Source organism: Schistocerca americana, chromosome 4, assembly GCF_021461395.2.
Source record: "Schistocerca americana isolate TAMUIC-IGC-003095 chromosome 4, iqSchAmer2.1, whole genome shotgun sequence".
NCBI classification, from domain to species: Eukaryota; Metazoa; Arthropoda; class Insecta; order Orthoptera; family Acrididae; genus Schistocerca; species Schistocerca americana.
In genome coordinates, this window is record NC_060122.1 from 486174742 (window position 1) to 486463099 (window position 288358).

At 41.5% G+C, this 288358-nt stretch overlaps 2 protein-coding genes across 2 annotated transcripts; one reads left to right on the forward strand and one right to left on the reverse strand.

The window, feature by feature from the left end:
* Positions 1-2956: 2956 nt before the first annotated feature.
* LOC124612971 (facilitated trehalose transporter Tret1-like) lies at positions 2957-118306 on the forward strand. The gene is made up of 5 exons (XM_047141499.1): positions 2957-3038; positions 37254-37639; positions 39986-40333; positions 70291-70584; positions 117622-118306. Exons 1-5 carry the CDS (start codon positions 2987-2989, stop codon positions 117928-117930), a joined length of 1389 nt encoding a protein of 462 aa, XP_046997455.1. The 5' UTR covers positions 2957-2986; the 3' UTR covers positions 117931-118306.
* A 6207-nt stretch (positions 118307-124513) lies between these two features.
* On the reverse strand, positions 124514-227109 carry LOC124612702 (armadillo repeat-containing protein 6 homolog). Its single transcript, XM_047141051.1, has 6 exons — positions 226895-227109; positions 196092-196734; positions 162549-162694; positions 152196-152315; positions 138234-138383; positions 124514-125086 (listed from the first exon to the last, which is right to left on the reverse strand). Exons 1-6 carry the CDS (start codon positions 227009-227011, stop codon positions 124874-124876), a joined length of 1389 nt encoding a protein of 462 aa, XP_046997007.1. The 5' UTR covers positions 227012-227109; the 3' UTR covers positions 124514-124873.
* Between the last annotated feature and the right edge of the window lie 61249 nt (positions 227110-288358).

Below are 288358 nucleotides of genomic sequence, written 5' to 3' on the forward strand. Positions count from 1 at the left end.
GAGACCTTTTTTGGGTAAAATGCTCTCACCGTTTTTGCTGTTCTGCTGACTTTTTTAATAGGTTGATGTCAGTACGACTCAGGTAATTGGCAGGAAACCTTGAAGGTAAGGCAACAACAGTGGTGACTAATTAGGACTTCTTAATCCATAAAGTGATCAGTTAACTGGACTTATGAGTAAGTTTAGACGTTGTCTCTCTCATCACTATGTACCTTCTGATAGATTCGTTGTTGCCCATCGGCAGTATGGGAGAAAGGAGGAATTGCGGTAAGTTAAGCGGTAATGATCATACTAATGTTTAAGATTACCCTATGTCAAAATTCAAACCCTTTAAAGTCGAGCAATTGCTAATGATAACCAGTAATGCGCATACTTCCAAAAATTCATGTACTTTAGTTAAAACTGTGAGAGATGAATTATACTAATTGGGAAAGGGTGGTCGTGATGAAAGATGAGTCATGGATCAACCACAGTGGCTATACAAGGTGAATTAGCTTCCCTACCGCTGTGTTTTGTGCAGATGACAACGCCATCAAATATCAGGCGCACGATTTTTATATTATCTCGCTCGCAACACGGGAACTATTAGTCCTACAGAAAAAAAATGAACTGAGTCTTTTTGTAGGAAATTTAATATAATTACATTCTGTACTGGGATACGTTTTCGCTGGTGGCCAGGGTTTTCGAGTTATTCAAGAAAATCGCATTTAAAGGTCGCTTTTGTACTTTTTTTTAATAACTCCAAAACTACAGCATCTAGCGCAAACGTATCACAGTACAAAATTTAGCTATATTACATTTCTCACAAAAAGGTCCTTTGCATTTTTTTCTGCAGAACTAACAATTCGTGTGTAGCGAGGTAGAGAATATGAATCTTGCTCTTGGTATTTGACAGCTTTGTGGGTTGCATACAACCCAGCGGTGGGAGCGGCTGATTCAACCTGTCACCCTGTATATAATTAATAAAAGGAGATCATCTGTCAACGAAACAAAATAGGATTCTATATTAAACCTATTTATTGGAATAGTTCTCTTGCTTAAGTACAATGAAGAGCCAAAGAAACTGGTGCACCTACCTAATATCGAGTAGGCCCCCGCGAGCACGCAGAAGTGCAAGAACAAGACGTGGCATGGACTCGGCTAATGTCTGAAGTAGTGCTGGAGGGAGATGACACCATGAATCCTGGAGGGCTGTCCTTAAATCCGTAAGAGTGCAGGAGGGTGGAGATCTCTTCTGAACAGCACGTTGCAAGGCATCCCAGATATGCTCAATAATGTTCATGTCTGGTGAGTTTGGTGGCCAGCGGAAGTCTTTAAACTCAAAAGGGTGTATTCCAGGAGCGGTGTCGCATTGTCCTGCCGGAATTGCCCAAGTCCGTCGGAATGCACAATGGACAAGAATGGATGCAGGTGATCAGACAGGATGCTTACGTACGAGTCACCTGTCAGAGTCGTATCTAGTTATATCACTCCCACTGCACACACCTCACACCATCACAGAGCCTCCACCAGCTTGAACAGTCACCTGCTGACATGCAGGGTCCTCGGATTCATGAGGTTGTCTCCATACCCGTACACATCCATCCGCTTGATGCAATTTGAAACGAGACTCGTCCTACCAGGTAACACGTTTCCAGTCATCAACAGTCCAATGTCGGTGTTGACGGGTCCAGTCGACGTGAAAAGCTTTGTGTGGTGCAGTCATCAAGGGTGTACGAGTGGACCTTTCGCTCCTAAAGCCCATAATGATGATGTTTCGTTGAATTGTTCACACGCTAATACTTGTTGAGGCCCAGCATTGAAATCTGCAACAATTTGCGGGAGGGTTGCACTTCTGGCACTTTAAACGACTCTCTTCAGTCGCCGACGGTCCCGTTCTTACAGGATCTTTCTCCAGCAGCAGCGACGTCGGAGATTTGATGTTTTACCGGCTTCCTGATATTCGCGGTACACTTCTCTAATGGTCGTACGAGAAAATCCCCACTTCATCTCGACCTTGGAGATGCTGTGTCCCATCACTCGTGCGCCGACTATATACTCAACTATTGATAACCTGTCATTGTAGCAGCAGTAACCGATCTAACAACTGCGCCAGACACTTGTTTTATATGGGCGTTGCCGATAGCAGCGCCTGTTTACATTTTTCTGTGTTTGAATACGCGTGCCTATACCAGTTTCTTTGACATTTCAGTGTAAGAACTAATCGACATGAATTCAGTGTAATTAATGTCTGCGGACAAAAGTCTCATTTCTGTTCGTCTCATTTCTGCTACCTTCTTTACTATACTGTAGCAGATCTTCCTATGTACAGGCTAAATTTTATCGAACTATGTTCCTTGGCAGTGACGTATCATGCGAAAGCTACTTTTGTTTTGCCATAGCGGTAGAGCTGTGTGACTAAGAAAAGGTCCAACAGCGTGTGGAATAATGTCATTCAACAAATCTGATGCCCACTTTGAAGAAGCTAATTTGGTGAGGTTTAAGACACATGATTATGCCAATGCCTTGTTGACCCAATACGAGTACGATACACCAACAGTCAAACAAGAAATTTTATAGTACAGATTTAACACGAGTGATAGATTTTTGAAGTACGCAACATTCCTCTCTTCAAATCCATTCGACAACGAAGTACAACGTACGCAATACGTAAAGACTAATAAAGAACGAGTTTTAAAAATCGTTGTGACGCTATGAGGAGGGCTTGAAAAAACCCAATCGCAAGACTGACGTTTGCGTTGGCGGCAGCTTCAGAAGATATCGTCGGTAAGGTGCTACCGTTGAGAGGTATTCGATTATCGCCACACGTTGTCAAACATACCGCGACTGAACTAGGGCTCGTAGTTTTCTTCGGTCTGTGCGATAAGAAGGAGCGTGGGAGCTAAGCGGGTGGTGGGGGAACCGTTGGCAGCTGGGTCGGCAGCTTATGCGCTGGGGCCAGTATTCGCCGCGAGCCGGCCGCCGTCGCAGCCACTCATCTGCAAACATGGAGCCGCGCATGCGCGGGGTACTCATGCAGTTCACCGCTGCCAGTTCAGGTGCGTAACCACACCACTCGTCACTGGCCTCCACTAGAGATCAGAAAGGGAGCGAGCACGAATCCACTGTTGAGGGTCACGTGCCTTAGAAATCAAGGCCCTGCTGTTACGACAGTGCTATTCCGGTTTCCTCCATTCTCCCTGTTAATTTCACGACTGTGACAAGTCTGGGAAGGAGACGCTGCGATCGTTTCATATACGACGACTCGTTTTCTCTTACTGAAGCGTGCAGGAGTGTAAAGTCGTGACGTAGCACATAAGTTCAGTGCATGATCTTGTTGTTGCAGTTTAGGCCGAAAATGACCAACTCTCGGGATGTGATGGCCTCTAACGAAGCTGTGAGACTGTGGAGGGTGTAAGACGAAATTTTAAGGGTTGTGTATGTATGTATATACTCTAAGGTGACTGAATTTATGAGTTAGCGATATGCACATATACAGATGGCGGTAGTATCTCGTACACGAGGTATTAAAGAGCAGTGCAGTGGAGAAGCTGTCTGACGCAGGTGATTCACGTCAAGAGGTTTCCGACGTGATTATGGTGGCACGACAGAAATTACCAGACTTTGAACGCGGATAGGTAGTTGGAGCCAGACGCATAGGACATTTTTCTATTGGAAAACGCTAGGGAAATCAGTATTTCGAGATCCAGTGTGTCAAGAATGTGCTGAGAATACCACATTTCACGCATTATCTCTCACCACGGACAGCGCAGTGGCCGAGGGCCTTCACCTAACGACCGATAGCAGCGGCGTTTGCATAGAGCTGTCAGTGCTAACAGACAAGCAACACTGCGTGAAATAACAGCAGAAATCAATGTAGAACGTAGAACGGTTGTATCCGTTAGGACAGTCGAGCGAAATGTGGCGTTAATAGGCAATGGCAGCAGACGATCGACACCAGAGCCTTTGCTAACACAACGACATCACCTGCAGCGCCTCTTCTGGGTTCGGGGGTTCGTGACCTTATCAGATGCACCCTAGACGACTGGAAAACCGTGGCCTGGTCATATGAGTGCCGATTTCAGTTGGTAAGAGCTGATCGTATGGTTCAAGTGTGGCACAGACCCTACGAAGCCATGGACCCAAGTTGTCAACAAGGCACTGTGTAAGCTGGTGGGGGCTTCATAATGGTGTGAGCTGTGTTTACATTGCCGGCCGTTGTGGCCGAGCGGTTCTAGCCGCTACAGTTTGGAACCGCGCGACCGCTACTGGCGCAGGTTAGAATCCTGCCTCGGGCATGGATGTGTGTGATGTCCTTAGGTTAGTTAGGTTTAATTAGTTCTAAGTTCTAGGGGACTGATGACCTCAGCAGTTAAGTCCCATAGTGCTCAGAGCCATTTGAACCTTTTTTTTTTTTTTTTTGTATGTGTGTGTTTACTTGGTGTGGACTGGGTCCTCTGATCCAGCTGAACCAATAATTGACAGGAAATGATTAAGTCTTACTACTTAGAAATGATTTTCAGCCATTCATGGACTTCATATTCCCAAACAACGATGGAATTTTTATGGGTGAGAATTCGCCAAGTCACTGGGCGGTTGGTTTGAAGAACGTTCTGGACAATTCGAGCGAATGATTTGGCTACCCAGATCACCCGACGTGTATCCGTCGAATATTTATGGGACATAATCGAGAGTTCAGTTCGTTCACAAAATTCTGCACCTGCAACAGTTATGGATGGCCATAGAGGTAGCATGGGTCATTATTTCTGCAGGAGATTTGCAACGACTTGTTGAGTCCCTGCCACATCGAGCTCCTGTACAACACCAGACAAAAGAAGGACTGATACGATATTAAAAGGGATCCCATGATTTCCGCCACGTCAGAGTGTATATACTTATATAAATATCTACTTACACATATACAGGGTGATTTTTTTTCACCATGTACAAACTCTAGTAGTTGATCGATGAGTGGATACAGAACAATGAACTTATATCCGGAAATGCATGCTTTCTGCGCTAGGGACCATTTATTCGATCACACATTGTTACAGAGACTGCAGTCTTACACGAGCTGTACCATGCAGCCACAGTTACAGTATGTGTTGAAAATGGTTTCCATGTGCCTCAACGCATGCGTGTATGCGCTGTAGTATGTTCTATCTCACACATTCACATTGGCCAGGCTGCATCTGAACAGCATCAAAAGCAGGATGAACACGCTGCTCCAATGTCTCCACATCTGGAGTGAGCTCTGCACACACGATAATTTTTAGATGATCCCACAACAAGAAATCGCACGGGTTGAGATCCAGTGAACGAGCAGGCCGTGTAATTGCACCCCCTCGTCCAATCCATCGACAGGGAAGGCACGATTGAGAGGTGTCTGGATATTAACAGTGAAGTGTGCTCGAGCACCATCATGTAGTATTCACATAACCCTTCGAATCATCACTGGCACTTCTTCCAGCAGGAGAGGCAAAGTCACCCACAAGAAACGTCGACAGTTCGAGCAATAATAATAAGGAAGGCTGTTCCCAAAATACGTCGCCAGTTATCCGGACCACAAATTTCGGCTGCAACGATGCTGAAGATTCGATGTCACCATACCATGGGGGATCTGCATATATCCCATAGATGAGTCTTTTCGATGCTGAAGATACCACTCCGTGTAAAAGTGGCCTCATCTTTGAATAGGATGGATGACACAAATCCCGGAATCGTGGTTGTCTGGTGAAAAAACAAGTGAAAAAACTGCTCTCGACGTGGAAGGTCGTCGCTAGTAAGCCTTGCACACGCTGTAAGTGATAATGGTAGTAACAATTGCCATGGAGGATGTTCCACACGGTCGTTTGGCTTATCATGTACTGGCGGACGAACTGCCTGGTACTGACACAGCAGTCGCCTTCCACAGCGTTAATCACATTTTCCTCCAAGTCTGGCGTCCGAAAATTTCCGATATGTCTTTCATGATTTCCTGCTTTCTGAAAACGCCCTGTCTCGGACAAACAGTGAAACACTGTTGCTAACAACGAATGGTGTAGTTGTTGCTGGTGGGGACAGGTCTCCTGATACAACCTTCCTGCCCGCTGCCCGTTTCCATTTGCCTTTCCATAAGTAAACACCGTGTCAGCAAGCTCTCGATTCGAATACGGAACCACTACGTACAGCGCTGTATCACATCCACTACAAGGTGAGTCAGCAGAAGTGAATCGGACACAACATTACCAGCTACGATGGCAGGAGAGCGCGCTAGGGCATGAAATATGATGAACAGTACCACTCTCTAAGAGAAAATCGTGCATACTTTAAGTGTGACTGCATGACACAGTGCTTATTAGACTGCAGTCTCTGTAACAAATTATGTATGAATAAATGGTTTCTAATATGGAAACCATGCATTTCTGGGCATAAGTTCATTAGACCTTTTTTGTTCCGTATACTCTCATCAATCAATCACTAGAGTTTGTACACAGTGGAAAGATCACCCTGTAGATACTTACACATAATATAAATATGTATATACATATGTATACACACACATGTACATGCATATATACATACATTAGTACATATATACACATATATACCTACATACATATGAATATACATAAATACTTACAAATATGCATGTACATACATACATGTAAATACAAACTTACTTACGTTAATACACACATACACATGCATATACGCAGTGGCTAGCACACTGGATTCGCATTCGGGAGGACGATGGTTCAATCTCGCATCCGGCCATCCTCATTTGGGTTTTCCGTGATTTTCCAAAATCGCTCCAGGCAAATGCCAGGATGGTTCCTTTGAAAGGGCACGGCCGACATCCTTCCTCATCCTTCCCTAATCCGATTAAGACCGATGACCTCGCTGTCTGGTCTCCTCCCCCAAACAACAACCCCCCCAACACCACATGCATATATTTATATACATACTCAAACATATAGACGAAGGCGCTACGCGAGCGGCAGAAAGTGGACATGCACTGTAGGCTACCGCGCAACAGTCGCAGTACGCACTCCGCTATTGCCGACCTCAAGACATCAGTCTGTGTTGCATTACAGCCACGTAAACATGGCTCCCGTCATTGTTGCTCACGCCACGTGTGAATTACGAAGTGTAATTCCGTTTCTGGAAACAGAAGGGAATAGTGCAACAGAAATTCATCGGAGAATGATCCGAGTGATCCAGTGATAACTTCATGACCGATGATGTTGTGCGTGAATGGTGCCGAAAGTTTAAAGATGGCCGAAGTGACGTGCATGATGAAGGGGGCTTAGGACGCAAGTCTGTCGTTACAGCTGACCTTGTTGAACGAATTGACAGAATGGTTAGAGAAAATCGTAGGTTCGCCGTAACTGCTTTGTCTATGGAAAGTCTGGAAGTTTCAAGATCTGTCGTACACTCTATCGTTACTGAACATTTAGACTACAAAAAACTTTGTGCTCGTTGGGTTCGAAAAATGTTGAAGGATGACTACAAAAGTCACCAAATGGCATCAGCTTTGAATTTCCTCGACAGTTATCACGATGAAGGAGAGAACTTTTTGAAATCAATTGTTGTTGGAGATGAAACTTGGACCCAAAATGGCACACCGGAAACAAAACGACAATCACAACAATGGATGCATCCAAATTCACCAAAAAAAAATTCAAACAAACATTCAACAACAGAAAGTTTATGGCTACCGTGTTTTGGGACCAAAAAGGTGTGTTGCTTGTAAAGTTTATGCAGCCCAGAACCACTATCAATGCAGCTGATTATTGTGACGTTTGCGGAGAACCATTCAAAACAAACGAAGAGGAATGCTGACTTCAGAAATAGTGTTGATCCATGACAACGCTCGTCCACGCACTGCTGGCACAACCCAGCAGCTCCTTGAACAATTTCAATGGGACATTTTCGGTCATCCGCCGTACAGTCTTGACCTGGCACCCAGCGACTTTCACCTTTTCCCTAAACTGAAGATGTGGCTAGGAGGGCAAAACTTTCAAACCAGCGAAGATCTTCAAAACAACGTCAATGCTCATTTGAAATCATTGGCGGCAACATTTTTTGAAAAAGGCACTGCAAAGCTTGTCCACAGGTACGATAAATGTCTCAATCTTTTCGGTGATTATGTTGAAAAGTAACCATAAGTGTACAAAACTTTTGGTGATAAAATAATTGTTTTCTATGAACTTTTATTTATAGCGTATCGGAGGTTGAAAAAACGGTACTCGTAGGTATCATGTAAATACAACTTAGGATGAATCACGTAAGATGTAACACCCCTTTTATTTCGTGAACGATTCCAAATATGGAAAAGAGATTTTCGGCAAATGATAGAAGGGGTGCATACTTATGTTATTTGATAAAGAGTCTTAACTCTTGTATCGATGGAGATATTGAAGTAAGTATGATTTTTAAATAGAATGATGTACTTTTTTGACGACACCTGAAAAGATGAGTGCAGTGATATAATGATAGCTAATTTTGAGACTGAAAATAATGTAAACATGAAAGGCAAACTGGCCGGAACCAGCTTTTGCGTTGTAAACAAGCACATTCCAGGTTACTAATACCCGACCACGATGTTGCCGTACTTGGACTCCCGCAGCGTCATCGGAAAAACGCGGTGACGTTACAGTAAAAAGGTACAGTGGTGACTAAAGAAAAAACATCAGATTGTGAACGATTTCGAGACAATTATGCATATGCTAGCAAGTGGTTCATTGAGTTTTCAAGAAACATCACTCACGATAAGTCGACCAAAGCGCTCTCACTTCCAGGTGCAATAATACTGTGGTCGACCAATACTCAACCACGATATCGCAGCACTTGGCCGTTACCGGAAACATACCGTCATGTTACGGTTAACAAGTATAGTGGTGACTGAGGAAAACCCATCATGCTGTCAATGCTTTCATGTCAGTTGCGCATTTACTATCAATTCCTATTACGCCGTATTTCACAATAAAGCGACAAACACGCCTTCACGCTCCAGTGCAATAATATGGCGGCCAACTGACACACCGTTGTATCAAGCCTTTCGATTATTTACGTGTCTGCACTGCAGAACTAGCAGGTATTGTGTCGTCTTTCGAAAGGTCATTTCTGTTTCAACATTCCTTGCATGCAGACATGTACACTGTGGTGTCACCGCCAGACACCACACTTGCTAGGTGGTAGCTTTTAAATCGGCCGCGGTCCGGTAGTATAAGTCGGACCCGCGTGTCGCCACTGTCAGTGATCGCAGACCGAGCGCCACCACACGGCGGGTCTAGAGAGACGTACTAGCACTCGCCCCAGTTGTACAGCCGACTTTGCTAGCGACGCCACACTGACAAATACGCTCTCATTTGCCGAGACGATAGTTAGCATAGCCTTCAGCTAAGTCAATTGCTACGACCTAGCAAGGCACCATCACCAAGTTATATTGAGATGATAATACTGTATCAACAAGACGAATGTTCACCAATTGTGGATTAAAGTTAAATATTCAAGCAGCTACGTACTTTTCTTTATAGCATTCATTACGTATCCTGTTTCAGACCTCACGCCAGCCTGCGTGATTTTAAGCGCGTGCCTTTCGGCTTCCTCTCATTGTGTCTAGGCTGTCTTGTCTAGACACAACATACACCAATGTGGAGACGTTAGACTTGCTACATTCATACATCGAATGTCAAAGAAATACTGTCAAAAAGGTACGGCAGTGTTTATGCTGATCGTCGCTGTCCGTCGCGCCAGGCATTTCCACGAATCATTAGTTCCCTAGTGCCAATAGGCAGCTTCAACGTCAGAGGACGAGGTCGTAGACTGCAACTCACAGCACGTGAAGACGCTGTTCTGGCTACGACGCTTATCAGTCCGCATGGTGGCACGTGATGTTTTGCCAAGGAAAGTGGGATCAACCAGAAGAGAGTCATTCGCATCTTGCATCGACATAAGCTCCACCCTTATCGTCTTTCACTACATCAGGCACTCGGAGGACGTGCTTCCGAAAATAGTATAGAATTTTGTCAGTTTGCTCTGAAGCGCAATCGGAGACACCACTATACGTTTTTCGAACGTGTGCTCTTTGCCGACGAAGCGACGTTTTCAAACCACGTTATAGTAAGTTTATGTAACATGCGCTACTGGGCAGCTAAAAATCCGCGCTGGTTTCGTCAGACACAACACCAACACCAACGACTGTGAAGCTTAAACGTATGGTGCGGCATCATAGGAATTTCCGTTGTTGAACCTTACTTTATCCCAGAGTCGATAAATGGAAATACGTATGTACACTTTCGTACCAACATTCTACCTGCTCCTCTAGAACAGGTACCACAGAATAAGCGACAGGTTCCAACACGACGACTGCCCATCTCAGTCTTCCGTGTTGCAACGTAACTAATGAATGAAAAGTTTCGTGACCATTGGGTAGGACGGAATGCTGCAGTACAAAAAGGCCTGGCAAGTCCCATGATTTGACTGTTCTTGATTTCTTTCTGTGGGGAGAACTGAAAGGCACAGTGTATCATGAATATTGTAACACCCCACCCGTTGCTTGTCCGATTTTTGCGTGTGATCGCCCCTGACAAACAACTTACAGAGAAATTGGGAGTGGAACTGTAAGCAAAAATGGATAACGCTAGATTTAAATGTGGCCCTGCCACCCCTAGTTAATCTGCGGTGGTAGTTTTGATGATAAATCACACCTATTTTTACTTCTAAACATGAACGATCATGAACACTTAGGGTGTTCAATGACATCAAACATATACACAAAAATAAAATAAAGCAAAAGGGTGAATCCAGGATCAGCTACTGAAAGTAAAGGCTCTACTGAATCACAATAATTTTATTATAATCTTCAGATCAATGCTGAATAAAACACAATGAACAATTTACAAATTATCCTCTTAACTGGCATTGGCAGTAACTGAGTTAAAATCTGTCCAAAACCTGATCTCTTATAACATATATACGAAGAACCACTATACTCCAAAGTATTGTGAAACCTCTGTGGAAACAGCAATTGCAATTGATCCAACTATTTAACGTTACTCCCAACACAGGCCGAAGCGGGAGCGATCTCACCGTAATATTCCTGTCGTAGCGGCGGTCTCCGACGGCGAAGGCGCGGCCGTGCGATCGGCGTGTGGCGTCTCGGAAAGTACAATCCTACACCAGACTGCTGTCCGTAAACTTCTCTAATTGCGACAATGTTTCCGTCAGCAATGAGCTGGCGCGGCTAACGTCCTCTCAGACCGAAAGACCAAGAGGGGAGACGACTTAGCTAACGTCCTCTCAGTACGAGAGCCCAGAACGGAAGACCTCTACCGAGAGTCCAGCAAGATCGCTCTTCACTTTTCTTTTCTCACCTCAACTTTTACCGAGCGAATCACATCAGTAGAAGCTCTCAAAATACCCAGTTTGCCAGTGCCGACCAATGTACGCCCTGGGAATAGAACTCTTTTCCACAATTCTTTTATTTCTACAAAATTTCACAAGTAAACTCCGCCCTCGCTGGCTGGGAAGAACCACACCTGTGGGCAATAATACGTTTACTGGAAGTTTTCTCCCAAGAGACCACTCGAGATTTTCCTGGCTAGATTCCCCGTCGTAGCGAACACAGATTCTTGCATTGAAAGTTTGTTATTCGGAACTCCTGGCCTGCCCCACATGAGGCGTAAAATTAGTGGGACATGGGCGAGAGCACACACAGCAAAGCCCGTCCAGTTGTACAGTGCTCTGTTTTGGTAAACGCTTGAACACCTGCAGCCGCACGTCCCTCAGAGGTTGGCGACCGCTGTGGCCTCTCTAAACAGGTTACAGAAATCCCCCAGTTCACCATTCATACCGTTAGGCTGTGGCCTTTGGCGGCTAGGCGGGGACGTAGCCGAGCTCTGTCTAGCGTACTGCCTTTCCGCAAAATCTTATAATTACAAAATCGCGGAATTCTCGCGTGCCGATGCGTTTCCACATAGATTTCCTGCATCGAAATTTAGAGTATTACTCCAACAAAACCTAAAGTGTCACGTTAAATGGACTCATGTAAGGTGCAAGGCCGTTGCCACCTTACAGTATCATACACCAGGTGACGCGTGCTGTCGAATCGCCACAGACTGGAATGGCATATCATCCAGTATACTTTCACCTGTTCATCTATCTCTCGAACAGAGACTACAAATGAGCCTTGAACTTGTGGTGAACAATTTTTCTACGTGCCTAAGTAAAGTGCAAAACTGCATTTCATTAAGAAAAGTATTTATTTTGTGGGTGACATGTCGTGAGTCATGCTTAAATTATTTAACGTATGTTCCGTATAATCATAATTTTAAGTAGTGTCTGTAGACATATTTGTCCGACAGGAGGCGTTTCACATAGTAGAAGCACCCAGGCGTCTCCTGCAAAGACAGATCAGTTTTATTTTAGAATCTAGGAAAGTTAATACTGTAGTTTCTTTTTTCCGTGAATAGGGCTGGTTATGATTATGAAGTATGAATGACCGACGTTTCTGTTTTGGGTTTGCCAAGTAAGCAGCGATGGGGTGGGGTTTAAAAGGAAAACTGCCTGACGCAACTGTAGCTGTTCCCACAAAAACCTTATTTATGAAAATACAATGTACAATCTCCAACAAATTTAACATATTCACATATTTCAAACACTTTTCCTAAGCCCCATCTGACGTGCCAGAATCTGGCATATGTCGTAGTGCCATATACAAAAACCACAGCTGTTCCTGTATCTACGTCGTCTAGGAAATGACATTTTAGGTTAGTTCAAAAAATGGTTCTGAGCACTATAGGACTTCACTTCTAAGGTCATCAGTCCCCTAGAACTTAGAACTACTTAAACCTAACTAACCTAAGGACATCACACACATCGATTCCCGAGGCAGGATTCGAACCTGCGACCGTAGCGATCACGTTGTTCCAGACTGTAGCGCCTAGAACCGCGTGGCCACTCCGGCCGGTTTAGGTTAGTTGCGTAGGCCTCTGCACATAACATCGGAACCTGTCATGATAGCTCTTCCTGACGGTGTTTACACTGCCTCAGCTGACTCGAGCCAGATAGCTTTCCGATTTTAGTACATGTCCCGGATACTTTTGCGAAAGGCTTCAACTTCAGTATTATCAAGCGCCATATCTCTGTAGTTGTGTTTCCATTAAAAAGATCATACTTGTCTCAATATCTTCGTTGATACCAAAGTTCAGAGCATTATCCATACAAAATATTACATGCCTCTCAGCATACTATCAATTGCGGAAAACGTCGTTTAGATACCTGTAACGAATCATGATTTGAGAGGTTTAATACGTCTTATGTGACTCATGCTGTACATACGTACATACGAGGGTTGGAACTTAAATAGTGGCAGCTATTTATTCACAACCTATACAAAAGAGTTACATGTTTGCACCTGTTCCTGTACTTCAGAGTAGTCACCAGCGTTGTGTAGAACCCGTTGCCAGCGATGTGGAAAGCGTAGTATACCGTTAGCAGAGCCTGTTCTGTTGATGGTGCGAATGGAGCGGTCTACGGCCTGTCGAATCTCTGGAACAGTTCTGAAGAGAATGCCATGAAGTGGTTCCTTCATCTTTGGAATCAAATCAAAGTCACCAGGGCTTAAGTCCGGGGAGCATGGTAGGTGGTACAGTACTTCCCAGTCCCATCGACCAAACAGAGCAGCCACAGCTTGCGCCGTATGCGTCCGCGCATTGTCGGGTGGGTTGCGCAGAAAGTGTCGCCGCTTCTTTTGCAAAGATGCTCCAAAAACGAACAGCGATACTGTGCATTGACGGTCTGCCGTGGAGGAACGTAATGCATTAGGATAACACCATCACAGTCGTACACGAGAATCACCATAACTTTAAACCGCTCCATTCGCACCATCAACAGAACAGGCTCTGCTAACGGTATACTACGTTTTCCACATCGCTGGCAACGGGTTCTACACAACGCTGGTGACTACTTTGAAGTACAGGAACAGGTGCAAACATGTAACTCTTTTGTATCGGTTGTGAATAAATAGTTGCCACTATTTAAGTTCCAACCCTCGTATTTATATATATGTACTGGATTGGCGCGTAAGTTCGTAGCTTTTTCCCATAAGTTTAATAAACGCAGCAGATGCACATAACAGAGAGTTTAGTTATCAATAATGTATTCTTCTTTGCTTTTTACAGCAGTGTGCCAATGTTGGGGTAACTGTAGAGATCACGTGGTTTTAACGTGAAGAGCACTTCGAGGCATGTTCAGAGCGCATTTTCATTTGGAAAGGCAGTTCCTTTGAGGTTATCGTACAGAGAGCGGAAAAGGTGAAAATCTGACGGCGCAATATCTACATCTACATCTACATTGATACTCCGCAAGCCACCCAACGGTGTGTGGCGGAGGGCACTTTACGTGCCACTGTCATTACCTCCCTTTCCTGTTCCAGTCGCGTATGGTTCGCGGGAAGAACGACTGTCTGAAAGCCTCCGTGCGCGCTCTAATCTCTCTAATTTTACATTCGTGATCTCCTCGGGAAGTATAAGTAGGGGGAAGCAATATATTCGATACCTCATCCAGAAACGCACCCTCTCGAAACCTGGCGAGCAAGCTACACCGCGATGCAGAGCGCCTCTCTTGCAGAGTCTGCCACTTGAGTTTATTAAACATCTCCGTAACGCTATCACGGTTACCAAATAACCCAGTGACGAAACGCGCCGCTCTTCTTTGGATCTTCTCTATCTCCTCCGTCAACCCGACCTGGTACGGATCCCACACTGATGAGCAATACTCAAGTATAGGTCGAACGAGTGTTTTGTAAGCCACCTCCTTTGTTGATGGACTACATTTTCTAAGCACTCTCCCAATGAATCTCAACCTGGTACCCGTCTTACCAACAATTAGTTTTATATGATCATTCCACTTCAAATCGTTCCGTACGCATACTCCCAGATATTTTACAGAAGTAACTGCTACCAGTGTTTGTTCCGCTATCATATAATCATACAATAAAGGATCCTTCTTTCTATGTATTCGCAATACATTACATTTGTCTATGTTAAGGGTCAGTTGCCACTCCCTGCACCAAGTGCCTATCCGCTGCAGATCTTCCTGTATTTCGCTACAATTTTCTAATGCAGCAACTTCTCTGTATACTACAGCATCATCCGCGAAAAGCCGCATGGAACTTCCGACACTATCTACTAAGTCATTTATATATATTATGAAAAGCAATGGTCCCATAACACTCCCCTGTGGCACGCCAGAGGTTACTTTAACGTCTGTAGACGTCTCTCCATTGATAACAACATGCTGTGTTCTGTTTGCTAAAAACTCTTCAATCCAGCCACACAGCTGGTCTGATATTCCGTAGGCTCTTACTTTGTTTATCAGGCGACAGTGCGGAACTGTATCGAACGCCTTCCGGAAGTCAAGAAAAATAGCATCTACCTGGGAGCCTGTATCTAATATTTTCTGGGTCTCATGAACAAATAAGGCGAGTTGGGTCTCACACGATCGCTGTTTCCGGAATCCATGTTGATTCCTACATAGTAGATTCTGGGTTTCCAGAAATGACATGATACGCGAGCAAAAAACATGTTCTAAAATTCTACAAGAGATCGACGTAAGAGATATAGGTCTATAGTTTTGCGCATCTGCTCGACGACCCTTCTTGAAGACTGGGACTATCTGTGCTCTTTTCCAATCATTTGGAACCCTCCGTTCCTCTAGAGACTTGCGGTACACGGCTGTTAGAAGGGGGGCAAGTTCTTTCGCGTACTCTGTGTAGAATCGAATTGGTATCCCGTCAGGTCCAGTGGACTTTCCTCTATTGAGTGATTCCAGTTGCTTTTCTATTCCTTGGACACTTATTTCGATGTCAGCCATTTTTTCGTTTGTGCGAGGATTTAGAGAAGGAACTGCAGTGCGGTCTTCCTCTGTGAAACAGCTTTGGAAAAAGGTGTTTAGTATTTCAGCTTTACGCGTGTCATCCTCTGTTTCAATGCCATCATCATCCCGTAGTGTCTGGATATGCTGTTTCGAGCCACCTACTGATTTAACGTAAGACCAGAACTTCCTAGGATTTTCTGTCAAGTCGGTACATAGAATTTTACTTTCGAATTCAATGAACGCTTCACGCATAGCCCTCCTTACGCTAACTTTGACATCGTTTAGCTTCTGTTTGTCTGAGAGGTTTTGGCTGCGTTTAAACTTGGAGTGGAGCTCTCTTTGCTTTCGCAGTAGTTTCCTAACTTTGTTGTTGTACCACGGTGGGTTTTTCCCGTCCCTCACAGTTTTACTCGGCACGTACCTGTCTAAAACGCATTTTACGATTGCCTTGAACTTTTTCCATAAACACTCAACATTGTCAGTGTCGGAACAGAAATTTTCGTTTTGATCTGTTAGGTAGTCTGAAATCTGCCTTCTATTACTCTTGCTAAACAGATAAACCTTCCTCCCTTTTTTTTATATTCCTATTAACTTCCATATTCAGGGATGCTGCAACGGCCTTATGATCACTGATTCCCTGTTCTGTACATACAGATTCGAAAAGTTCGGGTCTGTTTGTTATCAGTAGGTCCAATATGTTATCTCCACGAGTCGGTTCTCTGTTTAATTGCTCGAGGTAATTTTCGGATAGTGCACTCAGTATAATGTCACTCGATGCTCTGTCCCTACCACCCGTCCTAAACATCTGAGTGTCCCAGTCTATATCTGGTAAATTGAAATCTCCACCTAAGACTATAACATGCTGAGAAAATTTATGTGAAATGTATTCCAAATTTTCTCTCAGTTGTTCTGCCACTAATGCTGCTGAGTCGGGAGGTCGGTAAAAGGAGCCAATTATTAACCTAGTTCGGTTGAATAAGGTGGGTGTGGAATGATTTCCCAACCTAACTACTGTATAGTGTTTTTTGTCGTTCTAGCAGAATGCGGGCGGGCGTTATCGCGGAATAGAATCACTTCACGCAGTCTTCCTGGTCGTTGTTCTTGGGCTGCACCTGCAAAACGTCTCAGTTGTTGACAATAAATGTCAGCAGTGATGGTTACACCTCGGGGAAGCAATTCGTAGTACACCATACCATCGCTGTTCCACCAGATGCATCACATTTTCTTTTGTGGATGTGAGTAGGCCTTTGTATGGGGAGTTGCAGCTTTGTTTGGGATCACCATTCCTATCTTTTCTTTATGTTATCATAAAGACATTTCTCGTCAACAGTAATGATACAGGATCGATGTTGTTTACGAGCCAACTGATGACGAGCAAGCAGAGATACATCTGCTAATTTTTGAGGTTTTAGCTTAGAGCATGTGCGTACTCACACACACGATTTTTGAATCTTTCCCATTGCATGCAAATGTTGCACGATGGTGAGGTGATCACATCTGCCAGTTCTCGAGTACCATGGCGTGGATCACTGTGGATTAATGCGTTTAAACGATCTTTATCAAACCCCACAGATAATCCTGAACGTGAAGAGTCGCTAATGTCATAACGATCCTCCTTAAAACGAGAAAACTCTTTTCTTTCCGTGCCCTGTCCAGTGGCATTGTCCCCATACACGGCGCAGACTTTTCTGGCTGCCTCCGCCGGTATCACTCCTCTATTTAACTCAAAACAGAAGAATATGTCGGAAAACTTCCGATTTGTCCACTTGGCACTCCTTTTTCTAGCGTCCACAGCTACACTCACTATCACTAAATGGCAAAATGGCAACATGTAAGCTCAAATACCAACAGTGAAACACAAGTAAAAGAAAATAATCGATAAATAAACCCATAGCAAACGGAATACCAACAGACAAAACAAAAATGCTATGAACTTACGCATCAGTCTAATGTAAACGGAACAATATTCACTGTTGTCCGATCGGTCTGTGTATAGATAACTAATAATCGTCATGCCTAATAGTTGTGTAAGCAATGGCAATGTCGCTAGTTCTCAGTTATACTTGCGAACTCGTGTCGTCGCTCTCCTTTCTACGCTGGTTTAGTGCACATGAACCCGACAGCAGCCTGAAGTGAAGATTTTTCAGTTAGTGGGCAGCAGCGAAGTCTAGCGTGCTGAGTTTATCCATCTATTATTTAACCGAAAAACCGAGCTGAAAACCTGGCCAGGTTGGCAGTATGCTCATATATAGTGTGTAAACGATAACTGTTTATAATCTACCACAGTAGAGACGAACACCTGCTGTTCATCACGCCGGGAAATAACCTCAAATTGGCCTACTACAGCCACCTAACCTACATTGCGCCTTGTTTGGAATATCTTCTGGCCATCTTTGGCTGGCGCAACAGAAACTCGCGTAACAGTGGCACCGGTATCAGTGGAGTCCGCCGACGACCGACATCGTCGGAAGACGGTCGATTTTTTTCAGATCAGTACGCCACTACGGTGCGGTCACAATGTAGTCGATCTCATCGCATGAACGTACACATTTCGGCCGACAATCGGTGAAATTCAAACCAGGTTTTTTTCGGTCCTAATGGCCGACATGATGTGAAACATAGACTGTGGGAAAATGTTACGTTTAGTCAGAGGATTAGTTTTGGTGTCTTGAGAATAAAAAATATCATAATCGGGATATAGCTCGAATGTTTATTGGAAACCACAAGTACGCAAAAACTTTATTGGAAATTTTAGATGTATATTATAACCCCAAAAAATAGTTTGTTCAAGCGTCAAGGGGGGGTGTATCTTATGATTAAAGTTACTTTAGTGGATCTTTTTTGGTTTTGGTGGGTGGACATGGCTGTCTACAAATTATTGTTACTGCTTATGAAGCTTTTTATGCAAGTAGGCTGATTATTCTGTTCCATGAAGTGATTTGCAAATGTCGCGCATGTATGTTTTTTCATTTTACAGTGCCTTAGGTATTCAAAGTATCTTACTCGAGACTTTACGTTTGCCTTTCAAGCGTATCTTCATCTAAATCCATACTCTGCAAACCACCGTGAGGTGCATAGCAGTGGGTACGCTCCATTGTACCAGTTATTAGGGTTTCTTCCTGTTCCATTCACGTATGGAGCGCGGGAAAAATGATTGTTTGAATGCTTCTGTGCTTCCAGTAATTATTCTAATCGTATTCTCACGATCTCTGTATGTGCGATACGTAAGGGATTGTAGTATATACCTAGAGTCACCATTTAAAGCGGGTTCTGGAAATTATATTAATAGACTTTCTCGGGAGAGTTTACGTTTATCTTCAAGAGTCTTCCAGTTCAATTTCTTCAGTATCTCTGTGACACTCGCTGAGTAACAGTCATTAAAGGTTAACTGAAAAATGTCTGCACAGCTTCAAATAAATTCAGCAAAACAGATCTCTAGTGCCTGCCTAGAGGGGTGATTTGAGTTCTATTAAAAAATTCGGAACTCACATTAAAGAAACAATTCTGGCTCCAGTAAAATTAAAAGTGACACTTCGATATTTGATATCTGGTGATTACATCTTTCCAAAGATTAGACGTACATCGCGTTCTAAAAATGACAGTTTCAAAGTGTTTGTGTGATATGTTGGATATTCTGTACCATGTCCTAAATACTAATTTAAAAGCTAATATTTTCAATCTACGAAATTTTTAATTTCTTCTGTATAGAGCTAAGTTTTGTGCAAGTGCTCTAAAAGACACTGTAATATAGATGATTCTCGCTACACTGAATTTGAAATAATAATGCAACAGAACTTCCTTTCTCAAATCCACTGCGGGAGTGTTCAAAGAGCAGTGAAGTTCCTAGTACTAGAATCTGATTATCTGAACAGACCTATTGGTTCAAATGGCTCTGAGCACTATGGGACTCAACTGCTGAGGTCATTAGTCCCCTAGAACTTAGAACTAGTTAAACCTAATTAACCTAAGGACATCACACACATCCATGCCCGAGGCAGGATTTGAACCTGCGACCGTAGCGGTCCTGCGGTTCCAGACTGCAGCGCCTTTAATCGCACAGCCACTTCGGTCGGCAACAGACCTATTGCCAGTATTGCCTTAACATACACCGTTTTTAGAAAAAAGTGAGCTGCTGTAAAACCGCAAACCTACTTTTCATCAATTAAATAACATTTGCTTGCGCACACACAAATTTTATCTGTTCATCATATAATAGAAACATCTACTTTCACCTCGTAAATTAACCAGTATGTGCTCATAACCCCAGTAGCAAAACCTTTACACCGAAGTCGTCAGTGTAGCATAATAGGGCATACTCTGAACAACGTATTTTGGAGAGATTCTTAGAGCGTTGTATCATTTAAACTATATATTTTCGTGCTACATGAGTATTACTTAAAACTTGTCCGGTGATTCCAGTAACTGAATACAGAGTGAATAGTACTCTAAACGTTCTTTTCAAGACAGATATAGCTGATTCGACATCTTGTTAATAGCAAACGCCTCTTTGCAGCACTCGTCACCAAGCGCAGAGGCGTCGTGGAGTCCACCTCACCCATGGAAGTTAAAATGTTACCTGCTTCATAAATAGACTAGATTCTAACTTAACCTAACGTGCTCGACTCCGCCAAAAACTGACGAACGAGATGGGACGCACAGTGACCAAGCTGTCGTCCGATGTTATCTGACGACCTCTGGCGATGACGTGTGACGACCGTTGCCGGTGGCGCTGTGAACGCAGCCTAAGGCGTGTGGCGCGGCGCAGGGCGACGCACATCTTTGTAGCTTAATAGGCTCAAGTGGGACCGCATAAATTGGGACGCGACGCGATGGTAAAGCGACACGCGCTTGGGGGTGGTCGAGTGGTGTAGTTGTGGGCCTGTTGTCGTTTCGCACTGTGGGAGACGTGAGGAAAGCAGTCCTTCCATATGCTTCCTTCGGTAACGCGCATGTAGGCAGTGGTAGTACTGGCCGTCTGAAGGATATTGCTTCGCTACAGTGTTTTATTGTCATCGATTAATGTTTCGTTTTTCGTCATTTAAGCTCTCGATCTTTTTTTCATTAGCACATTATACAGGGCGTTCGAAAAGAAATGTCGAGTACATTGAGAGGCGATAGCACTCATCGAAACAAGGAAAGTAAGTTCAACAAACATGAGTCCGTAAATGCATACTTTCTGAGATAAGTCCAATAAACATGTCTCCGGAAACGCACACTTTCTGCAATAACACAAGTGTTGCAAGGGTTTTCAACGTGGTACCCATTAATGACACTGCAACCATCTGCCCTCCGGCGTAAGGAATGACCCACCCCTTGAACTGTACCCAGTTGTTTGACCCTGCTGACACGTATTGAAGACGAGCCCCTATAGTGTCTGTGCGTCGTTGATTGGCGTGAGCCGGCCAGAGTGGCCGAGCGGTTCTGGGCGATACAGTCCGGAACCGCGCGCCGCTACGGTCGCAGGTTAGAATCGTGCCTCGGGCATGGATGTGTGTGATGTCCTTAGGTTAGTTAGGTTTAAGTAGCTCTAAGTTCTAGGGGACTGATGACCTCAGATGTTAAGTCCCATAGTGCTCAGGGCCATTTGAACCTTTTTTTTATTGCCGTGACGTAGACCCACTCCTTCAAGTGTCCCCATAACCAAAAGTTTAGGGGACTGAGGTCTGGGGGAACGAGCAGACCAAGGTGTGGCGCACCCTTCATCTCCTTTATAGTTTCAAATTGTCCACAGGTTTTTCATTCTAATCAAATACATTTATTTGGAGTTTGAAATTTTTTATTCATTTAAGAACAAACCAACACTTCGTCTTCAGCATTAGCATCCGGATGTGATCCGGAACACATGTGTAACAATAATAACTCTAGCTAATTCGAGAGTTAAACATTGTCATTTTGTAAGTGAGTAACCAGTGTCTGGCATGTGCACGTCTCTGCGCCTGAATTACACACACGTCCAACGTGTCTCAATATGCGCAGGATCGTACGACACGTATGTAACGTGCACATCGCACTGTGATGTGTCACTTCACATGTGCTATATGCGTCTAAATTTGTGCCTACCCTTCGGCCAGCTTAGTTGGTTAGATCTTTAAAATATTTTATTTCGTTTAACATGAGGGTAATGACAAGACTGTTATAAAATTATGAAGGAACTAATTACATTTCCGATTCGAGAAAAACTTACCCTCGCAAGCACAGCAGTCTCGTAAGGCCAGATAAACAAAAAAACTTTTATTCTTATGCCTCATATTTCTATGAAATTCTAGCGTAGTTTGCCTTTTTTGAAAAAAACGACATTTAGTTTATACATATCATTTTTTTTATTCGGGCAAATTTTAAAAACAAATTTCATAGAGAGAACAATTTTTTTTCACAAGTGGGAATGCAGGTCAGATAACAGATAGTTTGGTGATGTGGCTTACGCTGCCAGCTATCTCACGATTGAGCTGTTCAAACTGTTAGGCATTAGTACAGGAGATATCATCCTCCATAATGGTATGAGATCATTTTATCTATCATCCATTATAACAGTGCCCACTGTGAGACAGCCTAGCATGTATAGCATCAGTTTAGTACACAATAGGTCTTAGTCGTACAATAAACTAATAAACTTTTTAATTCTTTTCGACATCGACATCGAAATATGTTGGTGTAGCAATGTCTCCTTCATCCAATGTCCATGTTCCGAGAACAGTTTATGTTAGCATTACTTCTATGATGACTATCACTCTAAACATTACAAGTCATAACATGAAAATGAATCTGAAATCTTAATGCACTTATATATAGCAGGCCTCACGAGTCAGCACTGTGGGATTTATAACCTCTTAGCTCCAATGGGAGCAGAGATAGGGCAAAAACACGTTTCTCCAGGCCTGGCATATAGGCTGCCTGTATGATAGTCATGTTCTGTGGGAACAGTATCAGACTGCCAAATCAACCAGCTATGCAGGGCAGCTGTATGTCAGCACAAAAAACAGTTTTCCAGGCCCTGACAAGTAGACCGCCCTGCATACCAGATGTGTTGGAGTAGTATCGGTCTGCTTTATCAACCTGCTTTGTATGGTGACCTTTATGTCAAGAGCAAATAAATTGTCTTCAAGCCTTTGATGAATAGTTGCCCTGCATAACAGTGGGCGTAGTATTGGCTTGCATTATTAAACTATATTGCAGGGGTTACACATGGCAGTGAGCATAGCTGCAGATAGACTGGAATGGATACAGGAGGGGATGGAAAGAGCGAGGTAGAGAAGAAAATGGACAGTTAGCTGGAAGGTGTAGAGTGGTGGTGGGACAGTGGAAAAGGAAGAGTGAGAGGTGGAGATGGAGAGGGGGGAGGAGGATACGGTCAGAGAAGGTGAGAAGCAGATATGGTGAGAGAGAGTAGGTTGAGGAAATGGACAGACAGAGGAACAAGAAGAGATGAAGAGGCACAAAGAATGAGGAGCAAGGGATAGAGGTGGGAGAATGAGATGGACGTACAGAGAGAGGCAGAGGTGGATACACAGAGGGGGAGGAGGAGATGTGTTGAATATATATGCACAAAGCCGTGGGGAAATTGCTGGTATATATTTTTTAAAGTTCCACAATCTGTTTTACTGTCTGTACGTGATGGATAATTTCAGAAACATTTTTAAAGATTTTGACATGGTTTTTACAAATAGACAGATCGATTGACGAGATAGGTTTGTGTGCATAATTTTGTACAGCTATGCCACACAAGTAGTTTGGGCCATAAATATTTAGCAGGGGAGACTGGGGCTAGTTGACATAGATTTTTGTTTTTTATTTTTCTATTTTAGCTGCAGTACTCGGAGAAATTCTAGTGAATGCAGCATATTGACATTTTTGCTACTAAATCATCTAAAAGCCATCTCTTAATCTATTGTTTAGGTAACCCCAAAGACACTTTTTCTAAAAGTTTACAATTATGCCAAATAAACCTGGATGTGGGGTTAGTTGGCATACTCGTAGGGGCAAGCTGTCATAACGAGATATGAATAGGAATAATTAGACAGAACACAGCAGTTTTCAAAGAAATACATATTATTGTAGCAAAACTTGGGGTAACTTCCTTTTCAAGGAATACGTTCCTCAAAAAATAATATCCCTCTGAAGAAATAATATTTGAACAAAAATAATTTTTTCTTACATGTAAACAGTATGAGCTTAAATGTATGAACAAACAATGAATCCTTCTAGAAAAATAAACACTGCTTGGTATTATAGTTACCTATAGTTATTCAAATAGAATAAGCTCATTGTCTTAAATCGACCATGAATTTAGGAACTGGGCGCTAGTTTATGTGAATAGGGGGTTCAATTTCCGCACAGTTTCATTTTGGTCGTATCAAATTAAATATCGCGAATCTCGTTGCCATCGGTTTCGACAATCTTCCCTGGATACTGGCGGACATGGTACTTCACCAAAAGAAAGTAATTTATGTTGTATTCAGGATGATCAGGAGGCCTATGAGACTGTGGTGGATTTGTTATTGGTCTTGTTCGACGCGACCTATTGACGTCTTTGTGAGAGTCTCTAGGGTGTGAACCGTCAAATGAGAACCACAACATCGTCTTGGTAGCAGGCTTAGGGTGAAAGCCATGAGAGGTTCATCACCACATTCATTAAGGATGCCAAGCTGTCGTCACTTTCGGCATCTGTTGAGACAGAAGTCAAGTTTTTCAATGAATATTGGCAGAACATAAACATTTAATATGTTATTAACTTTGTGGCCGGATTCCCTTTCCGTTGCCACAGTCGCCAGTTAACCTGAGACAGGGAAGGAAAGTCATATGGGCCGACAGTCTCTGAACCATGTAAACTTTTTTATGAGGCAGTGACTGGCGACCAGCCAGTATTTGCATAAATGAGCGTGGAAAACTGCCTAAAAACGATACTCAGGTCGGCTGATGTACTACACCAACGGTCGCTAACCCGCCACACGGAATCCAACCGGGTCTCGCTTACTTTCCCGTCATGCGAGCTAGCACGCAGCGCTTTACGATAAAAGACATGTTATCAGCAAAACATTCGTACGATATCTACAACTAAAACACGCGAAAACAGCGTTGCACACGCCATCTACGTAACATATGATATAACACTATAAATAGTACATCAATGGTTCGCACCGTTCGCTAGACCCACATCTTATTTATGTACCAGCCTTAACTCCTGAATAAACATTTAATTCTTTCCGTACGAGCTCTGATTCTTGTTATTTTATTACGATGGTCATTTCTCCCTAAATAGATGGAAGTCAAAATACACTTTTAAATTCACTGGAGAAAGTTGGTGATTGATATTCCGTGAAAAGATGTAACCCCAACGAAAAACGCCCTTGGTTTAATGAATGGCACCCCCAACTCGTTTATCATAACCGTGACACTCTCTCCCTTGTTTCTCGATAAGACTAAATAAGATTCTCATCTTTGAAGTTTTTCGATATCCTACGTCAATAATATCGTGTAAGAATCATATACCGCGCAGCAATACTTCAGAAGAGATCGGACGAGCGTTCCGTATGCAGTCTCATTGGTGGATTTGTTGCATCTTCAATAAACACAGTCTTCGGTTCGCCGTCCCCACAACATTTTCTGTGTGGTGGTTCTAATTTAAGCTGGTCGTAATAGCAATCCTAGGTATTTGGTTCAATCGATAGCCTTTAAATTTGTGACATTTATCGTGTAATCGGAACGTAACAGATTCCTGTTTGTTTGGGAGACATCGCACATTTTATTGATCAAAATCGACTGCCAGCTTTCGCACCATTCTGAATTATTTTGCTATTGGTTTCAGTCTTCTGTATTAGATGGTAAATGACAGCAATATCCCCAAACAATCTAGAAATGCTTCTCAGATTGTCTCCTTAATCGTTCATAAAGATTAGAAACAGCAGAGGGTCTGTAACAATTCGTGGGGAACGCCAAATTTCACTTGTGTTTCACTCATCTAAATCTATATCTATACTCTACAAACCACTGCGAAGTGTATGGCAGAGATCACTTCCCACTGAACCTGTTAACAGGGCTTCTCGTTGCATTCATGTATGGTGCGCAGGAACATGACTTTCCGTTAGGTACCACTAACTGTGGCCATTCTGACAGTAAATCAGGATCCAATCGCACAACAATGACGATAATCCATAGGCACGCAATTAGGCTAGAAATCGCTTGTCAGGAAAGCTGCCAACATCCTTCTGGGAATCTAGAAATATACACTCCTGGAAATTGAAATAAGAACACCGTGAATTCATTGTCCCAGGAAGGGGAAACTTTATTGACACATTCCTGGGGTCAGATACATCACATGATCACACTGACAGAACCACAGGCACATAGACACAGGCAACAGAGCATGCACAATGTCAGCACTAGTACAGTGTATACCCACCTTTCGCAGCAATGCAGGCTGCTATTCTCCCATGGAGACGATCGTAGAGATGCTGGATGTAGTCCTGTGGAACGGCTTGCCTTGCCATTTCCACCTGGCGCCTCAGTTGGACCAGCGTTCGTGCTGGACGTGCAGACCGCGTGAGACGACGCTTCATCTAGTCCCAAACATGCTCAATGGGGGACAGATCCGGAGATCTTGCTGGCCAGGGTAGTTGACTTACACCTTCTAGAGCATGTTGGGTGGCACGGGATACATGCGGACGTGCATTGTCCTGTTGGAGCAGCAAGTTCCCTTGTCGGTCTAGGAATGGTAGAACGATGGGTTCGATGACGGTTTGGATGTACCGTGCACTATTCAGTGTCCCCTCGACGATCACCAGTGGTGTACGGCCAGTGTAGGAGATCGCTCCCCACACCATGATGTCGGGTGTTGGCCCTGTGTGCCTCGGTCGTATGCAGTCCTGATTGTGGCGCTCACCTGCACGGCGCCAAACACGCATACGACCATCATTGGCACCAAGGCAGAAGCGACTCTCATCGCTGAAGACGAGTCTCCATTCGTCCCTCCATTCACGCCTGTCGCGACACCACTGGAGGCGGGCTGCACGATGTTGGGGCGTGAGCGGAAGACGGCCTAACGGTGTGCGGGACCGTAGTCCAGCTTCATGGAGACGGTTGCGAATGGTCCTCGCCGATACCCCAGGAGCAACAGTGTCCCTAATTTGCTGGGAAGTGGCGGTGCGGTCCCCTACGGCACTACGTAGGATCCTACGGTCTTGGCGTGCATCCGTGCGTCGCTGCGGTCCGGTCCCTGGTCGACGGGCACGTGCACCTTCCGCCGACCACTGGCGACAACATCGATGTACTGTGGAGACCTCACGCCCCACGTGTTGAGCAATCCGGCGGTACGTCCACCCGGCCTCCCGCATGCCCACTATACGCCCTCGCTCAAAGTCCGTCAACTGCACATACGGTTCACGTCCACGCTGTCGCGGCATGCTACCAGTGTTAAAGACTGCGATGGAGCTCCGTATGCCACGGCAAACTGGCTGACACTGACGGCGGCGGTGCACAAATGCTGCGCAGCTAGCGCCATTCGACGGCCAACACCGCGGTTCCTGGTGTGTCCGCTGTGCCGTGCGTGTGATCATTGCTTGTACAGCCCTCTCGCAGTGTCCGGAGCAAGTATGGTGGGTCTGACACACCGGTGTCAATGTGTTCTTTTTTCCATTTCCAGAAGTGTAGATTTAATCTGAAATCCTCTATCGATAGCATTCATTACTTCATGTGAACAAAGAGCCAGTTGTGTTTCATAAGAGTGATGATTCTGAATCGGTACAGACTATGTGTCAATAGATCGTGTTCTTCAAAGTAATTTGCGATATTCGAACATAGTATAAATACCAAAACACTGCTTCACACGACGTCAGTATCGGGCCTATAGGTCTGTAATTCAGTGGATTATTCTGTCTCCGTTCTCGTGCATTGGTGTGACATGTGTGAATTTCCAGTCCTTAGGTACGGGGCTTTCTATCGTCGAGCGAAAGGTTATATATGACTGCTAAATATGGAGCTATTATATCAGCATACACCGAAAAGAGCCTAACTGGTATAAATTCTGAACTGGAAGTGCCGTAAGTTGCTTCGCTACACCGAGTATATCTACTTCTAAGTTACTCATGCTGACAGCTTTTCTTGATTCGAACTCTCGAATATTTACTGTGTCTTCTTTGGTGAAAAAGTTTAGGGAAACCGTATTTAGTAATCTCTTTGGATTTTCTGCCTAATTTCGAGACAGAGTTTCGTTGGAGAAACTGTTAAAAGCATCTCTTATTGATGTCTGCACTACAATATTTAGCTTAACCGGAATCCACATATGGACGTTTGACTGAACACGTTAGTGTCATCATGTTTTCTCTATATGTATATATTAAAAAGCAGAATCTTTACGAATACAAGAAAAATTATCATAATGTGAATTCTCATAATGTGTAACTGCAGGACTTGCTGTCAATCTATCGTTAAAATGAGTTTTCTAAGTACAACAGAAGGAACGCTTCGATGAAAGTCTGAGAAGTGGTTTGCAGGCTGCCTGTCAAACAGTTTTGGCTCTTCGCTAAGGTTAACGACAGAAATTGAGGCAAAATGACAAACTAACAAGATTTGTCTGTGAAAGTGGTTATTTCACACTGTTTTGCCTCGAGGTAGTAACAAGCAGCGGAAACAAAAATTTATGTCCTTGCTAGTCATCTTTAAAGATGTTACGTGGCTACTGCTAATTCATCCAGTGCGAATTATATCTAATTTTTTGTAAACGGTGAATAAAAAGACAGTTAACACAGACCAGAAATAAGTAATGAGACCTGAAAGTTGGTGAAAACTGGAAAAATAGTTGAAAACAATATTTAGGTCCCGTAAGAACTGATATCGTCTATAGTACAGGCTCCCGTGACAACTAGTGCGCTTATGCAGTGTCATGAAGCGGAAGACCACCCAAATCTCGGAAATGTCTTATAAATGCTGAGAACTCTGCTTATAAAGTAGCGTAATCTTATCTCTGTCTTGGCATATGAGAGGGGAAATCACAACAAGCGAAACTATATTGATTCTTTCACGGAAGCTAATGTAATGATCCCATGTAGGTGAACTTTTGACTTTGTAAATTGTATCACTTGCACTCATAATAAAATGGTAAGATTATTCCGAATCATCACCAAGAAGCTTTGTTTCAACGGGTTCCACAAAATCACATGAAGGTAAAGAATATTAAGAATAAAAAGCAGGTATATTGTAGAGCAGGAAAATTGACTTTGTCCAACTGAAATAGGAAATACAAGATTTAACAAATGTTTATGGATGTGAGAAACGTATCATTTCCCTCTCTTACGTTCATAATAATAATGATAAAAATTTTAACAAATAAAAAGGAAGAGAAAGTTACTCCAAAGAAATATTTTTTTCTGTTGCGTTCTCAGTGTGGCGTTTTTCTTTGTGACTTAAAATGATTTTCTCAAACTTCTCATTCCATCAGGTGCTTAGCTACTGATTAATTCGTACTCTCCATCGTTGTCGTTCTTTCTTTCTGTGAGCGCAAACTAAGCTGACACTCGGAGAGGTGACTGATGGCAGCGACCGTAAAAGCATTTTCCATTTCCCGTTAGCAACTGCGCCGAGTGTCAGCTTAGAGTGAGGGTACAGATATACTGGTTAATACTTCAGGGGTTTTGTAAAACACCTGTAACCTTAGCAGTTAGTGTAATTGAGAGATCGTTCATAATTGGCGTTCAGCTAAGTTTAAACAGCAATATTGTTGTCATTTAAGGCTTTAAGACGATTCTGGGTTTGTTGGGGCTGGATTTTTATGTTTGAGGTGTTCCTGCGGTGTCGTGCGGGGGTGAAAGACACCCTTTTGATGAGTTTTAGCCATCGCAAGCAGTCGCTCAGAGTCTACAGCGTCGGGCAAAGGAGCTCCTACCCGGAGAAGTTCCGTGGTTTTTGACAACACAGACCAAAGAGTGTAGAACGAAGGAAAGAGAAGAGTCGGATGATAGAAATTTTTCAGACGAGGTGTTCTTGTGAAACGGCTAAATTGTAATCTGAGTTGTAACCTGAGTTTGAGTTATAGTCTTGCCAATAAATCAGATTGTGTCCAGAGTACACGACCTGTTACTCTTCATAGGAAAATAGCTTTACGTGAAGAACATCTGGAAGAAGTGGAGGTTCCGTCTGGTATAAGACAAAAACATACTCCAAATAGCGGAAACATTCACATCAGATTGCGCAGACGGTAACATGTCTCAAGAATCACACGTAAATAATTGTGCACTGAAAGTCTATGTCTGCTTCCTATGTGAGATTTAAGGCTCCAATATTGAAATGACAAATAGTCAATAAATTCCTATACATCAGGCCCCTTGCGTTTGGCGAGAAAGAACGTCATGTGTCCAACAAGCCACGGAAACGCATTGTGTTTAGCGTCAGGGAAATATTTCCAATGTGGTCGCAAAACTTGGTCGACCTTTAACTTATTTATAGATGTTCTCGTGATAGAGAGCTTTTTTCTTACCGACTTCTAAATACTAATCGTTTTCTTGCATAAATACACGTGTTTTCACTACACACTTCGCATAAGGCTGAGGAGATCAATTTGATTTTGTATTTCTTAATTAAGGTAGGTAGGTTTCGGTGATTACATCTAGTCATATAGCTCTCATATTTGTGGGTAAAATCTTTGCCTGGACATTTCTCTAATGTTGTGCCCAATTTGTGTGAAGATATTTAATTGCCATAGGATGCTTAGGTGCGCATTGGATTAATTGTTGGTAGACTGATGTTGAGACCTGTTGTAGCATGTTCTCTCATAAGTAGATTGTTTCTATGTAGTGTATAGAGACATATCTGCGAGTTTAGCGTTCTGGATCGACATAAATCGGTTGCCTTAAACATGACGGTCAAACATTTGAAAGATATTTTCAGTAATGCTTTCTGCACCTTCCCTGAGTATCTTTAGTGTTGTAACCCTTCGTAACGACAATTTATTTCGCTCATCGTGAGCAATAGAAATTTGTTCTAGGATATCCCTCGAAGAAGAACACCAAACGTGTCGGACTGAAAGACGAAGAGCTAGAGAGACACAATTTTTGTGTAGACAAAGTAACAGGAACAGTACGCATGGTGATAATGATAATCTTATTGCTGTTTTGAAAAATAAATTAAAATGTGCAATGAACATAATTTCAAATTATTGTGAGAGTTATAACTACGGTTTGATGAATTTGCAGTGCAGATTTTGTAATGTAAATCATTTCGAATCTGAGGTTACTTCACGCGATACAACGGCATTCACATTGTGCTGTCATAAGGGAAAAATTAATTTACTGTCCTTAACACAAGATTTATTTTCCAGCACACTATATCAAGGACTCACTTCAAATGATCGAACAATTTATGACAAACCAAAGAATTATTTGAAGAATACTCGTAGCTACAATGCAGCATTTGCTATTTACAGTTTTATATGGAGCATATCACTTTAAGATACATGACACTTCTTATCACAGATCAGGCCCTCTGACGCAATATGTCGAATTTCAACCATAAGCGATACTAGTTATAATTAATAGGCGTACCAAATTTGATTGAAATCGTTCCAGGGATTCAGGATGAGCTATTTAGCTATGGCTTTGCCCACACACGCTCATGTCTAACATATTTCACACATATTTAACATATTTAAAGGGTATTTGTACCCATATTTCACCTCCATGTCTAGATAATTTCGTCCTGCAGTTTCATTTTCACGCAGCTCAATGTTTATGACGTCGTATCTTCTAAACTACGTGCTGTACAGTAATATAAATGTGCAGGTACACGGAATGTATCGTGAATAAAGTTAGTAGTAAGGACGTAAAAAGTGAAAACGTAACACATAATGCGGCAGTCTCTCACGGATCTCAGGGTTTATGACGTAATATGTCCTGAAATGTGTGTCGTATACAGATATATATTTCAAGGTACAATCAGCGGCATATTTGCAATCTCCTGAATTATTGGTCGTACACTGACAGATTTTTGTAGGTACATTGAGCGGCATATGTGGTTACTGTATACGAAAAGTGTTGTGAATAGAATTAGTAGCAAAGAAGTAGAAACGTGTTGCATGGTGCGGTAAGTTTTCACGTATCTCAGGGTTTGTGACGTCATATCTCTTGCACTAAGAGTCATACAAGGATGTAATTATTCTGACACATTCAGTGGTATACGTGTATATTGTCTGCAACATGTTTCAAAAACGGTTCAAATGGCTCTGAGCACTATGGGACTCAACTGCTGAGGTCATTAGTCCCCTAGAATTTAGAACTAGTTAAACCTAACTAACCTAAGGACATCACAAACATCCATGCCCGAGGCAGGATTCGAACCTGCGACCGTAGCGGTCTTGCGGTTCCAGACTGCAGCGCCTTTATCCGCACGGCCACTTCGGCCGGCTTGCAACATGTTTCATGAATACAGTTAACAGTAAATCAGTAATAAATTAAAACGTCATGCTGCATGTCGCAATTTTTATGCATGAACAGCGAAAACGTAGTAAGCGATAAACTTTTCTCCTTTCATCATTTTGTGGGCATCGTCAGCCAGAAAAAATTTCGTTAAGGCTTGAAATTACACTACTGGCCATTAAAATTGCTACACCAAGAAGAAATGCAGATGACAAACGGGTATTCCTTGGACAAATATATTACACTAGAACTGACATGTGATTACATTTTCACGCAATTTAGGTGCATAGATCCTGAGAAATCAGTACCCAGAACAACCACCTCTGGCCGTAATAACGGCCTTGATACGCCAGGGCATTGAGTCAAACAGAGCTTGGATGCCGTGTACAGGTACAGCTGCCCATGCAACTTCAACACGATACCACAGTTCATCAAGAATAGTGACTGGCGTATTGTGACGAGCCAGTTGCTCGGCCAACATTGACCAGACGTTTTCAATTGGTGAGAGATCTGGAGAATGTGCGGGCAAGGGCAGCAGTCGAACATTTTCTGTATCCAGAAAGGCCCGTACAGGGCCTGCAACATGCGGTCGTGCATTATCCTGCCGAAATGTTGGGTTTCGCAGGGATCGAATGAAGGGTAGAACCACGGGTCGTAACACACTTGAAATGTAATGTCCGCTGTTCGAAGTGCCGTCAATGAGAACAAGAGGTGCCCGAGACGTGTAACCAATGGCACCCCTTACCATCACGCCGGGTGATACGCCAGTATGGCGATGACGAATACACACTTCCAATGTGCGTTCACCGCGATGTCGCCAAACACAGATGCGACCATCATGATGCTGTAAACAGGACCTGGATTCATCCGAAAAAATGACGTTTTGCCATTCGTGCACCCAGGTTCGTCGTTGAGTAGCCTACACCATCGCAGGCGCTCCTGCCTGTGATGCAGCGTCAAGGGTAACTGCAGCCGTGGTCTCCGAGCTGATAGTCCATGCTACTGCAAACGTCGCCGAACTGTTCGTGCAGATGGTTGCTGTCTTGCAAACTGTTGACTCAGGGATCGAGACGTGGCTGCACGATCCGTTACAGCCATGAGGATAAGATCCCTGTCATCTCGACTGCTAGTGATACGAGGCCGTTGGGATCCAGCACGGCGTTCCGTATTACCCTCCTGAACCCACCGACTCCATATTCTGCTAACAGTCATTGGATCCCGACCAACGCGAGCAGCAATGTCGCGATACGACAAACCGCAATCGCGATAGGCTACAATCTGACCTTTATCAAAGTCGGAAACGTGATGGTACGCATTTCTCCTCCTTAGACGAGGCATCACGACAACGTTTCGCCAGGAAACGCCGGTCAGCTGCTGTTTGTGTATGAGAAATCGGTTGGAAACTTTCCTCATGTCAGCAAGTTGTAGGTGTCACCACGTTGTAGGTGTCACCACCGGCGCCAACCTTGGGTGAATGCTTTGAAAAGGTAATTATTTGCCTATCACAGCATCTTCTTCCTGTCGGTCAAATTTCGCGTCTGTAGCACGTCATCTTCGTGGTGTAGCAATTTTAATGGCCAGTAATGTATGTATTAAATTTGTCACAAGTCTCTAAGTGCTCTCGTTCTCAAACACTGGGTGATTAAAGTATGGATATTCTCGCGTCGTGAACTACGCTGCTTTTTCACCGCTATCCCCACCTGTTTGTTAGGTGGTTGGTTCTTAGTGGGTGGTTCTTACCCCCCCCCCCCCCCCCATACCGATTGTTTTCAGACAGTAAATGATATGGGTACCAAGTTTAGTTGAAATCGGTCCAACGGCTTAGGAGGACATGTGGAACGTAGATACATATATGGGTACATCCATTTTTATATTTTGTGTGAATTTCGTGCAGAAAATCAAACTACAATAATAACCCATGCTATGCTTCTCAGCGCGAGAGTAGAAACAAGACGAAGGTACACCAAGTCGTGTACACCTAGGCGGACCCCCAGTGTCGTCAGGCGGTCGATGACGTCTGTCGGTGCCCGACGATCAGTGGCTGCTATACAAGGTGTGTGAGAAAAGTAACGAGAACGATTTTTTTATCTACCAAAGGTTACATTTTTTCACACAACAATATTGCCTCCTTCAAAGTAGATCCTTTCGGCAGCTATACACCGGCGGAACATTTCCAGTCTTGGCAGCAGCGCTGAAAGGTTGCAACTGGTAGGGCCTTCAACATGTTGGTCACATTCTTTTTAATGTTCTCCAGAGAAGCCCTTTAAAGACATTTTTCAATTTCGGGAAAAGAGGACTCATATCAGGTGAATAGGGGGACAGGAATGCCTTTTGAGGTTAAAAACTCCGTGATGAAAGTGGCCGTTTGAGGTGGGGAGTTGTTATGATGCAGCATCCGCTTGTCTGCAATGTCCAGTCTCACACCATTCACCCTTTTCCTGAGCCTTTCAGGGACATCTTTGTAAAACACTTGGTTGAGGAACAATCTAACAAGTGCACACACACGTTCGACGTTTTCGTGGTTTTTGAAGATGAAGGTCTCCCTGAGCAGAGTTCATTTTCAACGTTTTCTAGGCCTTCGAAAAATCATTTATGGCAGCATAAAGCTAGCGCTGTTGATAAGGAAGCCCAGTTTCAACTTTTCAAAGGCCACACTCGCGGATTCCCCAAGTTTAACACAAAAATTAATGGCATAACGTTGCTCTAAATCCCGCTGTTCCATTTTCGTAACACGCAACGAAAACACAACTTCACTGACGACGCTCTTAAAAGTCATGTGATGGCTGTATGGAGCTGAAACTTGGACCGAGCACCTGGAAGGGATGAGCACGCCTGTCTACACAACCAGAGAACTCAACATTCCCAGATTGCGCACGGTGTTGTCAGTCTGTACACGTTGCCACATTGTTGTCACAGTGGTGCTGATGCACATGTTGCAACGTTGTAGCCGCAGTGGTGCTGATGTGTAGCGGGCGCAAAATACCGTGGCCGGTAGATGCGCAGTCGGCTGGGGAAGCACGGGGAGAGTGGCAGCGGTGGGTGGTCGCTCAGAGTGCCGCAGGGGAAATGCCATTCTAAACTGAAGTCTACACTAACATTTTTGGTATATATCAAGCGGGCTTTTCCACACCCACGCTTGCAAGGCGACCATTCAAAAAGATTTGTTACCTCTCCTTTGGTTGTTTCGCCGAAATGCAACGATTTATTTTAGCCTGGTTTGTCAACAATTTGCAACTTTTAGAGAAAAGTCAAGAGTGAGGAATTTTCAGGAAAACCTACACATTTATTTTGTTGGCATGTTAAAATTTGCTTCTTTTTTCAAAATTCAGTGGAGTTTACACAGTCTCACCTCACTAACATGTTGAGCAGATGCAGTTGTGAGAGAATTCTAAAATAGTGGTTTATTAAGTTTATTAAGTGATGAACTGGAGAAACGTAAGGTCACCATCTTATGAAAAAGCACATCCTCAGTACAAAATAAACGTGTAATGACTGCTCTTACGTTGCTCCAAAACCCATAGCAGTTCCTCATTTCGTCAGCTATCGATTGCCTTTAAAAATTATATTATTTCGTTGAAGAATAACACGGCAGATAATTAATTTTTGTTTAATAATATACAGCGAAATAGTCTCCTCTTTGTGTGCTATCGTTTGCCAAAATCTCATTTAGATTTTTGAAACCCTTGATGAAATATGACGAATGTTGTGTATTTTCACACTAGCTTTATCGCTGGCACAGTGCGATCTCAAATGAGTGCGCTGCATTAGATCAATTTTTTCGAGATAGATACAGACATCCAACCAAGTCCAAAGAAGTATTTAGTATGTTAGCTAAATTTCATACGCTGCAACATATTGAGTAATATACACCCACAAAATCTGAGCGACCCCTATTTTTAATTGCAAACTTTTTGAATTTCCGGAAGTGTCTTACTTCTATGTAAATATCCCAATAACTATGACCATTAGCGAAGTGATGGGCACATCATAATGAATCTGAGATATAAAGTTACAAGTAAAGCAAAAATGAATCTTTTTACTGAATAGTTTCTATAAAATCATTTGAGGAAGATTGCCGGCCCTGTGCATCGATTTTGTCATCGCCGACCACCCAAAACGTGGCAAATGCTTGTCGGCCTCCCCTTCTGAACAAATGAATCGACTCGTCCAGCACTTTGGACAGAAACTGGTCACTGTGCATCGGGCACCATATCATATGCGACCTATACACATTGGGATGTTGTTGCTGCAATGGTGCTGATGTACACATTGCCACATTGTTGCCACAGCGGTGCTGATGTACATTCGCCACATTGTTGCCAGAGTGGTGTGATGCACACGTTGCCACATTGTTTGCTGAGCAGTGCTGATGTACATGGTACCACGATGTTGCCACAGTGGTGCTGATGCACATGTTGCCACGATGTTGCTGCAGTGGTGCTGATGTACATGTTGCCATAGCAGTACTGATTTAGGCTACATGTTGCCACAATGATACCACAGCAGTGCTGATGTACATATTGCCACGATGTTGCTGCAGTGGTGCTGATGTACATGTTGCCACAGCAGTGCTGATGTACATGTTACCATGATGTTGCCACAGCGGTGCTGATGTACATGTTGCCACAGCGGTGCTGATGTAGGCTACATGTTGCCACAATGTTACCACAGCAGTGCTGATGTACATATTGCCACGATGTTGCTGCAGTGGTGCTGATGTACATGTTGCCACAGTGGTGCTGATGTACATGGTACCACGATGTTGCCACAGCGGTGCTGATGTACATGTTTCCATGATGTTGCTGCAGCGGTGCTGATGTACATGTTTCCACGATGTTGCTGCAGTGATGCTGATGTGCATGTTGCCACAGTGGTGCTGATGAAGGCTACATGTTGCCACAATGTTACCACAGAAGTGCTGATGTACATATTGCCACGATGTTGCTGCAGTGGTGCTGATGTACATGTTGCCACAGCGGTGCTGATGTACATGTTTCTACGATGTTGCTGCAGCGGTGCTGATGTACATGTCGTGCGGCGCGTTCATCGGCTGGACGTCGCCAGTGCTGCCGTACCTGCAGGGCGCGTCGTCGCACATCCCGATGTCGCCGGCGGACGCGTCGTGGCTGGTGTCGACCATGTCGCTGGCCATGGCGGTGGCCGTGGTGCCATCCGTGGTGGCCGTCGAGCGCCTCGGCCGCAAGACGGCCCTGCTGCTGTGCGCGCCGCCGCTGCTCGCTTCCTGGCTGATGGTCGCGCTCGCGCAGGACGCCGCGCTCCTGTTCGTGGCCCGCGCCCTCGGCAGTGTCAGCGTCGGCGTCGCCTTCATGACGACGCCCATGTACCTCGGGGAGATCGCCGAGGACCGCCTGCGCGGCGCCGTCACCACGCTCTACCAGGTCAGTCGCCGTCTGCTACAGCCCATCTTGCAACATCTGTTAATTTAATACGTGAGGTGTTGCCTCCCTCATGCACTATCATCCAGAAAGTCTGCATGTCTCTTCTTTTCCCTCCGATTTACGCAACTATTCCTACTAAGAATATCTGGACAACCAAACACATTAGCATGTGGTAACACTACCAGGTCGACACCATACTTTCTCTGTAAATGTCATGAAACAACTTTTGTTGTTGTTGTCTTCCTCTTTAGTCTAAAGACTGGTTTGATGCAGTTCTCCACGCTACTCTACCCTGTGCAATCCTCTTCATCTCCGAATAACTACTGCAAATGGCTCTGGGCACTATGGGACTTAACAGCTGAGGTCATCAGTCCCCTAGAACTTAGAACTACTTAAACCTAACTAGCCTAACGACATCACACACATCCATGCCCGAGGCAGGATTCGAACCTGCGACCGTAGCGGTCGTGCGGTTCCAGACTGAAGCGCCTAGAACCACTCGGCCACACCGGCCGGCCAACTACTGCAACTTACATCCTTCTGAATCTGCTTAATGTATTCATCTCTTTGTTTGGCTGGCTCTGAGCACTATGGGACTCAACTGCTGAGGTCATTAGTCCCCTAGAACTTAGAACTAGTTAAACCTAACTAACCTAAGGACATCACAAACATCCATGCCCGAGGCAGGATTCGAACCTGCAACCGGAGCGGTCTTGCGGTTCCAGACTGCAGCGCCTTTAACCGCACGGCCACTTCGGCCGGCTCTCTTTGTTTCCCTCTACGATTTTTACTCCTCGCTCCCCCCTCACCACCTCACACACGCACCTCTCTCGAATACTAAATTGGTGACCCATTGATGTCCTATCAACCGATCCCTTCTTCTAGTCAGATTGCGCAACAAATTTCTTTTCTTCACAGTTCTATTCAGTACCTCCTCGTTACTCATCTGATCTACCCATCCAACCATCAGAATTCTTCTGTAGCACGACATTTCACAAGCTTCTGTTCTTTTCGTGTCTAAACCGTTTATCGTCCATGTTTCACTTCCACAGATGGCTTCACTCCACACAAACACTTTCAGAAACGACTTCCAAACACTTACATCTATGTTCAATGTTTAACAAATTTCTCTTCTTCAGGAAAGCTTTTGTTACCATTGCTAGTCTACATTTTATATCCTCCGTACTTTGGCCGTGATCCGTTATTTTACTCCCCAAATAGCAAAACTCATCTACCACTCAAAGTGCGTCGTTTCGTAATCTAATTCCCGCGGCATCACCTGATTTAATTCGACTACATTCCATCATCTTCGCCTTGCTTTTGTTGTTGATGATCATCTTATATCCACCTTCCAAGACACTGCCCATTCTGTTAAAGTGTTCTTACGAGTCATTTGCTGTTTCTGGCAGAATTACAGTATCATCCGCAAACCTCAGTTTTTATATCTTCTCTCTGAACTGTAATCCCTTCTCCACATTTCTCTTTGATTTTCTTTACTGCTTGCTAAATTTGCCGATCGAAAAATATCGGGGATATGTTATAACCCTGTCTCACTCCCTTCTCAATCTCTGTTTCCTTTTCAAGCCCCTCGACTCTGGTTTCTGTACAAGTTGCAAACAGCCTTTTGTTTTCTGTATTTTACCGTTACTACCTCCAAAATCTCAAAGAGACTATTCCAGTCAACACTGTCAAAAGCTTTCTCTAAGTCTACAAATGCTATAAACGTAGATTTGCCTTTCCTTAACCTATGTTCTAAGATAATTCATAGGGTCACTCTTGCCTCGCGTTGGCCCACATTTCCCCGGAATCCAAACTGATCTTCCACCGAGGCCAGCTTCTAAAAGTTCTATGAAGTTCCGCAGTGGAGTTTCGTTTTCACCTTGCAACAGAAAATCCAACTAACAGACAGCGAGCATTGGGAATTGTTTTTTTTTTTTTTAGTAGTATTATCGTGTGCTGTCAAACATCAGCGGAAAATTCAGTTAAAACTAGATGTCATTTGTTATCATTTGCCCTTTTTAAAATGACAGTGTTCAGGGAAAATTCTTTTTCATTGCTAATTTTCGTTGGACGGCAATGTTGAAGACGATGGTGCAGGTGGAGAGGCGGTGAGGCGGAGGGGGGGGGGGGGGGCTAACATCTAATTGCATTTAGGGGTAGTGGTCTCAGAAAGGTTGGAAACCACTGGTCTAGGACCAGTTCCCTCTTTTGTACCAGACCCTTTGCCTCGGACTGACTGTGTGGGCTATTTACGTGGTCCGGTGACCAGTGGCACGGTCCACGGACTTGGCTAACCACCAAATTTTGGGAGCTGGACCTTTCAACTCACGTGGCGGACGCCGGCAGGTGCTGCTGAACGTGGGCACGCTGTACTGCTACGCGGTGGGCGCGTACGTGTCGTTCTCGACGCTGGCGTGGGCGTGCCTGGCGCCGCCGCTCGCGTTCGCCGCCTCGTTCCTCTGGATGCCCGAGTCGCCCTACTTCCTGGCCATGCGCGGCCGCGACGCCGACGCCGAGCGCTCGCTGATGCGCCTGCGCGGGGCCGACGACCCCAAGGCCGTCGAGCAGGAGATGAAGCGCGTGCTGCAGACGGTGGAGGAGCACAAGTCCTCCTCCGTGGCGCCCACCCTCATCTTCACGGACCCCACACACCGCAGAGCGCTCATCTACTCCATCTGCTTCATCCTGCTGCAGGTAAGCGAGCCACACTATTGTGCAAACTCTTCAACCATTTTCATATGTGCCAATATTGCAGAGATGGTGTCACATTTCCTACTAACGAAAGAAAGTCGTTTCATGTTCGATGGATCATTTTGCACAATAAATCGTAATGATGTGGAACGAGTCATTTTGCCGCGCAGGATTAGCCGCGCGGTCTATAGCGCTGCCGTCATGGACTGAGCGGCTGGTCCCGGCGAAGGTTCGATTCCTCCGTCGGGCATGGGTGTGTGTGTTTGTCCTTAGGATAATTTAGGTTAAGTAGTGTGTAAGCTTAGGGACTGATGACATTAGCAGTTAAGTCCCATAAGATTTCACACACATTTGAACATTTTTTTGAATAGAAGGAGCACTCAAGGACAAACTTTTTCAGTTTATGTTCAAACTATACTTTGTTGTCTGTCAGACATTTTATCAGTGGCTAAGTAATGAAGTAAGACATCGAAGCAATTCAGACGAGGGCTGCTAGATTTGTTACCGGTAGGTTTGAGCAACACGTAAGTGTTATGGAGATGGCTCGGGAGCTGAAATGGGATTCCCTGAGGGAAGGCGGTGTTCTTTCCGGGAAATACCATTGACAAAATTTAGAGAACCGACATTTGAAGCTGAATGCCGAACGATTCTGCTCCCGCCAACATGCATTGCGCGTAAGGACCACGAAGATATGATACGAGTAATTAGGACTCATACGCAGGCGTACAGACGTTTTTCCCTCGCTCTATTTGCGAGTGGAACAGGAGGGGAAATGACTAGTAGTGGTACAGCGTACGCTCCACCACGCACCTTAAGGTGGCTTGCGGAGTGCCTATGTAGATGTAGATGTACATATAGATGCAGGTTTAGAAGCGATCTAAATAAAATCTTTTTTGCAACATCTTGTTCTACTTCTTGTGTTAAAGAGAAACTTAATGTGGAATATGAACGTCATTTTTCCTTCTGGTGTTGTAAATATGTACATCATTGTTCCTTTCGAACTGCAGTGTATTATTTACAACAAACTTCATGACGAAACAAATTCCTCATTCCTTAAATAGATGTCTACAAGATGATCCTTGGAGAAGACCACATATTATCATTATTCTCACAGCACGTTTCAGAGCAATAGAGACTTTCTTTCTTAGGGATGAGTTACCACAGAACGTTATTCCATATGAAAATCTGCAAAATATGGCGACGTACTCATTTGTCTCTCCCCAAGATTTGCAATGATTGTAAGTGCAAACTTGGCTGAACTAAATTGTTTTAGGAATTACAGTATCTATTTTTTTCCAATTTAAATTCTCATCAGTATGGACACTTAAGAATTTTGAAGTTTCCACCCTGTTTGTTATTTCCTCACCATGTGTTCCATTTGTGTAATACCCCTACACGTGCACAGCTGAATATGTTGTGACTGAGATCATTCGCAGAAAACGTCAGTCATACTACCAACAACTTTGTTTACCGTTTCTTCGGTTTTTGTATTCATGCTTGGATTGAATACTAGTGTCTGCAAGAAGAACTAATACTGCTCGTCCTGTATTGGACGGAAGGTCGTTTACATATATGAGGAACTACAGTGGATCTAAGATTGGGCACTGGGGAACCCCATACATGATTTCTCTCCAGTCAGAGTAATGTCCCCCGGACTACGTAGGTTGAATTACGAAGTGCAACTTTCTGCATTATTTTGTTTAGATACGACATCCATCGGTTGAGTTTTAGATAAGTAATGTGAAATCCCCCCCTCAAGAACCATGGACCTTGCCGTTGGTGGGGAGGCTTGCGTGCCTCAGCGATACAGATAGCCGTACCGTAGGTGCAACCACAACGGAGGAGTATCTGTTGAGAGGCCAGACAAACGTGTGGTTCTTGAAGAGGGGCAGCAGCCTTTTCAGTAGTTGCAGGGCAACATGCTGGATGATTGACTGATCTGGCCCTGTAACACTAACCAAAACGGCCTTGCTGTGCTGGTACTGCGAACGGCTGAAAGCAAGGGGAAACTACAGCCATAATTTTTCCCGAGGGCATGCAGCTTTACTGTATGGTTAAATGATGATGGCGTCTTCTTGGGTAAAATATTCCGGAGGTAAAATAGTCCCCCATTCAGATCTCCGGGCGGGGACTACTCAAGAGGATGTCGTTATCGGGAGAAAGAAAACTGGCGTTCTACGGATCGGAGCATGGAATGACAGATCCCTTAATCGGGCAGGTAGGTTAGAAAATTTAAAAAGGGAAATGGATAGGTTAGAGTTAGATATAGTGGGAATTAGTGAAGTTCGGTGGCAGGAGGAACAAGACTTCTGGTCAGGCGAACATAGGATTATAAATACAAAATCAAATAGGGGTAATGCAGGAATTGGTTCAATAATTAATTAAAAAAATAAGAGTGCGGGTAAGCTATTACAAACAGCATAGTGAACGCATTATTGTGGCCAAGATAGACACGAAGCCCACGCCTACTACAGTAGTACAAGTTTATATGCCAACTAGCACTGCAGATGATGAAGAAATTGATGAAGTGTATGATGAGATAAAAGAAATTATTCAGATAGTGAATGGAGACGAAAATTTAATAGTCATGGGTGACTGGAATTCGATAGTAGGAAAAGGAAGAGAAGGTAACGTAGTAGGTGAATATGGATTGGGTGTAAGAAATGAAAGAGGAAGCTGCCTGGTAGAATTTTGCACAGAGCATAACTCAATCATAGCTAACACTTGGTTCAAGAATCATGAAAGAAGGTAGTATACATGGAGGAAGCCTGGAGATACTAGAAGGTATCAGATAGATTATATAATGGTAAGACAGAGATTTAGGAACCAGGTTTTAAATTGTAAGACATTTCCAGGGGCAGATGTGGACTCTGACCACAATCTATTGATTATGAACTGTAGATTAAAACTGAAGAAACTGCAAAAAGGTGGGAATTTAAGGAGATGGGACCTGGATAAACTGACTATACCAGAAGTTGTACAGAGTTTCAGGGAGAGAATAAGGGAATAATTGACAGGAATGGGGGAAAGAAATAGCCTTTCTTAAAAATGGGATTAACAGTGGCATATTTCAGTCACTGGCAAAATGCCTTGAGTTGGCGATGCATTAAAAATTTCAGATAAGACTGGGCTTGTTATATGGGAGGAAATCTTTAGTACTCTATTGGAAAAAGCACCAAAAGTAGATGAGCCTCTGTCTTTGAGAGAATGTATAATTTTCTTAATTTCAGAAGATGAAACTGGTGATACATTCATATGACTGGATTTTGTGAGAGTTACTTTTTCAACATACCGTTGTTATTTTTCTCTTGAACTGTTTGTCCCTATCGTTCCCACTACATTTAAGAAATTATTATTAAATATATTTGCTACCTGTGACTCATCATTTCCAGCCCTTCCATGGAGTTCAGTAGTGATGTTGTCTTGTTCTGTGGTTGGTTATCCCATCTCTTGTTGTACTACATTCCATACAGCCTTACATCTGTTGTTGGAATTACTGATTTCTGATATTATATGCTTGTTCCTTGATTTTGTAATAATCTTTCGTAGTAATTTTAAGTAGCTTTTGTAGTGTTCAACTACTGCAGGGTGTCTACTTGCCAAAAGACAAATTTCTCTTTTCCTTTCACGAGATTCTGTAATCCCTCTAATGATCCATGAGAAGCTATTTTCAAATTATGATAAGAATTTTTCACTGAATAGATTAAATTTTATTTTAGCATTTGATTCATTATAAATTTCATCCCAGGTCATTTCTTGTAAACTATTCTTAACAACATTTCTCCTGGTGTTGTTAATTATTCCAACTGATGTCCACTCAGGAGTATCCTTACCGTAAGGCACTAGGCAATTTATCCTGATGATGCTTTATGATCAGAGAGAACATTTGTTACTAGGTAAACAGTTATTTTCTAGTTTTGGGTTTCAAAAAAGAAAACATTATCGATAAGTGTCCTACTGACTTTATCCAGGGTACTCAGCAGCCTACTGCAAGATAAGTGTGGTGAAAAGCTTAGAAACTTTCATACATACATTGCAGGACCAAGAAGGAATGAAGAAAGGATAGCAAATAGCAAAATTTTAATGATATTAAGTACGAAATTCGTCTGCAGAGAAAAATTTTATTTAGTCACGAATCAGCTTTCGGCTTTTTACGCCTTCGTCAGGTGGAAACCGAATCTCGCAAATACAGATAAAATAACGAGTGACTTAGATATTCTCTGCACAGAAAATACAGAAATTATACCATGTGGAGTGCTTATACTAAAAAGTATTACATGTAGAATTAATTACGTACATCAACTGAAAAGCCGGCCGGAGTGGCCGAGCGGTTCTGGGCGCTACAGTCTGGAACCGCGCGACCGCTACGATCGCAGGTTCGAATCCTGCCTCGGGCATGGATGTGTGTGGTGTCCTTAGATTAGTTAAGTTTAAGTAGTTCTAAGTTCTAGGAGACTGATGACCTCAGAAGTTAAGTCCCATAGTGCTCAGAGCCATTTGAACCATTTTAACTGAAAAAGGAAACAATCGTTTCTATGGTTCAAATGGCTCTGAGCACTATGGGACTCAACTGCTGAGGTCATTAGTCCCCTAGAACTTAGAACTAGTTAAACCTAACTAACCTAAGGACATCACAAACATCCATGCCCGAGGCAGGATTCGAACCTGCGACCGTAGCGGTCTTGCGGTTCCAGACTGCAGCGCCTTTAACCGCACGGCCACTTCGGCCGGCAATCGTTTCTATGTGCAGATATATTTACTGATGAAATATGAAGTTGAATTTATAATTTTAATCCGGTAGTTATAATTGAAACTTTACTATGGGGAAGAAGGAAACTGAGTTTGGTTGCTTAGCCCCAGCAATATCAACACGTTTTCCATAAGGCGCATTACCAAGGGGGGGGGGGGGGGGAGGAGGTACTTTATGTGCAAACTAAATAAGTTATAAAAGCTAAATTCGTTAATTGTTTTTGACTTATATTAACAGCAGACATTTTAAAGAGGCACTCATGTTTAAGAATGATCCAGAACTTGAAAATATCTTAGCTATATAGACGCATTTTCATAACATGTACTACCAACCTGGGGTTACTTTCTTTTAAAAAATGCAACTTTCGTTAATTGTTGTTGACTTTTATTTACAACATACTTTTTCAAGAGGTATTCATGTTTGAAGTAAAATCCTGATCTGGAAAATATTGAATACGACATTCATTGTAAAAAGTGGTATCACTATTAAGACTTAATTTTTTGTATTAAGTTTAACTGAAAATTGTTAAACATTTATTGAATCTGATAGAATAATTCATTAAAAACGATGAACTTTTCTTTAATTTTAAAATATAAAAAGCTGACTAAATTACAATATTTGCATAAGGTGGATATAAAGTAACACCCCACCCCCCTTTTGGTACTGCGATGGTTAATACTAAGCTGTCTCATATGTTTGCAGATTTCTACCATTTTCAGTAGAGCATTTTTCTGCTTTTCTTAACACAAGGAAAAACTTTATATTTTACGACATATGATTGGTTTAGAGCTAAAAGATGATCATAAAAGGTTTAATCTTTCCTCCTTACTGTCCAGCATCTCTTCTTTTTCCTAGTCTAAGCTGTATCTTCACGGCTTCGGCATCTTAATTTCTAGATTAGACAATGTTAGCATTAGAGGGTGGCCGCATGCCCTTCACGTCGCCACCCACCACCTTCAAATTCCACCTGGGCCAACTGTGATTTTTCCATAATATTCCCACTTATCATTCTAAGGATTTAGAGGTCTGAGAGCTGTCCACTCTGCAGAAGGTGAACCGCGCAAATTCGTCTACCCTTCCCTGCTGTAGGCTCATAAGTGGGGCGAAGATAAAACCATGGCTACAATCTCCAGCAGACTGCTCCAATTTAGGAAAAGACCAAACAGTTCATATCCATTTACAATCGAAAATATAGGCTCTCCAAGGTGGACGACACTATTATTCTGCTACTAACACAGATATTTTTTTTTTTTTTTTTTTTTTTTTTTTTTTTTTTTTTTTTTTTTTTTTTTTTTTTTTAGGTAGGCTTTCAGTTGCGAATGGGTTATAGTTACTTGATGGTTCCATCATACAACATCTACTTATATTTATAGTTAGCTTCCAGGTGCTCTGCCCAGTTGTTGTTTCCATTTTCTGACAATATCTCAACCCGGCCGTCTTTTTCGGGTGCTGCGAGTTTTGCTGTTACGTATACTCACTGCTAGGACTCCAACGCGTCTACTGTTGGTCTCACAACTGTCTAACGTAACAGTCGCGACTCTCAGTCTCGTTTTTGTTTGCATCGGCGATAGTAGCGCCCCAAGCGGCCAGTAAACAACACCTCTGAATACGACGAGTGCGAGTACTAATGTTTATATTGATTTGTAACACAGTTCTTACAAAAGAGAGTGTATGTAGTTCTATAAAAATCGTCATACGTAAAAAATTACACCACATTTGTGATTCCTTAGTGTCCTAAGGAACTGGGAGACACAAAACCGTACACTACAGGACAGTTTATTCAAGATTCTCTTCTAACATACAGACATTTACTGAATAATGTCGTTTTTCTTTAATAACAAAAAGTTGCTAGTAAACACCAGGACACCTCACTTTCTACGGCAAGACGGCGTATATCGACTCAACAAAACAGAGTTCCGTTCGCTACTTTTTCAGCCAAAGCAGTGAATGTGTTACGAAAATGGCAATGAGCGTTTGGCGTCATTGCCCGGGAGGCCCCTTGCGGGACAGGTCCGGCCGCCTTGGTGCAGATCTTATTACATTCGACGCCACGTTGGGCGACCTGCGTGCCAGATGGGGATGAAATGATGATGAAGACAGCACTGCACCCAGTCCCTGAGCGGAGAAAATCCCCGACCCAGCCGGGAATCGAACCTGGGCCTGTAGGACGGCAGACCGTCACGCTGATCACTTTTTTACATTTTTTCGGTGTTGTTCGTTTCGTTTGGTCTGGGCGGACGTCACATGTCATTCGTTCAAGTTGATCGTTGATTCTTTTACTCAGTTCTTTTATTACAGAGGACAATCGGCCCTCAGCTATCGGGGCGGACAATGTGGAACGGAGGAAACCTATATGGAATGTAATAGCTACATTATTTAACGTATCAAATAAGTCAACACAACTGTAGCTTAAGAGAAAACCACACAAACTTAATAGTAAACCGCCATAAGCAATAAAACTATTTCCCAATACAGGAGAAGCAAATTCCACAATTGTTACTAAATCTGAGCCACAAGCGGCAAGAATCTCCAACACATTCACTTTTGAAACAAAAATGATTACATATTCAAAAAGATTCCTATATTAGAAAGTGGAGTGAAGTGTAAGGATGGGCGAATCGTTGGCCCCCATAACAATGTTTTAAGTATCAGGGAAAGTGCCTATGATAATAACAATAGACAACAACAGAAATATATGCTTCCCATGCATGAGATGTGTTTGTATTCTCTTGCTCTCAACAGAATAAGCTGCAAATATAGACATATTCGAAAGTATTTCTTCATGAATGAGCTGTAGCTTATGTCACTGAATCAGTGTGATTCAGCTGTGTTTACATGTATTTCACAATAATTCATGACTCTTGGTAACTTATCAACACGTGGAACGCAAAAATATAACAACTATTCCGTTAATTAAGCAGAAAATAATTAAAAGCAAATATTATCCTTAAGACACATTAAATGTCTGCTTTCTCGCCCCTTGGAGCGCTAGTGTCGCTACAGCTGTCAAAAGGTAACAACTTTCGCACCAGAGGGTCTCACTGCATTTATTAGACGGTCGTCTCACGCTGTTATTTATAGACGAGTTCGATTCCGGGGGCCCACTACACCCTTAGATGCTTTTTTTGTTTTTCAGAGTTCGCACTGGTATTCCGTGAAACGCAAAGTCTCTCGGCCGATACATGGCATCCTTTCAGCTAAGATAAAAAGTATTCTTTGTAATTTTACAGACGATCTAGGTCTCCGAAAGCCGGGTGAGTATCGCATTCCATCAACACCACCTAGATCGAAAGGCCGAACAACTGCAAGAATCTGAAGTTGTGACGTCTACGAGAAGCGGTGAAAGTCGACAGATGTCTTACACTGTATCAACAACGTGTTGCGTATAAAAACATGTTGTGCTATGTGATCGTTACGAGATTGTGATTTAAGAGCACAGAAATCATATTGTGTGTTGCTAAGTGTTGCTTGCATGAGTTTAACGCAACATAATATACGGTTACGCAGTTTCATCTTCACTGTGGTCGTAAAATGTTGCGTACCAAAAGGTAATGAAAATTACATGGCAGAAAACAAGGTTCAAGTGTTCAAGTTTCCTAAAGATGATGTAATGTCTTTGTTTTCGAGCCATAGATAATAAATCTGTTATCTTCTGTGGATAAGCACCATCATTTTAAATGGAAATAAATGAATGTGTTACTAAAAGAAAGAGCTAGACATTGTGTAAGAGTTTTGTCTTTTGTATACATTTAGATCATATCTTCTTTTCAATTCATTCGTACTTATTTCCATTCTCATTGAGTCTGAGATAATTCGGAAGACTTGTTTTTCATTTACGACGACTTTTACTCTTTGATTTTCGTTTGTAGGTATGGATTTATCTATATCTGTGAATATGGAAGGCCTGAAGCAGGCTTTGGGCGTAGATATGATCTCAACCATTTAGTTTTTGCAGTTACGTGGTCTTCTTCCTGATTAAGTTCGATGTCGTGAGTGCTGGGAAAATATGCGCCTGAGAAGTGTGTGCTCGTCGTACTTAAGATTTCTTCATATGGAGGCGTACCAAAGATCGAGTGTGGCGTACAATTAGATGAGGAACATGGTCTGAGATATCGAAGCTGGCCTTGAGGGAAACCATGAAAAGTACATACTGTTGGTATTTAAGGTATACTGTGTGGTTTTGTAGGCCTGATTGTCGTGTGAGTGAGCGTACCGTTTTAGACTGGTATTCGTTTTGTACGAAAATTTGTGGGGAATATACACTGGAGAGCCAAGAAAACTGCTACAGCTGCCCAGCATCGTGTAGGACACCCGCGATTACGCAGAAGTACCACAATATGACGTGGAATAGACTCGACTAATGTCTGAATTAGTCCTGGAGGGAATTGACACCATAAATCTGAAGGGTTGTCTATAAATCTGTGAGAGTACGCGGATCTTTTTCCGGCTGCAGCGATGTCAGAGATATGATGTTTTACCACGGTACACTGTGAAATGGTCGTAGGGAAAAATCTCGACTTCATCGCTATCTCGAAGATGCTGTGTCCCATCGCTTGTGCGTCGGCTATAACACCACGTTCAAACTCACTTAAATCTTGATAACCTGCCATTGTAGCAGCAGTAACCGGTCTAAAAACTGCGCCTGAGGCTTGTTGTCTTATATAAGCTTTGCCGCCACAACGCCGTATTCTGACTGTTTACATATCTCCGTATTTGAATACGCATGCCTATACCAGTTTCTTTGGTACTTCAGTGTATAAAGTATAGGGAGTCTTTGGGGGACCAGGTGTTATCGTCGAAATCGATGAGGCAAGTACAAGAAGGGGGAAACTGCTGTAGGATTATGGGTTTTGGGGACTGTAATTTCAGCTCCAGAATGTGATAATATACTTCCACCCGAACGAAGAAAGTTTCGTTGAAATGAATTGAAGATCATGTGGCAGGGGGTTCTTTACTTATTCCCGATGGGTTTTAGTGATACAGGGATTTGGGGAAAAGAGGTTTTCGGCATCTTGTCGTGTATCATGATAATGAATTCAGATATACATTACCTGGGGCTTATACCAGTAGTGTAAAAGGTTACTGGTCAACCATACAATCTGTTGTAGGGAGGGAGAAAAGACGCATTTCGACACTACAGAGACATTTAGATAAATATCCATGGAAGCGTAGTGTACCCGATACTTATTGCCCGTTTGAATGTTTTCTTAAAAGTCTGGGCGCATGTACCCTGCAAAATTTGTTATTTTCAGGTGGGGTTGGGGTTGTGGGGTAAATAATAATTAAGGAAAAGTGTTGCTTTGGTTTTGGAGTTGTTAGGGTTGGTGCCTCATTCTTCAGTTTCTTATCTTACGTAATGTTTTTATCTGGGTATTTATTTTATTATTTTAGTTCATTTGGTTGATGTGAGCTTCTGGGTTTATATGTTTGTATGTATGTCTGTATTTGTGTTTTCTTGTGATATTGTCTTTCTTGTGTATTTGTATGTGGGCATGTGATTTTTGTTGACGTCTTGCAAGACTAGTCTCTTTTTTTTCGAATGACTTTGAGTACTGTAAGTTTAGTTTTTTTCATTTTTATGTTGTACTGAATTTATCTTTATCGTGTATTTCTTTGTCGTACTATGTTGTTCTGCGTTAAGTTTGGGTTCTTAGCTGGAGTACGGAGTACAGCTTTTACAGTTAATGCTTTTTTCCCGTTTGCTAGAAGTAGTATTACTACGATATTTTCGAGTCCATACTAGTACTAGTCAACACGAAGAGACCCACATACGTAAAATTCGTATCCCTTACTTAAGTTGATCTACATAAGTCAACTGAAGAATAGGATACTAGTGCTAGCAAACTCGAAAAAAGCTATCTATATAACGTTAGTGTCATTTACCTCAGTTGACCTACGGAGGTAAGTACCCCGTTCTTCATTTGACCTGTACAAATGAACTCAAGAACAGGACACAAATTTTATATATGTCACTTCTTTTCGTCTTCGTGTAGTTCAGCTGAGGTATAAGATGCCAACGTTACGTAAGTCAATTTCTTCGTTTTCGTTAGCATTAGTACCCCACACTTCAGTTGACCTATATTATAACGTATGTCTTTTCACCTTCGCTAGTATTAGTATCTACGGAGGAACAGAATGCTAATAGTAACCGAGACGAAAAAAGCAACACCTGTAAAATTTGTATCCCGTACTTTAGTTGACCTATATAGGTCAAGTGTAGAATATGATACTACTGCTAACGAAAACGAAGTAATCGACTTACGTTAAATTTGTAGCCTGTATTGCAATTAACCTATACAGACCAACGAAAGTTCGGGATATGACTTATACATATGTCAACAGACGTATTCCAAGCTAACGTCTCATCATTTGAAAGGGGGCGTATATTCAAAAGGAGTTTCATTAAACAAAATTCTAGTAACTGAAGTTGTTCTTGAAGTTGTACTGATAATAGATTATTATGTGAATACAACCGATTGCGATGTGCATGCCTCTGTGTTTTCGTATAAAAACATTATATGGAAATACGTTGATTTTTGCTAAAGAACTACTGAACATTTAAAAGTGCCCCTAGATGTCCCTAACAGTTCTTGCACACGAAAATAACGGATTTTTTTTCAAGACGTCACCAGCTTTGCAAATATGCTAGACGTGTTACTTATGCTACGTACGAAATTAATCGCGGTTGTGCGTTCTTAATTTTTTTTTCACATGGCCACACAAACACCTCTACCACGCGGACCACACACACAGTTCTCCACTGACGTTAGTTAAACCCGGATACCACAGACGCCGGAAGATTTGCCTGCAAAACAGTAAAGGAGCTACACGCCAACAGAGCGGAGACCCTGCTAAACGTAAGACTAGCCGTGTTCGGTTCCTGGGCTCGAGAGATGTGTCTGTGTAAAAGCGTGATTGTCCCTGACCACAATATGCACAAGGACCAGAGCATATTAATTTTCCGTTTCAAGGCACATCAGTATACGACAGATAATTTATTAACAACACACAATGCACCAACTCGTGCTTCCAAATTGGTAGTATTATATAAATGCTATGATATCCTTCACTGTAGTAAAGAACAATGAATATAATATCATAAATGATGTTTCTTTAAACCTATGTTATAGATTGGCAGATCTTTATAATTGCATTGCCGGCCAGTGTGGCCGAGGGGTTCTAGGCGCTTCAATCTGGAACCGCGCGACCGCTACGGTCGCAGGTTCGAATCCTGCCTCGGGCATGTACGTATGCGATGTCCTTAGGTTAGTTATGTTTAAGTAGTTCTACGTTCTAGGGGACTGATGACCTCAGATGTTAAGTCCCATAGTGCTCAGAGCCATTTGAACCATTTTATAATTGCATTATTCACAATACAAATGTTCAAACGCATGTCCGCCTTGTTGGGTGTATAGATATAAGCGCCTCTCAGTATTAGCATGGACAGCTCTTAACATTTCTGTAGCGCAACCATGACGTATTCATTCTTTTAAACACAACTGGATTTTCTGCTTCCGTTTCGTAAACCCTGGCTTTGATACAATCTCGTACGAAAAAATTCAAGGGCATTAGTTAAATCAGTCGTCTCGCTGGCCATCGAATTCAACCACCACGACCCATCCACCGTTCAGATATCCCCTAACCAGTCTACAAGAATGGGTTGGTGCACCATCGTGCTGAAACCAGTGCCTCACAGCTAACTGAAGTGGGGTGTCTTCTAGGAGATGCCCAAGATCCACCTCATTCTGTAGGAATTGCAAACACGGCTACCCAGTTAGTCTGGGAGCCAAATAAACTGGTCCAATGATGTCGTCTCCTAGAATTCCGCACCATACGTTAACACAGCAGTGCGCTTTCTTGTGATGTGGTCATAGCCAGTGAGGATCTGCAGGAGCCGAGTAATGTAGATTATGTCTATTGACAGTGGCGTCTTTGGTGAAATAGCATTCACCTCCCCATAAAATCTGCTTGATGAAATCCGGATTTACGGCTACTTCATTTACGAGACGTCGGCAGAACTATACCCGAATTTTGAAATCGTTTCCATACAGCTGCAGTGCAGGTGAAGCTTAAAGGGATACCACTTTCGTTCCTCCAGAATACTATGTACCAAAGATCTCGATATTGCCAGGTCTGCCGCAGCACTTCTTTGTACTAATTATGATGAGAAATAGGTATTACTGGGCGAGATCTAATGACTTTCATACTATTAATAATAATGACTATCATGGTATTATTATTATTACGAGGGTTGTCCAGAAAATAAGTTCCGATCGGTCGCTAAATGGAAACCACAGACAAAATCTGAAACACTTTATTTACAAGAGTTAGCTACACTTTCCAGATACTTCTCTACACATTCGCCGCTCCGACTTAGACATTTGTCGGAGTGTTATATCAAATTTTCAACACCATCGTCATAGAAGGGAGCCACCTGTGCTTTCCGATAATTCTCTACGCTGCTCTATAGCGGGTATCCTGCGCCCAAGTGTTGTCTTCGTATCCAGCGTTTCATGTGAACAGAGATGATACTCAAGACGGACCAATTAGGGCAGTGTTGTGGGTGATCAAACACTTCCCATCGAAAAGGCTGCAGGAGCGTCTTCACTGCCCCTGCAGAGTGCGGCTGAGAATTGCTATGAAGAAGGAAGTGTGTGGCAGTTGTGTTGGGTGGGCTGCATTCATAAAGGCGAAGCCTCTCAGCAGGCCCACCTACTTGGCGGGAGACATCGTTGTTCTAGGCACCTTTACTCGCTCACAGTCCGCTCACAACTGAAAAGAGCGTCTTGATGCGATCGACGGTCATACTACAGACACAACCCAACACATCTGTGCAAAACTTCATTGGGTTTTCACTGTGGTGTCCATTTCGCGACCGATCGGACACCCCTGGTATTATTATTATTATTATTATAGGTGCAAATAATACTTCATCCTAAATGCAATATAACGATAATACTTTCGTTTGTACTACACTGTACTTATTCGTTATTTTCGTGTAAGTTATACTTACTGTGCGTGGGATGTGCACCAAAATACTCAATAACTTTCCAGGCAACATCGGGTGCGTAGCTGACTGGTCTTCCACGACAGCTCCCTTGATTCTTAAACACATTTCCCTACGTCTAAAAACATGCGTAGAAGGTAGATGTCGCGTTGTGAAACGTCGTGAATCCAACCTTCAGGCCTCAGCTGCATTGCGGGGCATCTCCCTGTGGATCAGTATCATTTCGGTGTAGTCTTCGCTGGAGTACATTGCAGTTGTTATCTGTTTGACTGCAAGACCTGACTTGAACTACAAACAGACGCACACGCGACCTGACCAGAGTGGAACCAGGAGGAAAACGCGCGCAGATGGGGGCACAGCTCGGTGGAGGTTCGCTTGTGCGTACACTTCCCCTCTGGATAGCAGTGACGAGGCAACCCTCCTTGCACTGACGTACATGGGAAACATAAAACTACCACAGGACGGCTTGCGTGGACCACCGGGTATGTGTTTCCCCTGTTAAATAACCTCATTCAGGTATCAACACAAAAATCTTTAAATTTACGAGCCAAACGATTCGTTTGATGTTGGCTGCTTTGTATTACGATAGTCGCTTGGTTATGACGTTACGGTTGTTTGGGCTTGTCTGTGGGTGGTGTTGATTCCATTAGAATGAGGTATGTCTTACGTGAGGTAGATTATCAGAAAAGATGAGGAGAGATGCAAGGAACACGAGCAATATACCCGACAAAACAGCCAATCAAATCAGCTGTCGCTGAGCACTGTCTCGAATAGTTATTTAATGAAATACGATGAGATCAGTATCGTGGTGCAAACATCAAGTTTCTGGGACAGCGCTATTAAGGAGTCTATCGAAACTAAGACGCCAGAAAAGCTAACAAACAAGGACTGCAGTTTGTTTAAATAACGCCTGGGATCCGGCACTGAGTTTATGAAAATTTCGTCGGCCATCATATCCACCAGTCGCTGAAAGAATCTGCGTTTCATTTAATGTCAGTATAAGCTCTTAAAACTGAAAGAGCATCAAAGATCGTAGTGGGCACCGGGAATCGAACCCGGCTATAAATAGCGGTGTGAGACCAACAATAGTCGGTAGGGGTCCAACCAGCGAGTACGCATAACAGCAAACCTTACAGCACCCAAAGAAGACAACTGGGCCAGTCGTCTAAATTCATACATATTGCAAAAATACGTGTGGGTATGCGTGTGTGTATGTTCCACATCTCGTCCTAACTCACTGGACCGATTTCAGCCAAACTTCATACACATATCTCATACTGTTGACCTACTAAGGACACTGCCTACACTACGCTTGCCCGTCCTCTTTCAGAATACTGCTGCGCGGTGTGGGATCCTTACCAGATAGGACTGATGGAGTATATCGAAAAAGTTCAAGAAAGGCAGCACGTTTTGTATTATCGAGAAATATGGGAGAGAGTGTCACAGAAATGATACAGGATTTGGGCTGGAAATCGTTAAAAGAAAGGCGTTTTTCGTTGCGACGGAATCTTCTCACGAAATTCGAAACACCAACTTTCTCCTCGGAATGCGAAAATATTTTGTTGACACCGACCTACATAGGGAGGAACGATCACCACGATAAAATAAGGGAAATAACAGCTCGCACGGAAAGATATAGATGTTCATTCTTTCCGCGCGCTATACGAGATTGGAATAATAGAGAATTGTGGAGGTGGTTCAATGAACCCTCTGCCAGGCACTTAAATGTGATTTGCAGAGTATCCATGTAGATGCAGATGTACTGTCAGGCAACAATCGCTGTGTGAATAAGAACCACCTATTTATCATAGTTCAGCAGATATAACGTCATAAACAGTGAAATGCGTGAAAAACGCCGCATCAAGCATTACGTTTAAATGTATTACTTCCAAAATACTGACTGGATTCACAATACATTTCACAGGTAACTTCCACATATGCTGCTAAGTGCACCTACAAAAGTATATCATGTTAACACACATAGTTTTGGAGATATTACGTCATAGACACTGAGATGCATGAAAAACTGCCGCACTCTGAATGATGTTTAAATTAATTATTTCTTTGCTACTAACTCTATTCGCAACACAGTTGGCAGACAGTACCCATGAATGTCGCTGAATGTACCTGCACAAATATATCATTGTATGACACACAGTTCAAGAGACATGACGTCATAATCACTGAACTTCGTGAAAAACGGCACATCATGCACGAAATTTTAATATATTTATTCTATACTACTAAGACACTTGTATAGTCGAGTCCACTTAAGGAGACCCTGACACCTGGAAGCGCTTTTGAGAGCTTTCAACTTGGAAGCGCAAACAGCTGTAGGCGAAAACGGTAACCATCTCTACCGAGCTATGAAGAGGCGTGACCACAAAGAGGTTTACAAAATTGTGTTGCAGAGACCCGAATCAGCTGCGCCCAGCTTACATAAACTGTCTGGGACCATTTTTCTTAATTTGGGTACTGTAATTATACATTTTTACATTATGCTTATTTCTTTATACAACTGTTTCATAATTCCAAAGGCGTTTTCACGAATATATGGAAATAATTTTTTTTCGATACTTCACAACAAACACAGTTCATTTTTTGTTTTCGTTTCAAATAGGAAAATGGCAGAATGAATACCCGGGTAATGCTGGGTTTGTCAGCTTGCATTGTGCATAAAAGGGAGACAAAGATTCAGCGTAACACCCGGAAGCACACTTTAATCAATCGCACTGAGAAAACCTGAGAGATCACATTTATGTACACTCCTGGAAATTGAAATAAGAACACCGTGAATTCATTGTCCCAGGAAGGGGAAACTTTATTGACACATTCCTGGGGTCAGATACATCACATGATCACACTGACAGAACCACAGGCACATAGACACAGGCAACAGAGCATGCACAATGTCGGCACTAGTACAGTGTATATCCACCTTTCGCAGCAATGCAGGCTGCTATTCTCCCATGGAGACGATCGTAGAGATGCTGGATGTAGTCCTGTGGAACGGCTTGCCATGCCATTTCCACCTGGCGCCTCAGTTGGACCAGCGTTCGTGCTGGACGTGCAGACCGCGTGAGACGACGCTTCATTCAGTCCCAAACATGCTCAATGGGGGACAGATCCGGAGATCTTGCTGGCCAGGGTAGTTGACTTACACCTTCTAGAGCACGTTGGGTGGCACGGGATACATGCGGACGTGCATTGTCCTGTTGGAACAGCAAGTTCCCTTGCCGGTCTAGGAATGGTAGAACGATGGGTTCGATGACGGTTTGGATGTACCGTGCACTATTCAGTGTCCCCTCGACGATCACCAGTGGTGTACGGCCAGTGTAGGAGATCGCTCCCCACACCATGATGCCGGGTGTTGGCCCTGTGTGCCTTGGTCGTATGCAGTCCTGATTGTGGCGCTCACCTGCACGGCGCTAAACACGCATACGACCATCATTGGCACCAGGCAGAAGCGACTCTCATCGCTGAAGACGACACGTCTCCATTCGTCCCTCCATTCACGCCTGTCGCGATACCACTGGAGGCGGGCTGTACGATGTTGGGGCGTGAGCGGAAGACGGCCTAACGGTGTGCGGGACCGTAGCCCAGCTTCATGGAGACGGTTGCGAATGGTCCTCGCCGATACCCCAGGAGCAACAGTGTCCCTAATTTGCTGGGAAGTGGCGGAGCGGTCCCCTACGCCACTGCGTAGGATCCTACAGTCTTGGCGTGCATCCGTGCGTCGCTGCGGTCCGGTCCCAGGTCGACGGGCTCGTGCACCTTCCGCCGACCACTGGCGACAACATCGATGTACTGTGGAGACCTCACGCCCCACATGTTGAGCAATTCGGCGGTACGTCCACCCGGCCTCCCGCATGCCCACTATACGCCCTCGCTCAAAGTCCGTCAACTGCACATACGGTTCACGTCCACGCTGTCGCGGCATGCTACCAGTGTTAAGACTGCGATGGAGCTCCGTATGCCACGGCAAACTGGCTGACACTGACGGCGGCGGTGCACAAATGCTGCGCAGCTAGCGCCATTCGACGGCCAACACCGCGGTTCCTGGTGTGTCCGCTGTGCCGTGCGTGTGATCATTGCTTGTACAGCCCTCTCGCAGTGTCCGGAGCAAGTATGGTGGGTCTGACACACCGGTGTCAATGTGTTCTTTTTTCCATTTCCAGGAGTGTATTTATTCCAAAACGCATTCTAGGGCAATTGCTGTGATATAATGCCTCGTTGGTGTTTTTGGCAGATGACCAATATTAATGTTATAGCAGCAGTTTTTACACTGCTCCCATGTAAATATAACGTGATCGGAACTTTACTGCCTCAACAGACTTGGTCAACCAATGTAACATACACTCCTGGGAATGGAAAAAAGAACACATTGACACCGGTGTGTCAGACCCACCATACTTGCTCCGGACACTGCGAGAGGGCTGTACAAGCAATGATCACACGCACGGCACAGCGGACACACCAGGAACCGCGGTGTTGGCCGTCGAATGGCGCTAGCTGCGCAGCATTTGTGCACCGCCGCCGTCAGTGTCAGCCAGTTTGCCGTGGCATACGGAGCTCCATCGCAGTCTTTAACACTGGTAGCATGCCGCGACAGCGTGGACGTGAACCGTATGTGCAGTTGACGGACTTTGAGCGAGGGCGTATAGTGGGCATGCGGGAGGCCGGGTGGACGTACCGCCGAATTGCTCAACACGTGGGGCGTGAGGTCTCCACAGTACATCGATGTTGTCGCCAGTGGTCGGCGGAAGGTGCACGTGCCCGTCGACCTGGGACCGGACCGCAGCGACGCACGGATGCACGCCAAGACCGTAGGATCCTACGCAGTGCCGTAGGGGACCGCACTGCCACTTCCCAGCAAATTAGGGACACTGTTGCTCCTGGGGTATCGGCAAGGACCATTCGCAACCGTCTCCATGAAGCTGGGCTACGGTCCCGCACACCGTTAGGCCGTCTTCCGCTCACGCCCCAACATCGTGCAGCCCGCCTCCAGTAGTGTCGCGAGAAGCGTGAATGGAGGGACGAATGGAGACGTGTCGTCTTCAGCGATGAGAGTCGCTTCTGCCTTGGTGCCAATGATGGTCGTATGCGTGTTTGGCGCCGTGCAGGTGAGCGCCACAATCAGGACTGCATACGACCGAGGCACACAGGGCCAACACCCGGCATCATGGTGTGGGGAGCGATCTCCTACACTGGCCGTACACCACTGGTGATCGTCGAGGGGACACTGAATAGTGCACGGTACATCCAAACCGTCATCGAACCCATCGTTCTACCATTCCTAGACCGGCAAGGGAACTTGCTGTTCCAACAGGACAATGCACGTCCACATGTATCCCGTGCCACCCAACGTGCTCTAGAAGGTGTAAGTCAACTACCCTGGCCAGCAAGATCTCCGGATCTGTCCCCCATTGAGCATGTTTGGGACTGAATGAAGCGTCGTCTCACGCGGTCTGCACGTCCAGCACGAACGCTGGTCCAACTGAGGCGCCAGGTGGAAATGGCATGGCAAGCCGTTCCACAGGACTACATCCAGCATCTCTACGATCGTCTCCATGGGAGAATAGCAGCCTGCATTGCTGCGAAAGGTGGATATACACTGTACTAGTGCCGACATTGTGCATGCTCTGTTGCCTGTGTCTATGTGCCTGTGGTTCTGTCGGTGTGATCATGTGATATATCTGACCCCAGGAATGTGTCAATAAAGTTTCCCCTTCCTGGGACAATGAATTCACGGTGTTCTTATTTCAATTTCCAGGAGTGTAGTTTCTGCCTCTCTCAGTGAAACATTTCCTGTGAATACTGGGTAGAAAATCTATGATACTTTTGAACTGGATATGTCTGAACTAGAAAGATAATGACGTTCAAAATCTGCAAGACGCTTATGAGCAAATCGGACTTTATCAAGAGGGTGGGTTAATAAGTGTGATAAATTTCCATGAAAGAATGGAACATTTTTGTTGCATTTTCATGGTTGGTCAGCTTGATTATTGCAGTGGTTGTATTCAGAATTTCAATAATATGCAGCGTACAGTTCGTTGTTGACAGCCGTTTGAATTGGTCAGTGTGTCGACTGCGATTGGAAATTGAGAAAACCGAGTTCTGTGCCATCATTAAACATTTTCGTTTTTAAGGTTTGGATTGTCGCATAATTGAAAACAGAATTTGATGAAGATCGCCCGGATTCTCCACCATCATTGAAGTCAATTTACTTTTGGATTAATGAATTCAAACGTGGCCTGACAAGCAAAGGAGACGAAGCGCATTCCAGCCGTCCAGTTGAGGTCAACACAAAGGAAACCATTAATAAGATCCATTATGTGGTAATGCAAGACCGCCGATGTAAATTCGTAAAATTGCTGAGACTCCAGGCATCTCAACTGAGTGAGTGCATGACATCCTGCATGGAGAACTGGCTATGAAGAAGCTGTATGCGCTGTGGGTGCCTCGACTGCACACTCCACCAAAAGCGCATCTGGCATAACAATTCAACACAACGTTTGATGATGTTTAATCGCAACCCACAATACTTTTTGGGCCGATTTACGACTGTTGATGAAAGCTGTATTCATTATTATACATAACAGTCAAAACGGCAGTCAACAAAATGCACCAAGGCTGGTGAAAGTGCACTGAGGAGGGAAAATACCATTTTATCAGCTGGTAAGGTGATGACCACTGTTGGATTTCCAAGGAACAATCCTCATAGATTACTTGGAAAATGGCAGAACCATAACTGGACCCTATTAAGCTTCATTGTTCGATCGTTTGAAACTTGCACTGGCTGAAGAAAGACAAAGGTTGGCACCCAATGACGTGATCTTTCACCAGGATAATGCATCATCCCACACATCAGCGATAACAGTAGTGAAAGAGCATGAATTGGGCTTTGAATTACTTCCTCATACACCCTATTCACCAGACTTATACCGAAGAGATTTCTTCCTGTTCCCTAACTTGAAACTTTGGCTTGCTGGGAAGAAATTTTCATTAAATAAGGAAGTGATAGTTACAGTCAACGAGAATTTTGCAGTTAACAAAACCTATTTTTCCCATGGGATGAAAAATCTGAAGAATCGCTGGACCAGGTGTATATCCCTCAAAGGAGACTACGTCGAGAATTCAGATGAGTTGTTTACAAAACAAACATTTTTCTTGCTTTTTTACCATACTTGTCAAACCCCCCTCGTGAAATAGTCACGTAACTTTGGAGCCAGTTCTGAATCTGAATGTGTGGTTGGTTAAAATGCAGCCAAGATCAAGGTGTACACTTAAAGAGTATCAATACTAATGAGCCAAAACATTACCTGCTTAATGGCGTGTTGGTCCACCTTTTGTATCTAATACAGAGACGATTCTGCGTGGCATGGACTGGAAAAGCCCTTAGTGGGTTTATTGAGCAGTGTGGAAACCTAATTTTTACGAAATTGCCATAAATTGTGGGAGCGGAACTGACATCCCATCGGGTGCAGATCAGATGAATATAGTAGTAAAGACATCAACGTGAGTGCTCCTCAAACCTCTGTAGCACGATCCTGATCTTGTACCACGGATAGTTCTCCTCCTGCAGGACATCAAGCTGAAAGGGATGTGAATATAACTCTGAGATGCAAACATCAGGAGGGAGATCAACCGAAACGAAGAGAGAAAACTATCCAAAACGAAAGACGACGAAATGGACATTTGCAATAAATTGCATAGGTGCATACAGCGTGGATACGACAGTGTGGGAGATAAGAAGTCGCTTGGCAGCAGCACTGAACACGCGTCAGAACTCATAACGTGGACGTGGCAAAGATTTAACACCGTTCTGCAGTTCTTAGACCTACATTTTAAAGTAAAATCAGCCTGGAGGTACTTCCTTGGTCTGCTAAAGACGCACCTACGATTATAAGCGCCGTATGGAACTCAGACTTTTCCGCAGGATTTCTGAATCATTTCTGACGAATGTGTGGTTCCTCCAACAATGTCACTACCGATTTATACCCTCGTTAGTGCGAGCTGGCGCTATGGCCCTAATAATCATGATGTGCACGGTGCATTAAACCCCTACCCTCCTCCTTACAAGCAGAAAGCGATTTAGTGTTCGGGTCAGCACTGCATCTGAGTGAATTTCAAGCGATTCCTCACTGAAATTCTAAGAGTTGATTCGGTCTTTGTCCACGCTACTTGGAGGAGGAAGAAGAGATTAGTGTTTAAGGTCCCATGGACGACGAGGTCATTAGACACGGAGCACCATCTCGGATTAGGAAGAATGGAGAAGCAAACCAGTCGTGACCTTTCAAAAGAATCAACCCTGCATTTCCCTTAAGGTATTCAGGTAAATCACCGAAAACATAAACGAGGAGGATGCGAGTCTGATCCGTTGTCCTTCAGAATGCGTGTCCAGTGTGCTAACCCCCGCATGGTACGCTGCTTGCAAGTACGCAAGATGTGACAGAGAAATGGTATAGTTCACATCCTCCATTTGCTTCTTCGTTTAAAGACTCTAACGTCAATGGGGAGTGCAGCTTGATTCGCACTTCTTTAGCCAGCCTTGTTTACTAATTGCCTCTCAGTCATTCTTGATTCTACATTAGTGCAGTGTACCGTACGTTACAGTGTCTGTAAAGTTAGAAGCAACGTTCCTTCTTCGAACTTGCAAATTCTTTGAAGGCGTTTTTTGATCCTTACATTCAGTAAAATAGTAAAAATTATTTAATATCACAAAGCGCAACTCTTTGTGAAGAAAGTAAACCTTAAACCGTTACTGTTGGGTCATCCGCTGAGCAGATCTAGCGAATTATCGAGTGTCTTTTCGTTCAAAAAATCCATATATCTCGAAAAATAATTAACATTTTGTAACTTTTCCTACAAGTACATTTTTTTATTTACCGCGGACTACGCTTACAGTAAATAGCAAGTATGGGAACGTGAATGTTAACGGTCTTTTCGATATATCTCGAAATGTAAGAAAGCAATCAATACTTATAAACACCAATCGATAAATCTGAACCCCCACAACTTTCTCATTCAACATTTTTCGGTCGTAGATGTAGTTTTTATGGTTTAACCATAACCATTTTTTGCATCTTTGCGGATTTTTTTGGCCATGTTCGCCATCTTGGATCAGGTTTCATGAAAAAGAAGCTCTACTTAAAATTTAATTTCCTATGCTCTCATGTTTTTGTTTTCAGATAATAATTTTTGCAATCACTTCTCCGTAATGCTTGGATCAGAACGAGGTCCGCTCACACAGCTTCGCCACACGGATGCAGTGCACTTTTGCATTCCCTACTCTGGGGCAGGTTGAACTAACGACCATCACTTGTAATAAGAGCCAGATTTACAGACAGTGGCGCACTAGGCCGGAGGCATTTGGCACCACAACACCTCTCCCCCCTTCCCCCCCCCCCCCCAACCATACACATATACACATCATTTTTTGTTGCCCTGCAAAATTAAGATGTTACAAGAATGTTGTCATCGAGGAAATCACTTAAACATTTCATGTAAATTGCACTTAGAAGCTATTTTTCTCTCGCAAAAAGGAAAAATATACCGAAGCAAGGACAGGAACAAGCTTGTTCTATTTACTGTCGAGTTTTGAATGGAAAGGGTTTGTATAGGTAGGAAATTCAATAACCATTTTCACCTTAGAATAATAAATAGACCAATTTAGCTTATTGACAAAAAGAAAAGAAGTACTTTACTGTGAAATCAGGTATATAAACATTAACGCAGAAAGTTAGCATAACACCCAGAAATAATTTTAGTTGATACTTAATTTCAGCAAAGTCGTCAATTGTCTGAACACAATTAATTCTGTTAACAATTTCACTTTAAGTAGCTGTAAAGAACAATAGCTAACAAGCGCAGCAATGACAACTGAATCAATGTATGCGAATTGATGCGAAACACAACCATGCACGATCTGATCAAAAGTATCGGGACATCTCTGTGTAATGTGGAATTGACCACTAGATTTCACGAGAGGTATACCCGCCTGTATAAAAGGAGACAGGCAGTACTGTGTTGTCAGCGGCGCTCGCCTCGCTCGCCTACACATCCGACGTGCCTGGAAGAGAAGAGGGGGGCAAATTGGCTGCTGTGGTTGTGTTCCGCCTCAAGTTGGTCGGTAACTAAGAAGAAAGAGACGAAATCAGAGCAGTGCTACCGCTGTCAGCAAATTGGGCACGTCGCTGAGAATTGCAGAAATGAGGTTGCACGCATGAAGTGTGCGAAAGCACATGACACCCACAGCTGCACCAAGACAGGCGACGAACGTGTGCCGTGGGTCAACTGCGGTGGTGCACACGTGGCAGACCATCGCGGCTGGAGTTACATCAAGAACTGTAGCTGCGGCAACAAGACGAAGAGGAGGAGACGCTCCAGCGAGGTCGCAAATGAAGAGTTTGCGGTGCCCTGCATCACCGAGAAAGGGACGCCATCAGTCGCCCCGCTCCCCCACCATGTCGCCCCTGGCCGAAGAGGGGTAACCAGGCCACGCTGCCACAAAGAAAAAAACGGTGACTTCTGCGCAGTGTTGTGGAAAGCCACCGAAGACGCAGTTGCTGCAGTCAGATCCGCCATGGCGGAGGACAGGGCGACCTTGAAGGCGGAACTGAACGAAGCGTGCAGCCAGGTGCAGCACCTACGTAAGACACAAGCTCGTGTGCCTCACACAACAGAAGAAAAGGCACCCGCCCCCCCCCCCAAGAGGGGGGTGGGGGTAGACACAGAAACACAGATGGTTACCATCCTGATCGATGAGGAAACGCAAGCAGCTTACATGGTGGCCATAGAGCTGGAGACACCTGCACCAGCCACACAGACAGACAGCATGTATGTGACTGCCTCACCAGCCCCTCAGAGATGCTGTAGGCTGAGGAGGTGGCTGTAGGTATGGAGACACCGGTCTCACCTGCCCCCTCTCCCAAAGCTAAGGGCAGATCTGGAACTAATAAATTCCTGTCCTATTTTCACCGACTGAGATTGTAAGGACATGACCAATGAAGCAGTCAGGTTCTTACAGTAGAGTTTATCACCACCAGAACTTGACTGCTTCCTCGGCCATGTCCTTCTGGAAGAGTCTACCACCACCGGATTATTTAACCCTGACAGATATGAAATTGAAGCCACCAAAGAAGAAGAACTGATATCCATGTCTCTCTACGATTTTTCAGATAACCTTCAAGCAATCCACTAACGAGGAGTCATCATCACCAATCTCACAGGAACAGAATAATCGACAACTATCTGCTCAAACTCCTTACACATCCGACCAAGGACAAGGTCCATCAGACAGCATCAGCATCAGAGTTTGTTGTTAACAGAGATGTCGGTCAGGATAGCTCAGTAAATTTGAGCATCAACTATACACTGGATGTCACATAAGTAACAAAATCTATTACGCACAGTTCACCCCATCTCAGGTTGCCTAAGTCAATTGCTGATAATGTGATTATGTAGTGGAAACACGAAGGAACAACCGCAGCTAAACCAAGACCAAGCAGACCTAGTGTACTGACAGAGAAGGAGATTAATTATAAAAAAAATAGCATGAAACCAGCGGAAGGAATCCCTCGTGAGTTCTGAAGTGCTACCAACAGTTCACTAGCACACTGACCGTGTGTATCGAGTTAAAAGGAATGGGGGACAACGGTCGAGCAGCTGCTCGTAAGTCACGTTGAATCAAGCTATAACCAGTGGCAATCTGATGGATTTGGCGAATACCTCCCATCATCTGTCATGTCAGCAATGAAGTACAGAGGACGTTGTGGTATTGCGGGTGTTTCTCGTGGTTAGTGTGTGCTCCCCTTATTACGCTTAAGAAAATGCTAAAAGTGGAAGGATATGAAGACTTCTTACAAGCACTTTGTACCGCATACAATAGAGGAACAGTTTGGAGACGATGATTATATCAGCATGATGGTGCACTCTCCTGAAGTAGACTGGCCGCCCAAGAGTCCCACCACCCAATCGAACACCTTTGGAATGTGTTGGAACGTTGTTTTCGCTCCAGACCCTAGCGTCCGACATCTCTACCTTCTCTAGTTTCGGCTCTTGAGAAAGGGTGCGCTGTCATTCCTCCAAAGACATTTAGACATCTCATTCAAAGTGTCTCCAAGAGATTTCAAGTCGTCATAAAGGCCACTAATACGTGCCCGGACCCTTTTCATTAGATAGTGTACAGCAGTTGCGACCAGGGGTATTAACATTCGCCATCCAACCGAACTCAAAAATTAACCAAACGCTAGTTAGTTAATTAGTTACATGATCCAAAGCTCATTTGATTGACTCTTTTATCGAAATAATGCGGGACGAGTCAATTTACAGGATATATATACATGATTAATGTCAACATTAATGAACAAATTATTATTTTTAGTCCTGCCCATGCAACAATAACATAGGAAGAATTGTCAGGGAAAAATGATTTTAAATTAGACTTAAAACTTGCTTCGCTACCTGTCAGACATTTTATGTTATTGGGCAAATGATCAAAAATTATTGTTGCTGTATACTGAATCCTTTCTGAAACACTGACAGCTTCAATAATGGATAAAAAAGGTCTTCTTTTCTTGTCTAGTGCTGTAGGTATGGACATCATTGTACTTTTCATATTGCGATGGATTATTTGTGACGAATTTCCTTAACGAAAATATGCATTGTGACGCCGCAGTTAAAATGGTTCTTGAAAAGGGTCTGCATGACGTCCTGATGTCCGTAGGTAAACACCAGCTATTCTCCCTACTCCCTTTTGTAAAATCAATACTACTTCCTAAGTGATGAGTTAAACCAGAAATTTAATCCATACTACGTTACTGAATATATATATACAAAATATGTCAGGGTACTGACACATTTGTTTCGAACATTACCAATTACACAAAAAGTAAAAGTAGCTGAACTTAATTGTTCGAGAAGCTCATTAATATGCTCCTTCCTTTTCAAGTTTTCATCAATATCTACACGCAAAAAATTGTAGCATTCTACTCTACTTACTGCCTCCTGCTCATGGGCTACATCAATTGTTGGTGTGATTCTATATGTTGTACAGAAATAAATGTAGTGAGGTTTTTTTCAAAATTTAGGGATAGTCCATTTTTAGAGAAAATATCATTTACCAGCTCTTCTGTTGCTTTCTCCCTAATTTGATTTATTATAATTCTAATATTTTCCGCAAAAAATACAAACGTTTCTTTGTTGAATGATACACTGAACAGCCAAAGAAACTGGTACACCTGCCTAATATAGTGTAGGGCCCCCGCGAGCTTACGCAGAACTGCCGCAACACGACGTGGCATGAACTCGACTAGTGTCTGAAGTAGTGCTGGAGGGAACTGACACCATGAATTCTGCAGGACTCTCCATAAATCTGTAAAAGTACGAGAAGGTTGGGATCTCTTCTGAACAGCACGTTGCAAGACATCCCAGATATTCTCAATAATGTTCATGTCTGAGAAGTTTGGTGGCCAGTGGAAGTGTTTAAACTCAGAAGAGTGTTTCTGGAGCCACTCTGTAGCAAATGTGGGGGGTGTCGCATTGTCCTGCTGGAACTGTCCAAATCCGTCTGAATGCACAGTGGCCATGAATGGATGCAGGTGATCAGACAGAATGCTCACGTACGTGTCACCTCTCAGAGTCGTAACTAGACGTATCAGGGGTCCCATATAACTCCAACTGCATATGTGCCAATTTATTACAGAGCCTCCACCAGCATGAACAGTCCCCTGCTGACATGCAGGGTCTATAGATTCATTAGGTTGTCTCCATACCCGTACACGTCCATTCGTTTGATACAATTTGAAACGAAACCCGTCCAACCAGGCAGCATGTTTCCAGTCATCAACAGTCCAATGTCGGTGTTGACAGGCCCAGACAAGGCGTAAAGCTGTGCAGTCATCAAGGGTACACGAGTGGGTCTTCGGCTCCGAAAGCCCACATCAATGACGTTTCGTTGAATGGTTCGCGCACTGACACTTTTTGTTGCCCAGCATAGAAATCTGCAGCAGTTTGCGGAAGGGTTGCACTTCTGTCACGTTGAAAGATTGTCTCCGGTCATCGTTGGTCCCGTTTCTGCAATATCGGAGATCTGATGTTTTGCCGTATTCCTTATATTCACTGTACACTCGTGAAGTGGTCTTACAGGAAAATCACCACTTCATCGCTACCTCGGAGATGCTGTGTCCCATCGCTGGTGCGCCGATTGTAACACGACGTTCAAGCTCACTTAAATCTTGCTAACCTGCCATTGTAGCAGTAGTAACCGATCTAACAACTGCGACAACAGTTGTCGTCTTACATAGGCGTTGCTGATGTCAACGCCGTATTCTGCCTGTTCACATATCTCTGTATTTGAATATGCATGCCTATGTCAATTTCTTTGGTGCTTCAGTGTGTAAGGAACATAAGTGGAGCCAAAAGTGGACCCTCCCTTCGTGATTTTTTCCCCCTCTACTAAAACTTTCTACTTTTCCGGCATGATCTGATCTATTCAGCGTAACCTTTTACATTCTTTTGTCAAGTATGTTTCAAACCACCAGCGTATGAAACCATAAGTTCCATAAAACTTGGGTTTTCCTCAGAGAGTATCATGATCTATGCAGTCAAACGCTAGTGATGGGCTGCTGCGCTGGCTTCCTTTTTTTTTCTTTTTTTTTATCAAATGTGTTTCATTTTTGGTGTATAACCACATATACCGAATATATGTAGGTTGGAACTTAGATAGTGGGAACACTGCTGTGAAGACACTATGCAATGAAATCTACTGTTGTCACTGATAGCACACGTTGTTGACATTCCTACCTTACCTCCGAGCAAATGGACCCACCCGTCCCATGTAACCGGAGTGCGCACAATCGAGGGAAACACAGTCACTTGTGAGCGAGCGGTCTAACGTAACGGTGTCACTATGTTTTCGAAACAGGATCAAGATTGAATGTGGCAGAGATCGTACAGCAAGACAGTGTCATCAGGGTCTTCAAGAGGCGTGCGGGGAATCGGGATTGCTGTACATAACAGTGGCACGTTGGGTAAAAAGCCTTCAACGAAGGTCGGCAGACTGTGGCAGATAAGCATCGGACAGGTCGTCCTAGCGTCTCTGAAGACGAAGTACATGCCGTTGCCGCGTTAGTGGACAGTGATCAACGCCATACATTTCGTGAGCTCGCCCACGAAACCGGATTAGCGCATACGAGTGTGCTTCGCATTCTGAAGGAACACCTGGCCATGGGAAAAATTGCATCACGATTGGTCCCGCATGACTTGATGGAAATGCAGAAATGGATGCGTTACGACGCTGCTCATACGCATTTGGAGCGCTATGAGCGCGAAGGAGAGGCTTTCTTACTCCATATCGTAACACTGCATGAAACATGGGCCACATCGTGCGAGCCAAAACTGAAACGCCAATCGAACGAATGGCGTCACTATGGGTCGCCGCGTCGAAAGTGCGTCAGAGCCCCAGTATGGTGAAAATTATGGTGATTCTCCTGTTAAACTGTGATGGGGTTATCCTGATGCATTACTTTCCTCCACGGCAGATCGTCAGTGCACAGTACTACTGTTCGTTTTTGGAGCATCACCGGCGACCAGCTTTGGGAAAGAATCGGCGATTTTCTGCGCAAGCTGTGGCTGCTCTGTTCTGTCGATGGGACTGGAAAGTACTGTACCATCCACCATACTCCCCGGACTTAAGTCCTTGTGACTTTGATTTGATTCCGGACATGAAGGAACCACTTCGTGGCATTCGCTTCAGAACTGTTCCAGAGATTCGACAGGCAGTAGAGCGATCCATTCGCACCATCGACAGAACAGGCTGTGCTAACGGTATACTACGCCTTCCACATCGCTGGCAAAGGGTTCTACACAATGCTGGTGACTGCTCTGAAGGACAGTTCAAATTGTTCAAATGGCTCTCAGCACTATGGGACTTGACATCTGAGGTCCCCTAGAACTTAGAACTACTTAAACCTAACTCACCTAAGAACATAACACACATCCATGCCCAAGGCAGGATTCGAACCTGCGACCGTAGCGGTCGCGCCGTTCCAGACTAGCGCCTAGAACCGCTCGGCCACCCCGGCCGGCAGACGCTATGAGAGACGCTATGAGGGTCGCTGGGTGCCCCCCTTCCTCTCAGCACTCTCGGCTCTGGGCTTCCTAGCACAGGCGTAAAACCGGTCCTTCTCGTCATTTCCGCAGTCGTCCAGTGGCGTGATGGTGCTGGTGTCGTACGCGGCGGACATCTTCGCGCGCAGCGGCGCCGCGCTGGACGCTTCCGTCAGCTCGATGGTGCTGGGCGCGGTGCAGACTGTGATGAGTGCCGTGGCGGCGGCGGTGGTGGACCGCGCGGGCCGCCGGCCCATGCTGCTCGTCTCCTGCGCCGGCTGCACCGTCTCGCTGGCCGCCGTCGGCGTCTACTTCTACCTGGCCAATACCGGTGCCGACGTCAGCTCCTTGGGTTGGCTGCCGCTCAGTGCTCTCGTCGTCTACGTGGTGAGTCTGACGCCCCGTGTCCCGTGTCGGTCGCGTAACAAGAGCCACTCAGAATTAAAGGCAATCAGACTTGGTTACCACAAGGTTCGATTTTGGGCCCTATGTTGTTCACACGTTATTTTGTAATTAGAACTAGCACTGAGATGCCATAGCCCTAACTAGTGTCAAGCCATTTCACTACATTGCGCTTAAATCCACATCTATGACTTCTTTCCGCATCTCACATAATACTCTCTGTAGGATCCTCAGTACACAGCTATTACAACTGGTGTTCAATAATTAATGCAACACATTTTTTCCTCGGCTAATTTCGGTTGAAAAAATGCAGAATTTCTTGTGGGGCATCGTGGAATAATCTCGCTTCAGCTCCCATAGTTTCATGAAATTCCGATAGTTGGCGGCGCTATATACAGGGTGGTCCATTGATAGCGACTGGGACAAATATCTCACGAAATAAGCATCAAACGAAAAAACTACAAAGAACGAAACTTGTCTAGCTTGAAGGGGGAAACCAGATGGCGTTATGGACGGCCCGCTAGATGGCACTGCCATAAGACAAACGGATATCAACTGCTTTTTTTTTAAATAGGAACCCCCATTTTTTATTACATATTCGTGTAGTACGTAAAGAAATATGAATGTATTAGTTGGACCACTTTTTTCGCTTTGTGATAGACGGCGCTGAATTGGCACGAACGTATGTACGTGGTATCACGTAACATTCCGCCAGCGCGGACAGTATTTGCCTCGTGATACATTACCCGTGTTAAAATGGACCGTTTACCAATTGCCGAAAAGGTCGATATCGTGTTGATGTATGGCCATTGTGATCAAAATGCCCAATGCGCGTGTGCTATGTATGCTGTTCGGTATCCTGGACGACATCATCCAAGTGTCCGGACCGTTCGCCGGATTGTTACGTTATTTAAGGAAACAGGAAGTGTTCAGCCACATGCGAAACGTCAACCACGACCTGCAACAAATGATGATGCCCAAGTAGGTGTTTTAGTTGCTGTCGCGGCTAATCCGCATATCAGTAGCAGACAAATTGCGCGAGAATCGGGAATCTCAAAAACGTCGGTGTTGAGAATGCTACATCAACGTCGATTGCACCCGTACCATATTTCTATGCACCAGGAATTGCATGGCGACGACTGTGAACGTCGTGTACAGTTCTGCCACTGGACACAAGAGAAATTACGGGACGATGACAGATTTTTTGCACGCGTTCTACTTAGTGACGAAGCGTCATACACCAACAACGGTAACGTAAACCGGCATAATATGCATTACTGGGCAACGGAAAATCCACGATGGCTGCGACAAGTGGAACATCAGCGACCTTGGCGGCTTAATGTATGGTGCGGCATTATGGGAAGAAAGGATAATTGGCCCCCATTTTGTCGATGGCAATCTAAATGGTGCAATGTATGCTGATTTCCTACGTAATGTTCTACCGATGTTATTACAAGATGTTTCACTACATGACAGAATCGCGATGTACTTCCAACATAATGGATGTCCGGCACATAGCTCGTGTGCGGTTGAAGCGGTATTGAATAGCATATTTCATGACAGGTGGATTGGTCGTCGAAGCACCATACCATGGCCCGCACGTTCACCGAATCTGACGTCCGCGGATTTCTTTCTGTGGGGAAAGTTGAAGGATATTTGCTATCGTAATCCACCGACAACGCCTGACAACGTGCGTCAGTGCATTGTCAATGCATGTGCGAACATTACGGAAGGCGAACCACTTGCTGTTGAGAGGAATGTCGTTACACGTATTGCCAAATGCATTGAGGTTGACGGACATCATTTTGAGCATTTATTGCATTATTGTGGTATTCATAGGTAATCACGCTGTAACAGCACGCATTCTCAGAAATGATAAGTTCACAAAGGTACGTGTATCACATTGGAACAACCGAAATAAAATGTTCAAACGTACCTACGTTCTGTGTTTTAATTTTAAAAACCTACCTGTTACCAACTTTTCGTCTAAAATTGTGAGCCATATGTTTGTGACTATTACAGCGCAATCTGTCACAAAGCGAGAAAAGTGGTCCAACTAAAACATTCATATTTCTTTACGCACTACACGAATATGTAATAAAAAATGGGGGTTCATATTTTAAAAAACGCAGTTGATATCCGTTTGACCCATGGCAGCGCCATCTAGCGGGCAAACCATGGCGCCATCTTGTTTCCCCCTTCAAGCTAGACAAGTTTCGTTCTTTGTAGTTTTTTCGTTTGACGCTTATTTCGTGAGATATTTGGCCCGGTCATGATCAATGGACCACCCCATATAGTCTTCAAAACGGCGTCTGTAACGGAGGTGCCTTCCAAGCAGAGAACTGACATTGATTTTCTTTTGGCGGAAAACCAGAGCATCGTATATATTCATAAGCACTTGTGGAACCTCTAAGGAGACATGGCAGAGAACAAAAGAACGATGAGTCGTTGACCGAGATGTCTGTCATCATCCCAACAAGCTCCCACAAACCTGTTCGATCTCCTTTTTGAGAGATGGCCACACACAGCTGTCACCCATGCAGTGTTGGCACATGCTGACACTCTCATGCGACGTGAAGGACGGGTCACAATCATCTCGCTGCTCAGATGGACGTCTCTGTTGATAGTGCTGACACGTTCGTCCACCAGTTGGGGTACTCAAAGTCGTGTACCCACTGGGCTCCACCAGCAGCCTAGCAGAAGACCGCAAAGAGAAACAAAGGACCACCTGTGCGGAATTTCTTGCAGGTTACGAGGCTGATCTTGACAATTTTTTGTCGAACATCGTAGCAGAAGATGAAACATCGGTTCATCGCTTCGAACTGGAAACGAAACGGCAATCCATGGAGTGACGCCACGCCACTTCTCCAAAGAAAAATGGTTCTAAGCACTATGAGACATCTGAGGTCGTCAGCCCCTGGACTTAGAACTATTTAAATCTAACTAACCTAAGGACATCACACACACCCATGCCTGAAGCAGGATTTGAACCTGCGACTGTAGCAGCAGCAGGGTTCTGGACTGAAGCGCTAGAGCTGCTGGACCACAGCGGCCGGCTCTCCAAAGAAGAAGTTCGATGCTGCACCCTCGTCTGGTCAAGTCATGGTGACAGTCTTCTGAGACTCTGAAGGGGTTATTCTGTTTCATGTTCTCCCTCACGGTGCATTGATCAACTCTGAGGCGTATTTTGCTACTTCAGGAAATTGAAGATTTGCATTCAAGCATGTTCGTAGCCACAAAAATGCCAAGGAACTTCTCCTTCCCATAACAAAGCGAGGCCTCACACAAGTCTGCGCACCCAAAAGGAGCTCACAAAACGTCATTGGACTGTTCTTCGTCATCTACCCAACCGCCTCGCTCTCGCACCTTCCAACTTCCATCTGTTTGGCTCAATGACCGGTGCAGTCCAAGGGAAGTAGTTCATGGATGATGGGGAGGTCATTGATGCAGCAAGACGCTGGTTCCGACGTCAGCCAGTAAAGTGGTACCATGCGGGCATATAGGCCGCCCCAGTGCAAGGGCGCAAGGCTGTCGCATTGAATGGAGACTGTGTAGAAAAATAGCGTTTTGTAGTCAGATGAGTGGGCAATAATATGCTGTATTGGAATCTAGAATAAAACCAACCTGCTTTCAGAAACAAATGTGTAGAGTACTTACTGAAGGCCCCTCTTAAATGAACGTGTAACAAAACGCGCTGCTCTTCTTTGGATCTTCTCTATCTCCTCTGTCAGTCCCACCCAGTACCGATCCCAGATGACGAACAATAGTTAAGTATTGGTCTGAAGAGGCTTTTCTGAAATGACAACACTTCTGGAGGACTCTTCCAAAAAAACTCAGCCTGGTGTACACCTTACCTCCGAATAATTTTATGTGGTCGTTCCACTTTAAATAGCTCCTTACACATACTGCTGGGGAGTTAACTGGTGTGACTGTTTCGAGTTCTGCTATCGTGTAATCATACAATAATTGATCTTTTTGCCTATTTACGAGCAGACATTTACCAAACTTTGCAGGTCTTCCTGCATTTCGCTGCAGTTTTTTAGCTTTATGACTTCTCTGTATACAACAGCATTATCGGCGAAAACACACATGGGACTTACGACATTATCCTGTTTCTGACCGTAGTAATATGTGTGTGTTATTACTGTTTATAAACAAGACTACATCTGGGACCTAACTATGGACGCTCTTATGGTTAACTAATACTTTATTAACTTCTTCTGCAATCTGCCATGATCAATGCTGCTCTCTTTAATTAAGGGGCTCATATTCTTCCCTGTCTGAAATTAGGACCTATCTTATCAGGCTGTGAAGAAATTTCTCTGTCCTAAAAACACACATGTGAATGCTACGAGCTACATGTACAGCCTGACCTGCTAAGGGGGTCCTACAATTTTACATACGATAACAGAGGTCGAGAAGTCCGCATCTAAGACAGTCATAGAATCGTCTGATCCTCTGGTTTAAGTCTTCCACACGGCTTCAAACCAGAGGAGCACGTTTCGTTCAGGGAACGATGCTGCAAAACGCTAGCTAGCTCTGCTTCCACTCCACGTACGAAGCTAGTTGCCTTCAACAAAGCACCCAGTCACCTTTAGGAACTGAGGATGGGCTCTGAACCCAGGCGGCAGGTGTCATTCGTGCTGACACGAGCCACGATTTGCAACTGAGTGCACCTTGTGTGCTCAGTCACTGCCGGCTGAGCCTTCTCCACATCTCGGACGTGACGCCCCCCTCCCCCTCCCCCACCGCCCGGCAAGCAAACAGAGTGAGCACTGGCTTTCCTTCCTACCTGCTGTATCTCTAAGGGGCTTCATCACTCGTTTAACGATGGAGCTCTCAGCAACTAGTTTGTCTACCGAGTTACAATGTTTTGGGCCCGTTTTGTGGGTCATACTTTCGTTTAGCTCATCAGTCGTAGTATTAGCCAAAGATAATTATCAGGTTACTCCAAAAGCATTCGGTAGTTGGTTACACAAACCATTTGTGCGCTGTGATCTTCATTTGTTATTGCAGCTGTGGTGTTTATGTCATAGGTGGGAAGTTCAGGTCCGGATCAAGTGTGGGGATCTGGAGAGGGTCACAGTTCGCAACAAACTCTCTCCCCTCCCACTGCTTCCCTCTAAAATTAACTCGCCATTACACCCACTTTCAGCGCACCACAGATTCTTACAATAATAACAACACAATATAGCAGATGTTTTAACACAGGTAACTATAACATGCAACGGCCTTGCCGCAGTGGATACACCGGTTCCCATCATATCACCGAAGTTAAGCGCTGCCGGGCATGGCTGGCACTTGGATGGGTGGCCATCGGGCCACCATACGCTGTTGCCATTTTTCGGGGTGCACCCAGCCTCACGATGCCAATTGAGGAGCTACTCGACCGACTAGTAGCGGTTCTGGTCAAAGAAAACCATTGTAACGACCGGGAGAGCGGTGTGCTGACCACACGCCCCTCCTATCTGCATCCTCAGCTGAGGATGACACGGCGGTCGGATGGTCCCGATGGGCCCCTTGTGGCCTGCAGACGGAGTGCTAACTATAACATGAATATGTTTCCATGCTTAGTGCATCACTTCAGCACAGCTACCAAGAAATTACATTTCAGGTAAATACAGCACTTGAAGAGCGTTCTTTGGTAATTTAAGGGAATTGTGTGACATATGCATAGACATCTGGTCCCACATAATTCGGAAAAACCTACCAAGGATTCATCGCATCCATACCACTCACAATCGCTGCTTAGCTGCGTTCCAAGCACGGACCAGTAAACTATTAAGCAAGGAGTCGTAATGGCTCATCGGTGTAGACATCCCGCCTCTCACACCAAACTTCCAGATCTTACCCAACAGTCCACACACCCTTAACAGCTGAAGATGTAAAACAATCATTTAGTTACAATATCATCACTGACGCCAGCTTAAGAAATATTCCAGAGTCGATCATGTAGTTCTTTCCACTCTTCGCAGTATCATCCAATTCACAGGTTATTTTCTACAGTAGCGGAAAACATCAAAACTACAAAGGGCGTTTAATAAGTACAGGTAATGCACCACAAGTTTTTTCTCGGCCAGTTTCCGTTTAAACTAAAAGCGGAATTTATTGTGGGACATAGTAGAATATTCCTGCTCAGCACCTATTGTTTAGGTTGGTGGCGGTGCTATACGTAGCCTTCAAAATGGCGTCTGTAAAGGAGATACGTTGCGAGCAGAGAGCTGTCATTGAGTTTCTATTGGCGCAAAACCAGAGCATCTCAGATATTCATAGGTGCTTGAATAATGTGTACAGACATCTGGCAGTGGAAAAAGACACGGTGTGACGTTGTGGAAGCGTCTGTCGTTGTCGCAACAAGGTCGTGCGAACCTGTCCGATATCCCGCGTACGGGCCGGCTGCATACAGCTCTGACTCCTGCATTGTTGGAACGTGCGGGCCCTCGCATTCGAGGTGTTCGACGGATCACAGTTAAACATCTCGTTGCTCAACGGGACGTCTCTGTTGGTAGTGCTGACACACTCGTTCGCCAGTTGGGGTACTCAAAGATTTGTGCCTGTTTGGTTCCTCGCACCCTAACAGAACGCCATAAGGAGCATCAAAGGACCAACCATTTGGTCCAATGAAGGGTGCACTCCTTGGGAAGAAGTACAGGAATGAAGTTACTGATGCAGCAAGACCAGTAGATTGGTAGCATGTGGTCATACAGGCTCTCCCAGTAACGAGGCATAAGACTGTCAAGTTGAACAGAGACTATATTGAAAAATGGGGTTTTGCAACCATAAGAGTGGGCAATAATATGATGTATTGGAATCCTGAATAAAATCTGCTTTCAGAAAAAAAAGGTGTTGCAGTACTTATTGAACGCCGCTCGTACTACTTAAACCTAATAGCTGATAATCCATCCACACACACCTCATGGTACCAACTCATTAGCCTCATTCCGGTGCTTATAAAAACCGTTAAAAACATCTTCAGCCAGCATATCCATTACTAAGAAGCAACATACCTACCTACTGCAACATCCAATGTCGTTTCAGTCCTAACTACATCACAAATGAGCATCTCTCAACTACATGAACGAATATCAAGTAGCCTTGTCTTTCTTGACATCCAACCCAAATTAACCATACCTGCTCTTGTATATTTTATCCTACTGCTGGCGTGCCCGAAGGCTCATTCCTGTCTTGAACACTACATACATTCCTAAACCTCCATCCCCTTCCCATCTCCTCCAGTATCCTTATAAAACGGAAAGGAAGAGTAAAGCCTAACGTAATGCCCGTATGGAACCACCAACCCAGCTAACCATACCCTCCCAACCTCCCATGCCTCACTCCAACGTCACTACCACAAAAGGGTGTAGCAAAAAGAATCATCCGATTTAAAAAAATCGTAACTACACCACTGGCCATTAAAACTGCTACACCAAGAAGAAATGCAGATGATAAACGGGTATTCATTGTACAAATATATTATACTATAACATGTGATTACATTTTCACGCAATTTGGGTGCATAGATCCTGAGAAATCAGTACCCAGAACAACCACCTCTGGCTGTAATAACAGCCTTGATACGCCTGGGCACTGAGTCAAACAGAGCTTGGATGGCGTGTACAGGTACAGCTGCCCATGCAACTTCAACTCGATACCACAGTTCATCAAGAGTAGTGACTGGCATATTGTGACGAGCCAGTTGCTCGGCCACCATTGACCAGACGTTTTCAATTGGTGAGAGATCTGGAGAATGTGCTGGCCAGGGCAGCAGTCGAACATTTTCTGTATCCAGAAAGGCCCGTACAGGACCTGCAACATGCGGTCGTGCATTATCCTGCTGAAATGGAGGGTTTCGCAGTGTTAGAATGAAGGATAGAGCCACGGGTCGTAACACATCTGAAATGTAACGTCCACTATTCAAAGTACCGTCAATGCGAACAAGAGGTGACCGAGACGTGTAACCAATGGCACCCCAAACCATCACGCCGGGTGATACGCCAGTATGGCGATGACGAATACACGCTTCCAATGTGTCGCCAAACACGGATGCGACCATCATGATGCTGTAAACAGAACCTGGATTCATCCGAAAAAATGACGTTTTGCCATTCGTACACCCAGGTTCGTCGTTGAGTACACCATCGCAGGCGCTCCTGTCTGTGATACAGCGTCAAGGGTAACCGCGGCCACGGTCTCCGAGCTGAGAGTCCATGCTGCTGCAAACGTCGTCGAAATGTTCGTGCAGATGGTTGTTGTCTAGCAAATGTCCCCATATGTTGACTCAGGGATCGAGACGAGGCTGCACGATCCGTTACAGCCATGCGGATAAGATACCTGTCATCTCGATTGCTAGTGAGGCCGTTGGGATCCAGCACGGCGTTCCGTATTACCCTCCTGAACCCACCGATTCCGTATTCTGCTAACAGTCACTGGATCTCGAACAACGCGAGCAGCAATGTCGCGGTACGATAAACCGCAATCGCGATAGGCTACAATCCGACCTTTATCAAAGTCGGAAACGTGATGGTTCGCATTTCTGCTCCTTACACGAGGCATCACAACAACGTTTCACCAGGCAACGCCGGTCAACTGCTGTTTGTGTATAAGAAATCGGTTGGAATCTTTTCCTCATGTCAGCATGCTGTAGGTGTCGCCACCGGCGGCAATCTTGTGTGAATTCTCTGAAAAGCTAATCATTTGGATATCACAGCATCTTCTTTCTGTCGGTTAAATTTCGCGTCTGTAGCACGTCATCTTCGTGGTGTAGCAATTTTAATGGCCAGTAGTGTATTATGTTATTTGAGATATGTGCATCCACAACGTACTGTTGGAAAGAGCAAACTCTCGAGCTTTAGATGGTTCCCGCTAGGTAACAGAAGTGTTTGCCCACTTCAGTTCTAGTAAAAATGGTGTCGGGACAACAGAACGCGTTTTGCGTTCTACGTTTTACGCCGTGTGGGTCAGTTATAATTGTTCAGCGTGACTTTCGTACTAGGTATGGTGTGGATCCTCCTACAGCACAGAGCATTAGACGGTTGCATGAACAATCCGGAGTAACATGTTGTTTGTGTAAAGACAAATCGCGGGCCGTCCCCGAATGGCTGACACAGTAGTCGAACGCACCGGCCATAGTTTCACAAGGAGTCCGCAGAAATCTAAAGGCGGGGATACTGATTACATACGAAAAGGTATGAAAAAAACTTTTTAAGTTTTCCGTTTATCAAACAACAAAATTCATTGTATATGTTTATTAGTTTCAGAAATACAAGCGTGCCAAATCGGACGATTCTTTTTGGTACACACTGTGTAATCTTTGATAAGAATAATGCTTGTATGGTATAATGGTGGTGTTCGTGATGCATGAAAATAATCACGTTCATATTGTAAGTGTAATGGTGAGTATGATTATGGGGCGTTGTAGTACCGTAGATAGCGAATAAAAGTCATGGGGCATGGAGACCGGTGGAAAGAGGGAAGATGGTGTGAATTGGGGAATTGTGACTAGGGCTGGAATGAAGGGTGTAGAGGCGTTGGACACAAATATGGAAACAGCGCGAGAAATGCATGGAGATAAAATGCTGGCGCTAACCAAGCCTGCGGGTGGCGCTGTTGTATTTGACACCTGTGCAACGCCCTCGGTACGTTGCAAGTGTCAGTCATGGTCAGAGCAGTGTTCTGTGTAGCTGTGATTGCATTGTGTCGAAGGTAATTGAATTCGAAGGCGGACAAATTGTAGGTGCTTGTATGGTGGATGCTTTCGTAAATAAGGTGGCTGAAGTGTTTGGTGTTTTAAGAGGCGCCGTATCGAAGACTTGAACTGCATACGTGGAAAGTGGGAAACATCACCCGCTAAGTCACAACGTGGACAAAAGTGTGTGTTGAGTGATTGTGACAGACGATCGTTGAAGAGGATTGGAGCGAAAAATAAGATGAAGGCAGCTGCAAAAGTCACTGCAGAACTGAATGTGCTCTCACACGATCAGTACACGAACAACACAAAGGGAGCTCCATTATCTGAGAATTGCAGGGCGAAATGGAATATACAAATCACACACCGGTGATGCAAATGCCTGCAACAGGAAAACATGGTCCCAAAGTCATATAACCTGGATTGTCGAGCAATGGAAGAAAGTCATTTGATCGGATGAGTCTTGTTTCACATGGTTTCCAATTTACGTCTGACGTAGGCTGTGCCTACAATTAGACTGCTTGCTACCAAGAGTGAAACAGTGAAAAATGGTGGGATTATGGTTATGATTTGACCAACTGTGTCATGGTATTCCATAGCCCCATTGGAACTCTGCAAACTCGCATTACTGCCAAGAATTACGTGACCATTCCGGCTGACCAGGTGTAGCCCAGGGTACGATATTGGTTCCCTAATGGTAATGTTATGATCCATGACGACATGACCCCCATTCACACAGCTCGCATCATCCAGGGTTGGTTTTGTGATCATAAGGATGAATTTTCGTATCTCCTCTGGTCACCATAATCACCAGGTCCCAATATTATTGAGCCTTTGTGGTCCACTTTGGACAGAAGCTCCACCATCTGAACTTGTCGCTATTTTGTCGGAAGAATGGTATCAGATTCTACTCAAAATCATACATGACCTATATTGACCCATTCTGAGATGACTGAAAGCTGTTTTGAATGCCAAGGGTTTTCCTACACGATATTAGGTGTGCTAATGTGTTTGTGTATTTGGTGTTTGTATATTTCTGTCCACCGTCCGTATCTTGGGACTGATTTCATCGTTGGGTAGTGGGAGTTGGCTCAAGTTCCCACAGAGAGGCACCAAACCATCAAGATGCATGGAAGGTGGGTTACGGATGTAGTGGTGCAGTATGGGACCTGGATTGGTGATTAGCAAATAGGACATTGAGTGCTGGGACTGGGTTTTGCGGTTTGTGTACTGGATCCAAAGGTAATCCAAGAAGAAATGAAGGTTTGGGAAATGTGAGAGTTAGTATTGGATGTGAGTTGAGGAACATAGGTTTACGATAATCCATTTACCTCTGTTCAGCTGTGAGAATTATGGGACTTAACTTCTGAGGTCATCAGTCCCCTAGAACTTAGAGCTACTTAAACCTAACTAACCCAAGGACATCACACATATCCATGCCCGAGGCAGGATTCGAACCTGCGACCGTAGCAGTCGCGCGGTTCCGGACTGAAGCGCCTAGAACCGCTCGGCCACCACGGCCGGCCATGGTGGGCTGAGTTCATAATTATGTTAATGCATGGTGTCTGTTCTTTCGGACATTCATATTCATGTAACTGATTCACTTCGATAGGTAATGAATCCGCCACCGTCAGTACGGAGGCACATTTACGTCCGACCTTCTGCGGAAATCTCAAAATAGCAAGCATGAAGGACATGGACAGGGACTGCAGGTATGTGGCGCTAGGTGGGAATGTGGGTCGGCCAAGAGGCGTGCCGAGATAGTCTGCACAATTGCGATAAATATCGCGTCTGGGTGGCGCAGTGGTTAACGCAACTTTCTAGTAAGCATGAGATCCTGGGTTCGAATCCCAGTCCGGCACAAATTTTCGCTCGTCGCCGCTGATTCCGCGTGAAGTCCCGATGTACTTCCCTTTCCTATCTTTTCTCTCCCCCCTACCTTTAGTTAACATAATTTGACATCATGATGTTTCGGCTCATCAGTGTATATTCTTTCGTTCAGGCTTACTGGGATCCATGGAGCGATCAAAGTTGGTGTCTAAGCAGGATAGTGAAAGAATCTCCCAGGTAGAATGTGAAGTAGTTAGCCTTGGTGCTGTTATTAGGGAAAGGTCTGTTTTTGTGTAATATCGGATGTGCTCTGGCATGTTTCTTTTCTCAAAGCTTGTGGAATCCTTTCGTACATTTCGTAGAGTTTATAGCGTTTAATCTACTTTAGAGCGTGTTATGTGCTGCTAGTTCCCACACAATTTAGATTGTAAGTAACTGTGAGCATGTTACTAAACTATCAGTGGTGTGTGCTACCACTGGCGATAGGGGACATTTTTATACGAAGGACTTTGAGGAAAATATTTTGCAACAGGCCACTCTAAAACTGACGTACTTCTATCGCAACAGAAATGTGGATATTCATGTCCCTGCAAAATTCACTATTTCAGATTTAAAAATATCGCATTCTTCAAAGCACGAAACATACTACTTCCACCGGCATGCGTTTGCAAAAGGTCTTGCCCAGAACACGAGAAAATTCTGGCCCTACGTAAAGTAGTTAGTGTAGATGGTTGTTGTCTTGCAAACGTCTCCATCTGTTGACTCAGGGATCGAGACGTGGCTGCACGATCCGTTACAGCCATGCGGATAAGATGCCTCTCATCTCGACTGCAAGTGATACGAGGACGTTGGGATCCAGGATATCACAGCATGTTCTTCCTGTCGGTTAAATTTCGCGTCTGTAGCACGCCATCTTCGTGGTGTAACAATTTTAATGGCCAGTAGTGGACATAATTAAGGCGAGACGGCAATGACGTCTTCAGTGCAGATGCACATCATGCTCGAACTCTTACGGAAATCGGTGAAATGCCGCTAGTAATGAGGATAGTGGGCAAGGAGCATTACATTTGTAGTTCGTGGGTTAAGTTGACAATTTAGGTCTGACGGGAGGTGTGCCAGGGTAGTCCGTGCAGTTACAATGAGCACTGCGTCCGGATAGCTCAGTGTCAGAGCATCTACCTCGTAAGCAAGAGACCCAGGTTCGAATCCCAGTCCGGCACAAATTTTCACCTTCCCCCATTGATTTCAATCAATGGCCACTCGCAACCATGTATGTAATTCCTTTGTGTATTAAGACATAGACACGGTCTTCTTTCCCTTGCTCTACTTGGAAATGGAACAGGAAAGGGAACGACTAGTAGTGGTAGATGGTAACGTCCGCCATTCTCTAAATGGTGTCTTGTGGAGTATATATGTTGATTTACTGGGATTACTTTGGCCCTTTGTGGTTAACTTTAACTCACTGGTAGAGAAAAAAATTAATTTTTTGTTGCTAAAATTACGTCATTAGCGTGGAGCAAATAAGACAGCATCCATTTACTATGTGTAAATAATGATCTAGAAGGTTGAGAATTCTATGAAATAACATCGTGTTGGCAGCACCGAACTCAATGTTGTTCATAAATATTTTAACAGCTATCACTCCCCAATAACGTTCACGTCAGTTAAGCTAAAAGTGCAGTGAGTGTAATTTTGCATTCCGTCAGTATTAGGTAACAAGGTCAGAAACTGTTATTTGCGTGAATTTCAATTTAGATAGTATATTTAACACTTCTTTAAAATGGTGCACATCTTTGCAAAATATGGGGTTATCTTAGCCCGGGCCAAAGCCTCTGACCACTATGGGACTTAACTTCTGAGGTCATCAGTCCCCTAGAACTTAGAACTACTTAAACCTAACTAACCTAAGGACATCACACACATCCATGCCCGAGGCAGGATTCGAACCTGCGACCGTAGCGGTCGCGCGGTTCCAGACTGTAGCGCCTAGAACCGCTCGGCCACCTCGGCCGGCTGGGCCAAAGCAACCTCAACAAGAAAATGAAATGGTATTAGAATCTGAATGTGATTCTTACAGTTTTTCTGGTGTGGAAGATGATGTCCAGCATTACCAAATGTTGAAAACCAAACTATCAGTTGAGCAATATGCTACGGTTTTATACGACAAAGACGAATATTCCGGAATTGGGACTGAGTCGACTGATAAAGGGCACTAAGGCGAATTGTATGGGAAAGGCAAAGTCCTACTGGAAATTACCAGAACAAAAAGATTAAGTATTATATTTTTGAGAGAATTTGACAAGAATTATCAGTCCAACACGACTAACAAAACATGGCTATTTTCAGGTACCAGAGCTTCAATAAACGGTGTAATAATATATTTGTATAATAATATATTTCCATGACTCGACTGTGAAAAATTTCTGTCTTACGTATGTAGTCTTCATCCTACACTACTACAATCGCATCCCTTTGCCTGTCTTCTGGATAACTACTCTTTCTTATTCGGTCTACGTGTTCAATTTACTGACGGTGCATATTCCCTTCCCATTCTTCCCAGGAAACTGCTCCTCTTTGTATAAGACACCTGTGTTTAGTTAAAGATCTGATTACGCCAGGAGTTGAAATATCATTGTAATTAAAAACGTACAGGAAGTGAAACAGACTGTTTTATTAAGAAAAAGGGCTTAACTGGGACATACTAGCGTAATAACACACATCGAATAAGTTTTAATCAGCACCCCCGCACGCCACTGGTTAGAAAGAAACTAAGCAATAAAATACATGAAGCTATCAATAAAGGACATCAGTCCTCGCCACTACAATCCCACATACTTTAGCAGACATATAAATGGGCGTTGTTACTATGAACTACCGTGCGACAAACTATTTAAAGAACGTTAGCCTTGCAGAAAGACAACGGATATGATTTATGCATGTCGCGATACCACCCCATTTCGTACGCCTTGTACGACGGTACCTAACAAAAATTTTGAATAGGTGATGGAATATTTACACGTTCTTCAGCCCTTTTTCTCAAAGAATCACCAACTCTTGTGAACACACCTGGCTGCCCTCTAATCTGGTCACACACATGAGACACGTGACGCACTGCGGGTATGGAATATACCAAAGCTTTCAAATGTTCCCATAGCCTTAAATCTCAGGAATTAAGGACAAGTAAACGGTGAAAGATGGGGGGGGGGGGGGGAGGAAGGGGTAAGAGGACATGCCACCTGACCTTCTCGACCATTCCATCACCTATTCAAAATTTTTGTTAGGTACCGTCGTACAAGGCGTACGAAATGGGGTGGTATCGCGACATGCATAAATCATATCCGTTGTCTTTCTGCAAGGCTAACGTTCTTTAAATAGTTTGTCACACGGTAGTTCATAATAACAACGCCCATTTATATGTCTGCTAAAGTATGTGGCCCTATAAGACTGGCACTTGCAATTCCTACCCTCACATTGTCACTTGTTGATGCTAGATCGAACTTGATGTCTTTCTTCCATGACCGCACGATGGTTTCCATCTGCCCACACAAGCGATAAGATATGAGCAACTAACGCCCCAGGAAGACAGCCCAGAGCAGTAAGTACTGACCTCGCCACAACTGACTGCTACTGCAATACCCATTTTATATCTAGTTTTGAACAGAGCTGTCTCCTGTAAAAATGAGGTACTTAAAAAAATTTTAAAAAAAGCATACCACTATATTTATGTGTAACACATGCAAGAATAAGATATGTTGCATGTCAGAGAAGTAATGTGAGAATTCAAGCGCCAATTTCAAATAAATATTACGTTTCATATAAGTACCGAGACTAAGATAGTAACATAGTCGATTTAAATGTCTTGTCAGTCACGTGCAGCGAGATAATATTTTGTTCTTGATATGTGTGTAACCTCGTTACTTCAAGGTAGTGATTAGTCTGTGTTCCCGCATGCTTTGTATCCGAGATAAAGGAAGGCTAGATTACCATCAGAATTTTAGTCGAGCAATGTTTATCAGTAGATAAAATCTTGCTTACCTGACAGGGTCATTTTGAGTCTAAATACCTTTAAAAGTTTTAGCATTAATAGGAAACATGTAGCATACATTTGAGAGAAACTGACTGTACCGACGCAATGCTTTGAAGTTCAACCTTCGAAACACAGAGAAGAGAACGGAAAAACCGACTGAGCTACTCGAAGGTCGAGTTAAAAACTAAGAGCTAACCCACTCACCCACACCGGTAGTCTTACAGCGTTATATTAATCTGATTACCTTCATAAATAGCAGCAACAATGCGTTGCTGAGACGTTGTTTGCTGGCTGTTATTCGTTTACGTATAGTGTTGTGCTTGTAAACTGTAACGTCACGAAGGATAAGTAACGGAATTCCAGCTATTGCGTGTGCACAGTATGGTAGGATTGTTAAACCTGAAAGTGATTTGGTAGTATACAAGATGCGAAATTTAGTATTGAACTGCCACCCCTTCTAACAAAAGCGGCTGTAAATTGGCTAGCCATCGAGTTGGACTGAGCTTGAATGGCAGATACGTCATTCCACTATGCTTCAATATTCTACTCGTATGTCATAGTTCGTCAATAGAAGTGGCTGGCGAGTAGCAATGTGTCATCTCTCGACAACACATACACACACGTTTTCAGTGGGTGAGAGATTCGGAGAACATGCTGACGAGGGCTACATCGAAACACCATCTGTATCGAGGTACAGGGGTTGGGCAAAAATATGGAAACTGCGAGATATTCGCGCTTGAACGTAAATGCAGATACTAGGCAAGCCTGCAGGTGGCGCTGGTGTATTTGACCACGAGGGCACCTGTGAAATGTCCTCAAAACGTCGCAAATGTTAAGTGTCTGCGTAGTCGTAAGTGCATTTTGTCGCACGAAAGTGAATTTGAACGTGAGCAGATTGCTGGTGCTCGTATTTTGGATGCTTCAATATCCAAGGCAAACGGACGTTTTTGGTTTTTCAAGAACCACCGTATCGCATGTTTGTACTGCATACAGGGAAAGCGAAAAAATATCATTCACTAAATCACAACGTTAGCTAAAGTGTGTGTTCAGTGATCGTGACAGACACTCAGTGAAAAGGATCGTAACGAAAAATAAGAGAACAACAGCCGCAAAAGTCATTGTAGAACTGAATGTCGCATTCTCGAACCTTGTCAGCATCACGACAAAACGGAAGGACCTCAATAAGTTGCAAATTGCAGGGCGGATTCCAAAACGACACATCAGTGGAGCAATGGAAAAAAGTCATTTGGTCGAATAAGTCTTGTTGAACATTGTTCAGGCCGGCCGAAGTGGCCGTGCGGTTAAAGGCGCTGCAGTCTGGAACCGCAAGACCGCTACGGTCGCAGGTTCGAATCCTGCCTCGGGCATGGATGTTTGTGATGTCCTTAGGTTTAACTAGTTCTAAGTTCTAGGGGACTAATGACCTCAGAAGTTGAGTCCCATAGTGCTCAGAGCCAACATTGTTCTGGTCGAGTTTACGTCTGGCGTAAACCGCCGCAAACCTACAATGCAGACTGCTTGCTGTCAAGAGTGAAACATAGCAGTCATTCAATAATGATTTGGGCTCCCATATCATGGCATTCTATGAGCCCAATTGTTCCTCTGTAAGGTAGCATTACTGCCAAGGGTTATGTGCCCATTTTGGCTGATCAGGTCCAGCCCATGATACAACTGTTATTTCCCAAAGCGATGCTCTGGTTCAGGTCGACATGCCCTCTGCTTACACAGCTCACATTTGTCTCATCTTCCCTGGCAGTCGTGTGATTTCCCTAAATCACTCCAGGCAAATGCCGGGATGGTTCCTCTGAAAGGGCACGGCCGACTTCCTTCCCAATCCTTCCCTAATCCGATGAGACCGATGACCACGCTGTCTGGTCTCCTTCCCCAAACCAGCCAACCAACCTGGCAGTCGCAATCACCATCTCTCAATGTTACTGAGCCTTTCAAGAGAAGGGTGAGTGATAGTTATCCACCTCCATTGTCGTAACATGAATTTGCCGCCATTTTACAGGAAGAATGGAAAAGGATTGCCTTGAAAACCATATAGGACCTGTACTTACCCATTCCGAGATGACTGGAAGTTGTTTTGAAAGCCAACAGTTTTCCTACACCTTACTGGGCATGACAGTGTCTTGTGTTTTTGGTGTTCCCATATTTTTGTCCACCTCCTGTAGGTCAGCATAGTGCGGACAAAATGTATGTTTGCATTGTCTTGTTGAAAGACAATGCCACAGAGTCTTCGAAGATAGTGCACAGCTACTGGACTTAACACATCAAACATGTAATGGCTGCTGTCCAAATTACTGGCTGTGTGAGCCAAAGGTGATTGTGTTGTGTACGCAATGACATCCCAGACCATTACGCCAAATTTCGGACCCTAATGACGATGAAGAACGCAATCTGGCAATGTTCAGAGCCTCCACACATTGATACATCCATCATTATGCTGTACACAGAACCAGGACGTCATGGTACCAGCCCTGTGTCCAGTGTGGTCGGTGGGTCCCTCTGACACTGCGCCTCTTTATTGCCACGTCAATCGACTCTGCAACAGTTGTCACCATGCTGACTGTGTGTAGTACAACAGACAAGTCACAATGCCAGTAAGGATATGCGCCCATTTCCTGATACCTGGTATATGACTGTATCTGTACGATCCAGCTTGGCCGAGTGAAGACTATGTCTGTCCTCTTTGGTGCTAATCACATGGGGCTGCTAAGATCCTGCATGAGGTTTATTATGGCCCTCCTGAATCCATTGATTCCATATTCACATAACAGTTTTTCTACCCAGACCAACACGAGTAGTAATATCGTGGCACAGTAGAACACACTTTCGATGGGCCACGATCCTGCAGCTGTCATATTTCAACACACACTGGTAGACATTTCTCCACGTACTCAAAGACACAATAGGTGCATAGTGGAGGATACCTCATAACACACTTTCCCTTTCCTGTTCCTGTTCCTGTTCCTGTTCCTGTTGAGGTCATGTCATCTTGGAGATCAAAGTGCAGATTCTGCTCCACTTGTCATCTTGGACAATATTGGTGTGTTCGACACTATATAACAGTAGCAGCAAAATGTGCCAGTTCTCCATCATACATCTACCACATTCCACAACCATGGCACATAGGTGTCAAGTAGAGCCTAATTAGAAGGTGACAGTCGAAAAGTTTATATTTGTGCTAACTACAGTAGGAACACAACGGGCATTCAAGATACAAACTGACCTTTGCACTGCAACATACAGGGGCAACAGCAAATGTATAACATCAAAATGCCCCAAGTCACATCCACCCTCCCTCTCCCTCTTCCATTACCTGCCCCTCTCCTCTCCTAAATAACACAACTTTCTTGGAAATATCCCAACCAGAGAGCTTGTAAGCCAACATAGACATGTTTTTCTCTCTGAGTCACAACCCACTATTTTACTGGCCATTTAAATGAAACAGCCAATCAAAGCCCAGTATTTTACTAGGCATTAGAATGAAACAGCCAATCAGTACGTACCCCAGAGTTGGCCATCCTGTTCCATGTTTACCACCTGGCACCCAAAAACAACTGTAGTTCAGTCTTTGAACCCTACTTGGGCCAAGGCACAATGGACTGTCAAATTAATTATCACAATGTTCTTTCCCCGTCTAAATTGTCTACAAAAGTACAAAATACATGTGGCTCATTAGTTGGCACTACTTGTGTAACTCATAGGTTAAAGCATGGTTGATGCCTGAAACATGACAGTGGACCCTCATATTAAGTGTTACAATTTCATCCCACCATCTCAATTGCCTGTAATATTTATAAAAATACATAAGATATTGGCATTTCAATTGTAGGCCCTCTTGCAGCTATGTCACTGATAGTACAAACGTTTTTACAAGTTTTTTTACTAATGATTCATCTCAACAAGTGCCATGTCAGGGGGACAAGGTTATGTATCATTTTCTACATTAAAAAATGTACCTGGTGTTATTGGCTGGCTAATACGGCTTTTGTATCACTTTCGTTCTTAAGCATACTTGAGGTTATGTTGCTAGTGGTACAGAGATAGGAAGATTGTGAAATTGACCAGTTGGAACTATGATCCAAGAGCTTTCTAAACAAAAATAAGTTTATAGACTTCCTTTCCTTAATCAACTACTAAATAATACCAAGATTTATAGAATATTTGATCACCAAACATCACTTTTACCGACACTTTGGCACAGCTAAATGTATGAAGAATGTGTTTTGGAGAGATCTTTAACATGGTATATCATTTAAACTGTAAATTTTAGTAATACCCAAATACAACAATGAAAAGCACCAAATATGACATGTTAGCTTCATAAACACTTGGATCAACATAGTGGCTGTTTGGTTCAGTTGAAAGGCTTGCTGTACAACATCTGAATTTAAAACACATTCTTATAGGTATGAAACAACAGTTCCTGTGCATTCAACTGTCCACTTTCAGTTCCTTTTCAAAGTCAGCCAAAACATTATAGTGACCCCACACTGGGATATTAACTTTATCTTGCAGTTCAAAACGTCTGTCATCTACTGATGATTATGGTGACTACACTTTCTACACACAAATTTGGAACATGTTACAAATTTTGATACTGCAAGAGAAAAGCTATTAATTAAATGTAAAACCTGTAAAACATCACTTTAATTTGTTAGAAAAAGTACATTAATTTATACTTCCACTTTAAATTTATACCATAGCACCTAGCCAGTACTAAGCAAACACACCCTGGGTTGTCTGCATTAAAAGATAAGTAAGAAAACATTCCCCCTATTGTGCCCCTTCACCCTGCAACAACAAATCAATCTGATCCTGTATCCTGCTTCGCTCCGTGTGGTATTGGTCAACTTATCATGTGCCTTCTATAATTCCTCCAGCATATTTTGACTTCAATGAAGAAATCAGGTACAGCCAAGAGTTGCAAATGGTATATGTTTATTCTTTACTGGTTTGAGATGTACATAGGTTATCCTTCTTCAGGAGCTATTGAACATTAACCCTGTTACAAATGGAAATGTATATTCAAATCCAGAAAAGAATTAATATCTACCATTCACAACTTTTGGCTGCACCTGACTCCTTTGCCAAATAAAATTATTGTATAGTTGCTGACAATGATCAGCCATGTTGTGATATTAAAATCATCCAACACATGGAATAAGAATTTTAAAGTACCACATGCGAATTTGACAATTGGATTTTTAGTGGCGTATTCACAAGAATCGAGTGCTGGCACTGACTAAAGTAACTGTTGTGGTAGAGTGAGCCAACCACAGGATTTGCCACTGACAGAATTTCACAGAATGACTGCTACCAAGTTTGCGAACGTACAAAATAACATAAAGTGCTATTGTGTGTAGGCTTACAATGTTCATGTCACTTGACAGAAGCATGTGAAGATTTTATGCAAGATTACAAGTTTAAAAAACTATACCGAAGAGACAAACAAACTGTTGCATCTGCCTATATTGTCTAGGGCCCCCGCGAGCAAGCAGAAGTGCCACAACACGATATGACATGGACTCAACTACTGTCTGAAGCAGTGCTGGAGGGAACTGACACCATGAATTCTGCAGGGCTGTCCATAAATCTGTAAGAATACGAGAGGGTGGAGATCTCTTCTGAATAGGACATTGCAAGGCGTCCCGAATATGATCAATAATATTCATGTTTGGGGAGTTTGGCGGCCGGCAGAAGTATTTAAACTCAGAAATGTGTTCCTGGACCCACTCTGTAGCAATTCTGGATATGTGGGGTGTTGCATTGTCCTGCTGGAATTGCCCAAGTCCATCATATTGCACAATGGCTGTGAATGGATGCAGGTGATCAGACAGGATGCTTACTTATGTGTCACCTGTCAGAGTTGTATCTAGACGTACCAGGAGTCCCATATCACTTCATCTGCACATGCCCCACATCATTACAGAGCCTCCACCAGCTGGAACAGTCCCCTGCTGACATGCAGGGTCCATGGATTCATGAGGTTATGTCCATACCCATGCACGTCCATCCTCTCAATACAATTTTAAATGAGACTCATCTGACCAGGTGACGTATTTCCAGTCATCAACAGTCCAATGTCATCAAGGGTAAACAAGTAGGCCTTTGGCTCCGTAAGCCCATATCAATGTTGTTTCATTGAATGGTTCGCATGCTGAGACTTGTTGATGGCCCAGCATTGAAATCTGCAGCAATTTGTGAAAGGGTTGTACTTGTGTCACGTTGAATGATTCTCTTCAGTTGTTGTTGGTCCCATTCTTCCACAATATTTTTCCAGCCAAAGATTTGAAGTTTTGTTGGATTCTTGATATTAACAGTACACCCGTGAAATAGTTGTGCGGGAAAGCCCCACTTCATCGCTACCTCGGAGATGCTGTGTCCCATCACTCATGCACTGATATAACATCACGTTCAAACTCACTCTTGATAACCTGCAATTGTAGCAGCAGTAACCGATCTAACAACTGCACCAGACACTTATTTTCTTATATAGGCATTGCCGACTGCAGCACCATATTCTGCCTGTTTATACAGGGTGTTACAAAAAGGTAAAGCCAAACTTTCAGGAAACATTCCTCACACACAAAGAAAGAAAATATGTTATGTGGAAATGTGTCCGGAAATGCTTACTTTCCATGTTAGAGCTCATTTTATTACTTCTCTTCAAATCGCGTTAATCATGGAATGGAAACACACAGCAACAGAACATACCAGCGTGACTTCAAACACTTTGTTACAAGAAATGTTCAAAATGTCCTCCGTTAGCGAGGATACATGCATCCACCCCCCGTCGCATGGAATCCCTGATGTGCTGATGCAGCCCTGGAGAATGGCGTATTGCATCACAGCCGTCCACAATACAAGCACGAAGAGTCTCTACATTTGGTACCGGGGTTGATTAGACAAGAGCTTTCAAATGCCCCCATAAATGAAAGTCAAGAGGGTTGAGGTCAGGAGAGCGTGGAGGCCATGGAATTGATCCGCCTCTACCAATCCATCAGTCACCGAATCTGTTGTTGAGAAGTGTACTAACACTTCGACTGAAATGTGCAGGAGCTCCATCATGCATGAACCACATGTTGTGTCGTACTTGTAAAGGCACATGTTCTAGCAGCACAGGTAGAGTATCCTGTATGAAATCATGATAACGTGCTCCATTGAGCAAAGGTGACTGACGAAACTAAAATGAGCTCTAACATGGAAATTAAGCGTTTCAGGACACATGTCCACATAACATCTTTTCTTTATTTCTGTGTGAGGAATGTTTCCTGAAAGTTTGGCCGTACCTTTTTGTAACATCCTGTATATCTCTGTATTTGAATACGCATGCCTATACCACTTTCTTTGGAGCTTCAGTTTATTTTACATTATTCAAATAGCAACACTGACTTTATTCCAATGGCATTAATCTCAAACTTTCAAAATGACAAAAACTGAGACTCTTCACATGCCAAAGGCTATGTAAAAAGCTACAGGTTTGTTCATGAACCTGGATTTTTATTAATTCTAACCAAAAAGCAAAATTAAGCGCCAAAACAAAAATGTTAATTAATGTGACTTCTGATATACTTTTTTGGCTATCTCATCTATAGTTGCTTCTCTTGGAATGCATACTGCCCTCACTGCTTCTTCTAAATGACTGGACAAACAATAACAATATTTACTTTTCAAGTAGTTCACTAAACGAAGCTTCAATAAGATAAGCTGAACGAAATAGTGTTAAAGTAAATGGTACACAGTCTCATAAATTTTTGTAATTGCTAAGCATGCATCACCAATATTCAGTGTACTCCTGCTTTTCCCAATATTTTATAAATATTAAAAGCTTAAGCTGTGTGCCTTGCTGAAATTCAGTTATTTCATTTATCAAATAAGTTTTACAAATCCCAAATTAGCAGAATAATTTAAGATCATCATGTTCAACTCGCCAAGGGTTATACACAAGAATAAAACAGTCTCAAATAATTCTGACATCTGCTAATCCGTTTTTTATTACTAATTCGGTGCCAAATCTTGGTAATTACTTTCAGTGATAGTTAAGTCTGATCAGAGCATAGCAAGAGTTTTGAAAATCAAACAAATCTTATACTTCAAGTTCATATATGCACAACTGCAGTTTGATTCCAGATCAAAATATTTTATTAGTCACTTCCCAGCTATCTTGTTTAATTCTTGCAATTCCAAATAAAGTTTGTTGAATTTTTGTCTAATATCAGAGAAAAAAGTTTGAGTTCAGCATAATTTTTACTGCTTTGTTGTAAGAATAAAATAATTTCAGATTTTTAATTGACAAATCACTCCAGCTCTTTTCCTTTGCTTAGCACTATGTAGGAAATCATCACCGTAACAAGCTTGCAATTCCTCCAGTAGATCTCTAAATTTTCAGTGATAAGTTCATGTGTACAAATGAAATTTATAATGCTTTGACAGTTTTCATTACATCCTTCAATCTGTTGTTTGAAACTTGAGATGCCAAACTTTCTTGGTGCAGTAGGTAGTGAATGGAGAGTAAATGTGGTAACTCCCATTTCCTCTTAATGCTATCAAACCATTGCTTACACCTTGCATTGAAGGACAGCTGTATGTACACAATGATATCAAATTGCTGAGGTTAGCCATTTTTTTCCTATCAAATCGCTAACAGCATCCGTAAAATCACAATCTTTTGTGCAACCTCACATGGCTATAACTGCTATGAAGTCTTCCTCCACTATCCAGCCATTTGTGCAGTCACACACAGATAGTGAAATCTGACCCATACAAGCTATATCTGTACTGGGATCACATGCAAGACTGAAGCATTAGCATATTCTTACTTTGCTAATTACTCTCTCAAACATATATTTTGAAATATATTCTGTGTGATGGTGACAAGTAGCTCATTTATTTCAGACAATATTTGTTTACTGTTTGAGAAATATTGAAAGAAAGTTTAAGACACAGTTATCATGCATTACATTCCTCCCCGTCCAACAACAACAATGTTCCTGCACCCAGACCACACAGAAGCATCCCCCTTGTCACCCAATATTATCCTGGCCTCAAATACATCAACAAATCACTCCATCAGGGATATGACTTTCTCAAGTCAAGCCCTGAAATGAGATCACCCCTTGACAATATTCTCCCCACACCACCCAGAGTTGCCTTTCGTCACCCCCCCTAACTTCCGTAACATCCATTCCCAGACCACCTTCTCTACCCAGCGGTTCCTACCCCTGTAACTGACCCTGCTGCAAAAGCTGCCCCATGCATCCCCCCACAACCACCTACTCCAGCCCCACTACTGGTAAAACGTACACAATTCAAGGCAGGGCCACATGTGAAACAACACATGTCATTTATCAGCTGACATGCCTGCACTGCACAGCCTTTTACATCGGTATGATGACAACTAAACTGGCTGAGCGCATGAACGGGCACAGATGAACTGTCTGCCTAGGAGATGTCCAATACCCAGTAGCAGAGCATGCCCTCAAGCAAAATTCTAGGGACCAAGGAACCTGCTACACCATACGTGCCATTTGGCTTCTCCCACCCAACACCAGTCCCTCTTCTCCTTTTTCCCTCTCCTCTTTAGCCATTCACGCATCTTTTCTTCCTACATAGTTGTGTTTATCTTTATACTATATACCTCTTTACTTCTGTATGAATCCTTTTTGGTTTGAAGCTGGCACAGTACTTACAGTAGAATATCTTTGGCTTCCCTCTGACAACCATGCCTCCATCATTACTACCCTCCCTGTTTACCTTTCCCTGTTGCTTCATAACCTGGGTTGTGAGTAACTAAATCCACTTTCCCTTCTTCCCTTTTTTTCCCCTCTCCTCCCTGATGAAGGAACAAAGTTCCGAAAGCTAGGAATGTAAATTTTCTGTTCTGTTTTGTGTACCGGTATCTATCGGCTGTACTGAGGTGAGGTAAGTACTGGCCAGCCCCTCTATCTCTCTGTTAGTATTTGTTTCACATTTGCCATTAATCATTTATCATGCATTGTTTCATTAATTCACCACCAGGCTACACATTTTTTGCAAGAATATTGTATTACATACTTCATATCATTCATTTTGCCCAACTAGTACTGACAGGAACCTGTTGGCAACAAATTATTTTAGATGAGCAGTTCTTTCCTTGCTTCCATTTGAATCTAAAGGAAAAAGTGCTGTGTTCTTACTTGCGTGGTGGCAAAATAAATTGTGTCTCTTCATTCCTACCACCATTTCCCAGCATATTAAGAATATAGCACTTGTTTCTTTGCATTCACTTATAAAACAAAATTATGCTTCCCATTATTGTTGGAAACTTCTGTTTCTTTACTTATCTACCTCTTAGTTACTATTTGTGACAGTACACTACACATTATTTATTCTAATGAAGACAATCACTACAAGAACAAGCACAAATACATTCACAGTGCAAAGAATGCTCAGGAGAACCAAAACTTAATGCACAACTGACATGACAAAGCTGAGAGGCAATGGGGCTGGCGCACAGACTGTGTGCCCCACTCTTGTCATTATCCTCACTGACTTCTCCCTAGGTTCACATGTAATGCAAAAGATATTTTCCTGGTTGGGGTATGAACTCAGAGCCTGTCCATGAAAACACTCCTGTACTGATAAGACCTCTCCTGTTGGATGGAAAATAAGAAAAGACATCTTGCAAGGTATGTGGTTCTTGATAAAAATGGTAGTAGGTTCTGAGTAACTGTTATGTAATGGATAAAGCTAGGATTCAGACTTCAAGATTTTGATTATATATTTTTGTTAAACAGGTAAAGAAAAGAATGAAAATTACAAGAATATAGGAATGTAACAATTCACATATATTTTAGCATTCTTTTAGACACACTTTGAAAAATTGCAAAGGAACATTTCATAATAGGTGAGTGACTTTTATGCTAAGTAAAAACAGGAAAAGAACAAGGAGGTAAAATGAGAAAGGCTGAATTTAATCTGGAGGTGTGGCAACAATTAGTAATGGACAGAGCTCTGTGGAAGACAGTCATTGCCCTTAGGTTCCCATGGCAATATGACCCAAGCAGTTGCAAGTGGAAATGACAAAGAGGTGAGGAGGCCCTTCTCTTCTGTATCCTTCATATGTGAATCGCTACGTAAGGACAATTATGGGTTTGGCCTATAGTCTGGAGCCTTATTTTCTGCAATTTAAGAATGAAAATGATTAATTAATGCCCCTTGGAATGTACTTTTGGGCTACCTCATCTATATTTGCGATTATTCAAGTGCATGCAATCCTCATTGCATCTTCTAAATGTGGAATCTTTGACTATCATGTGAGGCAGTTTTCAGGTTACAGTGTGATTATAATTACTTGCCTGACATACACTAAAAAGGATGCTCTGTATTGCCACCTATCAATGCAAAGTGATAGTTGCCACAGAGCACACATTGGGCAGACGGCAATTATACAGAGTTCATATGCTAGACTGCAAAGTATGGTTGACCCAGTCAGATACTAGGCACACAACTATCAAGTGAAAAGCCATTTTAATCACACTACAGTCACAATGAAAACACACACAATGCATCAAGTAATCTTATCTGCCCATGCAAAGCTCTTTGTTCCTATAATTTGAAGAGTGCTCTCAAATTCCACATCTAAAATTATTGGACACTTTTGTCACTGCTAGAATTATTTTATAATAGGCACGTGACAATTTTGGCCAATGGCCCCAAAATACTCATCACTACACGTCAGCACCATTCGATACACTTTGTGTTGACTCTGGTCTGTTTCCGATTGCTGCCAACCTCAGTCATCTAACAGATGCAACACTATAGTTGCTTGGTGAAGTGTAGTTAGTTTTACTATGTGTACGAACAACTTTGGTTAATAACAGACTAGTATTTGTACTTATATTTAAATGCACTACTGAATACGAACGCCATCATAAAAGTTTGATGAATGTATTATATGGCAGTTTTCTTCTACTCACTGTGTAGCATTACAACAGCCTTAATTACTTTAACATTCCTACCTATGAATATGTACCACTATACTCATAATGCACATTCACAAATCAATGTTACGTCCATGTCAAAATTTATACCATAGCTGCAGATCAGTACAATGTAGCACATGCCTGCAAGTTGTTACTACGAAAAGAGGAACATTAAAACATCCTCCTCTGACATTCTCTAACCCCTCTGCCCTGAGGGAAGCAGCCAACTTTACTTATCTCATCGACAAATTCTCCAATGTCAAATGAAACTGAGTATATTTTAAAATATCAGTGTCTCTGTAGGTATTTTTATTTGTTACTGAACAGGAAAATTACATTTTTAAGAAGCTCTTAACATTAGTTGATGTTTTTGGATTTTGGTGTTAGTTGCTAGATGCATATTACTATAAAATATGCCTAAGAATCATGGGCTGCATGAAAGCTTGATTCACCATTTGATGACCACTGGTTTAGACACACTGGTAACTCAAGGTCATGTTGGGGAGTATTCATCACTTGCTCATCATTGTAGCCCATGGTTGTTACAGTATGCAGTCTCACTATACAACTATCCCATTGCAGGAGAAATTTATCGCCGGACCCAGATCAGGTTCCTTCACTTTGGTACTAACAAAATAAACTGTCCAATGTAAAAAGTCAAGCACCAAGAACACATGGTCAGATGTAAATGTAACTTCATACATATACAAACCATCAGTGGGTATATAAATGACAAAAGTTGCAGTTCTTTGCAACAGATGGAATGTCCGCCAGAGAGCACTAGTGTTGTTTGTGTTTAGTGTTGTTACCTGGCCTAGTAGTGTGCATGAGGGGCATCAACAGTGTTGGATGAGTGATCAGTGTGAACAACACAGAGATGCTGCATACTCATCGATGACGTCGTAATCAGCACATGACAAGTTTGAAAGGGGTGTCATTGTCATTTGCCTTTTGGCCAGCAGGTCAAATCATGAAGTATGCAGATTTTTGGAGCATTCGGATGTGACAGTGGCCCAGTGTTGGACTGCATGGGAACACGAGAACAGGCATACTCTCTGTCAAGGTTCTGATCAACCAAGCACATCATAACCCCTTCACATCTATACACACCATCCGAAAACAAGTAATGGACTCCCTGAGACATTCTGTGTCATCCTACACCTCTGGTCAAAAGCTAGCTGCAGCTGGACTATGTATGGTACTATGTATAGGTAGCCATTAACACTACAATGCAAATGGCTGCAGTTGTAGTGGTGCCATGACTGGGAAGCATGGACTTATTATGAATGGTGTTGCATTGTGTTCAGCACTGACTCAGGGTTCTGTACTAACTTGGATGATGACTATTGTCAGTGAGTTTGGCAGTGACCTGGGGAGAGGCCCCACTATCCTAATATTATGGAGAGACAAAGCAGTGCTACTCCAGGTGTAAACATGTGGGGAGCCATTGCGTTCCATATCAGGTCACAGTTGGTAGTGACTGAGGACACGTAGATGGCACAACATTTCCTCATGGACATCCTGTGTCTTCATGTGTTCCCTCTCATGTGGCAGTATCTTGATGACATTTTCAATGGGACAATGCACATGGCATGTTTTTCTATCAACTGTCTGTATGATGTCGAGGTACTTCTACGGCCAGCAGTGTCCTCACATCTTTCCCCAACTGAAGATAGGTGGGACCAGCTCGGATGCCAACTCTGTCCAAGTGCCAGCAGCCAGGACCTCAAGGAGCAATTACAACAGTTGTTGGGCAGCTTGCCTCAAGAGACGATGCAACAGCTTTATGACATCCTTCCAAACTAAATCAATGCTTGCATCAAGGCAACAGTAGGTGCATCATCACACTGATAAGTGAGTTGATGCTGTCAGTTCTTTGTGAATTTGCCTAAATTTTGTAATCGTTAAAATAATACCACATACCCTCCCAACCTGTTAAGTTTCATTTCTTTTTCTCTTCCCTTTCTGGTGTACAGAAACAACTGAAAGATTGAGGCTGAGAAGCATACATACACTGATCAGCATAGTTTTAGAAATCATCACTTGTGTGAAACTCAGTTTGCTCTTTTCTCACATGATATACTGCAAACTATGGATGAAGGGCAACAGGCAGATTCCATACTTATAAATTTTGACATAGCACGCCATTGCAGGCTGCTAACAAAGGTATGAGCACATGGAATAACTTCACAGATATGTGAATGGCTCAAAGGCTTCTTAAGTTATAGTACCCAGTATGTCAGAGACAACTGTATCATCAGGAGTGACCCAGGGAAGTGTGATAAGACTTCTGTTGTTGTCTCTATACATAAATGATTTGGCAGATGGGGTGGGCAGCAATCTGTGTTTCTTTGCTGATGATGCTGTGGTGTACGGTAGGATGTCGAAGTTGAGTGACTGTAGGAAGGTACAAGATTATGTAGACAAAATTTCTAGTTGGTGTGATGAATGGCAGCTAGCTCTAAATGTGGGAAAATGTAAGTTCATGTGGATGAGTACAAAAAACCAAACCTGTAATGTTTGGACACAGCATTAGTAGTGCACTGCTTGACACAGCCACATCATTTAAATATCTAGGTGTAACATTGCAAAGCAATATGAAATGGTACAAGCATGGTAGGGAAGGCGAATGGTCGACTTCAGCTTATTGGGAGAACTTAGGAAAGTGTGGTTCATCTGTAAAGGAGACTGCATATAGGACACTGGTGCAACCTATTCTTGAATACAGCTCATGTGTTTGGGATCGGATTGAAGGAGGACATCAAAGCAAATCACAGGCAGGGTTCTAGATTTGTTACCAGTAAGTTCCAAAAACACATAACTGTTATGGAGATGCTTCAGGAACTCAAATGGGAATCTCTGGAGGGAAGGTGACCTTCTTTTTGGAGAACACTATTGAGAAAATTTAGAGAACCGTCATTTGAAGCTGACTGCCGAATGAGTCTACTGCCACCAACAAACATTGTGCATAAGATAAGATATCAGAAAATAAGGCTCCTATGGAAGCATTTGGGCAGTCATTTTTCCCTCACTCTATTTGTGAGTGGAAGAGGAAAGAAAATTACTAGTAGTGATACAGGGTGCCCTCCGGCATGCATCATATGGTGACTTGTAGAGTATCGATGTAGATGTATATGGATGCTTCACTTTTTTGCCAAGCAGGGTAGTTTAAATAAGGTTATCTTGACCCTCTAGGTGACGATAAATAAGTCAGCAGTTACATACAACCATCATCTCTGCAGGACTTGGATTACCTTCAGGTAATTTCTAAATTCATACTACCAAACCAAAAACATGCAGTGATTCCATTCTCCACATAATCCTCAACTAGCACCCTACAATTTCATAGAACAGCATAGCAAACATATGGTTATAGGAAACTGCTCTTGCAACTCCATGTCCATTGAACATGGGAGTTCTTGCAGTATTTTCACACCAGAAACAAACCTCAGCCAATCCCTACATGTACCAAATATATGTCTTCAGATACTATTATAACAGAAGTCTGTCAATCTCTGATGACACATTTCCAGCAAATGACATGAAAGCAGTCTTCTCATCTGTGTCACTCCTGGGGCTCCTGTGATGCAGGCCCATCTGAATCTGCCAGTTGCTCTATCCATTCTTGTGGAAGATGGAGTATGCCCTGTGCACTAGAGCTGAGCATGCTATTCTTCCACAAAGGATGTTGGCAGCTGGAAACATGGAAATATAAATGGAAGAGTGCCGTCTTTTTCTATATCCAAGGTAACCTGTAGTGGATAGAATTCAGATGTTCTAAAAAATTTTTTGGTTCCCTGTGGTCAAATGACAAAAGTATTGTTGACAAATCAAAATAAATGAACAGGTTTTAAAGTTGAGAAAATACACAGCAATCAGTCACTAATAACCTGTTTATTGCAGATCTAGATTTCAACCACAGTGTTGCTATCATCAGTGTGGTAAGATGCAAGTGAAATCATCATTGCCACTTGCCTCTACAAATAGCCCCTGCTAAACTATCCATGTGTTTCAGTTCAGTGGAAGTGAAATACTGGCAAGGATAATTTAATAAGGGTTATTTGTGTAGATGAATGATGATGATGATGATGATGGTGGTGGTGGTGGTGGTGATGATTTGACTTGCACCTTGCCACAATTATGATAGATGCACAGAGGTTGAAATAAACAGATTATTAGTGACTGACTGCTCTACATTTTCTCAATTTCAAATACCCACAGTTGGTAAGTACACCCATTCTATATGGAATCGAATCTGAAACAGGTTTTAGTTCAGTAGTTTCCATTGCTCTGTCCTTTAAGTACTTCCTGAGTAGATTTGCGAACAACTAGTAAGAGAAGGCTGCCCATGGCTACGCCATTAGTCTGCTCATGGTATTTTCAAACATGTGCTTTACTAGGTTTCAAACAAGCGAAGCTGTACCAGGTTCTGCATAAATGAGGAAAAACTTATAGTTGACAAATGATCTGCACAACTGAAGACTGATTTATAAGATATAAGCACCACACCAGCTTACTGCAACCCATTAGTCTGCAACAGCAGAACACTGCATTGAAAATTGTCTATAATAAATCATACAGTCACCGTTGATCTTTATTTTACAATTGCCATTGCCGACTTTGGCCCACAAAAACAGGTACTCATCGGCATTTAATTTCTTCTTCCTTCTCGTAGTCAAAACAAATGGCATGCTTGGAACAAGAGTACCATAAGGCTGTTTAGCCAAGAGTCCTGTAGTCTCAGCTATACTCCATGTCTTCCAAGCCAAAATGTTAGCATCTGGAAATGCTTCAAGGCCACCATAATCTGCTTGATTGCCCCATACAACAGCAAGTGTCAACCACGTACTACCTCCAGACACTGCTTGTACATCACAGGTAAAGTTCAGATGGAGTCCACGAAAAACATTTGGACCTCCAATCAATTGCTGTTTATTAAACTGCCCAGCCAAGTCAATATCAATTGCCTTCAAACTGCGATACACAGGTACACTGCGCCGCCAGCGACGACGCCATGCTCGTCGCAGAGGCATTGCTGTGGCAATCAAAGCTGTGGCTACCAACAATAAATTTTGGGACTGCATTTCCAAAGGACCGGTTGAAATTCATGTGACAGACAATTTAATCAAAAGGGATGCTGGGTTCGAATTTAGCAAGTCATGGGAGCCAATACTAGCCTACATCAAAGCAAAAGACACCTGGATGTGAGAAGTGACTAGAACGGTAGACGGAAGGCAACAAAGACTCTCCTCACCACCATAACAGTGTCAGGCAGCCTCACCACCAAGCATTGTGCAGAACTGGTGAAGCCTCAACTCTGGACTGGAAGGTACACATACTGTAGGGCCGCAGGATATAATTCATTCCATCACCACCACCTGATGATGGCGGCATGGCTGTCCACCTAAATACCGTGGACTTTCGATGACTGGATATGGCAGTACACTCAAGAAGCATGGAAGCATCTACAGCAGGTCTTCAATATGCTCCAGTTGTATTTTTAAATCTTTTGGGAACAAAACCTAACCAATTATTTATGAAGCACAGTTAAACGTTTGTGTATAAATTCTTGTAATCCATTATACTCATCCTTTTTTCATAGTCAATATACAGAACCTGGGCAATAACTCAGACTTTCTTTTATTTTATTATTCAATTTGCATAGCTCTGAATTATTTGATTTTCTTCTTTTTCATTTTCCTCTTCTTCCCCTTCCTTAGTTCCTATAACTGGATTTCAACGTAAACTTTTATTCCAAGAATATCACCTTACTTAATTTCACATTGGATTGGTGCGTAACTTCATAGAGTCTTTGTTTTGCATGTTGGTTGTCCAGTTGCTATGGGTTCATTTATCAACTGTCATTTTGGATTTGTAGTTCACTATTGCTATTTGAGGTAACATATCATCATTTTGTCATTTGGAGATACTGAGTGGAGCTTTGGATGCTAGAAAATGGTGTGCCAAGTGGAGAAATCAGAACATTTTGAACTTATTCTTCTGTTTGAGTTCAGCAGAGGGTTGACAACAGTAGAGGCAGCCAGAAACACTTGCACCGTGTCTGAGGATAATACCATTGGGCAGAACTCACAAGAAAATGGTTGTCTCATTTTAAGAAGGATCATTTTGACATTAGTGAATGTGCACATTCAGGAAGACCTTCAGGTTTGATGAAGATCGTTCAAATGCATTAATTCATAATGATTCATGTCACGGTACTTGAGAACTGGCAAATGTGATGAACTGTGATCGTTTCACCATTGTGCAACGTTTGCCTACAATGGGGAACGTTCAAAAATTGGGTGCATGGGCACCACATGCTCTAACCAAAACCAAAAAAAACCAGCAGTTGGCCATATGTGCACCTCTGTTTGCTCATCATCAATTGGCTCATGAACAACTCGACAATTCTTACCCTGTATCATTACTATTGATGAGAAATGGTGTCTTTATGCTAACATGGGGAAAGAAAGGAATGGTTCAACCCAAATGATGCAGCAACTCCTCATACAAAGACCTGCGTGCATCTACAAAAAATAATGTTAAATTTTACACATCTGGTGGAACAAGGATGGTGTGGTGTACTATGAATTGCTTCCCAAAGTGTAACCATCACTGCTGACATTTGTTGTCAACAACTGAGAACTCTTGCAGACACAGTCCAAGAACAATGGCCTGGAAGACTGCATGAATTGATGCTACTGCATGATAACACCTTCTCACATTTGACAGACAGACAAAAAACACTGTATACGAGTTGGGTTGGGAAGTCATTCCACACACACCTTATTCACGTGATCTTCTGCCCTCAGATTTTCACCTTTTCCAATCCCTGTCAAACAATGCTCAAGTATTTTCCTTTCTGGACGAAAATGCACTTTGAACATGGCCCAAAGAGTTTCTGCCTCAAAACTATGTGATTTCTACAGTTGTGGAATTGACAAGTAACCCAAGCATTGGCAGACTGTTGTGAATAATGAAGGAGAATATATGACAATATTTGAAAAGGAAAGTTTGCTACTCATCACATAGCAAAGATGTTGATTCACAGACAGGCACAATAAAAAGATTGCCCAACACAACATTCTTCATTTTAAGGACTGCTTCACAGCCTGTGCCATCTGGATCCTTCCTACAAACACCAGCATCTCTGAATTACACAGGTGGGAACTATCCCTACAATGTATCCTAAATTCCCGCAATCCTCCTGGCCTTAACCTTCGTTAGTCATTGTCCTTCACCATCTATTCCCTTCCCTGTTCCCATTTCACAGCCTCCTATTCCACAGCCTCCTATTCCACAGATGCATCCACAATCTTTTTACTTCCCTCCTTTACCATTCCCGCTGTCTAACCTCCTGAATGCACCTAGCTGCCATACCCTCTCTCCATTTCGTCCCTGTATGCTCCTGCTCCTGTTCGTACCTGCTCTCCCTCCCTGTCCCAGCCCCAGCTACCCCCAACACCCAGATTGCTTCTCCCTTCAAGTGCAGTTGCCCGCAACCTGGCTCTGGCAGGCCGAAACAGTGGTCATGTGTGTGTGAGTTGTGTTTGCAAGAGTGTATGTGTGTATGTTGTCTATTTTAGGAAAAGGTCTTCTGACTGAAAGATTGTGTGCATGCTCAGCAACTGAATTGTCCAGATGTTTCTTAGCCACAGTTTGTCAGTGGCCATGCAGATAGACAGCCTGTTGGTTATGACAACCACGTAGAACGAAGCACACTGGTTGCAGCTTAGCTTGTATATCAAATGAAACCAGTATGAGGAGATGCTGCTTCGTTTGGGCTCAACCATTTCTTTCTTTTCCTTGTGTTAGCATAAAGACACCATTTCTCATCACTAGTAATGATACAAGATAGGAATGGTCATTGTTATTCGCGAGTCAATTGATGACGAGCAAGAAGAGGTGCAGATGTGGTCACCTGCTGTTTTTGTGATTTTTGCTTAAAGCATGTGGTACCCATACACCCGATTTCTGAATCTTCCCCACTGCATACAAATGTCACACGATGGTAGAATGATCACATTTCACAACATTTGCCAGGTCTTGAGTATCACGATGTGAATCATTGTGGATTACCACATTTAAACGAGCTTCATCAAACTCCAAATGTCTTCCTAAATACGGAGAGTCACTAATGTCTTAAAGATCCTCCTGAAAATGAGACAACCATTTTTTTGCAAACTCTGTCCAATCACATTATCCTCTAGCTGTTGTGTGTATGAAATTATGCATCAAACCAATAAAGCAGATATGTAACTAACGTATTAAAATCTGCTTGTTCAATTCCACTAGCTTCCATAGGAACAGAGGTATGGACAAATAGCCATTTTTTTCAACCCCTGACATACAGTCTGCCCTGCATGACAGGTGTGTTGAGTGAGTAGTATCCGCCTGCTTTATCAACCTATTTTGCAGTGGCCACATGTGCAGATGGGCACATCTGGGGGAAAGTTGAGATGAGCTGAGGAGGAGATGGACAAGCGGGAGGTAGGAGGGGATGGACAGGGAGGGAGTGGACCAGGAGGGGATGGAAAGAGAGAGGGTGGAAGGAGGAGAAGGATAGATAAAGGGGGAGGAGGAGATGGATAGGGTTGGGGGAGACAGATAGAGAAAGGGAAACAGGAGGAGATGGAAAGAGAGAGGAGGGGAAGGTGAATACAGGCAGAGGGAGGGGGAGAAAGATGTGGTCAGAGAGAGAGGGGCCACAGGAGATGGACAAAGAGGGCAGAGGAAGAGATGTGTGCAACATATGTCTCTTAACACACATGCAAGCAAAGCCACAGGGAAAAGACTAGTTATTCATGTTTGAAAGACATGTTTGTGTTGATACACTTCCTTCCCCATCAAATTGCATTGTGCAAAAATTTTGGCCAGTTGAATCTTTTTCATGTAGACCATTTTTAACAGTAATAATAATATTAAAGTCTGAACCAAGTTTAGCAAAAATTAAACCAATATATTCTAGCTACGTTTTGAGAGTTATTTCTGGCAATTCTTTAATTCTTTTTTACCTTCTTCCATAATACCATTTAATATTTTTATGTTTATCTTATGCCATTTCCTAAATTAAAACATACATGATGTTCTACACAACAATGAGGTTTGTTCACCAATTTTGAAGTTTCTTCATTATTTCAAACGTAGGTTTCAAACTGAATTTCTTTAGGAATAAGTTAGAGTATCTTCATATCTGAATTTTCACCAATATCCATAGAATCAGTTTCAAGATATCCAGCATCTTGTAAATATATTGTCATGTAGAAGAAGGTATAAGCAGCTGAATGACGAACACTTACTTCACTTAACACAGGTTTATTCAGCACTTGCACATACAAGAGCGCGGAGCGAACTGCCTCCGGCCAGAACACATACAGTATATATACAGCTACAGAACATTCCAGTACAATGATTCTTTACATTTGTGGATACTTCTAGAATGTACTCAAATCGAATATAAAAATTAAAATTCTACAGTCCAGGTGAGTTTTGAACTCAGGACCCTCGGTGCAACAGTTTAGTATCGTAAAAACTACACCACGTCTCTACTCAGCTTCTTCTGTGACACTGCTCCCTCCTTAAGAGAACAGCGTCTCGGTGTTACGTCCTCCTATAGTTCAATTCTTTTATCTTGGCGGCTTGCGCATGCCCGCCCAGACGCTGGAGATTGCTGCGTTGCCAGTTGCACACGACGCACGCGCCAATAGAAGCAGCGCCATAGTATAGCATAGTTCGCAAGCTTACGTGTAGGGGGGAGCGCGCAGTTCATGAAATAAAGCCACCACGGCCGCATTAACCCTTTCGCTGCTACAAAGACGTGCTCCCTGCATTCCGCGCTGTGGGCGATTTTGTCACTGCACTGCTCGCCTGTGCAGACACATTGTGTTCCGACTGCTTTGACACTCTTTATCATTCGATTCCACAAAAACTATTTGGCTCAAAAATTAGATTTTTACCTATCTTCTTGACTGATACCTTCCCCCCATAAATGACTTAATTTTGTTTCGATGTTCAACGCAGTTATTATGCAGCATTAAATATAGTAAACCTTTGCACGAAATTTTGAGGAGTTTGCAGAGGTAAAAGTCCATAGAGTATACTTTCCGTATGGTCGATTTTAGTTGCCACAATGTTGAGAATGAAATGTGGACAAGATACCTATATATTTCATTTAATTTAAGTACCACATAAGTGTCGTATGTAATATTGAGAAATATTCCACCTTTAGCGACTGTAACAAAAGTTTTACTTACATTGGGCACGTTTGGCTTTATTTTAAAGCACTTCAATCAATCAAAAGGAAGTACACAAAATACATTAAACAAAACTGTGGACTTACAAAAACATTAGGACTTGAATATACCGTCTGTCAGTCAAATATAATTTTGTGTGTGGCACACACAAACAGCATTTATTTGCTAAAACACTGATGAGCCAACACAAACGTTGAATATTGTGCTACCGCAGCACAAAACTATGAAAGGTGACTTGGCAATGGAGGACACAAAATACAGTCCTCTTATGATGCTTCAAAAGAGAGAAACGCGTCTGGTCTAAATAAGTCGCTTATTACAGTTGCAGAAGAGGGATATATTTCAATACCATTGGTAAAACTGCGACTGTGGAACAAAAACAAGAAATAGAACATGAATACCATTGTGTATGTGCCATACCTTTCACCGATGGAAGTGCTTTAAAATAAAGCCAAACGCGCCGTGTGCATATAAAACTTTTATTACAGTCGCGAAAGACGGAATATTTCTCAATATTACATACGACACCTATGTGGTACTTAAATTAAATGAGATATTGTTATACAGTAAATATTATATGACATTTAGGTATCTTGTCCACATTTCATTCTCAACATTGTGGCAACTAAAATCGACCATACGGAAAGTATATGCTATGGACTTTTACCTCTGCAAACTCTTCAAAATTTCGTGCAATGGTTTACTACATTTAATGCTGCACATCAAAACAAAATTAAGTCATTTATGTGGGGAAGGTATCAGGCAAGAAGACGTGTAAAAATCAAATTTTTTGGCCAAATAGTTTTTGTGAAATCGAATGATAAGTGTGTCAAAGCAGTGGGAACACCATGTGTCTGCACAGGCGAGAAGTGCAGTGATGACAAAATCGTGCACAGCACAGAATGCGGGGAGCACGTGTCTGCAGCAGCGAAAAAGTTAATGAAGAGGCAAAGCACTAGAAATTTCATTCAAACGAATAAAATTCATGAAGTAAGGCACTCCAATATTGTTTTTAAATAAAGAAAATATTAAGCACCGCACAAGGTTTGAACTCATAACCTTTCACATGGCAGCCCAACACCTTCACCGTTCCGCTACCTCAACTCATCGAACAGTGTATCTCCATAAGGAGTCTAACACCTCATGCAACTACTTATAAACACTGTTGGTATGACTATGAATTACTCACGCTTCGTCGAAGTACAATACGAAATAAACAATTACCGCTGTTCTTTATTGCGAAAAAGCAGTTTGTGAGATTGAAACAAACACCTTTCCTTGCTATCGCCTGAATTAGGAGTCTTATTGCTTGTTTGGTTTAATTAATTAATAGAATATGAAGCAATTGGTATAAAGAATGCTTTTTCCAAACTTTCTGTAAAAGAAAGTCTGCTATCAAGACATTGCTTTTGTTCTATTACTTTATTTATGACTGAACGTTTCTAAAACTGAAGACACTCGTCCGTGCTCTGCACTGCTGTCGAGATCTGGCAACGTCGTTCTCTGTTCATTGGCTGACTGTGTTTTGTGACGTCAGATGCGCAGAACGAACCTAAACTCGGCCGCCAAGATATATGACGCGCACTTTAGTCTGGGAATGAGTCATCGGTCCTGCATACTCCAACTCCCGATGACTGGTGCTTGCCCTGGCAGTGATCTTCTTAGAACTTCTTTTGCTGCTATGCTCTTTATCACCTTTCTGCTTGTTGCCTGTCACCGGAGCTTTGAATATGCCCTGGGTTGCAGAATCTTTGTAGGGCTTCATTCAAAGGACATGGACCGTATCTCTGATCTTTTGTCGTCTTGTGCCAGGATCGAAATCTGCAACTTCATAAGTAACATCAGACAACTGTCTTACAACCTTATAAGGTCCAAAGTAGTGCCTGAGAAGCTTCTCAGAGAGATCAACCTTCCGAAAAGGAGTGAAGATCCAGATGAGGTCACCAGGCTGGTAGACAACAGGGTGGTGGCTTGCGTCATACCTTCGGCGATCGTTTTCTTAAGCCTGCAGCGTGCGAAGGTGAGCTAACTGCCGAGCTTCCTCAGCTCTGGTTAACACCTGGTCGATGTAGTCCTCGTCCATGTCATCAGGGTGTAACGGAGACACAGTGTCCATCGTCGTAGTCGCCTCACGCCCATGCACCAGGAAAAATGGTGTAAATACTGTGGCGTCTTGTTTAGCTGTGTTGTAGGCAAATGTCACAAAAGGTAGCACCTCATCCCAGTTGCTCTGCTCAACATTGACGAACATTGATAGCATATTGGCCAAGGTCTTATTATGGCATTCAGTAAGCCCGTTATTTTGCGGATGGTAGGCAGTCATTGCGTGATGAGGGTTTATCTCTGTAACAAGATTCAATTGAAAAACTTTCCCTCAATCTGTAATTAACGACATTGGGGCACTGTGTTTTAATACAATGCCTTCCATGATGAATTTGGCTACCTCAGATGCTTTGGCTGTTTTCACGGCTTTTGTAATGGCATTGCATGTCAGATAATCAGTGCAAACAATAATCCATCTATTGCCACTAGCAGATGTTGGAAATTGTCCAAGGAGGTCAATCCCAACATGGTGGAAAAGCGTTTCAGCTGGTGGAATTGGTATGTATCGGCCAGGTGGTTTCTGAGGAACTGCCTTTCTCCTCTGGCACTCTTGACAGTGAGACACATAGTGACGGAAACTCTTAAATAAACCTGGCCAGAAAAATCTCTTGCAGATTCTATCGTATGCTTAATAAATCCTAAATGTCCGGCCTCAGGTGTGTCATGGAATTTTTGTAGAATGTCTAAGTGCATATGTTTAGGAATCACTGGTAGCCACCTCTTTCCAAATGGATCGAAGTTTTTCTTACAAAGCAATCCATTAACTGCCTTAAATTGTCCTTTCACATCCTCTGACCGATTTAGGGCATGCATAAATTGAGATATCTTGGCATCGTCCTGCTCAGCAGAGACATCCTGGAGTGCAGCAAGACAGTCACTGTCTTCTTCAAAGTCTTGATGGTATTGCACAGGGTTCCTTGAGAGACAGTCGGCATCTTGGTGTTTTCTTCCACTTTTGTACACTATGCTAATCTCATACTCTTTAAGATGTAGTGCCCACCTGGCGAGTTGTCCTGTTGGATCCTTAAGACCTGTCAACCAACAAAGTGAATCATGGTCTGTAACAACTGAGAATGGCCTTCCAAAGAGATATTGTCGAAATTTACACATGGCTCAGATCACAGCAAGACATTCTCCTTCTGTAGTTGAGTAGTTTCTCTTGGCTTTTGTTAAGTGTCCTAGAAGCATAGGCTATAACCTTCTCTTTTCCATCCGAAATTTGCACCATAACAGCACCGATCTCATACCTACTGGCATCTGTGTGTAGTTCTGTAGGTGCTCTCTCATCATACAGACCTCGTACAGGGTCAGACGTCAGAGCTTTTCGCAGCACATTGAAAGAATCTTGTTGAGCACCACCCCAGATAAATTTAGCAGCAGCTTTTAACAACTCTTGGAGTGGCCTGGCTTTGATACAAAAGTCTTTAATAAGACGACGATAATAAGAATATAATCCGAGGAAGCTTCTCACATCTCTAATACTTTTAGGAATAGGAAATTCTGTTATAGCTCTCACCTTTTCTGGGTCTGGCCGCACACCTTCGTTTGACACAAGGTGTCCAAGTATTTTGATTTCTTTTGCTCCAAAGAGACATTTTATTGGGTTAAGTTTAAGTCCGCCTTGTTGGAGACACTTAAGAATGGCCCTCAGTCTTTTTATATGTTCATCAAATTTCTCTGAGAACACTATAATGTCATCTAAATAACAAAGACACAACGTCCACTTCAAGTGACATAGAAGATTATCCATCATCCATTCAAAACTTGCTGGTGCATTACACAAATCAAACGGCATTACCTTAAGCTCATACAGGGCCTAAGGAGTGACGAATGGAGTTTTCTCACGATCAGCCTAATCTACTTCGATCTGCCAGTATCCTGAATACATGTCCATGGTTGAGAAAAACTTAGCCCCCTTCGGACAATATAGTGTATCGTCAATTTGTGGAAGAGGGTAAATGTTCTTTTTAGTTATCTTATTAAGCTTCCTGTAATCAACACAAAAGCGCCAACTGCCATACTTCTTCCTAACGAGGACCACTGGTGACAACCATGGGCTCTGCAAAGGCTGAATGATGTCATTCTTCATCATTTTCTCTACCTCATCGCAAATTATTTGAAGTTCTGTTACTGACACACGGTATGCTCTCTGGTTTATTGGTTGATGGTCTCCAGTGCTAATCCAGTGCTTCACTGTCGATTTGTCTAATTTCCTCTTCACCTGTGGATTGAAGCATTCAGAGAACTCTTGAGAAATGGCAAGTAGCTACTTCTGTTGTTCCTTAGTGAGATTTGGTGATAGTCAAGCTAGAAGATCTTGTCTCATAGTGGTAGCGCTAATTTCACCCAAAGACTCGGTACGGGAGCTCTGCAATTAATGACTCAGCGTTTGCTACACAAGTGTCTTGGAAGGATCTGCAGTTCTCAGCAACAGTTAACTATCCACAATTCACTGAATCTGTTCTTAAACAAGATGGCAGAGGCCGGGATGACCAAGTTATTCTCCAGTAGTATGCTTCTCTTACATTCCACTACAAGATCCATGGGGTGCTGCATGGAATGACACATGACAGTTACCTTTCTAGCACTGACTGCAGGAATGATCACTTCATCCAGCACATACAGTCTCCACACACTCAGATGCACATTTTCCTGTCCACAGTATCTCATCTCGTCTAGCATAATCTTCAAGTGACCACAATCCACAATTGGCTGAGGAGCTTTCAAAAAGCCCCGTTTGAGAATGACGTCATGACTACACTACTATGGGCTGTGTAAGACCATTTATACCCACATGAATGGTAGATCTTCCTGTTGGTCTTACATATTTCCAATTAGCCAGCTTTCAGCAGAGATGTTTTGTTGTCGACGAATACAGTTTTCTGCAACTGGTGGTGGTACTTCTCTGAATGACTGAATATGATGCTCCAGAGTCCACAAGAGCTTGGGCTGGTTGGCCATCCATGAGGATATCGACGTAGTTTCCTATCATTTTTGCAGTGATCAACAGCAGAGGATTTTTCTCTTCAGTGACCTCACCTCCAAGGAAGGTTCCACCCTTTAGTTTTCAAGGTTGCGGCAGATAGGTGATCGGCTGGAGCTTCTAAACAGTGATGGAGGCCTTGATCGACGTGTTGGGGAGCATCCTCTCCAGCGGCTAGCTTGCGGCGATGGTGACCTACGTCGTCCTCCACCCACATCTTGCTCACCATCGTCATTCCGGAGTTGGCGTCGGCTAAGATCGGTCTGCTATCTTCTGGCATGGGCATCATCAAATATCCGTCACCTTTCTCGACAAAGCGCACCACAAGTCCCGGTCGTCCACAGTGGAAACATACTGGCTGGTTATCCTGAGTCCTCCAGACGTCAGTCTTCCTTGGTGCCCAAACAGGTTCCTCATGCGGCATTGTAGGAATGTAACTCTGCTTGGGTCTCGACTTTCTCACCGTTTTAAAGGGAAATGAAGGACGAGCGATTGCATTCAATGTCTGTTCCACTTCCTACCTTACGATCTCTTGAAGCGTCTCCGTTTTTTTGTTCGCTGTGCAAACAAAGTGCCTTCTGAACTTCCTCTCTCACTGTCTGTAGAAGAACACTTGCAAAATCAGTTGCTTCCCCATCACAGATATCGAAACGACGTTTGGAAGCCGTTCAAACTTCTTGCATGTAATTTTTTTTCGATGCATTGTCCCGATACACTGGCACCATTTTATGAAGTTATCTGCTGTCGAAACCTCCTTCGGGAGTAGGGATCGATACATGACCTAAGAAACACCCTTCATGAGATGTGCAATCTTATCTTCTTCCTCCATTCTGGGATCCACTATTTTACACAGTTCCCCGATGTCATGAATGTAAGATGCTTTAGTTTCTCCTGGACGCTGTGCACTGCACTTTAATTTATCTTCAGCCTTGCACTTCTGTTGTTGTGTGTCGCCGAAATACTTGCGCAGTTACGTCTGGAATGCTTCCCAGCTTGTGAACTTCTCCTTGTTGTTCTCATACCATTGCTTGGCAGTGCCCTCCAAGTAGAAAAATACATTAGCCAAACACACGGTGTTATCCCATTTGTTAAATTTGGCTATACACTCATATACCATCAGCCACTTGTTTGGATCTTGGCCATCATCCCCAGAGAACCCTAAAGGATGTCTCATGTGGTAGCACAGTTGCTGCCATCGTAACGTCCTCTTCTTCTTCTGTCTCTGGTAGATTGCGATCTGCTGAGTATGGCTCGAACTCAGGTTTCTCGCCACGTAAATGGCTGCTCTGTCATGGCCTGATGGGAGCCACTATGACGTCAATATTGTGTGCTATAAGAAGTTCCAATACCCAGTGCCTCCACTAGAATAATGTCACATAGAAGAAGGCGGAAGTAGCTGAATGACAAAGACTAACATCACTTAACGAAGGTTTATTCAGCAATTGCACATACAAGAGTGTGGAGCAAACTGCCTCCAGCCAGAACACATACAGTATATATACAGCTACAGAACATTCCAGTACAATGATTCTTTACATTTGCAGATACTTCTAGAATATACTCAAACCGAATATAGAAATTAAAATTCTACAGTCCAGGTGAGTTTTGAACTCACGACCCTCGGTGCAACAGTTAAGTATCATAACAACTACACCATGTCTCTACTCAGCTTCCTCTGTGACAATATTATTACTGTTTCATTACAAAGAACATTCCCACAAAATACTACAGTGTGGACTATTATATTTATTTACATGGTCAAAATTAAAGATTTGTCATTTAATTCTGTTCAGTGTTTAATTTTGTTTAATACTCTGGAAAAAAGGATCAAATTTCACATTTTAACATTTTCCAATTTTGGATAATTATTTCGAGCTCAATTTTCAATAATTATTTCAAGCTTATTTTTGAATATTTTAGAAAAATGTGTAAATGTTGTTGATATTTTGTATATTGTGATTGTTTTTCATTCTGTGAATATTTTAAAGATTTTTTTTTTTTTTTAATGTGTGGAATGTAGATATTATATAGGGTTTGAGAACACACTATCAAAAGAAGAAAAGAGAATACAAAGTGATCCATGAACTCCTTAGCTAAAGGAACTCAGAGAAAAACTTTTAGCCTTGTACACAATGATAAAAGCTGGCTATCCTATTTGAAGCAGGGATATAGGACAGCAAAAAATATATACATGACAGAAATGCAAGCAGCAAACAGGAGAGTCAATGATATCTTCATTGAAAAGTCTCAACAAATCCAAAGCATCCCAGAAAACACAGAAACAGCACAAAACACAGAAACAGCACAAAACACAGAAACAAGCATGTGACTTCAGTTTCACCTAAGGTTTGCTAAATAACTTCTTCATAAACTGTTCAAATCAGGGAAAATCTGCTACTTCAAAAATATATGAAAATTCTGAAGGTTCTTTGGACAATAGAAGACTACCTGATTTAAGACGTAAGTGCACTCAGGTTAGCTGAAAAATTGGACACAGAACTGTTTCCATACTAGGTAAGCTACAGAGTGAAAATACCTATGGCTTATCAAATTATATCCTAAAACATTTAATTGACATTATACTGTTTCCTCTGCCTTAGCTTATAAACTGCATGTTTCAAGTTGGAAAAGTTACTGATGGCTCAAAGTACACAACTGTTGTCCCAGTTTATAAGGAAGGAGACAAAAACAGTCCTCACAGTTAAAATGCCAATGTCCCTTATTCCAATTGCATCTAAGGCCACAATACACAGCATAAAAGAGCGACTATGCAGCTTCTTTGAGAACAATAAGCTAAGGCTATATGGTTTTATGCCATTGAAGCTGTAAAATCTCTGGTTGCAGATGATCTGGAATCCTTTGAAAAGCATTATTTTGCCTGTGCTATGCTCCTCAATCTGAGCAAAGTAATTGACACTACATCACTTTATGTCCTAATATATAAATTTTAAGAATATGAAATCAAGGTCAATGAATTATCATTAATCAAATCGCATCTGTTAGATGGGAGACATGCTGTCACTGTAAGTAATTGTAGATCAAATGCCCTACTTGTTAATATAGGCATGCTTAAAGATTATATCCTGGGCCCTTTTCTCTTTCTTGTATATATATGAATGAACCACCTACTTCTTTGTCCTCTGAGTCTGTAACATATGCTGATCATACAGTCCTAGTACCCAGTCACAATACAGATGAAATGAAAAGGAGAACACAGATAATGATGGATGTGCTTACGCAATGGCTACAAAAAAGGATCAAATATTAAACAATATATTACTACATCCACAAACAAAGTGAAAAGATAAATGAGTGGAAATCTGTCAGACTACTATTAATTCAATTGGGCCCAAAACTGAAATGGGATGCACACACAGACCAAATGTGCATTATACTATAAAGAGTGATTTACTTACTATGTAAATTAAAATCCTACAAAAACAGTGGTTATGTGGCAAAAAAGCAGTGAGAACAATTGTAAGAATTCCAAACAGTGTCATCCCAGCCACGTTTCAAATTAAAAAAACTTATTAATTGTGCCATCTCTCAGTATTAAAGCCTGTCTCCTCTCAATAAAGCAACTAGTAAAACTTCAACTGTACTATTTGGAGGCAATTAGTTGTGACCAGTGTGCTGTAGGAGGATACGGTATGAGCAATGTTTCAAGTACTTGTCCTCAAGTTCTCTTCCATGTGATCAAGGACGTTGTCATCAAAGTCAAGAGCACAGTTTGTGCACGGAGGACCACAGCCAGCCCTCCTAGTTTCAAACATACTAATTTCTTGCAACTGTTGCAGTGAGAAACATATCATATCATTCCTTTGAGAGTTATTTGCAGTACCTATTCATTGGCATCTGTGTTTATGAAAAACAAGATTTCCATAATAGTGTCATATCCTAAACCAAACTGCTAATTTTTGATAAATGTAATGTCTATTTTTTAAAGTATTACTGTCCACACATTAAAACCTATATCATGTACATCATCAGTGGTAGATGAATAAAGGAATGAAAAGAGCCATACCACATCTACTTCCAGTCATACAACCAGACTGAAATATTGTCAACTTCTGACAAGATACTCACTTTCAATGAGCTATGTCAAACAGCAGCTGTCTGCAGAGGAAGGCAACATGATGATGGAACTGATGATTGGTGTGTGTGTTTAGGTTTTCAACTCACTGGGCATCGGGCCGCTGACATGGGTTGTCCCAGCAGAGCTGCTGCACCCATCGGTGAAAGGTGTGGGTACGTGCCTGATGACAGTTGTTCTGGGCCTGTACGGGTTTGCCGTGGTGCGGCTCTTCCAAGTGGTGGCCGACGCACCGGAGTTGGGAGAGCATGTCGCCTTCTGGGCATTCGCTGTCTGCTGTGCACTCGGCTTTGTCTTCGTGTTACTTGTGCTCCCTGAGACCAAGGGCAAGTCCTTCCTGCAGATCCAGCAGGAGCTGCAGCGGAAAGCAAATTCCCCTGGATGAGGGCTACACAATTCTCAACTATGACTCAAGTGTGGACAAAATGAACACGAGTTGCTGTGCATTACTTGGTGAATGTGCGTGCAGACAAATGAATACTACTCATTCTGCTGAATCGGTGGAACTCTTAAAACCGGACGTGTGTGTCTTCTGCAGATGAAACTGTGGTGTACAATCATCAATGCATGTACAATGTTCTCAACTGGACATTTCCTTTCTTAGTTTTCTACAAAATCAAATTCCCCTCTTATAATAAAGCATGCCAGTTCAAGTATTCTCCCTTTATGCGACACTTCAAAACCGTAATTCTGTAATTTTTATCACACAAAGTAATGTAAAATGTTATCAGCATGGAAATATAAGTAAATGAATTTGTAATAAAATGTTATCTTCACAGTATTTACCTCCACCCCCTACCCTCTCTCTCTCTCTCTCTCTCTCTCTCTCTCTCTCCCTCCCTCCAAGGAAGAGGTAAGACTCAAGTTAAGTGTCTTGTGGAAGGTGAAGTCATTAAAAACGGATGACAAGTCTGGCTTGGGGAAGGATCGAAAAGGAAAGAAATTGGCAGTCTCCTTTTTGAAGGGACAATCCAACACTTCTTTTTAGTGATTTATTGAACCATGGAAAACTAAATTCAAATGGATGGACATGGATTTGAGCTTTCATTGTCCTGTGTGAGAGTTCAGTGTCTTACCATTCCACCAACTCTTGGTAGTCATTCTTCAATATGCACAATTCAATTAAATATCATGATCATATTTCATGCATTCACTAATAGACATGATAATTTTATCTTATAGTGTCAAATAAAACAAATTAACAGAAATAGTGACAAAGATAGAGAGTATCATAGTCAGTTTCATAATGAAATATAGTTCCTCCATCTAAAAAGAAAATAGTGATTCAAGAAACATCATTGACAAAAAACATGTATTCCTCATAAAACTAATGAAGGAACAATCTTGGAGATAAGAAAGTTGCACAATGATATAGAAAATAATTATTACATGTAGAACAGTGTAAAGAAATGTTTCAGTACATTAGGAGTTATGACATTAAAAGAAAACTGGCAAATATGCAAAGATTTTTCTAGTTGCATCTAATTATGACCTTATGGACTCAGTCAGAGTTATTCATATAAAGTGTTAACAATTAGTGCTATTCCTTCAAAGAAAAGAAAAGAGAAGTTTTCAAATTTAAAGACAAAGCAGTGAATCTCATGGCAGCATACTGGGATCTGTTTACTTTATCAAGTACAGTGTCTGCAACTACAACAACTGCAACACATATGGGGTCAGTCATGACATTGGGATACAATGCAGGTAGAGTAATATGCCTGGTGCAACTAACAGATAGCCATGCAATATAACTTCACAAAGAGGCTTAACTAGTCTTGATAAACAAGACATGAGCTCTTGAAATGAGTGACAGTGTTACATGTTAGTGCTTATTTCAATACTAGTATAGCCACTACTATGAATCTGCAATATGTGTTATTGCTAACTACTGGTAGAGTATGAGTTGGTCAAATACAGTGTGATGTGCAGATAATGCTATTACTGTAAACCATATGACAACATCACATACAATTATGGGTTCACTTTCAAAGCATAGGACACAGCAGAAAATGCTAAAGGACTAGAACACCCATGAGCACTGTTACCTTCTGTTAATGGCTAGCCAGAAAAAGTACTCAAAGAAACACAGTGCTCCTAGCAAAGGAAATCAGTTTTTTCCCCAGTGAGGACAACGGCCAATGGTGTATTTCTCATTAATAGTGTGACACCTTAATGTCAAACACACTATATGGATGTGATGTCATGGAGGGAAAGCACACAAATGAAGCCATATTTTTATTCTCTAACTAGTCTCGAGTTATCGCTGAGCCTGACAACACAGTTGCATTTTGGGATGAAAAATTCAGAATGACATGTTTGTGTGCAAAACATCACAATATTGTTGTGGCAGACTAGTGGTGTAAGCAGAGATCAGCACTGATGATCTAATTAATCTACATTTATTTGAAAAGGTCCTTTGACAGCTTGACATATGTAGACGTAGACGACATTCTCCTGCCTTCGTTTTATCGTATGCAGGTGGCATTAGTAATGCTTCCCAGATTTTAGAGACAAATCTCATCTCTAGACAGCTGCATTGGTGAATGATGTGCTGCTAAGTGATAGTGCCATGTGAACACTGCAGTTAGTTTGTTTCTGGTATGTTCCTATTCAACACTGACTTATACTAGTGTTTCAGCTGAAGACAGGAAGTGCTCACTCACATACCGCAATAAGATACACACACAAGCTGAGACAGTAGTGGTAGTAGTAGTAGTAGTAGTAGTAGTAGCAGCTTTATTCATCCATAGATCTGTTTTTACAAGGATATAGGACATGTCAAAGTATTTACAAATTTAGATCAATCTGAAATAAGCTAATTCGTATACACATATATTTACAGACTTCTAGTTAGAGACAATCATTAGATTTACTCCTGGTATACAAAACTTCTTTTTACAAATAACTTATTAAATAATGTAATGCCACATTGTTCACTCATATCTATCAGTCACTGCACACACTATACACACATTTCATAATACTTCACTCACTACACGCACGCACACACACACACTGGTGATCTCTGGGCCATTTTCTGTACCACAACTTCCCATTTGCTATCCTGAAAAGCTGAGTCAGCATCCCTCCATAATGCGTGAGATGTTGAGCTCAGAAAGATGAAGAGGTGTTAGTATTGTGCTATACATAGTTAAGTATTTTTAGAAAGGAAAAAAGAAGGGGAGGTGTTATGTGGAATGTTGGATATTTTATAATCATTATTATTATTATTATTATTATTATTATTATTATTATCATTATTTATTTGTAAAATATTTTTTATCAAACACCTACTCTGTTTTAGCAGTAATCCTTCAATGTATAAAATGTATTGCATAACAGGTACTTTCTAACTGCCTTTTTAAATAAGTGTATTTTTGCAATTTCTTTAATCTCTTTTGGTAATTTATTGTACAGTTTTATTCCTTGGTAGAAAATGCTGTTTTAAGTTTTATGTTGTTTTTTTTCTTGGTAAATGTACGTTGAGTCTATCTCTTGTTGCATGGTCACGGGCAGAGATGTTTGTGCGGTAATTACCAATGTTATTTTTAATGTGTACAACTGACTGGTAAATGAATTCACATGGAGCAGTTAAAATCCCCAGTGTTCTGAATAGATCTCTACAATGAGCTCAACTACTATTTTTGGTAATTATTCTTATGACTCTTCTCTGGAGTTTGAAAATTGTCTTCATATTTTGTGCATTTGTTCCCCAAAAAAGAATGCCATAGCTAAGAATTGAGTGTACATATGAATAATATGTAACTAAAAGACACTACATGTTACATACTGATGATAGAATTCTAAGGGCATAACATGCTGATGGCCTTCTGTTTGCAAGTACCTTTGTGTGTTCGCACCACTTCAACTGAGAATCAATATTCATTCCTAGAAATGTTGCATTTGTTACACAGTCTATAGAGGTGCCATCTACATTTAATTCAACATTTTCATTTTTACTCTTCAAACTGAAATTCAGGGCATTAGTTTTCTTCATGTTCAATGTCACTTTATTACTTATTGACTAATCATAAACTTCCTTGAGAGATTCATTTGCTTTCTCGGCAAGGAGTTCTCTTGTTTTCTCAGTGACTCTAATATTGCTGTCATCAGTGAAGAGGATTTTTTCACCATGAGTAACACTACTGGGAAAGTCATTGATGTATATCAGGAACAGTATTGGTCCTAATATGCTACCTTGTGGAACCCCTACATTAATTATATTAATGTATTACGTGTTTTACTAAATGTTTAGATCTATTTAAAGTATGTGTTATCTCTATCCTATCTGTTAGGTATGATCGAAACCAGTCATTAGCTACCCCTCTTATTCCTAATGCTTCTAATTTATTTAATAAAATCTTGTGGTTGACTGTATCAAATGCCTTGGAAAGATCCAAAAATATGCCTGTGACACACTCATCTTTATCAAGAGCCTCAAGTACAACTTTTGAGAATTCTACTATGGCTGACTCCATATTTCTGCCACTTCGGCAACCAAACTGTTATTTGCTTAAAAGATTGTATTTATTCAGATAATTCGTTAATCTGTCTTTCATAATTGCTTATATTATTTTTGAGAATGCTGACAGCAGGGAAATGGGCCGGTAATTTTCTATGTCTTCTGCATTACCTTTCTTAAGCAAAGGTACAGCTCCTCCTTGTTTTAACTGCTCTGGAAATGTCCCTGATGTGAAGGATTCATTTATTATACTTGTTAAGGGGCCTTGTATAATCTATATGCATTGTTTCAGTACACACACTGGTACTTCATCTAAGCCTACTGACACTTTATTTTTTAGTTTATGAATTGTTTTACTGTCTTCATTCTCTGTGGTTGGAAGTAACAGCATTGTGTTTAGTGCAACATTATTTACAGGTGTTGTATTTGTTTAGAGGAATTTTTGCTGCAACTTCTCTGCAGTACTTGAAAAATGCTCGTTTACATAGTTTTTAAGTGCTGTGGGTCATTTATTACTTTATCCCCCTCCCTTAGCAGTATGTCATTCTGCGTTTGTTTGCCTCTTCCCGTTTCCTTTTTTATGACATCCCAGACTGCTTTGCTTTTATGCTCTGCATTATATATTATTTTGTTATTAACATTTTACTATGACTGTGTTCACATTCATGTTTTAGTCAAAACATATTGCTGTGTTAATAGTCAGTGGCACAAATGATCAGTCACTTCCTTCAGCAGCCCAATAACATCTGTCACTAAAGAGTATTTATCTTCTACTAATCATTCGTTCCCATTACTTTACAAGAGGTCTGCTAATGAGAATCAATCTCGTAGTGTTTTAAATTATTTTACACATTGTCTATTGTATTATTCCTATCCCCAGATAAGCTTTCCATTTCTGGGAACTACACTGATGATGCAAGTCCCTACACCCAAAAAAGCAACTCATTGTCAAACAGAACTTTGTAGAGATATATGGCATTAGGACTTAACAACCCCCTGATTATGATGAGTCACCACAGCACAATTTTCACTTTCTACAAGAAAAGTTTTTCAACATAAGAAACAAAAAAATTGTGTCCTAAAATAAAGAACTCCTACTCCACATACTAGACTCAAGGGAAATGTGACCTGTGACACTGTTCAAATGTGAGATGTAAATTTTGCATAGCATTTTATGCTAGTAATACTACTATTAGTTAGGATGAATGTCTACAGACACAGTCTTAACACTGACAACATTAAATATCCTGTTGCTGAGCAAGGCAGTATGGATTTCTGTAGGTGAAATGAATTCAGTTCATACGAACCCCCTCCACAAAAAGCAATGCTTCATAACTCTGTATATTTCCTAGTCTCTACAACAAATACAGGCTGTCACCATCAATTTGGACTTAATTTGTGCCTTTCTCCACTTCCTTAAACAAGGTATTTTTGAATCTTTTTTCATTTGAAAATGGCATTATCCGTCTCTATTCTCACTAGTACTTGCTTCATTTTCTAATAACTTAGTATTTTAATTTTACCTCTCTATTTTTGGAATAGCATTTAACTCCTCGAAACAAGCCAGCATGCCCTTCAGCTCCATATTTGATGCAGTAGCAAATCAATTATTAACTGCTGTGTTCTGGAAACATTCTTTCATTTATCATCATGGTTATGAAGAATATGCCATCATAATCCAGTAGCAGCACAGTTACACTACATTTTTATTGCATGCTTTAAAGCATACTAACAGTGTCTTGCTAAACTAATGTGGAAGAAGTATTGTTTGGTGATCCAACCTTGTGTAATCTGAACATTCCTTTGTAAACATTGCCGCCTCCTGCCCCCCCCCCCCCCTCCCCCACTGCACCCCAAACCTATATTCTTCACATTCTTTTCAGTCCTAATTTAATTTATACTTCATATACATATGTACTCAGCTACATGTTTATCAGTTAGCTCATATCTTTGATCTCTGAGCAACCAAAAGCTAGTACTATTCTAGATGTTGTATACTGGCTCTTAGTCCTATTACTTCTAAATTACTTCCAGTCTACCTTGTTTCTTCTCTTACTTGTGGCTTAGAACCATTGTTCTCTCCCTCAGAACCTACTTCATAGTCCTCATATTTCTCTCTTTGACTACATCAACTTTGACATTTTCACAGCTGTCACATAATGTTCCTCTTCTATTACACATACTGTAAATGTTTTAGTTGCCCAATAGTGTAAAATTTACCTTTCCTTCTAAAGCTCACATTTTAAGTATTTATTGATTATCAAAATCTGAATCACTCTTAGAAAGAAGTGCATAAATATCAGTCAATGACAACTGTAGGAAGCACCAATTTGAAGGTTCATTTGAATAGTGCAGCGCATGTGGCATGCTATTCCCCTTCACGGAGGTGTGAACTAGCCCATCCAGCTAGTTATGAGGGAGCATACAATTTTATATGTTTTGAACACAATCTGTCTGACTACTCACCAAAAAAGAAAAACAATTTCTGAAAATGTAAACAAAAAAGTAAACATTATAAATTGCTTTTCATTTATTGTTAACAATGTCAATCACAGTTAACAGTATTATATTAAAATTAATTAACAAAATTAGATAGCTAAAAAACAAAATTTTTAGTCTCCAGTGCAGAGTCAAATGTGATTCTTCCAAAAATAGGTACCAGCACACAAAGGGACTGCACCAGTTGTTAGAAAATATATAGCAATATAACAACTCGCCACGGAGCTATTGGTTTTACCAAGCACAAAAATCAAATGATTTTATATTAATATTCATTAATATAATGAGTTAATTACAAAATGTTCATGTAAATAGATGTTGTTATTTACGATGAGGAAGCACAACTTGGAAGTCTGCATGCAAATTATTAATTTAAAGCACCTCCCTTTCCTGTCCACTGTTCTATGAGTTTAACTTCACAACCCAAATCACGCAGGGCAGCTTTTACGTCATAGTCACATCTTTTATCATGCTTTTTGATGATGGAATTCAGATGCTCTTCAACACCCATCTCAAGAAATAAAGGAGCCAGCGATCGTTCTCTTGCCACAATGTTCCGAATTGCCCAACAACCTTTCACCTGAAACCAGAGAAAATATGTGAATGAGATAAGGCACACACTACATGCAGAAAGAATACCATGAAAAAGTGAACTGTTACTATAAAATATATTCACATTCAAAGTGAGAACAATAGTAGTAACAATAAGTGTCCTAAATACAGACATGGAGATTGAAGTCTTTTTTTGTAAAAAGATATGTTTTACCTCCAGAAAAATTATACAGGCAGTGACTGATATAAATTGCTACCCAACAATAGATACAGCAAGCAATTTACCTGACTCTTATTTCAGGTTCAGTAAAGGTGGACATTATCATCATTACCATCGTCATTATAACATTGTCCAGTGGTTTGGGTAAATAGCCTGTTGTGATGGCCACCAATCCCAGGTGCTGCTCAGATTTCTCCTGATGATATGTACCTTGCTATTGTGGATTTCTGACTACAAGAGAGAGCCCCAACAGAAAATCACAGGCCTTAGAAGGAAACACAGGGATGTGTTGGGCTTGGTATCCTCCACATACAAAAACTGTAATTACTCATCATTCCTGCTTGTCTTAGTAAGATCATTATGTATAACACTAATCAATGTATGGCTCTCAAGTCTCCTGCCACATCACATTTTGTGTATCCCACAATATTTTCTCAAGGGAACTGCTTGATACCATCACATGTTGGTTATTTGTTACTGCTGGCAAACAGCAACAGTCACATATAATACTGATTTTATCAACTGATAAGCTCTGCACCAGTAAACAAGCAGCACCTACTAAACTTAATGCAATATGTAACAAAATGGTTAAGAACAATACTGACTCAAACGCTACTTCTCTCCAGCAGCAACAGAAAATTGTCACACTAGTGTCTTCTGGGTCACACCTGGAAAAATGTTTGAAAATAGGGCAGCTCTTGGACATGGTGGCTTTTCCAACTAAATGTCTGACATTCAGCAGGATCGGAATGATTTCTCTTACACTGAGGACTTCTTTCCACACTAAACAAAGCACACGTCAACAATGCACAAATTACGTTAAAACATAGATCAAATGATAAAACCCACCCTCATGAATAAAAATGTGAAAATAAAGCCGCTGCTGACGCATTGTCGCCCAACACCAAAGGTAGGGCACTAGGAAAGTTAAAAGTCTAAAACAGCTAAAAGTAGGCAGTCCAGCAAGAGGTGGACGACCGTCATTATTTGTGAGCCACAGTGACACCAAGGTGGGTCCTCACGACGGAGGAGGTAACCACGCGTTAGCCACATACGGCCAATGCGGAGCTGGCAGAGGACAACTGATTCCCTGCGAGAGGACCGCATGGAAGACTTCCACACATTCGTAGTCTCCTTACTGATAAGCAGTTTGTTGTGCATACTGTTATACCACTCCATCTCACGAAGCCGAAAAACCCTGTGGCGTAAGACAGAATGCAGGTCAGTTTCGGAGATGCCCATCTCCAGAAGCGGTTTCCACGTAGCCTGTTTGGCCAGCTTGTCGGCAAGTTCATTGCCTGGGATTACAAAGTGTCCTGGGGTTCACACAAACACCACTGAACGCGAGGATGGCGAGGGTAGCAGTGGTCGATAGCTTGTAGGCTGCTCAAGGAGTCAGTACACAGAAGAAAAGACTCACCAGCGCGGACATGAGTGGGTGTGGATGTGCTCAGAAGAGATATGGCCGCCAGCTCTGCAGTGAAAACACTGCAGCCATCTGGCAAGTAGTGCTGTTCAGTATGTTCTCCATGAACATACGCAAACCTACATGACCATCAGCCAACGAGCTGCCGGTTTAAACCACTTCGTGGCCCTGGTACATGTCGAGAATCGAGAGGAAGTAATAGTGGAGAGATGCAGGGTGAATGGAGTCCTTGGGTCCATGCAAAAGGTCCAGAAGAATCTGCGACCTGACCGGATGCGAACCTCAATCGTAAGCCCTGACCTGGTCCACCGATGTGGGAGATGCACCACCGTGCTTGAGAAAAGGAGATGGTAATTCGGATGCACAGGAGAACTACGAACGTGTGCAACATAACTGGCGAGCAGTTGCGCATGCCTAACCTTCAATGGAGGGACTCTGGCCTCCACTAAGACACTGGTCACCGGACTCGTTCTAAAAGCTCCCGTCACTAGGCATACACCACAGTCGTGCACTGGGTCGAGTAAAAGCAATGCTGAGGGCACCGCCGAACTGTAAACCACACTCCCATACTCAAGGCGGGATTGAACAAGGGCTCCGTAGAGCTGCAGCAGCGTAGAGCGATCTGCACCCCGGTTGGTGTTGCTCAGGCAACAGAGAGCGTTGAGGTGCTGCCAGCACTTCCACTTCAGCTGACAAAGGTTAGGTAGCCAAGTCAATCAGGCACTGAAAACCAGTCCTAAGATCCAATATGTCTACACTACAGTGAGTGGATCATCATCAAGGTAAAGTTCTGGTTCTGAATGAGCGGTGCAATGCCAACAGAAATGCATGACACATGACTTCACAGGAAAACTGGAAGCCGTAGGCTAGAGCCCATGACTGCTCCTTGTGAATGGCTCCATGTAGGCACTGCTCAGCAACACCAGTACTGGAGGAGCAGTATCAAATGCAGAAGTCATCCGCATACAGAGAAGCTGCTACTAGACTGTTAATAGCCACTAAAAATTGAGACACACTCAATATGGAGCCCTGAGAAATGCCATTCTCCTGAATACGGAGGGGGAACTATGGGAGGCACTGACTTGGACACAGAAAGTACGGAGCGACAGGAAGTTTTGGCCAAAAATCGGGAACAGGCCCCACTCGTATAATGTGGCAAGGATATGATGTCGCCAGGTCGTGTCATATGCTTTACGTAAGTCAAAGTAGAAGGCAACCAGATGTTCGCATCTGGAAAATGCTGTCCAGATGGCAGACTCAAGGGACACAAGTTTATCAGTGGTAGAGCAACCCTGGCAGAAGCCGCCCTGACATGGAGCCAGTAGGCCATGTGACTCCATGACCCGACCGAACCCAACTGCTGACACACCATACATTCCATCAATTTACAAAGAATGTTGGTGAGGCTAATGGGCCAGTAGCAATCCACATCAAGTGGGTTTTGACCAGGTTTGAGCACCGGAATGATGGTGCTCTCCCGCCATTGTGATGGGAAGACACTATCGCACCAGATCCAGTTGAAGATGATGAAGAGGTGTCACTTGTAGTCAGACAAGAGATGTTTAATCATCTGACTGGGGATCCGATCCGGCCCAGGAGCTGTGTCGGGGCAATGTGCAAGGGCACTGAGGAGCTCCCACTCTGTAAATGGGGCGGTATATGGTTCACTGTGGCGTGTAGTGAACAAGAGGACTTTCCTTTCCATCTCCCGTTTGAGAGTGCGAAAGGCTGGGGGGTAGTTCTTTGATGCAGAGGCTCGAGCGTAGCACTCAACAAAGCGCTCGGCAATCGTGTTTGCATCGGTAGATAACACACCACTGATATTAACGCCAGGAGCACCTGTTTGGGTCTGGTACCCAAAAAGACGTCTGGTCTACGTCCAGGCTTGGGAAGGTGATGTATGGCACCCAATGATCGACAGATACCTCTCCCTACACTCCTGTTTCCATCGTTTTATAAGCTGGCAAATGCAGGCATGGAGCCACTTAAAGGCTATTAGGTGCCCTAAGGAAGGGTGGCGCTTATGTCGCTGTAGAGCTCACCAATGCTCTTTAATTGCCTCAGCGACTTCCAGTGACCACCAAGGGACTGTCTTCTGCCGGGGGCACCCTAAAGAACAAGGGATCACGTTTGCAGCTGCAGAAATGATCATTGTAGTGACCTGCTCACTGACAACATAGATGGAACCATGTGGGGGAGATTCAGGGGTGACAGGAGAGGTGAAGGCTTCCCGCCTGCCTTGTTTAAAGCCTATCTGGGTAGGTGTCCATGGGCATGACACTGGTGGAGTGACAGGAAGATGGGGAAGTGGTCATTACCACACAGGTCGTTACATGCTCTCCAGTGGATAGATGGGAGAAGGCTAGGACTGCAAACCAAGAAGATCAATGGCCAAACGTGTGCCATGTGGCACACTGAAATGTGTGGGGGCACCGGTATTTAAGAGGCACAGGTCGAGTTGTGACAGTACATTTTCGATCTCCCTACCTTGGGCCTGTAAGCATGGCGCCACCCCACACGGGGGTACGCGCATTAAAATCTCCCAAAAGTAGGAAAGGTTTAGGGAGTTGATCAATCAGTGCAACCAATACATTCAGGGGTGGAGGAAGATATACATTGCAGACAGTTATTTCCTGTGTCGTCCTTATCCTGACAGCCACAGCTTCAAGAGGGGTTTGAAGGGGCACAGGTTCACTACATACTGAGTTCAGGACAAAGACGCAAACTCTACCTGACACTCTATTATAGTCACTACAGTTCCTGTAATATCCCTTATAGCTGCAGAGGGCAGGGGTCCACATTGCCGTGAACCAGGTTTCCTGGAGGGCAATGGAGAAAGCAGGTGTAAAGCTTAACAGTTGCCATAGCTCAGCCAAGTGGTGGAAAAAACTGCTGCAATTCCACTGGAGGATTACGTGATTGTGAGACTGGGAAGGCATGAAACACTCGATGAGGCAGTCTACGTCTCAGGGTCACCTGCTGCCACCAGATGAGTACCTGTGCTATCGACATTCATTGTGTCTGAGGGACCAGCAAGATCTAGGTCCTCAGTGGACGCCATAATCTCCACCTCATCCTCAGACACAAAACTTGGTTCTTGGGGGTCTTTTTCTTTGTACGTTTCTCTCACTGCTCCTTAGGTTTGTCCGGCTGGGAGGGCTTCACTGATTCAGTCTCAGGGACTGAGGAGGACTGTGAAGCCCTAAGGCCAGCTACCTGTGGTTGCTTCGGCCACTGGCGGGTGTCAGCTTTGCCACTGGTAGGAACCTGGGGAGGGAGTGACCCAAGGGATCCCTTCCTGGCAAGAGGAGCTGAAGAATTCTCCGGCTGGGAAGTCGGGATCCCAAATCCCCCCCCCCCCCCCCTCCCCCTGGACACACCAGGGGAGTAATGCCAGGCTAAAGATGGCAGTGAAGCTTATTCACCCTGGTACCTCATGTGTACGAGAGTTGGTAGGGAAACTTTCTTGTCTACAAAATCTCACTTTTTTGTGGAGCATTTAGAGGACAAGTTTTGGGAGGTGGAGGGCTTGTTCAAAATGCAGTCAGGGTCGGTCTTGATCAAAACAGCATCCTCTACCCAGTTATGGACACTACTTGCCTGTGACAAGATGGGGGATGTTTCTGTTTCCGTCACATCCCATAAGAGCTTAAATATGGTCCAGAGTATCATATTTCACAGGGACCTTCTTTTGCAGTCTGATGATGAGCTGCACGCCAATTTAAAGCAGCAAGCTGTCCATTTCATCAGGCATGTCCACTGGGGTCCAAGGGATAATCAAGTTGCCACCAGTGCCTTCATCTTGGCCTTCGAGGGTGACACATTACCCGACCATATGTCCCTCCCCTGATGCGGTGCTTTAAATGCTGGAAGTTGAGCCATATGTCTTCCCGCTGTACTTCCAGTGTCACCTGTCGAGATTGTGGACAACCTTCATATCCCAGTACTCCATGTGCCCCGCCTCCCATCTGTGTCAGCTGTGGAGAGCACGATTTGCCTTGCTCGCCAGACTGCAGGACTCTCCAGAAAAAAAGAAAAATAATGGAATACAAGACCCTGGACCGACTGACCTACACTAGGTTAAGAAAAAATATGAGAGGCTATATCTTGTGCATATGATGTCAACCTACACCACCGCTACGACAGTGGATCTACCATCTTCCGTTCTGTCGAGTACAGTTGGCTTTAAATTGGCATGCAGCTCATCATCAGACTGCAAAAGAAGGTCCCTGTGAAATATGATACTCTGGACCATATTTAAGCTCTTATGGGATGTGATGGAAACAGAAACATCCCCCATCTTGTCACAGGCAAGTAGTGCCCATAACTGGGTAGAGGATGCTGTTTTGATCAAGACCGACCCTGACTGCATTTTGAACAAGCCCTCCACCTCCCAAAACTTGTCCTCTAAATGCTCCACAAAAAAAGTGAGATTTTGTCGACAAGAAAGTTTCCCTACCAACTCTCGTACACATGAGGTACCAGGGTGAATAAGCTTCACTGCCATCTTGAGCCTGGCATTACTCCCCTGGTGTGTCCAGGGGGAGGGGGGATTTGGGATCGTATTTCTTAGCATTGAAGTTAGACCTTGATTGCTTAGAGACTGCTGTGTTTGACCACCAGCAAGAGATGACATACTATACTTCATGGCATGTCATCCGCCCTTATGCCACCTACTCTGACCAGGGGCCCTCCCAAGAGTGCCACCCAGCCGCAGCAAAGGCCACCTGGCAGGATGGCCATTGCCGGGAGTCCCAATGCCCCAGGGTGACACGCATGTACTCCTTGGCATATATGGGGAGTTAATGGCGCAGGCATCAGCAGAGCAATCTCTGTGTGGTCAGCGGGCTACAACTAACAGGGTACATGGTGGTCCCACCACAACGGACTGGCTACATCTACATCTACCGTGCTGGATATCAGGCACAAACAAGCTAAGAAGTGCATTATCGTTGACAGCACAAAAAATGATATTGCACAGAGGATGGAGGAAAACACACCCAGGAAGGTGACCCCGCCCAACAGCTGGAGAATGAGCGGAAGTGCAGATCCACGTTGACAAAGGATGCGAGAGGTCTCAGCACATGATGGACACTATGCATCATGTAAGGCGTCCTCTACCCCCAGACCCGCAGCGGGGACTGATGATGTGAGGGTGCAAGAGAACAGCTGGAACAGCCAATATGGTCAAACAAGTTCAAAGTATCATTTATGCAGGATGGGTCATTAGGAAATTAGTAAGGCTTCAATAAAGTTTAAGTTTAGCCCAGGACTACCATGCACACTGATGAGCACTGTTATGCATCTGCAGGAACAGGACTGCAACCCTGTGCTCACATCTTGCTGCAGCCACTTGATCTGTGATATCATGGGCAGATGGCATCATGTAGGCGACATATATGCAAGAGAACCAGTCAATGGTGTCACAAATACTTTCATGTGACAAAGCATATTTAGTGGGTGCAATGAGATGTAGACTGGACAGCAGATCAGAGAAGGAACTTTTCCCCTCAAAAGTATCAATTTAGCTCATACCAGTAGACACCACTCTCCCCCCCCCCCCTCCCCCCATGCCCAATTCTTTTAAAGTATTGAAATCTTGAGCATAAAATGTGCTACCTCCCAAACTATGCACCATAAAATTATATAATTTTGGAGGTACTGTAGGTAAAATGTGTTGGAAATATATAGTTAGTAGTAAATAGTAATAAAGTAAAACATCCTGCCTGATGCTGCAATTTTACTGCATGAATTGTGAAAATGTAATAAATGATAAACTTTCTTCCTTTCATTCTGTTGTGGGGGATGTGTTTGAGTGAACGTTTTGTAAAGATTGTAGCAAGTCATTAAGTGCTCTTGTTCTCAAATACTGGATGAATACAGTCTGAGTATTTGCAAATGTTGAGTTACCACTGTCTCAAGACATACACACAGTTTCTAACTAAAATACTTAATTTATTGTGCTAAACCTTTAACATAAGATTATAGCTATTCTTTTGCTGAGTGGCTTCCATCTTTTCCCTGAACTGAAGAAGTGGCTAGGAGGGCAGCACTTAAAAATTAACAAGGCACTTGAAGACAGTGTCAAGACTTATTTCAGTTCACTGGCTGCAAAATTTTACGAAGAGGATATTTAAAACCTTTGCCGCAGGTATGCTAACAGTCTCAATCATTGCTGTCATTATGTCAAAAGGAACTGTAAGTGTCCACAACTTTTAATAATAAAATAATTTTTATGTAAACTAGTCTTGTATTTATGGTCTGCCAAAGGTTGGAGAAGGAAAAGGTTTCTGTACCTTTGTGGTGAATACAATTTTGCAAGAAGAATAGGAATATCTTCCTATTATGTACCATATTACTGCAAAGATTGTTAAACTCCACCATAAGTGGAAACTACGGATTCAGAACAAAAACAATGACTTCCGTGGTTATGAAGTATGCATCAGCAAAGTCAGGACCAGAGGTATGGCTTAAATGAAGATGGTGCTATCAGCAACATGGCAGTCAGTAGTTACCACTTGACTACGGAGGTGGAATGCCAGTAGGTAGCTCATGGAGTTGGAGTGGATGGAGTCAAAGAATATTTTATTAAATCATACTGCCTCATATTATCCACTCACACATCAGTAATTGATGTGATCTCTCAGGTTTTCTCAGCATGATTGATTAATGGTGGTCTTCCAGGTATTCAGCTGAGCTGTTTCCATTTCATGCATAATATTTCGATGACCGGCTCAGTCATCTTCTCCAGGTTCTGTGAGTTTTTCTGTTATGTGTTCACTGCCTGGAATCCAAGAATTGTGCATGAAATGGGACCAACAGCTTAACTGGACACTCAAAAATTATCATTAATGGGTATTTCACATTCCTATGACGTATCGCTTACTATTATGCCAATCTTAATGTGCAAATCATTACCTGCTGTCGGCTGAAGTCTTGAGGAGCCATTCCAACCTACTGTCATCCACCCCGAAGATAACATAAGTCCCTAAATTTTTACTATGTAGATATCACAAGCAATATAAATCCAGTGACAATCACAACATCAATAAATTTTAGCATCCATAAATTGAACTTGATTATATATTTTATGCTTGATAAGACAAGTCTTGCATAGAAAATGAGCTTTCTGCTGATAGCTTTGGTAAGCAGCCTCTTCTGTTTAGTATATGGCAGATGAAGTAGCTCTTTCTTTTTATTTCTGGTGTGGTAATTTGCTTCTCTGTGTATACCCTGCACGTCTGGGAAAGTATTACTACATTTTTGTATTAACATCTCAAACTGTTAAAACTGAAATCCTTGAGTACGGGAATATCTGAAGTGGAAAGAACAGAAGTTTATAAAGATGTTGATATGAAATCAACCTCCACAGTGACAGTAGGTACTCATGTGTACGAATCTTGCAGAAGTTAGCGTGACCTCCTCCTCCTTTTGACATAGCTCAACAACCCACTTTGTGGCCATCAATTTTTGAGTGGCAACAGACAAAATTGTTACACATTATATCTGGTTTTCTAAACCAGCACATTTGTTTGATTTGCTGGCTTGTTATTGCTTGAATATGAAATCAGCATTGTCTTGTACAGTTTCCAGCCACTGCCAATGTCTGTCTAGAATACAAGCCTCTCCATCATCATCTGTCTTCCCACCATCTTTCCATCTCCACCTTGATCAAGGCTGCTTCTTTATTTTGCACACAGTCCTTCACTCCTTTCAGCCACCTGTCCCTTGGTCTTTCTCCTGATCTTTTTCCCTTCCCTTTCATCTTGTGTATCTTTCTAGCTATCCTACTTCACTTAATACGTCCATTCACTTAATATGTCCACGCCATCTAAGCCTTTATTCCTCTATCCTATCCTGCAACTGTTCCTCTTTCATTAATTCCTTGATTCTCTCATTGCTTAACCTGCACATCTTCGCCATTTCAGTATTATTTCTCAAGAATTTCAACTCACTATGTTGTATTTTGGTTTTCTCTCTCTTCTTTTCATTACCCAGGTATCCAAGGCACATATTAGGATTGGAACATAGTGTGGCTGATACAAAGCCTTTTTGCTGGTTTGAAAGACATCCTTGCCCCCATATCAGGCTTTCAACATGCTTCTGATGAATGCTTCTGCTTGTTTCCCCCATTCATTTATTTCTGTCATTTCTTCCCAGTTTCTTGTATCTTGCTTCCCAGATACTTGAAATGCTCTGCATTCCTCAATCGTTCTGCACCATTTGTTATCCTAGTTGCGATCATTTCACACTTACTTATGCCAAATTTCATCTCACATCCTTGCACTATTCATTGTCATGTCTTATGTCCAACTGCTCCTCCACTTCCTTCTCCTTGTTCCCTCAAATAATCAAATCGTCTGCACAAACCATTTTCCCTTCACCAATTACTTGTGCCACACTGATCATCATCTCATCCATCACAATAATGAAGAGCAATGGTGAAAGCGCACTTCACTGTCTCGAGCGATTCTTCTGGTCCAGCCAATATGAGCTCACTCTTTCCACTTTCACGCAGCTCACACCCCCATTGCACATTTCTCTTATCCTTCCTATAGTCTGCTTTTCTACTCCTCTGTTCTCCAGGGACTTCCATGTGTTGTTTCTACATACACTACCATATGCTTCTTGACTGTTCAGGAAGAGCATCAGTAGATCTATTACATATTCATAGTAGCATTCCTGTAGCTGCCGTTAGTGAAAATTAGATCTACTGTGGACCTTCCTACTCTGTACCCATGTTGTTCTCTTATCCTTCCTTCTATTTTTGCCTAAATTCATATTTCCAGAACATTCTCTTATGCCTTTGCACAACTGTGCTAATCTTGAAGATTGGGCAATCATTCCCTTCTTCCAGCCTTCTGGGGTCCTACTCTCAACATTTTTTTGAAGAGCTCATTGCTACTGCTGTGGAGGCCAAATTGTCTCTGTTGTAACGGGAGCCCGAGTTTGTGAGTTCGTGAAATAGTTTCTGGTGCAATACACCGCTAAGACAATTTCTCCCTGCCACTCTTACACAGCTATGTCACAGAGTCAGGTAACAGGATAGGAGAACTAAGGTTCCAAAACACTCCAACAAATTAGTAACAAAGTCACACAAATGATTTAAAAAGTTTTGCTTATCTTTGTGACTTGTTGAGTAATGAAGTCTGCAACTCTGCATGTAATATAAAACCTAAATGGCCCTCAATGGTTAGCTGCAAATAATCATAGGCAAACTTCACAGTACATAGCAAATGCAATTTACAACAGCAATCTGTTCACTTCTAAAAGTTCACTAAACGACATTCCCTGTCTAAGTCAGCCCTGGACAATGTTCTAAAACCAAGTGGGTGACAACTGCTCTTCTATCCTCCAAGTAGGCATCTATCTGTTGTCGTCTGGTCATTGGCAGATTGTAATAGGCTGGCTATTGGCTGAGACGAAGTCAATATCTTCATCCTCAGTGCCGCCCACGGCACTGGTGGAACTCGCGGAAGTGGCAAGTCTTTATGACACTGGCACCAGCTCACATCTTTGCAACTGTGGTGCTTTTGCCCTGGCTGTGTCTTGTTTGGACAACACAGCATACACAATTTTCATCACTTAAATGGAGTCATTTTATCCCCACCCCTTCTCCTGTTCTCATGATTTCTGCAATCAGCTCATGCAAACCTGGTACCTTTCCTCTTTTCATCTTTCTCAATGCATCTTCTACTTCTTCCCATGTTAAGTACTTTTCCATTTGCAGTTCCTCATCTTTCTCCTTGATTCCTTCCTCCTTGTCCATGTCTCCACTTGGGTTCAAGAGTTCTTCAAAATACTCCCTCCACATGCTCTTAAGTGCCTCCTTATTTTCTACATTTTGGCCACTTTTATTCACCATTCAAATATAGTCCATCATATTATTCTGCTTCTTACTTTTAACAATAATAGGATCATTTCTGAACCTTCACCATCCTCCTACATCATTCTAGTCCTCTTCTACCCAACTTCTCTCCTCTGCTATCACTCTTTTTCTTCTTTCTTTTTTGTCTGGTATTCTTCTCTTGACTCTGCTGTCCTATTCTTGAACAATACCCTAAAGCCTCTATTCTTCTTCAGCTTGAATATGGAGTATTCCATACTATAATAGTTATGTAAATGCTTTGTAGTTTCTTTGGTAAACCTGGTTTTACAGTTCATGTGCTTGAACCCAAATTTTCCTCTTCTTTATCTTTTCTCCATGACACTCATCCACCTGAGCTTCAGTTTCACACCAACAGCCATGAGATGAGCGTTATGTTCTGATATGCATAGCGCTCTGCACTTTAAAACTGACATTCCCAGAATTGCTCTTCACTGTCTACTAACTGATAACCCCCATTTCAGTTCTTCACACTGTTCCTTCACAAAAATGTGCTACAACTATTAATATAAATTGAACTAAATAAAAATTGTGTTGTCTAATAATGTGACCATAACTGTAGTGCCCACCTTTCTAAGGTTTATTTTGATTACATGACAGTTTATGGTTCAAATTGCAGTGTTATACTGGTTTTTGGAATCCACTTCACTGTCCTCCAACAGTTATTAACACTTTGGTGATGAAGCCCGAACATAATTCGGGACACAACACCGTGTTCAAAATATCGCACCCCAGTACAGCTCGGGCAAAATTTTCTCAACAGAAGAGCCATGTATCGCTCAAAAACTGGATCATTTCATATGAGAACAATGTACAGACATCGTGCTGTCTGTACCTTCACAGGTGCTGCCTGATTTCCAGAATTACTTTTAAAAGAGCTGTTGTCATAACTGACTAAGCTTATAAGTGCTTGGATTATCATGAGTTTTGTGCATGAATTTATTAGGTTTAGCATTTTGCTGTATTTCTGCTGCAGATATGTCATGTTTGTTGAGTGAGCAAGAAATTTTGGAAGCTGAAGAGGAAGACTTCAATGATTCTGGGTCAGAGGGAGAAATATCTCAGTAGGAACAGATTGAAGAAAATTCATATTCAGGGAGGCTGCAGTCTGCTACAATTTTTTGTCATAAACATTGTTGCTACAGACACTGCTGCTGTAATTACAATTTACATATGAAGCTCATGATGAGACAGCATCCAACATGGGTTTTCAATATTTGTTTGGAGAAGACACACTTCACTGGCAAAACAAGCAGGAAAGAAACTGGTATCGGCGGCCTGAATGCAACATAACTCTCTGCATGCCAGAATACTTCAAATTTTCCATAGAAAAGACATATACATGTAAAATTGCTCAAGAATCCACCACACACTTTTTTGAAGGCTTATTATACTTTTTACCACCATTATTGCAAAGTTTGTAATCTATCAACTAACTAAAATAAATATGAGAAATAAACCTTGACACTTGCTCTTTTTCCATGTGTTTAGCCTTTGAGATACATAAAACACAAATGTGCCAGTAATACTTTAAATGATGGCATAAATGGCTGCTTTTCTGGGGCCAAAACCTTTTGGCTTGAATACAAACTCAACTTTTCCATAGTGCTTTTATTTTCTAATTGCATAAAAACTTTTCTTACCTGCAAATCAACTCTATCCAAATGTGCCTTCATGCCATATACAACTGCTTCTGCTGCACCGGCATCACACAGCGCTCTGCTATTTGCTGGACTTCTTAAGCTCAGGGCAGCAATGCATGCATTTCCTGCAAGTATTACATAAGGCGATTTCTGTAAAAACAAAGTACAGTGTAAATATTACTCTCCTGTACAGCACTGATTAATACTTTGGTGGAAATAAATGCATGTAATAATAAATAACCTTCTTAATGTACATGGAAGACCTGAAGCTCTACGGAAAATTTGAAATTTAAATCCAGTCTGAATCTTCAGCGACGATATCCACATGGAATCAGATTTTCGTAATTTTTTTTCTTTTTTAGTATGTGAAGTTTAGAACTCAATCTCACAAAGCAGTCTCATGCAACTCTCAAAAATTCTCAACAAAAATCAACATTGACATTTTCCGAGGAACTCATATACACTAAAATTAAGGTGATTTTCATGACAGGCTGCATGGTTCACTCAGTAGCACTGAAGAATGATAAACAGGTACTCAATAGATTCTGGTTCAGATCTCCCTGTAGTCTTTTTTTTGTTTTATTTTTGCTTCAATTCAAATACCTACATCATATAAATAAAAAAAATTCATCGAATATATGCTAATTAATACATTTATAGACATCATTTTTTTTTACAAAAAAAAGAAAGGCAATACAAGCAATCCACTAAATTACAGGCCCATATCACTAATATCAATATGCAGCAGCATTTTGGAACATATACTGTTTTCGAACATTAGGAATTACCATGAAATGAATGGTCTATTGACACACAGTGAACACTGATTTAGAAAACATCATTCTTGTGAATTACAACTAGCTCTTTACTCACAGGAAGTGATGAGTGCTATTGACAAGGGATTTCAAATCGATTCCATATTTTTAGATTTCCAGAAGGCTTTTGACACCATACCTCACAAGTAGCTTGTAATCAAATTGTGTGCTTATGGAGTATCTTCTCAGTTACATGACTGGATTTGTGATTTCCTGTCAGAGAGGACACAGTCTGTAGTGACTGAAGGGTAGTCACTGAGTAAAACAGGAGTGATTTCTGGCATTCCCCATGGTGGCATTACAGGTTCTCTGATTTTCCTTATCTACATAAATAATTTCGGACATAATCTGAGCAGCCACCTTAGGTTGTTTGCAGATGATGGTATTTATCATCTAATAAAGTCATCAGAACATCCAAATAAATTGCAAAAAGATTTAGAAAAGATATCTGCATGGTGCAAAAATTGGTAATTGACCCTAAATGATGAAAAGTGTGAGATCATCCACATGAACTCTAAAAGGAATCCATTAAACTTCAGTTACGCGATAAATTGATCGAATCTATAGGCCGTAAATTCAACTTAACACTTAGGAATTACAATTATGAACAACTTAAATTGAGAAGAAGAATAGAAAATGTTGTGCAGAAAGTAAACCAAAGACTGCATTTTACTGGCAGAACACTTAGAAGATGTAACAGATCTACTAAAGCAACTGCAAAACTATGCTTGTCTGTCCTCTTTTGGAGAACTGCTGCGTGATGTGGGGTTCTTACCAGATAGGATTAACAGAGCACATTGAGAAAGTTCAAAAAAGGGCAGCACATTTTGTATTATCAAGAAATAAATGAGAGAGCATCACAGACATGATACAGGACTTGGGGTGAACACCATTAAAACAAAGGCACTTGTCATTGCGGCAGGATCTTCTCACAAAACTCCTATCACCAACTTCGTATTCCAACTGCAAAAATATTCTGTTGACACCAACCTATGTAGAAAGAAACAATCATCATAATAAAATAAGGGAAATGAGAGCTCGCACGGAAAGATATAAGTGTTTTTTCTGCGCGCTGTTCGAGAGTGGAATAACAGAGAATTATTGTGAAGATGGTTCGATGAACCCTCTGCCAGGCACTTAAATGTGATTTGCAGCGTATCCATGTAGATATAGAGGTAGCTGTCTTCTTGTTTCTAATTACATATCATAAACAATATTCCAATTTTCCCTGCAAATTCTTAATTACTGATAGTTTATAAAAGATTGTTAATCAATTTCAATTTTTTTTAAATTTAAACATACTAACAATCTTTTATAAATCATCATAATTAAGAATGTACAGCTGCACATGGCACACATTTTTCATAAAAAAAGACTACCAGTATTAGATGAGTTTAATCAGCACACATTTGTTAATGATGATGATTATGAAACTTCCTGGCAGATTAAAACGGTGTGCCGGACCGAGACTCGAACTCGGGACCTTTGCCTTTCGTGGGCAAGTGCTCTACCAACTGAGCTACCCAAGCACGACTCACGCCCCATCCTCACAGCTTTAATTCCGCCAGTACCTCGTCTCCCACCTTCCAAACTTCACAGAAGCTCTCCTGTGAACCCTGCAGAACTAGTACACCTGGAAGAAAGGATATTGCGGAGAAATGGCTTAGCCACAGCCTGGGGGATGTTTCTAGAATGAAATTTTCACTCTACAGCGAAGTGTGCGCTGATATGAAACTTCCTGGCAGGTTAAAACGGTGTGCCGGACCGAGACTCAAACTCGGGACCTTTGCCTTTCGCGGGCAAGTGCTCTACCAACTGAGCTACCCAAGCACGACTCACAGCCCGTCCTCACAGCTTTAATTCCGCCAGTACCTCGTCTCCCACTAGAGCACTTGCCTGCAAAAGGCAAAGGTCCCGAGTTCGAGTCTTGGTCTGGCACACCATTTTAATCTGCCAGGAAGTTTCATATCAGCGCACACTCTGCTGTAGAGTGAAAATTTCATTCTAGAAACATCCCCCAGGCTGCGGCTAAGCCATGTCTCCGCAATATGCTTTCTTCCAGGAGTACTAGTTCTGCAAGGTTCGCAGGAGAGCTTCTGTGAAGTCTGGAAGGTAGGAGACGAGGTACTGGCGGAATTAAAGCTGTGAGGATGTGGCGTGAGTCGTACTTGGGTAGCTCAGTTGGTAGAGCACTTGCCCACGAAAGGCAAAGGTCCCGAGTTCGAGTCTCAGTCGGGCACACTGTTTTAATCTGCCAGAAAGTTTCATATCAGCACACACTCTGCTGTAGAGTGAAAATTTCATTCTAGAAACATCCCCCAGGCTGTGGCTAAGCCATGTCTCCGCAATACCCTTTCTTCCAGGAGTACTAGTTCTGCAAAGTTTGCAGGAGAGCTTCTGTGAAGTTTGGAAGGTGGGAGACGAGGTACTGGCAGAATTAAAACTGTGAGGACGGAGCGTGAGTCGTGCTTGGGTAGCTCAGTTGGTAGAGCACTTGCCCGCGAAAGGCAAAGGTCCCGAGTTCAAGTCTCGGTCCGGCACACCATTTTAATCTGCCAGGAAGTTTCATATCAGCGCACACTTCACTGTAGGGTGAAAATTTCATTCTATGATGATTATGTGTTTAAAGGGACAAAACTACTGGGTCATCATTCCCTCCTTATCATGAGAGAAACATCTGAAAACGTAAGATGCTAAGAAAATGGGGACTTGGACTGCTCAAGCTGTATAAGCAAGTCAAAGAGTTTAAAAGGGTGTGATGGCAACTGTAAGACAGTAGGTAAAAGAAAATAAAGATAACCCAGGCGGCATCTTGCACAAGAGGGTCTAAAGGCACAACAAGATGACAGGGGAAGAAAGTAACCTGCAGTTGCTTGGTGAGTACCTTTTACAGGAGGAGGCTCTCACCCCCACAACCACCCCAAGCACTGGAAGTGGAAGAGTACAATAGGTTAGAGTAAAATCCGCTCTCTCTCTCTCTCTCTCTCAGGAAATGCAACACTTTGGTGGTGGCCGTTACGTCATCAGCAAGCATCAGGGTTAGTTACGTAAGCAAGCTGAGAGCGTGCTCCAGATCAGCCAGCAGTGTGCACTCAACAAGAACATGCGCTATCATCAGTAGACTACTGCAGCTGCAGTGAGGAGGATCCTCCTGATGTAGAAGGAACTCATGGGTGGGTCTTGTGTGACTGATGCATAGTTGGCAGAACACAACGGCACCTTTCTGAGAGGCCTTGAAAGATGTATGCCACACCTTAGTGAACCCTTTTTTCACTCTCAACTTGTTTTTCATTGTAGCAGCCTACCACTCCAATTCCCAAAGCCTCAAAATATTGCACTGAAGTTGTAATCTTAGATCTGTGCCCAGCACCCCAACATCAAGTTGGTCTCCTGTAGTTGCATCTTTAGCAAATGGTTGATTAGTTCATTTCCTGGAATGCCTTTATGGTTTTGTGTCCAGATGGATGTCACTGCCTTTCCAGAGCTGTAGAGGTCAGTCAGTAGGTCCTGGATGTTGGCAACCAAAAGATTTTTGGGATAGCATCAAGATATGCCTTTTGAGCAACTTGTGGAACTGCTACAGATCAGAAAGTTCATTGTGGCCTGATATTTGATGTACCGCAATGCCTGAGAGGTGACAACCAACTCTGCAGTACACTGCAGGCACTCGTGTCCCCTTGCTTGTGCAAAAGCATAACCAACCCTGTTATTGACTTTTGATCCATCTGAGTAGACACATACTGAATTAGAATAATTGTGGAGGACTGAAAGAAACAGGTGACAGAGAAGGGTAGGATCAGCATTCTTTTTGGGGCCACACAAGTGGTCTATCCATATCACAGGACAGTGTACAGCCTATGGGCAGAGGATGGGGAGGGGTGTCGAGAGGGAGCTTTAGGAGCACAGACTACGAAGACTGTTGGAGGTCCTCCAGTAGAATGTCTAGTGGGATCATAGCTGGTCTTCCCAGTTTTGCGTGATGCACCAACAGCTGGTTGTGGAACAGAGTTGAGTGACATGTGGGTGGCCATCTGACAGGTTGTGACTGCGTAACTTGCCAGAAGCTACTGTCATCTAATTGGTAGTGATGGGATGCCAGCTTCCACCAGGAGCCTGTCAACAGGGCTCATACACAAGGCTTCCATTGCCAACAGCACGCTAGTGTGGTGAACAGGGTCCAGCAGGCCCAGTACAGCTAGTGCTGCTGACCCATAGGCAACACGTCCATAGTCCAAGCGGGATAAAAGCAGCACTTTGTAAAATCTCAGAAGAACTGTGCGGTCCACGAACCACAAGGAGTAACTAAGAAAACAGAGAGCATTCAGCTCCTTCATCCAAGTTGCCTTGAGTCAGAGGACATGCGGCAGCCAAGTTAGCTTGCGGCCAAATAAAATATACCTAAGAACTGGAAAGTTGCAACAACTTGATATAACTGGTCACCAAGATAAACTGCTGGGTACAGGTCCACAGTCCGGAGTCAACATAAAAGCATAACTCATGATTTTGCAGGAGAAAATTGATAGCCGTGATTCAGGGGCCAGTCATGAACTCTCCAGACAGCTCCCTAAAGTTGGCACTCAGCAGTGTGCAGTGATGCAGAGGCACTGTACAGGCAAAGATGCATGTAGAGTGATGGATAGACTTTGGGGCCCACAGCATTTACAATACCATTGATGGCGATAGCAAACAACGTTACTTTCAGAACGAATCCCAGAGAGACTCCAGTTTCCTGCACATATTGGTTGCTGAGAGTCAAACCTACCTGGGACTGAAAAAATCGAGGAGCTAGGAAATTCTGAATGAGAATAGGTAAACTGCCCTGGTAACTCCACTCATTCAGTGTCGATAAGATTTGACATCACCATATGGTATCATATGCCTTGTAAAGGTCAAAGAACACAGCACAGCGCACTGCAGATTTCAAACTAGCCGGGTGATCTGTGGTGGACCAGAAAGCCCAAACGCTACTTTGGAATCATGATATGTGCCCTTTGGCTTCAAGGCACCAACGAAGATGGTGGTTGACCATTCGTTCGGTAGCTTACACAGCCCACTTGCCAAAGAGATTAGCCGGTACTTAGTTACAATATGTAGGTCCTTTTCCAGTTTCAGGAAAAAATAATAATACATTCCCGCCATTGAGAGGGAAATACTCCCTCCTGCCAAATGTGATTAAAATTCCTGAGGATATGTTTCATGCTGTTGGCATGAAGATGGCTGAGCATTTGGTTGTGGATTTTGTCAGATCCAGGGGCCGTACAGTGACACTCTGCCAAAGTGCTGCAAAGCTCCCATTCAGTAAAAGTGCCATTTATGATAGAGCCGTGTGCATGGAAACATAGGTGTTTCTGGCTAAGGAAAAGAGTATGGTAATTACTGGAAGCCGCTACTTCAACAGACTGTGCTGCAAAATATTCGGCAAGTACCATGGGATCAGTGCAGATGTTACCATTGGCAAAGATGCCAGGAACTGCTATGGGCGGTGGATGGCCACAAATGCGGAGGAGTTTAGCCCATTGTTGGGACGATGGGGTGTGGAATCGCATAGTTGAGACATATTGCTCCCAACACTCCTGCTTCCTTTTCTTTATTAAAAACCGCGCTTTCGCCCAGAGTCTCTTGAATGTTATTAAATTATGAGTAGACGAATGGTGATCGTGCCGTTGAAGCGCCCTGCAGTGTTCCCTGATAGTTGTGGCTATATCTTCAGATCACCATGGCACCAGCAGTCATCGGGATGAGCCAGAGGAGTCAGGTATTGTTGCTGCTGCAGCATGGGTAATAGCATCAATAGTACCCTGTACCAATTTGTCGACATACATCACATGACTGGCTGCAAAAGTGGCTGCAGAGGAGAAAGTCTGCCAATCAGCTTTCTGAAGTGACCAACATTGAGCACATTCTAGATGTCTGTGAGTGGAGAGAGAGAGAGAACCATAGGAAAATGGTTGCTGACACAAAGATCACTATCGACACACCATTGAATCAGGGGTAAGATACTCGGGTGCAAACTGCGAGATCAATAGCCAAAAATGTTCTGTGGGCCACACTGAAATGGATTGGAACTCCATTGTTGAAAAGGCAGACATCCAATTCTGAAAGGAGGTGTTCTAGTACTTGGCCTGTGAGACTTAGTGTTGCTGCCCCACAGAGGATTATGGGCATTAAAGACCCGCAATAAGAGGGAGGGGGCAGGGAGCTATGCCACTAACTCGAACAGCTCATGATGATGGAAAGGTTGGTCTAGGGGCTGATAAACTTTACATACTGTTATCTGAACTGACAGGTAAACAAAAACCGGCCATGGCCTCTAGTGCAGTGGTAAGGGGCACTTGCTCACTGAAAAAATCAGAGCGTACAAGGATACAAACCCCACCAGACACTCTCTTGACATTAATGCAATTGGTACAGTAGGCTTGGTAGTTTTCCAGAGCAGGGAGGTGTGTTGCCATAAACCGTGTTTCCTGAAACATTATGCCAATTACTGCATAAGTAGCCTTTAAGATATGAGTTCGGACAAACAGCAAAAGTAGCCATTCCAGTTCCATTGAAAGCACATTGGAAACAGGTCTGAGAAAGTGACGAATGGAAAAGATGGGTGTGATTACTTTGTTACCAGTTTATGGTCCACCTGATTGTGTGATCCATCGTCCGTGTACATAGTCTTGATCGCTGCAGGACTGGAGACCAGAACGTCCAAAGTCTCAGAAAGTAGCTTATTTTTCTACTTAACCTTCTTATCCTACTGAGACTTCGAATTCTGTGAAGATTTCCCCATTTTAACATCTGGGAGCGAAGAGGACTGTACTTTTCTTTGGGCTGCAGCCTTTGGCTGTTGGTCCTTGTCTTGAGAGGGGTCCACCTTGACAGGTGTCCTCATCCCTGACACCACAGGATGACTAGGCATCTCTTGGCTGTACCAATCGAGTGGGAACCACCAGTGCTATAGGTGTAGGGGACGACCAGGGCCAGGAGGTGTTGTGCAAGATCTTGTGATGGTGTGAAGTGCGGACTGTGACACGACAGTCACAAACAAAATTGGAGGCTATATTAGTAACATGAAGTCTTTCAAACTTTTTCCTTGCACCTTGGTAAGACAGGTGATCAAGTGCTTTATACTCGTGAATCTTCTTCTCCCTTTTGAACACTGAGCATTGTGGTGAACGACGAGGGTGCAGTTCCGGACAAGGGCTACCCTCATGGGGCACCTGTCCACACGTCCTACATATAGCCTCATTAGAACAGTGGAAGGACATGCGTCTGAACCTTTGGCACTTAAAACATCTCACCAGACAAGGAAAGTAAGGCCTGACATCACACCTATAAACCTCAACCTTAACTTTCTCAGGTTAAATGTTGCCGACGAAGGCTAGGATAAAAACTCCCCACATCACACCAGATTAGTACGCAGCTCTTCATCAATTCATAATGTTAGGTCCTGATAGTAGATAACAGCTTGAATTCTATTGAACTTGTTATGAGGAGAAATGGTGACTGGTATATATCTCCTAACTTGAAGCAGGCCTGAAGTGCCTGTGATTGGTTGGCATGTGATGTTTCGATCAGCAAAGATCAATTTCTCATCTTCTCTATTGCTGCAATGCTCCAAATTGATCTTCAATATTTTCAATGAAAATATTGGCTTCACTGAAGCAAAAGAACCACCAACAGTGCAGGACCAAACCAAGAACTCTTAGTAAACTGTCTACTTCAATTTCGCCTTGCCTGGCTCTCGTCTTGAGACATGATCAATTTCGGAAATGCCGTGTAGGATTACAAACTTCTACATTAAAATTACTGTTCTTGACAGATGAGATAGCCATTTTGGCATGGTCACTATTAAGTGTGATCCGTTTCATTGCTTATCATCTGTCCCGATGCCACTCACTCTGATGGGAGGCTCACCCCATAAGCACTGCCCTGCCAAGGCAAAGGCCACTTGGCACAGTAGCCATTGCCCCAAGTCTTGGTACCCCAAAGTGGACAGGCACCTACTTCTTGACTGACATGGGGAGGCCACAGCTCATGCATCGGCAGGCAATGCCTGCATTGTCAGATGGCTACCGCCGAGAGGGTACATGATAACCCCACCACAACAGACGGACTACCGTGCAGAGGAAGATCCACTTTATTGGTAGGTGCAGAAGATAACAGTGCATGGTGGAGAGGTAATGCACCACAGTAAGGTGTCCTTCCCCAAATGGTCCACAGTTTTGTAAATTTGGAAAGTGGAGGTAAAACCCAAAAATGGGAATTTAAAAACCCAAAAAAATGTGAGGGAAAAAGCATTAAAAAAGTGAAAAGAGCAAAAACAGTCAGTAGTCTGAAGAACAGTCACAAGACTACGGTAAAAAAAACTCGACCCAATAAAAAAGACTCCTATTAGTTACCTCTTATAATAGGCAAGGAAGGGCTGCAGGTCTATTCTAACCCCCCCCCCCCCCCTCCCAACACCACAGAGGGGCACATTTGTTGAATTTTATATTTAAATGATGTAGGTATTTGAACTGAACAAATAAAATAAACAATAAAGCAAGACCACAGTGAGATTCAAACCAGAGATTCACTGATTGCCCACCTGCCATTCTCCAAAGCTACCAAGTGAGCCACAGGGTCCACCGTAAAAATCATCTTAACTTCAGTGAATGAAAAATTCCTCAGAAATCTGCAAAGTAAATTTTCTTGAGAATATCTGACAGTTACATTTAACTCCCTGAGTAACTGATATTTGAGTTCTGAACGCCACATGTCACAAATATAAAAAATCTGATTGCAGGGCGATCTTGTTAGACAAGTGTGTCACGTTGGAACTAAAAAAGGGTAAAATCTCAGAAAGTGGAGGCAGTGAAATGCCAAATGGCAAAGTCGTTAATTGCCACTAGCCAGAAGCCTACAAATACTTAGGCATTTTGCAGAAGGACATAATCAAATAAGGGCACGTAAAAAATGTGACCAGCAATGAACATACCCAAACGCTCAGAAAATTCTGAAAAGCAAACTACAGTAACAATACCATCAAGTTACTCAAAACCAAGGCCATATTCATTATCAAATAAACCACATGCATTGTGAAATGGACAAGGTACAGCCAGATAATCTAGAAAGCAAAACAAGAAACTCATGATAATTCACTATGCACTCCATGCTTCATGGTAGAATTGACAGGCTATGCTTACCCAGAAAAGTTGGCAGAAAGCTGTACAACAATGCCATACTGCCAGCCTGAACAATAAATTACTGTATGGGCAGTTTTCAGGAAAGATTGAAGGCAAAATAGATGAAGAAAAGACAAGGTAATGGCTTACCAACAGAACCCTAAGGAAGGGAACAGAAAGATTGATTTTTGCTCCACAGGAACAAGCCGTCAGAGCTACTGCAGTCAAAGCCAGACTCATAAAATCAGGAACGGTCCCAAAGTGCAGACTCTGGAAAGAAGGTTATGAAACAACTGACCATATCTTGAGCTGTTGCAGAAAAAAACTGCTCAGACAGATTACCAGAGAGACACAAAGGTATAACACAAAAGAAGACCTACAAGAACTTACATCACAAGTACCATCTGCTGGTGGCAAGGAACCAGTGGAACCACAAGCCAGAAAATGTTGCAGAAAACAAGCCAAATTACTGTGGGATTTTCAACTTCATACAAGCTGAATGATGGAATATAATATCCAAACATCACAATTGTGGAGAAAAACGAAGTGTGGATCACTGACATTGTCACCCAAAGTGATATGAGAACCGACAAGAAACAACTTGAAAAACTTACCAGAGATAAGGATCCAGTGGTTCTTGGCACACTGGGAGCTGTGCCAGAAAAGATCTTAGTAGGCATCTGAAAACCATTGGCACTGATAAATGTCCATCTACCGACTACAAATGCCATTTTATTGGAATGTGCGGAAATAATCCACCAATATATCACAGAATCTTGGGAAGTGTCCAACTAGCAATAGAAATCCAGCATAGTTAACTCATTTCCTGTGTTTACTGTTTTAACGACAATAATGAAGTGTGATTAATATCGGTATAATTATTAGCAACAATTGTGGTCTCTTAATCTGAATAACCACATTAAATTTTCCACTACGCAAAGTGAGTTATTAGTAACAATAAAAAAAATCAGGACAGGAGACTGAATAAGACAGTTTAAAAAGGCATTAAATTGGAAAAACAACATCCATTTGAATGCAGTAACAGTCCTTTAGTCTTTTGTTAAAGCTGCAGCGAGAAGAGGGAGGGAAGGAAAAGAGGGGAGGGAGAGAAATGTGTTACAGAAAATAGACAGACAGACAGACAGACAGACAGACAGAGAGAGAGAGAGAGAGAGAGAGAGAGAGAGAGAGAGAGAGAGAGAGAGCAGGAGAGGATAACTGAAATGAAAATGATGAAGAAAATTAAGAGCCAAAAGACTAGAAGGAAAAAAAAAACTTCAAGGTGAAAATCAGTGGCAAGTAAATGGAAAAGAGGATATACATATAAATGAGGAAAGACATAAAAAAAATTAACTGGCAAAGGGAAAGTACACTATCACATGTACATGAAGCAGAGCTTTTATGACATTTTAAAAATATGTGCTGGCCAGTAATTTTGTCCTTTAAAGACAGGACTTACCAACTGTGCTACCTGAGAACAGCTCAAACAGTTCTGACTGTCAGTTTCGGTTTGCCACAACTGTAAATCAGCTACTATCAAAGGAATAAATACTGACCAAGGAATAAATACCAACAGGTAGCTATACAGTAAAATTTTCTTCCACGATTACAGTAAACCACTGCTTTAGACAAGTGTCTCCAGTGCTCAGAGAAGACTGGGTACATAAAATACATGTGGTTTGGAGTTTCAAGGGGTAGCTTTATGCTGGTAAATACTCTCTGCTCAGGCAGAAGACCATCTTCACATGTCACTGAAGAGAATTTTGCTGCACTGCAGGAACTACAGAAGGAAGACCTCTGGATGTAACACAACCACACAAAGAATTCCTTGGGTCACGCTGCACCAGCAATCCATATCATGAAGCATTTTTTTTCTCTATAGGTATCAAATATCATATTTCAGACACTGAAGCCCTATAGTAGCGGAACAAAAAGTTTTTGGAACATAAAAGTATATGGAGCAGTACTTTGTTTGGCATCCTTTTCTCCTGACACAAGAGCCCGAAGGATAGTACAGAATGCTTCAAATGTCACAGATTCCGCCAGTGAAAGATTTCTTCCTTATTTATTTATTACAAAAAGAGAAATATAGTGATACCTTTGATTCTGTCTTATGTATTTAAATGATGTATTTACAAGTGCATGTTAGGGACATAAGGCTCTTTCTTACATTTAACTGGGAATTCCTAGTATTTTATCATGACATTCACTATGAAAACACATGCTAAAGACATTTTACATGAAGTGTGGCATCAAACAGTTAGAATTAGTTATAACAAAAACAACAGAAAAAACAGAAAAACCTATAACAGAAAAAAAAACAAAATTATCAGAAATATTTTCTGCCTGATTATGCAAACAATTAATCTTATTATTGCCCAAATATGTTTCAGCACATCTGTGTCATTATGTCCAGTCACTTATTAATTGTGAAGATAGTATAAAACAGTGCATGGTGACATGTTACTTTCATGTCAAATAAATCAGAAAATAAGATTGGTAATTATTTATTCAATGCATGCGAGACCAGTAGTGTCTTGAAAATTCGCCACGTTAAGATGAAGTATTTCCATTTCCCTCACAGTTTTGTTTGACTCACAGAAGAGCAGCACATAAATGCTGAAAAGTCTGAATAGTCAGATGTTTGAAGACAATCACCAACTATCTTACAAAAGTCTTCTTAGAAAGTTTCAAGAGTCAAGATTAACTGTATAATATACTGCAGCCCCCAACATGTAACATTCATATACTGACTGCAAATATATGATTAGACTAATCAATGTTGTACATGTGAAATACTCTCTATCACACACTATGCAGTGGTTACTGGAGCCTGGATACATATGTAGTTATATATGGAAACACACGATCACTAGAGCCCGGAGATGACAGCGTCTGCATGCGTGAGTTGTGCTTGTATGACTGTGAATGTGTTTTCTACTTCTGATGAAGGATGTAGTATGAAAGCTGAATGTTTCTAGCATTCTTTTTCAATGTGCCAGACTGCGACTCAACACCTCCTCTATATGGTGATTGCAATTTGTCCTTTCCATATTGTTGTTATTATCCACCTTAGTGATATAGTTATATAAACCACACAATAGTAAGTTGAAGCAAGAACAGTCAATTATTATCCGAATTTGTTAAATTATATACAGTCAGAATTACCTAAATGTTCCAAAAAACAAATATTATTAAATGTCAATAGTTACAATATTTAAATATTAAAAATCTCATAGTAATTATACTGAAATTTTACCCCAACATTATACACAAATAATGGCAGTAAACATTGCTTAACATAATATCAAACACATAAGAAAAAGATTTTATTTTCACACTCTAGACCAGAAGTACCCTGTTTCAGAGGACAATAAAAAATTTGCTGGGTGGAAGCGTGACAGAAGCATAAGCAGTCTCCAGAAAACCAAAAAGTGCAAAATATATACACAAAACATACAAATCATAATAGTAGCACCGACAAAATAATGAGAATTAGAGCTGATCTATCACAGACATAGTGCCATAGTACATAGCATTAATCTGAAGAAGGCCATTTGCAACAGTGGTTTAAACATTGATTTCCATCAACATTACACAATCACATAGACAAAATACCAGAAACTGAGAATGTTTTACAGGAAAGCAAGATTGATAATACATCAGCTGTTTTTCATAAAGAAACTATGTAGATGAAGAAATGAGTGGCATCTTAATTTTCAAGGTGAAACAGGAAAAAGTGTTGCAAAACAATAAAAAACACAAGAATGAAGGAATATACTGTCAGAAAGTAAGAGTGGTGGAAAAAATGGGGTGAAAACTGAATGGTGCAGGAGGAGGTGAGTTAAATGAAAATAAAGATCAGAGATAGCAGAGAGAGGAAAAAACAAAGGGAAAGAAATGATGGGAAACAGAAGAAAAACTTTTAAAACACACACACACACACACACACACACACACACCTACAAATGTAGCAACAAATAACTACTTACCCTATGTCTTTCCATTGCACCAATAATTAATGGAGCAGTTCCATTACGTATTATTTTCATTTTAACCTCATCATTTCCAGCTAAATTTTTTAGTAACCACAAACACTGCTGATTGATTTTCTGCAAATCAGAAATTAAATCAAACTGAATATTATTACTTCTCTTCACCTGTGAACAACAGATTTTACATTACATCTTAAATTCTATTTCCTGATAAATAACCAGTATTTCAGATTGTCTACTTCATCCTAGTGAAATTCCTTGTAATTAGTGTCCACAGCTGCAAGAAATTAAAAGAGTACCATTTCCACATTTATTGTCACATTAGCTGCTTCATTTCTCACTGAACTTTTTTCCTAAGAGTCATAGTAACAGTAGCAGCTGTTCCCTATTTATGGACGTAGAGTGATTTAGATTTCTGTGACTGGTTTTTGTGACTTGAATCAATAAAAGAAAAGCTATCAATTGTGTGATTCAACAAAAATAAGTGAATGTGCTCAGAACAGATGATACAAAGGACTTTCTGTCAAAAGAGGCAAGATAGAAACTAATGAAAAATGGATACACACTTCTTGTGTTAATTATCTTATAGAACAGTGAGATCTTAAGATTTCACAATTCTCGTCCCCACAAATAAACCACTACATCTGGATATTTCAGTTTCTAAAAACAATACATCTTGGTATATATTATTTTTTAAGTTTCTTTAGTAATTGATTGGTGTATACTATTGAACAGCTGTAGAATTTGTGGACTTTGTACACAACTTATTACATTAATATTAATTACAGTTGCAAAAGAAGAAAAGTTTGTGTGGGTATTGGAAAAAGAGGGACGGGAAGAACTTACATAACCGGCAGTACGTCATCCAATAACAAATAAATAAATAATCACAGAAATGTTACCAACAAGTTGTGTCTGAATCTACAATGATGGCTACCAAATCCATGAATGATGTTTGCTGTTCAAACAATATACACTTTATGTTATCCCAGCTCGCTCTATTTACCTTGTGCAGCACTCAAATGTCTCAGTGCTGCTGCAGTATTTTTATAGCTTAGAGATTACTGGACTTCGAGTCATGGACTCCGCAAATGGACAGAAACCCTACACTGTTTAACTCTGTCCATAACCAAAATCATATAGCAATGGTTACATGTAACTTTAAGAATCAGTATATTGCAACTTAGCAGGTATTTTAATTTTTATGCAGTACATCTGGAAAACTCATCAACTTGAGAAAGAGGGAAGGAGGAGAGGGAGGGGGGGGGGGGGGGAGAGAGAGAGAGAGAGAGAGAAGGAAGGGGAGGGGAGGGGAGGGGAGGAGAGGGGAGGGGAGGGGAGGGGAGGGGAGGGAGGTTGAATTATTCCCAAGCTAAATTACAATGTTCAACTTCTTGTTGATTTTTTTGGTCGATCACTAAGAAGTAAAGTGTGTGACGACAAATGTTACCAACTGCGTGAAAATGTGGTTGGATTATAAATCGCTCATCCCAAAAAGAGTGATGTAAGCCATTTATATGCAGAATTGGATGTTTTCTCATAAAATACATTTAAAATTATCACATATTGAAGGTCTAAGAGAGAACGTTGGTAATGTGAAGAGTCAAAACATCAATTAACTACACTGAGAACACACAACAGACAACAAAATATTGCTAACTCCTAGGTGTGTACTACTTAGGCAATATAAGCTCTACACTAGAAAGATCATTGCTTCTGTAAAACTACAATGTGAAGAACCACACTAAAGTACGGGGTGGGCTGCAATCTCAAAGGGTGCATTGCGAACACAGGACGTGCTTGGATCAAGGAACACTCAGAATTGTAGTTGTAAATTGTTGTTGTTGTGCTGGGAAAGTCCCTGAGTTTCAAGCGCTAATACAAAGCACACAAGCTGAAATCGTTATAGGCACAGAAAGCTGGCTAAAGCCCGAAATAAGTTCTGCGGAAATTTTTACAAAGTCTCAGACGGTGTTCAGGAAAGATAGATTAGGCAGAATTGGTGGTGGAGTGCTTGTGTCTGTCAGTAGTGGTTTACCCTGTAATGAAGTCGAAGTAGATACTCCGTGTGAATTGGTATGGGTGGAGGTTATACTTAACAGCTGAACTAAGTTGTTAATTGGCTCCTTCTACCGACCTCCAGACTCCGATGATATAGTTGCTGAACAGTTCAGAGAAAATTTGAGTCTCATAACAAATAAATACCCCACTCATACGGTTATAGTTGGTGGGAACTTCAACCTTCCCTCAATATGTTGGCAAAAATACTTGTTCGAAACCGGTGGTAGCCAGAAAACATCTTCCGAGATTGTCCTAAATTCTTTCTCCGAAAATTATTTCGAGCAGTTAGTACATGAACCCACGCGAATTGTAAATGGTTGCAAAAACATACTTGACCTCTTAGCCACAAACAATCCAGAGCTAATAGAGAGCATCATGACTGATACAGGGATTAGTGATCAAAAGGTCGTTATAGCTAGGCTCAATACCGTTTCTTCCAAATCCACCAGAACAAACGCAAAATAACTTTATTTAAAAAAGCAGATAAAGTGTCACTAGAAGCCTTTCTAAGAGACAATCTCCATTCCTTCCGAACTGACTATGCAAATGTAGACGAGATGTGGCTCAAATTCAAAGATATAGTGGCAACAGCAATTGAGAGATTCATACCTCATAAATTGGTAAGAGATGGAACTGATCCCCCATGGTACACAAAACAGGTCCGAATGCTGTTGCAGAGGCAACGGAAAAAGCATGCGAAGTTCAGAAGAACGTGAAATCCCGAAGATTGGCTAAAATTTACAGACGCGTGAAATTTGGCACAGACTTCAATGCGAGTTGCCTTTAATAGGTTCCACAACGAAACATTGTCTAGAAATTTGGTAGAAAATCCAAAGAAATTCTGGTCGTATGTAAAGTACACAAGCGGCAAGACGCAGTCAATACCTTCGCTGCGCAGTGCCGATGGTACTGTTACCGACGACTGTGCCGCTAAAGCGGAGTTATTGAACGCAGTTTTCTGAAATTCCTTCACAAGGGAAGACGAATGGAATATTCCAGAATTTGAAACACGAACAGCTGCTAGCATGTTTCTTAGAAGTAGATACCTTAGGGGTTGCGAAGCAACTCAAATCGCTTGATATGGGCAAGTCTTCAGGTCCAGATTGTATACCGATTAGGTTCCTTTCAGATTACGCTGATACAATAGCTCCCTACTTAGCAATCATATACAACCGGTCGCTAACCGATAGATCTGTACCTACAGATTGGAAAATTGCGCAGGTTGCACCAGTGTTGAAGAAGGGTAGTAGGAGTAATCCATTGAACTACAGACCTATATCATTGACGTCGGTTTGCAGTAGGGTTTTGGAGCATATACTGTATTCAAACATTATGAATCACCTCAAAGGGAACGACCTATTGATATGTAATCAGCATGTTTTCAGAAAACATCGTTCTTGTGCAACGCAGCTAGCTCTTTATTCGCACGAAGTAATAGCCACTATTGACAGGGGATCTCAAGTTGATTCCATATTTCTAGATTTCCGGAATGCTTTTGACACCGTTCCTCACAAGCGACTTCTAATTAAGCTGCGGGCCTATGGGGTATCATGTCAGTTGTGCGACTGGATTTGTGATTTCCTGTCAGGAAGGTTGCAGTTCGTAGTAACAGACGGCAAATCATCGAGTAAAACTGAAGTGATATCAGGTGTTCCCCAGGGAAACGTCCTGGGACCTCTGCTGTTCCTGATCTGTATAAATGACCTGGGTGACAATCTGAGCAGTTCTCTTAGATTGTTCGCGGATGATGCTGTAATTTACCGTCTAGTAAGGTCATCCGAAGACCAGTATCAGTTGCAAAGCGATTTAGAAAAGATTGCTGTATGGTGTGGCAGGTGGCAGTCGACGCTAAATAACGAAAAGTGTGAGGTGATCCACATGAGTTCCAAAAGAAATCCGTTGGAATTCGATTACTCGATAAATAGTACAATTCTGAAGGCTGTCAATTCAACTAAGTACCTGGGTGTTACAATTACGAACAACTTCAGTTGGAAAGACCACATAGATAATATTGTGGGGAAGGCGAGCCAAAGGTTGCGTTTCATTGGCAGGACACTTAGAAGATGCAACAAGTCCACTAAAGAGACAGCTTACACTACACTCGTTCATCCTCTGTTAGAATATTGCTGCGCGGTGTGGGATCCTTACCAGGTGGGATTGACGGAGGACATCGAAAGGGTGCAAAAAAGAGCAGCTCGTTTTGTATTATCGCGTAATAGGGAAGAGAGTGTGGGAGACACGATACGCGAGTTGGGATGGAAGTCATTAAAGCAAAGACGTTTTTCGTCGCGGCAAGTTCTATTTACGAAATTTCAGTCACCAACTTTCTCTTCCGAATGCAAAAATATTTTGTTGAGCCCTACCTACATAGGTACGAATGATCATCAAAATAAAATAAGAGAAATCAGAGCTCGAACAGAAAGGTTTAGGTGTTCGTTTTTCCGGCGCGCTGTTCGGGAGTGGAATGGGAGGGAGATAGTATGATTGTGGTTCGGTGAACCCTCTGCCAAGCACTTAAATGTGAATTGCAGAGTAATCATGTAGATGTAGATGTAGTCAGTCCCCATCAGCCTCCATTTTGTGCACTGAAGTATAAGTTTATGTTACCATATGCTTGGCAAAAGACAGGTTATGGCATTGACATACCAAAATCATTGTTTTAAAATTTAGTGTGATGTTTTATATTGGACTGCTTGAATGCAAAAATTATGTTGAGGATGAATAAGTGGCTCTAGTCAGATGCATATGTTGTTATATCCCACTTTCCTTTGGGCACTTCACTGAAAACCCATACCTGCATTTTGAAGATGGAAACCATCAGGTCAGTAGAAAATTTTCGTTGTTTAGGCATCACAATTATTTTAAGTAAAAGGGAACATATTTATATGTAAGGCACTGAAATGTGCATGTTTTAGGTCCTATTATTTTGGTATTTCGAGTCATCATATTTACCACAGTTCCTCTCTTAGACCTCAAACAGGTGATCACCCAAACGTCCCTCATCGTAAGATATGCTGCTTTGCATGCGAATGTCTCATACCACTGTTTTCAGGATGAGCGATTTATATTCGAAGCACATTTTCAGGCGGTCCTGAGTAGTTCCTTTACAGGACAAGAAGTTAACATGAAGAACCACTTTCAGATTTTTCTCATACAATGCATAGTAGAAAATAATTAAACAATGTTATCTATAAGTTGTTATATTTCCTTAAAAATAACTTCTGCTATTAATAAGCAATGACAACAAATTGGACTTCCTTTACCATAATCAGCTAATTATTTTACAGCAGTGACGACAACAACAAACTGGGACTCCTATACCATAATCAGCTACTTATTTTACACCATTATCTTCTGCATTACGATCTGTTTTCTATGAGAGGTTGTAAGTCTTTTTTTGGAAAAACTGTTTTACTCTTCCTGTGGAATATTTCCTCTCTCCTGTCTCCTATTTTCTGTCTTGAATACAAGAAAAAATATAATCCTCAGAAAATAAGACCATCCAATATGGTGAGAATGAGTAATTTTATTTTTGGAACTACTCACAGAAGGAAGACTACTAAGCTGACAGATGTCCAAAACTCATTTATTTCATTGCAGTTTATGGCTGAGGAATTGTTGCTATTTAGTGATCAACAAATGAGTTAGTAAGACTTTCAAAATAAGTTGTAACTGTTCAGTCAATGCCCTTTACATCTCAGACTCTCTCTCCATTTGGGTTATTGTAAGTGATAAACTGATTTTCTGTATAAGATACAATATCTGTATAAGATATAATAAAACATATGTTGATCACAAAAAATGAAAGTGCAAGTGATATACGTGATGTGTCAAATGTGGGCGAAAGAACGCCAGAAATCAGCGAGCTGAAGCATCGAAACTAACAAATACATCTCCAGAACCACGTGCACGAGTTAACAGTGCTGGAAATTGCCACTGAAGATGCTTCTCAAATAAAGGAAGCGAAATGTGTATGGCAATAAACACACTACCTTCAATTAGTTGCATAGACAGAACATAACTCCATGAAGATAAAACTCAGTTAATTAGTATTATACAATTCACCTCTACATTTGTTCTTACATAACATTCAAATGCCAAAAGCCGAAATATTCTTACATTTCAATGATGCAATCTGGATTCAGACCCAACATTTGTTGACAAAATGCCACAAGAGTTCCTGACTTGAACTTTCTCCAAAACTTTTTCTGTCATCACTGCACGATTTATATTTGAGAGTGACTTGTCCCACTGTTTCACCACTCTAACCGAACATCAGCAATATGAAGATTAATTTACACTCTTTTTGACTCCTAATTTAATTTTTTCAGTTGCACCAACCTAGGACTTGTTTTCTATTTGATATAAAAATCATTACTCACTGGCTGCAACGAAAACATTCCACAGACACCCGTCTCACATATCCCATTTCATGTTGTGTATGGAAATACATCACACCTTTTGCTTTGGCAGGATTTATCTATAGCCTGGACATTACGAATACTGGCTGAGTCACAGCAGATGACGTGAAAGGCATTTATGACTAACACAAGTGCTCTTTGAAATGAATTTTGCAGTTTTAAAACCAGTCATGCTTATAAAAAAGTAAGGAAAGTAACTGTTACAAGATGAGTAAGCTCTTCGCATTAAAGATTTGCAGCTGTGGATCCAACATCTCATGTTCAAGAATATGGAGAAAATTAAGTAAAGTGGATAACTGCACACATTTTAGAGCCCTCTTCAAAGACTTCGGAATTCTTACACTCATTATCCATTAAATTTAACCCCCATAATAGCATTTACTGTTAACAATAACAATCAGTTGTACTGAGATTTACACAACTGCAATGCAAGACCTAAAAGCAATTTTCATCTGACTCAATCTCTTTGTCTAGGGTCAAAGTGGAGCTCTATATTCTGGTCTAAACATCTTCAAGAAAAAAAAGCTACTACTTCTTTAGGTTACCTGATTATCGAGATTAAGGACTGAAGAGTCTCAAAGTTTCAAGACTAATACCTATGTTCGTTTTAAATAAGGCTCTATATTAAAAAAGTAGATAATTCTTATTATTTGATGAATACCAATGCAGGCATGTAGATGTGAAGCCAATAGTTGGACGAAATCAACAACTGTTAAATTTGAGAAACAGCAGCTTATTTCAAAGTAGCAGATGTCCTCCAATTTTACTATACTAAATTTACCTGATAAACACAACTAGCATACGGCAGTGTGGTGGCAGTGTATTGTTAATATGTACAGATTTAAATTCTAACAGCTGCTTTGCTTTTGTTACTGAACACCTTTACTCATTCGACATCACTGAAAATTAGCTCTCAAGATAGGATCTACAGAACATGATAACTCAAATAATCAGTCAGTCAACTTATATTTAGCATTAGTAAATGTTTTGTAGATGATAAATGGGAGATGAAGGAATCTAATATCTTTGTATAGGCCAAATTCTTCTATTTCACTGAAAAGGATCTTAGCAAGGATACTTAAAATAATTGCTTTAGGCTACAATATTCTTTACATTAGTACCATAATGATACAATATTTGATAAATTTAAGCCTTTTAAATATCTCATACTAAAATACAGTGTGCTCTTTGACTTATTTCATCATCTCAGATACTCATATTGTGCAATACATGGACTACAATTCATTTCATGTACTCCAAGAAACACAATATTTTTATACACAGCAGACAAATAATTTGCCAGTCTTAATGGTGACAAAACTTAGCCCATCATAAGGACAATGTGAACAGGAAATCTTAAAAAAATGCATGCTGTTTATATACTACAATCTGTCAGAAGGTCTCGAAGGAATATAACACACTATTGTGTAATATAAATAATGACACACTTGGGAATACCAAAGGTAATACGTAGATTTTTAAAATTATATATATTACTTTTAAGTAATTATTTTATGTGAATCTCTTTCCATTAAATGCATAGTTGTACTGACACATTTGAAATTATGTAAAAATATTATGAGTTATATTCATATATATGAAGTCATGTGCAACATTTGGTCAGTTCTTGTAGCTAGATAAAAGACTAAAAGAAAATAGCAAATAAACAAATAAATACAGGTTGCAATTATAATGACTAGCAGTGTATTTATACCTATAGCCTCACAACACTCTCTGAACTACACTAGTAACATTCCGTTTGTCACCCAAGACTTAAGAAATTCAATTACTTCTTCCGCAGAGGCTTTGATTACTTCTAATCAAATCCTGAGATAACAGATATCCTTAGCCAAAATCCAACCCTAACCCTAATCCTAACTAACCTAAGCATTATTACAGGTCATCAGTATGCCACTCCTGCACTCAGTCGTGCCCCGATAAGACTTTCACTGGTGGATGGCCTGAGTGTAAGACCTGTCCTGTACATTCAACCACCACCTCCTATTGGAATCTTTCCACATGCATTTCTGAACAGATCAAAGGTATGGTCATATGTGCCAATAGCCATATCACCTACCAGCCATACAGATATTCACAACTATTCACTTTTTCATTAGATTACTCACTTCAAAATTAAATTATCCAAGTACATCTCCTAACCCGTCCAAAATTCTCAATGTTCTTATACAATGATAAGCCAAAACATTATGACCACTGCCATCTGCAAGAATGAATGCCACCCAGTGATGTTGTAGGTGCAATTGGTAAGGAATGTATGTAAGTAGAACAGAGATTAACGTGGAATCATTCTCACGACAATACAGGGAGCAAATGGGAAACCCACTGATGTAAGTGACTTTCTCAGGTGACAGATTGTTATGATTCACAATTTGGAACAAGCATCTCAGAAGTGGCACAGCTGACTGGTCGTTCATGTGCTACAGTAATGTGCAGCTAAAGAAACTGGTTGAAGGATGCTGAAACATGAGCAGATAACAAGATGTGGGGACATCCACACCTCATCACGGAAAGTAGACATCAGACTCTAAGTAGAAAAGGTAGTGATATGTGGTAGATCTGACGACAAAGTACAATGCTGGACTAGGCACAAATGTTTCACAGCACACAGTTCTGCACACTGGTGAACGTGGGGACTCCACATCAGTCAACCCCTCCACGTTCCAAAGTACTGAACGATACGATAAGTTACGACTGTAGTGGGCATGTGACTAGCAAGATTGGACTACAGATAAATAGAAACTTGTTGCCTGACCAGATGCATCATCATTACACCAGGTCAATGGTCATGAAGGTCTATGGTCATGTCAGGATATGCCATCATCCAGGCATCACACCATGGACGCAGGTTAGTGGTGACAGTGTTATGCTATGAAAAATATTCATCTGGTTTTCCAGTGGTCTGTGGTAGTAATCAAATGCACTATGGCACCTGTGGACTATGTGAACATTATTGCTGACCACCCGCAATCCCTTCTCAATGATGTATGCCGCAACAGCGATGGCACTGGACATCAGGGTAGCTGCATTACAAGGCCAGAATCATTCTACACTGGTTTGACATGTATGACAGTGAACTCACATTCATGCCATGGCCGTCATGAATCTGAGGGAACACATCTAGCATGCTATCAAATGCCAACTCTGTGATCACAAACTATCGGCCCACAATTTACAGAAATTGTGAACCTGTGAGAAGACATCTGCTGCCACATACCTACAGAAATCTATTGAGAATTCATCAAATCCATCCTACACGGAATTGTTGTTGTATTGTGATCCAAAGGCAGACCAACATACTATTAAACAAGTGATTATACAGTTTTGGCTCATCTATGTACCTGTATCAAACAGAAAACTTCAACAATGGCTTCAAAACCCATAGTTTGGACTGACTCTCACTCTCCCTCTCCCTCTTCTTCTTCTTCTTCTTCTTCTTCTTCTCCTCCTCCTCCTCCTCCTCCTCCCCCTCCCCCCTCCAGAAATGGATCAGATACTCTTAATTACCCTGATGGGAAGTGATCCTTTGTTCACACTATCTCCCATGGCTAAATCTTTGCTAATCATCATCCTTTGAACCTGTTTCCCTTTCTAGTCATTTTTCATAACCCTCTCCAGTTCCAACTTTCAATTCATCTCTCCTCCTCCTCCTCCCCCTCCCTCTCTCCCTCTCTCTCTCTCTCTCTCTCTCTCTCTCTCTCTCTCTCTCTCTCTCTCTCTCTCACACACACACACACACACACACACACACACACACACACACACACACACTTCTAATCAAATTTCAACTATTTTTAGAAATTTACATTCCATCCAAATGGTGAAAAATGATTATCAACTAGCCGCTTACCTCACTATCTGGGAAATTGACCATAACATCATTAATAAATATAAGTCCCCCAGCTTCCTCCACTAGTTGACAGAAATCATTTGTTACTACCAAAGCACTTAATGTTGAAAACAAACTGCTAAGTGTTTCTTTATCATCTGGGTATTCTGGAAAAATTAACATCAAAAGCCATTAGCCACTCACAGAGAGAGGGTTATAGGTACTAGGTAGCAATTGATATCGAAAAATATTAAGAATATCCTATTTTATCAATTAATACAATGACAGTGAACATCAAAGCTAACAAAATTTTAAGAAATATGTGTATCACATTCTTTGAATATAAATTCAGTCGGAAGATTGAATGAAGCAGGTACATCTGATCTATTGATTTAGGGACAAGCAATAAAGTAGTTACCAATTTATTTTTAGCATATCATCTCATCAACTCATTTTAGTGCAGTGTTATTTCTGTAGCAAATGTAGGATATCACAAACATGAAAGTATATTTATGTAAAATGTTCTATGATTTGTTGCAGAGGTTTAAGACACAAAAAAATACTTGTTTTTATTTTGGTTACTACAATGTGTGACACATAGAAAAACTAAGAACTTGTTTGAAATTAAATTCTGTGCCCAGCTGAAATCCCATATTTGCCAAACTATGCATGTTTTCTCTGTAAGTTGTCTGTATTGTGTTCTATCTTTTAATGCTCATATTATACTTATTCCATTGTATTAGAGCAATTCATTCGAAGCTGGAAAGCATGTATCATAGAAGCTCCGTTATTCAAATGTAAAACATGTGACAGTTGCAATGAAGATGTATCTGCAGCATTAGTAATTATGGAAATGCATCATGTGAGGGATTACAGACGAAACAACAGAATGCACAGAAAAAGCAAAGTCAATTTTATCTGTCCATCATTTTACATGCAAATTTTGTTTGTCCATCATCATTTATGTGCATTCCCAGAAGGCTACAAATGCCAAAAATGTGTGCAGTAAGTTGTTAAGAGGCCTATGAAGATTCTGGACTCTCCAGGAGAACATGCTTACTAAGAATCATTTTAACAATAGTCAATATACTGGGCCACATGACAAACACAAACCAATGATGGTTGGTTTGGCAAATTCAAATATTCCTGCCACCGGAGACGACCTGAACAACATAACTGCAAGAAACAAAATGTAACATTTGCTGCAAATCACCACCTGTTAACACTGTTTTCAGGCAATGTTTTAATGTCATAGTGAGGAATCTTTTTGATAATGCAGCAGCTTTCATCAATGTAATATGCAAATCAGATTGACCATAAAATCTACTAGCTGAAACAAATTGGAACCATTTTCAAGTGATGCTACCACATAATGCAAATGGCAGAGACATTCTTGTTTTGATACAATGGAAATGTAATGATCTGGTGTGTGTGTGTGTGTGTGTGTGTGTGTGTGTGTGTGTGAATTCCTAAGGGACCAAACTGCTGAGGTCATCGATCCCTGGACTTACACACTACTTAAACTAACTTAACACTAAGGACAACACTCACACCCATGCCCGAGGGAGGACTCGAACCTCTGGTGGGAGGGGCTGCACGATTAGTGACATGGAGCCTCTAACCGTGCGGCCACTTCGCGCGGTAATGATTTGGCCAAAGGTGTGACATACAAAGGGGTTGTCAATGACTATGTACCATGTTCAGAAGGTAAGCAGACTCTATCACGCTAAGAGAATCACAAATTACTTCATTTGAATCTGTGTGAGCCGGGACATTGGACATGCAGTACAGAACCAGGACACTTTCTAACTCTTACCAATGATAACTTAAGAAATGGTTTTCTTAAACACAGTTATATACAAGAATCAGGAAACATAAATTATTTGAACTTCCAAGAAACTACAACTACACCTATACTCTGAAAATCACTGTGAAATGCAAAGCAGAGGCTACTACCTGATGCACCATTTTCTTAGAGCTTCATCCAATTCCATTCAAGTCTGAAGCATAGAATGAAAAATAGCTTAAACATCTGTGTGCGCATTGCAATTACATTACCCTTGTCTTTGCAATCATTACGGGAGCAATATTCAGGATGGGATGCTGTAGTAAATTCCTAACTCTTGACTTAAAGCTGGTCCTTGAAACTTTGTAAATGGGCTTTCATGAGAGAGTTTTCATCTATCTACATGTCACTGCCAGTTTTGATCTTTCAGCAGGATTTGTATTGTATGCACTGAAAACTGAAACAATTTTGTAAATATGAAGTTAATGAAAAATGCAGTTTTACTCAGATGACTATTTCTCAATGCAGAACAAAATAGAGAATCTGAGCACTACAGCAGAAAAAATGTTGGAAGGGGCAATTCTTGTCACCACTCTTCCTTGGATTGTTACCAACATTGTTATAAATCACTTATGAGAAAAAACATAACAATCCCCTCAACAGATCAGTTACAAAGACACTGCAAAAACACACTTCCTGAGGCAGCATGGTCAAAAAAGAACCCCAATCTTTGACACCTAAGAATACCTGGCAGTAAAGAGTAGGGCTGCAGCCACATTCCAAGGGGTAATGAGTACAAGTAGGGCATGGAGAGCAGCAAGTACATACTTGTTGAATATATGTGAAGAAAGCACAATACACTGCTTTGTTGAATCTGTTTACCAGAGTTTATCAATATCAAGGATAATAGTTCAAAAGAATAGAGTGAAGTCGCAGTCTTCAAATTATTTACAAAACAGGGCAGAAAATGTATAAGATGTATAACAATGCCAATTTACAAGAACAGAATCATATATTTATTTCACTTGTTGAGAAAAATGAGGATAAAATAACAGAAACAGGGTTGGAGACGGTTGAATCAAAGATGATGATGATGATGATGATGATGATGATGATAGAACTATTTGAGTGCAAGACATCGAGGTATTTGGTGGCCATATCATAAATTAAAGACTCTTTAAACAAGTAACCTCTTATGGTAGTAGCACAAAACTATTCATTCTTAATGAATATTTTGGGCCACATCAATGAATTTTGCACTGAGAAGATCTCCCAAAATACTTAACCTAAGAAGATGGCTAAGTGTGTTTCTTATCAATCTAAAGAGTAATCTCACTTAGATCCACTGGCACTGGAAGAAGCATTACAGTCTAAAGCAGAAATGTCCAAGCTTTTAGCTTACATAAGCAAGACTCGAAGATACCAAATGAAATCAAGAGGCATGTTGCAAACTGTAAAACATATCCTACTCTCAAAGGACTTGAGGGTGAGTTCATCTCAAATCACCAGGTCATGTCAACTCGTGGTCGTGAATTTCTCTGGAAAAAATATATATTAGACCTTTACATCATAAGTGTTAAGAAATAAAGTATTTTCATTTTATCTTAATTTTTGTAAATGGTACAGCCCTTTCAAAAATATATATTTTGTAAATAATTCTTAAAACAGTAGAGAACAAGAAAATATATTACTAATAAAAAAAAAGTACTGGAGACCTGGCAGATGTTTTGTGTTAAAGCTCCCTCTAACCAAAACGGCCTTGCTGTGCTAGTACTGCAAACGGCTGAAAGCAAGGGGAAACTACGGCCGTAATTTTTCGCGAGGGCATGCAGCTTTACTGTATGGTTAAATGATGATGGCGTCCTCTTGGGTAAAATATTCCGGAGGTAAAATAGTCCCCCATTCGGATCTCTGGGCGGGAACTACTCAAGAGGATGTCGTTATCAGGCTCTACGGATCGGAGCGTGTAATGTCAGATCCCTTAATCGGGCAGGTAGGTTGTTGTTGTTGTTGTGGTCTTCAGTCCTGAGACTGGTTTGATGCAGCTCTCCATGCTACTCTATCCTGTGAAAGCTTCTTCATCTCCCAGTACCTACTGCAACCTACATCCTTCTGAATCTGCTTAGTGTATTGATCTCTTGGTCTCCCTCTACGATTTTTACCCTCCACGCTGCCCTCCAATGCTAAATTTGTGATCCCTTGATGCCTCAAAACATGTCCTACCAACCGATCCCTTCTTCTAGTCAAGTTGTGCCACAAACTTCTCTTCTCCCCAATCCTATTCAATACCTCCTCACTACTTACGTGATCTACCCACCTTATCTTCAGCATTCTTCTGTAGCACCACATTTCGAAAGCTTCTATTCTCTTCTTGTCCAAACTATTTATCGTCCATGTTTCACTTCCATACATGGTTACACTCCATACAAATACTTTCAGAAACGACTTCCTGACACTTAAATCTATACTCGATGTTAACAAATTTCTCTTCTTCAGAAACGCTTTCCTTACCATTGCCAGTCTACATTTTATATCCTCTCTACTTCGACCATCAACAGTTATTTTACTCCCTAACAGCAAAACTCCTTTACTACTTTAAGTGTCTCATTTCCTAATCTAATCCCCTCGGCATCACCCGATTTAATTTGACTACATTCCATTATCCTCAGTTTGCTTTTGTTGATGTTCATCTTATATCCTCCTTTCAAGACGCTGTCCATTCCGTTCAACTGCTCTTCCAAGTCCTTTACTGTCTCTGACAATTACAATGTCATCGGCGAACCTCAATGTTTTTATTTCTTCTCCATGGATTTTAATACCTACTCTGAATTTTTCTTTTGTTTCCTTCACTGCTTGCTCAATATACAGATTGAATAACATCGGGGAGAGGCTACAACCCTGTCTCACTCCTTTCCCAACCACTGCTTCCCTTTCATGCCCCTCGACTCTTATAACTGCCTTCTGGTTTCTGTACAAATGGTAAATAGCCTTTCGCTCCCTGTATTTTACCCCTGGCACCTTCAGAATTTGAAAGAGAGTATTACAGTTAACGTTGTCAAAAGCTTTCTCTAAGTCTACAAGTGCTAGAAACGTAGGTTTGCCTTTTCTTAATCTTTCTTCTAAGATAAGTCGTAATGTTAGTATTGCCTTACGTGTTCCAACATTTCTACGGAATCCAAACTGATCTTCCCCTAGGTCCGCTTCTACCAGTTTTTCCATTCGTCTGTAAAGAATTCGAGTTGGTATTTTGCAGCTATGACTTATTAAACTGATAGTTCGGTAATTTTCACATCTGTCAACACCTGCTTTCTTTGGGATTGGAATTATTATATTCTTCTTGAAGTCTGTGGGTATATCGCCTGTCACATACATCTTGCTCACCAGATGGTAGAGTTTTCTCAGGACTGGCTCTCCCAAGGCCATCAGTAGTTCTAATGGAATGTTGTCTACTCCCGGGGCCTTGTTTCGACTCCGGTCTTTCAGTGCTCTGTCAAACTTTTCACGCAGTATCATATCTCCCATTTCATCTTCATCTACATCCTCTTCCATTTCCATAATATTGTCATCAAGTACATCACCCTTGTATAAACCCTCTATATACTCCTTCCACCTTTCTGCCTTCCCTTCTTTGCTTAGAACTGGGTTGCCATCTGAGCTCTTGATATTCATACAAGTGGTTCTCTTCTCTCCAAAGGTCTCTCTAATTTTCCTGTAGGCAGTATCTATCTTAGCCCTAGTGAGACAAGCCTCTACATCCTTACATTTGTCCTCTAGCCATCCCTGCTTAGCCATTTTGCACTTCCTGTCGATCTCATTTTTGAGACCTTTGTATTCCTTTTTGCCTGCTTCATTTCCTGCATTTTTATATTTTCTCCTTTCATCAATTAAATTCAATACTTCTTCTGTTATCCAAGGATTTCTATTAGCCCTCGCCTTTTTACCTACTTGATCCTCTGCTGCCTTCTTCACTACTTCATCCCTCAGAGCTACCCTTCTTCTTCTACTGTATTTCTTTCCCTCATTCCTGTCAATTGTTCCCTTATGCTCTCCTTGAAACTCTGTACAACCTCTGGTTCTTTCAGTTTATCCAGGTCCCATCTCCTTAAATTCCCGCCTTTTTGCAGTTTCTTCAGTTTCAATCTGCGGTTCATAACCAATAGACTGTGGTCAGAATCCACATCTGCCCCTGGAAATGTCTTACAACTTAAAACCTGGTTCCTAAACCTCTGTCTTACCATTATATAATCTATCTAATACCTTTTAGTATCTCCAGGGTTCTTCCATGTATACAACCTTCTTTCATGATTCTTAAACCAAGTGTTAGCTATGATTAAGTTATGCTCTGTGCAAAATTCTACAAGGCGGCTTCCTCTTTCATTTCTTCCCCCCCATCCATATTCACCTACTACGTTTCCTTCTCTCCCTTTTCCTACTGACGAATTCCAGTCACCCATGACTATTAAATTTTCGTCTCCCTTCACTACCTGAATAATTTCTTTTATCTCGTCATACATTTCATCAATTTCTTCATCATCTGCAGAGCTAGTTGGCATATAAACTTGCACTACTGTAGTAGGCATGGGCTTTGTGTCTATCTTGGCCACAATAATGCGTTCACTATGCTGTTTGTAGTAGCTGACCCGCACCCCTATTTTTTTTATTCATTATTAAACCTACTCCTGCATTACCCCTATTTGATTTTGTATTTATAACCCTGTAATCACCTGACCAAAAGTCTTGTTCCTCCTGCCACCGAACTTCACTAATTCCCACTATATTTAACTTTAACCTATCCATTTCCCTTTTTAAATTTTCTAACCTACCTGCCCGATTAAGGGATCTGACATTCCACGCTCCGATCCGTAGAATGCCAGTTTTCTTTCTCCTGATAACGACGTCCTCTTGAGTAGTCCCGCACGGAGATCCGAATGGGGGACTATTTTATCTCCGGAATATTTTACCCAAGAGGACGCCACCATCATTTAATCATACAGTAAAGCTGCATGTCCTCGGGAAAAATTACGGCTGTAGTTTCCCCTTGCTTTCAGCCGTTTGCAGTACCAGCACAGCAAGGCCGTTTTGGTTAATGTTACAAGGCCAGATCAGTCAATCATCCAGACTGTTGCCCCTGCAACTACTGAAAAGGCTGCTGCGCCTCTTCAGGAACCACATGTTTGTCTGGCCTCTCAACAGATACCCCTCCGTTGTGGTTGCACCTACGGTACGGCCATCTGTATCGCTGAGGCACGCAAGCCTCCCTACCAACGGCAAGGTCCATGGTTCATGGGGGGGCAGGTAGGTTAGAAAATTTAAAAAGGGAAATGGATAGGTTAAAGTTAGATATAGTGGGAATTAGTGAAGTTCGGTGGCACGAGGAACAAGACTTTTGGTCAGGTGACTACAGGGTTATAAACACAAAATGAAATAGGGGTAATGCAAGAGTAAGTTTAATAATGAATAGGAAAATAGGAATGCGGGTAAGCTACTACAAAGAGCATAGTGAACGCATTATTGTGGCCAAGATAGATAAGAAGCCTACACCTACTACGGTAGTATAAGTTTATATGCCAACTAGCTCTGCAGATGACAAAGAAATTGAAGAAATGTATGATGAAATAAAAGAAATTATTAAGATAGTGAAGGGTGACAAAAATTTAATAGTCATGGGTGACTGGAATTCGGTAGTAGGAAAAGGGAGAGAAGGAAACGTAGTAGGCGAATATGGATTGGGGCTAAGAAATGAAAGGGGAAGCCACCTGGAAGAATTTTGCACAGAGCACAACTTAATCATAGCTAACACCTGGTTTAAGAATCATAAAAGAAGGCTGTATACATGGAAGAAGCCTGGAGATACTGACAGGTTTCAGATAGATTATCTAATGGTAAGACAGAGATTTAGGAAACAGGTTTTAAATTGTAAGACATTTCCAGGAGCAGATGTGGACTCTGACCACAATCTATTGGTTATGACCTGTGGATTAAAACTGAAGAAACCACAAAAAGGTGGGAATTTAAGGAGATGGGACCTGGATAAACTGACTAAACCAGAGGTTGTACAGAGTTTCAGGGAGAGCATAACGCAACAATTGACAGGAATGGGGGAAAGAAATACAGTAGAAGAAGAATGGGTAGCTTTGAGGGATGAAGTAGTGAAGGCAGCAGAGGACCAAGTAGGTAAAAAGACGAGGGCTAGTAGAAATCCTTGGGTAACAGAAGATATATTGAATTTAATTGATGAAAGGACAAAATATAAAAATGCAGGAAATGAACCAGGCAAAAAGGAATACAAACGTCTCAAAAATGAGAGCGACACGAAGTGCAAAATGGCTAAGCAGGGATGGCTAGAGGACAAATGCAAGGATCTAGAGGCTTATCTCACTAGGGGTAAGATAGATACTGCCTACAGGAAAATTAGAGAGACCTTTGGAGAGAAGAGAACCACTTGCATGAACATCAAGGGCTCCGATGGAAACCCCGTTCTAAGCAAAGAAGGGAAAGCAGAAAGGTGGAAGGAGTATATAGAAGGTCTATACAAGGGCGATGTACTTGAGGACAATATTATGGAAATGGAAGAGGATGTAGATGAAGATGAAATGGGAGATAAGACACTGCGTGAAGAGTTTGACACAGCACTGAAAGACCTGAGTCGAAACAAGGCACCTGGAGTAGACAACATTCCATTGGAACTACTGACGGCCTTGGGAGAGCCAGTCCTGACAAAACTCTACCATCTGGTGAGCAAGATGTATGAAACAGGCGAAATACCCTCAGACTTCAAGAATAATGTAATAATTCCAATCCCAAAGAAAGCAGGTGTTGACAGATGTGAAAATTACCAAACTATCCATTTAATAAGTCACAGCTGCAAAATACTAACGCGAATTCTTTACAGAAGAATGGAAAAACTAGTAGAAGCCAACCTCGGGGAAGATCAGTTTGGATTCCGTAGAAATGTTGGAACACGTAAGGCAATACTAACCTTACGACTCATCTTAGAAGCTAGATTAAGGAAGGGCAAACCTACATTTCTATCATTTGTAGACTTAGGGAAAGCTTTTGACAATGTTGACTGGAATACTCTCTTTCAAATTCCGAAGGTGGCAGGGGTAAAATACAGGGAGCGAAAAGCTATTTACAATTTGCACAGAAACCAGATGGCAGTTATAAGAATCGAGGGGCATGAAAGGGAAGCAGTGGTTGGGAAGGGAGTGAGACAGGGTTGTAGCCTATCCCCAATGTTACTCAATCTGTATATTGAGCAAGCAGTGAAGGAAACAAAAGAAAAATTCGGAGTAGGTATTGAAATCCATGGAGAAGAAATAAAAACTTTGAGTTTCGCTGATGACATTGTAATTCTGTCAGAGACAGCAAAGGACTTGGAAGAGCAGTTGAACGGAATGGATAGTGTCTTGAAAGGAGGATATAAGATGAACATCAACAAAATCAAAATGAGGATAATGGAATGTAGTCGAATTAAGTCGGGTGATGCTGAGGGAATTAGATTAGGAAATGACACACTTAAAGTGGTAAAGGAGTTTTGCTATTTGGGGAGCAAAATAACTGATGATGATCGACGTAGAGAGGATATAAAATGTAGACTGGCAATGGCAAGGAAAGCGTTTCAGAAGAGAAATTTGTTAACATCGAGTATAGATTTAAGTGTCAAGAAGTCATTTCTGAAAGTATTTGTCCTGGAAGTGAAACATGGACGATAAATAGTTTGGACAAGAAGAGAGTAGAAGCTTTTGAAATGTGGTGCTACAGAAGAATGCTGAAGATTAGATGGGTAGATCACATAACTAATGAGGAAATATTGAATAGGATTGGGGAGAAGAGAAGTTTGTGGCACAACTTGACTAGAAGAAGGGATCGGTTGGTAGGACATGTTCTGAGGCATCAAGGGATCACCAATTTAGTATTGGAGGGCAGCGTGGAGGGTAAAAATCGTAGAGGGAGACTACGAGATGAATACACTAAGCAGATTCAGAAGGATGTAGGTTGCGGTAGGTACTGGTAGATGAAGAGGCTTGTACAGGATGGAGTAGCATGAAGAGCTGCATCAAACCAGTCTCAGGACTGAAGACCACAACAACAACAACAACGAATTTCTTGTGCAAAATATGCACATTGGCAACACTGTTTCCAGTGCTCTACTGTTTATAACAAACAAGTGAGAACTAGCACATAAGCCATTCTGAATCGAGTTTTGTGTTTGGTTTAAACTTTTTGTTACATATAATGTCAGTGAGGAAGTACAGTGGTGAAAGAGAGAGGTGTGTGGACTATGAAAAAGAGACACAAGAAGGTGGTGTTTAATAAAAGTGAAAAACACTTCACAGTTGTTGGAAATCCCTCAGAGGTATTGCAAAAATATCTTGGTCCTCAAGTAACAGTATTAGCATCACATCCATTGCGCAGGAATTGCTACACTCACTACAAGAAGAAATTTGGTGGCAACCCACCTGAATTATTACCATCACCCAAACGTGAAACTGAAGAACACAGTGCAGATGATTGTATTCCTGAGTGTGAAGTTGTTGATGCATTCAATCTTAGCATTTCTGCTGTAGCCCCTACTGTATCCCCCCCTTAAACATAAGAATCACAAGAAGAAAACAGTATTTAAAAAGAAAAGTGTAAGAAATTGAAACAAGTTTTACACAAGCAATACTGCTATCTCGGCAGCCACCTATACTGAGAAGGTACAGTTACTGACAGTGATACCGGGTAGCTAACCCAAGCAGCAGATGCAGAAATACATGCCCACTTCCTCACATTATTTAATTTCAAAAGCTCGTAAAATAAAGAATGGGGAAGGTATTTGAGCATGCCCAGATTCTTACTGTGGATAACCATTGCAAGATGATATGCTTACTGTTGCTCTGGAATATTACCTAAGTGAGACAAAGATTGCAGCAGCTGAAGTCCTAACCAGGCTGATGTTATCTCTGTTAGTGAACATGGTGAAAAAGTTAAAAAGACAAAAAGATATATGACAAGACCAATAAGAGAAGCATATCTCCTAATGAAAAAGGAGAACCCAAATTTAAAAATTGGTCTCACAAAATTCCACTCCTTATGACCAAACTGTGTAAAATGCCAGCCAGTGAATGAAGTATGAATACGTATTTACTGCACTAACTTGAAACTTGTTTGTTTCACCATAAGCAGTGTCACAAGAGAGAAGTTCACAGAAATGGATTTGATGCTTTCGTGTATATGTCAAGAGGCGCAAGGTAAATGTTGGTTGCAGGAGTGTGCAATGTGTCCTGGTGCTGAAGTGATGACTATTGAAGCATTTCATGCATTGTGGGATGGAGGACAGTCGATGAAGAAGACAGTAGAGCCAGATAAGTTTGTTACAGAGGTTAGGTATTGGCTCATGAAAGGAATAGCTCACCATCATACACAGAGGATTCTGAGACAGGCCATGGAGAAGTAAAATCAGCCACATCCCAGAATACTGACACATTATTTCTTCATTTCGACTTTGCTGAGAACTGGTCTGTTGCTTTGCAGAACAAAATTCGAAGTCACCACTAGCATACATAAAGAAAGGTCACGAAGACGTAAAATCATGACAGAAGACAATAATAATTTGTGAATAATATCACAAAAACAAAAATGGGTACAAATAATCTTTACATTTCATTTTTGTTATAAAATGCTTTAGAACAAAATTGTGAATTGTTTTCCCACTCACTTATAATGCTGTAAAGTAATTATTTTGATTCAGAAATACCAGTTTCGCATGACATTTACTTAAAATCAGCAATCATTTTAAATATGTAAATGCTCATGATCTTTTGGCCTTGAGAGTAGAGTTGTGTCTACCTAAAAAAATTTCTCACATTTTACAGAGACAAGTACTGCCCACTCTGATTGTATATTCCCTAAGCCACACACCGTCAGGTGGCTTGCTGAGTACGGGTGTAGATGTAGATGTACAATGACCAACTAACGTACCATGAAATTTTTTGAACATTTAGGATGGGGGTTTTGGAGAAAATAATTTCTAAATACCCAAAAAATTTCTGATTCCTTGATCTTTATGTACAAATATTTTGACAGTTCAAGAACTTCATGCATTAATGTCATAGCTGACAGTTAGCAGTCCTTCCACTTCATCATTTCTCAAGACAGTTAACATCCCTTGACTATTCATATTTTCAAATCATAATTTTGAAATTCACAAAAAGTTACAAATTTTCATAGTTTATTCTTCCAAAAAAATTAAAAAAAGCTAAGAAGTGTGTATGTATTAATCACGTCTCTTAGTATTGGGAACAAAATATTTATTGAAAATAAATTCAGCTCTCTATCAATTATGGTTTCTTTATTACAATTTTTCAATTTTCCCTTTCGTTATGACAGTTTCACAAATACTCTCATTTAGAGAAGTCTGTAGTGTTTTAATAAATCATCAGAAAATCAAAATACTTTAGTTTTGGAGAGGTATTATGTGGAACTCCAACATATATTTTTTTCAGCAAACACATTCACTCTTGACCTTTATGATTTGAGAAGAAATCACCCATGAACAAAGGGTAGGTTTAGATAATGATGAAAATTTTACACCAATGATTAGATATAACTCGCTAGATATCTGTTTAGATTTACTACTAGGTATGATTTTCATATGGACCATTTAGATGCAGTTACTGTTTTTCTTGGAGTTTACTTTAGTGAGAAAATTCACAAGAAAATTCCAGAAATTACTCCACTTACTAAAACAGTTAAAACTATAGGTGCCTAAAGACTGGAAAGGTAGTTTATTGTTTAAAATGAGACTGTTGCTATAATCAAGCTGATAATCTTCACTTTCAGCAGCTTAATGGCAGATCATTGAGTTTATCAGAGGAATCAAGGTAAAAAGATATTCATTGTTGCACTTTAACTGGATGACACACTCATCTTTACTAAAAAATTCATGACTGAAGAATGCTTACAAAGAAAAACTTAAACTCTAAGACCTTGAAAAATTTTCAAACTGTTTGGATATATAATATGAAAGATAGTAAATGTGAGCCTCTGTGGACAAATTAAAATCATCACATAAATCAGATTTGGGAGAAGAACTACATAAAGGACTGAAATCTGATCTGAACACCTCCAGAAACGAGTCCTCACCCACAAAATAAGTTTCAAAGAAGAAGAAAAAGAACGAAGAATTGTCTTCGTTGAAAAACCAATGGTAGTCTTGAGTATGTATAATGTGTGATTAAACCTGGTCTTGCATATGCTGTTCATGTGGTACGTCATTTTAGTGCTATCTCTGACACGCTTCACATATAAGTAGTGACAAAGATTCTGCATTATCTCAAAGCAACCAAACACATGAAACTGTAATTCTCAAAAGAAGACAACCATCTTATTGTTGACTGTTCTAGTACTGATTGGACAGGAGATGGTGATGACTGAACATCCACAATATGATTTTATTTTGATCACATGAAGCAGCAAATTCCTGAAACAAGACAAAGGAACCAACAGTAGATCTTTCAGCAAGTGAAGCAGAGTATTTGGCATTGACTTCAATAAGTCAAGAAGTATCCAGGCCACAAAGTTTAATGTAAGAAATATCTTTAGTTAGCAAAAACTTGGTATCAAACTTACATATGATGTCATTGGAGCAACAGACTTTTGCCAATACAGTTTTGAAACATATCTTAATGGATTTGATATCTGGTGACATGACAAAGGCACTGGAAAGTCATGCATTTTCAATTTATTGACAACTGGACTATAAGCTTCGTCAGTACAGATTGTTTGGTGTGTAAAAGTTTAAAATTTACAACCAGCAACATTTCCAACTTTTCCAAGTTACACAGGATATTATGTGTACTCTGTGGCACATTCTATTTTCAAATGTTTACTTTATAACTTTTCATTGGCTTGGTGAGTAAGTTGCCAGAGTACTAATTTAAACCTCCAGGATTCAATCTTCTACACCTACATCTGTACTCCGCAAGCCCCCTCACGGAGTTTAGGAGTGGATACTTCATGCACCACTAGCACTTCCCCCCTTTCCTGTTCGAACTGTGTATGGTTGGTGGAAAGAACGATTGCCAGTAAGCCTCCGAGTGCACTCAGATCTCTCTAATTTTATTTTCAGAGTCCTCTTGTGAGATATACATAGAAACATACACTCTCAAAACTTTAAGAATAACCCATACCTTGATGCAAAACACCTCTCTTGTAGTGTCTGCCACTGGAGATGGTTGATCATTTCTATGATGCTTCATACTTACGAAATGAAACTGTAATGAAATGTGCTGTGTCTCTGGATCTTCTCTATTTCCTCTATAAATCATATCTGGTACAGGCCCCATACTGATGAGCAACACTCAAGTATTGGTCAAAGATGTGTTTTGCAAGCTAACTTCTTTGTTGATGGACTACACTTCCTGAAGACTCTTCCAATGAATTCAATCTAGCATCTGCTATTAGATTTAAGTTATTGTTTCACTTTAAATCTCTTTGTACGCATACTCGTATGCACACACAATATGTTACATTTGTTTATGTTGAATACCAATTGCCACTCCCTGCACCAAATACCAATTGCCACTCCCTGCACCAAGCATCGATCCTCTGCAAGTCTTTTTGCATTTTGGCACAATTTTCTAGTATTGCGACTTCTCTGTGTACAACAGCATCACCAGCAAAAAGCCTCATGGAACTTCTGACATTGTCTACTATATCATTTGTATAACTGCACAAAATAATGGGCCTATGACACTTCCTTGGGGTAGGTGCAGGTTACCTTTATGCCTGAAGATTTCTCTCCACTGAGAATCACAAGCTGTGTTTAGTTTGCTAGAAACTCCTCACTCCAATCACACGTTTCATCTGATGTTCCATACAGTCATATTCTGTTAATAAGCAGCAGTGTGGAGCTGTATCAAATGCCTTACGGAAGTCAAGGAACACAACATATAGCTGGGTGCCAGTATCTAGTTTTCTGAGTCTCATGGATGAAGAAGGCGAGTCGGGTTTCACACAATCACTGTTTTTGGAATCCATATTGATTCCTAGAGAAGAGATTTTTTTAGTCTCCAGAAATGTCGTAATACAAGAGCGTAAAACAAATACCAAAATTCTATAACAGACTGACATCAGAGATACAGTCTTATAATTTTGTGCATCTGTTTGATGACCACCTTGAAAATGGGAATGACCTAGTCTTTTTTCCAATCATCAGGAATGCTTCATTCCTCCGAGACCTAAAGTACACTGCTATTAGGAGAGGTAAAATTGTATTAGCATTCCATCAGGTCCAGTGGTCTGCTCAGTATTTCAGCCTTCTCTGTCATCCTCCATTTCTATGCCATTATAGCCACAGATGTTTGCACAGGTGGCTTACATTCATTTACTGATTTAACGTAAGACCAAAACTTCTTAGGACTTTCTGTCAAGTCGACAGACAGAATTTTACTATTAAATTCACAGCCCACTTCATGCATGGCTCTCCTTACATTAATTTTGGCTCCATTTAGTTGTTTTGTCTGTGAGGCTTTAGCTACATTTAAATTTGCAGTGAAGCTTTTTTTGTTGAGGTAGCAGCTTTCTAATATGACTTTCAAACCATGGTGAGTCTTTCCTTCCCTCACAATGTTTCTTGGCACATACCTATCTAAAGCACATTGTACAATGCTCTTCAACTTTTCCCACTGATACTGAAGACCGTTCATGCTAGAGATGAAATTTTCATGCTGACTTATCAGGTAATCTTAAATCTGTTTTTTGTTGTTCTCGATAAGCAGAAAGACCTTCCTACCTCTCTTTGTACTCCTGTTTACAGCCATATTCAGTGAAGCTGTAACATCCTTATCATCACTGATTTCCTGTTCTACACCGAGTCAAGAAGGTCCAAGATGTTACCTCCATTAGTCTCTTGTTCCTAGGACTTTATCAGTCACTTATCACTTTTTTCATATTCCATGATAATTATTACGTGAAAAAAAGCCAAACTGCATTGTAGTTCTGTTGTCCACCTTGAAATGTAGGTGCCAATACAACTGGCTAGCTATGGCCTGTTCAATGGTTGGAAGGTCGCAAGGGCATTCCATCTTCAATAAAACCATGCCCAGCAAAATCTCTAGTGTTCAACTACACCTATGGACTGAACACAATTTTTCCTTTATCAACTGTATAAATCATTAAGAAGTTATATTTATGCAACTGTAGCAGTCTAGCTCTGCAGATGATGAAGAAATTGATGAAATGTATGATGAGATAAAAGAAATTATTCAGGTAGTGAAGGGAGATGAAAATTTAATAGACATGGGTGACTGGAATTCAAGAATAGGAAAAGGGAGAGAAGGAAATATAGTGGGTGAATATGGATTAAGGGAGAGAAATGAAAGAGGAAGCCGTCTGGTAGAATTTTGCACAGAGCATAACTTAATCATAGCTAACACTTGGTTCAAGAATCATAAAAGAAGGTTGTATACATGGAAGAATCCTGGAGATACTAGAAGGTATCAGATAGATTATATAATGGTACGACAGAGATTTAGGAACCAGGTGTTAAATTGTAAGACATTCCCAGGGGCATATGTGGACTCTGACCACAATCTATTGGTTATGACCTGTAGATTAAAACTGAAGAAACTGCAAAAAGGTGGGAATTTAAGGAGATGGGACCTGGATAAACTGACTAAACCAGAGGTTGTACAGAGTTTCAGGGAGAGCATAACGCAACAATTGACAGGAATGGGGGAAAGAAATACAGTAGAAGAAGAATGGGTAGCTTTGAGGGATGAAGTAGTGAAGGCAGCAGAGGACCAAGTAGGTAAAAAGACGAGGGCTAGTAGAAATCCTTGGGTAACAGAAGATATATTGAATTTAATTGATGAAAGGACAAAATATAAAAATGCAGTAAATGAAGCAGGAAAAAGGGAATACAAACGTCTCAAAAATGAGATCGACAGGAGGTGCAAAATGGCTAAGCAGGGATGGCTAGAGGACAAATGTAAGGATGTAGAGGCTTATCTCACGAGGGGTAAGATAGATACTGCCTACAGGAAAATTAAAGAGACCTTTGGAGAAAGGAGAACCACTTGCATGAATATCAAGAGCTTTGATGGAAACCCAGTTCTAAGCAAAGAAGGGAAAGTAGAAAGGTGGAAGGAGTATATAGAGGGTCTATACAAGGGCGATGTACTTGAGGACAATATTATGGAAATGGAAGAGGATGTAGATGAAGATGAAATGGGAGATAAGACACTGCGTGAAGAGTTTGACACAGCACTGAAAGACCTGAGTCGAAACAAGGCGCCGGGAGTAGACAACATTCCATTGGGACTACTGACGGCCATGGGTAAGCTAGTCCTGACAAAATTCTACCATCTGGTGAGCAAGATGTATGAGACAGGCGAAATACCCTCAGACTTCAAGAAGAATATAATAATTCCAATTCCAAAGAAAGCAGGTATTGACAGATGTGAACACTACCGAACTATCAGTTTAATAAGTCACAGCTGCAAAATACTAACGCGAATTCTTTACAGATGAATGGAAAAACTGGTATAAGCCGACCTCACCGAAGATCAGTTTGGATTCCGCAGAAATGTTGGAACACGTGAGGCAATACTGACCCTACAACTTATCTTAGAAAATAGATTAAGGAAAGGCAAACCTACATTTCTATCATTTGTAGACTTAGAGAAAGCTTTTGACAATGTTGACTGGAATACTCTCTTTCAAATTCTGAAGGTGGCAGGGGTAAAATACAGGGAGCAAAAGGCTATTTATAATTTGTACAGAAACCAGATGGCAGTTATAAGAGTCGAGGGACATGAAAGGAAGCAGTGGTTGGGAAGGGAGTGAGACAGGATTGTAGCCTCTCCCCGATGCTACTCAATCTGTATATTGAGCAAGCAGTAAAGGAAACGACAGAAAAATTCAAAGTAGGTATTAAAGTCCATGAAGAAGAAATAAAAACGTTGAGGTTCGCCGATGACATTGTAATTCTGTCAGAGACAGCAAAGGACTTGGAAGAGCAGTTGAACGGAATGGACAGTGTCTTGAAAGATGAACATCAACAAAATCAAAATGAGGATAATGGAATGTAGTCGAATTAAGTCGGGTGATGCTGAGGGAATTAGATTAGGAAGTGACACACTTAAAGTGGTAAAGGAGTTTTGCGATTTGGGGAGTAAAGTAACTGATGATGGTCGAAGTAGAGAGGATATAAAATGTAGACTGGCAATGGCAAGGAAAGCGTTTCTGACGAAGAGAAATTTGTTAACATCGAGTATAGATTTAAGTGTCAGGAAGTCGTTTCTGAAAGTATTTGTATGGAGTGTAGCCATGTATCGAAGTGAAACATGGACGATAAATAGTTTGGACAGGAAGAGAATAGAAATGTGGTGCTACAGAAGAATGCTGAAGATTAGATGGGTAGATCACGTAACTAATGAGGAGGTATTGAATAGAATTGGGGAGAAGTGGAGTTTGTGGCACAACTTGACAAGAAGAAGGGACCGGTTGGTAGGACATGTTCTGGGGCATCAAGGGATCACAAATTTAGAATTGGAGGGCAGCGTGGAGGGTAAAAATTGTAGAGGGAGACTAAGAGATGAATACATTAAGCAGTTTCAGAAGGATGTAGGTTGCAGTAAGTACTGGGAGATGAAGAAGCTTGCGCAGGATAGAGTAGCATGTAGAGCTGCATCAAACTAGTCTCAGGACTGAAGACAACAACAACAGTCTGCAGTCACATAAAGTAATTACAATTTTGAAAAATTTCCTTAATGCTGGTTGAAAAAAGTGTGATTTCCACCAATAAGCTATAAAATCTACTTACAACGACTACACAATATGACAGTGATCTGGCATGACCTCAAACACGACGTCGTAGTTCAGACATTTAGGATATAACATACACTCAATGAGTCACATTCCGCTATTCATCTGATATGTTTGTAGCTGATGCTTGCACACAACGTAAGTTATGGTGTGCATCTCATGGCATAAATGTGCATTTGTACCACTTTTTTTGTAAAAACTGGAGAATATTGTGCACTCAAATACTTAATTTCAAAAGCAAGAAATACAGAGGGTCAAGTCAAGTCTAGTTATCAGCAGTGTCTCTCTTTTGACCTGGGCTTTGACTGTCCTCTTTCCCTCTTCTCATGATTTCCCTGAGCTGCATAAAGTAGATTCTTGGATGATTCTTTTGAACATCAGGTTTTGTGCACTGTCTCTAATGACCTCATCATCAATGGGATGTTACACCCTAATATATTTGACTTCCTTCTTTCCCTTCTCATCCAAACTTCTCCACATATTTATTATTACACTAGCTGTTACTTGAAACTGAGCTTGCATATCAGTAGTTTTCTCATTACAATGAGTGATAGTGAGTAAGTAAGCAATAACATCAGCTGCTCTCACATGTCTGCCTGTTTGGATAAGCATAGCTAATGATGTGCACCCCATTCTCACTCTCTAAAGCTGTTCCAATGCACAACGTGTCAGCATGTGCAGCATCGCTGTCGAGCAGTGTGTAGAGCGGGGCATGTGCAGGAGTGTGCATCTACACACTGTGCTAATGAAGTAGCAACACACTATACATTGTGTATATTATGCAACAAATAGTGTAGTAGTATGGATTAAGGACACTGAAGATCATATAAGCATATTATTCTTTACATTGGATCATATCACAAAGCACCTATCACCCAATAAAAGCATTTTCACAAATCTGATAAAGATCAAATGCCAAAAAGTAAATATCTTTTTCAAAGAGTAAATGTTTTCCCTAATTTGCACAATATTCTCCAAATCAAAAAGTATCTTGTACTACACACTTTCTAAAGCAGCCTATGTTCTTCCAAAGGGTTCAAGCTACCTCCCTACCAAATTTCCTCAAAATTAGTTCAGTGGGTTAGTCACTTTCACATTCATAACACTAGTACGGATAAAATTTTCAATTACAATATCTTTTTTTCTATGATCGTATTTTGAATAAATAAAGTCTGTATGGTGCCCCAAGCTATGCTCAAGTTACCCATGAAAACCCAATGAAAGAGATTAGCATGTTCAGACAGATACAATGGTTTTAGATAAAGCCTTAACTCACAATATCTTTTTCTCTGTGAACCAATTTTGATTAAATAATGCCTATGTAGTGCCCAAAGCTATGCCCAAGTTACTAGTGAAAACCCCATGAAAATTCATCTAGTAGTTTTGGAGATTTGCGTGTTCCAACAAATGACAGATGGACAGACAGACAAGACAGTTTTACTAAAACTTTAAAAAATCACAATGTTTTTTTCCTATGACCCAATTCTGATTAACTAAAACATATACAGTGACACAAGCTATGCTCAAGTTACCTGCAAAAACTCCATGAAATTCTGTCTAGTAGTTTTGGTGAAGGATGTTCAAGACAGCCATGACAGCTTCACAACTTTATTATTAGTATAGATATATTTGGTCATCTAGTCTACTTAGGGATCTCACACACCCATTACTCACAAGTATAGGTCATTTCTTACTGTCAAAAATCCAGCAAGCGATTTCCTCGGTACATCTTCCACTGGGTCTATCAATTTAGCAGTAATGAACAATAGTAAACAATAGGTTCCAGAGTATAACATTAATGACTTCAGTGTGTGTGTGTGTGTGTGAGAGAGAGAGAGAGAGAGAGAGAGAGAGAGAGAGAGAGAGAGAGGGAAAATGTGGGAAAGAGTGTGGTTGAAGGATACAAATTTTGTGTAACCAATCATGGTGTCAGTTAGTAACTATCAATCCTGGAAGTTTCTTGAAAGTTATTATGTTTTTATATTCTGGAATCTCCTGTGTTTGTATAAACAGCAGCACTCTCTGTCTAGGGGTGAGTTCTGTTCTGGTTGTATGTTGGTGTTTGTAATAAACATGCTTTCAGTGCTAAGTGTTGTAATTCGCCGACACTCCTCCTTTTGGATTTGGACTTGAGTGTGGTTACAATGCGACAATGTTTGGTAGAAATGTTGGGTACTTCAAAACATCTACATCACCATGATACTAATCAGGCAATGTAAAAGCAGTTGCCTACACAAATAGGAACTAGAATACAAGCAGTATATAGTGCCCAAGGTATGTATATTCATGATACCTATTGGATTCCACAACAGCAACAAGTAAGCTGCGTATCAGGCATCGCTCAGTGTTTTCCAGAGATGCAGGTCACGGTCCAATGAAACAGTTGAAAGGAGGCAACTGAGTTGCCAAATACAACAGAGCAGTTGACATGATATGCTTTGCAAGTGGGTCCTTTTACTTGGATGGCACATCCCAGCAAAGAATTCATCCAGTGGTGCCAGCACATTGAGGAAATGCAACAGAAAAGGGTCTGATGAAAAACGTATGACCGTCTCATACATGTTGTCAGTATGGCAGTTCTGGGAGACCACCACGACCTTTCACTTTTCATATGTCAGGTAGGAGAGAAGAGATGCAGCACTTTATGGCAACCATAACAGTCAGACCAAGCAAGTAAAACATAGCAGCCATGACTGTTGGGCCCACTTGTCACGAGATAATACACAATGTTGAAGTAGAGGTGTGTCAATCTTTAGCACCAACCTCCATAACCAGTCTAATGCACCAGGAAGAATGGACTTGGCCAGCTCAGACTTATTGCACAGCCATCAAACAACAACACAGCAACCGACTAACTCCGATACATCCATCTCCTGCAAAAGAACACACATTTGGAGGACACAAACAACAGGTCATTGTGTTTCCATTGTGGGCACCCTGGACATGTACATTACTGCAGAGAAAGGAGGATAATTTTTGATGACAAGTTTGATGCCGAATGTCAACCATCGCAACAGTTTCATTCACACCAGTCAACTGCAAATGATCAATAGTCAAATTGTGGGCCGAATCCCATTGCCATAACCTGGACAATGTCAGTCCGCAACACATAACAGCCATTCCCCATCACCGTACAGAGGTACCAGCCACTTGCTTGGTCACCACATTCAAGTAAACTTGGTGATGTAACCACCTAGCAAAGGAGGCCACCAGAGATGAAAATCCTCCAGGAAGACAATTACTAAGCTGTTATGAAATCTCAATACTTCTCAATACTACCATCAACAATGGCCAATCTGCATGGGTGCTAGTCATCTTGGGAGTTTTCTTTCCTGCAATGTTGAATGCTTGTAGTCATTCACTAAAGAAGACTGTTCTGTGATACAAAAGCAATTGTGCTGAAAGTCAGAAATGGGAAATATATCTAGCTGATAGGAACATGGGGTGCAAAAATAGCTATCAATGATAGAATGCAGTCATTCAAATTTGTCACTTAGTGGAATGTAATCACACTGTTATTCTCAGATGGGCCTTCTTGCAGGCATTACAAGCAGTTATAGGCTGTTGAAGACCAGAGCTCCACAATGATGAAGCAGTTCCAACATGCGCACGGAACTGAGGTTACTCTGGCAGTTGTTTGGTGCTGAAGACGTTATCCTGCTATCATCAACAAGGCACTTTCCAGTCACTGAGATGCTTGGTTAAACTGTGAAGCTTTTGTTAGTTTCAAAAAGTTACTCAGGCTCACAAAAGAAATCTATGTGCCAGTTACAGTCCTAAGCACTGCAGGTGGCCAAAGAGAACTTCGAATCACTGACTGACACATGCATCCACAACTCATTCCTAAAGGTACACGCAATATGGACAGGCTAATCAATCTGAGAAGGGCAGCTTAGTGCCTCTGATAATAAATTTGCTCTGCTACGGCTACAGACAACACTGGGGAGAAAGCTGCTACCTAACTACCAATAGGATCTGGCATAACCTAGAAGCTATATGGGTGAGTGTATCCGTTCTGTGCCAATATTCGGATGCTTTCAAATCCAAAGAGGACAACAGACACACCATGCAACCCATGGTAAAACATCGTATCAACACTGAGGATTATGCACCGATTAGAGAGTACTCGTTTAGTGTTGCCGGCTGAATGACACATAATCCAGGAGGAAGTGGAGAAGATTCTGCAAGGTGACATCATTGAACCTTCATTGAGACTTGGCCTTCTCCTGTGGTTCTTGAGAAGCATAAGGACAAGCATATGGCATTTCTGCATTGACTGTCAACTGAACAACATCATGAAATAGATGTTTACCATTGCCACGCAGTGAGAACTCTATAGTTTGCTTAAAAGGGGCAAAGTGTTTCTCACCTATGCACATGCAGACAGGCTGCAGACCAATCAAGGTTGGAAAGGTTGACAGGAAAATGACAGCCTTCATAACACCTGATGCCCTATATGAGTTCAAAGTTATGCTGCTTGGACCGTGTAACGCTCCCATCATCTTCAAATGTATGATGGACAACCTACTTCAACACCTCGAATGGACAAGACGTCTTTGCTATCTGGATGGCACTGACATTTTTTTGAAGACATTTGTGAAACATCTAAGCCTTCTGATAGTCACGTTGAACTGTGTTCAGGCGGAAGTCCTCTACCCGAATTTGAAAGAATGTGTCTTAATCACCCAACCCAGGTAAAATAAGAGTAGATTTTCTGACTCCACGACACATTTGTGATGTGACGAGTTTTCTCAGAATGTGCTTGTATTACTGATGATTGATTAAGGACTTCTGTACCAAGACACATTCCTTGCAGAAAATACTGCAAGGATACACCAACTTTTCCTGGAGTGTTGTGCGAAAGTGATCTTCCAGTCTCCTTCAGGAGACAGTGACATCTCCAGTCCTAGCACTGTAAGATAAAAAAGCAAAACCAATACTTCAGGCCACAACTAGCAGTCATGGCTTAGATGCAGCTCTAGAACAAATTCAGAAAGGTGCTGAAAAGTTGGTAGCTTACGCTACCAGAATGCTCTCCAATTCCAAGATGAACTACTCTACAATCTAGAAAGAGTGCCTTGCAGTTGTTCTGGCCATCAAGGAGTTACGGTCATATTTATTTGGCAAACCATTCACGATTGTATTAAGGCACAGAATAGTAAGGGGTACAAATTGAAAAAGAATTTATTAAAACTCACCCATATTGCCTCATGCAAATTCAAGTCACGCAAGAGAGAGGTGGAATCAGGAAGCGAGCCATTATGTTGCAAGTGAGTCAGGTTGATGGGACTGTCTGCCAAGTAAGGAACTAGAATTCAACAGAAAAAGAGGATGGAAAACGGAAAACCAAAGGAAGCGAGACAAGCACACCAGGTAACTTGTATAGCAAGTTGCAAGAAACTTTATCTATTTCACAAGAGCACTTAGCAAGGGACCGATTGGTGGAATTCACAGTGGTAGCACTCGATTCCATGATTATGATACTGAAGTGAATCTATGTCCTACGTGCTCCAGCACAGTCTATGAACTAGTGAAAGATGGTGGCCTTCGCCAAATGAACTTCAGGCTACTTGCCGCCAACCATTTCTTGATGGAGAACTTGCTATCTTCTGACAACACCATATTACAGAGTGCTGCCAATACCCGACTTCATAGCAGCAGCCAGCAATAGGGCCTCTTGAAATCCACATTCCTGTTCATGAATCAGGCATCTTCGGGTGCTGAAACATACCAGCTGAAGGGAGAAGATCAACTGACCACACAACTACTGACGCCTGGTACATCATGGATGGGTCATCGAGGGTTACTGTAGAATTCAGAGTGGGACTGGGTACACTCTGTGCAGCCAGCATGAGAACAACTTCATCCCAGGCAGCTGCCCCCCTCCCTCCCCCCCCCCCCCCCCCCCACTCACAGTCAGCCACTGTGCCACCAGGGTCACTGACTTCACCTCCTGGGTGTGCAAACACTGAGCTGACTCGACGGATGACAGCTAGCAACATGCAGCTGAATTAGCAACAGCCAAGGCTGTTGCAGAAGAATGACAACTTGTAAACATTGCGAATAAATAACTGAATTCTAATAATGATTTACTGGCATTATCGATGCTTCACGGTTCCCCAGCAGCTACCCTCATTTAACGCGGAAGTGTCACCACTCAGCCCTCTGTAACTGTGAAGAATCGCCATTCTCTATGCTGGCTGTCAAGCCTGAAGGATTTGTCGGGTCAACTGACAAGACGGGCATTAGCATTTCAGCAATACAACATTAAAGTGGAACACAAATGGGGATGCAAACACAAGGATGCTGACTGGTTTTCAAGGAATCTGTTGGCAGAACACAGTAGTGTGGATGAAATCTCAATCATCACTGCATTAAATGACACTGCTGCTGAACAGAGGGAAGATCCAGCACTGCTGAAATCCTTAAAAGGCTTGAAGGAAGAGGAACTGAGCAAAGAAGAATTCCAATTAATGAACAGAACATTGTATCAGTGGACTATGATCCAATAGGGCAGAAATAGTTGCTGTACATCCTACCTCATTATGGCCTGCTATTCTGAAGTATTTCCATGACACTCTACATCTGGTCACGGGAGTTGTGAAGATTCTACACAGAATCAGTCACAGGTATCACTGTCTAGGCCCCTACCGATCCATTAGACACTATGTAAGCCACTGTGAGGAATGTCAGCAACAGAAGCATATGCCGCAGTTACCTAGGGGGCATTATAACATCTCATGACTCCAACATTTTCAAGACTCCAATTTAGTAAAAATAATTTTATTGTGACATATTTTAATATGCTGCCCTCTGTGATTCTTATCAAGGCAGCAAAGGGCATTTTTAATTCTCTGGTTGAGCAACTGTCTACCTCTCCATGAAGGTTCAGATGTTATCAGAGTTCTAGTTAATCATTCATATCAGACTGATGTTCATGTCCTCTGTGTGAAATCCTACTACTACATTCCAATGGGAAGATCAACGACGAGGTCTCCTCATTCAAGGAAACTGGAGACCAACTCGACAATCACAAAGCTTCGATGGGAGGTGCTATCTCCGATGTTCATCATAGTGAAAAGGATGTGACATGAGCAGAACGCGACCATCTATCAGCACTGTCAAACCCACTGACAAGGTCTATATCTGGTGTGCTGTAACCAGCATCAATAAGAACTTCTGAAACAGTGAGTCGTCGTTTCTCAAGGAGAGGGAGCAACGCCGTGAGCTGTGGTTCATGCAGTGCGGCTCAGTGGTTTGTGTCATTGGCTGGCATGCTGTGGGTTGCTACTTCATACCTGACTGCTAGCAACTATTTGTAATCTAGCAATTATCATTTCTGGAAATTTCTCTTGTTTATATATCCTGGAATAATTAATTTTCGTATAAATAGCCACCCTCTCCATCCAGGAGTTCAGTTCGGTTCTGGTTGTATGCAGGTGTTCATAATAAACCTGTTTCCAGTGTTCAGTGTTGCATTCCATTGTCGACCACACTTTCTCAGTGTCATGGGTGGGCATAAAATGGTAACAGGATCGTTTTATCTCCCACCAGACTCATCTTCTGCATCTTCTGTTATAATAAAAAAACTTTAGAGAAAACTTCATTTTGTTTGTAGATAAGATCCCCTATCATACTTTAATCATCCAACAATCAACGGGGAAAATAAGTTTTGTTAGTGGTGAGCAATGTAAGATATCCTGTGAAACATTACTAAATGGCTTCTCTGAAAACTACCTAGAACAGATAATTCAGAACCTCATTCATGATGGAAGTATATGGGATCTAATGGCAACAAATAGACCTGAGCTATTTGAGGATGTCCACATCAAAATTGGTATCAGTAACCATGACACAGTTGTGGCAACAATGATCACTAAAGTACAAAGGATAACTGAAACAAGATATATACATATATTCAGTGAACTAGACAAAAATCAGTAACACCATATCACAACGAGGAACTTGAAACTTCCAGAACAGGGCAGGATAATGTAGAGGAACTATACCTCAAGCTTAAAAGAATAGTTGACCACGCTCTGGATAGATACGTTTCCAGTAGAACAGTTCATAGTGGAAGGGAATCTCCATGGCATACAGTGAATGTAAAGAAACAAGAGACAGCTGCATGATAGGATTAAAACAAAGCATAGGACTAGACAAAGAGATGCTGAATGACATGTGTTTGGCTGTCAAGAGAGCAATGCACGAAGCCTTCTATGATTACCACAGCAGAATACTGTCAAATAATCTCTCTAAAACCCACAGAAATTTTGGTCATACATAAAGACTGTTAGTGATGACAAAGTAAGTATCCAATCCTTAGCGAATCAGACAGGAACTGTGATTCTGGGTAGTAAAGCAAAGGCCGAAACTCTTAATTCTGTTTTCAAATGGTCCTCCACAAAGGTAAGCCCATGAGAACTAACCCAATTTAATCCTCATACCACCGAAGAGATAAGTGAAATAAGTATTAGTGTCAGTGATGTTGAGAAACAGCTAAAAATCGTAACAACTGAACGAAGCTCTAGCGCCCGATGGAATCCCAACCAGATTCTATACTGAATTTGAGGCTTAGTTAGCCCCTCTTGTAACTATCATGATACCCCTCAAACAAAAAACCTTGCCTAGTATGTGGAAGAAAGCACAAGTCACACCCTTCTACAAGAATGGTAGTAGAAGTGACCCACAAAGCTACATTCCAATATCACTGACATCGATTTGTTGTAGGGTCTTGGAACATATTCTCAGCTCAAACATAGTGAGGTACCTCAAACAGAATGACCACCTCCATGCCAACCATCATGGATTCCAAAACCATCCATCATGTGAAACCCAGCTCACATATTTCTTACTTAACATACAAAAAGCTTTGAATCAAGGCATTCAGGTAGATTAAATATTTCTTAATTTCTGAAGAGCATTTGAATCATAACCACACCTATGCTTACTGTCAAAAATTTAATCATATGAGGTATCAAAAGAAATTTGTGACTGGATTTAATACTTTTTGATACGGCGGATGCAGCAGGTTATCTTAGATGGGGCAATCATTATCAGATGTAAAAGTAATTTCGAGCATGGCCCAGGGAAGTGCATTGGGACCCTTGCTGTTTATATTGTATATTAATGATCCCACAGACAATATTAATAGTCATCTTGGATATCAATATACTGTTTCAGCTGTATTTTGTTTTTCGTTATTTATTGGTATCGGTTTCGAGGCACTGTAAGCCATGCCTTCAGGTGAACATATAATTAAAACATCTAAACTAAAAAATATTCACCTGAAGATGTGGCTTTTGGTGCCATGAAATCAGTAGTGATCTAATAATAAAGAACAAAATACAGCTGTAGTGGTTTATTAATACACAAGATGAGTACTCATAGCACTGGTTGCCCTACCTGTAAGGTTGTCTGCAATATTAATAGCAACCTCAGACTTTTTGGAGATGAAGCAGTTATCTATAATGAAGTGCTGTCTGAAAGAAGCCACATGAATATTCCATCAGATATTGATAAAATTTCAAACTGGCGCAAAGACTGGCAACTTGCTTTAAATGTTCAGAAATATAAAATTGTGCATTTCACAAAATGAAAAAAAACGTTGTATCCTATGATTATAATATCAAGATATCACAGCTGTCATTGGCCAATACAAATACCTGGATGTAACATTTTGTAGGAAGATGAAATGGAATTATCACTTACGTTCTCTCGTGGGTAAAGCAGGTGGTAGACTTCAGTTTACCTGTGAAAGTGCAATAAGTCTACAAAGGAGATTGCTCACAAGTCACACATGTGACCCATTCTAGAATAATGCTCACACATGTGGCATCCATACCAAATAAGATTAACAGTTGATATTGAACATATATAGAGAAGGGTAGCATGAATGGTCACAGGTTTGTTTGACCCATGGGACTGTGTCACAGAGATGCAAAGAAACTGAACTGGCAAAATCTTGAATGTACACATAAACTATATCAAAAAAGTCTACTAACAAAGTTTCAAGAACTGGTTTCAAATAATGACTCTATGAATATACTACAACTACCTACATGTCACTCACATTGGGATCGTGAGGACAAGCTTAAATTAATTACTGTATATGTGAATGACTGGGAAGAAACCCCAGTAACTGGTACAATGAAATGTACTCTCTGCCATGAACTTCATGGTGGTTTTCAGAGTTTAGCTGTAGATATAGAAGTATCAAAGACATTCATTTAACAATTCAAATCAAGCAAGTAATCATATTTACTGCTAATGAGAAAATTCTTGCTTACAAGAAAAATACAGAATTTTGAATGATTCGTATGTGCTCTAAGGAGTTTGACTGCTTCCCAATAACAAAAGGCTTTTTAAAAGAGGAAGGGGTTGAAATAGGGGAGGCATTTATTGAAGAATTTATTCAACACCTGAAAGTTTTGAGGAGTTGTTATTAGTATTTTTTAAACAAACAACAGACTAAAAATGAAAGTGAATTGATGATTAAAAACCTATTTATTGTGCATACACGACCATTGACATGTCAGCAGAAAACAAAGCTTTTACTGAACTGAAATCTCGTTCATCATTAAAAGAAAAATTTTAACAAATGCTATTAGTGGAATCCTAGTGCAGTTTTAAAGAGAAATATCCTCACATCACAAAAGGTCTGTTGGTATTTTTCACCATTTATAACCACATACCTTTGAAACTGTGTTCTCAGCTTATGTTGAAGAAAAAGTAGATATGGCTACAGACTTAATAACAGACACGTCACGAGAATTCAACTTTCATCCATAAAGATCAATATTAAGTAAATCTGCAAAAACACGTATGATATCAATCATCTATTTAAATTTAAATTTCAAAACTTTGTCTTATTATACTACTTTGAATTTTTGCTTTAAGGACTTTTGGATTAATTTTGAAATTAGTTTTTGAATCACATAAATATTATTTTAGGTAATTGTCATTTCTGTTGCAAATAATCAGTCTATAAAAGTAGCAGTAAAAGCATACTACAGAAAAAACAGGGGTTTACAATAAAAGTGTGGATAGTAACAAGCCATTAACTTATAGCAAAGATTAAGAAATGCTGGTGTAGACTGCCGTACAGTGTTCAATAAATCACAGAATGACAGACGTGGTACAGTTGATGGAGCTTCTATTCAAGCTGTACAAACCAGAAAGTCACTTTACATTGTTACACAATATGAAAAGATAGGAGCACAGCAACTTCACACATTTCTCAGTGTTTCGTACTTGGATCAGTTCTTGTCTTAATACACATCAATCACTTGTTTTATTTTTTAATAATGCAAGTATGGTTGTTACATATTTAGGTCACAAACTGAATACTGAATCAACATTGTTGAATAATGCTCACTGCTGAAGGAAGAGATCAAAGGCAGTCCAAGATGTGCTGGAAATCTTGTAACTGATCAGTTCTGTAAATACAGTGTAAGGGAAAAAAAGGAAAAGAAACCACACTCACACCACAAAGGAGTTATCCAAACGAGACAGAAGTCAGTAGATTTGATGTACATGTACAGACAAACAAACAATTACAATTTCAGAAAAATCTGATAATTTATTCAGGAGAAACAGCTTGATAAACTGAGCAGGTCAGTAATGCATTGGTCCACCTCTGGCCCTTATGTACAAAGTTGTTTGGCTTTCTATTGACTCAAGACACACAGGAATTAAAGACATTAGCTGCCAGTGGACAGTAATTTTCATCAAAGGGAAGTTGAAAATTTGTGCTGGACCAAGATTCGTACCCAGGTCTCCTGTTTACTAGGCAGATGTGTTAACCACTACACAATACACACAGTGGTTAACACAACTGCATGGACTACCCAGCGTGCCAACCTTCACAGCCAAATTCTCAACTTACCCACACATTGCTGATGTAGTGCTCCTGCTCATTACCCTGATTATTCATGGTATCTTGCCGATTCCCCTAAGTGTTTGAGCTTGTCGTGCATCTGCACTGAAGGGATCATTGGCTGTCATTGCCTTAAGTATATATACATGGTATCTGTTCTTCTGGACAGGTAGGGTTTCTCAAGAACAAAGACAGTCAGTAGAAACTCTTTATTGTATGCAGGCGGGCATTATCTTGCTGAAATGTAAGCCTAAGATGGCTTGCAATGAAGGGCAACAAAATGAGGCATAGAATATTGTCAATGCAGCGCTGTGCTGTAAGGATGCCACAGATGGCAACCAAAGCAGTCCTACTATGGAACAGAAATGGCACCTCAAATCATCACTCCTAAGCTGTTGGGCCATATGAGGGATGGCAGTCATGTTGGTATCCCACTACCATTTAGAGCATCTCTAGAAATGAGTTTGCTGGTCATCGGGGCTCATTTTGAAGCAGGACATCACTGAGGACAATCCGCCATTCAATGAGATTCCAGGGCGAAGACATGTCTGGAGACGACATTGACAACAGTGGAATACCAACCTGATTGTCGCCTCCCATACAGCCCAAGAGCCAGGAGTGGTGATCAGGAGCACCATTTCTTTTCATAGCAGGACCTCCTTGGTTGTCGTCCACAGCATCCTTATGCACAGTGGTAAATTGAAGATATTCTAAACTCTTTTTATTGCTCTTCATGGCAAGTTATCCTGGGCTTATATTTCAGTAAGATAATGCCCGTCCACATATGACAAAAGTTTCTACTGCTTGTCTTCACGTTTGCCAAACCCTACCTTGGCCAGCAAGGTTGGCAGGTTTCTCCCCAATTAAGAATTTTTGGAGCATTATGGGCAGGGTCCTCAACCCAGCTCAGGATTTTCATGATCTAATCCACCAGTTGGACAGAATTTGGCATGACGTCACTCATGAGTACATCCAACAACTCTATCAATGAATGCCAAGCCAAAGCACAAGGTAGACTAACGCATTACTGACTTGCTCAATTTGTGAAGCTCTTTTTCTTGAATAGCTCATCCAGTTTTTCTGAGACTGTAACCATTTGTTTGTCTGTATACATATCTCACTTCCAGCTCATTCAGATAATTCCTTCATGGTGCACTTTTTCTTCACCACCCGCTCCCCTGTGTGTACTAATGTGTAAGGCGCCTCTGAAAAGTTCAGTGAATGGTCTCAGAAAATAAAGAAAACAAGAGTTACAAACAAAATGCTCTACTGACCTACAAAATAATAACCATTAGCTACAACACACTTCTGACATTGGTTGTAAAGCTTTTTAAAACTCTCAGGAAATGCTTCTTGTGGAATCTCATGGTTATACGTCGTTGAACATCTGCATCATTAAAGAAGACGAGACCTCGTGCTACCAAAAAAAATCCAAAGACCAAGTGACAGTCAGTGACGTGGTGTTCGTTATCTTTACTATCACCCTCATATAGAAATTCATGATGGATCGAACCCTCGCTGTCATAAAGGACAATTAACATTGTCTTGATCTTGGATTTTGACAGATGACTTTGTTTTGGGAGGTGGGAAAAATGATGAAACCATGACATTGACTATCCCCTGGTCTCCAGACCAGCCTGGTAACACCAGGTCTCATCTCCTATAATTGTGCAGATATCCAAGACCACGTGACCACAGCATGTCAACCAACTCCACAAGAAGCATTTGCTGACAGTTTCCAACAGCTTGTTGTAGCTAATGGTGAGTACTATGAAGGCCCGTAAAGTCTTTTCCCACCTTGTATTACTTGTAGTGTGAGGAAGGCATAAATTTTTGGCCATGCTAGCTGTATCTGTGAGATTGACTGATGCTGTCACGCAATGAGTAAAATTCCTTACTAAGAGCAAAAGTTTTTTGATAGTGTAAAACACTTTTGGAATTCATAAAGCCTTCAACACAGAAAATTGATAAAAATATGGAATGGTAAAGATGTCTTGTGATGTTGATACATTTTCCAAACATTGAGGCTTGTGAATATCAAGTTAAATTTTTTTTACTGTTTTTCACTTCTCACAATTTAACTCAAGATTTTTGGACACAAGAAAGATCTGTTACAAGATGGTGCCAAGGGACATAAAAAGTGGACCAAAAGACAATTAGAGGAATGGGTGGCGGAACCTCTCTGGAAGAATAAAAAAGGCAGCCTGTGATTTCTTCAGGGCTGCTATCACTGGTACAGAATCATTCTTTCTTAGGTATGATCTTGAAACAAAACACAAACTCAAGGTAACACACTGTCCAAACACCTTGACTGAAGAAGCTCAAATGTGTAAGTCAGGAATCAGCCCCATGTTCACTTGCATTTTATCAGCAGTATGAGGCTCATTCACAAATAGTTTGTGTGTCTGTAGTAAATTGTGAAGCAAACAGTTTACAATGAAGTCAATAAAATACTCAGAAAAACTGTGACTCAGACAATATCACATAATGAAGACATCTGAATGCTCTACCATGACAATATTCCCATCACATGGCCTTTTCACTCAACCAGGTTTCTTGTTTTTTTAAGAATGAGAAAAATGGATTTTCATTGCACTCCAGTTCCCTCAAATAGCTATGTCTCAGTAAGAGTAAGTCATTCTTTTGAAAAACCTTGTGAAAGACCAACATTTTCACATCGTTGATCGCAATGTAGGAGGATAATCGCAGAACTGAAAGTCGAAAGCTTGCACGAATGTTCCACAGAGTGAAAACAGTGGTTCCACCAATGTATAGCTTCCCAAAGGAACTAGTCTGGCAACAATATGATTAATGTAAAAGAAATAAACACACAGTATAAGATATTTGCAAAAATAAATAAATAAATAAATCAGTTGCTACTTTTCTGTCAACCAAAATGTTACTTCAAAACAAATGTATGATCTCCTCTCCCTCTACCATACTAGTACCAAACACACACACACACACACACACACACACACACACACACACACACAGAGAGAGAGAGAGAGAGAGAGAGAGAGAGAGAGAGAGAGAGAGAGAGAGAGCTAGGATTAAAAACAATAATAAATGAAGGCACACTCACTTCTCAGTAAGTCCACAATTATTGTTAGAATTTCATTTGCAAAGCTTCTAGCATGCTCATGAGCCTTCCCAAATTCCACCCTGATGTCATCGTCCACAACAAGAGCTTTGATGACAGAACATACATCTCTTATCAACAAAGCACTAGATGCACCATTTTCCAAAAACTGTTTTAAAATATTGACTATATCATGATCAAAAATATTTTGTCTGTTATTTTCATGTTTCAGACAACACTGCTTCGTCCACTGTAAAACCTGGCGTTGTGTGCCTAGGTCAATATGCTCTTTCAGAAATTTGATTATCAAGTTAGTGCCTTTTTCATCTAACAGATCAGGTTGCCCAGTCATTAAGGAGATCATAGCATCAAGTGTTACAAGAGTCACATCCCTGTTTGTTTCATACAACTCCAAAACTTTTATTAATAAATCATAGGCTCCATTTTTCCCAGCCAGAATTTTGTGGGCAAGATCTTTGTCACATTCAGCTTTCAATTCTGATAGTTCTTGGCTAAGTTCAGGCAATTTTGTATCTGTTTTTAAAAGGCCTTTTAAGCGACTAATTGTATGCAATAAAGACTTCTTGGAACTATCTGCAGGTGTATTCTCCATGAGCTCTTTTACTACATTGCTCAAATCTACACCCTGTAAAAAGAGAAGTATGAATTACTAAAGAATGCACAATACCATCATTTTTATATCACACTTACATATATTTATTCTATAATTGTTTTTCAAAACTAAAACTCAAGTTTAAACATGTTTAGGTCAAGAGACAACTGACTAGGAACTACAACAGAAACAAAGCAAAGGAAATGCTACAGTATTCACAGCTTGACAACAAAATACATTTTACACATACGCACAGAATTAATCTCGAACACTGTTCATATTTTATTCATTTGCTATTGTGTTTACAAAAGACAGTATAAAAGTTCCACAGGATTGACCCATTAACACTGATGTTTAAAAACATTACCACTACATATTAAATTTCTCTACTCTTGGAAACTATTAACCAAACAATCTTCTCATTAAGTCCTGTGGTGACAGGACACATTCACCATCCTGAGAGATCAGTCTTACAGGAAAGTTAGAGAATAATTCTGAAAACTACAGCTGCTAGATACTCAGTACGAGTGGGACAGGCTAATGAGTTACCTACTCAAAACAATCTCTCAACAAAGCACCAGTCATAACAGACTTTATAAAATTGTTAAGGCTTTTGTGGCCACTTGTTGACAAACTGCCTATTGGCTTCTGTTCCGGGTCTTCAGCCGACACTCATCTAATGATTTTACTGACGTTTCGCCAGCACGAGTGGCTGGCATTGTCAAAGCTTCACCCTCCATTGCCGGTGGTGAACTGGAGCCGAGCTCGCAGCCACAGACTATATGTACCTGGCGCGCCAACATCCGAGGGCTTCTCCACGGTCATTTCCAGTGCGGTTCTCCTCTTGCTACCTGCGACGGTCGTTCCCTGCAGCACGGGAAGCCAGCATCCGTTTATCTTAACGCGTCCCTCTTTCTTGTTGAAACTGTTTGCGTGTTTTTGTATTTCTACAGCTTCTCTGAACAAGAGTTTGTGATAGTGCTTCTCTACAACCAGCACTTCCTTGTCGGTGAATTTTATTACATGGTCAGCCTCACTCAGTGCGTGCTCTGCCATGGCCGATTTCTCCACCTGCCCCAACCTGCACTGTCACTTATGTTCTTTGATCCTGGTGTTGCTTGATCGTCCAGTCATTCCGACATAAACTTTTCCACATGTGCATGGTATATTCCCGACATTGCAAGTGGATCCCTTTTCTCCTTTGCCGATCTAAGACACTCTTTGATCTTCCTTGTCAGTTTGAAAGTCGTCTTAATGCCATGTTTGCGCAATATACGGCCGATTCTGTCCGTCACTCAGGGAATATATGGCAGAAAGGCCGTACCAGACATTTCTTTTTCTGATTCCTTACTTTGCAGAGTGTTTGGCTCCGTTACACTTCTAATATAATTTGTGGTGTACCCATTGCTCATCAGAACACACAGAACACATTCCAAGTGTTGCATTTCATGTCTGAGGTGCTGCAGCTCACATATTCGTCCTGCTCGCATTACAAGTGTATTAATCATGCCTCTTTTCTGGCTCGGGTGGTGGTTTGATAGTTTGTGCAGGTATTGGTCTGTGTGTGCCAACACGGAGAGACTTGGCAAGAACAGGTCAGGAACTTTTGGACATTTTCTATCAACTAATTAGCAGAATACATCGAGATGACTGGGACAAGATCAACAGCATCACTCACAGGACCATGCAGAACGAACTCGAGTGCTGCACCGAGTGACAGAAGAAAAAGATAAAAGACGCTCGAAGTAAACCGACAAGGCGATTCCTGACATGTCACACACAGTGGTCAACCTCACTGAACAAGAATGGACCAAAGAGGAAGTGTCTGTTCTTCAAAAAGGAGGAAATTTCGCTATCATCTCAAGAACTATACCTATGGAGGACATCATTGCCAACACCGAAGCGGCCATTCAGACCCTTCCTTCACTAATGGCAAAGGAAATACGCACTGAAACAGCCAGGATACTGTGCCGAGCGAAACCACCAGCTTGCAATCTGAAGAAAGAAGAGGTACAAGCCATTAAGAATCTCAAGGCCAACTAGAGTATATTGGTACTGCCTGCCGATAAGGGGAATGCGACCATCGTAATGAAGACCGGAGATTATGAGCAAAAGATCCGAGACCTATTAGATCAGACGATGTACCGAAACTAAGCACAGATCTGACGCAGCATATCACATGGAATACGAATCGATTAATCAAGGCGTCTTCTCTGCCAGCGGACATACAGAGAAACCTGCGCAACACAAAAGCCCTACCACTTTGGCTGTATGGATTACCCAAAATCCATAAGAACAACGTACCACTGAGACCAATTGTTAGCGCTCTTGGCTCACCAACATATAAACTGGCAAAACACTTGGCCTCTCTGCTCCAGTCACATGTGGGGAAAACCAACACATACATAAACGACTTGGGACATTTCACTGAGAAGCTGAAGAAAATGAAACTTGAACCAAATGACATCCTGGTCAGCTTTGATGTTGTTTCTTTGTTTACAAAAGTACCACTCAGTGACACTCTGGAGCATATCAGTTCCTTTTTCCCGAATGACATCACAAAGCTCTTCCATGCATGTCTCACCACGAGCTACTTCACGTGGAATGGCGATTTCTACGAACAGCTGGAAGGTGTCGCCATGGATAGTCCTCTTAGTCCAGTGGTGGCAAACTTCTTCATGGAACAGTTCGAAGCACTGGCACTGGACTTGGTGACTTGCAAACTTAAGGTGTGGTACAGATATGTCGATGATACTTTTGTTGTGTGGAGCCATGGTGAAGAACAGCTCGGTGGCTTCCTCAGACACTTGAACTGCCTCCATGCCAACATAAAATTTACCATGGAAGTAGAAAAGAACAAAAAACTGCCATATCTAGATGTGCTGGTCACAAGGGATGGCAAAAACCTGGGACACAGTGTATATTTAAAACTGACACACACAGACCGATACCTGCACAAACTATCAAACCACCACCCGATTCAGAAAAGAGACATGATTAATACACTCGTAATGAGAGCAGATCGAATATGTGAGCCGTAGCACCTCAGATCTGAAATGCAACACCTGGAAAGTGTTCTGATAAACAGTGGGTACACCACAATTTATATTAGAACTGTAACAGAGCCAAACACTCGGTGAAGTAAGGAATCAGAAAAAGAAATGTCGGGTACGGCCTTTCCGCCATACATTCCCAGAGTGACGGACAGAATCGGCCGTATATTGCGCAAACACGGCATAAAGACGATTTTCAAACCACCAAGGAAGATCAAAGAGTGTCTTGGATCGGCAAAGGAGAAAAGGGATCCACTTGCAATGTCGGGAATATACCGTATACCATGCACATGCGGAAAAGTTTATGTCGGAATGACTGGACAATCAATCAACACCAGGATCAAAGAACATAAGCAACATTGCAGGTTGGGGCATGTGAAGAAATCGGCCATGGCAGAGCATGCTCTGAGTGAGACCGACCACGTAATAAAATTTGCCAACACGGAAGTTCTGGCTGTAGAGAAGCACTATCACACACACTTTTTCAGAGAAGCTGTAGAAATACAAAAACACGTGAACAGTTTCAACAAGAAAGAGGAAAGCGTTAAGGTAAACGGATCCTGGCTTCCCTTATTGCAGCGAACGACCGTCACAGGTAGCAAGAGGAGGACCGCACCGGAAATGACCGTGGAGGATCCCTCAGACGTTGGCATGCCAGGTACATACAGTCTGTGGCCGCGAGCTTGGCTCCAGTTCACCACCGGCAATGGAGGGTGAAGCTTTGACAATGCCAGCCACTCGTGCTGGCGTAACGTCAGTAAAATCATTAGATGAACATCGGCCAAAGAACCTGAAACAGAAGGCAATAGGCTTTACAAAACTGGTACTCGCATCATCAGCAGGTATGTCTGTGTTACAGCCATATTTTTACAGTCATCCAAGACTTTTGGCACTGTTGACCATAAAATATCACTTAACAGACTAGAAGTGCTAGGTATAAGACTAATAGGTGATGAATGGTCCAGTCATATCTGGTAAATACAGTGTAAAATCAAACAATGAAATATCTGGTATGCCAGCAACCTGCATAGTTCTTTCTCCTTCTCTCCTCTCCCTAGCTCCCATCGCCTCAGCACACAGCACAGCAACCCCCCCCCCCCTCCCCCACGCACATAATAGCACCCCACAGCCCACTATCCTGTCCCCATCATATCCCTTCACATTCCTATAGGCACCACCAGTGTTCCCCCCCACCCCTACCTTGTGATAACATCCTCTCCTTGCCCCACCCCTCTTCTTTGCCCCTCAGTAAAGAAGACTGTATACCTCAGACACAGCCACATTCGGGCCTTACTGGCCAGAGATGACAGTACTAGCATGTGTGTGGGAAGGGCGCACTCTTGCCTCTGACAAAGGATAATATCTAACAGCCTTTTATCAAAGAACTTGCCTGTCATTCAATGTCACCTCCATGTCGTAAATTGGGTGTACAAGGCAGAGAGAGCTCACGCTTCAGGTAATGCCAAATTTTCTGTAAAACAATTACCAGGCTAACATCACATCAAAATAAGTGCTTCTTAGGATTAATTCTGTTCTTAATATATGTCAATGACTTTCCAAGCAATATAAGACACAGAGAAGAACATTATAGCCACGGAAAAAATATCACGACTTTCAGTTGAGAAAGCAAATTAAACCCTAAGTATGTTTACAATTGGGCAGTATGTACTAAATTATCGTTAATATAAAGAAAACAAATAGCACGAGTTTCATTATACATCTACAGACAGAGCAGAAAACACAAAACTTTGAGGGATTAATATCAGCAGCACATTATGTTCTTAAGTTCCTCCCATCCATCTGTACTACCTTGCGTATTGTTGTCAAATACCACTCCCATGTACACTCAGTTCTTAGCTATGAGATTCTTTTCTGGGAATCAACTGCACATAAACTGCAGGCAGGGCCCATAAAAATAATAGCTGAAAATAGTAGTCAGCCTCATTATCAGGAAATGTTCTACACAACTGGGCATCTCCACTGCACTGAGTGAGTTAATCTACCGTTTGTTATGCACATCCAGAAAAAAAACTCTACACAGCATTTTATCACAGATTAAAAGTCTAAAATTACTGAAATTCTTTGGGGTATTATACCACATCTCCTGACAGTATGAGATTATGGACTGAAGGAAAGTGAAGTATACCAGATTTTATATCACCTATGCCTGACAATATTGACATTGCAAATAAAGATACATTTAGGCATTTTAACAGTTCTGTGGTATGATCCAACAACTGAATTTGTTATCAAGTTGAATTTAATGCTGTTAACCTTGCCCATCTGCTTATTATGCACTGCTCAAAATAAAAAAGCATAAGAAACTTCCTGGCAGATTAAAACTGTGTGCCTGACCGAGACTCGAACTCGGGACTTTTGCCTTTCGCGGGCAAGTGCTCTACCAACTGAGCTACCGAATCACGACTCACGCATGGTACCCACAGCTTTACTTCTGCCAGTATCTCGTCCCCCCCCACCCCCCCACCCGTCCCGAGTTTGAGTCTCGGACGGGCACACAGTTTTAATCTGCCAGGAAGTTTCATATCAGCGCACACTCCGCTGCAGAGTGAAAATCTCATTCTGGAAAAAAGCATAAGTTTGAAAATTGGCTCAGTAGTATCTACAACCTTTCTCCTCAATGGTGCAAAAGCATGGTGCCCTGCAACTCACCCTCAGACTGAGTAACACTTCAAACTGCAAGATGTCAAAACATGTGAAAAATGGCCACAGCTCAGACGTTCATGTGAGGTTTAAGGTGGGTTAATAATGTCATATTGGGACCAAATTTCACCATTGTGGACATGTCACATGACTGGAAGGTCATCACAACTCTTATCCGCATTTCACCCTTTCTTTTGACACCTCTGCAATCGAGTTCAAAACAATGACGTTCAGCATTTGAGTCATGTGGTTTTCTTATGTATGGCTGAGGAAAATATTTCACACACAACACCGCTCAGAATCGATATGAAAAGCTCTCAGGTGATGACAAAGGGCATCAACATAACCACACCTTCCCTGGGGGCATTGATTCTCACACCTTCTGCAGTCGAAAACAACAGTTGACAGTGCGATGAGCAACAGTATGATGTTCTTGGCAACATTCAACACTGCTGACACCCCTGGACAATTCAACCCTACATTAAGATATTGTGGAGCTGCAAATCCATCAAATGTAATCTGACCCCCTTGGTTGTAGCGCGGCCAAAATTTTTTGCTCTGGTGTATGGTGTGGAACCACTAGGGAACATTCAAAAGCACTCGACGAAATCTGAATGTGATCAGAAGCAGTAAAGAGTGTTTATGCTTTTTCAGCCATCCTGTTTGGTGCCCTCCTGTGGCTATGGAGGGGTGCAATATTGAGATATGCACAAATAAAACAGCAAAGGGTCCCTCTAACAACCCCCAGCTCAGCAACAACACCCTTGGTGCCCCCCCACATACACCATTGTTGAGCATGTTAAAAATGTACCTGTCAGAGATACCCATTCAGCTGAGTGGTGGCTCGGGGCTGCTCTAACGCCACAGGGCATGCAATCCCTTTGACACCCCTTAGGTGGGGTTGCCTGCCTTCAGGCACTAGAGCAGCCAAGAGACACCTCTTAGTTGAATGGGTCTCGGAGTCTCTGACAGCATCATTTGTAATGTACTCAACAAAGATGCATGGGTGGCATTGAGAGTGTTGCCAAACTGGGAGGAGGAGGAGGAGGAGGAGGAGGAGGAGGAGGAGGGGGTCTTATGGGGACCCTCTGCCTTATTATTCATGAGCATCTCAGTGTAGCATACCTCCGTAAAACAGGAAAAAGCTTAAATACCATTTGCAGCTTCAGACATTTCAAATTTTGACAAACACTTTGAAATCGCCCCAACTGGTTCCACCTTGTATACCACAGCAAAATATTGTGGTCGCACTACACACTAAAGAGGTTAGTTCACATTCAATGAGGTTGCAGCCCCATCATGTCCTTAGAGTAGGGTTGAATCGTCCATGGGATATCAGCAGCGTCAAATATTGTTGAGAACATCGTTCTGCTCTCATCGCACTCCAGAATGTCATTCTCAACTGCAAAAGGTATGGGAATCAAAGCCCCAATGAAAGGGGTCTTTCACTGACACCCTTTTATGCCACCTCCTGAGGGCTTTCATGGCATTTCTTTGCGGCAGTGTGTCTGAAACGTTTTCCTTGGCCACGCATTAAAAAATCAAGTGATTACAACTCTGGAGGTCACGAGTCTGAGCTCCACAGCAGATGTAGAAAAGGGGGTAAAATGTGGGAAAAGTGATGTGTAACAACCTTCCAATCATATGACATGTCTACAATGGTGTTTGGTAGAATTACTGTGAAATTTTGTGCCAATGTGACATCAATAACCCACCTTAAACCTTCTGATCTATGGCCTTTCTTTTTTCACACATTTTTGACGTCTTGCTGTTTGAAGTGTTGGCCAGTTGCAGGTAGTCATGTCTCTGCACCATTACAGAGGAAGGCTGTAGGCACCTATGAGCCAAATTTCAAATGTTTCAGAAAAGTGACAACTTCTATTTTTTATTAGTGTATTTTAGACGTACACTAGGAAACATCTTAGAAATTCTGAACTGTATGTAGTTTATGCCTTCAACATTTAGCAAGGAAGTATTGGCTAAATACCATTAACTGTTATCAATGAAAAGTTCATTAACAGCACTTTCTAAAACTGTACTTCCTTGGCAATGGGAAGTCCTTAGTGGGATATAAATAATTTAAGGATTAAAGATAACAATGAACCAAATCGTAGAGGGGCAGAGTTGTCCATAGGCACATAAACAAGACCAATAACGTTGATAGCTTTTGCACAAACCCTTCTTCACAACTATAAAGTACACATACACATGCAGAGCTACACTGTCCCAGATGAAAACAATTTGCTGGCAATGCAGCTCAACTGGACTGAAGGATAGTGTCAGGTGAAGTGGCACGGGGAGAATGGAATCTGTAGACGGGCTCCCTTGGGATCAAAGATGATTTGCCTGTTAAATCAGCTACAGTGAACTCAGAGAATCTTGTTCCTCGTAGATCAGATAGAGAAAAGATTAATATGATTTTAGTAAACTGCAGGAGCATGCAAGGAAAGGTCCCAGAATTAGTATCGCTTACTGAAGGTTATAATGAACAGATAGTATTGGGGACAGAAAGCAGGTTGAAACCATACGTCAACGACAACGAAATCCTAATTTCAGATAGGAATGTTTATCGTAAGGATAGGTTAGTCTCCAATTATGGCGGCGTTTTTATTGCAGTAAAAACCTGAATAAAATCTAGCAAAGTTATCACAGATTCCGAATGTGCATTATCTGGGTGTAACTGAGTATCAAAGAACAGTCAAAAATGGTGATCAGATGCTTCTACAGGCCACCTGTGTCAGGATCTGTAGTTGTAGAGCACTTGAGACAGAACTTGCAGATCATTATTAGTAATTTTCCTGATCATGCCATTGTAATAGGGGTTGACTTCAACTTAAGAGGTTTAGATTGGATTGGGAGTGTTATGCTATCAAAACTGGTGCCAGAGACAGGTATTCATGTGGCAATGTTCTGAATGTCTTATCAAAAAATCCCCTTGAGCATGTAGCAGTTCTGCCTACTTTATTTTCTTCATTTGTTGTACACGGTGTCGGCGTACTGCATTGCTACACTGGCTGAAAAATGGGTTGTGAATTCCAACACTGACTACTGTAAATAATTTAGCCGACAGGTGCACAGTTGCGTTTCACAGTACTTTAATTTCACTTTTCACAACCCCCTAATAATACACAGTTATATGGTCAGTGCACTATCGTTAAACTTTTGATAAGCATCATTAATAGTTTGCAGGCAAACCTCCACATACTGCTACAATAGTTTACTACTGAACATCTAAGAGCAGTAAAAACCTCACCACAAATTTCACAGTTCTTGAAGAATATAAAGGTATTTATGTAACAGGCATTGTTATTGCTTTAACACAATTCCTATTGGTGTAACACTTATTTCACTCTTAAGTTGATACAATGTTGTCGTCATAATCAACACAGGTTCCTCGTCTGAAACTCGGTCGTGGACTGACTGTCTTGTGACTAAAAATACTTTAAAATTACTAGTATTTCATCTTTCAAATGTTTATAATTAGTATAGAATTTAAATTTGTTTATATGTCAGCAATATAATTCAAGTTAAAAAACAATTACTGATTTTGCCCTATAACGAAAGATACTAACTAGGCATAGTAAAAATAAATTACAAAATCAATTACATACATAAATCCCAGCACGAAATTAGATCTGGTGTTATATTCTTTAAAACTGAGGGCCAACCTTTCTCTTTTATGAAAATGCAGATTATATTCATGTATGCTAATGGTAAATAGTTCAAAGTAACAAAACGAATTTAAGGAGGCACATGGCAAAACAAGAGGGGAATTAAAATTATCCCAATTTGCTTCATCACAAGCAGATAGTTAGAGAACCAACTCGAGAGGGTAACATCTTAGACCTCCTGGCAACAAACAGACCTGAACTTACCGAATCAGTTAATGCAGAGGAAGGTATCAGTGATCATAAGGCTGCGACAGCATCTATGATGACGGGTCCTACAAGGAATGATGAGAAAGGTAGGAAGACATACCGGTATTTGCTCAGCAAGGGTGACAGGATACAAATTTCTGAATACCTCAGCAGTCAGCATCAAATATTCGTTGATGAGGATGAAGATGTGGAGAACAAATTGAAAAAATTTAAAGGCATCGTTCAATATGCCCTAGCTAAGTATGTTCCAAGTAATGTTTTAAGGGATGGGAAAAATCCACCATAGTTTAATAGCCACGTTAGAAAAGAGCTACATAAACAAAGAGTACTTCATCTCAAATTCAAGAGAAGTAAAAACCTAGCTGACAAACAAAACCTGAACAAAGCGGAAATGAGCGTAAGGAGAGCAAAGAGAGAAGTGTTCAATGATTTTAAAAGTAAGACATTGACAACCGACCTGAGAAAAACCCAAAGACATTTTGGTCGTATGTAAAATCAGTAAGTGGGTCAAAATCATCTGTTCATTCTCTCAGCGGCCACACTGGCACCGAAACGGAAGATAAGAGAGATACAGCCGAAATACTGAATTCGTCTTCAAAGTTGTTTCACCGCATAAGATCATAACACTGCCCCTTCTTTCAACCGTCATGCAAACATCAAAATGGAAGACATTGAGATAACCGATTGCAGAACTGAAAAGCAGCTACAATCGCTTAGTAGTGGAAAGGCATCTGGACTATATGAGATACCTATAAGATTCTATAAAGATCATGCAAAAGAACTTGCTCCCCTTCTAACAGTAATTTATCATAGATCGCTTGAGCAATGAAAGATACCTAATGACTGGAAAAAATTGCAGGTCATTACCATTTTTAAGAAAGGCCATAAGCCAGATTCACACAATTATAGACTTATATCGTTGATGTCAAACTGCTGAAGAATTATGGAACATGTTTTATGCTCAAGAATTATGACATTTTTGGAAAATGAACATCTCCTCTATAAAAATCAACTTGGATTCCACAAACAGAGATCCTGCAAAACTCAGCTCGCTCTGTTCCTCCATGAGATCCACAGTGCAGTGGACAACGGCGTTCAGGTTGATGTCATGTTCCTTGATTTCAGTAAGGCATTTGACACCATTCCACATTGCCATTTAATGAAAAAAAAAAATAAGAGCTTAAGGAGTACTGGAACAGACTTGCGATTGGATTCAAGACTTTCTTGCAGACAGACCTTAACACGTCACTCTTAATAGAACAAAATCAACAGATGTAAAGGTAATATATGGAGTACCACAAGTACCACATACGACCGTTGCTGTTCACAATATATATAAATGATCTAGTAGAAAGCATCAGATGCTCTTTAAGGCTATTCGCAGATGATGCAATTGTCTATACCAAAGAAGCAACACCAGAAGATAGTAAGAATTTGCAAAACAACCTGCAGAGAACTGATGATTGGTGCAGGCTCTTGTAGTTGACCCTTAATGTAAATAAATGTAACATATTGCACATACATAACAAAATAAATCCACTATTGTACAGCTACACTATTGATGACAAACAATTGGAGACAGCACCTCCCGTAAAACATCTAGGCATTACTATCCAGAGCAACCTTAAGTGGAATGACCACATAAAACAGACAGTGGGAAAAGCAGACACCAGACTCAGATTCATTGGAAGACTCTTAAGGAAACGTAACTTATCCATGAAAGAAGTGGCTTATAAGGCACTTGTTTGCCTGATTCTTAAGTATTGTTCATCTATCTGGGATCCCTATCAAGTAGGACTGATAGAAGAGATAGAGAAGACCGAATGAAGAGCGGTGTGTTTTGTCATGGGATCACTCAGTTGGCAAGAGAGCATTACGGAGATGCTAAACAAACTCCACTGGCAGACGTTACAAGAGAGACATTGTGTATCACGGAGAATGTTACTATTGAAATTTTGGGACAGCACTTTTGAGGAGGAGTCAGACAACATATTACTTGCCGCCCCCCCCCCCCCCCCCCCGCACATACAATACGGAGGCTTACAAACAATCATTCTTCCCACGCACTATTCGCAAGTGGAACAGGGTTGGACAGATCAGATAGTGGTACCGAACATACCCTCCGCCACACACCATTAGGTGCTTGCAGACTATGATGTAGGTGTAGATGAGAGTCAGGGAAAAGTGGCTGATGGATAGGGGGGAGAGAGACGGCAGATGCACAGGATAAGAATGTGGCATCAACCAGCTTGTTCTGGCTGCAGGCCGGGAAGTTGTGAGCAGCACACAATCACGTGGAGAGTGAATTGGGGAAGGGAGGTAGAAGAGAGGACGAGGAGAAACTGAGGAGATGAGGGTAACAGCACGGGATGAGTGAAGTTACGATCATGGGATGCATGTGGATGTGAATGTGGGGCAAGGGCTAGGGGAGATTTGAATCCAGGAAGATTAAGGGATTGCAAGGACAATTCCCACTTATGCAATTCAGAAAAGCTGGTATGGGGGAGGAAGAATTCAGATAGTATGGGCTGTAAATTAGCTAATGAAATTGTTGTGCTCAGCAGCTTGATTCACTAATGGTTGGTCAGCTTTGCTCCTTGTCACGGTTTGGGAGTTATTCTGGTGGACAATAAGTTGATGCATAACCACACAAAATGCAGAAATTACACCAAAGCTGGTACGTAGCATAAAAGCTTTCACAGGTGCCCCTGCCTCTGATAGGATAGGATAAGCCTGTTTATGAAAGTGCAGTAAGATGTTCTGGGTGAAAGCATCAGACAGGTTTAGAGCCTGGGCCTCCCATGGGGATAGAACCCATGTGGCAATAGAACCCATGTGGCAAGGGGTTGGGAGTAAGTGTGACATAAAGATGGAAGATTAAAGTTTAAGTCCCACTGACAGCACAGTCATGAGAATTGGAGTACAAGCTCAGAATACAAAAAAAATGGGGAAGGAAATTGGTTGTGCCCTTTTAAAGGGAACCATACTGGCATTTGCCTGGAGCCATTTACGGAAATCACAGAAAACCTAAATCTGGACAGCCAGATGCTGATCTGAACTGTCATCCTCTTGAAAGTGCATCCAGTGTGCTGACCAATGCACCATCTCACTCGGTCATAGGATGGACTAGAGCATACCTTAGACTGAGTGGGCAGTGGAATATTATTTTGGGGAGGAATGGGGAGGATTGTGGCACAATAATCAGTAGATGAAACACTAGAGAAGGAGATGGTTATGTAGTTCCCATCTAGGATGATAATGGGTTGTGAGAGGAGTGCTCTTTTGCAGTGAACTCTAGAGGGGCAGATAGAGGATTAGGGAAATAAACCGAGCGATCAAAAAGTCAGTATAAATTTGAAAACTGAATAAATCACAGAATAATGTAGATAGAGAGGTACAAATTGACACACATGCTTGGAATGACATGGGGTTTTATTAGAACCAAAAAAATACAAAAGTTCAAAAAAATGTCTAACAGATGGCGTTTCATCTGATCAGAATAGCAACAATTACCATAACAGAGTAAGACAAAGCAAAGATGATGTTCTTTACAGGAAATGCTCAATATGTCCACCATCATTCCTCAACAACAGCTGTAGTCGAGGAATAATGTTGTGAACGGCACTGTAAAGCATGTCCGGAGTTATGGTGAGGCACTGGCGTTGGATGTTGTCTTTCAGCATCCCTAGAGATGTCGGTCGATCACGATACACTTGTGACTTCAGGTAACCCCAAAGCCAATAATCGCACGGACTGAGGTCTGGGGACCTGGGAGGCCAAGCATGACGAAAGTGGCGGCTGAGCACACGATCATCACCAAACGACGTGAGCAAGAGATCTTTCATGCATCTAGTAATATGGGGTGGTTCAAATAAAACCCCATGACATACCATGCATGTGTGTCAATTTTTACCTCTCTATCTACATTATTCCGTGGTTTATTAAGTTTTCAAATTTATACTGACTTTGATCACCCGGTATAAATATCATATATGCAATTAGTTTGCAGGATAGGTTAGCACGCACCATCCATGAGTGGGCAGACTGCAAGGAAGAGATTTTTTTAGTGTCGATGGGATGTAAGTTATCAAAATGCAGCACTGTTGATGGTTAGTGGGCTTCATAGCAACAAAGTTTTGGACAGCGGTATCAGAGAAGTGGAGGAAATGCCAAGGCAGGCGGCACGCAGGGCTGAGGAGACCAGGTAAAGAGGACAGGAAATAAGATGTTGGGGCTGTGGAGGAAAGTGGATAGACTGTCTTGGTCTTAAGTCCAGATCATGGAGATATCATCAATGAACATGAACCAGACAAAGGGTTTTAGATTTGGATGGCTAAAAAGATTTCCTCTAGATGGCACAAAAACAAGTTGGCACAGAAGGATGCCCTGTGAGTGCCCATGGCTGTTGTGACATTCGCCTGACTTATTTCTTCATTGATAGTCCTCAGTGTCGACGTACTGCACTGTTATGCTGGCTGAAAACTGTGGGGGTGGAAGTTCAACACTGACTACTGTAAATGATGTAGCTGACAGTTGCACAATTGTGTTTCAGTTCTTTACCTTCACTGTTCACAACCCCTCAATAATACACAATTATATGGCCAGTTCATCATTGGCAAATGTTGATAAGCCTCATTAATACGTTGCAGGCAACATCAGCATACTGCTACAATAGTTTGCTGTTGAACATCTATGAGCAGTAAAAACCTAACCACACAGTTCTTACAGAATAATACAGTACATATGACACTATTCTTCAAATAAATTAAACAGAGATTTTCATTAATTGTTCTAACACACACCCTATTTTTGTTACACTTATTCCACTGTTAAGTTGATGCATTGTTGTTAATCTAACCAATATGTGTTTCACATCTGACAATAGGCCGTGGACTGACTGTCTTGGGACAAAAAATCGGTGCTTAATAATATCCTCACAATAATATGCACTGAAATTATACATTTTTAGATGTTTAAGTTACAGAAATTATAATTAAAACATAACTCATTCAAATAACTGAATACATCGAAAAATTCCTTCTTTTTAGGTTAGGCTGAATTACTTGTTTAAATAATTAAATTAACAGATATAGTTATACATACAATACTTTTGACAAACCCGGTAATTATTTTGGAACTAATCAAGGACTGGCTTTGCTAATACGTTTTCGAATAGAGCCAAAAATACTTTAAGAATCCTATTAGTTCTTCTTCCATATGTTAATAATTAGTACAGAATTTATATTTTTTTATAAGTCAACAATAGAATCTACGTCACAAAACAACTACTGATTTCATCCTGTAATGATTTGTAGCAAAAGATACTAAGCAGGATACGTCAATATAAATTTGTAAATTAATTACATACACAAAACTAAGCACAAAATTAACCTGGTGCTATATTCCTTAGGACTGAGGGCCAACCTTTCTCTTTTATCGACATGCAGATTATACTCATGTATGTTGATGGTAATTAGGCAAAAATGAAAATAAAATGAATTTAAGAAGGCAGACGGAAAAACAACAGAGGAAGTAAAGAGATCCTGGCTTGCCTTGTCACACTGTGCTGTGAACATGTTAGTATATCTTTGATGCCAAAGAGATGTGTAAGGCTACAGTTTGCCAGAGGTATAAAAAATTTGGTGGTTTGTTTGGAGTTGGTATGATCTTGAAAGGGGTAGTGATTGAGATAGTGTTCAACAGTGCAAGGGTATGGGTATGGGGGACCTTGTATAGGGATGTGGTGTCAACAGTGATAAGCAGATATTCATGAGGTAATGGGGTGGGGATGACTTTGAGATGGTAAAAATAAGTGGTTTGCAACGTGTTGGAGTTGGTCAACAAGAGATGATATTCTTTCCATGGGCACACAGTGAGCACCTACAATGGGGCATCCAGAACCGTTAGGTTTATGAAATTTTGGGAAGTATGTAGAAGGTGAGTGTGTGCGCAGCACATCTCCATTTCAGTTCCTGAAACTCAAATCTTACGCAATTATTTGTCTTTACTTCTCTCTTCTTGTTATGCCCGATAAACATCTTTTCATTACTCACTGAGCTATCCTCAGTTTTTTAATTGTTTGCACATTTAATGCCAATTTTTCTCTTCCATAACTTACTACCGGCAGTATATCTTGGTTATATGGTTTCCATTTAAAGCACATTGGAATTTTACTTCTTAATACAGGTTTCATTTCTCAAATGGACTCCAAACTATTTTTAATCTCCTATTTATTTCTTTAAGTGTCCATCTAATTGTTTTCAGTTGTCTTCAGTATACAAATCTTTCAACTATGTCTATAACTTCAGAAAATCCAAGATGGAATAACAACAACATGAATTAAGATAAACTGCTATTTGCCACACAGAGGAAGTGCTGAGTAGCAATTCCAAATATGGAGGAAGACTTTATCAATAGCTTAATCTAATTTTAAATGGGCCTGTCTGATTACTGCCTCCTCTACGTGGTGAGTAGCAATCTATCCTGAATCATATTGTTGTTATTTCTATAACTTCATAATCAATAATACTGATTGGTTGGTTGGTTTGGGGGGGATTAAAGGGACCAGACTGCTATGGTCATCGGTCCCTTTTTCCAAAGACAAAGAACACCCACAGAGAATAAAAACAAGGAACAGAAGAGATCACAGACAAGACAGAACAAGAGATACTGAGACAAAGACAAGACAAAACAAACTAAAACCACACAGAGTGTGACGGTGGTTGGCCGACCATAGACATAAAAAGGAAAGGCCAACCACTGAGAAACACATTAAAAAATCAGTGTAAAATCATAGGCCAAAGGCCAGAATCAACACAAATCATTAAAAGAAAACAGAAACACTCAGAGTAAATGATAAAATCCCCCTGCCCGAATAAAACGTAAAACTGAGTCAGCCATAGTAGAGTCGTCTGTTAAAAGGGCAGGGAGCGTAGCAGGCAGCGCAAATGTCTGCCTGACCACAGCTAAAAGGGGGCAGGCCAGCAAAATGTGGGCCACTGTCAAAGCTGCCCCACAGCGACATAGAGGAGGGTCCTCCCGGCGCAGTAGATAACTGTGTGTTAGCCGGGAGTGGCCAATGCGGAGCCGGCAAAGAACTACTGAGTCCCTGCGAGTGGCTCGCAGGGATGACCGCCACACAGCCGTCGTCTCCTTGACAGCACGGAGTTTATTGCGCATTGTCAGTTCCCGCCATTCAGCGTCCCATAGCGCCAAGATTTTGCGGCGGAAGACTGCCCGCAAATCAGTCTCTGGGAGGCCAACGTCCAGAGATGGCTTGCTGGTGGCCTCTTTCGCCAGGCGGTCAACATGTTCGTTACCCGGGATACCGACATGACCGGGGGTCCACACAAAGACCACAGAGCGGCCGCAACAGGCGAGAGTATGCAGAGACTCGTGGATAGCCATCACCAGACGAGAACGAGGGAAACACTGGTCGAGAGCTCGTAAACCGCTCAGGGAATCGCTACAGATAACGAAGGACTCACCTGAGCAGGAGCGGATATACTCTAGGGCACGAAGGATGGCGACCAGTTCAGCAGTGTAAACGCTGCAGCCATCCGGCAAGGAACGTTGTTCGGAATGGTCCCCTAGAGTGAGCGCATATCCGACACGACCAGCAACCATCGAACCGTCAGTGTAAACAACACCAGAGCCCTGATACGTGGCCAGGATGGAATAAAAGCGGCGGCGGAAGGCCTCAGGAGGGACTGAGTCCTTAGGGCCCTGTGCCAAGTCGAGCCGAAGGCTAGGGCAACGAACACACCATGGGGGTGTATGCAAAGTAGCCCGGAAAGGAGGTGGAACAGTGAAACCCTGGAGCCCAGAGAGAAGCTCTTTGGCGCGGACCGCTATGGTACAACCAGACCGGGGCCGACGTTCTGGCAGACGGACGACCGACCGCGGGAACAGGAGGCGATAGTTTGGATGCCCGGGCGAGCTGAGAACATGGGCAGCATAAGCAGCCAGCAAACGTTGGCGTCGGAACCGCAGTGGAGGTACACCTGCCTCCACTAGTACGCTGTCCACAGGGCTGGTGCGGAAAGCACCAGTGGCAAGGCGGATACCACTGTGGAGAATCGGGTCCAGCACCCGTAACGCAGATGGGGAGGCTGAGCCATAAGCCAGGCTCCCATAATCCAGACGGGACTGGATTAACGCCTGGTAGAGCCGCAACAGTGTAGAGCGGTCGGCGCCCCAGCGGGTGTTGCTCAAGCATCTCAGAGCGTTTAGATGCCGCCAACACGTCTGTTTCAGCTGCCGGATATGAGGCAGCCAAGTCAACCGGGCATCGAAAACCACCCCCAAAAACCTGTGGGTCTCCACCACAGCAAGGAGTTCGTCGGCAAGATAAAGCCGCGGCTCAGGATGGACTGTTCGGCGCCGGCAGAAATGCATAACGCAGGTCTTGGCTGCCGAAAACTGAAAACCATGCGCTACAGCCCAAGACTGCGCCTTACGGATAGCGCCCTGTAGCTGACGTTCAACAGCTGCAATGCCAGTAGAGCTATAATAAAGGCAGAAGTCGTCAGCATACAGGGAAGCGGAGACAGAATTTCCCACGGCCGCAGCAAGCCCGTTAATGGCTATTAAAAACAGACAGACACTTAAAACAGAGCCCTGTGGCACACCGTTCTCCTGGACGTGGGAGGAACTATACGAGGCCGCGACTTGCACGCGGAAGGTACGACACGACAGAAAATTGCGGATAAAAATCGGCAGAGGACCCCGAAGACCCCATCCATGAAGCGTAGAAAGAATGTGATGACGCCATGTCGTATCGTACGCCTTCCGCATGTCGAAAAAGACAGCGACCAGGTGCTGACGGCGGGCAAAAGCAGTACGGATGGCCGACTCCAGACTCACCAGATTGTCGGTGGCGGAGCGGCCTTTACGGAACCCACCCTGAAACGGAGCCAGAAGGCCCCGAGACTCCAGTACCCAATGCAAGCGCCGGCTCACCATCCGTTCAAGCAACTTACAAAGAACGTTGGTGAGGCTAATGGGACGGTAGCTGTCCACCTCCAGAGGGGTCTTCCCAGGTTTCAAAACGGGGATGACAATGCCTTCCCGCCATTGCGACGGAAACTCCCCCTCGACCCAAAGACGGTTGTAAAGATCGAGAAGGCGCCGCTGGCAGTCCACTGAAAGGTGTTTCAGCATCTGACAGTGGATGCCATCTGGCCCAGGAGCGGTATCAGGGCAAGCAGCTAGGGCACTGCGAAATTCCCACTCACTGAATGGAGCATTGTAAGATTCCGGGTGGTTGGTGCGAAACGAAAGGCTCCGACGTTCCAGCCGCTCTTTAATGGAGCGGAAGGCCTGGGGGTAATTCGCAGAAGCGGAACTCGTAGCAAAATGCTCTGCTAAGCGATTTGCAATGACGTCGGAGTCGGTACAAACGGCTCCATTCAGTGAGAGCGCAGGGACGCTGGCAGGGGTCCGATAGCCGTAGACGCGTCGAATCTTGGCCCAGACCTGCGAGGGAGTAACATGGAGGCCAATGGTGGACACATACCGCTCCCAGCACTCCTTCTTGCCTTGGCGGATAAGGAGGCGGGCCCGCGCACGCAGCCGTTTGAAGGCGATAAGGTGCGCTAAGGAGGGATGTCGCTTGTGACGCTGGAGCGCCCGCCGGCGATCTTTAATCGCTTCAGCGATCTCAGGCGACCACCAAGGCACAGCCTTCCGCCGAGGGGACCCACAGGAATGGGGAATGGCAGATTCGGCGGCAGTAACGATGCCGGTGGTGACCGATTGAACCACCGCATCAATGTCATCGGTAGAGAGAGGCTCAAAAGCGGCAGTGGAGGAGAACAAGTCCCAGTCAGCCTTATTCAGAGCCCATCTGCTAGGGCGCCCAGAACAGTGGCGCTGTGGTAGTGACAAAAAGATCGGAAAGTGGTCACTACCACACAGGTCGTCATGCACACTCCATTGGACAGATGGTAAGAGGCTATGGCTACAGATTGAAAGGTCAATGGCGGAGTAGGTGCCATGCGCCACACTGAAGTGTGTGAAGGCACCATCATTTAACAGCGAGAGATCGAGCTGCGACAATAAATGCTCAACGATGGCGCCTCGACCTGTTGCCACGGACCCACCCCACAGAGGGTTATGGGCGTTGAAGTCGCCCAATAGCAAGAAAGGTGGCGGCAATTGGGCGACCAGTGCAGCCAGGACGTGCTGCGAGACATCACCATCCGGTGGAATGTAAAGACTGCAGACGGTAACAGCCTGTGGCGTCCACACGCGGACAGCGACAGCCTCTAAATGCGTCCGGAGAGGGACAGACTCGCTATGCAGAGTGTGAAGAACATATATGCAGACGCCACCAGACACCCTTTCATAAGCTGCTCGGTTCTTGTAATAACCCCGATAGCCACGGAGGGCGGGGGTTCGCATTGCTGGAAACCAAGTTTCCTGGAGAGCAATGCAGAAGAAAGGGTGAAGGCTGATAAGTTGGCGGAGCTCAGCTAGATGGGGGAAGAAACCGCTGCAGTTCCACTGGAGGATGGTGTTGTCCATGGCTGGGAAAGGCGTGACGGGACTGGGAAGGCAGATTACGCCGCTGGGTCACCTGCTGCCTCCAAGTGAGCACCTGCGCCAGTGCTTTCCATGGCGCCGGAGGGACTGGCGAGATCGAGGTCCTCAGCGGACGCCAGGATCTCCACCTCGTCCTCAGACGCAGAGTTTGAGGGTGGCGGTGGGACAGGTGCCACCGCAATGTCAGGTTGCTTGGGAGCCTTTTTCTTCAACGGCTTCGCACGCTGTGCCTTGGGAGGGTCTGGCTGGGAGGGCCCCACTGGGTCAGTCTCAGGGACGGACGACGACCGTGAAGCCCTATGACCAGCGACCGGTTGTTGTTTCAAAACTTTGCGGGTATCCGCTTTGACACTGGGCAAAGCCTGGGAAGGGAGGGCCCCAAGGGACCCCTTCCTGGCTGGAGTGGCCGAAGAAGCCCTACACTTCTCCGGCTGGGAAGGGGGGACGAATGTCCCCGATGGTTGGGGTGGTGTTGCTCCTGGAGTAGATGGAGCAACAGTGGGCGAAGTGCCCCCAACAACCAAGGGGGCCGGTGCATTGAGACATGGCTGAGAGGCAGCAGTACGTGACGACACGGGAGAGGATCGGACTGCTTGTGCAGCAGCGGCATAGGTGGATATCATGGGCACGGGATGTAGCCGCTCATATTTCCGCCTTGCCTCAGTGTAGGTCAGGCGGTCCAGGGTCTTATATTCCATTATCTTCCTTTCCTTCTGGAAGATCCGACAGTCCGGTGAGCAGGGGGAATGGTGTTCTCCACAGTTAACACAAATGGGAGGCGGAGCACATGGAGTATCAGGATGCGAAGGACGTCCGCAATCCCGACACGTGATGCTGGAAGTACAGCGAGATGACATGTGCCCGAACTTCCAGCATTTAAAACACCGCATCGGAGGAGGGATATATGGTTTCACATCACAACGGTAAACCATCACCTTAACCTTTTCGGGTAAGACATCACCCTCAAAGGCCAAGATGAAGGCACCGGTGGCTACCTGATTATCCCTCGGACCCCGATGGACGCGCCGGACGAAGTGAACACCTCGTCGTTCGAGGTTGGCGCGTAATTCATCGTCGGACTGCAGAAGAAGATCCCTGTGGAATATAACACCCTGGACCATGTTGAGACTCTTATGCGGCGTGATGGTAACTGAAACATCCCCCAACTTGTCACAATTGAGCAACCTCCGTGACTGGGAAGAGGATGCCGTTTTGATGAGCACAGAACCCGAGCGCATCTTGGACAGGCCCTCCACCTCCCCGAACTTGTCCTCTAAATGCTCCACAAAAAACTGGGGCTTGGTCGACATGAAAGATTCTCCATCAACCCGCGTACACACGAGGTACCGGGGTGAATATTCTCCACTGCCTTCTCTAGCAAGTCGTTCCTCCCATGGAGTAGCTAGGGAGGGAAACGATCTCTGATCCAATTTCTTCACGTTGAGGTTAGACCTCGATCGCTTAGAGACTGCTGGTGGAGGCCCACCAGCGAGAGATGATGTACCACGCTTCATTGCGGGTCATCCGCCCTGATGCCACCTACTCCGACCAAGGGCCCTCCCCACGGGCGCCACCCAGCCACAGCAAAGGCCACCTGGCAGGATGGCCATTGCCGGGAGTCCTGATGCCCCACGGAGATGGGCATCTACTCCTTGGCATACGTGGGGAGTGAACGGCGCAGGCATCAGTAGAGCGATCCCTGTGTTGTCAGGGGGCTACAACCAAGAGGGTACATGGCGACCCCACCACAACGGACTGGCTACCGTGCTGGATCTTAGGTGCAAAAATGGCCAAGGTCGTCGTCACAGTTAAAAGAAACACTGCAGAGGGCAGCGTGGTAATCGCCCAAGAGATCGAAAACGAGCGGGACACCATGGCAACGACGAGAAAGACGGCTATAGGTCTAACTGCACGAAGGATACAGTGCACCATGTAAGGTGCCCTTCCCCAATTGGCTCGCTCTTCGGAATAATTTAGATAGATGGAGGTCAAACCCGAGAGGGGACCATCACATAAGGCCGAAACGTTTGAGACTCCTTTTAGTCGCCTCTTACGACAGGCAGGAATACCGCGGGCCTATTCTAACCCCCGAACCCGCAGGGGGAGAATAATACTGATGTGACATGATTTTGTTCCTACTATAATTAGTCTTTGGGCCCACTGTAATAATTGCTCTGTTCACATCCTTCACCCTTTGCCGAGCTTACTCTGAATATGAAACAAAATATGTTATCCACAAATCAAAGGCAGTATACATAACACCTATCTGTGTGTGTTCCTCTCTCATTCCGGTTTAACGATTTGAAGACCCTTTCCAAGGTTGTTGAAAATAGTATTGGTGAAATGGAATCATCATGCCTAAATTTCTTTCTCAGCTTTTAAATCTCTTGATGTAATCAAATGGAAGCTACAGCATTCTTGTAAATATTCTCCAAAACACTGATGTAGACAGATCCTATTCCTTGGTACTCATAAAGAGCTGTCAGCAGAGATTTTATAGTGACAGAATCAAATGCCTTTTCATATTCTAAACCACATATTAAGAGGTAACTGACATTCATTATTTTCTTGATAATCAATGAATGGGTTCATTGCACTATGTACACTTCTACAGCCTCCTCATTATTTTGGCTACTCGACGTCTGGAGTTTTTCCTCAATCAGTAAGAATTTGTGTAAAAAATCTTGTCTACAACTGACAAGAAACTAGCTGGCCTGTAGTTCTTTGTGTCTTCCCTGCTCCCTTTATGTGGATTACAACAATTATAGCATTATTTCAACTATCTGGTATCACCTGCTCACACAAACATTTTGTGAATAACTGTGCCAATTTTATTTGGCTATCTCCTGGCTCCTGCTTTTTTTTTTTTTATCATTTCTACAGGTATCGTACCATCCCCAGGCACTATTTCTCTTTCCAGGTGCTCAACTGCATCCCAAGTTTCTTCTGGAAACATATCCGCAATCCATTCATTCTCGCAGTCTATTACTAAAGTCTTCATTAAGACCCAACAGTCGAGGAGGTAGGAAAGTACTCTAAAGTCTTAATAAAGATATCCCAGCACTTTGCAGTGTCTTACATCCCTACGGTAAAGCTTGATCTCTAACAAAAGGATCACGTGGTCACCATGAAAGTTGGTAAATATTCACTCTGAAATATGTGATAAACACACACACATCCATTCTATGAAGTGTTCTATGAAGCAACAGATACTACTCAGTGAAGAAGGCTACTGACAACTAGTAGTGAACTACACTGAAGCGCCAATGAAACCAGTATAAGTATGCACATTCAAATACAGAAATATGTGAACAGGCAGAATATGGAACTGAAGTCGGCAATGCCTATAAAAGACAACAAGTGTCCGGTGCAGTTGTTAGATCAGTTACTGCTGCTACAATGGCAAGTTATCAAGATTTAAGTGAGTTTGAACATGGTGTTATAGTCGTGGCGTGAGCGATATGGGACAGCATCTCCGAGGTAGCGATGAAGTGGAGATTTTCCCATATGACAATTTCATGAGTGTACCGTGAATACAAGACTCTGGTAAAACATCAAATCTCCAACATTGCTGTGGCCAAAACAAGATCCAGCAAGAACAGGACCAACAACTGAAGAGAAATGTTCAACATGACAGAACTGCAAATTGCTACAGATTTCAATACTGGGCCATCAAAAAGTGTCAGCATGAGAACCACTCACTGAAACATCATTGACATGGGCTTTTGGAACAAAAGGCCCACTCGTGTACCCCTGATGACTGCATGACACAAAGCTTTACGCCTCACCTGGAGCTGTCAACAGTGACATTGGACTGTTGATGACTGGAAACATGTTGCCTGGTCGGACGACTCTCATCTGAAATTGTATCGAGCAGATGTATGTGTACGGATAGTGAGACAAACTCATGAATCCGTGGACAGTGCATGTCCACAGGGGACTGTTCAAGCTGGTGGAGGTTCTGTAACAGTTTGGGGCGTGTGCAGTTGGAGTAATATGGGACCCCTGATACGTCTACATACGATTGTGACAGGTGACACAATGTAAGCATCCTGTCTGATCACCTGCATCCATTCATGTCCATTGTGCAGTCTGACGGACTTGGACAATTCCAGTACGACAGTGTGTCACCCGAAACATCCAGAATTGCTACAGAGTGACTTCAGGAACACTCTTCTGAGTTTAAACACTTCTGCTGACCACCAAACTCCACAGACATGAACATTGTTGAGCATATATGGGATTCCTTGCAACATGCTGTTCAGAAGAGATCACCACCAACTCCTACTCTAACAGATTTATGGACAGCCCTGCAGGATTCATGGTGTGAATTCCCTTCAGCACTACTTCAGACATTAGTCGAGCACATGTCACATCATGTTGCTGCGCTTCAGCACACCCGCAGTGGCCCTACACGATATCAGCCAGGTGTACCAATTTCTTCTGCTCTTCAGTGTAGTTTCTGCACTACCATGCTAATTCGGTTGTTTCCTGTTGACGTACTATCATGTGACACATCTGTGACACTGGCAGTCAGCTTAGAGCAGAGTTGTGATTTAGTAGTTTCAACACATTTTACAGCAATGTCCACGTAATACAGCATTCTATTTTGAGGTTCAGGCCTTTCTATGTTCAAATCTTCTAATCAAAACTACTTCAACATGCTCAGCAGTTATCATAATATAAAATGTATCTGCCAGAAAGGCCTTGTATTTGACCTATTTTACGATCATCTACTTCTGTCCCCTTTTCCAGTCACATCATAACTCTCACTTGCACAACAATCCGTGTTCTATTAATCAACTATTGGCTCCAGCCTTGTTAACTTAGCACCATCCAAACTGACTATCACAAAAACATGCAGCTGTGCTCACAGGGAAAATTTAGACGATTGTAAAGAAAGGTGATGTCCAAAATATTTTACATTGTGGAGACTGTCATGCACATCTTCGCAGTTTTGCTGAGATGATTTGAACACTGAAAGCCAATGACAAGAGCATCGAAAATCATAATATATTGCTGTGTTAAGTAAATATTATTGTAAAGTGTATTGAATGTTATTAAGCTACAACGATTTGACGTAACATCCTGTACCTCACATACACAGAGAAATGAACAATAAAATTAAAGGGTTCACTGAAATTATTGCAATAGACACAAGTCTGGCTGCTTCCTGGTTTATTTAGATACTGAGTTCTACTGTAGCTTGTCTGATGGCATTCAAGCACAGTCATCACTGCAGTTCATCTCAGGCTTAAAAGACAAAGTGATAGCCACAGTCATTATAGAAAATTCTACTTTCAGTTGACTTTCACCACAATAGATAACAAGAACATAAATGATGCTATTCTAGAAATACTACCCTTTAGCCAAAAATACCCTGCTGTATACTACACTCATTACAGCAGTGAAACAGAGTGTGTACAGGCCGACTACCCTTAATATCTCCATTTACCAGTAACATATCAACTATGTGCTGTAATCACATTTCAGAAGTAATCATAACAACGATGCACGAATATATATACACATGTGCATGTATGATTTTATCGATGGCCTTTCAGTCCATAAACTAAAAGTTACTCATTGGACTATCAAACTTTTTTTTGATAGATGCAGCAACATAATTAACCCACCTCCTCCTCCAATAAACTAATGTTATTCAATGCTCCACACTCCAAATTACCAGATTAGCCAGCTGGGTAATATGCCACAGTTCTATTCCTTCTGCTTGTACTTGCAAGTGCATGAACATGTCATTCACATGCCTTATATTGTTAGTGCCAGCCGTGCTGAAGACAGTCTTTGGTGTCCTTCCCACTGCATCTATCCATCCCTAATGTATGTCTCCTCAAGATGTGCAGTACCAGATCCTTGGTCTGTTGTAACTGCACCCCTAGACGATTGTAAGTGGCCCATAATACCTGGTATTCATTACAAACTTCATCAAGTATAACCATCTTCTGCACTTCCTACTGGATCTCCGCAAAGGCCTCATCCAGTGTTCAATACATATTTCTTAACACCCAGGTGCTGAACATCACTTTTAATGTCCACTAGTGATGTCTCAAGATAACATTTTCCTGCCAGCTGAGCAGGACTCCACCATCAAGTAGTCACAACTTGGAACACACTGAAATGGTCAAATATGTCCAACTCATGGAGGAATGAAGCAGCCTAAGCTGCAAGTGGGTCTTCACAGCCAGCCGAATAATATGTAGGTATGCCGTAGCCTTATTTCTGCAGCTGAGTGATGAAACAACGTTGGTTCAAGCTGATGCCAAGCCATGAGAAAACAATGCTGCATTCTGTTGTTGGTGGCTGGACATAATGATACATGGTGTAGCACAAAGTGAAATTTCCACAGTCGAGTACTGGAAAGGACAATGCCTCCGTCAGCAATACACCTGGCTGGGAGCAGTATAAAGGCTACTGGTTTGGCCAACAAAATTTTTCTGCATCCTGCATTCGACTGGCCAGTCATTGGTCAAATGTAGATGCAGACAACAATGGTTCTCATGAAGCAGTGTCATTTACTTGATGAAACTACTTGTCTATAAATCAGCAGTCAGTCCTGATAGTTCTGGTCTTTGAATGGGATCTGCTACGGCAAACCATTCAGTGAGTGCCATTGCCTGACACAGCAGCCAGTCTTTATGACAATTTCTAAATACCATCAGTGGTAATGATATCGTACATTGAACTGGTTATTTTTGCAATCCATTGCTTGCTCTCATTTTCTATCAACAGTTCTCATTTCAACACATGAAAAGTGCAAGATTGCTTTTGTTCTACAGTATTACTTTTATAAATGTCTGAAGATGGCCTTGTAAGCCGAAAACAGGTTAACGTAATAAAAGGAACACTGCAGAACAAAAGTAAATGTCTGATGATGGCCTTGTAAGCTGAAAACCAGTTAACACAAAGAAAGTGAAAGTAATACTGTAAAACAAAAGCAAACTTGTGCTTTTCATTTATTATAATGTTGCTCTACCAAGAAACGATGGAAGATTCATTTAACATACTCCTCATTTCATTTATACATCAGGGCTAATTTGCATGGCTCTGTATAATTTGAGGCTAGTTCTCTGTGTGTTAAGAATTTTATATTATTTTGCATTGTGATATTTACAAATATAAATATGCTTCTGTTTTGCTACATAAAATCAATACTGTAACCTCAACAGCCCAAATACTTAATTACGGCAGTGTGCAGTTGTCAATTGCTCCTTTTGTTCTTCAAGGTTTTTTTCTTGAGCAGATGATTACTTTAGTTTTCTTTGTGTATATAATGATTAAAATGATTTTTTTCAAAAAAGAAAGAGAAATCTCTTATCTCTCTCAAATCATTTATTTAAATAATTATGGATGAGAAGCCTAGTGTATTCTATAAAAGTCAACTCACCAAGCAGTCACAGGACAACACACACAAAAGAAAACTTCATTCACTACTACTGACCAGATAAAAGTTTACCATGTACTAAGCATTCCATTTCCCATTCCACCCGCAAATGGAGCAAGGAAAATATGATTATATAGTACATACTTCCGTACAAGCTCTCATTTCTCTTATCTCATCTCTTTCCTTCTCGTTCCATCCGGTAAGTCTTCCATGACCTGGGGTTCTGGGTGACCTTCCCCAATGGTACCCCTTTTCCTAAATCTCTCCAGCCCTTTTCCTTCACCCCTCTTCCTTCCCCTTCAACTCTTCTGCTGGAAAAAGGAGCCATTGGTTCCGAAAGCTTGCATAAGTTAAACCCTTTGGTGTGTGTGCGTGTGTGTTTTCTCCTGCCGCCACTTGGTCAGTGGAATTTTTTATCTATTCCCCACATTATATTGTCAAAAATTGATTATTTTCAAAATAAATATAAGATATACCAATTTTTTACATAATACATGTACAACAAGTTGAATTATTATTAATACTATTCCTGACATTTCCAAAAGCCTCAGAGAAATAATACAAATAAATAAAAACAAAACTAAAGGCTATCATTGCTTTCTGGAAACAGTACAAACACTTTCTTAAAAAGAGTATGGTTCCTTCTGAAATACCAACACCAACTGGGGAACTGAAATTCATACTAAAAATCTTGGAATCGGTAGTCAACAGATTAATGCAGATAAACTGAAGGATGATTCTACACAGACATTTTAATTTTGGCTTTGCAATGGATTTAAAACAAAATAATCTCTTGTCAATCTTGAACTTGAAACCAACAATAAAAACAGTAACACACATTCCAAAAACTTAATTCACTACTATTGACCAGACAGAAGTGTACCTTATACTACCGCTAAGCATTCCCTTTCCCATTACACTCCGCAAGTGGAGCAAGGGAAATACAATTGTAGGCCTACATGTACTTCTGTACAAGCCCTCATTTCTATTATCTTGTACTCACAGTCCTTACACGAACTGACATGTTGGTGGCAGCAGGATTACGCTGCAGTCTGTCACAAATGCCGGTTCTCTGAAGTTTCTCAATAAAGATTCATGAGAAATCCTTCTTCATGCCATGGAATCCCATTTGAGTTTACAGAGTGTTTACCTAATACTTATGTGGCAATCAAATCCACCAGTAACAAATCAGGCAGTACGCCTCTGTAGGGTCTCAATGTCTTCCTTCAAACCAACCTGATTGTTTTCTAACTTATTTGCATTAATTTACATTTTTACACATTTAGAGCCAAGCTGTTGCCTATCATACCAAAAAAATACTGTCCAAGTCATCTTCCTATAGACAACTAACATCGACACTTTCCCGTACTGTACAGTGTCATAGAAACAGTTGTCGCTGCTCTCCCTAGTCATCAGATCATTTATACATGTGCAAAACAAGAGCAGCCCTATCACACTTCCTTGTTGCAGTCCACACAGTACCTTTGTCTGCAACGAATATTCGCCATCCAGGACGGCGTACTGGGTCCTATTACTTATGAGTTCTTTGACAGTCTCACATATCTGAGAACCTATTCAGCATACTCGGATCTCTGTTAAGTCCACAATGTAGCACTGTGTTAAACATTTTCCAGAAATCTAGGAATATAGGGCCTGGTGTCGCCCTTCATCCGTGGTTTATATGATACACAGAAGTCACCTACGGATTTTTCTAGTCGCTTGGGACTTTTCATTGTGTGAGGGAATCACAATAAATCCCACCCAAGTATGTGGCCAGTGTTGAGGAGTACTCTCTCTAAAACTGAATTGGGATTCCATCTGGGCTCTTTGGGAACAAAAAAAACCTTACTCTCAATCTGGAAAGTCAAAAGCACTTTTAATTTCATTCAAGAACCAAGATGAGGAGACAATAATTTAATCATGATCACAGTATGACATTCAAATAACTGAGTTCAGACAACCAAAAGTAGTGGACGTGACAAAATATGATATTTTAAGATGAGACCCAACAGAAAGCAAATAATACAATGAAAATGGATGGTAAACAAATGGGGTCTAGTGTAGCAGGGGATACAACCCGTCGGCTTTGAACAATTAAAAAAGGAGGGCCTGTGAAACTAAAACGGTACGTCTATGCCAATTCCTGCACCTAGGGCAATGAGAGGTTGCTTTAACTAACAACCACAAGGCCAGGAAAGACCTTTCACAGTTATAAAACAGTATTCTTACTGCTACTATCACTTTTTTTAACGAGGCTCACATTCATTTCCTTGTTAGAAAAACCATATAATACACATTTAAAACTGCAGGAAGGGCGTGTTTCATATTTTTCTCTAAACGCATTCTATACTTGTAAACCTTGGGTTAAACCCTGGAGTCGGGTATCAGTAATTTACTGGCCCAAAGATCACTTTACAATGATACAGTAACTGTCAGCTTAATACATTCAAGTCATATATACTGATACATAATACACACAGGTATTTGCTGAGAAGAGTGAAGGACAGATGGCCGGTCGGTACAAAGGTAACAGTTTATTTCACTATAGATTGGAAAAACACAACATTTACTTCAATAACACTGTATAGTGTGCTCTGACAACTGGAAATGGCACTTATAACATTCTTACTGCCTATACAGCGGCATGGCAATACCTGAGCTTCGAATTCCTGTACAGCAGATTCAATAGCTTCCTCCGGTGACATTGAAAATTCTTGGATATTCTCCTTCACCACATCGTTAAAGGTTTCTTGCGATATTACTCTCACCATTTTCGTATTGTTTAGTAAAGAACTTGTATATTTAAAAATTTTCAGTTTCTCCCAAACATAACAACAAAACACAGTTTGACGCAAACGCAGAAGAAAAAGAGATGCATCTCTGACCAGAGATTTTCCTGAAAACGTAAAGCCGGATTTCCATATTACGTATGATTGCCTCATGGAGGTAAAGATAAGAGGAGTTGTCATGACGTCACAAACTTGAAGCCGACCCAAGAGACGGTCCGCCATGTTAGCTACCCCAAAACATTCGCTTCTGGTAGTTTGATTCCGTGTAGTCGTGAAGTGTTTTGATAAAAAATGCCGGGCTTGCGTCGCTCACGGGTGTACTAATCGTTCTGATTGTAGTCTAAAGCTTAAACAAATCACATTTCATTCGTAAGTGGACTTATTTAACCGCTATTTTCTTATATATACTTGAAATTCTGATGCACTGTAAAGTTTTACAGTATGGTTTTATTTCTGTGATTTAACTTTAGATTTCTATCAATCAAAGGCGAAGAGCTGTCTGGAAGTGAGCATTACACTTGGTTTTCACTGTGTGGTTATTCTGAAGTAACTGAAAAGTCCTGGCAAGAAATATCCTGGAAATGGGGACTAATGTTTTAAAATGCAATAATGTAATATAAAACTAATGTAACTACATGTAGTTAATTAAATATTCAGTAAAATGTGTGGAACACCTGTTACAGTGGTTAAATTATAAGTACTTAAATGGTTACATATTTGTTAAAGCAAAGTTCCCTATCGAAGTCCAGGCTTAGATCATTACATTAATCACTGTGTTGTCGTATTACCCTGTAAATTTCTGTTCTTTGCCACGCTGAATGTCATTTTGGTAGGTACAATTTAAAAAGAAAGCAGATGTGGAAATTGCAATGGGCCTGACAATCTTAAATTCAGTTCTGTTCCTTCGTAATTTAACGTATTTTCACTTTGTTGACATGACAGCTGGCTTGTTTATATCATCCCTGCATACATCTATGGGACACCAAAGGAAATAAGGTAAGTTTCTTGCAAACGTGAACATTTAAAATTTGCATATGACTTGAAAATGCAACGAATACAAATCGGTGCCTCTAAACTATCAATCATTGTTTTTGGAGTTCTGGCTTTATCAATTATCGACACAAACACAATGAAAGTGAATAGAAATGGATTACAAAAGCACGCTTTTCATAGCACATACGTCTCTTCTCGGTTATTCTAAGTGTATAAACAAAAAGGAATCACAGTACTGAGGCAAGAAGCGTAATATTTTTACGTATTACTGTATCGAATACGCATTTAAGACCAGAAAAACGTTTGAAGTTGCGTCCCTTATGCTGTGTTGTTCACTAAAACCGAGTAACATTTACTATATAAAACAAATATCACGTGCACACGACATAAATAACGAACAAGAAGCAATTGTAAACACTCGTCTGCTAATGTTTTGGGGGATCCAAGATGGCGGCAGGCCCCGCCCACTGCCTTCAAAACAACGTACAGCGCAAGTCTGTAGCGCCATCTCCCCTTATTCTACCTCCATGGATTGCCTACAAGTGCACGCGCATCACCCCGTTTAAAACATAAGGAAAAACCCTACTTGCCCTCTGTCATGGCAACCGACCCGTTACTTTAAGCTATGATAAGCGTGTAACTTTCTTGCATGAACATAAGACCCATATTCACGAACAAACTAAACAAAAAACCTAGTAAAGAATACACTTCTACGTTTAAAATGCGACATAATCCTTCACGCGAGAGAAAATTTCATAAAATAAGTAAAAACTGCAACGTCATGTGTTAGTCTTATTTATAAACAAATTGTGGTGGACTAATATGTTTTTCTACTATAGGGCCTGTTGTTCAATCTCCGGTTAGCAGCCAGGTAAGCTCTGTTCTCGGAATAGCGCGAGAAACGCGTTGTAGCAACCCAGAATAACGCTTGACCAAAGAATAAACTCGGGACAACTTAACCAACGATTTCTGTCCGATTAGACAGCTTAACTGGAGAACAAATATTCAGGAGGGCAGAAGACTGACATGCAGACAACGATTACCATATTTTGGCTGAACTGTTCACGAGAAAGAGAGAGGAGAGGAAAGTGAGATGACGCCGATTCCGAATTTATAACCACGTTTCGCATATTAAAGGACGCCATACTTTGCCTTCTCAATCTTGTACTTGAGAAATTGGAGCATATGACGCACAGATGAGACTATTTCTCTGTTCTCTTAAACAATACTTTTTATCTGTACTAACATGCATTTTATTTCAGTACCTCGTCAGACCTGTCGTGTTATTTATGTAAATCAGGCACGTTAAAATGATTATTTGTGCAAAAATAGTCTTCTTTGTCTGACGTGTGTTAGCCTACAATTGCTGCAGTAGTGGAAAACACTGTTTCGTTTTATTTAGCAGACGGAGCCATAATAGACTCAACCAAACAGAAAAACCACACCAGTTTGCATTAACAGGTTTTTCTGTTTTAGAAAAAAATCGGTTTTTCCTGTTGCAAAATGTTGTGATAAAACACGAGTGTCCTAATTTCACTCAGCCATATTATGTCAGTAGCATAAAATATTGTTCCACTCTATTTTCTTTTGGGAATGCCCCTTTTTGTAATCACTGCAGCAGTGTCACAACAACTTTCAACCTTTTAGTGAAAATATCAGGAAACAGACTCGTTAAAGCTACAGAACAACAACACTGCCTCCCATCTATCGTTATTCACTGAAGTCTGTGAACTATTTTTGCTTATTCAGGCTGAGTTGAATATAGTAAGATTAAGAGGAAAGTCAGCATTTTCTTTTTTTTTAAAAAAAAAAAGGAAGGTAATGCTTCCCCAGCTATACAGTATAACTGACGTGTTTCTCAGTTATCAGTGTTATCTGCATAAGCTACCCATATTTATCATAAAATTTTAGCTATATACGTATTTTATAAGAACAGAAGATGCGTCTACTTATTAGTCTGCACAGTTGTAGTATGTGGAAGGAGTGCCTGAAATGCTATGTTGTTAACTTTGCTTCAACATCAAGTTGTTTTTAGTGTCCTACCCTATGTCAAATTGGAGCTAATTGAAGTTGAAATATATTGTACTTGGTCAAAGTACAATTTTTGTAAAGTTGATGGCTTGTTATGGTTGTTTAACATAAAAAGTTTGATAGTACACTAATATCCCTAGTTGACTAAGCCACACCTATAGCAGAAAGTATTGTTCACTCTTATTTTCCACTGTGACAACAATTTTCTATTTTTAGTGAATGTTACAGAACAACAAAATTGTCCAACACTTAGCATTATTCCTGTAAACATGTAAACTATTTGTCTTTACTCAAGTTACGTTCAACACAGTATAATTAACAGGAAAGTCACTTCTTTTTAAGAAAGCTATAGCAGAAAACTGTTGTGTTTCTTAGTTATTAGTATTATCCCCATAACCACAGCCCTATGTATGTCATTTCCGCTAACAGGAATGTTTAGTTACTGAATCTACAAAATCATAACAGTGGAAGGAGTGGCTGGCAAGTTATGTTTTCATATTTCTCTTGTACAGTCATATGTCATTCTTTCCTTTCTTTCAGAAGTGACTCTGTTTCACCAATGAACCAGCTACTTCTGACAATCAAATATTTTGCCTCTGATGATTTCCTTATGTCCACTGGAGACTTCATTGGTATTTGCAAGGGGAGAACCAGCAGGATTAATAAAAGGATGTTTATGACACAGGTGTAATTAAACGAAAATGAGATAAACAAATGTATGTGGATCAAAATATTTTTATTCTCAAACCATCTGTCTTACTTTTAATTTTCTTATCCTAATTTTGAGCTTAATGCACTTTTTCAACTGATGCAGTTCTTCCTCCTTTCTCTGGTTCATGTAAAGTTACTTTTTTTAGTGGTAATATCGGCAACTCTGCAGATTAAAAACAAGCATTTTTATTATGAAAACAAAAGTGGCAGTTCTAATCTGAGATTAATATTGAAAATATGGGAGAACACAATGAAGGTGTCATGCCTCCAGTTACTTTCACATCCCTCCCATACTATATGTCTGCTGGAGACACAATTCCCAGATTACATATGGGTGCTAGAGACGATATCATAAGCCAAAATTATTTATGAAATAGTTTCCATTTCCCAAACATTTAGGACGAGTTAAAATAACATCCTCCAGTTTGATATGTGCCATAGATATATTTGTACCTCAGGATTATAAAAAAGATAATAGCTGCTTATTCTTCACACACAACACAAATATAATTAATAATCACCACATCACAGAAACAGGATGTACAAATGGCCAAGAACTGAAAAAATTGATGCACAAATAGTGTTTAAAAATTTAGCAAGGGTACTTTCTGTAGAATACACATTGCTGCTGTAACGAATTAATCACTCTAAGCCGGAACTACAACAGCAAGCTAGCCAGTAACATCGCTGAGAATTTTCAGTCAAATAAATGTCCAAGATGTCTGTGTTGTCACAGTTTCTTGGAGAGATGGAAAAGACCAACTATTTCACAAAGCAGACTGCATTTCACAGGTGCTTCTATATTATGTGCCTCTTTACAATTCATCATCTGTCACACAGCTACTTTTGATGAAATACCGTCAAATGTAGAAATGCTGCATCTGAATCGAACTGACTGTGGCATTCTTTTGTTGAAACCTTTACCAAGTCGTGTATTTCATCATACATAATTTGGATCTTACAATCCACCTATAGGGCGCCACAAATCTGTAACCTCTGCTACATTTTATGGGGATAATATTTACGTGTTTCTTTCTAACATATGTTGTAGCTGCTCTGCCGATCTATGTGAAGTTGTTTGTAAATGCAAACTTGCGTATTTTTTACCTTGCTTTGTTCAAAAATCTCGAAAGACCCCCACCTGGTCAACAAGAAATTTTAAGACATATCTTTATATTGTTATAAATATAAGTACCCTACCAACTAAGTTAACCTTTTGCACTAATATATTCATTGAATGAGATTGCAGCAACAGGCTTTGTGTTTTCCACTACACTGTTGAATTCATTTACAGTGTCTACCAGCCTCAAAATATCCTCATGAAAATTTTTTTGCGACATGGAGTGCTTGTCACTCGTGTTTGACACGCTATTTAGGGAGATGACAACAAAGTAAATACAAAATAACATATGCGAAAATATCGAGAGTGCTCTTCAGTTGTTGCCAATTTAAATGGACGGGAATGCTATTCCAGAAATAACTAACCATGGAATAAAATGGTGTTGTACAATGCACACTCTGAGTTAACCTGTGGTTAGCCAATTCTTCAGCTAGCTATCCCTGGATTTATCCTGAGATTGTCAAAGTGGCCCTATGTAGTTCCATTCAAGGAAGCGAATTTGGACCCAATCATTGAATGATATGCATATACTTCATGAGCTGCAGATGTGGCAGCTGTACCACAGAATTATATGGATGACAAGTAGATTGAATTTGCAGGTTCAGGCACACATAGCTTGGTGGTTCACAGAGACAAGTTAACCTGACCCTAAAACTTCTGTTCACTATCACAATCCTTAATTTGTTACTCACTTTCATTCATATAAAAATTATAAAATATATAAATTTTATTATAAAATAGGTGGAAAATAAAAAAAGAAAAGAAATGAGGAGTATGCTTGTTTCTCACATTCCCTTTTTCAGAAAAAATCAAGTTCGAAGAAAAAGGTAAATTGAATGAAATAAAACAGCAAAATGAAATTATTCACATTTTCCTAAAATTAAATGAAAGGTAAAAAAGAAATACATTACACAGAGCTATACTATATCCATTAATATTTTAGATTTTATTTATTTTGGCGTATTAAATGTTGTGAGGAATCACCACCCCCAATCAGGTTACAATGAATTAAAAAAAGGTTTTTAAAAAATTTAAATATTAATAAAATTTTCAGACCAGAAACTCTATAATATGAAAGTCATTGTCATTATTTTGAAGTACCTTCATTCCCTTGTAGCTCAATGTAATATTACCATCTTCAAAAAACCCCAACCACTAATTACTTTTGAAAATAATATATAATTTTACATTACCTATTCAGTTTCAAACATATTTTCTCTCCTTGACTACTATTCAAATATTCACAACCAGAAATATTATATAAAACATTTACTTGTAGTTCACTAATATTTTTAAACAACTTAGTGTTCCTAGCATTGTTGAGCTTGTTGAGTAGAGCTTCCAGTTAAACAAACAAAATTTTTATTAATATTTTATTTTTTATTTTAATATTGTTAATGATAAAGCATATTTTCTATATGGTAGTGTACCTATTCTATTTTCCAAAATAAATCGTTATTCATTTTGTGCAGTCAGAGCATTTTTTAATTACCTCTGCTGAATAAATTTCACACTTGATGCTTTTTATTAAATTCGTAGTTCTGTGCCCTATTGTTAAATAAACAATCTAAGTTTATTTTATGTTTACCTTCACACTTCTTGACATCTTACGAATTTTTCTCTATTTCGTCACCAACTTTATAAGCATACATATTTGCTGTCCAACCTCAATATTCTCCCATTATTTTTCCATTACACCCATCTTTTAGTTTTGCTTAAACTTTCTTGTTTACTTGAGGAATATTGTATATATTACCTGATGAATAGTCATTAGCATCAAATTTATCTATACTCGATTTCATATCTTCTTAGATATCTTCAGTATATTTATTGTGTATGAAGCTATCAATGGAAACTGTCAATGGAAAACCTACGTGAAATGTTCCATTATTTTGTACATCATAAATGTAGTCATCTTGGTGAGAAATCGTGTGGTTTTTCTTTATTTTTTTCACTTTGTAACTCTTTCCACTCTGGCAAATTGTTGCACTAAAAATATTTGGTTTATACAACCTGGTATGTATAGAAAATTTATGTACCAATCTTTGAAATAAATAGCAATTGCTGTAAACAACCTTTTTCCATTTGTGTCAAACATGATATTTTTATACTTTCGATTACAAGGAGTAGCTCCATCTGCCAGATAATAGCCAGAGCAGAACCAATATATTTCTTCTTTAGTTGTAGTTCAGATTTCTACAGGTATAATTTTACTGTGGCCACTCTCATAAAATTTAGCACACTCTATACATACTTCTTTATATTTCCAACAGAAACAATTTTATATACACCACTCGATCTAAGTGGACAGGTTTCTTAAAAGTATCTTCATAAACATCATTTAATAGATTTCACAAAAGATTGTTTATGTACATTGATCTGTTTTTGAGTGTGTAAGAATATTTTGTTTTCCCATTATTTGAATATGTTCCATAACTTCCATCTCCAAAGAAAAAGCTATACAAGAATAATTTTTTTCATCTTTCTGTACCAATTTTTAATGCTGAACATGGTATTAGCGATATCTGAGGCAAAGTTTTCTTCAGTAATTGTCTTTAATTTACACAAGATGAATGATAGAATTCATCTCCTATTTTCACATTTTTATGATAGACTTTGTTAAGACTCTTACCAATGAGTGAATGATCTTTTGTAACTTCAACAACAGAGTTATTTTTAAGAACTCTATAAATTTCTTAATTAGTTTAATGTCTTACTATCTTGTTTATATCTAACAAACCATTATGATGCCAAACCAAGTATTTGTTACTAACTGTTACTTTTTTCTGTGATATCTTTCTTCCCAATGAATAGCTAATTGTTTAATATTTTTATTTCTACATTACCATCAATTTTATTTTTCAGTATTATTGTTGTATCATCTGTTACTGAATCTTCATAACAAAGTTCAATTTTCTCACCATATTCTGGTTCCATAACTCTAGAGCTAATATCATACAACAATTCTTTAGATAAATCAGATATATTCATTATAATATAAATTGGCTTATTGAATGGAATTTTTCTTTTTTTCATAAATATAGCTCCAAGATTTTCGTTAAATATTGTTCTCCCTTTAAAGCTTTGCTACTAGTTATCACATTTTTCTCCTTCTGAAAGTAATTTTATATTTACTCTGTTTCTTATATTTTCCATTGTTGTTCCAAATACTGAATTATTCATCAATTTGTAAAAATCTTTTCCAAAATCGTTCTTTACCTTCATTCTCATTTCTCGGTTCAAGTCTATACATTTCTTTAGTCAACCAGATTGTTTAAATTTTAAAACATTGTGTATTTTTGTTATCTATATTCCTAGAGACAGATACTGTTTAAGATAGCAATAGTGAACAATAGAATTATGCTTGCCTTCCAGAGTAGTCAATAAGTTGCTTTCTTTATTTCCAGCTACAATTTCATTTTCAGGAGCAAGTGGTAAATCTTTATGTGAATGATGCAAACTTTTTGGATATTCTATATCTTATTCGAATATGTGTCCAAGTGGTGATGCATTAGAAGGTTCATTTATTTTCGTAGAATTAAATGACCTTGGATCAGATAATTCAAACTCTCTGTATTGTAAATATTGATTTATGGCCCAGAAATGTAAATGATTTGCGTCTAAATATGCCAAATAATTCGATATCGTTTTACATCATAATCTTTCGTACATTTATTATTAGCTTTCATATTTTTTTGCATCTTTAATATATACCCCTGGGTATTCGTTTTTTTCTCATTATAATCACATCATAATCATCATTCAAGTGGTTAACCAATCACTTTCAGCATAACATCAAAAGGTAACCCAGGAGCATAAAATATCAAGAGGGGTCTAAATCATTAGTTGTCAGATATGAAGCATGCAATTTATCAACATTTTTTGTATTAATGTTTTCTCAGACTAGTTGTGCATGTTTAAAATATTCATAATGTATTTCATGACCATTCAGCTTATTGTACAATTTTTGTCTCAATGGGAACTGTGTTTCTTCAATTGTCGTCCAACTATTCATGTAATCATAGGTATAGACATCTTTCTTGATTACTACACTTACTAGAGTTCCTGGCAAAGACTTTTCATAGTTTTAAATTTGATCCTTTTTCGAATTTGATGAAACTTCAAAGCCATAAATCTAAATGTGTTAATAAACCTAACCTTTAAATTTTCTGTCTGCTTGCCAAAATTAATGCGTTGATTTCATTATTTGGTAATGTATGTGTTTTCATTATTTGGTATTAAATCTATATCCTTTCTATCATAACCAAGTTGTTTTACAAACAAATATGAATCATATCTGAATAAATGATTTAGATAAATAGGTACAAAATTTGGCTGTTTTAATTGTAAAATACAACACTTAGATAGTGGATTTATATATTTTCCAGTCAAATGATCTTGATGACGAACTTTTTTCTTTGTTTGTAAGTAATGACATATCGTTAATTGTTCTTCAGATGTAAAGATATGATTTCTTGAATTTCAGAAAAAATTCTTCCAAATTCTTCAACCTCTTCTTCCATACATTCCTTATAGTGTACATTTATATATTTAATATAATAAAAAAAACACCTGGCTGATGTTTTTGATGTGTCATTGTATATCCATTTTCAACAGCAAGCTCTCAAAATCAGTATAAATAACGAATGGAAATTTGGGAGTATGCTATTAATTCTCAAAACTTATGTATTTACCTTTCTTTGGCAATTAAACTTTTAATGGCTTGTTAATTAAGCATTTTAGTGTGTGACTATCTAATATGAGTAAGCAGATCACATATAAATTCATGTTTTGTAATTTGACTTGAAACAAGCCTTGACAATTTTTGTATACGACAGCAGTGCTATTTACTTTCATTCTTAAAATAAAGGAGATTTACATGATTCTCTCTTTTAGATCTTGTTATTTTAAGGGATTCATGGGATACTTTTCATCAACTGAATAATCATTAAGAGACACATTAATTTTACTTTCCAGTTTTGGAATATTGTCAGCCACTGCCAGAAATACAAAATATTCGAGTTTCTGATCAAGATCAAAACCAAAATTTCTATATTTTGTCACTCTATCCGCATTTTTATTTACAAGATATAATGCAGATTTTACAGTCCATAGAAAACACCTCTGACCACTATTTTTTACATTAATAGAAGTTTTCTTATTTTTTATTGTTTCTGGAAAGACAGTTTAAGATGTGTCTATTAATGGAACATACCTATTAATTCCTAATTGCAAGCTCATCATTCGATTTAATGACCAATCAGAACCACAAAGCTTGAAATTCGACAATTTTTATAAAACTTATTTTTTACCATTCTTAAATTCTTTTAATAAACTCTCTCTCTCTCTCTCTCTCTCTCTCTCTCTCTCTCTCTCTCTCTCTCTCTCTCTCTCTCTGTCTCTTTCTCTCTCTCTATTGATTGTATAGTTTTCTGTTTGAAATATAAATTCTGTACTATTTCATTTGGTCTGCATTCCATACTCACAAAAAGTTTAAAATTATATTTCAGCCCATGATGAATTTTAAGATAATATTTCAGAATTTTCACAATTTCTGGCTCAGATGCAATCAAGAAGAAGTTTGGGTCAAGGCAGTTTATATTAACCATAAAATTTCTCACCAAGACGACTACGTTTATGAAATACATAGTGATGGAAGATTTGACACAGGTTTTCCACTGGTAGTTCATAACACAGACAACTTCATATACAATAAATATCCTGAAGATTTCTCAGAAGATATGAAATCGATGATAGATAAATTTGATGGTAGTGACTATCTAATAGATGATAAACAAACGAAGGAACAAACACTGTCTGAACAGATCTTGAAGGGCCAACAGTGCTGACTGGCTGCAATGTCATCCTCAGTCCTTAGGTGTCACTAGATGCAGATACAGAGGAGCATGTGGTTAGCACTCTGCTCTCACATCCATTGTTAGTTTTCATAACCAGTGCCGCTAATTCTCAATCAAGTAGCTCCTCAGTTGGCCTCAAAAGAGCTGATTGCGCCCTGTTTACCAGCAGCACTCAGCAGCCCATTCAGCAACCCATTCAAGGACTAACTAAGCCTGACAGTGCTCAACTCTGTAGATCTGATGGGAACTGGTGTTGCCACAGCAGCAAAGAGATTGGCTCCAACAGATAGTATAGGTAAGAAAGTTTATGGGAAACTGAAAGATGAATTTAATGAAAAAAATGAAGAATTTTGTGGTTTGACAGCAAAAATGTATCCTTATAAAGTTGGTGACAAAACAGAGAAAAAATCGAAAAGTGTTAACAAATATGTTGTTAAAAATAAAAAAAAGCTTAGAAGATTATGAAGATTGTTTGTTTAACAATAGAGAACAGTAAAGAATCATGGATTTAATAAGAAGCATTAAGCATGAAATTTATTCAGTTGAGGTAAATAAAAATGCCTGACCCCATAAGATCATAAAAGATTTATTTTGGAAAATAGAACAGATACATTACTATATGGACAATATGTATTATTATCAACAATTTAAAATAAAAATAAAATATTAATAAAAATTTTATCTATTTAAAAGGAGGCTCTACTTCAGAATCTCAAGAACACTAGCAATACTAATTTGTTTAAAAATATTCGTGAGCTAAAAGCAAATATTTTATATAATATCACAGGTTGTGAATATTTGAATACAAGACAGGGAGAGAAAATATGTTTGGAACTGATTAATGATTTGAAAATTATTTTACTTGGCAGATAACTGAAAACAATTAGTGATTCGGATTTTCGATATTTTGAAGATGGTAATATTAAATTAGATATGAGGAAATGAAGAAACTTAAAAATAATGGTAATGAACCTCATGACCTATAATTTCTAGTTTGAAAACTTTTATTAATATTTAAAATGTTTTCAGAACTTTCTTAAATTCACGATAATCTTGTGGGGGGCATGTTGAGTCCTCATGACACTTGATACACTAAAATGAATATAATCTAAAATATTAATGGTAATAATATAGCGCTGTAATCGATGTAAAGCACTTCTTTTTTATCTTTAGTTTAATTGTAGGTAAATGTGAATTAAGTTTTTTGCTGTTTTATTTACCCCCATTTATCTTTCTCTTCAGACTTGATTTTTTCTGAAAAAGGGAACATTAGGAAAAAAATATTCCTCATTTCTTTTCTCTTCACTTTCCAAGTATTTTATAGCAAAATTTATATTTTTGTATAATTTTTATCTGGAAAAAGTGACCCAGAAGTTAAGGAATGTGATAGTAGATACAATTTGTAAGTTCAGGCTAGCTTGGCCCATTTTCATTTGAAAAAAAGTGACCCAGATATTAAGGCATGTGATAGAATTTGTAGGTTCTGGTTAACAGCTCCATCAGCCACAAGGACCCAGAACCCACAATTCTATTTACAAAGGCAGCACACCAGCATTCGCCTGTGAGCACACATTGTACCTTATACCAAACTCTCGCAACTGTACACCGTCCACGGGCGCGGAAGTGACAGAGCAAAAGCCAATGTGAGCTAGACCTCCATGCTGTGTGGATGTTTAAACTGCCATCAGATGCCATAAGCTGTGGATCACGTGGGTTGAGTACAGCACGCGCTCCCCATCGAAGCATTCACGAATCTGAACAGGTACTGATCGTTGCTCCGTACCGTTACATTCGCGAATTAAATGGCGCTCCACGAAACAAGAGATAATATACGCGTTCGCGCGGACACACGCTCTTCAGCTCTCCGTGACCAATGAGATCATACCACAAGCTCGATCACTGAGGGGTGTGCACCTACCCAGATCAGTGGACTAGCTATTTACTGCTGTCAGGTGATCGCAGGGTGTGAGCTTTCAGACAGTACTTGCAGGTTTGTTAGTGTTCCAGCCTTTGTGAATAAATGTGTTATTACATAATCACATGTTGAATCAATAACCATCGCCCGAGCCACACCCCCAACTTAGCTCGTGGACGTGGCATTAAAATCCCGCCCACTACACGATAGACTTGAAAGTGGTTAAATTAACCTGTTTCTCGCTTCGAAGCTGTATCGAGCAATGATACAAACTGTCACTGGTCCCTATCATTTCAGGATTACGTGTGCTTTCCGTTTATGATTGATATGAAAAAGGAATAAGCTAGTTTGGGAAATAATTGAATGAACAGCAAAAAAAAATGTGGAAATTTGTGGTATGGTCTTATGGGACCAAACTGCTGAGGTGATCGGTCCCTAAGCTTAAGCACAACTTAATCTAACTTTAACTAACCTATGCTAAGGACAACAAACACACTCATGCCTGAGGGAGCCACCCAGACCATGACAAGACGCCCAAGACCACACGGCTACCACTCGCGGCGAATGAACAGGAGACGACAAAAATTTTAAGAACTCTTTCTCATTTCACACTGCACTTAATGAAAGTTGAGTAACAAAAACTCATGGATTTTTGAGGGTTCATGCTACACTATGAGGCCACATTTTCTGTTGTTCATGACAGCTGAATGAGTTTTTCTTCAAGTACATGTTAGTTGAGATACTGGTTACGACTAAATACTTCAACCCACACACAGAGCACGGTATTTCTTAGCTCAAGCTCCCAATCTGTTGTATATATACTGAACCAAGCAGTGCTGGAAGCAAAGCGCCAAGTTTCGGGCACAGACAGCAAGAGTCAGTGAATTATTCTGACGCAATCACCTCTCGTCATTGTCAACTTCTGCATCGACCTCCTTCCTTAAGGCAACGACTGAGGCCCAGGACATTGAACACATTTCACGAAGCTTCCGTACTAACAAGATAATTGGATGACGTGGAGAACTGTGGCAGTGGTATTCCTTCCACACGGTCAGCCATCAGACAGCCTTTTTATACCCTCGACGCCAGACAGTCGTAATGCTGACAGATTTTTATGTTGTGATTTCCAAACTTTGCTAGTCACCGCTGTGAAGTCAACACCATAAGGACGATACACCCACCAACACTGTTACTGTGCCTAAAACCACTGACTGCTGCCAGACCGCTGGGACACTTGGCAGCTCTGCGCTCTGCTACCACTGTGGGTCTACATCGTCGGGAATCTGTGCTGCCTCATTGTTTATGGCGCAACCTGAGGAGCACCCAGCTCCATGATGCTTGGACCCAGCGTTGTCTAATGCAATACCACAGCTAACGGTCCCAGGTTCATTCCTAGGCAGCACTACTGACTGTCGCATCACTGACACACTTGGCTGCCAATGGAAGAGAAAAGGCCTATTTCTAGGAATGGAAACCTGCACTGCAATTTCCTTTTAATTACTGATCAGTTAGCATCTTATTAACATTATCCAAATCCCTGAAATATGTTACTCACGATCATCTGACACAAATTTAATTTACATGACAAATGGCAAACTTGTTTTCGTAAACACTGTACTAATTATGACCTGAAATATATCATGGACAACTACAAGGCCACAACATTGCCCCACTACACTTCAGCAAAGCGTTTTATCTCCGGCTTTGACATACTTCTGCGAAAAACGCAACAACTTAAATCTTCATGCAGTGTAGAGAAAGAGATTTAAAGCTAGTTGAGAAATACAAAGCAACGACAAGTCGTCACGGAAGCATGTTGTCTCAGGGGTCCCAGAGGAGTCAGTCCTGGGCCCGGTCTTGTTCTTCTTGCATGAAAGAGACAACGTATCGGCTCTGTGCTCCTGTTAATAACATTTCTATGCCGTAGTTCCAGTGCCAGACCTAAAGATATCAGCAATGTCATCATCCAGATGAATGACATTCTGTCTTCTGCGTTCAAATAGGTACAAAACCTGGAACCTCTACTGACAGTGAAAAGGTTCCAGGAAGTTTAACATACCACTATAAATTAATTAGAACAGTTGCTTCCTATTCTCGATTGTATACCAATACCATGTGGTGTGATGGGTGACAGGCAAAGCGACACCCTGAGGTGGCTATAGAAGCACATGATGCCAGGAGGAAGAGCCCAGTGAATGTACTGCTCAATGTGACAAAAGAGTAGCCACATGCTGTTTGACATTTTGTGGGCCAGGCTTGGATTTGTGGAAGAAGATGGCACACTGCTGTGAGAACATTCTGTGGAAATAAATCCACGTAATTTCAACCGTTGGCAGTCCCGCTTGCAGTAGGGTTGACCATTGTATTAAGAGAGAATCAACTGTACACTGAGGTGACAAAAGTCATGGTATACCGATATATACATATGCAAGTGGCGATAGTATCGCATACACTAGGTATAAACGAGCAGTGCATTGGCGGAGCTGTCATTTGTACTCAGGTGGTTCATATGAAAAGGTATCCGATGTGATGATGGCTGCACGACGAGAATCAACAGACTTTGAACATGGATTGATAGTCGGAGCTAGATGCATCAGACATTAAGTTTCGGAGGTCGTTACGGAACTAAACATTTCGAGAGCCACTGTGTCAAAAGTGTGCTGAGAATACCACAATTCAGATAATGCAGTGACCAACAGCCTTCACTTAATGACCGAGAGGAGAATCGTTAGCATAGAGTTGTCAGTGCTAGAAGACAAGCAACATTGAGTGAAATAACTGCGGAAATCAACCTAGGACGTACGACGAACATATCCATTAGGACAGTGTGTCAAATTTGGCGTTATTGGGCTATGGCAGCAGACGACCGAAGCGAGTGCCATTGCTATCAGCATGGCATCGCCTGCAGCGCTTCTTGTGGGTTAGTGAACATACAGTAGACGACTGGAAAACGGTCGGGCTGCCCAGATGAGTCCCGATTTCATTTGTTAAGAGCTGATGGTAGGGTTCGAGTAAGTCGTAGACGCTAAAAAGTCATAGACCCAAATTGTCAACAAGGCACTGTGCAAGCTGGTGCTGGCTCCACATTGGTGTAGGCTGTGTTTGCTTGCTATGGACTGGGTCTCCTGGTCCATCTAAACCAACCACTGAAAGGAAATGGTTATGTTCGGCTACTTAGAGAACATTTGAAGCTATTCGTGGGCTTCAAATTCCCAAACCACAATGGAATTTTTGTGAATGAGAATGCGCCATGTCACTGGGTGATTTGTCTGAAGGTCATTCTGGTCAGTTCGAGCTAATTATTTGGCTACCCAGATCACCTGTCATGCATCCCACTGAACATTTAAGGGACATAATCGAGAGATCAGTTCACGCACAAAATCCTGTACCCCCAACACTTTTGTAATTGTGGACAGCTGTAGTGGTAGCATAGCTCAATATTTCTGAAGGGAACTTCCAACGTCTTGTTGAGTCCATGCTATGTCGATCTGCTGCGCTATGCATTCCAAAAGGACGTCCGACATAGTATTAGGAGGTATTCCATGACTTTTGTCACCTTAGTGTATATGCTCCATTTATGTACATGAGCAGGCATTTTCATTCATGTCAATGGAATAAGCACGTCTAAACTTCATAACAGTCTGTGCAATGAAAACTGGCAAAGATACAGAATATTTACCAAATACATCAGTACACTAACAAATAAAACTTTAATTATTGTCTCGACCGTATATCTACAGAAATGTATACCACATCAAAGGATAGCAACTCTCAACAGCTACATCGACCAAAAACCCAGCAATTCATTAGTGGTTTAGGCGGTACCATACGAGTTCAAAGTATGCAATATGCACATTCAACCAAAGCGTCAGACATATACTTGAAGTAGGATGACGAATAAACGTAAACATACACATTGCCTGTCTGTCTATGAAGTGGTATCAAAAATCCTCAAAATCAGAATTTTTTGCGCAAATGGATCCGACTCTGTTGAAATACCAGTAGGTGTCTCCCCATACATCCACCTTGAATCAGTATGGTGAGTGACTGTGAGAGCAGTGGACTGGTTAGTTATTTGTGAGGATATTTCCGTTGTCGTGTTTCTGTCAGTTTAAATTTTTGTGATAGCTGACCTGAAAGAGCAGCGCATCTGCATGAAGTTGTGCTTTAAACTTGGTAAAGCCGTTGCAGAAACTTACTCAATGTTGAAAGAAGCATTTAGAGAGAATGATTTAGGTCAGGATGGGCTTATGAGTGGCATCAGAATGTGAAAAACGGGCGACTATCGACTAATGATGAAGACCATTCTGCTCGATGATAATCGGTATCACATCAGAAAATGTTCAGAAAGTGAGGGATCTGATTCAGTAAGATCGCAGGCAGTCCATTCAAAACCTCTGCAATACCTTGGTAGTAAGTTAAGGTATGTTTCAAAATATTCTCACAGAAGAATTGAACAAAATAAGAATTGCAGCAAAGTTCACGTGACGACTGGGTAGAGGCTATAATTGGTAACACCACGTTGAAGTCGGTAGTGAACTTACAGCACAGCTTCTTCGAGACGATTTATACTTTCGTTCAAAGGTTGTCATTGGTGGCGAAAGTGGCGTTTATGGCTATGGCCCTGAAACTAAGCATTAATCATTCCAATAAAAGAGTTCTTTACTTCAGTCACAAAAACAAGATCGACAAGTCGAGAGTAACGATAACTACTTATCGATTTGCTTTTACTTTATAGTGATGAGGATGTTCATATAAAATTCATTAGTCCTGGTCAGATGGTCAGTTAGAATGTTCTAATACGTTTGGGGGAGAACAGGAAGAGAAAACGTCCACCAAAGTGTGGTACAAACGACTGGATTCTCACTATGACAATGCACGATAGTATACCACTATATTATTCACAAATTTTTGATTAAAAACAACATGAAAGTAGTTTCTCACCTGCCACATTCACCAGGTGTATCTCTGTGTACCATGTTCTTCTTCTTCAGGATTAAAATCAAATTGAAGGGCAAACATTTGATACATCGGGGAGCTTTACATGAAATAATAGGGGGTGCTAAATACCCTAACAAAGGTATACTTATAGCATGTGGTTCAAAAGAGGGCAAAACTTTGAGATCAGTGTGTTCCCACCCAAGGGAATTACTTTGAATACGATGGTGCAGAATAGATTCGAGGTATGATATGTTGTTGTTGTTGTGGCCTTCAGTCTGAAGGCTGGTTTGATGCAGCTCTCTATCCTACTCCATCCTGTGCAAGCCTCTTCACCTCTAAATAACTACTGCAACTTATGTTCTTCTGATCTGCTTACTGTACTCTTTTCTTGGTCTCCCTTTTACCTCCCGCCCACCACAGTGTCCCGCAATACTAAACTGGTGATCCCTTCATGTCTCAGAATGCGTCCTATCAACCAATCCCTTCTTCTACTCAGATTGTGCAACAAATTTCTTTGCTCTTCATTTCTATTTAGCACCTATTCATCAACTATGTGATCTACCTATCTAACCTTCAGCAATCTCCTTTAGAACCATTTTTCAAACGCTTCTATTCTCTTCTTATCTAAACTGTTGTTGTCCATGTTCCACTTCCAAAAATGGCTATATTCCATACAAATACTCTCAGAAAAGACTGTCTAATTCTTAAATCTATATTCGATGTGAACAAACTTCTCTTCTTCAGAAACGCTTTCCTTGTTATAGCATAAAGATTTAAATCAATATATTTTAGGAACTATTCGATTCTATCGCAGTTACTATCGACAGCTACACCATCGACAGTCTCAGAAGCATTAGCTGAAGCTCTTTGACTGAATGCTAGTTGGCTCCATCTTTTTCTCGTATACTGTTGTTTATGTTTGTTGTGTCAGTGTGTCGTGATAAAACCTCACTTTTCCAATCAAGTGGTGACTCATTCTATTGTCTGGCGAAATAGGACCCTATTTAATACGGTGGTGACACCTCGCGCAATTAGTTTTACATGTGGTAGCGATAAACAGTGCCGAACAGTGGATCGATTTTCTGTGGGTGTTCCTTTGCCGTCTTTTACGCTGGACATCAGCAGCATTTCACAGCCATATTCGCCTGTGCAATTACCGACTCAGCAATGTCATCCCTGTCGCAAGACATGTTGGCACACGTTCATAACTTGAGGTGGACAAAGCCGCCACAGTGGGAACAACACACCATTCCACCACCACACGCCTCGGTTTCTGTTATTAGCTATGATCCATTTCCCCATAGGGACAAGTGCTGTTTAAACATGAACATAGTGCGTTTTTAGCTGCACTGGTACTTCGTTCCCCACCCTTAGTTATCCTGTCATAACAGGCGAGAGACGTTTGTTTCGTATAGAAATCATGTCACTTTGTTTCATTTTAAGAGTGGCTGCAGCCTTGCAATTCGACCTGCTTCCCAGTGCTTACAACTGTTCTATCTACGAGGATTATGTATTCAACTGCGCCTGCTGCGCCATGTATACCACACAGCCATGTCCCGTCCTGGACTGGAGGCCTTAGGCAATGCTTCACCCTAGACACTGCTGCTGCACTTCAGAAAAGTTCTGCACACGTCCGACACATCAGTTCAATGGGCAACCACTCTACCCTTGCCCTGTTCTCCATTTGGCTCCCGCTCAGTAGTCAACTAGTTCATGTCGAACATTTACCCAAGCCACCTCAGCTGCTTAAAGACAATCCTGAAACATGGTTCGCGTTAGTCAACAATATTCTATACATGCACGGCATCCACAATGGTGACGCCACATTCGTGTGCCTAATAAGCCAGCTACATGAACATACAGACTTGAGCAGCGACTTGATATTGACCCTTCCGTCCCCTTAAAAAATGCTAATATGCATATGGTTATCATCAAATGCTTATCTCATTCCTCCAAAGATGCTTTGTTGTGACTCAACCATGACAAACACCTCAGAGACAAATCACCCGCACAGCTCTGGCAGGGGTTACATACTTCTTATGGATCCAGAGGTGATGACTGTTGTTGTTCTACGGACATTATAGTTGAGCAAACTGTTTCATGAACTCAAGCTGCAGCTGTTGCTATAAGCCACAGAGCTGTTAGATGCTTGACTTCAGCATGCTGATCGTGCTTAACACATCATTTGCCATTGTCAGCTCTGCCTGCAACAAGTCGCTCTCAGACAGACAAGGTAGGTAAATGGAAATGAGCGTTTGGTGTCATTTGCCCGGAGACACCTTATGGGACATTACCGGCCGCCTTGGTGCAGATCTTATTACATTCGACGCCACATTGGGCGACATGCGCGCCGGATGGGGAAGAAATGATGATGAAGACAACACAACACCCAGTCCCTGAGCGGAGAAAATCTCCGACCCAGCCGGAAATCGAACCCGGACCCGTAGGACGGCAACCGTCGCCTCCTCTCCATGCTTGTATGGCAGACGTCGTCTGAGATCTCATGCAATACCTGAGAGCTTATGCTGTCACCTGGGGGGCGAGCCATTGGCATTACCAGCTCATGCTTCCCTCTCCACTCCAGCCACCGACACACAGTATGTCACTGCTACTCACCAGCGCAGCCCAACAGATGGCGTGGGTAACATCCACTTTGCCCCACACCCCTTCTATCACATACGTTGATTTCACGCGATGTTCAGTGATGCTACAAGAAACAGTTGGCCCTCCTGCATGCAGCAACTAAACTCGCCATGTGGGCTGTTTAGGTGCCTCATCCCCCATTGCTAAAACAGGGTGCCTTCCCTAGAGTCAGTCATCATCCTCTGTGTCTCCTTCCACCAGCAGACTTTAGATGCTTGATCGAGTTGCTCTTGATATGGGAGCAGCTTCGACAGTCATCCCACCCTCCTTTGCTCCTTTGTGCCTTCTCCCAACGTCGACAGTTCTTCGAGTGGCTAACAGCTCTGATTTCATTATCCATAGCACCACTCGATTTTCGGTTTCAGCTCATGCTCGACCTTCAATGCTCTTGGACCTTGCATGTGGCTAATGTGGAGGCCCCTATCCTCGGAATCGATTCCTGACCTTGCTGCCTTACTCCACCTCACATCAGGCACACACATTCTCGGCTCCTTCGCCCATTCCCCTCCTTCATCTGTGGTTCAGTGCAAACCCCTCGTTCACACTACCTCTGTGTGCTCCCACCAGACAGCTAACTTTGTCAGCTCACTGGCAGAGCTCGTGACTCTGCATCGAGAAATCGACGTTTTGTGCGTCAGCAACAACATCCTCTATCACCTGCCTGCTGACATGTCAGCCAACCTGACATGTGTTCTCCACTTGCTGAATGACCTCACCACTGTGTGGTCACATCCTGTCAAGGGTTGAAACTGCTCATCTGCTGCTCCCTCACTACCACCTTCGCTGCAGACACTTCAAGTAAGTGACTCACAAACTACCAATGCTTCATGTTAAAATTTCCTCCGACCTCCCATAGCTATTGGTACAGAGCTGCCAAGTAGTGCAAAGACTCCCTTTGGCGCAATTTCTAATGGAACCCGCCGTAGGATATCCACAACTGGAGGTCCTCCCATTTGTTACAAAGCAATGCATCTTACAGGAAAAAACCTCCATCCTATGAACACTGCCATGCAAGAATTCTCAGATGCAGGTATCTTACACCCGTCTGGTAGCAACTGGTCGTCACCCATCCACCTGGTTCCTAAGAAAGATGGTACCTTTAGGTTGTACAGAGATTGTAGGAAGCTCAGTGCACATACCATTAGGGACAACTACCCAATCCCTCACATTCAGGACTTTGTGCATCAGCTTCATGGCACCCAGTTCTTTAGTGCTACTGACTGTCGGAAAGCTTACCACCAGATATTGATGTACAAGGACGATATTCGAAAAACAGCCATCATCAGACCATTCGATATATTTGAGTATTGCTTAATGCCTTATCGTCTAAACACGGCATGTTTGATCGACTCTGTACCGTTTTCTTTACCTTTAGGCTACACTTACCTAGATGATATCCTCTTCTATGCTCAAGAACACATGCAGCACTTATCTCAGGTGTTCAAAATTCTCTTGGACAACTACTTAGAGATCACCCATGACAAATCACAACTTCGACATCATAACATTACCTTCCTTGGCCACACTGTCACTTCTGAAGAAGTCCATGTGACGTCTGATTGCATAGTTGTCATTAATGAACTGCCTCTATCCAAAATCTGTCATGATCTCAGACAGTTTCTTGGCTTCATATTTCTCGTGCTGCTTTCCTTCAGGCCTTCTGGTGCATGCAAGTTCCAATGGTCTGAATGTATGATACACGCATTCAATGGCCTCAAGACAACTCTTACGAATGCCATTACTCCCATGCACTCAGTTGCTGACCCTCACATATCCATCACTATGGATGAGAGCAAATCTTCGATCAGCATTGTTTTGCAACAATATGTTGGTGACACCTCACAGCCACCACATATCTTTTCCAAGAAACTTCCCTCCTCACAACGCAAATGGTAGGCTTTTGATATAGAATTGTTAGCAATCTACGAAGCTCTCGATTACTTCTGTGTGGATATAAAAGGGCGAGAGGGTACAGTTTTCACTGACAACCAACCACTTGCAGATGTGCTCGATAGCCCCGTAGCTGACCTCCTACCATGCCATTTCCAGCACATGGGCCTTACAAGCCAATACACCATAGATGTCCATTATGTTAAAGGAGCTGAAATGTCATGACTGACTATGTGCTGCGTGTGTACGCTACTTCCTTCCCATTCGACTTTAATGAACTAGATTGCACGCAAGTGCAAGACCCCAGCATCCAAGTTCCACGGCTTGTTGCATGACACTTCATCCTCTTTGAGTGTGCAATCACATTACCTTCCCGGTTCTTCGTTGTCAGTTTTGTGTGACACAGCTATGGGTACGCCTAGGTCTGTAGTCCTGATATCTCTTTGGCATAAGGTTTTCTCTGCCTTAAATGAGTTGGTCTATCCCGGCATCAAGGCTGTCAAATGCCTTTTGACCGAATTTTTCGTGTGGGCATGAATTAGAAGTGACTGGCACGATTTGGCTAACGCATATTTAGCCTCCCAATGCAGCAAGTTGGTTGACATGCCCAACCTACTCTGCGACATTTTGAGATCCCTAAAGGTCGCTTTCGTCACGTAAATCTTCACCTCTTTGGCCTACTCCCCCTTCTTATGGTTTTACATATATACTCTCCGACCGCGCCAGCAGAGGGATGAAGCAGTGTTCCTGACAGACATTTTGGCCGACTCAGTTGTGTGAGCTTTTGTCAACACATGGCTCGATCCTCCTCTATCATGAGCGAGCAGGGGAGGTAATTTGAGTCACTACTTCTTCCCAGGCTGTGTGACTTGTGCAGTGCTGACAAATTCCACATGATCACATTCCACACTCAGAACAAAAGAGTTGGCGACCATTGGCACCACACTTTGAAAGCCGCACTGAAATGTCACTGCAGATCCTAGTCTGAAGTGGTACCTTGGGTGGTACTCAGTGTACGTACCACTTTCAAGGATGGTCTCAACTCCACTTTGGTCGAGCTCCAGTATGGCGAACCTCTTGCACTTTCAGCTGAGTTTGTGGAAGACTCTGCTCCACTTTCTCCATCCAAGCTTTTAACACTACTTGAGAGAGTCTTGTGTTACATTACCCACATACGCACCCACCTCCAAGCGCTCATTCTGCTCCTCATGTTTTCGTCCACATGGAACTCGACCAGTGCAATTTTGGTATGGTCTGTGATGACTCAGTTTGGGTGCTTTGTAGCCCTGTGCTCGGGACTGCACAGAGTACTTCGTCATACTGACAATACCACAGGCATTTGCCTGAATGGCAAGTGCCAAACTGTATCACTCAAAAAAGCCAAACTGGAGTGAATGCTCAACAAGAACCCCCCCTCAAGCCTCATATTCAGATGATCTTGTACCTAATGCCTTCTCCTCTGAGTAACTCATTCTGGATCACCAATGCACAACTCACCAAGTGTGTCCTCAACTTTAAGTGTTGTGTCCCGCCCTAGTGCCCTTCCTTCTGAGTGTCCCAGTCTAGAGATTCCCCTGACCCTCCCACAATGTGAACCCACAAATAGACATGCTGCATGTGAAGTGCCTTTTTCAACATCGATGTGCCCCCCTCCATTCAATTTGGTCAACTTTTGCATCAAATCGACATTTCATCATAATTCATTGATGACCTCTCCATTCAGTTATTATATGAGCACATTCCTGTCATCCTCCATGAGCCCCTGTGCTCATTCAATGACCCAACCACCAGCCACATCACACTCCTCCATTTTTATCCGTTTCCAGCAGATATCAATGCCAAGAACCTTTTGGCTCTGATTGACGCAAATGACCACCTTACAGCCATCATACCCCTCATCTCACACCACTCCTCTACGGGCCAATTGATTCCAGTTCCTTGTGTAGACTGTCCGAAACATCCACATTGTCTCAGCTTCATCATCGAGTTGCTGCCATGCTCCACAAGAAACAGTTCAGTTATGTCTCCCCCCAGGCCCAGCCAGGAGTTGACTGATCACACAGATGTTCAGGACTCCAGCTTGTCGCCACCTCTCCCTGCTGTATACTGCACCAACGCTTCTCATCCTGCCTCATGCTCTGCACTGATTTTGGGTGGGTGGGGGGGGGGTGTCTCTGTGGCGGCTATCGATAGTCACACCACGAATAGTCCCTGTACCTTTAGCCACAGCTCTTAGACTGTACGCTAGTCAGCTCCATCTTGTTGTTGCATACTGTTGTTTATGTCTGTTGCCTCAGTTTATCATATAATAAAATCTCAATCTTAAAATGAAGTAGTGAAAAATTCTGTTCTCCGGCGAGTATAGGACCCAATTTCCCACACTACCTCATTTTAATAAAGATTGTAGATATAAGACGGATTTTATGGTAAAAGTGCCATTTTACTGATATGGTGGTTAAATACTGAAATGCAAAAATGGCATGAAATTTTGAAATTCGTTATCAGCAATAAAAAGTGTATAAAAAGTAACTTCAAAATGACATGCGATTTTGGTTGGCGTTGGTGCTTACAGGCGCTCAACATTGAGGTCATCAAGGACATACCATTTTAATCAGCAGAGTACATTTTCGTTGTCATGTGTGTTTTTGAAAGATTTACGGTGCCTTAAGACTTCATAAAATTTCAGTATTATGTAGGCAGCGAAACTCAGTTTTTGTGTGAATTGCTAGGTAGGTCTACTCCATAATTTTTAAGAGTGACACACTTAAATTTGGAACAATTTATGTGGTTACTGGACCAAGGTTGTTTCCTAGAGGTACTGAAATATGCTGAAGTCAAACCACTCTTCAAAAATGGATCAAGAGAGATGATGAGAAATTATCGTCCTGTCCCAATTTTCGCAGTCATATTTAAAATATTTGAAAAAGTTGTTGTTACCCAAATCCAAAACTATGTTGCAAAATATTCTGTTATTCTAAACAATCAGTTTGGTTTTGAACAAGAGAAAAACACCATAGGTGCAATGAACACTTTCATGGAGAAAATAAGTACATCATTAGACAAGAGCAGTAAGGTGACAGGAATTTTCTGCGACATCACTAAGGTGTTTGATTCTGTAAATCATGCAGTGCTTGTATACAAACTTGAAACAAAATGGTATTAGCAGCAGTGCCCTACAATGGCTTAAATACTACTTATCAAGCAGAAAGTAAACAGTTGGCATCTCTTGGGATGCAACATATTATTATTCTAACTGGAAAAAAAATCTCATTGTGTTCGACAAGGCTTCCTATTAGGCCCAGTCCTATTTCTCTTCTACATTAATAATTTACCATTAAACAGTTCTATTTGTAGATGATACTTCTGTCTTAGTTGAAAATCAGGATTCAGAAAAAATTCCCAAATTTGTAATCAGAACCCCTAGTAACTTAGAAAGTTGGTTTCAGCTACGTGGATTGAATCTAAACATATTTAAGAATAACAGGACGCAATGCAAAACCAAACAGTCAAAATTTGACCAGATAAAAATTGTTCACAACAGCAATAGTAGAAGTTGACTCAGTCAAATCCTTAGGATGAAATGTGGATAAAAATTTGATTTGGCAGGCATGTATTGAGTACCTAGCAAACAAACTGAGCAACTTTGCATTTGCAGTGCAAATATTCTCCACTGTAACTCACATGGACACATGAAAGTATCATATACAATCTACTTTGAATCCACTATTAAGTATGGTATTGTTTTTGGAATAACTCAGCAAACTTAGTGTGCGTACTTAAAATACAGAAAAAATCATTCGAAATATGTGTAAAGTAAATCTTGAAGAACAATATCATCCATTATTTAGGAAACTTAAAATAATAACTCTGCCACTCCTATATGGATATGAGATTATTATCTTCTGTACACAAGTTATGTATTATTTGAGAGAAATCATTTTGTTCATTCATATGATACAAGAAAAAACTAAAAAAACATTATGCTCCCCACCCATCACTTCAAACTGTATGCTCAGGGACCTCAAAACATGGGAATGAAAATTTATAATAAATTAAAAGGGAGCAAGTTAATGCAGACGAATTTAGGTCCACTTAAAAGGAAGCTGTTTGAGGCACTGGATCTGAAATGTTATTACTCAGTGGATGTATGCATGCAGGAAATTTGAGCTGGATACAATGTGCTCCATATCTCAAGAAGTATTATTATAGTGTTATTACTTATTTAAGTGCTACTGTTTATTAATGGAAAAATCTCTGTAACTGTACTATAAATTTTTGTCGTGTCGCCTGTACTCAAACCAAAAGGATTGAAAATACATGTCATGAGATGAATAAACCACAATTCCATAATTCTGAAAGCTTTATTAGAGATTGCCTCTATGTAGCCAACAATCTCTAAAGTTGTATGGCATTTTTCTTCTTTTAGGGGGTGTATGGGCGCTCAACATCGAGGTCATCAGCGTCTTCTTTTAGTTCTGTGCAATATTTAAACAATGCATGTATCAAGATAACTCTGCAGTTAATGATAACATGGCTGTTTTGGTGCAAGCATGAGTATACTGCACTATATGAACACATGCATACAAATTTGATAATACTATAAATTAAGCTCAGCTCCATGACTATACCTGAAAGTTTATACAGTGTTACGAAACTGCTATCTGTTGGTAATTTAGAATAATTTTGTTCATCATGACTTGATATAAACAGCTCATACTGGTACCTGAGCAATTGCCATAGGGTATAATTAAGAACATTTAGGCCAGTGTTGTTTACAATCTTAAAACTGGTGGATAAATTAAATCAATTTGTTAAGCCATTCAGCTAGTACGTTACATGTTTCATAGATCTTACTTATAATGAATGCTATCTGAGTGGGACATTGTGTCATCTGTGTGTACAAGTTAAAGATTATATTTAGTATAGTTCACACTAAACAATTACATTAACTTGCATACTACGTGAATCTCAGGACTTGAAATTGGGTCTAATTAAGAACATTTACTTGGCCAGTATTGGTTACAACCTTAAAGGTATTGGATAAATTACATCATTCAGTCAAGCTATTCAGTTAGTTATTTATATTTTCATATGTCACATTCACAAGAAAGGCTGCTGTGTGGGACACAGTACCACCTGTGGATATGAGGGGTGGACAGTTTCTATCACAGTTTTCATGAAACAAGTACATTCATTAGCATACTATATCGATCTACTGGCGAGAAGAGAAATAAATGTCAGTGTATGTGATTTGATCAGTGACAGACAGTTATCATGTGATAATGTGCTACAGCACACTGTAAATATTGTACTAAAATTGTGCCATTTCTCTTCGAAAGTCTGCTGGCATGCAAATAAAATGGACGAAAACATGTCTTGTGGTGCTCTCTCTATGGCAACTAGAAACCAGTGTGGAGTGCTGAAATGATAGTCATCCCAGAAACTCAGAGAAGGGATGCAGCTGACTGTTCTCGACTACGCATATTCTGATGTGATGTCATCCCTACCAACACTATTAATGGGACTTTGCTCACAGAACCAAGTGAGTATTTCTCTTCGAAAGGGTGTGTCACATATTGTACAACTGTGGAGTATCAGGGATTTTTTGAAGAGCAGTTTATCTAATGCACTGTGGCCAAATGGTCAAACGATCAAATGCTGGCCACCGACGGTGTCGAATGTTTGATTTCTCTCGCTGTTTTGGGGTATACAGTGTCGAGCCAGAGTTCAGCACAGCCCTTGCCAAACGTCTTTCTTCTACAGACAATGAGTAACGTCCACGACAACTTGCAAACCGACCTCAGGGAAGCCACTATGCGATTTGGATTTCTGTATGGAGAAGAGTGTTTCTGTATCGATATAGTTTACAGCCGGTTAGTTGAAATGATCAGTTTCTTTGTACATAAAATGAGTAGCTTGCAGTAAGATTTTTACTCGGCAACGCGATTTACACGAAGGCAGTCAACGACGATGTATGTACAAGAGTGGTAAGCCACTTTAATGGAACCATTGATTTTCCGATTTCCACAGGAGAAATGTATAACATGTCTCACTCGAATAGTGTACAAGGCTATAAAACAAGCTCTAGCACCCTTTGGAACTGTTCTGCAAATACAGCAGGAGAAATGGCCCACAAATAAACATTCCAATGTATATGATGGTGTTTGAGCTGAGCAAATAGATTTGAAGGAGCATATACCCTCCTACTTGATCGTATATAGTTACAAGGCTCTGATTGCTTATGAGGACCATGTCTGAAAGAATACATATCACATATATAATTAAGGCAAGATAGTCCAATTGATCACTCCAGCGCAGATGCACATCATGCTCGAATTCTTGTGGGGATTGGCCAAGCCAGCAGTAATGAGATAATGGGCAATGGGTACTACATCAGTAGTGTGTCGATATTTTGAGAATTTGGGTCTGACGGGAGGTGTGCTAGAGTAGTCTGTGCAGTTGTGATGACCACAGTGTCCAGATAGCACAATGGTCAGTGTGTCTGCCTCGTAAGTGGAGTGCCCAGATTCAGCACAAGTTTTCAACTTTCTCCATTGAATTAAACCAGTGCCCACTGGGAGTTAATATCATTATGTCCTTTGTGTCTTGATTCACAGAGGATGCAGGGTCAAAAGAGAGTCTGTTCTTTCAGACATGTCCAAAAGAACAGATACTACATATACAGGGTGGTCCATTGATAGTGACTGGGCCAAATATCTCACGAAATAAGCATTAAACGAAAAAACTACAAAGAACGAAACTCATCTAGCTTGAAGGGGGAAACCAGATGGCGCTGTGGTTGGCCCACTAGATGGCGCTGCCATAGGTCAAACGGATATCAACTGCGTTTTTTTTTAAATAGGAACCCCCATTTTTAATTACATATGCGTGTAGTATGTAAAGAAATATGAATGTTTTAGTTAGACCACTTTTTTCGCTTTGTCATAGATGGCGCTGAATCCATTAGAGGTCAGTGTAATTTAACTACTGGAGAGTTAATTTAGTTTAATCTTGTGTTAAGTTTCATCATTTTTATTATACTTTCAAAACCAAATCAAAGTAACATTAGCCTACAATACTTACAATACAAAAGGATCAGCTACATGCTCACTGCTCAAAAACCAAAACCAGACTGACTGATTATGCTAATATGGCTGTAACTATTTATACATTTTTAACAATTCCGAACAAACCTCAGCATTGTTTAAAATAATTTTTTAACTAAGTAACAATTAAAATTAACATATAAAAACTGAAAAATATATATAAACTTATGTTTGCTCCAGAACAGCAAGTACAATTCTATATTAGTTTGTGTCTGTTATTTTATTCGAGTATAGCTTCTCGAATAAGGAATAACAATAATCTATTTTCGTATTTTATTAATTACTAGTGGTTCCCTTCATGGAAAATGTTCCCTTCATTTACAGAGCTTCTATACTTTAAGGTAACTGGGATGTAATAATATGTTTAGTAACAAAAATTTTTTAGACGAATTATATATTTCATTTACATTTGCTGTGGCACTCAGCCTCGTGATGCCAATTGAGGAGCTACTCGACCGAATAGTAGCGGATTCGGTGAAGAATACAATCATAATGACCGGAAGAGTGGTGTGCTGACCCCACGCCCTTCCTATCCACATCCTCCTCTGAGAATGACACGGCGGTCGGATGGTCCCGGTAGGCCACTTGTGGCCTGAAAACGGAGTTTACATTTGCGATTCAGAATCAGACTGGAAAATGTTCGTTTTAAATGGGCATTAATGGGCTGTTACGTTTCAGTACACATTTTCACTCATCATCGCTGTTTCCGTATAATGTCCCGATGTGACTGACATCAGTAATCCCTTCCCTTTCCTTTCTTCCTCCCTTCTCCTTCAATTTAGATGCACAGTTACGTTCCTGATACGTTGAACATTGATCCTTGTGTTGGGGCCAGAGGGATTAAAACGTCATTTGCTGTTGGACACAAAAGAAACTGGCCGTTATCACCACAATGGCACCTCACACAATCATAACACCACATTTTTTTTACAATCAAACTGCGAATTTTTCCCCCTTTCATCATTATAGCTATGTGTGACTTGCTGGGCAGTTTGTGTACTTTGTTCTACAGACTGCACTTCCAGATCGTGAAGACTTCAGAGCGCACCTTGATAATCATCACTAGCATATAATGAAACATGTACGAGCGAGATTAAAGCCTATTTTTCATAAATTAATCACCATTATAATGACCACACTTTAACCCTGGACCAAACCACTCCCATCTCAGTCCCTTCCCCAGCCCCAAGTCCCCACACCCTTTTTTTACGAAATACAGAAGAAAATTAGCGACTTCAACGTTCTGTGTTATCATTCGTTTCGTTATATTATGCTTTTGGCCTGTGAAAGACCAATGACTCAGGCAGTGATAGGAGTTGTTGTTGTTGTTGTGGTCTTCAGTCCTGAGACTGGTTTGATGCAGCTCTCCATGCTACTCTATCCTGTGCAAGCTTCTTCATCTCCCAGTACCTACTGCAACCCACATCCTTCTGAATCTGCTTAGTGTATTCATCTCTTGGTCTCCCTCTACGATTTTTACCCTCCACGCTGCCCTCCAATGCTAAATTTGTGATCCCTTGATGCCTCAAAACATGTCTTACTAACCGATCCCTTCTTCTAGTCAAGTTGTGCCACAAACTTCTCTTCTCCCCAATCCTATTCAATACCTCCTCATTAGTTACGTGATCTACCCACCTTATCTTCAGCATTCTTCTGTAGCACCACATTTCGAAAGCTTCTACTCTCTTCTTGTCCAAACTAGTTATCGTCCATGTTTCACTTCCATACATGGCTACACTCCATACAAATACTTTCAGAAACGACTTCCTGACGCTTAAGTCAATACTCAATGTTAACAAATTTCTCTTCTTCAGAAACGATTTCCTTGCCATTGCCAGTCTACATTTTATATCCTCTCTACTTCAACCATCCTCAATTATTTTGCTCCCTAAATAGCAAAACTCCTTTACTACTTTAAGTGTCTCATTTCCTAATCTAATCCCCTCACCATCACCCGATTTAATTTGACTACATTCCATTATCCTCGTTTTGCTTTTGTTGATTTTCATCTTATATCCTCCTTTCAAGACACTGTCCATTCCGTTCAACTGCTCTTCCAAGTCCTTTGCTGTCTCTGACAGAATTACAATGTCATCGGCGAACCTCAAAATTTTTACTTCTCCTCCAAAAATTTTAATAACTACTCCGAATTTTTCTTTTGTTTCCTTTACTGCTTGCTCAATATACAGATTGAATAACATCGGGGAGAGGCTACAACCCTGTCTCACTCCCTTCCCAACCACTGCTTCCCTTTCATGCCCCTCGACTCTTATAACTGCCTTCTGGTTTATGTACAAATTGTAGATAGCCTTTCGCTCCCTGTATTTTACCCCTGCCACCTTCAGAATTTGAAAGAGAGTATTCCAGTTAACGTTGTCAAAAGCTTTCTCTAAGTCTACAAATGCTAGAAACGTAGGTTTGCCTTTTCTTAATCTTTCTTCTAAGATAAGTCGTAAGGTTAGTATTGCCTCACGTGTTCCAACATTTCTACGGAATCCAAACTGACCTTCCCCGAGGTCGGCTTCTACCAGTTTTTCCATTCGTCTGTAAAGAATTCGCGTTAGTATTTTGCAGCTATGACTTATTAAACTGATAGTTCAGTAATTTTCACATCTGTCAACACCTGCTTTCTTTGGGATTGGAATTATTATATTCTTCTTGAAGTCTGTGGGTATTTCGCCTGTCTCATACATCTTGCTCACCAGATGGTAGAGTTTTGTCAGGACTGGCTCTCCCAAGGCCGTTAGTAGTTCTAATGGAATGTTGTCTACTCCTGGGGCCTTGTTTCGACTCAGGTCTTTCAGTGCTGTGTCAAACTCTTCACGCAGTGTCTTATCTCCCATTTCATCTTCATCTACATCCTCTTCCATTTACATAATATTGTCCTCAAGTACATCGCCCTTGTATAAACCCTCTACATACTCCTTCCACCTTTCTGCCTTCCCTTCTTTGCTTAGAACTGGGTTGCCATCTGAGCTCTTGATATTCATACAAGTGGTTCTCTTCTCTCCAAAGGTCTCTTTAATTTTCCTGTAGGCAGTATCTATCTTACCCCTAGTGAGACAAGCCTCTACATCCTTACATTTGTCCTCTAGCCATCCCTGCTTAGCCATTTTGCACTTTGTGTCGCTCTCATTTTTGAGACGTTTGTATTCCTTTTTGCCTGCTTCACTTACTGCATTCTTATATTTTCTCCTTTCATCAATTAAATTCAATATTTCTTCTGTTACCCAAGGATTTCTATTAGCCCTCGCCTTTTTACCTACTTGATCCTCTGCTGCCTTCTTCACTACTTCATCCCTCAGAGCTACCCATTCTTCTTCTACTGTATTTCTTTGCCCCATTCCTGTCAGTTGTTCCCTTATGCTCTCCCTGAAACTCTCTACAACCTCTGGTTCTTTCCGTTTATCCAGGTCCCATCTCCTTAAATTCCCACCTTTTTGCAGTTTCTTCAATTTCAATTGCCGTTCATAACCAATAGATTGTGGTCAGAATCCACATCTGCCCCTGGAAATGTCTTACAATTTAAAACCTGGTTCCTAAATCTCTGTCTTACCATTATGTAATCAATCTGATACCTTTTAGTATCTCCAGGATTCTTCCAGGTATACAACCTTCTTTTATGATTCTTGAACCAAGTGTTAGCTATGATTAAGTTATGCTCTGTGCAAATTCTACAAGGCGGCTTCCTCTTTCATTTCTTCCCCCCAATCCATATTCACCTACTATGTTTCCTTCTCTCCCTTTTCCTACTGACAAATTCCAGTCACCCATGACTATTAAATTTTCGTCTCCCTTCACTACCTGAATAATTTCTTTTATCTCATCATACATTTCATCAATTTCTTCATCATCTGCAGAGCTAGTTGGCATATAAACTTGTACTACTGTAGTAGGCATGGGCTTTGTGTCTATCTTGGCCACAATAATGCGTTCACTATGCTGTTTGTAGTAGCTAACCCGCACTCCTATTTTTTTTATTCATTATTAAACCTACTCCTGCATTACCCCTATTTGATTTTGTATTTATAACCCTGTAATCACCTGACCAAAAGTCTTGTTCCTCCTGGCACCGAACTTCACTAATTCCCACTATATCTAACTTTAACCTATCCATTTCCCTTTTTAAATTTTCTAACCTACCTGCCCGATTAAGGGATCTGACATTCCACGCTCCGATCCGTAGAATGCCAGTTTTCTTTCTCCTGATAACGACTTCCTCTTGAGTAGTCCCCGCCCGGAGATCCGAATGGGGGACTATTTTACCTCCGGAATATTTTACCCAAGATGACGCCATCGTCATTTAATCATACAGTAAAGCTGCATGTCCTCAGGAAAAATTACGGCTGTAGTTTCCCCTTGTTTTCAGCCGTTCGCAGTACCAGCACAGCAAGGCCGTTTTGATTAATGTTACAAGGCCAGATCAGTTAATCATCCAGACTGTTGCCCCTGCAACTACTGAAGAGGCTGCTGCCCCTCTTCAGGAACCACATGTTTGTCTGGCCTCTCAACAGATACCCCTCCGTTGTGGTTGCACGTACGGTACGGCCATCTGTATCGCTGAGGCACGCAAGCCTCCCCACCAATGTCAAAGTCCATGGTTCATGGAGGGGGTGATAGGAGTGCTATGCACATTTAATAATTCAACTTAGTAAGATATATTAGTGCAATTTTATTTCATTTTATGAGGAGATTCCTTTCAGTTCAACAATCGCAAATCCTGCTGACAAGGACTCCTGTTAAAACAGTTGGAATCCTATTCAGGCAGATGGCATATGTACTTTTCAACCACCTTCATAGGATAACAATGAAAAGCATTGAATTGCAATAAAGGTGATGAAGGCGATTTTAGCGAGCGAAGGGTGCACTAGAAAATTAATAAAGAAGTAAAAAAAGGTAGTTAAGCACATTGACTGGCAATTCGTTGGCTAAGGTTTGGTTCCCAGTGCTACCATCATTTCTTTTTACATTTTATATTATTCCTCATAATGTTAAACTATTAATTATGAATTTTAAATATATTTAACAGTTCAATTTATATATGTGAAATTAATATACTCAATTTAATCACAATTACTACAAAATTATGTAGATGGTGGAAAAAAAGCGAGTATATGAGGAAATTTCGTATGAAAGTGTTTTCTGTAGATGATCGTCTAGGGTGGTCCTTTCAAAGTAGATCTTTTGAATATAAAATGAGATTTAAAGAACCAGGTAAATCCACCCTAAATGTAAATCTAACAACAAGAGGATGTGTAACAAGGCTCACAAATTTGGCTCAAAAAATGTAAGTAGAAACGGAAAGATGCTCCTTTCAAGTTCCTAGAATATTTCCCGTTATTGTACGAAAAGGTAGGATTCTCTCTCAAGATTAACATGTAGTGTATGAGAGATTTTTGAGCAGCAATTCACCTATTGGAGCAGCAACCGATGTGCAAGTGCACTCACTGCCTTTTTTCATTTTATTGTATTCCTCACAATGTTAACCAATCAATTATAAAATTTATTTTTAAACAGCTCATTTTATATAAACTATTTAGTTATGATTACTAGCCTTGTAAGTCAGGGCGCTATAGGGCGCCAAACTGTAGCACATTGGTAAAATTTTGCACAAGTCACCACTGGATTTTACCTAAATCATTGACAGTCTGTCGCTATTCAATAAAGGATCACACATGTAACCCCAGCAGCATGTAGGGTGAACTTACGCAACCATATCAGAAAATGGTAAAGAATTTGGATGAACTCTGGATGAGCACATCAACAGGGCAAAAAATACTCTTGCCACATGCAGGAAGACTTCCATGTCAGTGATTCAACACCCATTTAGGAGGATTGTGTTCAGACAAGTTATGTAACTAGCATATGCAAGGCCTGTGCTGTCAGCTCCCCAATGCACATGCACCCCTACTACATCACATCAGAAATCTAGTAAATGTCGTTCTGTCATAATAGCAGCACAGTGCCTCACTAATCTGATATCTTACCTGTCCCATCCACAATACAAAGATATTTGCAAACTCCTACTATGTTGGTGCTTCCTGCCTCTGGGTCTAGTTACCTTGCACTCTTGTGTTTAATTCAACGCATTATTGCATTTAATAAAATCCTGAAGCACATTCTTTTGTTACTCTCATAACTCTTCCCTATGCAAAGTAACATATATAGCTGGTTCTCTCTTTCAAAGTTCAAAGTAAATTCTCCCATCATCTGTCAGTTATTTTTCTTTCTCTCTTAGGTTTTCTCTTCCCTTTCTATTAATTAGTTATGCCTTATCAGTGTACCCTGTCTCTCCCTCTCCCAGTCATTCTCTGACGTCGATTGCTGCCAGTATCCTCACTTGAAATAAAGCTGCCTAATTGCCCTACTTTTCCTGGACAATGTGACATAATGAATCTCAGGAATAGAGCTGCAAGCAATTATCAACTTCTTATGGAGTATGCATAGCACTTGTGTCTTCATAATTTCAGTTTAAGAAATTAATAATTTTATGCAGCCATGGACAGGAAAAAAAACACAAGGGCGACAGTAAAATTTATAGCTTATGGGAAGGAAAAATTACTCTTATTATGTGGGTGCCATTTAATGAAGTACAGAAATTTTGTGCTTGTCTGAAAGTACTCCGCTCTGAATAATCTTAAATCGATGACGAAGTTTATAGCTAGAGATGAGAGAACAGTCCACAGTTATGTACAGGTTACTCTAACAGCACTATCAGGGATGATGGAGACACCAGGAATCTGCAGCCACAAACAATTTCTATGTTTCCAGAATGAGATTTTCACTCTGCAGCGGAGTATGTTGCGAGACAAGTATTCTCTATCCACGCATAAAAGTGACCATTAATTATGTCTTACTCTAGCCTTAATGCCACATATACGTGTTGCTTATGAATCTCATCAGCATCGTGGATTTTAGCGGCCCTCCGTTGCACCCTGCAACCAAGCTGCACAACTGGCTCACAGGAGTCTGTTGACATGTGTATATGCCTGGTGTTCAGCACTAGTAGTAGCTAATGGCACAGGTACAATGTCAGCAACAATTGACTGAGAAGGAACAACCAAATGAGACACATAGCAGAACTCAGTACTAGTGAAAACGCTGGTCAAAGGAAACAGCATAAACCTGGCATCCATATTTCCCAAGTTGCTCTTTGAATTCCATTCAGTGTACCTCCCTGTTCTGGTCCTAGATGCACCCAGAGAGTGAATGTAGATCTTTCAGCAACCCCTTTACCACAAAACAATATTATCTACATAACTGAATATTTATGTTCCTGATTAGAATATAAATAATTTCTCATTGCAATTGACAACATATCACTACATTAATAGCAAAATGTTAAGTGGCATAAATTTCGCCCATGTACAACCAATGAGCTATAAATCAGCATATTAATTAGTGTATATTGCCATAAGTTTTTAAAACTGCCAAAAGCATTTTCAAAATGAAAATCGAATGGTGAAAACATAGACAACTTAATACACTGCATTCTCAGTGTTATTTTTCAAAAGAATGTACTAAAACTCTATTTTAATACAAAAATGCTTAACATTTATTAGTATTTGGAAATTAATGACAGAGTTGCAACAAAAATTAATTTTAATGTAAACCAAGTTATTAAAAAAGAGTAGAAAATTTGAGTATCATTGTCAACATATTTAAAAGATCGGGAAAATAAATGTTTTAAACACAATAGAAGCAATAGGTCAATGTAGAAGTGTTGGGAATTTTGCACTCCACAGAAATATTTTCTAAGCTCATGAGTTCCTTCACTCATCAAATTCTGTAGCTCCCATGAAAGAAGATGAACTTCAAGCATATGCAGTGTGACAAAGCATACATTAATAATGTGAAGCAGTGATAAGAAGCTGAATTAATTATAAGCTTTGTTGAAATGCTGTTAACTATTCAGGTTTACTCAGGCTAATATTAAAGCAGCAAAGTTAATAGAATACCACTATTTTGGATAAAAGCTGGTGCTTCCTTATTTATATTAAACAGTTACTCCCACTAACAGCTTAATGTATGTATGACCACACTGACAACTATAATATATATGTTTCTATGTGCAATAAAAATACAGACTTATTTCCAGCTACAGATATTCAACAGCTTATTTGAAAGAGTGTTATTGCACAATGCAGATATACTAATCAGAAAGTTAGAATCTACAGTTTATTTATTGAAACATGCTTACTATTACACAAAAAACCGTTAGTGTTACACAATGAATTATTTAGGCGGCAATCAGGTATAAAAATCAAAGTAGAGATACTGAATTGTAGATATTGCAATGATCTAAGTCTCGGTCGGGCACACAGTTTTAATCTGCCAGGAAGTTTCATATCAGCGCACACTCCGCTGCAGAGTGAAAATCTCATTCTGGAAACATCCCCCAGGCTGTGGCTAAGCCATGTCTCTGCAGTATCCTTTCTTTCAGGAGTGCTAGTTCTGCAAGGTTCGCAGGAGAGCTTCTGTAAAGTTTGGAAGGTAGGAGACGAGATACTGACAGAAGTAAAGCTGTGAGGACCGGGCGTGAGTTGTGCTTCAGTACCTCAGATGATAGAGCACTTGCCCACGAAAGGCAAAGGTCACGAGTTCGAGTCTCGGTCGTGCACACAGTTTTAATCTGCCAGGAAGTTTCATTTTCATTATATTCATTACGTTTAGCATCTTCTGGAAGCAGATGTCTTTTAATTGTAGCTCATTTAGGATCATTATGTGGCAAACTGCATAAAGCTGTAACTACTGCATCCTATTCATCTGAAGTCCACGTAGAATAGTCCTTGCTAGATCTTCATCTTCAATTCATTTATCAATCTTCGATAACTTTCCTTTGACTCACATTTCTTCATTTTTAGCAAATATAATTTCCGTCGCAGTTGCACAGTGTGATACATGATATCGTTTGGGTGTATCACTTTTGAAATTTTCCAGTAATGTTATTGAATTTGCCAAATTCCCTATACGCATCTGCTTCTCATCACATATGGAAAGTGCAAATTTTACTAGCATCTTAACTTGATGTGATAATCATGCCTTTTTTAACACAAAATGATACACTGTCACCAGGTTCCGTCTCGCCAGGCTCAATAATAGTCCACAAATCCGAATCTATTAGAATCATTTTCATTTCGTACAACGAGAAGCCATAAAGTAAGTTACTACATTTAGTTTGTCAATACTGTCTCTTTTCCCAGACGTCTCTGTATAACTCATATTCGTCTTAACGTTCTTAAAAACACGTTTGCTTTCCTGTGAGATCCACCTACACAGCTCAGCGTCTAGTAACGTTTTCCAAATGCATCACAGAAACACTGTCGTTTGGTAATGGCAAATGTTTCGTCTTTGCCCCACATACGAGTTCTAGATCGACTGATTGACATTAACGCAGTTTTACTAGTACTCCTGGGCCCATATCAACTGTTGCAGTAGAATATACCCACATCAAAAAAAGTTTTGAATCATCCCTGTTCCCAGACTCCTGAAGACAGATGTTGACTGTGGATATTGTATCACAGACACAGTCCCTTTGACTGTTCAGAGATGTTACTAAACCCGCCCAAAGATGTAAACAACCATGCATGCCTTTTTAAGCAACAATAACCTCAAAGGTACCCTAATGACAAGGACAAAACAAATAAAGATGTTGTTCAAATCTCTGTAAAGTTTGTGTCTGTAAGGAATTTACGACTTAGTTAGATCCTATTTTAACCTTAATATAATGTAGAGCCCTTGGAAAAAAGGAGAGAGAGAGAGAGAGAGAGAGAGAGAGAAATGTACCTAGTGATTGAAAAAAGTAAAGGTATTCCTGTCTACAAGAAGGGTAAAGGAGTGATCCTGATGTCTTTGACACCCATTTCTTGTTGAATCTTAGAACATATTTTGAGCCCAAACGTAATGAAGCATATCTAACAGAACGAACAACTGTGTGCACAGATTCAGAAAATTTTGATTATGGGAAAGCTATCACATACTTTTCTCCTGTGATCTACAGAAAGCCATGTATCTAGGTAGCCAGATAGATACAGTATTTCTCCAGTTCCAAAAAAGTTTTTGATTCAATTCCACACCTGTTCTTATTATTGAAAGTATGATCATGTGGGGTATTAAGGGAAATTTGTGAGTGAGTGCTCCCTGCCGCTGTTGAATAAGCAGCTGCCAGCAGCAAGTCGTATACTCCTAGCTCACTTATTTGTTACATAGTTTAATTCTTAATTTCTTTGCGTGTTTTTGGTACTTGCATCGTTTAATTCATAAATTTCGGGCGTATTATAGTATTTGAGAGTTGTAGCATCGCGTTTTAGTACCTGAATAGTGTAAAGTCGCGTAGTCTCCTTCCGCCGCCGAGCAATGAGTCAGCAGTGCGCAAGTAGCAGCATTACTGCATTTACTAGACAATCTTGTATTTTAATACCCGTTTAAATTTTGTGACGAATTGTTTGTGCTCTCTGTAGATTAGTTCAGGCGTTCTTTGCACAACAGTTTTTAGCATGGATAGGGACTGCAACTGCTGTGTTCGGATGCAGGCCGAGTTGGCATCCCTTTGCTCCCAGCTCCAGGCAGTGTTGGCTTCGGTCACACAGCTTGAGGCTGTTGCCAGTGGGCATCACTGTGGGGGTCCGGATGGGGATTTGTCGGGGACGGCCAGCTCGTCCCACACATCCCCCGATCGGACTACAACTGTGGCTGCCCGGGATACTGCCCACATTGAGGCTGACCCCTCACCTGTGGTAGAGTGGGAGGTCGTCTCGAGGTGTGGCAGATGGTAAAAGACATTCCGGAGGGCTGAACGGAAGGCCTCTCCAGTTTGTCTGACGAACCGGTTTCAGGCTCTGTCTCAGGCTGATACTCATCTTCGGCCGGACATGGCTGCTTGTCCTGTTCCAGAGGTTGCCCCTTGGTCTACAATATCCAGGCGGTCGCAGAGGGTGGGCTTACTGGTAGTTGGGAGCTCCAACGTCAGGCGCGTAATGGGGCCCCTTAAGGATATGGCAGCAACAGAGGGGAAGAAAACCAATGTGCACTCCATGTGCATACCGGGGGGAGTAATTCCAGATGTGGAAAGGGTCCTTCCGGATGCCATGAAGGGTACAGGGTGCACCCATCTGCAGTTGGTCGCTCATGTCGGCACCAATGATGTGTGTCGCTATGGATTGGAGGAAATCCTCTCTGGCTTCCGGCGGCTATCTGATTTGGTGAAGACTGCCAGTCTTGCTAGCGGGATGAAAGCAGAGCTCACCATCTGCAGTATCGTCGACAGGACTGACTGCGGACCTTTGGTACAGAGTCGAGTGGAGGGTCTGAATCAGAGGCTGAGACGGTTCTGCGACCGTGTGGGCTGCAGATTCCTCGACTTGCGCCATAGGTTGGTGGGGTTTCGGGTTCCGCTGGGTAGGTCAGGAGTCCACTACACACAGCAAGTGGCTACACGGGTAGCAGGGGTTATGTGGCGTGGACTGGGCGGTTTTTTAGGTTAGATGGCCTCGGGCAAGTACAGAAAGGGCAACAGCCTCAAAGGGTGCAGGGCAAAGTCAGGACATGCGGGGATCAAGCAGCAATCGGTATTGTAATTGTAAACTGTCGAAGCTGCATTGGGAAAGTACCGGAACTTCAAGCGCTGATAGAAAGCACCGAAGCTGAAATCGTTATAGGTACAGAAAGCTGGCTGAAGCCAGAGATACGTTCTGCCGAAATTTTTACAAAGGCACAGACGGTGTTTAGAAAGGATAGATTGCATGCAACCGGTGGTGACGTGTTTGTCGCTGTTAGTAGTAGTTTGTCCTGTAGTGAAGTAGAAGTGGATAGTTCCTGTGAATTATTATGGGTGGAGGTTACACTCAACAACCGAGCTAGGTTGAGAGAAAATTTGGAATACATTTCACATAAATTTTCTCAGCATGTTATAGTCTTAGGTGGTGATTTCAATTTACCAGATATAGACTGGGACACTCAGATGTTTGGGATGGGTGGTAGGGACAGAGCATTGAGTGACATTATACTGAGTGCACTATCCGAAAATAACTTCGATCAATTAAACAGAGAACCGACTCGTGGAGATAATATCTTCGACCTACTGATAACAAACAGACCTGAACTTTTCGACTCTGTAAGTGCAGAACAGGGAATCAGTGATCATAAGGCCGTTGCAGCATCCCTGAATATGGAAGTTAATAGGAATATAAAAAAAAGGGAGGAAGGTTTATCTGTTTAGCAAGAGTAATAGAAGGCAGATTTCAGACTACCTAACAGATCAAAACGAAAAATTCTGTTCCGACACTGACAATGTTTAGTGTTTATGGAAAAAGTTCAAGGCAATCGTAAAATGCATTTTAGACAGGTACGTGCCGAATAAAACTGTGAGGGACAAGAAAAACCCACTGTGGTTCAATAACAAAGTTAGGAAACTACTGCGAAAGCAAAGAGAGCTTAACTCCAAGTTTAAACGCAGCCAAAACCTCTCAGACAAACAGAAACTAAACGATGTCAAAGTTAGCATAAGGAGGGCTATGCGTGAAGCATTCAGTGAATTCGAAAGTAAAATTCTATGTACCGACGTGACAGAAAATCCCAGGAAGTTCTGGTCTTACGTTAAATCAGTAAGTGGCTCGAAACAGCATATCCAGACACTCCGGGATGATGAAGGCATTGAAACAGAGGATGACACGTGTAAAGCTGAAATACTAAACACCTTTTCCCAAAGCTGTTTCACAGAGGAAGACTGCACTGCAGTTCCTTCTCTAAATCCTCGCACAAACGAAAAAATGGCTGACATCGAAATAAGTGTCCAAGGAATAGAAAAGCAACTGGCATCACTCAACAGAGGAAAGTCCACTGGACCTGACGGGATACCAATTCGATTCTACACAGAGTACGCGAAAGAACTTGCCCCCCTTTTAACAGGTGTACCGCAAGTCTCTAGAGGAACGGAAGGTTCCAAATGATTGGAAAAGAGCACAGGTAGTCCCAGTCTTCAAGAAGGGTCGTCGAGCAGATGCGCAAAACTATAGACCTATATCTCTGACGTCGATCTGTTGTAGAATTTTAGAACATGTTTTTTGCTCGCGTATCATGTCGTTTTTGGAAACCCAGAATCTACTCTGTAGGAATCAACATGGATTCCGGAAACAGCTATCGTGTGAGACCCAACTCACTTTATTTATTCATGAGACCCAGAAAATATTAGATACAGGCTCCCAGGTAGATGCTATTTTCCTTGACTTCCAGAAGGCGTTCCATACAGTTCCGCACTGTTGCCTGATAAACAAAGTAAGAGCCTACGGAATATCAGACCAGCTGTGTGGCTGGATTGAAGAGTTTTTAGCAAACAGATCACAGCATGTTGTTATCAATGGAGAGACGTCTACAGACGTTAAAGTAATCTCTGGCATGCCACAGGGGACTGTTATGGGACCGTTGCTTTTCACAATATATATAAATGACCTAGTAGATAGTGTCGGAAGTTCCATGCGGCTTTTTGTGGATGATGCTGTAGCATACAGAGAAGTTGCAGCATTAGAAAATTTTAGCGAAATGCAGGAAGATCTGCAGTGGAGAGGCACTTGGTGCAGAGAGTGGCAACTGACCCTTAACATAGACAAATGTATTGTATTGCGAATACATAGAAAGAAGGATCCTTTATTGTATGATTATATGATAGCAGAACAAAAACTGGTAGCAGTTCCTTCTGTAAATCTGGGAGTATGTGTACGGAACGATTTGAAGTGGAATGATCATATAAAATTAATTGTTGGTAAGGTAGGTACCAGGTTGAGATTCATTGGGAGAGTCCTTAGAAAATGTAGTCCATCAAAAAAGGAGGTGGCTTACAAAACTCTCGTTCGACCTATACTTGAGTATTGCTCATCAGTGTGGGATCCGTACCAGATTGGGTTGACGGAGGAGATAGAGAGGATCCAAAGAAGAGCGGCGCATTTCGTCACAGGGTTATTTAGTAACCATGATAGCCTTACGGAGATGTTTAGCAGACTAAAGTGGCAGACTCTGCAAGAGAGGCGCTCTGCATCGCGGTGTAGCTTGCTGTCCGGGTTTCGAGAGGGTGCGTTTCTGGATGAGGTATTGAATATATTGCTTCCCCCTACTTATACCTCCCGAGGAGATCACGAATGAAAAATTAGAGAGATTCGAGCGTGCACGGAGGAATTCAGACAGACGTTCCTCCTGCGAACCATACGTGACTGGAACAGGAAATGGAGGTAATGACAGTGGCACGTAAAGTGCCCTCCGCCACACACCGTTTGGTGGCTTGCGGAGTATAAATGTAGATGTACTTGTAGATGTAGATTTCTTGGTAGGGAAGATGCAGCCCATCATCATGGATGGAGGGTCATCAGTTGACGTAGAAGTAATTTTGGGTGTGCCCCAGGAAAGTGTGTTAGGTCCTTTAGTGTTCACATCGTATACTGATGACCATGTGGACAGATTAATAGTAGCCTCAAAGTTTTTGAAGATGATGCAGTTATCTATAATGAAGCACTGCCTGAAAAAAGCTGCAAAAATAGTCAGTCAGACCTGTATAAGATTTCAAAGTGATGCAAAAATTGGCAGCTTCACTTAAATGTGCAGATATATAAAGTTGTGCACTTCACTTAGCGAAAAATGCAGTGTCCTGTGACTACAATATCAATGAGTCCCAACTGGAATCGGTTAATTCATAGAAATACCTGGAAGCAACAATTTGCGTGTATATGAAATGGAACCATCACAAATGATCGACCATAGGGAAACAAGTAGGCGAACTTTGGTTAATACTGAATTGGCAAACACTTTAAGATAGTCACAAAGTACCGTGTGACAGCCTACTTACAAAGTTTCAAGAGTCAACTTTGAAAGGTGATTAGTCATTTGGGTTCTCTCCTCTTTCTTCTTCTCTTCTTCTTCTGCGTGATCGGGCCCAGTGGATCACATGCTGCTACAAGTATTCTGTACGTAGCTGCTATCCGCCATCCGTCCACATCTATTGCTGCTTGGCTTAAATCTTCATGGAGACCAGCCCTCCAACGCTTCTTGAGTCTCTCTGGGAGTCTCCTGTAGGTGTGAAATCCTGGATCTTCTGAGGCCAACTGTGATCTTCCATCTGGGCCACATGGCCAGCCCACAGCATTCGTTTCGCTTTGAGAGTTCTTGCTATGTTGGGATGCTGGTATAGTTCCTCAAGCTCTTGGTTGTGTCTGATCCTCCATTCCCCCGTGTCTGCATCCAGAACTAGACCAAAGATCTTCTGAAGCACTTTTCTCTCAAAAACAAGGAGCTTATGGAAGTCCTGTTTCGGGATACTTATGTCTCACATCCATATAGAACAACAGGCTGGATCAGGGGTCTGTACAATCGAATCTTGAACAGCCTGGAGAGATACCTGGTGTGGCGAAATAAATAAAAAACATTTTACATTTTAAATTCCACGTCATTGTTGATTTAATCAGAGTTCTCACTTTAGACATAGAATTAGTCCTTCTGCCACAATATTAATTCATTAGTCGCCATCGATGTTCTTCTCTTTGTTGACCGTGTGTACCATCATGAGTCGGCATCGGTTCACTTCACGAAGACGGTGGAAACCAAGGAATACTATGCTACGTCGCTATAAATAATTTTCGTAACACTTCGATACTTCTCACTATTTTTTTATTCACAAGACAATAAGACTTGCTCTGCTCGTCGCACAAACCATAATTACCAACCATATGGCTGCCTTTCCGCACAGTCCAAAAATCACGTCCATCCTCCACAAGGCAACAATCGAAAGTATCCCTTAGCTCCTTGGAGTATCAAACAAAAGAGAATCCAATGTGAACTTTACAAAGATTATAATATACATGCCTCTCAATTTATCTTTGGCGCAGCTCTTAAGATATTGTATGTCTCTGCATAGGAATGTGTCATTACAACTGCCCCCCTACTGTATACTGTCACTAGAAAGTTTTATTTGATTGACAGGATACAGTAGTCGACCTTGCAATTGATAGGTTTGGGGGTCTTTTATTCACAAACTTCATTTTTATTGTCTCATTTTCATGGCACTGTGAATTCTTTGGTATTTCTTAGTGTGTGTCAGTTTTTTGGTATACTTATGCTAATATTTACAAACCTTAATCCTAATATACAAAGTTCTGGTTAATACTGAGAAAATGACATCATGTAGTAAACTTTGTACAATAAAATATACACTGAATACAACGTTATTTACAAATGTTTCCTTCCTCATCAGAGGTGAAAATTAAGTCCTTGTATTGCTTTCTGTATTTATTCTGGGGCGACGAGCTTTGTTCGCTAGCCCGTGTTGAATATGGGCGGGTGATACGCGCGCCTGATTGTTTGGTTGTCCGTTAGCGGGCGACGTTGGTTGAATGCACGCGCCCGTGCACTGAATATACACCGACGTGAGGGTACCGTCGAGACTTCCGAACCTCAGCATGCGTGTGTTTTTTGTAGTTCCTTCCAGTACTTAGACTGGATGCATCAAACTCGAGTATAAGTTAAGGTTTACCTCCGTTACGTATTCTTCATACGCAACGACATGCATCAAACTTGTTTGGCATTGTCCTTTCCTACTGTGACGCCATGGGTCGTTTGACGATACAAGCTTCAATTTTCGATGTCACTTGTTTAGGCTCGCTGACACTTGCAACGTAGCACTACTTTGCACAATTTTAATTTCTACACACACCACTTTAACCGCGAGTATTGCGATCGAAACTTCCTTTTCACTACACTTTTTTTTTCTTCGCATTAACCCCTTTTACCTATTGTACTGAGATTCATTCCCCTCAATACTTCTGGTCAATGCACATAATTTGTAAGTCACGGGACTTGGCATGAAATACAAAATACATCACATACAATGGAATAACATATAATACATACAATACATTGTTTACATTAACTACAGGAAAAAACTATCGACTAAAATTGAAAAAATTTTTGACCACTCATAGTGGCTTCTTCGTCTTGGATTTTACTGACACACACACTCGCCTTTTCCCATTAATCTGTTAGAAGGAACAAGTCCTTTATTTTCCTTCTTGAACTCGAGTATAAGTTAAGGTTTACCTCCGTTACGTATTCTTCATACGCAACGACATGCATCAGTATGCAGAGAATACACCTATAGCCGCTCCACTGAAGCTTGGGAAGGGAATTTTCTACCTTCTACTTAGGGTAGTGGCAACGACTACGTGTATGCTACGGTTTTTTGCGTATAAAATCTGAAAATGCACGAAATAATCATTTATATGCAGCATAACCCTAATTGTACAGTGTTTTGTGCTTAAGCACGTTCTGGTGTGCTTGTAAATCATTACCTCTAATAAAATTTCCTACATTAACATAGACATATAAACATACAATCTTGAAGTTCAGGGTGTAGCTACTATTAATATGTACAGTGTTTCATAATAGCGGCACGCCCTTGTGTGCGTGTATCATTTTCAATTAAAGTGCGCTTATAGGCGTCTTGTGTTATCATGGGAGAAAAAATAGACATTTTAATGCATCGGTTGTCATGAAAATCTATGTACACGAATAATCACACTTTCATAGCTTCAGTGCAGCATGAAATTCTGTATGACATTTTTTTTTCATAGTTTATTTTATAGACGATTCCTTTGCGTACAGGTCGTCGATCACACTACTTACCTGTTTCTCGTATAGCGGCGATGTCATTTTCATTCTTTGTGACCGTAAATCGTTATATGTATGAAAGATATAATTTTAACATGATTTTTCCTTTCATGTTTCAAGTGGGTAAAGTAATTCATACCTTCCTTTTGCATACATGAGTGAAGCATCGCTAATGTTGCACTTTGTATCAGGTTTTTCGCATTTTCTCGTAAACTCGTAGAGTCTTACGGTTTTAATTAAGTTGTTTCTTGACGTTAGGTATACCTGTTTATACGAGGTTGTCTTACAGTTTAATTTTCCTTATACACTTCTACGTTGTTTAAGTTCCATACATGTACAGAGCTTCTTTCGCCTTTCACACATTCATACCTACGTTTATACACAAAAAAATATCTACCACTATAATATACACTTTGCTGGTGGGGCCCTTTTTCGGTACCCTGCACCATTCCTTCAATATTCCAAAATAATTCAGGGTGTGCTGAGCATCGTCCCTTATACTAATAATACTTACAACTAAATATTTCTTCTTACATACATAACTGCCTTACAGTCCATTAATGCGCAACATTCCCTATTTTCCTCCTTTACACTTTAGCTTTCGTACATGTACCCTCGTGTATAGCTTATATATTCTACAAACTTGTTTGCTGAGTGCTTCAGGTGTTTCCTAACGTTAATGTGTGTGTCTCTCTCTATAAACCCTAGGTATTTGTTTTGAGAGCGATTCAGTTCATTACTCACGCTGCATAGATCTGTTTATTATTATCCTATTTTAAAGCTTTTGTCACTCTTTTCCTTAGTCACAAAAATTCCCGCGTTTGCCTTGTTGTTCATTCTGAAAATCGCCCGCTACTGTGTAATGTAAATGCATGCGTTACCTCTTTTCTTTCCTCTTTGCTGCTTTTTCCTTATATGTAATTGTGTGTTGTTCTCGTGTACATAGCCTTTCTTCCGTTTATATATCTGCATTATTTATTTATTTATTTTTTTTGTTTCTCCTTCCGTACAAGCTAAGATTTTACTCAGTATAATATAATATTACAATACCGTCCATGACCAGTATGTACTTGTATGTTCACTTTTATTACGTAATACCAGCTTATAATTAAATTTTCTAAGTTACTATTTACAAGACTTGTGTACCCTTTCCTTTCTTGTTTTTGAATGACTTTCGTCTCTGTGACTCATAGTAAGAGTGGTCTCAAAACTTTTAAACGTTCCGCGCATGCGCGCTTACGTACCACGACTGGACTGTAGGCGCGGGGAAAACTCTGCATTGTTGGTGAACATTATTCGTGATAGCCACCATCGTGTAATAGTTACGTGACGCCTGGACTCGACCGCGCATGCGCCTTCTTGCTTTGTATACACTCAGCTGATCGGACATGGAAGGGGGGAAGATTTCTCCCCGGCTCGCTGCCTACAGCGCGGCCAATGACCTCGTCTTGACATGCAGCTATCGCGTGCTCATGAGCTGAGCGTTGGATTGCAACTTCGACGTGTGGTTTGTTGCTCGTCTCAAGCGAACAAACTCTGACCTTCGCGCTAATTTGTCTTTGTTCCCCTCTCTTAAATAACTGAGTTAGACTACAAAAGTACTGTATGGTTTATTTTATAGTGTTAAGACTCACAGTAACACATGTTTCATTAGGTTTGGTTAAATATGCGTTTTTAAGCTGGCATATGCCCCCAGTTGTTCGCAAGTTTCTTAGGTTAATGACAGCAATTTTACTATGTGATCCAAGGTTGTACAATTTCAATTTTGCTAAAATAACATATAACCTTTAATGAAAAAATTCCTTGATGTCCTTGTGGGGGTATAACCCTTTCACCTTGCCCGTTCGTGTGTTACCTAACAGATAACATCCTGGGTGAGGTTTGTCTATTATAAAGAAAGGGCCATCATACAACAACTGCCACTTTTTGTTTAATGCCTTAATTTTAGAGGATTTTGGGTGGGTACGTAATAGTACTTCCTGTTCAATGTTAAATTCTGTAACCTTTCTTATCTTTTTGTTGAATTGTTTTTTCCTTATTTCTGCTTGTTCTTCCATCTGTAGTAATGCTTGACGTACCTTTTCGTCTAGTGTTATTTCCTTTGAAGCTAATTTAGGTAAAGGTTTAGCCCATTCGTCAAGTTCTGTGCCTTGAAACATTAACTCTGTAGGTGTAAAGCCTGTTGAAGTATGAATTAAATTATTTACAATATGCTGAAAGGAGGCTATGTATTCCACCCACTTTGTCTGTTTATTTGGTATATAAGTTCTTATAAAGCGATTAAATTCTTTAAAATTTCTCTCAACCGGGCTCGATTCTGGGTGAAATTTGGATACCAATATATGTTTTATGTTTTGAGATTCGAGAAATGTTTTCCATTTATTATTAGTGAAGTTTGTTGCATTATCAGTTAATATAATTTTCGGTTTTCCCACTAGTGGTTTGTAGTCTTCTATCATGTGTTTGATTATTGATCCCGACAGTACTGCTTTTATAGCATACATTTTTAAATACTTTGTGAAGACATCATAAAATGCGATCACATATCTAACTCCTCCCCTAGCTCGTGGATATGGTCCTGCTGCGTCCACGGAAACTAGTTCTCTTGGTCTAGTTGGAATGATAGGGTGTAATACGTCCAAGCAAGATCTATTAAGATGTTTAACCTTCTGACATACTGTACACTTTTTTATTATTTGTTCAATCCTGCGTCTGAGGTTCGGGAAGTAACAATACGTTGATATTTTCGCTGTACATTTTGATACCCCATAGTGTCCCCATACTCTATGTGTGTGTCTTATCAAATTGTCTATGTATTCTTCCGGGATGCAGACACACCAGGTGTTGGATTGTGGATTGCGCCTGTAGAAAAGAACATCGTTTGACATTGTGTAATATTGTTTCAATGTACTATTGTCATCTGCCTGCAGTTTTTGTATAACTTGTCTCCATCTATTGTCTTCCTTTTGTAGTTTGTTCATGTCTTTACACATCTTTCTGTAATATGGTTGAAATGTGCCATCATGCATCAGAAAAACTCTAAAATCGGAAGTCTGTTCGATCAATTCATTGAACTCGCTCAAACCTTGTGGCAAGCGCGATAATGCGTCAGCAATTACATTCTGTTCACTCTTGATATAAACTATCTCGAAATCAAATTCCTGGAGGAATAAACACCAACGTGCAATCCATTTGTGCAACCATTTGCATGTGAGTAAAAACGATAGTGCCTGATGGTCACAAAGCACTCGTGTATGCCTTCCCCAGAGATAGTATTGGAACTTGCGGAAAGCCCACACTACAGCTAACGCTTCAAGTTCAGTTGCCGAATAAGCTCTTTCACATTCCGTTAACGTTCTACTGGCAAAACTAATTATGTTTACTTTCTGTTCTCCATTGTCATTTACTAATTGGAACAGACAAGAGCCTAATCCCTGACATGATGCGTCCGTGCTCAAACATAAGTTGTAGTTCATGTTAGGATGCTTCAAAATGGGTGCGTTTATGAGTGCCTGTTTGATTTTTACGAAATCTTCCTCACATTTTACTGTCCACAACCATGTGTGGTTTTTCCTTAAAAGGTTGAGTAGGGAATCACTATTCAGTAACTGTTTGGGCACGAATTTTCGAAAAAATGACGTGAGCCCCAGAAACGCTTTCAATTGTTTGCGTGTTTGTGGTGAGGGGAAATATTCTATGGCATCAAGCTTTTTTGGATCTGGTAAAATTCCGCCTGGTGAAATAATGTAGCCTAAAAATTTTATTCGATCCCTTCCGAATTCGGACTTCTTAAAATTTGCTGTGACGTCATATTCTCGGAACTTTTGGAACACTTTGTGTACCAATTCTACATGCTCTTGCCAGGTCTCCGTGGCTATCAAGAGATCGTCTACATACAACGTCACTTTGCTAATCAGTTCTGGACCCAATACTCTGTCTAAAGCCTCTATAAACACCCCAGCACTCACGTTGAGTCCAAATGGCAGTACTTGGAATTGATAGCTTCTGCCAGCATGAATGAACGCAGTATATTTTCTGCTATCACTATGTAGGGCTATTTGCCAATACGAAGCCTTCATGTCAACGGATGTTAAATACTTCACTCCATGAAATTTAAGCAATTGCTCATCTAAGTTCTCCGGCCTAGTGCGTATTGGTACGATGGTCTTATTAATTTCCCGCGCATCAAGTACTAATCTGACTAATCCGTCAGGTTTGCTAACAGCTAGGATGGGACTGCACTACGGTGAATGTGAAGGTTCTATCACCTTCCACAGAACCATTCTATCTATTTCTTTGCGAACCGCTTCCTTCTTTGCCCATGGTATCGCATATGATTTATGGCAGTACGTTTTATGTGGGTAGACTTCCATTTTGTATTCATACGTTTTGATTATTGTTGGCTGTTTTCTAAAAATGTCGCGGTATTCATAAATAAGATCTGCTGGTTCATCTTGTTGAGTTTCTGAAAGACAAGTGGATTTTCCTACCTTCTCGTGGGCGGCCTGTTCGTTAATTATTTCCGTGTCTAATTGTTCGGGGAAAGGAATATCTATCCATAAAACTTGTGGGTAAACTAATTTTACTTCAGCTTGTTTCTGTGATTGGCCATTACGATCTATTGTTGACTTTACAAGATTGACCTTCACACTACGACTGCCCACTCGGAAATAGCAAAGTCCACTGCCTATGTCGATGTTTACTTTATGCTGCCGGAAAACTTCCATGCCTAAAATACAATTGACGATTAACTTGTCAACGATTAAGAATGTACAGTTTATCGTGACATCGCTAATGGTAACAGGTATTTGCGTCTGCCACTTAATACTTTTTGACTTGTTACCTACAGCTGTCAAGATTTTACAATTTTCCGTTGGCAACACTGGTACTTTTAATGCTTTCGAAACTTCTTTAAATAAACTGTTAGAAATAATATTCGTAGATGCGCCTGTATCTAAAATTACGTTTGTAATTATAGTTCCTATCTTTGCTGTTATTACAGCCTGCACGAGGTCACTTACCTTGTCCGGTGCTTTCATCTCTTCTTCACATAGATCATCTTCTACGGTCGCATCCTGATCATATCTTAAAAATAATTGTCTAAGATGTAATGTGTGCTTGCTTGTGCCCCCTGTTGCCAAATCGGTCGGCCGGTGGGGGCTCATTACGACCGATTGTTGTTTACCGGGGGAGACAACGGCGTTGCTTCAGTACTGTCCGTTACCTCTACAAAGTGTACTGAGTGGTTATTCTGTCGCCAATTAGTTTCCGGACTGCTGCGTGCAACATTTTCTTGCGACCGGTCGTCGCTATTCCTCCTTGGTCTATCATTCCTATTACTGTAACTATTGTAATTTTCATTTGTGTGCCGCCTTTCATCACGCGGGCCTGACCAATCATTCACGTGATTTCTATCATTTCCATACCGGCGTGGACTGTAATCTGTACTATACCTTCGGTCTTCACGTCTCTGTGGCGCCGAATTCCTCCGATTTCCGTAATTCCAGGTTCCATTATTTGGCCTTGTCGCATACGGATGCCAACTGTGTGGGTTTTGTCCACTGCCATTAAAATGATATCCGTTACCGTTGTTTTGATTGGTTCCGGAATATTCATTCCGATTACTTGTGCTCGGCTCTTCTTCGTATATTAGATCAATTGAGTCAAGCACGGAAAGAAAGTATTCAAGGTCGTTCTCCGGTATGGTTACCAATTTTTCGCGTAAGTTCGCGGGTAGTCTGTTTTTCAGAATTTTGAGAACATCTACGTGCGGTATTGGATTGTTCCAATAGCGCGTCTTATTCAAGTACTTTTCGAAGTACTTTCTCAACCCGCGGTTTTTGAGGTTGAACGGTTGTGGGTTGAATACCTCACGGCGCAGTCTTTCTTGGACCCCAGCAGACCAATATTTCTCCAAGAAAGCCCGTTCAAATTGTTCGTAGGTGACGCACTGTTCAGCCATGTCAGTGGCCCACAAAAGTGCGTCGCCTTGTGTGAAGCCTACTACATATCTAATCTTCTGTGCCTCAGTCCAGTTTCTTGGTAAGACATTTTTAAATGCTCTTACAAATACGACTGGATGAGTTTTTCTGGATTCTGTGGAGAAAACTGGAAACTGTCTATGTTTCAACAGGCTCTCATCGACTAGAATCGTCGAGATGCAAGGCGACACGCCTACTGCCTGTTGCAGCACCGCGTTTGGCGAATAGCCATTGTTTGCCTGTGCCGGTGCGTGCACATACGCTGGACTGGGCGCGTGATGTTCTGCGTTATTGACATCGTAATCTGGCACGGGCGAATAAGTGTCGCGCTGCCTGTTGCTTAACGTAGGCAAGTCATTTGAAACATTCAGTCTGCCAGCAATTTCCTTGCGTATTCTGTCCTCGGCGACTTTGATTTCATTACCTAATTTTTCAAAAAGTTTTGTTTCCCGGTCAGTTATTGATTCATTTACATTACCGTTTTCTAAAGTTTCATTTATTTTGATAATGTCCGCGTTGATACGTCGAGTCTCCTGTTTCAGAAAACCGACTTCTTCGTTAACTTTATTAACTTGGTCAGGTATTTCTTCACATGCGGACTGTACTCTTGTTAAATTTAATTGAATAGCCTGTACGTTTTCATGTATTTCTTTTTGTACGGTTTGTGTTTGATTGTGTGTTTCTACTATTTCTGACAGTTCCTGTTCCTGTTTGTTTGTAAGATCTGACAATTTCTTTTCTAAGTCATTTGCCAATACATTGTATACACTATTGACGGTTTTGATGACTTTGTCTTCGATCTTTTGATCGATTTCATTGGTGAGTTTATTTAAGCGTTGATCGAAATGTCTGTGTATGTTTTCAAATTGCGTGTTTACACTTGAAAACTGCTGTTGGAACCCAATTTCCATGTTTGACAATTTTGTGTTTGTCATGTTGTGGCTGATTTCTAGATTCGCCAGTTTCTCGCTCACGTTTGTCATCAGACTATATAATGCCTCAAGCGTAACTGACGAAGCTTGTGTGTTTGTATTTATGCCATTATTTATTGCCATTGTTTCTCTGCCACGGTCTGATTGAATCGAAACCGGGCTAGGTTCACTAATTTCACGCGAAATATTTACATCTAATCTGGTAATCGATGCTTCATCGACTGTGCACAAGGTTTCATTCGCAAGTGGTTCGTTATTGTTAATCCCTGTGGAGTGCAATTGAATTGTATTTACTTCTACATTATGTTGTGCTGAAAAACTAATTGCGTCATCATTTACGTCACTATTGTCAGAATCGGTGACGTGTCCATGAACATTTGTCAAATTAAAGTTCTCCGATTCCATTGTGAAGATATTATTTTTATCTGTACTTTACTGTTAATCTAAATCTTTAAATTCTCTCGCAGTTGAATTAATAAAAATATCTCGCGATTGTTATTTGTTGCGCGTCGGAAATTTACAAGATGGCGCACTACGTCTTCTAATTCTGCGATTGTTGAACATAAAAAAGTAATTATCAAAGTGTAATTGTGTGTTGCCACAAACACTACCAGGATTTTAATATGGAAAGGAAAAGGTTCTGCTTTAAGTGGAGCTAAGCCAAGGTGCAGCCGCTGCATGCGTTTGCGCTTTCCTACCTTAATTCCGGCTCAGCTGCGTCACTCACGATTACGTTAGTTCTGTAAATCCTTGTCCTTGTTCCTTCTGGTTATTGTGCCATCGGTTTGTACAGTTAATATTGTTTCACTTTATTCGTCATTTTCCATGTGCGTCATGTAACAGAGAAACATTAATTAGTACAAGTACATTTGTAGCACAACAATGAAGTACTTACTCTTTGTTCCACCAGCACTGTCCCTGTCAGCGGTCGCCAGTGTGGCGAAATAAATAAAAAACATTTTATATTTTAAATTCCACATCATTGTTGATTTAATCAGAGTTCTCACCTTAGATGTAGAATTAGTCCTTCTGCCACAATATTAATTCATTAGTCGCCATCGATGTTCTTCTCTTTGTTGACCGTGTGTACCATCATGAGTCGGCATCGGTTCACTTCACGAAGACGGTGGAAACCAAGGAATACTATGCTACGTCGCTATAAATAATTTTCGTAACACTTCGATACTTCTCACTATTTTTTTATTCACAAGACAATAAGACTTGCTCTGCTCGTCGCACAAACCATAATTACCAACTATATGGCTGCCTTTCCGCACAGTCCAAAAATCACGTCCATCCTCCACAAGGCAACAATCGAAAGTGTCCCTTAGCTCCTTGGAGTATCAAACAAAAGAGAATCCAATGTGAACTTTACAAAGATTATAATATACGTGCCTCTCAATTTATCTTTGGCGCAGCTTTTAAGATATTGTATGTCTCTGCATAGGAATGTGTCATTACACTGGACAGAAGTAGTTGTGCTAGGCCACGGTAAGATCGGTTTACTGCTTTCCTGGTTTCACCTTTCACCTAACTGATCCCAGTTATAGTAGCTATGAGTACTGTGGGACTTAACATCTGAGGTGATCAGTCCCCGATTCCCAGTTATAGTCCACATGCAGATTAGATCACTCATGTTATGTTAAGGAGATATACTGATTAACTCAGTGAACAGTATAAAGGATTGACAATGATTAGTCTTGGTGTTGAATATAATGTAGTTTTTCATCCTGCATTTTGAGATGAAGGAATTGTGTTCATGTTGGAAACACGTTTTCCTCGTGACCAGCTAAGGCTGCTTTTGGATGCAGCAGCCACTGCTGGCGTGGATAGCAAGTCAGCCGCTTTTTGGCAGACAATTTAGAAAATTTGCAGGATTGAACTAAGGTATGCTGGGCGACAGGCCATGAGTCTCAGTTACTGCTTTCTCCTGCAGGTGGAACAATTGAGGATGGGCCTCAGCAGAAGGGTTGACACAGTGTGGCGACATGCACTTAGTGGACACAAGGCAGTTCGGTGCAGAGGTCGTGTTAAAATTTTTATGACATTTTCACACAATGGCTTCAGCACAGCGGGCTAGTAATTGATCCCAGCAGAGGGGAGAGTGCGCTTCAGCTTACACAGGTGGCCCCAGAAATGCTATTTTCCCTTAACCTTCCGGAGAACGCCTTTTTGCCACGTGAAAGGAAACATTTTCACTTCGGTCACCATAATAGATCGGCGCAGCCTGACGTCTGCCACCCAGGTGTTCCAAAAATTCCTGCATTTTTTTCTCTGGCTCTCACACCAGTGTTCCCAGGAGAACTGAGAAGCAATGATTTGATTGGAATCCTGACAGTGACGATGACGTGCACACTAGAGGGCACATGTTCGATGTTGCGATAAAAAGAGGAGTGGTCAAAGAGGATCTGCCTGTCTGTTGGAGGGAGGCAGTACCAGGCATCTAAAAATACGCGAATGGCGAAAAAGACCATCCACAGCCCGTCATTGGTGGATTGTGCTTTCTCAAGCAGCTCCGTGTTGAACACGTGATTCTGAAAGACACTTAACAATGCAGACTAGGCTGATTCGAATTTTGGAGGTTGTGGGGAGAAGAGGCTGAGGGTTGTGATGAGACAACTAGAGAGGAGTCATAATCAGATTGTTGGAATTGTGTTGTGTGGCAGCAGCAAGGCACACATACACTCAGGGTAAGGTGCAAGGCATCTTAATTTTGGAGGTTGCGGGGAGAAGAGGCTGAGGGTTGTGATGAGACAACTAGAGAGGAGTCATAATCAGACTGTTGGAATTGTTTTGTGTGGCAGCAGCAAGGCACACATACGCTCAGGGTAAGGTGCAAGGCATCTTAAGTCGAATTTTGGTTTGTTGCTGTGAGACAAATCTGAGCGAATTTTCTCGCAGGGCATTACAACTACATGTTCGGTTTGGAGGCGCAGCTTCGGGTCCAGAATCGAGCAACAGAGACTGGGGTACTTTACTTGAGTCATCACTGTGGGTCGCTGTTCACTACATTGCAGTCTCCTGACAATGCATGGTAAGCATTATGTTGCTCTGGCTTGGTAGGAATATTGGAGGAGAATAGCTCACTGCATCTGGTGTTTGCCCCTGCAAACAGCAGCAGTCGTAACTCAATGTATATACTGTGCGTTAGCATGTAGTTTACCATCCACAATTTCTGTCAGTATAGTGAATTATAGTCAAACTGTGTTACATGCATTCCAAGTGGGAACAGAGGTGTAGAACTCCACCCATTCCTGACTTTTTCAACTGCACTGCAGCAATTTTCATGTTCTTTCTAATTTTGTGTAATTATGTTGTATCATTGTATTTCACTCTTTTATGTTAATGATAATAAATCTGAGTAGTCACACTCAGTATCTATTCAGCAGAGATCAGAGCCCACAACCCTTTTTAAAGTTGATGATAGTTGAAGTAATGGATAATCTATTACATTATATCCAGTTCAGCTTCATCAACAGGTCCAAAATATCGATTAGTTAAAGCTAGATCTCTGTTGCATGTAGTTTTACAGTGGTTTCACTAAAGGGTGACTTCAGAGTATTACCTGCAGACTGAAATAATGAGTGCTATATTACATTACCAAAATCAACTCACGCTATGGATTATTTGAAACTTTAAGTGATGAATCTGGGAATAAACTTGAACCCCCTACGTGTCGCTACTGTTAAATGACCCTTGGATTGTCACCCATGAAGAGTGAAACAAGATGTCAGGACGACAGTAGATTTGATCAGTTAATTTCTTTATTCTGACCTTCAGCCATAGTATATCAGGACCAGTTAAGGCATGAACTCTAAACACTTCCGTCATGGCTAGTGGGGAAAGGCTTCCAGCCTTCCGCTACCGTATTGCTATACTGCACCCAGGTGGGACTACTTCACAGCACCAGTTTTCCATGTTTTGCTTTGCAATACATATCACTCTCGCCCACATGGGGCTGGCTCTGTTGCAACTCACTTCCGCTCTGGCGTATTTTTTGGCCGAATACTGTCAATATGCTACATGCCCTCTTTTTTATTAAAACCTTGTCCCCCAGCTCGACCGAACTAGACTATCCTTTATACTAGATTTCCTGGCGACCAGTCCTTCTGGCCTGTATTGACTCTTAAGCATTATTCTATAATTGGTTTCCTTAACCCTATCCTTAATCTTACACATTTTCATAGGATCCCTTGCCCTGTTCCTTAACTCAAACAACATGGAACTTATTTTATTACTTGGTTCTTGCACAATCACTTCTAATTGTCTATTCCCAACTCACAAGCTGAAGTAAATCAATAATTCTTAATGCTACCCCCTTGTGCATTCAGCTTCCTTCTGCTGCTTTCATGCTCAGGGAATTCAATCCAGGGGAATCTGACCAATGGCTGGTTCCAAGCTCAGTGTTGTGGTTCATCTTCTACATATCAAAACACAGACTACACTCAGCAGAACAAGTGCCACTGCAGTGACTGGCATGACAACAGCCAATGTTGTCCCTTTCCAGTGCTGATTTTTCCTATATGAATTTACATACTGCAATAAAGTTTCTAGGGAGACATTTCCCTTCTGCTATTTCAGAAGTGTGTTTATAGACAGCATTAATTCCGACCATAGGGTTTGATTTAAGCTGGTTAGATTTCGGGTAGGTGGCACTTCCAAGGGTTCCTCTGGACAATGCAAACGAGGCTGCAAAATTTTCAGTTGCGTTATCCTTGAAATCATGGCGGGCAGTTGGAAGGTAGGCCACATTATCTCCCACGCTGTTCCATTTAATAACAAATCACTCCCATTTAATTCCAGCCTCTCCAGTGAGGTAAGCTTCCACTGCTCAAAAAAACTACCCACTACTACCATCTTGTCGAAGATAGAGTACAACCAATGCGCCTCAACCTGCTGAAAGTACCATTCCTGCTGGATCACGTCTTTATTGCGCTTTCTTACCTGCATTTGTCTCATTAGCAATTTCACTTCACAGGAATCCTGCCCCCTCTCTTATTACCATATTTGGACAGACTGCGATTTCCCCTCGGTGGCAATTTTGTAACTTTGCTTCCTACATTTCTACATATCTTCCCTTGTCTTTTACAGTTAATAACAGTCGCTCCATTTTTACTCTCACAAATTTATTCAATATCCTCCACTTGACAGGATACACATGAACTTTGTAGCATTCATAATGTGCTTGTTTCCCTGCTACTGGTATAGAAACTGAAATTTAAAATTTCTCTTCATCAGTTCTCACCAATAATGTGCTTACCTTGAAATAAAAAGGTACATTTTTGAGCTTGAGTTCTAAAACCAACTTCAACTCTGGTGGTAGCTCCATCTGTACTGTCATTTTACGACCATACACTACTTCACATGATGATAATCCTGAATTCATATGCTGCTTTGAGCTGTAGGTGGAGATGACATACTTCAAATAGACATCCCAGTTGCTATGATGCGAGTCAATTTAGTATCCAAGCACCTTCCAGATCGTCTATGCACTCTTTCAGTTCGACTCGTCCCTAACTTCTTCACATTCAGTAACTTACACAATTGCTTGTATAGATCTGACATGAAGTTTGTTCCCTGGTCTGTTAGTATTGTTTTAGGCACTTCAAACTTCAATATCCAATTGTTCACAAGTGCTTGTGCCACTGTTGCTGCCTACTGGTTTGGCATTGCGACCATTTCTATATATCGTGAAAAATGATCTATGATTGTGAGTATGCACTGATTCCCTGCTGATGTTTTATTGAACGGACCTAAAACATCAATCACCAGAAATTTAAATGGTTCTAATGCTTCAGGTTCCCTCTGTAAATGTTCTCTTGTTCGATAAAAATCCGCTCTCTGTGTGCACTGTATGTAATTCCGCACAAACTGGTTTACACCTGTCTGCCCATTCCTCCAACAATACCTTTGCACCTCTTTTCGGTGTTTGATCTGCAACCTTCATGACCTGCTAATATGCAATCGAGTGCTTCATGTAGGACTCTATTCTTCGCTGGTACCACTACTCTGGTCCCATCTTGGTTTCTCTGTGAAGTTACCCAACATGCATTCAAAACTGTGACTGCTTAAAATACTGCTTAAATTCGTCATTCTCTCTTTGTGTAGCTTGTCATTCCTGATGCTCATTATCCCCAAAATGTAATGCTGCTACTTTTCTACTTAATCCATCCGAATTTCCGAGCTTCTTCCCAGTTTTATGCGTAACTTCGAAATCAAATTCACTTAGTCTTACTGCCCATCGTGTCTACCTACTGGAAGGCTACTTTAACAACCAAAAACCATCTTAATGCCGCATGATTCGTTATTACTCTAATCTTTTTACCTGACAGATAACATTTGAAATATGTGAGTCCATAAATAAGGCTTAACATCTCTTTCTCCGTTGTTAAATAATTTCTTTCTGCAAATTTTAGTTGTCTTGCAGAATTTAGTTGCCTACTAGATGTTCTGTGCCTTCTATATCTTGCAACAACACACAGCCAAATGTATGGTTTGATACATTGCATGATAAAACGAATTCTCTGTTAAAATCCGGAAATACCAGTATTGGACTCAATGTTAAAAATTCTTTTAGCTTCTCAAAAGCATACTGCTGCTCTTCTGACCACGCAATTTAGTATCCTTTTTTAACAATTGTGTCAGTGGTCTGGCAATATCTGCAAATCGTTTTACTATCCAGTGGTAATAGCTTGCAAGTCCTAAGAAATACTGCAACTCCTTTACAGATTCTGGTACAGGAAATTCACGTACAGCTCTAATTAATCTTGGATCTGCCTTAACCCCATCTTTACTTATGATATGACCTAAGTGTGCTATCTCTTCCATAACAAAATTAAACTTTTCCATACTCAGTGTTAACTTCTCTGCTTTTAACCTAAGGAATACTTCCCTTAATACCTGTATATGGTTTTCCATATCACTCCCATAGACGATTATATCATCGAGAGACAGTAAGCATTGCTGTAGTTTCAAACCTTTGAGTTTCCATCCAACAATCTCTGAAACGTTGTAGGTGCAATTTTTAATCCGAATGGCATTCATCTGAATTAGTAGTGCTCCAGGCTGCAAAAAACGCTGTTTGTGTCTATCCTGTGGTTCAGCCTCTATGTTTTGATAAGCAATCTTCAAATCCACTGTTGAAAAATATTTGCATTGCCCTAAATGATCCAAGTTTTCTGTGATGTTCGGCAATGAGTACGTGTCTATTGTGGTTTTTGCATTTACATGCCTGTAATCACAATAAAACCTATAACTTCATGTTCCATCCATTGATTTTTTTGGCATGGTAACTATTCCTGTCCCCCATGAATTGTTGCTTGCCTCAGTTATTCCATCTTTCAGCTGTTGATCCATAAATTTCTCCAAAATTTGTGCAAGTACCTAGGTATTTCTGTAGTTTGCAGTAGACCAGTAACTCATTTCCCATTGTACCCCATGCTGTGTAATATGCATAGCTGGTAATGGCCCTTTTGGAAAAAATAAATTCTTAAATTTCAGAAGTATTTTTTATATCCATTCCCTATTGCTTCACTGTAGGTGCTTCACTTTTTCTCATAAAGCAG

Excerpts from the sequence above, each read along its gene's own strand:
- LOC124612971 (XM_047141499.1), top strand. The coding sequence starts at position 2,987 with ATGGAGCCGCGCATGCGCGGGGTACTCATGCAGTTCACCGCTGCCAGT. Across the intron at positions 40,334-70,290 it reads TCTGCTTCATCCTGCTGCAG|TCGTCCAGTGGCGTGATGGT; the intron begins GTAAGCGAGCCA and ends TCATTTCCGCAG. Across the intron at positions 70,585-117,621 it reads GTGCTCTCGTCGTCTACGTG|GTTTTCAACTCACTGGGCAT; the intron begins GTGAGTCTGACG and ends GTGTGTGTTTAG.
- LOC124612702 (XM_047141051.1), bottom strand. The coding sequence starts at position 227,011 with ATGGTGAGAGTAATATCGCAAGAAACCTTTAACGATGTGGTGAAGGAG. Across the intron at positions 162,695-196,091 it reads AATTGTGGACTTACTGAGAA|AATACCCAGATGATAAAGAA; the intron begins GTGAGTGTGCCT and ends TAATTTTTCCAG. Across the intron at positions 152,316-162,548 it reads TCAATTTCCCAGATAGTGAG|AAAATCAATCAGCAGTGTTT; the intron begins GTAAGCGGCTAG and ends TCTGATTTGCAG.